Source organism: Phaethon aethereus, assembly GCF_964289735.1.
Source record: "Phaethon aethereus genome assembly, chromosome: 1".
Lineage (NCBI taxonomy): Eukaryota > Metazoa > Chordata > Aves > Phaethontiformes > Phaethontidae > Phaethon > Phaethon aethereus.
Genome location: NC_138575.1, coordinates 52447184 through 52735541, shown reverse-complemented (window position 1 = coordinate 52735541; position 288358 = coordinate 52447184). Strand labels below are relative to the sequence as shown.

The following is a 288358-nucleotide window of genomic DNA, read 5'->3' as shown; positions in this document are numbered from 1 at the left end:
TGAAATTCAGAATGCCTCAAGTGTGAGGAACAAGGAAAAGTGTATTGAGGCTGTTATCTGTAGTAATTTCTCCCTGGCTCATTAGGCAGTTCCCACACAGAGTGTCCCACAATTTACCTCTTAATGTTTCCTTTGTCTTCCACCACTCCTTTGTTTCAGTTTAGTCTTCACTAGCACTTTTGAACATGATAAGTATTAAAAGCAAAAGCTGACCCCTGAAGATTTACATTTCTTCCTTAATAAAATATATTCATGTTATCTTCATGATTCAGTCCCTGATGTTCAGGCATGGAAGGATGAGCTTTAAAAACACTTATTAGGCAATTACTTTCCTCTCCCTAATAAGATTTCTGCATCATGATTTCACTAGGCCTTTGTCAGTACTGGCGCAAACTGCTACAGTGAAGTTAAGAAAAAAGGCAAGGAAACATCCTTCTGAGGCTGAAGGAAAATATGAAAGACTTCTTGCTATGTCATCACATCTTTGACAATGTCAGCTTTTAAAAGCATGAAGTCTATGCTTTGTCCTTGTAGGCTTAACTTTACCTACCTACAAGCTGTAATAGTATTATAGTTTCTCTCTAGGTGATAGTTGGAGCCATAGCCTGCTGCATTTATTAAAAACAGGTTGGGATTTTAGTCCAGAGTATTTAATAAGCTACATCTTAATTCAGTGGTTAAGGGGAATTGAGAAGCTTGTCTCTGTGCACAGTTGCCTTCTGTTTTAGGATCACTTAAAAAGTTGTTATACTTACTATCCCTTTGTACTGAAAACACCAGCTAAAAATACTTGATTCTGTGAGATACTCAAGTGCAGTGAAGTCAATCTCGACCTTCAAACCTCAGGAATACTATGAACTGCTCTTGATACAGTACACAGAGGAACACTTACAATGCAGATAAGCTGTATGTTTACTTAGGTTTCACATTACTTTCACATGTGCAATAAAACATTTTCCCTCTTCTTCTAGTTGTTCTATTCTAACTTAAAGGGAAGTCATAATCTTGAGTTTGCCATCAGTCTGTTGTTATTGAAATGGCCACCTGGTTCAGCACTAACTGAATTTTAGGATGTAAGAGTAAGAAATGAGAAAATTGGGTGTGTGAGAATCTGACGCAGATTACTTTTTGATAACTAGAAAAAGCCTTAGGTGTTGTCAAAACAATTGGATGTTTTATATGAGTTAGTTGTTTTTGTTTTGTTATGTTCTCAGCTGATTTAAAAGTAAGTATTCCTCATCTACTACTTTAAATCTTTGAGTAATTCTGGGAATGGCATGAGTGGATTGCCTCTTGACTTTACGTTATTTTTTATTTATTCCAATATCCTTTTTAGGATTACAGCTTTTTATTCTGCAGTACAGACTTCAATACCCAGTACATTTAAGGGAAGTAAAGATAGGATATATAGCTACAAAACCCTTCCCCTCTATTCTTTCCCTTTTCACATGCTAGTCTTCCTCCAGTGATTGCCTGGAGAAAATTGTGCTATAGCACTTACTGCATTGGCAAAGGAGTCTGTATCTTGTAAACCTGTGCTTTCAGAGGCAGATCTGCTGGAACAGTGGCTCGTCCCCATTGCGACAGTAAGCAGATGCAAATATGTCTATTAAAATCCCAGCTGTTTTAAATGCCTCAGTGCTTGTACTCTTGTGGAAGGTACTCACTGTCTCCTGCCCTTGATCCTGCGATGGGAAAGCAGAAAATACTGCACTATGAAGTTATGTTCCAGCAGTAAACTGACCCATACTGATCCACAGATCTTTGAAGTACATTTCAGGAGCTCAAGTAGGTTAGCTACCATCTCTTTCAGGAGTTTTTGGGCTTGTATTTTTAAATGGTCCCAGCTAAATAGCACAGTATGCAACAATTTTAAGGTATCTTTATTTTGAACTTTGTCCATCGTAAGCAAGGAAATGGGCAGGTATATTTTTTAAAATCCAGAAATTGAAATAGCAAATTTTAGTTTCCAAAGTAAATATATATTTTCAGCACTGCTTTGGGAAAATTGTGTCCCACATGTCCACAGAAATCATACTAGCAGAAACCCTGGTGTGTGTAGTTACACCAGTAGTAAAATTTTTGTCAGGATGGCTTACACTGTGGGGGAGGGAGGCAGGGAAACTACTATGAAGTATTTATGAAAGCTGATCTAGACAATCTAGCTGATCTAGGAAGCTAGCCTAGCAGATTTAGGAAATGTGCTGATATTTATGCTGGCAAAATCTTATGTGTAGACACAGCTTTTACTTCTTGAACTTCACCTTTTTTACCTATATTGGTTTACCCTTAGGATAACATTTAGTACACAGGTTTTAATTGCTTGAAAGTTAGAGGGCTATTTTAGATTGTATTTTTGAAGATTTTAATATTCACAAAAAGACCGAGTCAAGACTATCAAGACATCAAAAATCATGAAAGAATAGAAATGTGGTTCTGATACGGCTGATTTGGAGGCCCTCTTGACATTGGAATGTATATAGCACATACACGTCTCAAATGAATTGCCCAATATAACTATCTCACAGCTCAAATCATACAGGATGAAACTTTCTGGAACTAAGAAGTGGCAGTTACTAAGGAAAACAGATACTGGATTTTTCATCTATCTTGTTCTTTTTGGCCACTGCATTGGTAAAACTTGTACCACTCTGTTGGTAAAACCTTAAAAATTTCCTGAAGTTCAAAATAAGCCTCTTGGCATGAAATTAACAGGAAAAAAATACTTTTCTGTAAGCCAGACAGGATGATTCTGAGTATTTTTACCTATTCTTAAATAATGCCAAAATGTTCATTCAGATTATTGAATCTCTTAGTATTCTTAATTTGGTGTGTGAAGAGATGTAAAGGTGTATTTGAGTCTAATAATAACAAAATAACTTGTCAAAATAGTGGCTGAAGACAAAATTATTTTAGAAAGCTTTTTTGTTACCAAAGACTGTCTTCCCTCAGTTGCTTGGCTCTCATTCTTAGTTTTTCTGATATCTTCCTGACAGTTAGGTTCATGTGTACTTGTGTGCATGCACATACGCACATGCATATGTGCGTATATGCATATTTTGGTGTGTGCACACCAAATTGTTGGGGTTGGAAAGGACCTCCGGGAATCATCTAGTCCAACGCTGCTCCAAACAGGGTCAGCTAGACCAGGTTGCTCAGGGCTGCGTGCGGTCGGGTTTGCAATAGCACCAAGGATGGAGACACCACAACCTCTTGGGGCAGCCTGTGCCAGTCCTAGACCATCCTCACAGTAAAAACTGTTTCTTCTTCTGTCCCAATGGAACCTCCTCAGTGTCTCAGGTTGTTCCTGTTTCTTCGTGTCCTGTCACTGGGCACCACTGAGATGAGCCTGGCTCAGTCCTCTTCCCTCACCCCCCTCATCAGGTGTTTATAGAAGAGGATAGGATGCCCCTGAGCTTCCCTTCTCCAGGCTGAACACTCCCAGCGCCCTCAGCCTCTCTTATGTCAGATGCTCTGAGCCCTTTCATCATCTCCCGGGCCCTTTGGCGAACTCGGTCCAGTAAGTCCATCTCTCGTACTGGCAAAGGCAGCACTGGACTCGCTGCATCCCACCAGGGTTGAGTAGAGGGGAAGGACCAGCTCCCTTGACCTGCTGGCAGTGCTCTGCCTAACGCAGCCCCGGAGGCTGTTGGCCCGCTTAGCTGCAAGGGCATGTTCCTTGCTCATGGTCAGCTTGTCCCCCAGGATCCCTGGGGTCTTCTCTGGGGAGCTGCTTCCCAGCCTGTCCTGGCGCTGGGGGTTACTCCTGCCCAGGCGCAGGACCTGGCATTTCCCTTTCTGCATAAGGCTCCTGTTGGTCCACTTTCTCAGCCTGTCCAGGTCCCTCTGGCGTATCCTCTGCTCCCGCCAGGTTTGTGTACTCTGCAGACTTGCTGAGGGTTTAACGGAATTGGCCCCGGTATCGCCCCCTGGGGTATACCAGTAGTGGCTGGGCTCCAGCTGCGTTTCATGCTGCTGACCACAATGCGTTGAGCCTGGCAGTTCATTCAGTTTTCAGTCGACCTTGCTGTCCATCTATCTAGCCTGCAGGTCATTTTTTTCTGGGGGCATGTTATGGCATACTTGAAAGCCTCACTGAAGTAAGGATAAACATCATCCACTGTTTTCCATATTCATCTGCTGGTTTTCTGTACCAGTCACCTCACTGTAGGAAGAAGGCTGTCAGGTTGGTCAAGCATGATTTTCCCATCATAAATCCATGGTGCCTGCTGCCAATCATCATCTTATCCTTAATATCTTTGGAAATGGCTTCCAGGATTATTTGCTCCATCAGCCTTCCCACAGATTGATTGTGACGCTGATTGGCTTGTAGTTCCCCAGATCCTACTTCCTGAAGACAGGAGTGACACTTGCTTTCTTCCTATGCTTGGGAACCTCCCCTGATTGCCATGACCTTGCCAGGACCTTTCAAAGATGGGGGATGGCCTCACAACGCCATCAGCCAGCTCCTTCTGTCCTTTCAGTTTAGTCAGGGACAGTTTCTAATTCTAGGCAAGCAGAAGGATATTTTCAGTAGCTAAAAAAGGCCCAGTAACGAAAGAGAAAAAAAACCCTTTATGATGATTTACATGAAAGCTGCTTGGCTATATAATTCAAGTAAGAAAATTAAATAATTCAAGTACAAAAATGAATGTTGAATTATGAATTCAGTGTTTTACTGAACTGGTGCATGTTGCAAAGCAGTAAGTATTGTTGATGATTTCTTTATAGAGTGCTGTTGATTAAATTCAAATTTATTGTAAATTATCAAAGGAATACCTAGCCAATGTAATTTTAGCATCTTTTTGGAGGAGTGGTGAGGAACCCTTTAGAAACTGTTCTGTTTGGAGTGGCTTTTGAAAGTCTCTAGTGAGGATTCCACTGCTTTTGAATCTGGGCCCTACATAAAGCTCTTTGCCTAAATTTCTATTACAGCAACAACAGCAGTGAAAGTGAAGAGCAGTGTCTATGTCGATTTAGTAACAAGTTTCCTCTACAGCAAAGTTGTGATTAGTTAGTGTTTCTTCTTAGGACAAACCTATCTTGGGCTGTTAGTTTGTTTTTCTTCAGTAATTCACCATTTATTGTAGCAATGCCTAGTAAGAACTAGCTTTTGATTTCTCTAGGCATACTTAAAAAAAACCCCAACAAATGGTTTGATTACTTACTGATCATATTTAAGATACAATCTGAGCAAAATGCTTCCCCGGGGCCCTGTGCAGCATGGCAGAATAACAGTGTACAGTGCTCAGAGAAATGAATATGCCAGAGGCCCAGAGAGTGAAGTAGGTTCTAACCAACGTAGTATGTAAATTATGTTTAAAGTGTTAAAACTCAGTGCCTCTCCTTGCAAGTCTTGCTCCATTTATTTGCTCAATTGGTGTTTTTCAGGACAGATGGCTGAGAGAAGCAGAAATGTGCAATTATTTGGGTTGTTTGAAGCCCTTCAGTTTTGGGTAATAAGCTGTGAGTTAAAGATTGAGGGAGAATGCTGAGGGAGACTATCATGCAGTGCTGTGTATTAAGCCTCACACTGAATAGACTATTAAAAACTATGAGAACTTCAGGTAGGTAATAGGAGGATTTGCACTTAGACCATCCATGACCTGTATGCTGATTTCTATATTCTGGTATTAGTGTCTGTGCTTTTACATGTTGCCTGAATTACAAAATGTTTCTTTCCAAATAGATGAAGGGGACATTTTAAGTTAATCTACAGGAGGCCATTGAATCACAGACCACAGTTTGCTGTGGTTGTGCTTATGTTTTTCTGTTAAATAGATACAGATAATTTTAATGATGTTGTATGCTCATCGCTACAAAGTTCAGTTATTTTTATAACTGAAGAAATACAGTATGGACTGTCACATGGAATCCCTTATTATAGCAGCATCCTAGAAATGCCATTCTACTTTACTTTGATTACTTTACTGTGGAAAAACTCAATTACTACTCTTTCTATATATGTCTCATATAATGAAAACTTAAGTAGTAGTGAAAGCACAAAAAATGGGTCTAGCCATCTTTTTGTTCTTAAAAACTAAAAAAGAATTAGAGCAGAGATAGTAACAGTTGTTTTTCTTCCATGCAAGTGCAGGGAACGTAGGCAAAACAGTTGATGATGGCGTTGGCTGCTTCTGTAGCAATATGTTAACTATTTTCTTTGGCTGCATTTAGGCTGAATGCCATCAGGGGCCGTGGCTGTCCATCAAATTGTTGTGGGCACAATGATGCTTGTCTGAGTGGCCTCCATGCTTAGCTTGAATCAAGCAATTTGATCCAGCTCTTTTCAGTCTGGCCTTTGGCCCATGCTTGAATACTGAGCTTTAACCAAACAATTGTATATAGTACCCATGTTTCAAGGCATGAGAGGCTGGTCAGGGTGGAACATAAGGTAGAGTTTTCAGACTAGCTGAAAACAGTAATTTACTTTCTTTGCTCTAACGTAAACCTCCCATGTAGCTTTGTTATAAATGACATCATTAAGGCTTCTTAAAGTAGCAATTATGGAATATAATGAGGAGGCGAAATCAAACTCTGAATTTGTAAAATATAGCCATAAAAAGATGCATGTCACTAACTAGATGGCTAGAGCTGTCTCGCTTCCCTGTTACTGTTGTGCATGCCCGTACAGTAAAAAGTTACATTGGACAGATAGGTTAAGTTGTTGCCAGCCCTTTTGCGTTCATGTTTGAGTTTTTTTGGTTTGTTTTTTATAAAAACCTCACATCTTGTTCAACCAACTTTTGAGCAGTTTATACAATTTCAGTGCTTTTCATGAAAAAAGAAAATCTCGGTTGTACTGGGTGAATGGTGGTGGAGTGTGAGATAAAGGAGTCCCGTTTAGGACAGAAAGAGAAGTGATGGGAGTGTTGTGAAGCATGTGCGGATGGACAGGCCAGTGCAGATGAATTCCACAGAAGGGTAGGGATCCTCCTACTTGTTGAGTAATCCAATTTGTAAGCTCAGGCCTGGCTAAGAAAAACAATTCCAACCTTTGTTCCAGCCTTGATTTACCTCATTTACCACTGAGATTGTGTCCAGGAGCAGTTAGCACACAGCGGCTGGTACGGCTGGGTGTATGCTAACCTGGATATGTCAGGTTACTTGGCTGTTGGCAAGTACCCAAATCCCAGATAACTCTTAAGAGTTTAACTCTGCTTCAGCCTCATGGTGAGGAGGAGTGTTTTGCATTTGAGGAAGTAAGTGCACTTCTAGTTCAGTACAGGAATTTGTCAACAGAAATCAGCTTTGCTCACAGTTGCATGACGAGATGAGAAGCAGCACTATCGCATCAGTATATCTTTTGGATTTTTGAGAGCCAAAAATTGGAAGCTGGATCTATTATTTGTTTCTTTTTCTTTGGGATAGTACTTATTAACTAGCTGGGAAGGAGGATCTTAAAATAACCTAGATTATTAACATTACACACTAAATTTAAAACTTCAGAACTTGTCAAAATTATCTGTACTGAGTTCATGCATGTACTTCATCCTGAGTCTGTTGATCTTCAGTGTGCATTTATGTGCAACAAATTCTTAAGTAACTCGTCAATTAAATTAACTTTTGGCCCAGCAAAATCACCCATTTGTACAGCAGAAATCTATTATCCCGTGTTTATGCTGGAGTTAGCTTGAACTGTGGCCAAACATATCATTTTGTCTCCAAGTCTAGATTCCAGCTCTGAATTACTAATAGTTTGTGGCTTTGAAACGTTGCCAGATGTTAGCACTTACAAAAGAAGCTCCTGTCAGTGTAAATTAAAACAGAAGATTCTCCTCTCTTCTGCCATGTAAGTTTGAAGTTTTGTTTTCTAAGAAAGTGGCGTTTTCCTCTTCTTGGAACTTAAAGCAACTAACGGTGTTCGTAACTCCACTGCTAAACGTGTGCTGGTATGCAAATACCCATGTGCATTAGGTAGCTAATGCATAGGTAGTGTATAAGCTGTTGTAGCTAATGAATGCATTAAGTAATTACTCACAGAACACCTAGGAGGAAGGTACCATGAGGTGACAGATATGTCCTTATATAAATGATCATGAGATAATAGACAAAGCAGGTTGAATAATTGTGTACAGCAAACCTTTGGAGGAAAATAAAGGAGCTCTTGAAGAAAACAGTGTATTTTTACGCTTGAGTAGGCTTACTAACCTAACAGAAGAGAACTACACTGAATTTATGTAGAACAGCCACACAAAGGCGTGCCTGTAACAACAATATTTGGATCCTTCGTGGATTTTCATTCCTTTATTACTACGTCTTTGTATTAGTTGTTCCAAACAACTTGTTCTATTTTCCTGAACAGGAAGCATGCTTATAGAGATTTAATTTGGCAATTATTTACCCTTGTGGTGCAAACTGAAGGAGATATTTGATATTCCATTTACTGTAAAGCATGAATGGTGGTGTCTCATCACACGTGGCTGTTATTCTGAGCTGATAAACAACAAGTATCTTGACAGTAAGTTCTATATGAAAATTTTTAGTTCCTTTAATCTTTTTGGTGGAATGTTTAATTGTTGAGGAAGGAGGTGGGAACATGTTGGATGCTTCTGGAAGTTCTGTCAAAGCTATCTATCTGAGCCCAGTTAAAATTCAATTTATTTTCAGAATGCATCTTTTCTAGAGCAGTGAGGTTATTGCCGCTTAAGTTAGCGGTCAACTGCAACTTTTAAATCAACAGATATATTAACAGTAGAAAACTCAGGTAATTACTCTTCAGGATTGTACTGTACTTTGTTGCATTGAATATACTTAAGGTGAATGTATCTTTAGTCTCACACACACACGCTTGATATTTACTGATATTTCCTTATAGCCTTTATGAACTATGCTTGTTATAGTCTAAATGGAGTTTCACTGCTGTGTAGGTTCAGCTGCTGATAGAAGCTACTCATCCACACGGATCGTGGAAGGGTGGAGGTCCATTGGAGGAAGACTCAAATGATGTGACACTCTTCTATAAGCAGCTTGAGCTGGCTTTCAGAAGACTGCATTACAAGTCAACATCTAATGTGTTGCCATTCCAGCATAGAAGAGCTACTGCATTAACTTACTTTCCTAATTATTGAATGTTACCATAAATTAATTGTCCCCTGCTATATTATGTGCATTTTCCAGGTTGACTCACTTCACTTCTTGACATTTTATTTATGTTGTCTTACTGCTTGTCCTTTCCCTAGTGTGACGATGGATCCACTTACTGAAAGAAGAAATAAATTATTTTTACCTGTTAATTTTTCTTTGAAGAAGTGTGCTTCCTAATCCAGGCTTCCCTGGAAGACTTACAAAGTAAGAAGGATATGACTTTAAAATCCCCAGCTGTTGGGTTTTTTGTTTTGTTTTTGTTTTTAAATTAACCTAAACTATAGTTTCTCTCTTTCATGTAAATTTTCCTTTTGGAGAAAAGATTCCCAAGACTCCCATCAGCTGCTTTCTCTTGGACAATCCCAGACAGACCATTTTGACACTGCTTTTCTTTCTCAGTAAAACATAAGAACACTTACCTATTTGTGGTAACAGTATTGGACATGCTGCTTCAGAGAAAAGAAATTAGATGTATAATTTCTTTTAAGTGACTGTGTCTTGTCCTTGGTTGCATCAGTTATCTCTAGGAAAAAAAAAACATTTTCTTTTGCTTTGGTTTTGTGGTTTGGTTTTTTGGTGGTTTTTTTTTTTTAGAGCTATGTTATGGTACACTTTTAGCAAAGTAAGTTTTTGAGTATAAGCAACTGGTGAAATATTGTTTTACAGGTTACATGTCTTGCCTGTGACAATAAATCAAATACTGTAGAACCTTTCTGGGACCTGTCCCTGGAGTTTCCTGAGACGTATCACTGCAACGGCAAGGAGATGTCATCTCAGTATCCATGTCTGCTGACAGAAATGCTGGCCAAGTTTACAGAAACTGAAGCTTTGGAAGGAAAGATCTATGCATGTGATCAGTGCAACAGTGAGTAAAGGCAGTATGTACTCATGCATACGTTCTCTGTGTAAAATATAAAGTAAACTGCCAGTGGAAGTGTAGAAGGCAAATACTAAAAGTCTTGAAAGTATAATGCAAATAAAGTCCTCCTTATGTGCTGGTGTGGTTACTTGGCAGCTATTACTCACCACCTAGAAGATGGAATTGTTCAAAGGATGTTTTGAAGTGTGATGCTTCTCTTAGATAAAGTCTGATCACACACTAATGGGAATTCTGATATTCCCAGCTGAAGAACCCATCAGCTTTTTTTAAATTAAGGTGACTAACCTAAGTGACCACAAGTATTTTATACTTGCATCATAAAATAATTCTTGCAAAATGGCTCTCAGAGTGTGTCCTTTTTAAAGAGGCACGTACAGTAGCTATTTAGGTCCACATAAATTTGGTGGATAAATCTTAGGTTGTTACAAGGCTGTTGTCGAGATTTATATTGTGTAACTGTGTGTTTGGCCCCAGCAAAACGAAGGAAGTTTTCTTCTAAACCAGTTATACTCACAGAAGCTCAGAAGCAGCTTATGGTGTGTCGACTACCTCAGGTTCTCAGATTACACCTTAAACGGTTTAGGTAAGTAGTACCACAACAAGCAGTGTTGCAAACTGACCCATTCAGTCCTGCCCTTTTGTTGTTTGGGATCAATGTTTTTCAGCATCAGTTTCATTTCTGTTTGCAGTGTGATGAGAAATAGTTATTAGAAACATCTTTTTCTTGTTTAATTTAAACAACAATAAGATGCTGTGTAAGTGGAGAATTGATCTTTTGGATTCCAGCTACTTGCTACTCTAATACCAAAATTATTTCATCCGTCTTTTCAGTCAAAACCTACTAACCTTGCTGTGAACTCTGTTGGTAAAAATTAATCTTGCATTACCTTCAGGTAGAGTAAATGTTTATATTCACTAATGTACAAACGGAGGTTGTATTCAGTGGAAGTCCCACACAACCTTCATAGAACCAAATACATTAATGTGTTAGCCCGAGGGTAAGGAAGTGGAGACTGCATCTCTGAACTCTTAGTCCACCCATTAGTACAGAATCTGTCCCAAATACAAAGGAAATGAAAATGAGACAGAATAAAGGAGCAACACCAATGAGATATCATCTGTGGGAAATACTTCCCTCTCACCGTTACACAGATCTTAAGATGGATATTTGAGAAGAAGAGAATAGTAGGTACCACGGACACATTTTAAAAGGCCTTAAGATAAAGGAGAAGTGAAAGAGGAAGCCTAGGGGAAAAAAAAGTATGCAAATTAGCATTTATTTTGTGCACAAAGACAACAGTGAATATATCACTTATGTTAAAACATAATTCAGAGTGCCATGTTCTTTCTTTGCAAAAATGTAAGCTTTCATTTGACTTAACTTTCCAGGTGGTCGGGACGCAATCATCGTGAGAAGATTGGCGTACATGTTAATTTTGATCAAATGCTGAACATGGAGCCTTATTGCTGTAGAGAATCCCTCAAGTCTCTCCTACCTGACTGCTTTATCTACGACTTGTCTGCTGTGGTAATGCATCACGGGAAAGGATTTGGCTCAGGGCACTACACTGCCTACTGCTACAATTCAGAGGGAGGTAGGAACCAGCTGTGAAATAAGGAGTGTGGGAGAAAGGGGTGTTTGTCATGCTAGACTGATAAGCTTACTGTCTTTTCTCAAAAGCCAAAGGGAATCACTTGTAGCTGAAACTGCCTGGAATGAGAATTGCAGTTCTGTAGACCAAAAGAATTCAATTCTTTTATTGGCTTGTTAAATGCGTTCTGGTGATAAACTGTACTGTAAATCCAAAGAAGCTAAGCTGAACTTTTAAAACATAGAAGCAAATATACTAGATCAGCTGAAACAATATACTGTTTCTCCACAACTTGTTAAATGGGACTGAACGCTAATTAATTATTAAATATACATTTTATAAGTATTTGATTACTTTGGTGTTCTGATGACGTTTTTTGGTGTATTTCTTCACTACAGGGTTTTGGGTACACTGCAATGATTCGAAACTCAACACGTGCACTATGGAAGAAGTATGCAAGGCTCAAGCCTACATTTTGTTTTACAGCCAACGACTTACTCAGGCAAATGGACATGGTAAAATACCACGTCCTAGCACAGCTGAAAGTCAGCCGCACACAGAATTAGCTGACTGTTCCATGGACAACAGTAGCAGCTAATCCAAAGCCAGTTAACTGTGTGTATGGTAAAGGTTTGAATTGTCATAACTATATATTTTTAAATGAAATGAAAGTACAGTATTGTACTTTTTTACTTTGAATCTGTGTACAATGTTTATATACTTTTGTATTAGTTAAAGTACTCTCTACAGTTGTTAGTAAAAGTTTTTATTGACAGTAAGAAACTTTCTAAGTACCTAGAATTTCAATACAGCTATTTTTTTAAGAAAAAGATTGCTATTTGCATTTAACTCTTACCTCAGGCTGTTTTTTAAAGCTGGTTTTATATTTTGATAATCTTTTAATTGGTTTAGAAAAATGACTTTCAATGGGCAACTGATGTTTCTCTGGTTAATTTTCTATATATGCTTGTGTACATTTTATAGTATAGTTCTAATGATAATCATGATCCTTACTGTCTGTGGAATTGCTACTAGGTCTTAGAATATTGACATTCAGCAAGGAATGTTCTACATGTCAAACAGTAACGGAACATTTTGTAGGAAACTTTCTGTATATTCTTCATGACTGAAGTGAATTTATTTTCCAAGCTTCAAGGGAACTACACTAAAGATATGTTAATAGAATGTCTTAAAATCTGAAATTGATGAAATAGAGCATGTAGTACTTATTTTCATATAAGTATGTAAGAGGAGCGTTTAATAGCACAAGAATGTATCTTTACCAAGACTTCCATGTTGTAGCCTTACCAAGCCTGACAACTCAAGTGCCAAATTCAGAGTACTAACTTTGACAACTAGGGGCTTTTTATTCCAATAACTTTAAAAGCTTTCTTAAAAACAAACAAACAACAACAAAACCACAGTCACCCACCCCACTCTCATTGCTACAAGAATGTTAACACCCTCCTTCTTGCAGTGGACAAGCTTACTTCAAATTGTAGCAAGTATTGTCTGTTCCAGTAATCACTAACACAAACCACTGAAAAGAAGCTGTAAAATTTGTATGAAAGCATTTTCAATCTAACTGGTTTCATTAGCTACAACTGCTGTACCTTCTCCACGGTCCTACCACTAGCATTAACAGAACTGTGCATTGAGGAGAATCTTACAAGCAGGGATTATCAGTCTTTCTCCACATACAGTAGTTAATGCCAAGTAAATTCTAATTGTGAAGTTATTTTGCATAAGTCCTATGCAGATTGTTACCTCATCTTTTGCAAAGTTTATACCTCAATAAAATGCCTCGATGTGGACAGAAAACTGCACGTGTACTGGAATTAGTTCCTACATTATCATTACAATCTTTTTAAAAATTATTTTAAAACTTTGTCTAACATGAGTTAAGGCATTAACTATAAGACCGCTTTGGCCATCTGTCACTGCTTTAACAGCTGGTTTTATCCTTGACTTTTCTGACCATTTCTATCTGTGCTTTATGTCCATTATGTGCCATGTTATAGCAAGCACATAATGGCCTCAGATCTCAAACTTTTTTCGCCTTCTGCTCGTCCTAATTAAGTGTGCAAGAGCAGTTTCTTTTTTTTTTTAAGCCAAGGGCCACCTGCTGAAGCAAGATGATCACAGAATCACAGAATCACTAGGTTGGAAAGGACCTTTAAGATCATCAAGTCCAACCATTAATCCAGCACCACCATGTCCCCTAAACCATGTCCTGAAGCGCCACATCCACACGTTTTTTGAACACTTCCAGAGATGGCGACTCCACCACCTCCCTGGGCAGCCTGTTCCAATGCCTGACCACCTTCTCAGTGAAGAAATTTTTCCTAATATCCAATATAAATCTCCCCTGGTGCAACTTGAGGCCATTTCCTCTTGTCCTATCACTAGTTACTTGGGAGAAGAGACCAACACCCTCGTCGCCACAACCCCCTTTCAGGTAGTTGTAGAGAGTGATAAGGTCTCCCCTCAGCCTCCTCTTCTCCAGACTAAACAACCCCAGTTCCCTCAGCCGCTCCTCATAAGACTTGTGCTCCAGACCCCTCACCAGCTTTGTTGCCCTTCTCTGGACACGCTCCAGCACCTCAACATCCTTCTTGTAGTGAGGGGCCCAAAACTGAACACAGGATTCAAGGTGCGGCCTCACCAGTGCCGAGTACAGGGGCACAATCACTTCCCTACTCCTGCTGGCCACACTATTCCTGATACAGGCCAGGATGCTGTTGGCCTTCTTGGCCACCTGGGCACACTGCCGGTTCATGTTCAGCCGGCTTCCAACCAGCACCCCCAGGTCCCTTTCCGCCGGGCTGCTCTCCAGCCACTCTTCCCCAAGCCTGTAGCGTTGCATGGGGTTGTTGTGACTCAAGTGCAGGACCCGGCACTTGGCCTTATTAAACCTCATACAGTTGGCCTCTGCCCATCGATCCAGCCTGTCCAGATCCCTCTGCAGAGCCCTCCTACCCTCCAGCAGACCAACACTCCCACTCAACTTGGTGTCATCTGCAAACTTACTGAGGGAGCACTCGATCCCCTCATCCAGATCATCGATAAAGATATTGAACAAGACCGGCCCCAGAACCGAGCCCTGGGGAACACCGCTTGTGACCGGCCGCCAGCCAGATTTAACGCCGTTCACCACAACTCTCTGAGCTCGGCCATCCAGCCAGTTCCTCACCCAGCGAAGAGTAAACCCGTCTAAGCCACGAGCCACCAGTTTCTCCAGGAGAATGCTGTGGGAGACGCTGTCAAAGGCTTTACTAAAGTCCAGGTAGACAACGTCCACAGTCTTTCCCTCATCCACTAGGCGGGTCACCTGGTCATAGAAGGAGATCAGGTTGGTCAAGCAGGACCTGCCTTTCATGAACCCATGCTGGCTGGGCCTGATCCCTTGGTTGTCCTGCAGATGCCCTGTGAGCACTCTCAAGACCAACCGCTCCATAATCTTCCCCGGTACAGAGGTCAGGCTGACAGGCCTGTAGTTCCCAGGATCCTCCTTCCGGCCTTTCTTGTAGACAGGCGTCACATCAGCAAGCCTCCAGTCTTCTGGGGCCTCCCCTGTTAACCAGGACTGCTGATAAATGATGGAGAGTGGCTTGGCAAGCTCCTCTACCAGCTCTCTCAGTACTCTCGGGTGGATCTCATCAGGTCCCATAGACTTGTGGGTGTCCAGGTGGTTTAGCATGTCCTTGACTGCTTCCTCCTGGATTATGAGGAGTACATTGTGCTCTCCATCCCCGTCTTCCAGCTCAGGGGGCTGAATACCCTATGGGTACCTGGACTGGCTATTAAAGATTGAGGCAAAGAAGGCATTAAGTACCTCAGCCTTGTCCTCGTCCTTGGAGACAATGTTCCCCGCCATATCCAGTAGGGGATGGAGATTCTCCTTGCCTCTCTTTTTGTTGTTAATATATTTGTAAAAACATTTTTTATTATCCTTTATGACTGTGGCCAGACTGAGCTCTAGCTGGGCTTTTGCCTTTCTAATTTTGTCTCTGCTTGACCTAACGAGATCCTTGTACTCTTCGTGAGTTGCCTGCCCCTTCTTCCAGAGATGATAAACTCTCCTCTTTTCCCTGAGTCCCAGCAAAATCTCCCTGTTCAGCCAGGCCGGTCGCCTTCCCCGCCAGCTCTTCTTACGGCACATGGGGACCGCCTGCTCCTGCGCCTTTAAGATTTCCTTCTTGAAGACTGTCCAGCCTTCCTGGACCCCTTTGTCCTTCAGGACTGTCTCCCAAGGGACTCTCTCAATCAGTGACCTGAACAGGCCAAAGTCTGCCCTCCGCAAGTCCATGATAGCAGTTTTGCTAACCCCTCTCCTTACTTTGCTCACAACCGAGAATTCTATCATGTCGTGGTCGCTAAGACCAAGACGGCCTCCGACCACCACATCTCTCACCAGTCCTTCTCTGTTTGTAAACAGCAGGTCCAGTAAGGCACCTCCCCTGGTGGGCTCACTCGCGAGCTGCGTCAGGAAGTTATCCTCCACACACTCCAGGAACCTCCTAGACTGTTTCCTCTCTGCCATGTTATACTTCCAGCAGATGTCCAGTAGGTTGAAGTCGCCCACAAGAACAAGGGCCAGCGAATGCGAGACCTCCGCCAGTCGCTTATAGAATGTCTCATCTGTCTCTTCATCCTGGCTGGGTGGTCTGTAACAGACTCCCAGCAGGATATCTGCCTCATTGGCCTTCCCCCTCATCCTTACCCACAAGCACTCGACTTGGTCTTCACAATCTTCGATTTCTATGCAATCAAAACACTCCCTAACATACAGAGCCACCCCACCGCCTCTCCTTCCCTGCCTATCCCTTCGGAAGAGCTTATAGCCATCCATTGCAGCACTCCAGTCATGAGAAGCATCCCACCATGTTTCTGTGATGGCAACTACGTCATAGCTGTCCCGCTGCACAATGGCTTCCAGCTCCTCCTGTTTGGTGCCCATGCTGCGTGCATTGGTGTAGATGCACCTGAGCTGGGCTATCGATTTCAACTCTGGCATGTTGAACCTACCCCTAGGTTCAACTCTAGTGAGCCCGGTTTTATCCCCTCCCCCCTCCAGATCTAGTTTAAAGCCCTCTCGATGAGGCCTGCCAGCTCATGAGCAAGAATCCTTTTGCCCCTTGGAGTCAGTTGCACTCCATCAGCTGCGAGGAGGCCCGGTGCCGTGTAAACCGCCCCGTGGTCAAAAAACCCAAAATTCTGACGACGGCACCAGCCCCTGAGCCATGTGTTGATCAGGTGTGCTTTCCTGTTCCTTTCAGTGTTCTTCCCTGTCACTGAAGGGATTGACGAAAACACTACCTGTGCTCCCGCTCCATCGACCAGTCGCCCCAGTGCTCTCAAGTCCTTTTTGACTGCCTTTGGGCTTCTTAGCACAACCTCGTCGTTGCCAACCTGCATGACCAACAGTGGGTAGTAATCAGTGGGCCGAACCAGACCACGGAGTTTCCTGGTGACGTCTCTCACCCAGGCCCCAGGGAGGCAGCAGACTTCCCTGTGAGTTGGGTCTGGTCGACAGTCCTCTTCCCTCCCTGCCATCAGGTGTTTATAGAAGAGGATAGGATGCCCCTGAGCTTCCCTTCTCCAGGCTGAACGCTCCCAGCGCCCTCAGCCTCTCTTATGTCAGATGCTCTGAGCCCTTTCATCATCTCCCGGGCCCTTTGGCGAACTCGGTCCAGTAAGTCCATCTCTCGTACTGGCAAAGGCAGCACTGGACCCAGCCCTCTCGCTGCATCCCACCAGGGTTGAGTAGAGGGGAAGGACCAGCTCCCTTGACCTGCTGGCAGTGCTCTGCCTAACGCAGCCCCGGAGGCTGTTGGCCCGCTTAGCTGCAAGGGCACGTTCCTTGCTCATGGTCAGCTTGTCCCCCAGGATCCCTGGGGTCTTCTCTGGGGAGCTGCTTCCCAGCCTGTCCTGGCACCGGGGGTTACTCCTGCCCAGGTGCAGGACCTGACATTTCCTGCTGTAGAACTGCTGGGGAGGTTCCTGCTGGCCCATGTCGCCAGCCTGTCCCGCTCCCTCAGGGTGGCAATGCCCCCGCTGGCGCACCAGCCACTCCTCCACGCTTTGTATCTGCTGAGAGAGCAGCGACACATCATAGATTAGCCCCTTCTTAAACTGAAAACCAATACCATTTTCCAGTCCTGGGGGGTAATGGATATATGCACCCAGACAGGATGCAGTGGGTTCATGTGTCCTCACTTTTATCTAGTGGTAAAGAAGGCTTCTACATAGCTCTCTCCAATTTAAGGGATTCAGAGATTTGGCCTGAGAAAAAAATAGCAATTGCAAAAACCGGGGAAGCAGACTTCTAAGAAAACAACTAGGCAAAAGGCTTGCTTTACTTTAACTGCTGACTAGTCTATGCAGGTTGTTTGGGTTTTTTTTAAGCACTGTAACAACTTTGCAAAAGAAGAGAGAAGTCAGCATCAGTATAAGCTTAGTTAGAAGAGTTGGGTGGCTATCACGGCAAAAAAAAAATCCCTTTTCACTACAAAAATTTTGAGAGTGACAGCACAGTTGTCCAATTATTTTTTCTTTTACTTTAAAAGTAAAGTACTCAAACATTTCAAATTTTACAACCAGAACTGCCTCTTGTAGCAAAAAATCTGCTAGAAAAAATTAATATAAAAAACCATCCTTCTTCAAAGCATGCTATGCTTTTCTCAAGTTACATGGTCTTTATCTGTAAACACACCTTCATAAAACCACGTGGCAGAAACATTATTTTGTGAATGACTTCAGAAAATACACTGCCTGCCTTTGTGTACGGACAGCTGATCGATTATGTTCTACGGAATGCCGAGTACCACCAAGTTGGAAATACAAAAGGCAGGCAAATGATTAATTACAAAAAGCCTAACTCTATTCTTCCTTTCTATAGAAAAAATATTTGAAATAAGTAGGATTTGGCAAAGTTCCTCTACCTCCAACCACCACCCGTAGAAATCAAATGAACAAATTCCAGTCGTGTTTACACATCATTAAGTTTCTGTGATACCATCTTACTCTGGTTTTGTACTTTTAATGTAATATGGATATTACGTTGATATATCAAAGGTAACATGACACAATGAAGTTGGAGGACGCATCACTAGAACAGCAACTTCACCTCTCTCCCTAGATGCCCTATTTTGGCTTCCACCTTGAAAAGTCATAGTTACACTTACCCCTAAAATGCCTGCTCCCTTGCAGGCCGGGTTGCTACACTGCAGCTTCCATGAAGCTAGCGCTGGAACTGCTTCCTTATTTCACAAGCTAGAGTCTGAAGTAGAATAGTACGTCCCTACCTTCCAGCTGCTGCTTCGCACCAAGTTTATTTCCATTTTTAATACAATCTGCCAATAAAAAGGGAAAACCGTGACCTTTCTTATAAGGTGGTGTTTTTAAGCCAAAATGTGAAGTGCAAAACTCCAACACACAAGCTGAAAAATAGTATTAAAAAGGAGAGCTGTGACTCTGAATACTACTACCTCTTCCATTCGAGTAACAGCAGCAAAATCTGGCCTTTAGATGGAAAGCCACTAAAGATTTAACAAAATTTTTTATTCTCTACAAAGTACCCACGCTGCCGACGTGTGGCGGGTTGACCCTGGCTGGATGCCAGTGTTCACCAAAGCTGCTCTGTCACTGCCCTCCTCAGCTGCACAGGGGAGAGAAAATACAAGGAAAGGCTCGTGGGTTGAGATAAGGACAGGGAGAGATCCCTCACCGATTACTGTCACGGGCAAAACTGACTTGACTTGGGGAAATTATTTTAATTTATTGCCAATCAAAATCAAAGTAGGATAATGAGAACTGAAATCAAATCTTAAAACACCTTCTCCCCACCCCTCACTTCTTCCTGGGCTCATCTTCACTCCTGGATTCTCTACCTCCTCCCCCCAGGCAGCACAGGGGGATGGGGAATGGGGGTTGTGGTCGGTTCATCACACCTTGTCTCTGCTGCTCCTTCCTCCTCAGGGGCAGGACTCCTCACACTCTGCCCCTGCTCCAGCGTGGGGCCCTCCCTGGGCTGCAGGTGGAAATCTGCTCCAGTGTGGAGCTCCATGGCTGCAAGGGCACAGCCGGCCTCGCCGTGGGCTTCCCCAGGGGCTGCCGGGGAACCTCTGCTCCGGCGCCCGGAGCTCCTCCTGCTGCCCTGACCCTGGTGGCTGCAGAGCTGTTGCCCTCACGCGTTCCCACTCCTCTCTCTGGCTGCAATTGCCACTGTGCAGCAACATTTTCTCTTTCAACTCTGCTATCCCAGAGGTGCTACCACTGTCACTGATGGGCTCAGCCTTGGCCAGTGGTGGGTCCATCTTGGAGCTGGCTGGCATTGGCTCTGTTGGACATAGAAACTTCTAGCAGCTTCTCACAGAAGCCACCCCTGCAGCCCCCCGCCACCAAAATACAAGACGCTTTGAAAAACAAGGACAACCAAACCCATCACTCCACTCAAGACTTCCATGTTATGGCTGTCTGCATTTGTACCAGCCCTCTGTTTTCCCCATCCCAGGCTACAGCGGTCCTTTGGCACGGACCTCCCGCACTGCGCGGTCCCGCTCCTGGCGCCAGCCGAGGGGCACTGCTGCCCAAGGGAGAGCGCCGGGGCAGCTCCAGCCCGCGCCACTTGCTGCCAGGAGCCACTTTCTTGGCAACTGCTGGAGCCTTCCACCTAAACTCCAGTATTATAGAGCTTTGTGTTTTGGGACGCAGTCAAGTTTCCTTTGCTTTCGCAAGCTGCAGTCGGAAGTTTCTGCCTCGTCGCGCTTCTTTCGCGGAGGTAGAGGGAGCAGGCGTTTAAACATTGCGGCAGCCTGGGAAGGCCTGCGGCAAGCTGCAAGCGCTGCGCTGGGGTGCTGATAAGGCAGTTCTACACAAGACAAAGCAACGTTGCTATTTTACACTTGGAAAACAAGTACAAGTCTCCATGAAACTAACAGAACAGTTATGTAGGTTGAAGACTTACTCAAGCAGGTGAGTAACGAGCAGGGGAAAAAAACAACGAACCCCACATCTAAGAGAAGCATGTTGTTTGAGTCTAAAATCAGCCTCCTGGTTAGGAAAATCTTAGGCTGTACCTTCATCAAAAGGACAGATCATTCGTGGTCCAGCTGTACATTCTCTAATGACACGTGTCTCTCACAAGGTCTGCGTGAAGGAAAAACCCTGGGAAGTAGGTTCTGAACTCTACTTTGGCACCTCTAATAAATGTACTCTCTACAAAAATTATTACTATTTCTGGTACTACATGTACTCAAGAAACACAACAATCCCCATCTTCTGGGAATTCAATATCTGGCTCAAAAATCTTTGATAAACTTTTGATTTTGTCAGGTGACAAGACAGTATGGTCCAGTTATCAGGCAGCATGGCCAGGACTTTGTAACTACTTACAGCAACAGGAGCATGAAAGCAGTACAGGAATTTTTATTTTTTTAAATCCAAGGTGCAAGAAGGAGGTGGAAATAGGGCTTGCCTTCTATACTGATGGGTGTAAATGCAGGATGGTCAGCAGCACAGGAAGCATGTATCCAGACAAACCTGATTAAAACTGAGTCATCAAACACTGGAACAGGCTGCCCAGAGAGGTGGTGGAGTCACTATCACTGGAAGTGTTCAAAAAATGTGTAGACATGGCACTTCGGGAGACAGTTTAATGGGCACGGTGGTCTTGGGTTAAAGGTTGGACTCTATCTTAAAGATCTTTTCCAACCTTAACAATTCTGTGATTCTGTGAAATTTAGTGGCAACAAATAACCATCATTTTCTACCAGCATTTTTCTGAGGCTTTTCCTCTACAATTTGTGATGCATGATTATCAGCTTCCATATATGAATTAGCAAACAGCCAGTAAGTTAAAAAGTTAAAAGAATAGGCCACAGTCCCAGACTAGCAGAGCTACTTTCATCTTCCTATTACGTCCAGGTAAAAGACAAGACAAAGGGAGGGAAACAAATCATTGATCTGTAATACTAAGTGTTCTTGAAGTAACCATCAGTGAAGATAAAGCAGCCTGAAGCTGTAGGAACAGTATCAAATGTCACTGACCTACTAACAGACTACCTTTCTAGAGAGAAAAGTCTAGAATTAGTAGGTAAGAGGCTGAAAACAAAAGCAGATTTGTCTTACTTGCTTCTAGCAGAATTCATAGTAACCAGGCTTGTTACCAAAATAGGTGAGCTGGAAACCATTAATTCTATCCTGTTCATCACAGATCCCGTCAAGTGCCAGTTTTCACTTTGCAGTGCACAAGCGTGAACACTAAGCTACAGTTTGTCTGGAAGTTGAGACTTACACGCCCACACAGCTGCATCCCTTACTTAAAATGCATTGCTGGGATGCCAAGACTCCCAAACAGCCACAACATAAATACACATTTCAGTATGCTATTATATCCATTTAATACTAAAGCACTACATTTAAATAATAAGTACTAAGTTTAAATAATACTTATAAACAGGGAAAAAAAGCCACTGGTATCTATTATTTTTAAATTGTAGGCAGTACATGACACTGCTCCCCTCTAGACTGCAGCTCACATACCAGAGTTTTAAAGGACAAACTGCAGCTTTCACTCAAAGACAGAGGGGGAAAGAACTGATACTCCTGAATTAATATGAACTCCTCTGTAAATAAGCACATGCTGTCACTATAAAGGAGCACGTGAAGTGTCTCTGTTTCCTAGGCAGTTTAAGGCACTGTTATCGACCTGTTAAAGAAGCTGTTGGTTTTGTTACCAGTAACTATGTAAAGTTTTAATATGCAAGTGGTAAGGTAAATATATAGCACTGGAGGACATACTGCATCTAAGCCTGAAGAGCCATGGGACTTAAGCCACCTTTACGAATGAGACCCACTGCAGTATGACTGGTGAGAAGACAGATACAACCTCTCATGGCAAGAAAACATCAAATACTCCAGACTAGTTTGCCTGTATGGAAGAACTTTCAATACTCCAAAATAAATCAACATTTTCATTGTCCCCATAACTTGTCCAATCTACTGTGTACATAACTGAGACTGAGAATCACACGAAGGAAAATTTTACTCCATGCAAAAAGGCATGGCAATGGCAAAGAATATGCAGGGATACATATTCATATTCACAGCTGACTTCAGCCTGAAGCTACATGTTGCTGCGAACAGCAGAAACTATGAAATGTATTTGACATGTTCCAAATAACAGTTGAAGTCCAAGCTGAAGATTGGCACTTTCAAAAAACACATCTCATCACGCATCTCTACTGAAGTCACGTTCCGTCCCGCAAAGAGCCGACGACTTCTTGCCCTGTATCCCAGCACTGACAAGACTATACGCACTAAAAGGCCAAGTTTCATATTAAGGGTCAGACAGGTCCAGTTTCAAGACAAGAAATGGCAAATCAAGTTTGTAAAATATTTAATAGAGCAGTTTCCCAGCAGACTCCTGACCAGAATCATAACCAGATTTCTAAAAAGTATATATATTTTTAGATCTGAAAATTTGTCTTTATTTTTTTACAAAATGGATTCCAGGAAGTTTAAAAGGCAGTATCATAAGAGGACTTGGGCGCAGAAATCAGGTGTAGTCATTCAAAGCATTCAAGTAGGAATATGGTAATATAAATATTTGAAAAGCATCTTTTATCATAAAGGTTCAAAACAAAAATGTATAACTCATTCCAAACTAAAAATTGAGCTTTATAGCATGTACTTCCCTGAACAGAAAAAATAAGTAACTTTTGAAATATTTCTAAAGGCCTGAAAGTTTACCTTGGTTAGTTACATTAGAAGATTTGCCTTTGATTGAATTTATTCCCTTCCAAACATGGAAAGTATTACATCAGTCCACTGTTAAAACAGACAATATGTTGCAAATTAATTCTGGTAGAGTATGTTCCAACAAAGCCTAGAGTATAAAGGTGCTGAGGTGGCTTTGAGTTTAGTAATCATCTCCTCTGCTGACAACCTCCTTGCACGTTGGGCGTAACAGTATAGTATGCTCAAACTGTGCCGTGTACGAGCCTTTAATGTCGCATAAGGGAGGATATGGATCCACTATACCCAAGTCACACAGGTTCTTCAATGCCATTAGGTATTTACTCTCTCCCAGGCGATCTAGCCATCTGCGGCAGAAGGCAAGAGTACCAAAGTTTTCATTGATAACATTTAGCAAGTGTTTTGCTCTTGGAAGCCTGAAGGGGGGGGAGGAAAAAGAGAACATGTGAAGAGGTATCATCAGTAGGCATTCACTCCAGGAATAGAACATACCAATTAAGAAAAGGGTTAGATTTCAAGGTATGCCAAGACTGCCCAGTCTTGGGATGTCTTTCTATATCAATCAGGTGTTCTGGTCACGAAAGAAAGTGTATTTTCCTCCTGCAAAACAAATCAACGCTGCCAAACACACTGGCCAACCACTTCAAATAGAGGAAGTTAGACTGTGAACATATCTGCATCTAACTACCCAAGCAAAACTAAACACAGTGACAGGAATCATTCTAATAGTAAAAGGATGATTCATTTTATAAAGAAAAACAGAATTCTTCTTTATCCCAAGTGGTTAATAACCTGAACTAATTTAGACATAAGCTTGGTGGTTTAAAACTCTAAAGTTTTACTTCTTAGGTCAAATACTCGGTAAGCTTTTTATTTATACTTCTTAACAATATATAAGCATAAAAATTAGAGATTTATAGTTCAGCTGAGAAATAAACTTATTTCCAAACATAAACAGTTCCTTTCCAACCCTTAGGCTAATTAATTTTTTTCATATTACTAGATTGCTCTATGGAGACAAAACAGAACTATCTGGAAAAGCACGTCTTGCCTCCTATGTTTCTAACCATAATAGCCTTCACTTCAGAAAACATGTCACACTCCTAGAAATGCTAAAATGCAATGCCAGTGAAAATTAAAAATTAATAAGCTATTTCATTTTATAGCAATATGCTGAAACAAGAACTTAAAAACCACAAAATAGCCATACAAACAAAACAGTGCTGTATCAAGCTACTCAGGTAATCTAAGGCAAAGACTGTGGCACACAACCGTAATACAGATGTTGATTAAAAAAAATCTATGCATTTAATATATAGACTGATATACAAACATAATATATATATTATTAATTATAAAAAATTACTAATGATAGGAAGTTAAAAACAATCTAGATTTTCTGAAGACATAATCATGTATTGTCTCCATTTCCAGATGCTTTGGAAAGATGCTTTTGCTCTACATTGTTCCAGATTTACAATCAGAGCATATTTCATAGCAAGAACATTGCTAACTTTTAGTCCTCTCATAGCCTTATTAATTAGTGAGGAACCTGCCCTGAATCAAATTTGAACCTTAAGAGGGTGGTAGCTCTAGCACAATATACCAACAAAAATCAACAACAACAAAAAGATCCAACCTTATTGGCACATGCCCAACATCAAAGTTCTTCATATAATGAGAACACTCCATATCATCATGAACAACACCTTTTCCTGTGCTACCGAAGGTTTCTATAGCATATACTTCACCTTCCTAAGGAGAGAAAACAAAGGGAACATGTTGCAATATGAAAATAAGTGACATTGGGGCATTCTCGTATAAAGATCTCAGTATAACAACTTCTGAATACAAGTAATGAAGTGTGAATAGATTCAATCACAAAATCAATGTAGAGGAAAAACTCAATACAGAGATTTCGCACAGTAAAGTTGCGGACATCTCCAAATCATCAGCTATTTATGTTAGTACCATTTTATTTGTTTCAAGACAAATATCAACGTATTTCTAGTCACAGTTTCTCAAACTTACTGCAGTTAAAACGTTGTCAAAGCATACATCTAACATAGCTAAGAAACTACATTCTGCTGCAAAACATTTGCTAACTGGAATTCTCTACTATTCAGATAGAAGTCCTAGGAAATGTATAGTTTAGACACAGCAAATAGATGTTGATTACAGAGACTTACTGCACTGAAGAACTTTCTGCCCAATTTCTGCAAGAATTTTCTGGAAACAGCTGCTAGTATAAACCCTTAACCTGCTCATTTCCACTCCACAAGATGAATTTCTTCAAGAAATGAAGATGATATATATCTGCAAGGGCATTATCAAAATTCTAGCCAAGAACATACTGAAATGCCATTATATAAACTCATTTCTGCCAAGTACATTCACATATCCTTAATGGTAGGACTGTGAAAGGGACTTAACAAGATAAGGCACCAAACATTAATGGACAGCTAGACCTGAGTTTTTCAGTTTATTAAGCTACTTTGAACATCACAACCCAAAAATAAGAAGCCATATGAAAAGCAGTAACATAGGCTTCAAATTCAAGACAAACTCGTACAAATGTCCCTGAATATTCAACTGATTTCATTAAAAAAAACCAAACCAAACCAAAACCACAAAAACCAACCCCACAAAACCACAAAAACCCACACACAATGCCACAAAAAAAATTCACTTCACACCCACTTTTTCAGAATAAGGATCATTAGAGGCTATATTTCTCTCAGTCACAAAAAACTCATTGGATTGCAGTTTGATATTATACTTAGCCAAGGTTTTACTGTACTGTGCTATGCTCCACGTTCTTCACTGGCAAAACTCACTGTATTTAACGATGTGGGATTGTGTCCTAAGTAACGTACAGAAGTTGAGGAAATTTAAAAAAGGTCTTCTCCCCAGTGGATATTCAATTAAAACAAAGATGTGAAATCTTTAAGTAAGATTTGTTTAAAGAGCATTTAAGTTTTATTCTAGGAATATACTAATGATGGATGATATACAAGACCTAACCATTCACTAAGCTAAAACAAGAAGGGCACACAAGTTTTTTCTACCTTCCTTTTCCAATACTCTTTAATCCCTTTGCACACTCCTATAGATAAGACGATAGTTAAAACTTTGTCTCTCTGCTCACATGATTAACAAGGTGATCAACAATTATGATACAAGTTTTGGGTGATGACAGCGAGCCTATCTCAAAAAACAATCCTGTCCAGACCACGCTTGTCCCTATTCAGCTCTTACAAGTCTTACTTACTCTGATAGGCTTACTAGTGATCATTGCTGATCAGTGATCAGGCTTAGAAAGAAATGAAAAGCTCCTTAACTCATTACCAATCTTTTAAATAAGCCTTCTTATCTTGTTAGAACACAAGATTACATCAAAACGGTGGCTAAATCTCAGGTTACATATTTTAAGACTGCCTTTCCGATTGGTATAGTTTGCCACATCACGTACAGCAATTTCTCTTCCCTTGCTCCAAAATGCTATTCAAAAATCTTTCATCTAGCCTCTCATACTAACTAGATACATGCTTAATTATTTTGTATCTGCAAAGAAAAACTGCACTGGAAGCTTTTCAAGAAAGGTATAATATCTAACTATACTTGCAAAAAGTCATCCAAAGCTACAACACTACAGAAATATTTCTCAAGAATTACCTAAACAAGAGACAATTGTTATTTTGTCTTCTAATTACAGAGTGAACAAACAAGGAAAGCATGAATGACTGGCAAGTCCAAACATCTTTCAGGAAAACTCTGGTCCCTCACGTTCACCCCAAAAATCTGAATTCCTCTTCTTTTCCCTGCTCCTAAGTGCAACAGTCCAACACCGTATTTAAGTAACATATACACACATTAGGAAATTACATATGCAATAGTTTCCGTAAGCATCACTAAGGCCATCCAGATTTCAGGGGTTTTTTTGTTTTGTTTGGTGGTTTGCTTTTTAAAAAGCAGGGTTCCAAGGCTTCAGTTTCAGAAAGTGTTAGATACCAGAACACTGCAGGGCTAAACAGAGAAGCCACTGAGATAAAACAAGAGCGATCACTCCTCTACAGGAACACTACAAAGTAAAGCAATGTTTTATCTCCGCTGCTATTATCCACAGGATCACAAACCCTACATATTAGGCGTTTACAGGAAATACAACTCTTGCAGCGACAGTTGGAGAAACTTAACAAAAAGATTGAAGAAATCCATTTACCTCCATTCTTGTGGCTTCTCCTCCTTTCACAATGGGCACTGTTTTTCCAGCATGTATCCTATATGGCCCAATCGAGTGTCCATTCAAATTGCGAATTGGTTTCACTTTTGAAGAAAACATTAATATTACAGGCAACTTCCTAACAAATGTTAAACCTTTTAAGGCAATTTGGTTTGTTAGCCCACATTGAATTGTTAGTCCATGCTCAAAGTACAGTAGTGACTCATCATATTGCAGAAGAACTAAACACAAGGCTATCTACACATCTTGCACAAATTCCAGCAAGGCACAGGTTAGTTTTGTATGCTGTATCAAAACTTCATTATTAAAGACTAGCAACTCCAACAGTAACAGAAGTTTATTAACAAAGCCAAACAGCAGGTATTAAATTATCTGTACATTTTGAAACAGTCGTTTAGCCTTCAACTTATCTGTTAAAGATACAATAGTTGGAAGGATAAGCCAAGAGCGTTCTTCCAGAGGAATGGCAAGCCAACCAGAAACACGTATTTTTGCAACACTCATACCATGCTTCTAGTACAGAGGTCTTTTCAATACAATAAAAACAAATCAGTATTTGTATAAATATATATATATACACATACTCTAAGAACAACTATCCTTGTATAAAGAAAAGAACTTGCCTTGGTATGTTTTGCCATCAATTTCAACCTCATAAGACTCCATAACTTCTTGTATGGCCTCCCCCACATCACAGAGACGTACATCTATTCCAGCACACTGAAAATAAAGTACAAATATAAATAGAAAATAATGGTAAAGTTTACTGACTCAGTAAATTACTTACATAATGATCATACCTTTATTCCAGTATTTGTTGCATCCTTTACAGCTTGTAATAGTCTGTCATATTTTGGATTGAATGTGACTGTAAAAGCACAGTCAATAATACGACCTGAAATCATCAGAAATTCATTAGCTGCATAGTCTTTGCACTGAAGAATGTTCTCAAAGTTTTAATTCATAAATGAAAACTAACCACTAATATGTGTCCCAAAATCTATTTTGCAAATATCATCGTACTGCAGGACTGTTGGATCTCCAGCATTGGGAGTGTAATGGGCGGCACAATTATTCAGAGAGCATCCAGTAGGAAATGCAAGACCTGCATTTAAACCATTTTCCTTTATCAGCTTACGTGAGCAGTCTTCTAGTTTTTCACTAAAAGGCGGGGGGAGGGCGGGGGGGGGGGAGAGGGAAAAAAAAAAAAAAAAACGTTAACAGTGGTCATTAATATTTCTTATGATGACTTCAAATAAATCAATGCAAGAACAAAACCTCAGAAAAGTATTAAAGCAAATGTTCTAATGTGAAATCTTAAATTACCTGTATGCTACCTAAAAGGAGGCCCTAGACTGTAAAACTAAGTACAACATAATGATCTTTAGTGTTTTGTGTTGTTTCTTCTACCCCTTCTTGGGCAAAATTGTGTACTTCACTAGTGTTTCTACTCTAAATTTAAAATATCCATCGCTTTACAAGCTACATTTAACCCATTCTTCCTGAGCAGAGCTTATATAACTAAAGTTTAGGCAAATTAAATGCAGTCTTTACAATTACTGAGATTTAAAGAGGGTGGGGTGAGGCAGGGGAAGGCAAGAGCATAGTCCTCTCATTTATTAAAAAATCCCTCTAATTAAAAAGACAACTTTTTTTTTACATTTAAGTGATAATGGTGATAAAATAAAACCTTGAGACTAGCATTTACTCTTGGTTTTTGCCTACTCTCAAGCTGTTAGCTACTGGAAAGCTACAGATATACGTCCACCAGTGCATACTCCTATAGCGGCAGTGAATGATGTAAACTGCAGCTCACATCAGTGCACCATACTCTTGATTTTATTTAAGAAAGCTATTCACTCAGAGCAGTCTGGAATAAGAGAGCTTCTTTTAATACGTAAGTTCCCATAGCCTCAGGTATCTTAGGAAGAAAAGTCACATTTGGAGAAAATTATTGTCTATAACAGTGAAACTGTATAATTCAATATGACAGATTTGTTTCAGCCAGATTAGTCATGATTAAGGCAGTTGTCTTTATTCCACTTTCCCATACAGTATATTATTTCTTTCCATTACCCCCAGTTACCTTGGGGATCAGCTCTGACTAGCTTTCTTACTATCCTACTCTTGTCAGCACAGGCCTGTCATACCAGGCTGAAAGGCACCTGATTTTGGAAGCTAAACTGTCCTGGATCTGTGCAGCACTTTGACAGTAGACTTTCACTCCAGATAAACTGAAGGATAAAAAAAGGAAAAGTTGGAAAGAGTCAAAAGGATCAGTCCAGGCTAATTATTTCTTGAAACTTTACCTTAATCAAACATAGGTTTATCTTAATTCATTTGCTTAATTATTTCTTATCAACTAAGAATAACACAAAGAAACATCATGTTTCTCCCAAAATACCAGTCAGTGAAGAGTAAATATAGACAAAATCTTCCTGCCCTGAACTGAGTACAGAGCTATGCTGTTTTCATACCGCTTCACCCACTCCCAGCCTCAGACTCCACCCGCACTGCTCATCCACACAGCGTTTCACTGACGATTCTGGCAAAAGCCAGGATGTTTACTACCAATGCTGCTGATTCTCTCAGCATCACTGCAGAACTTAAATGCAAGAGTAGCCAGGGCATAAAACATCAAAATCAAGCACGTGCTCAAAATAAGTGAACATAATTGAAAGCTTAGCTTGAAATTCAGTATGATCCCCCGGGGCCTCTAAAGCTGCATAAGCTAAGAATATATTACAAGAGGAAACTTAAAGGAAGTAATTGGGGATGCTGGTTGCATACTTCAAACAGAAATCCCCTACTCATGACACAGTCAATTAAGCACAGAAAATTGAGACTAAATCCCTCCCCCTCTGGAGAAAGAAGAAAAATCTACAGCAGAGGTCTTTGAGAAGATCTGTGTCCTCACCAGATTTCTATCATTGTCATTCCAGGTTTTATCCAGCTCATAACGTATTTCCTCACTTGTCTGTGTGCCTCTGCAGCCTCCCGAAAATCATTCCATATTTCCTCACTGGCTTGGTCTAGTGCTTTCTTTTCTTCGCTAGTTGTTCTCCAAGCAGCAGTTCGCCTTCAAAATAAATAGTGTCATGAAAAGTTACTATAATCACAGTAGTCATTGCAATTTCTGTCTAAAGCCTGCAAAGTGTTTATGAACCAGTCAGGTCTACACTCCCCTGCGTAACAGAAAATATTGTAATTTATAAAATTTTGAGAATAAAGGAAGCCTATAAAAATCTGTCAGCACCACAGACTGGCATCTGTGAAAGGCAGTAACATTGCAGCAAAAAAATAATCATGTATACATAGAAATTAAGCTCAGTCCATGAACTGTATTATTCTCTCTATATTTTCAAAAGCCTTACCTCACAACCTTCCCAAAAGCCCAGAGAAGCAGTGTGCTTGAAAGATGTGTACTACTTTTTGGAAAGACAGAACAGGCATATAAAATTTTATCAATGCCTGCAATTCTACTTTGAGTTTAGCAGGACAAATCACTGCAACATGCTCTGCTCATGCAAAAAGTTTATTTTTTGCACAATCTTATTCAGACAGTGCTCTTCCTGTATGGAGAAGAATCTCAGCACTGTAGTGTAGCTACTTGGCCCAGAAACCGTTACTGACACAGAGAAAACAAGCTCCTTCAAAATTTAAGAGCTTGCAGTTCCAGTGATACTTTCACCCATCCTCAGAATGTTTAGGTAATAACACCTGACACAGTGCATAGTAACTAAAGCACATGCCAGGAAGATGCTTTCTAAATTTGCTGGACAGTGAATTAATATTTGTTCCAAAAGAGTAACACTCATTTTGGCTCTTTGGTAGGTTCATAGAACAAATACAAGAATAATTTTCAACATAAGATTAAATATACGATTAGTTTTGAATATATTTTTTTATTATGCAAGAAGCCATATGACTAAGGTTCCAAGGGGAGGGAGAAGAGTAATTTAAACACTCCAGCAACTTGTCAGAACTTAACTAGAAGTCTACTCTTATGACTACAGAGATAATCTTCAAATGGTGAAGCTAGAGCTCTGTAATGACACAGAAAACCGTAGCAATAATTCAAAGAACCCCATACATGCTACGCAGGGCAAATACTACTGAAAACAAGACACAGCTGCATGTCCTGGTAGGTGGGTCATAAAAGAAAATGGATGATGGACAAAGATGGACCAAAGATGCTAAACTACACCAAAGTTTCCCAATGTAGAAATTAACTTTTACCTTTATGTAAGTGAGCTGATTCTAAGCAAACAACTGAATATACAGAGTTCACAGAATCACAGAATCATTAAGGTTGGAAAAGACCTCCAAGATAATCAAGTCCAACCATCAACCCAACACCACCATGCCCACTAAACCATGTCCTGAAGTGCCACATCTACACGTTTTTTGAACACAAAAATTAAAGGATTACTTTTTGAAATCCAAAGGTGTAGCTACTTACCTGTTTCACAGACACATACTTTGGTTCCACTCTAAGAGTTTCCTTCACAACCATACCAACAGGTATGAGTAAGCCAGGAGACTATGCCCTGCAATTTCACTGTATTTTGAACTAAGTATTTATACAGTGTTAAGAGGCCTGCAATCCTAAAGCAGAGTTGAAAAGATCAAGAAGGATAACAGGCTATTCCATAAAATTTTTCTCAGGATGACCAGAGGATCCAAATATTTTGAAACCCTTTTGCTTGCTTCCCTTGAACTTCCTGCTCCTTTTCAGATAAAGTAGCAACAGCACAAAAGAGAAATCCCATGCTTACTTTTCTGAGCAGTTTTCTTGCTCCAGTAGCAAGCAATATGCATAGTCCTCTTAGAATTTTTCTTAACAGTGGTAAATTCCACAAAAAAAAAAAAAAAAAAGGCAACAGTCTGCAACACCTGATTCCCCTACTGCACTTGGAAATCGGACTACTGCCAGCACAGTAGTCATGGCACGAGAAGACGATAAAGGTGTACTGCAGGAAAACAGGGGAGAGAGAGACTCAAGGATCCTTTCAGACTGCTCTGGATTCCAGAAGGGAACACCCTCTGGTAGGAAAAGCTGCTGACAGTGTGGGCAGCTGCTCTGTCATCAGTCACAGACTTAAGCGCAAACTCCAGCAAACTGGACGGAAGCCATCCTCACTCTATCCTACTTTATTTCAGCATATAGTCACTCTATGCAAGACAACTGGGGTACAAAACAGCCTCTACATTTTAAAATACTGTATCGGACCCAAAGCATTTTGCTGCCAAATATGCACCACTGCCACCAGGGAGCTCAGGAAAGGAGGTGACAAGAAACCCTGCTTGGGCCTAAGCATTTCAGGACATGTGAAAAATCAATCGATCAGATGATGTTTAGTGTAAGACCTTTAAGTCCTCCAACAGGCACATAACCTAACAAGCTTTTCCAAGAACAGTTTCCTAATGTGCTGGCTACCACATAACTCAGTTTAAGAAGTTTACCTCTTGCTCCAAGCCATTTGTTTCCATCTTTTCACTCCAGTTCACGGCCTCCAGTTTTCACTAGTACAAATCCTTATAGGATTGTGTTGTAACTAGATTTTAGTGATCAAAAATAAGAATTCTAGAAAATAATTCCCCCAGATTATTTTAACTCAGATAATAGCACTGGGTCAGAAACAATCAGGCAGGGACAAGAATTCTTTAATCCCACTTTAACAAAACCAGCATATCATGAAATATTGCTTATAGCTTTTCTGCTCTCCCTGTCACATCATTTCAAATTCAGGTGTCTTCAACAAAAAAATGCAAGCCTTCAAACAGAACTAAATACTTGAGATATATAGACTAACAGCTTTGATATTTTTGTAAGAATTGATTCTCTGCTGGTTTTCCCCCCTGAAAATTGAATGATACCAACTTCTAGTTCAACTTTCCCCATAAAATACACATTTCTAGGCTGATCAGAGGCAACTTTAGAAAGCATGTGACATCAGGAGCTAAGATTAGAAGCGAAACTCTTTAAAAAAAGATCAAATACAAACCTCTACTGACCTCAGCACGGGTAAGAGAAGCAGCACAAAAATGCTTCACCAATATATAACACAAAACTATTATTCAGAATAGGAAATATCCTGGCATTCATGTCAGCTACTAATTTAAGTAGCTGCTTATGTTAGGAAATGCTAAAGTAGCATCATAAGATTTAAATATTTAAATTAGGAACAAAGCTAAGAATATATTTGATTAAGCAAATTATGTAAAGAAACTATTTCAGGTTCTTAGAAGAGTATATTCTTCTTCCACAGCACAACATACTTGGTACATGCCCCACTTAAATCCTGTTAGAAAAGTTGGTTTGTTTTTGTTCTGTGTTTTTTTCTTCTTTTAAAAGTAACAAGAGCAAACCAGTGTAAAATATTTAATCTTCAATAGTTGAATACATAACAGAGGTGTAAAAATAGTGTGTCATTTTTTAATAAACTATGAACATGCTTAAGATGCTTATAATGTAATTTCCTGGATTGCTTAAATCATGTCCTTCTGAATGTGGCATATGCATATACCGACAAATATTAGATTGGATATTAGGAAAAATTTCTTCACCGCAAGCACTGGAACAGGCTGCCCAGGGAAGTGGTTGAGTCATCATCCCTGGAGGTATTTAAAGACATGTACACATGGTGCTTAGGGACATGGTTTAGTGGTGGACTTGGCGGTGCTTCGTTAACGGTTAGACTTGATGATGTTAAAGGTCTTTCCCAAATTAAATGATTCTATCTAACTCTTAAGCATGAAAGAATCACTCCTGGATCAGTCAGTCAGGACTACCCTTGAAAGTCTTTCATTAGCATGCTAGTATTTTGCATACAAACAAGGAAGTCATTTATAAATAAACATGAGCACACCTTGTGATCAAATTTAAGTCATTAAAAAAGAAGAAAAGGCTTCCTCAAAACCAAATTTTAATCTCATAAAAATTAAACTGTATTATCTGAACACAATTTACAGAATGTGCTAGTCTTAACTACGTTGCTTACACTCTATGAGAAACAGGCATTGATTTTAAACAACCAATAATGTTTCAAAGAAATTTGATTATGAAAAAAAGTAGTCACTGAAAACTAAACAATGCTTTCAGAACTACAAATATTTCTCTAACACCCCCCCCCCTTCGGTTTAACCTATTTTTTCAGACTTTTGATTCAAAATTTCCTGGGAAGTTTTCAGTAATACATTCATATCTTTTCACTCAGATTTTCATGCAACTTAAGCTGATTCACTCCCCTCACCCCATATAAGTAAAACATGACTTTCCACAACACTTCATGTAGGAAAAAACTCAGGAAACTCAGTCAAGCTGGTATATCCTAGTTCCAAACAAAGCATAAGGAAATAGTAGTACGCTATGAAAACATAAGGATGCAGATCTCTGTTCCAGTAAGCCAGTAGAAGCTGTTGCTTGTCTAGTAAAATTGCACATTATTCCCATGTCACTATGAATTATAAAAAACAGTTTGGGTCATAATAACTATATATTAATACAAAGAGAAGCAAAATGCAGAATATACCACTTAGGCTTTTAAATTAAACTGTTTCATACTCAGAGATTGACATGTGTCTACCAAAAAATAATAAAACGCTGGCCTCTAGACACCCCCAAAACTGCTGTATAACAGGGTGTCATCTCCCTAAATTTTAAACCTTCACTCAGTTCTAATTCAGACTGTACTTTTCCTTATGGGCTGCCTATTGAAATCCTGTCGGTCCCCTGCCTCATGACAATTCTGCTCATATAGGCTATACCTTAATTAAAAGGGTAGGGAAGGAGGAACATTTCTGGCCTGAAGGCTTCTATTTGTTAAGTTCTTAGATAATCCAGTTAAAGGAAAAAAAAAAAAGCACATTATAACTCACTTTGTCCATTTAGTTGCATGTTAACCGTTTTGCAATTCAGCACATCCAGATGGCAGCATTTATTTTTTAAGCTTAAAACACTCACCCATCTTGTGTTGGTGGGTATTCACATTCTTCTCCCTTCGGGAATATGTTGCTGGGAAATAGATCACATATTGGAATAGAAGGTGGATCTGTCTGGACCTTAGCTGTTGAGTATAATTTTTAAAAGTTTTACATATGGTACACTGGAAATACTACCTTATTTCACCCATAAAAGTTAAATGACACAAGTTATTTAAGATCCCCTTACTAGAAGAATCTGACCGTCTACCAAGAAAACATCGTATCACAATGCCCTCATATGACTCTATTTGGCCAGTGCTCAAGGTGGCATTCAGAGATACCAGAAAGAAGAATACTCAGTCAAACTTAGCCTAACAAACCCAAACTGCACCCCAACATCTGTTTCAATTGCCAAGAATGGCATTTACATACACTTAGCCAAATATTCATGCAGTCTATCTTTATTTTTGTGCTTGATACCTACGTCCTTTCTTCTTTTTCTTCTTCTTCTTCTTTTTCCCTGTTGCTCCATCTCCTTCACCCTCTCCATCTACAGGAAAGAAAGTGCTCAGGTGAATATAAAATAACCTTAAATAACCAAAGAATTTGGATGAGACGCAAAACCATCTGGACAACCTGGAAACAGTTCTTTCACAGTAGAATTTAATGGATTAAAAGATGACAGAAGCTGCTACCAAATCATTAGCATTTTCAGTCCCTACACCAAACACAGACCTAAGAAAATACTTCCTAAAGTTGATGATTTAAACATATCACCAGAGAAAAAAAGCAGCTCCGGAAAAAATGTTTTCAGAAAGTCCTACTTCAAATATTCCTACTCTCAATTCACCTAAAAGGATGCCCAAGTTGGGAGAGGGTGAGAGAGAGAACTGTATTAGACACAATAGCTAACAAAAAGCGAGGAACTACTGCTTCCAACCGATCTTCTGATGCTTCAGCTAAAGGAACTTGATGCACCTGGAAAGATAAAAAAAACAAACAAGTAAAGATGACACCACTTAGGTCAGGATAAATTTAAAGTTGGACATTAACAGGGACAGTCTCAAACAGCACTGAGCAAAAACACTGCATGTGGGATGTACCAGTTGGAGGTTTTCAGAGAGCACAGCATGTAAGGACCAAGAATCAGCCACACCATGTTACAGTCACATTTGGGAGTTAATGATAACTCTGTGTGTGGACTTCACGTTTGGCTACCTCTAATGCTTAGTTACTTCTTACACAACAAAGTATTTATCTAATGTGATACCATCTAACTAAACCTTCTGGACCTATCCACAAGTTCATTTCAAAATGGATAAGTACTATTCATCTACATTTAGAACATTTATTTTTATCTAAAGAGAAAAGTAAAATTGAAAGAACTTTTAGAATCAAGTCAAGGCACTACCATTTTTAATGCATTTACACAGCAACTTGTATTTGCTCATTTATTTAAAACCAAAACACTGACCAGTTGTTCCAGTCACTGGATTTCATGCCTCTTATGATGGTCAGTGTCATCTGCACTTTTATGCTGGCTGTAGTGACTACATAAATACCCTGCAGCTGGGGCAAATTTCAGTAATGCGTCACCGTCACCCCCACCCCTCCCCAGCTCATTTTGGCATCAAGTATCTTAATTTTTTTTTTTTTTTGTAAAAAATTGCAAGTATAAGTACTTTGTAACTACAATGTAGTCCAGCCTACCAGATTCTTCATCAACCGGTATTTCATAGGCAGCTGAAAATCCTTAACAGCACATATAAATTTCTTGAAAATGTGGTAACTTTGTCACATGCCTCTTGACCTTGAGCTGTGTTCAAACCATTCTCAATAAATGACTTAGACATGACTCCAGTTCATTCACGAAGTGATTTATGGATTTTTTTTTTTTAAATGCTAGGCCTAACCTGCAAAAAAAGTACAGCATTTCTTAAATGTTGTTGCTGTTGCTATCTGCTTATTGTGGCTTCTTCATACATCACTGCACGTGAATCTGCCAACTGCAAGCCAAACTAACGGGGCCTGCGCTTTCATGTCCTTGAAGACTGCTGCAGACTAACTGTGCTGCCAGAAACATAGCTACTGCATCTGACCAATACCCTGTTTGTCTTCAGGTTATTTAGCTGGTAGTGAAAAAAACTTCACCAGAACAGCAATTTAAGATCTTCGGCAAACTGAAGCCCAACCTTATGCTATTTTGGTATAGATGTTTAATAATTTAGCCTAATAAAATGCAAAAATGTTATCCATCAGCATGTTTTAACACTGCAATGGAAATCTAAAGAGCACTCCCTAATCTCTCCCAGATTTCAAATGGTATAGTCTCATTTCTGAGGCTACTCAGTTGTAGGCTTACCAAGGAAAAAAAAGGGGGAGGTGTAGGTATTTTATTGCTTTTAATCTAACACAGCACCATGTCTTAAGCAACACCTCTGATGCTACACAATTACAATGGCAAGTGGTGAGGTCCAGTACAGTCAAAAACACAACTGTCTTCAAAAAACTTGCAGCAGTTTTTATTTTTCTGCAAATATATTGTTTTTCTAAAACCACATCCAAGTCTAATATGTGGAAAAAAAGATTATTTCAGTAATACCACTACTTCATTTTTTTTTAATACTTTCTAATACTGTAATACCAACTGCTAATACTGTAAAAAGCATAAAAGAACACAGCACTCGATTTGCTATTAACAATGTTACTTCTCCTGACATGGAACTATAACTACTCTAGTAATTTCCAAAGAATTCTTTTCATTGTATCAAGTTTTCAGTATCCTCTTTAATACTTCTTATTTTACTTGCAATGACAGCAAAGCACATATTGTATTCAATATCCTTCAACCACATAACCTGAAACATACCATAAAAAAAGAAAAATCCATCAGAATATACTTTTACAGAAAGTAATTGCATAAAACTGGATGCTATATATAGATTAATAATATTAAAGAATAAATTTATTTGTAGTTTTATGTATCCCAGCCCACTTATTTCATATTTTTAAACTTATACCTAATTTATTAAATTAAATTATGGAATGATGAATTCCAGTAATAGTCAACAAATAAGGATTCTAAGCAGAACAATAAGAAACATTTTAGGGTGCTAAGCCAACTTTAAATGCTAATTCACAAGAAGGAAACTGAATTACTAACTTAAGAAATGTATTTTCTTAAACGTTCATTCCTACTGAGAACCACTCATCAAAACAAAGGAAATACAGCATTTTCATCTGATATTTCTACAGAAAAGATGCAATGCAGCCTGGATTTCAATACGGGACACTTCTAAGGCACTTGCTTAAAACATCAGATGCATAGCACAAGCAACACAAGGTGTATGCCTTGCTTGTGTGTTAATCTCTCCCCAGTTCAGTTTTAATGAAAAATTAGGATTACAGATGAACACATTTAAAGTCACTGGTAACGACTCTAAGACCTTCTATTAATTAAAATGCTCCCTTAAAATTTTGTCTGTATTTTTTGCTTTAAGCCAAGAATAAGAAACGCAATTTGGAACATAAATTTATACTGAGCATGGTAATGCAAGCGAGAATGATTTATAGCTTACCTTATCTTAAACTAAACATTTCCTTTCAGCAATAAGATCCTTGAAAACAAACAGTTTTGAAACAGCTATTATCTCTGTTATTTTTTTATACATATATGCATGTGTGATGGCTAACTTGTTGCCAAAAAAGTAAAAAGTATATATAGTTGCATCTCACCTCTCCCAAGTGAAAAAAACCCACAAAAAACAACACAAAAAACCCCATCAAACCCAAAAGGCACCTGTGAAAAGTTTAAAATGGGAGTCTAGGAAGAAGTTGAAACTGGAAATGTCAAGAGAAAAGGTAAGTTACACTTGCCTTCATCATCATCATCTTTTTCTTTCTCCTCCAGTACTTGCTTATCCAATTGCTTTGCTACATCATCAAGTGCACCTTCCATTTCTTTTTCTGTTTCTTGTCCTGTTTGTAAAATTAAAGTATGACTTACAGTAACAGGATAGCTCCACATTAGTAAACAACAGCCCCCAAAACTTTATACAAATATGCTGTACTCATCTGACAGATACCAGAGCACATGCTGCTCTTTTTTTTCTAAAGCAAACCCAATGTGTAAGACTGTAAGGCACTACAGTGACAGGTATTGTTACTGAAACTTGTGTATAAAGATGGCATTATCCAGACACTTCTGATTACTTTTTTTCTGCCAGTGTAACTAATTCTTTTTGCCATAGCAGCAGCCTGCTCTTGTGAGATAATAAGGGCGTGAAGTAGATAATTATAAACGCACAGCATGATCATCACTAACTGCTAGCCTGCTAAAACAAACCCAAACCCTAGTTCCTTTACACTATTTGCCCGGACTTGCTCCGGCTTTCTCAGAGAACCTGGGAGGGGTACAGAGACTCCATCATGCGCGATGACTCTTACAGCAGCAGTCTTACGCCCTTCTCACCCTCAGGGCATAGGAGGGGACGAGGGAAGGGGTGGCTTCTCCAGCGCGCACCGGAGCCCGGAGCACTTCCCTCACCCCAGCTTCCCCGGTGCTGAACGGCAGCAGCATCCTCCCGGCACCCGCCTGCCCCCTCCTCGCCGAGGGGATGCCCCTCAGCCCGCACAGCCGCCACGGGCCGGGACAGCGGCCTCGGCAGCACCCATCACCCTACCCGCGCCACGCGCTGCAGGACCCTTTAGCGACCCACAGACGCGTACGAGGCCCGGTCTGCCGGGTCGCGGCCCCCTCAGGCCGCCCCGCCGGCCTGTCAGCGGAGGGTCCCGGCGCAGCGCGGCGCGGCCCGGCCCGTACCCGCGGGGCCCGCTTTGCCCTTCTTCTTCTTCTTGCGCTTCTTCTTGGCACCATCCTCCGCGCCGAGCCCCGCCGCGCCGCCCTCCGCGCCGTCCTTGTCCTCAGGCTCCGGCGGCAGCTCCCCGTTCAGATGCTTCTCCACCTCGGCGGCAGCGCTGTCCGCCTGCCCCACGCCCGCCATGTCGCCGCGGCCGCGCCGCCTCCCACACACAGTGCGAGGTAGAGAGAGCGAGCAGCGAGGCCGGCCCTCCCCTCTATGGTGGGCGCGGGGCACGCCGGGAAGGCTGGAGGACTCATCCAGGGAGGGGAGGAGCATGAGCGCAAGGAGGGAGAGGCCTCCCCGCGTGCCGTCCCTCAGGCGCGCAGACACGCCGTGCCCGCCGTGTGCGGGCGGCATGTGAGGAGAGGCGGGCGCAGTGTCATGGCGGGGCCAGGCTGCCCGCGGCTACTCCGCCGCCTGCCTGGGGCTCGCCCGCCTGCCCACCTGCCTGCCTGCCTGCCTGCCCGCCTGCCTTCCTGCCTGCCTGTCCACCTGCGCCAGCGTGGCTGTCCTCTCGGAGCGCCGCGGCCCGGCAGCCCCGCTGTCCCCCGCCGCCTGCCTCTGGGTCACACCGTTGGGTGCCATCGTTGTCAACCTCTGTCCTGTGCCCGATCACAGAATCACAGAACGGTTTGGCTTGGAAGGGACCTTTAAAGAGCACTTAGTCCAACTCCTCTGCAAGGAGCAGGGACATCTTCGAGTAGATCGGGTTGCTCAGAGCCCCATCCAACCCAACTGTGAATGTTTCCATCTACCACCTCTTTGGGCAACCTGTGCCAGTGTTTCACCACCCTCATTGGGAAACATTTCTTCCTCAGATCTAGTCTAAATTTACCCTCTTTAAGTTTAAAACCATTACCCCTTGTCCTATCGCTACAGGCCCTGGTAAAAAGTCTGTCCCCATCTTTCTTTTAAGCCCCCTCTAAGTACTGGAAGGCTGCAAGAAGGTCTCCCTGGAGCCTTGTCTTCTCCAGGCTGAACACCCCCAACTCTCCCAGCTTCCTATCTGTGCTCCCCACTCACATGCAGAGCTGTGGCCAGATGACGTTTTACACGTGTGTTTTTTAGGGAGAGCGTGTGCCCTTGAGTTTGAAAGACCCTTTTTGTTCTGCATTTTCCAGCAAGCTGGAACTGGAAGAGTCCAATTCAAACTGCTTGGGTGACACAAACCACTTTCACATAATTGGGTTCCAGTTTGGAGAGGGTCAGCGGAACAAGATGACAAGCCGGTAGCCATCGCAAAGGAAGGTTTCAGAAATGCAGGCTGAGGGCCAACAGCAGAGACTTACTCCGCTTTCATCAGCAAATATCTTCTTGGAGAAATACAATAAAAAATGGAAAATCTTGCTAAAACAAAGCAGTCCTTTCCCAGTAGGAACAGCTGCCATGAAAGGTTTTATAGCATTTAGGATTGTTAAGCTTTTACAACTTGAGAACGCTGAACAAATCAACTAAGTCACATGAGAAATAGCTTGTACAGAAAAAAAATAATGTAAGAAAAATTAAGTTGTTCCAAGTCTCATGGAACAAAAAAAGGGGAGATTCTAATATGTGGTAAAGGGCACTGCCTTGTCCTATTTCCACCACTACCTAGAAAACCAAGGAGAAATATCAGTTTTACCAGGATCCACTAATGGTACATTAAATCAGCCTAATCCTTAAAATTCCCATACTGAGTTTATACTTTTCACAGGTTTTCTGCTAGTATAACAAAGCTGGCTAAAAATACTTTTTTTCTTTTTCTTCCTCGCTGGTATATTTTAACAACTCTTGCCTGAGATGTATTTATAGTACATAGTATAATGTAGTGTCATGATAATTTATAACATATAAAGGTTATAAATGGTCCGCACCCTGCATAGCTGTGTTTTAAAATGCTTCCGCAGTCTGGTCTTTGCTTGGGAAAACTGGTAATGCCTTGTACCTCACAGAGGCACAAATTCTGCCCCCTCGGCCCCACTGAGGCTGGCTGCTCGCTTCCATTTTTCCCCCCGGCTCACACCTGCGGGCATCTCCTCACTCCGAGCCTGCTAGAATTACCAGCAAGCACAAGACTTCAAAAGACTAAGCTAATGCTCTAGTACTGATCAAACGAACTCCATCCCGGCCTGTGCAGGTGTCACAGCAACATGTGCTCCAGTGAGAGCACTGGAACATGGAAACGTCCAGCTGGGCCTTTCGTGGAGTTGGGCTGGGCGCAGGGAAGCTGACTCCCCTGGGCTTAAGGCATGTTCAGAGGAGTGAGACATGCCTCAGCAGCTGGGAACTGCTGTGTTACCACTTGCCCCCCCCCCTTTAAATCACGTTGTTATATGCTTGGTGTCAATTAATACAACTGGACCACCTCCAGGAGGGTCCTATTACTATGGTTAAAGCAGAATAAACCTTGCGCGATAGAGCAGGTGAGCTGTATCATGCTCACTGTTGTTTTCCCTCTCTCCTGTTGCCCCTACTCCAGTCAGAATTGATGCTGTCTGAGGCTGATGAAGAGCACCATGGATGAACAGCTCTTTCTCGTACTGAGAACGGATGACACAGAGCATGTGCCCTAATGACGCCTAGAACATTTTTTGTTTATTGCATTCCGTTCTAGTTTTCTAATTAGGTAGAAGAGGAGTCTACAGAGCTTGGTTTTTTGTGGTTGGCGGCAAGGAGAGGGGGAACATCAGGGGTCAAATTCCCTGAATTCTCCATTTTGAGTCATCTTAGATCTTCCTGTTGTACCTTTATTGTAGCTGGGCATTGTAATGGTCTTGGGAGATCCTATAGCAGTGTTTCTACTTTTGTGTTTGATTTTAATTCATTAGCCTCTCATATGCCAGTCTATTCTTACCCTTTGGTGCCTTTGACAGCTTGAAAAGGAGAATTACTAGCTTGTGCTCCTAGTCCCTTCACTCTGGTATGTGCCAAAACAGACAAGTTGTCGGACCATGGATTTCTTGATTCTAGAACTGAAGTCACAGATAAAGGAGGCCATAAAGTCTACAGAAGCCCAGGGGATACAGAAGGATTGATACTGAGCAGGGACAGATAAAGGAAAAATAAGGCAGGTAAGAACACATCTTGTGCAGAGGCTGCAGACATGAGATCCAGAAGTAAGGGCATCAGAGGAAAAAGGGCAACAAGCAGAACAAATATTTCTGTGATCAGCTGAATTAGTGAAGCCAGTTTTCTCAGAGGGTTGTTTCTTTCTTCCCCAGAATGACTCCAGCATCATTCATAATCACTGTGGTACCCCAACGGAGAGAGAGATATGGCTTACACTGTAGTAATACATGCGCAGTTGGCCAGCTGACTGCTGCCACACAGTTCAGCAGAGTTTGGCCTGCCTTTTTTTTGGTGAGGACACTTTCTTGGGCCTCTATCATCTACCCAGCTGCTGATTGTCACAAAGTGTGCCCAGGTGTCATTATCTTTGGCTGTGTTCCTCTGCCAAAGTTGGATGAAACTGGAAATTTGCATAAAGCTCCTTCCCTTAAAAAAGTAGGTTAAAAATACATCATAGAGGGGAGTCACACTTGACTTACCAAAGAATATGAGTAAAAAACCTAGCATAGTGAAAGAAAGTTGGCAGCGAGCTAGAAGAGGCAGGACTGAACAACGTGTCTCCACAGTTTGAGGTGATGCTACACACTAAGTGCTGTTACTGGACCCAGGAGCACTCCACAAGCTGTGCTCGTTAGGCTTGCAGAGAAGAGGGCATGTTGGAAAGAGCAAAGTTAAGCACCTTCCAGGCTATGCTGCTTCCAGCCCCAGAAGTAGCACTATACTCTATATAATAGCTTGATAACTAACATGCAGAAATAGGAATGCTGCATGAAAAAATTGCAAACTGGGAGTCAGAAGCTGGACTGTCTGCATGAATAAAGCAAACATTAACATGAACAGACTGACAACTGGACTCCACGTTCCCCACCTGGCAGCTTTTATGAGGATCTGGTCTTTTAGAAGCAGAGAGCGTGAGCCACATCTTGTAGCACGCCCTTACCAGCTCAGATTTTTTTGCTCTTCTGTTATTGCCAGTCAGCTGTTCCTAGCATTTAATACATATTAAATTAATGAATGCTACATTTTCCAATTTCATGCTATACTAGGCAGCATGATAAGAAGATAGTATTGGACCGGCCATAGGGCAGAAGAGGCATGTGAATACCATTTTTAGCTGGAGAAAGATACTGTTGTTTTTGTTTTCTCACAGTAGCTATTCCTTTTTCTTAACCAGCCTCCCATACAAAGGCAGGCAGTGGCTGGGGAGTTAAGGGAAGGGCTGAATGCAGTTCAAAACATGTGGTAACTAAGCAGCAGGACTTGAAACCCTTTCCTGAAAGACAACACAGATACTTACCTCCTCTTCTTTTTCTTCCAAGGAGGCAGGTCCCATTGCAGCACTATTTTCCTAGCAAAAGAAGTTATGATCTTAAGGAAAAGACTTCTTTCAGGGTATGTTATGTTTTCTTTTCAAGCTGCATGTAAGTGTCGAGAAATGGCTTGGAATGAAGTGGGGGAGCTGTCTCTGACAGCTGTGGTTCAATCCTGGAACGAGGGAGAGGAGGGACAACTAGCAAGTAAGTGGCCCATATCAGCCTCAAGAAGAGTTGAACAGAGGGATGTTGTATTTGTTCCTGTTTGTATTTCTGTGACTGATACCATTATTTATGTGTTTATTACACTTCAGTACTCTTTTTTCCCTAGCTTAGGGCCAAAACTCATAGTCCTTACTCAGTTCTAAAAATCCATTGATGTTATTGGGACAATTTTTATGACTAGAAGTTTAATATTGGGCCTAAAGGCTGATATTATGAAGACAAAGAATATGTTTCTTGCATGAGAGCAAATATATCATGAACTCTAGAAGGAAAGACATTCCCTCTCATCAATTGCGGAGGACACAGGACACTTCTGCTTCTTCAGCCATCATCATCCATAGCATTTACTGTGGGAATGACAGCTGTCTCCAAATAGAGTCTTCCTTAGCATGGATAAGGTAAAGGGCTTCCTTAATTGCAAAACCACTCCTTCTCTAAGATTTTACCTAAAACTTAGACGAAGTAGCTAAATCAAAGTTAAAAGTGACAAAAGCAGGCAACGAATTCACATTTAACCCTCTTCACTGTGGACTTCTTTCCACATTCCTTGGTGTTTTCTTTTTTTTTTTTTTTTTTACCAAACACCAGTTTGATTACAGCCTGTAATCCAAACATCCTGGCTTGCATCAGCTAGTGTCACAACATCAACATCCTTTGGAAGGCAGATTTTCAAAGGATGCAAGGAGTGCTTCTAAAAAGAAACAAATTTAATCTTTCTTATTGCTGAAAGTCACCTTGAGAAGCACAGACTGCTGTTTGTGCACTCAGACTGGGACAAAGCAACACAGTTTGCATGAATAGATGCATGGTGTGAAATATAAAAATAAGTCGGTGTACTGCCTCCTCTGGAGCTCATTTTTAAAATGGCTTTTAAGCCACAAGATTCACATGAACAAAGCCAGCCATTGTCTGGACCAGTGCTTAAAAAAAGCTCCTTATATTTCTGCGATAAGGAGCTATTGCATTAGGCATGTATGCAGATATGTGTGTTAGGATGTGCTACCGTGAGCATCTCCCTGACAGCAGATCTCTCTGCCTGTGTGCAGTCTTGGTAGGGGATGGAAGGTTGCACGGAGTCAGGGGTCCCCACACTGGTATCTTTCAAATAATTTTTTTATATTTATGATAGAGTCATAAACCCCCTTTTTTTAATAAAAGCATATTCATTGACGCACTCACTGAGTGATAACTGCAGATGCAAGTAGTCATCTTTTCCAGGTAACAGAATAAGACACTGCCTATCATCAGAAATAATTGTGGGTCATATCTCACGAAAACACTAATTTAGAGTAATATGAACCTAAGCTATCAAAACTTGGTATTTTGATCTTCAGTTTTGTAATCAACTTCGTATAATTTAATCCACTGACGCATTAATGTATTCCCATTCATACAGTGGTCGTTCCTGTATCATCTGAAGCAGATTTTCGAGGTGTCACACAGAGAGTAATTCCTCAGCTTCACTGTTAGTGTAAAAAACATAAACAGTTTCTCACAACCTGCTGACATAACTATTTTCCTCTGGGGTGCTCCACCCTTTCTTCGTTCTAGGGAGTGATGGAACCAATGTTTATAGCTGCAGCACTGGTGCAAAGACCTGTATATTTCTTTGACCAGGTATTTTCTTTTATATCCGGGCTATTCTTCTACTTCCCTCTTCCCCTTCACACCTTCTCCAATCTTAAACTGGAAACATTCATTTTGTTGTAGATGAAAACTAGACTGAAAGAGAGGGGCAAGGAGATTTCAAAAGAACTATCCTCACATTTTACTACAGATCTTCCCCCTGGCTTTACTCCCAGGTTAATAGTGTGATGCCAGTAGTGGTAGGTGCAGGGAAGTTTCTGTCAACTAGTTTTTGAGGGAAGACACAAAAAGGAGTCCCAAGGTAGATGTGAGCAAGGCAGAATAGGAGAGATGGGTGAGACATATCACCAGAACTGGCACTCTGCCGCGCAGTGTGAGCAGAGGTAGACAAGTGGGAAGGTGACAGTGTCCTATACCTAACCCTAAATCCTTGAGGTGTAGTACCTAATGTTCATTTCTGCTGTCAGCATTTCATGAGCTTAATATATTTAACATACAAATCTTGAGCAGTTAGTTAAAGAATGCCACATAATAGCCTTGTTCTACTGTTTTGGCATGGACTGAACAACAGCACATTGCAGAGCTCTGTGGATTTCATGAAGTTCTTGTCTTCTGACTAATGTACTGGGAGCCAGTGTTCACAGCATTCCTCTGGGGTGTGACTCATCTGGATAACTGGGTTTTAAATTCAGATTTCATCACATTTGCTTTAAAGTTATCTTTTTGTTCCAAGGACAAACATTGTTTTGCCTAACTTCTTTTGAATTTCAGAAATTTACTCCAGATTGTTTCAGTCTATGAACATGTTTGTGTGCACTCAACTTAAAGAGTGTAAGAAGCTAACCATTGAAACTGGAGGGGGTAACCATGTGGTTACAACTAAGCTTGTGTGTGTTTAGAGGCTTGAGGACTAAGACTTTTTGGTAAACTTTCTTTGTATTTTAGATTTTAGAACTCCTAAAACTTGTTAATACATTTTCCACATTGGCAGCCCACTAATTGTTATATTTTAAAATAAAGATGGTGCTTCTCATGGAAGATCAGAGTTCCCAAACTAAAAAAAAAAAAAACAAAAACCAAAAAACGACCCAACACAAAATAGGGTAGGTGGCATCAGCAACTACTGGGGAAGACTTCTTTAGACACTCGAAGTTTCATTACATCTAAAAGGCCTTTGCATGTCACATCTGAGAAAGCAAAGTTTTGGATTGATTTGATGGCCATTTTACTGAGGCAAGAGAAAATAATTTTACATAGGAGAGAAGAAATCAGTCAGCATGTTACATTACATTACATTGCACTTCAGCGGACATAGTCCAAAGTATACACTGTCAGCGCAGAGACTCCCTGGTTTGGCAATGACTGCACTGAATCTCCTCGTGCTGCTCTGCACAGGTATTTCTGAGCTTGATCTAGGAGGAATTCTTGGGAGGAAATGTGGTGGCTCAGTCTCAACTGTGAAAGGGAGGACTTCCAGTCTGTCCACATATGCTTCAGGCAGCAAAGCTAACAGGTCTGTTTTCTGTGTCCTTTAACTGTTACTGCTCTCACTTAATGAAACAATTTTTTTTCTCCTCAGCCCGACTGAAGGCAGGAGTGCCATCTGTACAGGGGAGCATACAGAAAGGCATGAAGATGGTTTCTTAAATGATATAACAAGAAAAGAAAAATATCCATTTCTGCAACAAAAGTTTTGTCATTCCCTGTGTAAAACCACTATGGAGGACTCAAACCCAAAGATCTCCCAAACATCTTTGATCCCAAGGGCAGATGAGGACTCACCACTGAGCATGTTGAATAAGTCTGTGGCTGCCAGCATGTTACAGGAACTTGGAGAGATGTTGTAGCTCCTTTCCAGGTATGAGACTGGTTTCCCTCAGGGACTTGTGAATTTGCTAACCTGTCTCTGGAGAGAACTCACTGAGGGGCTGATTACCATAAAAGGCACCAGAAGTCACTAGTGTACAAATGTGTGAGATCCAGGAGAAGCCAAGCCTCAGAAGAGGTCAAGAGTAGTGCTCCGGGGTCCAAATGCGCAGAGTGTGAAATCACTGCCATCAGAAAAGAATGATACAAGAAAAGCTTTGCTTTACCAGCCTGCACTACACAGGCAAAAAGAAAATCTGAGACAGCATCAAATATGCCTCTAGGAACAAAAAGTGAGGTTATGCTGTATAAATATGCTGTGTTGTAATGTTTGGCCACAAAAGGGAAAAAAGCACTTTCTGTCAAGACTACACTTTGTTGGTTGGGTATACCGATGTGCTCCACTTTATAGCTTGTTATACTGCAATTCTCTGTGAAGCATTGTTTTAGGACATGATGAAATAGCTTTGCAGCTGAAGCAAGAGGTACAAACACTTAGAAGAACAAAGCCAGTGAAACTGGGCAATGTTTCAAACCATTTATCAAAGCATTTTTAGTCTGCTCTTTCAAGGTGAGTGATAGAGTCATAACATATTGCGCCAGTAAAAATTATTTGCATCCAGAACATTTCATTCAGCAAGTGTCAGTAATTCTTAGTGCAGAACCATAGGTTGGGATCAAGCCTGTTGCAGCTCTCCAGGTGCCACTGCAGTCTTCCTCTTTAGGAAAAAAAAAGAATAAGCTTTGTTTTTATGTTTTTAAAAGCTGACTCACCCTTGCATCTGTGATCATAAGCATTGCACTTTGCTTTCTTCCTGTCTAGCTACTGTTATGCAAAATGATGCTGGCCAGCCACCCGTCACAATCCGCTTCTTGCTGTCATCCAACATGTGTGAGGAAAGAGGTAAGAGTAGCAGGCAGCTAGGCTGGGTGGCTGGTGCTTGGCAGAGGTGGTTAGAGTTATGCAGTACCTGGACAGCTGTTCTGAATGCCTGAATTAACTAAAGTATGTATTAGCATGAGAAGAGAGTAATTGCTTTTTGGATACAATCTGTGTCTAAATACCCAGTCCTTCTCTGATTATCTCTGATCATCTGCCAACGAGGTTTTCTACATAGCTTTTGCAGGACCACTACTCCTTGCTAGCAGAATACAGGGTGAATAACTGCTTTGGGATATTATTTTAAGCCTTTCACTACTGGAAACTATCAAGATATATTTGACTCTGAATGGGAGCATTAATGCACTAACTGAAAAGTTCTTCACAAGGCATTATACCACTTCTGCTTAAAACATGGACAAATTTAATGATCTGAAGGGAAGGACTGCTTACTCTGCACCTCTTGTTTGATTTCTTTAAGGATATTGCTATGTGAAAAAAAAAAAGAAAAAGCGTTTGTGCATTTTCTTCCTAATCCTGGCCATGAAGTTGGTCAGGTGCCACGAGGACAGTAGAACTGAAATTCCTTGGCTGGTGAAGGTTAAAAGTGCTGCAGAGACACCCAGCATCCTAGCATGTAGGAATAGCTCCATAAACAAATATATAGGGAGTGAAGGGAATTGTACGCTCATCTGTTGTTTTCTGGAAATGTGGCATCCAGTTTCTTCTGGTTGTAACAAAGCAACAGCACTTCTGAAATACTTTGCTGCAGAGCTGCATGCTCTTGGTGTCTCTGAGCTATTAAGTTTGTAAGAGTATTGATTCCACCTTTATCTCTTGTGCTCACAGGCGGCCTCTTTATTCTTCTGTCTCTGATCTCAAGATCATGCACACTTCCCTTCAGCACTCCACCAGTGGATCTGCCTGTGCACTGTACAGTCAGGCAGCTGTTGGAGCTTTCTTGATCATAGATCACAGAATCACAGAATCACAGAATCACTAGGTTGGAAAGGACCTTTAAGATCATCAAGTCCAACCATTAATCCAGCACCACCATGTCCCCTAAACCATGTCCTGAAGCGCCACGTCCACACGTTTTTTGAACACTTCCAGAGATGGCGACTCCACCACCTCCCTGGGCAGCCTGTTCCAATGCCTGACCACCCTCTCAGTGAAGAAATTTTTCCTAATATCCAATCTAAACCTCCCCTGGCGCAACTTGAGGCCATTTCCTCTTGTCCTATCACTAGTTACTTGGGAGAAGAGACCAACACCCTCGTCGCCACAACCCCCTTTCAGGTAGTTGTAGAGAGCGATAAGGTCTCCTCTCAGCCTCCTCTTCTCCAGACTAAACAACCCCAGTTCCCTCAGCCGCTCCTCATAAGACTTGTGCTCCAGACCCCTCACCAGCTTCGTTGCCCTTCTCTGGACACGCTCCAGCACCTCAACATCCTTCTTGTAGTGAGGGGCCCAAAACTGAACACAGGATTCAAGGTGCGGCCTCACCAGTGCCGAGTACAGGGGCACAATCACTTCCCTACTCCTGCTGGCCACACTATTCCTGATACAGGCCAGGACGCTGTTGGCCTTCTTGGCCACCTGGGCACACTGCCAGCTCATATTCAGCCGGCTGTCAACCAGCACCCCCAGGTCCCTTTCCGCCGGGCTGCTCTCCAGCCACTCCTCCCCAAGCCTGTAGCATTGCATGGGGTTGTTGTGGCCAAAGTGCAGGACCCTGCACTTGGCCTTATTAAACCTCATACAGTTGGCCTCTGCCCATCGATCCAGCCTGTCCAGGTCCCTCTGCAGAGCCCTCCTACCCTCCAGCAGATCAAAACTCCCACTCAACTTGGTGTCACCTGCAAACTTACTGAGGGAGCACTCAATTCCCTCATCCAGATCATCAATAAAGATATTGAATAAGACCAGCCCCAGAACCGAGCCCTGGGGAACACCACTCGTGACTGGCCGCCAGCCGGATTTAATGCCGTTCACCACAAAAGATGAATGTCTAAAGGGCCAAGACAACCAGGTTCCACTAAACCATCCTACCCTTTCCTATCTCATGAGAGCTCCCATTTGCTTGGTCTGTTGTTGCAGGTTTATTTTTTGTTTGGTGAAGGGAATGCCTAGCAATTCTGTGACTGTGATTCTAACCTGCTGAGTTCTTGTTTCTGACTAACTTGCTTTTCAATTTTTTCATAGCTAAACAGTAAATCTAGGGAAACTGAGGTTCCTTGCATTAATTTTAACAATTGCTTGGCCCATTCTCTAGCAGTCTGTGCCTGTAGCCATTCTCTATCGCTTCATGTGGACTTCCATATCAAGTTATCTGATTTCTTGATAACAACCATTGCAAGAGAAGATGTTCAGACAGAATAAAGATCTCACCCTGACTGTTCACCTTGGGTGTTCTTACCTTTTGGAAAATTGAGTGAGAATAACTGAGAATCTCCAGAAGTTAAGGAACTTCTTCCTCCACACTCTCACAGGCCTTCCAAAATCATCCACAAATACTGCAAATGTGAACTAAGTAAAATATACCTGCCATAGTATATCTGCAACCACAGATGTCTTACAGAAGTGCATGCCAAAAGGACTCTGTGCCCCTGCTGCTCAAAGTGATGCGTGGCTAATTTTCCAACTACCTCTCCAGATTGCTGCTGAGAATAATTAAAGAGTCTGCATTACCTGCATCCTTTTTCAGCAGTGATCCTGGGCTGTAGACAAATCAAACAGTGACTGTGACTGACGTGGGAAGTTAAGGTAGTTGATATGAAGGTCTAACCTGGAATTTATCGGAATAATCCATTTTTCTGGACACCAATCTTCTTCCTGGACATAATTTTCTGTTTTTCAGTTGAAGGCACGTACAATGCACGTTCCCTCTTTCTCCCATTGTATTCTTCAAGGCAAAGAATCTGTTTAATCTGTTTAAGTTGACAATTCAGCACTTTGTATTCATATGAATGAACCTTACTTTCTATTGACAGATGCCATAGAACAGGACTGACATGAACATCAGTCTTTACTTATGCGTCTAATTCTAATATCTCATTCTGCTTCCCTAGGTTGGATTTTCCAACTTTCTGACTCAAATTCTGAAGATATTCACCAGAAACTGCCTTATGTGTGGACATTGAAGAGGCTAGAACAAATTCAAAAACAAATGTAACAAACTGAGGTTTTTACTTCCATAAGCAAAGTTAGAATAAATGGCAATGTTTTCATGATGTAGAATACAGATTATGGGAGTCCATTTAACCCAACCAACACGCTAGTCTGTAGAGCATTATTGCTCTGAAAACTCCTAGAATTCTGGTTAACATTTCACTATTCATGAAAGAGAAACATATACTTTTATTTTAGCTACTGGTAATGGAAGATAAGAATTATCTCAACAGAGACATTTTCATGGATTAGTGGTGAGGCAATATTTTCTGATCATGATTAATCTGCAGACAAACTTTCCAATAGTTGTGAAAAACTGTTTGAATATCTTTTGCAAACGAAACCATGGTCCATGAAAACCATTTTGCATTTTGATGATTTGATGTGTTCTGTAGCCTGTTGCCTTGCCAGGGCCTGAAGGAAGATTGCCGTAAGATACTGTGGCCAGAATCAGGCCTTTAGACTTCTTCATGCTACTTATAGTCAAGCCTTCTATTTTTACATAGCACAAGATAGCCTTAACACCCTGGAGTCTCCCCATAGAGAACTGGCCATGTATTTAAAATGTATGGTATCTTCCAAATACATCAGTCATTCTCTGAGTACAAACTATAGTGCTAAAATAGTATGGAGGGATGGAGGAGGTGTCAAGAATAGTTCAGATTTACCCTGCCTGATCAGTTCTCTGAGGGAGGACTGCTGGAATTTACAAAGCAGGCTAGGTTTAAATGAAAAAAATCTTTGCTGATAACTAATTATAAGCATTAATTACTTACAATGACAGTTACTAAAATTAACCTGTATAATTTTGTACCTAAAGCACAGTTTCTGAATTTCAGCTGTTACATATCCTGCTATTTAACTGACAGTTCCTGTACACTGGCAACATTACAAACATATTTAGATTTAATAAAATCAGCATTGTATCTTAGATGAAAAATCATCATTCATAATAATAGGATTAGCAGCTAGTGGCTGTGTAAAATCAAGCAGTTTTCAGTGTGTAAGCTACAATGTATTGTACATTGTACAGTATAGTATTCTAGCATATTATTCTTTGTGGAATGGGTTATTATCACTATTTTATTCCTCGGGGAACTGAGTAGCTTGAAGTCCAAAAGAATTGATGCTGTAGCAAAACCCTGTCTGCCTTGTTTGACCAGCAGTTTGCATTGTATGTCAGCCTCCAATAGCTATGTAATGTGTTTGCAAAGCCAAGAAAAAGAAAAGCAACAAAAAAGCTTAATATCTGAGGATTAGACCAGAAACATCATATTTTCTGATTATTTAAATGAGTGCTGTAGTCTTCCCAACCATAAGACATGTTGTGTCTTAAAATTACCTGTTTTAGAGAACATTCTCAAATGTATCTGTAATTTACCCTCCTGGATTCTGGGTTTTAGTATACTCCAGCCTGCAATTGTTAAGAACTGGATAAAGCTCATCCAAACACTGAGGATACCTGTGGTTATCTGTGGTGCAATTATTCTGGGGTCTGCCATATTGCTGTTCCCAAAAGCTCTGCAGTCAGCTGATTTAATCATCTAATTGAAGACAACATTTATGCCACAAATGGGGTCATAGAATCTCCCTACAAAACAAGGTGTTCCCTTTCACAGGACCTGAGTGTGTTTTCAGGATTTGCAAACCCTATTGGGCCATCAGGTTGGAAGTAAAATGCCGCTCCTCATGTTGCGGTACCTGGATGCTGTCACAGATTCCCGTGTCAGTGCCATGAGAGTTGGCTCAGTGTTCTTGAATATTTATGCTTAGCCTGGTCAGCAAAAAAATTATACTGGGCAGTATTTTAGGCAAAATTGAAATAGCAAGAAATATTGGCTTGAAGACAAAAATATACCTTTGATTTCTAACAGCTGATGTTTTACATAATTAGCTTTCCTCAAAATTGACCAGCTTTTGTGCTCATTTTTTTGTTTTAATGGTTTATTTACCTAATGCTACTGTGATGACCTACAGGTTTTTATTACTGCTGAAAGACTAACAGATAAAAGTATGGATGCATGCACTCATATATACATGTAGAACAGTACACATAGAATGCCTAATTGAAAAGGCGGTCAGCCAAAGGCCAGAAGGACTAAATAGCTGTCTTCTAGGTTTGGGTTAATTTAGCCAGCCTCAAAGTTTCTCTGCTTCTTTCTCATGATCGGCCATGGGACTGAAGTTGATATAAATTTGGCTGTTAGACAAAGAAGTTTTAAAATATTTAAGTGTTGTTCTTTCTCAGAAGGATGAAGTAAGCAATAGCAATGAAGAGTAGCACAATAGGTGTATGGAATACAGGATGGTGAAGGTGAAGAAAAAAATCAGGTAGACAGACTTTCAACAGGGATGAAGTTGGCTGCTCCTTACAGTCAAAGGATCTCTGCTGTGTACATGTGTAGAGCGTTGGTGCTGGAATCAGTTCTAGTGCCACCTTAACCACAGGTGACTTACGTGATCTTGGGCAACTTACCTGACCCCTTTCTATCTGAGAGTAATGTATTTAATAATAGTTATCATCAATGTTTACAAAGCTCCTCAGGATTCTCACATGAAAAACAATTTAGAAGAGTGCAAAATCAAATCATTAGCTGTAGAGGGGTCCTAATGAAAGCTTATTGATGAAACAAAACAGAAATGTGCCACTTCAGGCTGATACTGCTTGGCGAGGTAATTGGGAGATCAGCAGGTTCTTCTGCATTGAGTAGGAAGGAGGAGATTAGAGAAGAACAAACATTTGGGCACATTCTACTCATACTGTGGCTGAAGATATAAACCTTGCAAAGATAATTTTAAGTGTACAGTAGCCGAGGCTTTAAACCAGAAATTTTCACTGTCACTCACACTGGCCATGCTGATCAGTAAGAAGTTGGAACCTCTACACTCTACTGCAACTCATGGGGTGAATCCATTGACAAAGCACTGAAATGTCTGTAACAAATTCAACAGGCAACGGGGCTGTTTGCTGATGTTTGTGAGGCTACCTGAATTCCTAGCCAAATTAGTAACCTTGATCATTTCTAACTCAGCTGAGACACTCACAAATCAAGGTATATTTTCTGCTCAGGTCAAACTTCATTCTAAATTAATGGAGGTCTTGCCTGAGGATTCTAATCTTCTGATTAGAAAGAACTAATCAGAGATGGAATTTTTTTTCCTCCCTCACGTAAACAGAGAAGACCAGACATCCAAGCTGAAAGAAGTGGGGTTTGACAAACCAGTTATTCTCCAGCACTATGGTGATCACAGAGAAGAAACTTTCCCCAAGACATGGAAGGTTCAGGCTGGCATGTCTGTCACACCAGAGCTGACACATGGCAAAACTTAGATCCCAGTGGAAAGCAGGCACGGCACGGAGAAAACTGCACTATGGGCTGAACGATGTCTCATCTTTCATTTAATATCCTTTCTGTTTATATAGCACATGTGAATTCTAGCAAGAGTGTGACAGGTAGTGGGAGAACTTTTACGGGGGAAGACTCAGACTTAATATGTATCTGAACAGCTTCCAAGACTCAGCTACATGTAAAAGAACAAGACATCATTCTTATGTTTGTTTCTTATCAGACTGTATTTATTTTGTACCAGAGCTATAGCTAGGTAGTCAAATTATAACAAAGCCCAGTATGTGTCAGGGGGGTAAACATGCCTCAGAAAGAAATATTCCAGAATGAAAAATGCAGTTACAAGTTAATGGCATCAAACTGCAATCCATTTAGAATATAACCTTGTCTTGAACAAAGATCGCTTTATCAGTCACAGTCATCAAACTGGATTAGGAACAGTCTGCTCTGTCACAGGGAAAACCACCAAAGATACTGTGCTTCATAAACGTATTTCTGATTCGTATGTTGCTCCTGCGAAGGTCACTTTTGGCCTGTACCAGCCATGTTAGCTTAGTCAGGTGGGTGGGTTTTGTACGGAGAGCTCTGCCCGTCCTCCATCCTTCCCAACCCACTTGTTCAAGGAAGGACATGACTGGGTTAGTAGCTTCACTTACCTGGAGGCACCTGGACCCAATACCCAGGATATAGAGCTGATAGCATTAGTCCCCGTGTTCTCTGCAGGGGCACGTAACAGAGCCCATAAAACTGGAGAAGGATAACAAGTTAACTCCTTGACTCTCATTTTAGCTATCCTCTGAGTATCTTGCTGTTTGCCAAAGCTGCTGCGATCTCCCATGTGGGGGTTTCTATACCAACACATTTAGCCCTTCTCCAGATCACTCTATAGTTGGAACTTTCACCCCTTTTGCCTGTGGCAGCATCTGTCTTCCTAGCAGGTAGGTGGATGCACTATGAGCACTTGCTTGATGCTGCAAATTAGAGTGGAGAGCATGAAGCTATACAAGGATGTGAACAATGTTCAAAACCATAATGGACATGAGAAAGGTGATATGCTGTGCAACACATTTTTTTTGCTACAGCTTAGAGTCATATCTTACTTGGGTGTCTAACCATGGGTTGGGTTTATTTTGGTTGGTTGTTTTTCATCTACCTTCTTCACTCAAAAAAGTAAAGCCAGGCACAGTCCTTGGTGACCAAACTTTTGTTCAGACATACTGATAGTCCGTGGAGAGTTTGGCATTGGAGGAGATTGACATCTACATGTGTGGGAAGATGAAAAACACCACTTCAATCTTGTTTGCAGGTCAGCTGGAGGTGAAGGAACCTGGAGGTGAAGGAACCTGTCCCCTCTACGAGTCCCCTCTAGGAGTCAAATGCCACGACTTTTTCAAGCAGCCCAAAAGCACTGTGTTATCTAAATTGCTAAGCTAGACAGAAATCACCTTGAAAATTGAATTTGCCATTTGTGAAACCAATGCTGGACAGGATGCATTTTGACTTACTAGAAAACGTACACACACAAAGGAGACAGCAGGCAATTGGGAACCAGCCTTCTGGCTGCCTTGAATGCATGACAATAGCTGCAGATGGATATTCCACACAGATAAAGTGCAGACACCCTCTTCCCCCCTCCACCCCGGCCACTTCTTAGTGCCTCACAATGAAGTGCATTATACAGGTCATAAAAAGAGCTGATCAAATGCTATTTGTTCTATGTATTGTTCAATCATCATTATGATTTTCTGTATTAAAAATAGTTGGCATAACTTTAGGGAGAAACACCTAATCTGGAATGATTTATACACAACCAAGAACTTTTTCTTAAAGAATCTTTGTGCCTGGCCACCACCAAATATTTGCAGACTTGTTTGTTCCTTCCCTGTGTTTAAAATGTGTCTGAGTGACTTCTGTAAGTCCATTCCAGCTCTTTTTTCTATGGTCTGGTTTTAATAAGGATGGAAATTAAGACTATAATTAACTTCACTAGATCTTAGATGCATGTTTTAAAAGTCCTTTAAAAAGTATTGCTCATGGTTTTACATTTTCATCTTGATTCTTTTCCTTTTGCTGGGTTTCATTTATTCTCCCAGGTTTGTGTTACACCATCTTGTTAAAAAAATTGCAAGGATTTGTTTGGATATTTACCCTTCTATACAGCTTTCTCCCTTTTGTGGGTGGGTCCCCTATCTAAAGGGGCATAGATTGGTCTGTCATTAAAAACCTATCTAACAAAAGCTGCAGGATGAACACTGATATTCTCAATACATGCAGTTGTAAAGAGCAGATCCCCACTGCTGGAAAGCATATACGCAGGTGATCCACTCTGAAGTTTCAGACCCACCAGAGCATGTAAACTGAACGTCAACAGTTCTTTTCTGGATAATGTTACTATCTGTTTACATTTCTCTGTGTAGCTCTCTGCACCTTACATGATGTGAACAAAGATTATCATTGATTCCTACTTACAGCACAGTCTTTTCCTTGGTTTTCCTTTTTTATGCTCCTTTAGTGACTTAGGAGTACTCAAGACATCTGGGATCAAAATTTCATGCTCTGCAGAGAGGAACAGTAGCTAAAAATGAGGGACATATTAACTCAGAATCATAGAATCATAGAATTGTTTAGGTTGGAAAAGATCTATTAAAATCATCCGGTCCAACCTTTAACCTAACACTGCCAAGTCTACCACTAAACCATGTCCCCAAGCACCACATCTACACATCCTTTAAATACCTCCAGGGATGGTGAACCAACCACATCCCTGAGCAGCCAGTTCCAATGCTTGACAACTTTTTTGGGGAAGAAATTTTTCCTAATATCCAATCTAAAACTCCCCTGGTACAACATCACAGAATCACAGAATTGTTAAGATTGGAAAAAAACTTTAAGATCATCAAGTCCAACCTTCAACCCAACACCACCATGCCCACTAAACCATGTCCTGAAGTGCCACATCTACATGTTTTTTGAACACTTCCAGTGATGGTGTGTCCACCACCTCCCTGGGCAGCCTGTTCCAATGTTACTCTCTCAGTAAAGAAATTTTTCCTAATATCCAGTCTAAACCACCCCTGACGCAACTTGAGGCCATTTCCCCTTGTTATATTTCTAGTTACTTGGGAGAAGAGACCAACATCCACCTCACTATAACCTCCTTTCAGGTAGTTGTAGAGATCAACTTGCAGCTGCCTTCTCTAAAGAAGTCAAGTTTGTTGGCTTACCGTCTTGAATGAGCTCTTGGGATTGGAGGAATATGTTTTACTGGAGCTGTGCAGAGAAGGATTTTTCAGCTCTTGTATAAAAGGACTTTTAAAAGGAGTTCAGTGCCCTCAGTGGACGGAGCTGGCCCTTGTTTATAAAAAAAAAATCAAGGAGTCCAAAATATTAAAAAAAACCCATTTTAAACAATTATCAATAAAAACAAACCAAGCAAATTTACCAACACATTTAAACCTTAGGTTAAGGAAAAGCAAGCAAATAACCATAGAAAATATAAAGTGCAAGCATTAAATCTCAGGATTCCTGGTGCTGCTTGCTTTGTCCTTGTTAATATGTATTTATTTTTCAAAAACCAGTGGAAACTCAAGAAAAACATATATTAAAGTTTCAGTTGCTGTATTTAGTTAAGTTGTGAGAAAAAACCCAGGACTATCCCTGGTACTTTAAACAATAAACCCCCAAATTCTCCAATCCCCTGTGTTCAGGGAAGGCCATCAACACACAGAATCTACTTAAAAAAAACTTTTTTGATGATCTGAGGACCTTTTATATGTGTTTCAAAATTCATGTCTTTCTGCAGGTCACACCAAGTGTTATTTGCTCATGGGTAGATAAAAGAAGCATCAGAATACACACTAAGTAAATATTAAAGGATATTAAGGAGAGAGACATAAAAATGTTCCTGAAACTGTCAACTGAAGGCTGATACATGAATGGCATCTGCAATATGTAATCGATTACAATAGAATTTGAAGTGTTAGGACTCCTAGGAATGTACTAGTTAAGTAGAAAAGGCATTAAAATCACACCATTTGACACCAGTTTCTTCTTAATTTGAATTAAAACAAGAATTTAACCTGACTCTTTTGTCTGTATCACAGGGATAATAGTTTATACCTGCCTCACAGGCCTGTAGCATGAGAAAAGCTTGATGAAGGAGTGGATATGCAAAGTGGCTTTTTAATTAAAGACTCATAGATCAAAGAGAGCTTCTTGGATTGCTTAGATTTTACTGAGATACACCAGGAAAAACAGGTTTCATATTTCTGCTTGTTTACAGCAACACTGTAACAGCGGTGTTTAATCGGGAAGGAGGCCTGGTGACTAATGAAGATGAAGAAATGGTCAGAGAATGGAAATGTCCTCGGGATGGCAAGCTTGCCCAGCCAGTTATAGCACAGGTAATATTTATTGCTTTACTTTTCTTACAGTTGTTCTTACCTCCTTTTTTTTAATTTCACACCTTCTGTTTTTTCTCAGGTGTCTTAACTGCAAGGAACACGATGCTTACATTTCTCCTTTAACACATTCTTTACACAGAATGGCTCTTCCAACAGCCTCTACATGAGTGGGTATCGTCACCTCTGTTTTACTCGTGTGGCATCTTAGCAAGAAGAAGGAAAAACAAATTGCCTGGAACTGTTGTAACTCAGGATTTAAATAAAACTGACGCCCATCCTCCCTGCTGGAAGCATCTTGAGAGAGTCTTTTCTGAGCTTGGGAATATGAACGCACCATTCCTCATTTTTTTAGGGGCATGTTCAGTAGCAGGCAGTTATTTGCCTGAAGTAACTTCAGGCCTGATCCAATTCCCACTGAAGTCCATGAGAAGAATCCCACTGCTTTGCAGTTACCAGAGCTGGGCCTAGCATGCTGCAAAAATACGACGAAGAAAGATAAAACATTTGTGACACAAGTCAGTAAGCACGCCTTCAGGCACGGCGTTTGTGAACACGCCCATTACTTACAAGGGCTGGATCAGGTGATTTTTTTTATTCCTTTCTACCTAACACAGAGTTACTGGCATCACGCTTAGGTTTTTGTACACGGCATACTTAAGGCCCTGACAGAATGACAGGTAGCCAAACCCATACCAGGTTTTCTTTACTTGGCTCATACTACCAGGCTGGCAGGTGACGTGAAGGAATAACTTCAAACAAATGGCAATATGGTTCTTACAGCTGCCATGACTGTTTAATATAGGCAGATATTCTTATTTGGAGTAGGAGTTTTTAATGGAAACTGCCCTTTGTTTATTCTGTAAAATCTCAAGGGTTTGAGACTTCCAAAATATCATGCTGTATCTGCAGTTTTGGTTTTTACAAAGTCTGTAAAAATTAAAGAAGAAAATTCTTGAAACAGTTTGGGTTATCAAATACAGATTATGGAACCATAGAATCATAGAATAGTTTGGGTTGGAAGGGACCTTTAAAGGCCATCTAGTCCAACCCCCCTGCAGTGAGCAGGGACATCTTCAACTAGATCAGGCTGACCTTGAATGTTTCCAGGGATGAGGCACCTACCACCTCTCTGGGCAACCTGGGCCAGTGCTTCACCACCATTGCAAAAAGTTTCTTCCATTGATCTAGTCTGAATCTACCCCTTTTAGCTTGACACCATTGCCCCTTGTTCTGTCACTACAGTCCCCACTAAAAAGTCTGTTCCCATCTTTCTTATAAGCCCCCTTTAAGTACTGGGAGGCTGCAATAACGTCTCCCCAGAGCCTTCTCTTCTCCAGGCTGAACAACACCGACTCTCTCAGCCTGTCTTTGTAGGAGAGGTGCTCCATTCCTCTGATCATTTTTGTGGCCCTCCTCTGGACCCTCTTCAACAGGTCCATGTCTTTCCTCCTGTGCTGAGGGCTCCAGAGCTGGACATAGGACTCCAGGTGGGGTCTCACCAGAGCACAGTAGAGGGGCAGAATCACCTCCCTCGACCTGCTGGCCATGCTGCAGGGGATGCAGCCCACGGTATGGTTGGCCTTCTGGGCTGTGTGCATACATTTCCAGCTCATGTCCAGCTTTTCATCCACCAGTACCTCCAAGTCCTCAGCGGGCTGCTCTCAATCCCTTCATTATCAATCCCTTCATTATAGAACATCGCAGGCTATAGAATGTGAATTATGTGCTATATCAAATTAATTTGATGTTCTTCAAGAGCTGTATGAAAATGAGTTTAGTAAAGCTGTTAGTTTTTGCAACATAATATTTGAATGGGTGGGAGTGTCAGAGGCTGGAAAAGGCTGGTGCGAACTGACTTTTGGATTAAATGGAATTGGTTCCAAGTCCCCTGCTTGGTGTCACCAGGGCATTCTTCGTGGTCTGTGTGCACAGACAATGCTAAAGGATTTTAGTGACCATGATTTTAAGAAAGTACTTTGTATGTGTTAAAATGCTAATTCTTTACCGGGGACTAAACATCGCCCAAATCCTGCCCACTCTCACCACCAACAGCAGTTAAAGGGCAAGCAAGGACTAGAGCTTCCTGAGTGTGTCCATGTCTGACTCCACAGCCTCTGCCTCAGAATTATACATGCTTTCCTGTGTGGTTTGAGAGGCAGGAGAGTTTCTCAGGTCTTGCTGCTATACAGCATCATCTTCCAAAATATGCACATTTGCTTTGGGCAGGAGTCATCCAGACCAAGGGCTGGGAGATGTCTCTGTCCACAGGTCTTATGCTACAAGCTAGCTTTGCAGGATTGAAGTGAGAGTGACAGCACTAAAACTTGTTTGTAGATTTAAGCCTAGAGTAACTGATCATTCCCTCACCTATGACCAACTGTCTTGGATAACCCTTTGAGACTTCAGTCTGCCTCTTCCATCCGAACATAAATATAAAAACTTGCTGGAGTTAGTAAATCTCCTTTTTCGCTCTTTCAGGTTAATGAGTACATCACAGTGAGGATTGCAGGGCGCTTTGCAATTAGCTTGGTCTACAAGTGGCAACATGAAAGTGTGTGCTTGTCTTTGTCACCGCTGCAGGGTGCGGCTCTTCCACAGTTAGAAGAATTGTATGTCATAACTGCTACAGTATTGCATTTTATGAAGGCCCTTTAAAAATATTATTTGTTCTGCAAACTCTGGAATTAATGAGCTTTCCCATAAAATACACTTCCCAAGTTTGTTTCCTTTTAAGTGTGCTAAGTGCCATGCCACAGAGTGATCAAGTAAGAGCTTCCAGAGATGAAATATAAAATGCCACCAGAACAAGACTTCCTATATAGAAGATGGAGAATTTAAGCCTCTCTCAAAGTAGAACTACGGAAGATGAAGCACCATGAGGAATTCACTAGATATCTTTCCCTGGTGGAATTGGGTCACTACTCTGAGGGACTACAAGGAAACAGGGAGAATTGGTCTAGCAGGAGTAAGACTTTTGGCTCATTCACACCCTTGAGTAGATGTTTAGAATTTATACAATCCTCTGTTCAGAGCTTTACACACAAAACTTTCCTTGACACAGCACTGAGGTGGAGAATTTGACTTTAAGAAGTTTTGACTTTAAATAGCTGAGATAGCAAATTCCACATGGAAAAAGTTGTAGAAAATATATGGCAGACAGCTAAGGACAGAGAGAGAACCTGTGTCTTCACTTACTCCACTGGCATGAGGGTGTGTCAGTAAAACCCTATGAAGAAGGTAGAACAAGAAGCTTTTATTGAGTCATCTTGGTTTGATTATGGGTCTCTACTCTGTAAGACTCCACATTGACTCATTAAGAGATACCCCAGCAACAGGCACCAGGTATATATGGTACTCTGCAATCTTATTATCCTCCCTCCTCCAAGCAGATTTTTGTCTTTTTAAACACTACTGTTCCAAAAGAACCAATTATTTTGAGAAGGTGGCATTTGCTTACATCAGAGTATCAGCTGTACTTAGTGGCATTTTAAATACTTGTACATGTTATTTCATTATAGATTAACTGACATCACCAAAATGGTCTAAACTTTGTGGTAAATCAGCATTTGTCTTTGTACTTTGCCTTTTGTTTCTTATTAATGAAAATGAACTTTCCTCTGAATTTTAAACAGTTCTTCTTACTTTGAGTCAGCAAGAATCTCTCTCTTTCTCAATTAATCTTCTTCTCTTCCAAAAACTAAATAATCTCACTTCATAGCAATTAAAATACCTCTTTTTTTTCAATTGTCAGCAATCCAAATAATTAAACACACTGCACAGTAAAACTTCATAAAACAACAAATATTAAATGCCACGCAATGAAAACTGTGAATCATCATAGCAAGGTGATAAATATTCTCTTTAAAGCCAGTTAAGCATACTAGGTATTTGTCTGTCTTTAAGTGGTAGATTCTAAGCCTAATGCCATTCTTTTTGTAGTTCCATTAGCATCCTCTCTCATACCAGTCTATGCTCTCTATGAAGGTTCTTCACCCCAAGGACTGTCTCGCACTAGACATGGTCTTCATTACGAGGAGCTGGACAGTAGACAACATAATCCGTATCCTGTTGCTGGCTACACCTCCAGAAACCAGTTAATCCTTTCAATTCTTTCTGCCCTAAGTAAGCACAGCATAATCAGAGATCACTAAAACCAGACTTATTTCCACTACTTAGTAGTTCTCTTGCATCTGTATTTTCTACCAGCAGAAATTTTTTTTTTCAAAGCTGAGATAAATTGCTCAAACTATTGGAAAGACCTGAAATTTAGAGGAGATCAGGGTTCATTCTGAGAAAATTCTTCTGATTCTTGTCTCCCTAGCCCTCAAATATGTTTAGTCACAGAGTCATTGTATCAATTTCTTCTGAAAGGGCTAGGTAAGATCTAATTCACAGAGGCAAATCTGAAAGAGAGAGAGGAGTATTTTCAGGTAGATTTAAATTAATAGTCACAGTGTGGCATGGTAGAATCTGTAACATTTTTAGAGAATACAGGATGTTGGCATGCAAACTAAGATTTTCTTAAAAATAAATAAAAAATAGTTACATTAACCTTCAAGTGGGTAAGCTGACAAATTGCGAGTGAAGATGCAGGTATTAGGCTGATTTTGATTTATGCAAGAAATTAATAAGACCAAAGTCTGCGTAGAATGAAAAATACACTTCAGTCTTAACTGGAGAGAATCCTACAGCTCTGGAGAGGGTAGGTTTCCAGGTATGTACTCCAATTTAAAGAATTAGGGAAACAAAAATAAAACCACAGCAGTCCTGCCATAGTTATCTTCTGTCTGGAAAAATAAAGAATCTCAGGGGGCACAATATTAAAAATGTTTCTTTTTAATTTAAAACTTTTTCATTTAAGGTATGAAGTAGAGATTCTGTGTGGAATTAATTTCATATTAATTTGAGGTTACAGTTTTATTTTTCAGAGGGGCCTAACTGTCTTACTTGTTAATTTTTATTTTCCATAGTTATCAAGGGCTCATCAAACTGGTGTGTGACTTATTATTTGTAAAATGTTATTACATGTATCACACCATTACTATGTATGTTCAGAACGAATTAAAGGTAGAGCATTTATTTGGAGTGCACAGATTTAAATGGCTCTAGATTAAGTGAAAAAATCTAGCAGTTATATATGCTTCATGCTTTTGTTTTTGCATAGTGCAAAGTGCTATCTATCTTTGGCCACTGGAGTTTTCATGAGCCCAGCCAAGCAGACAAATAGTAAGAGTATTTACTCCGCTTTTCAGTATTTGTAGCCTCCTTTGTCCAGGCTAGAAGAGAGCAGGATTCACTATTGCAACTATTCTCCAGTGATGGCTGAGTTGGCTAAAAAAGTTGCTTTTTAAATTACACCTCGTTCTATCAATAACTTGTACTCGGAAGGTTTTTGTATCTCTGAGGCATTTGATAGTGTCAGCACCATTAAACACCAAATGGAGTCATTAAGTTCTTTGATTTGTTTTTCCACTGTTATTTTTTAAAGCCAAAGTTGACCGAGCTGTTGATGAAAAATGAAGTTCCAGAGGCAACTGTAAGCCACATGAATGACATCAGTGCGGCCAGAGAATTTGCAGAGGAAGATCCGGTGCATTGTGGATGACTGGCTACGGTATTATCGCACAACCCTAGGTCAGGCACGGTCAGAAAACAGCTGGGGATGCGGTTTTAGGAGCTTGTTTCTACATCAGCAGGTACCAGAGTAGACTAAATAGTCCTCTGAAAGTCAGCCCCTGACTGACCATAAAAGAATGCAGACACTGCTGGCTTGAACACTGAACTAGACAGGAGGCCAGTGGGCAACCTGCTGCTCAAATTGGTGCCTAGGTACGTGGGATACATGGTTCCTCTGAGGTCACCAGATGTTTCTGTGCTGGGTGTTTCCGTGCAGCATGGCATTTAAACTGCCAGGCAGGTGCTGCAGAAGCCCACTGCACAACCGACAGCAGTAGAGCTGCGTCGGAGAGTCGCTGCAATGGGACTGATCAGTCCTAGAGGGACTGGGCCACTTAATGCGGACGTGTCAGCGCACTGCAGCGGGCCAGGCTCATACCTCTGCGTGGTGCTGCTCTGAGCCAAGCACATCAGCTTAGTCAGGGATCGCTGCAGTGAGGTACGTTGAGGTACAGACGTGCCCTGGGTACGTCCTTGAGATGCATTTGGGCCGAACAGGCAGCGGATTCCAGCCCTGTACTGAGGAAAATGCTGGGGACAGCGGGACGGGTAATGATCTGTCTGATTCCCTACTTCCCTTTTAGTGCAGCTTTTGTTAGACTGAAACTGTGGAGATGGAGGAAGAAAGGTCTGGAAGAGAGGAGGCAAAAAAGTGTAGTAACTAAAACCCTTTTTTGAAGACTGTGGCTCTATGTGCATTAGCTGTAACATTTAAATGAATAATCTGATAAAGTAATCCACTGTAAGCTCATATAACTCCTGACAACATGAAAGCCAGGCCTGGGCAGAAGGCTAATACAAACTTGATTTCAGCCTTGAATGGAACGAAATTGATTTAGAGAGCTCATGCTGGTGCATTACATGCCATGGGAGTCATTCTGTGGGTGCTTGATACATAAAAGCCTGCCTAATAATACAAACAAAAGCTATAAGAACGTGCTCTGGTTTACTGAACATGATTCGGTAAAATTGGCACTGCCTGAATTCTGTATCTTTGCTGATTAATTTATCAAAAGATACATTGCATATATTGGAGTCCTCTTACAGGGAAGACAGCTTGAGCATCACCACGTTGCTTTGGTAGGATTAGTTTTCCCTCTTCTACCTTGTCAACATCATTGTCAACACTGATAATGGTTTCTTCTGGATTATAATCTTGTCACCAGAAAAATCTGCCAACCTGCCAATTAGTTATACCTAATCCAACAGTAGAGAACTGATTCTGGGCAGGAAGAGGGAGGTATGAAAGGGTGAGTATCAGATTTAAGATCTACCACCTGAGTTAAGACTTTGGCCTTAGCAGATCCTTCCCCTCTACTTAGCACTAGTGAGGTCGTACCTGGAGTACTGTGTCCAGTTCTGGGCTCGCCAGTTCAAGAGAGACAGGGACATACTGGAGACAGTCCAGTGAAGGGCCATGAAGATGATTAAGGGACAGGAGCATCTCTCCTATGAGAAAAGGTCCTCATGCAGGACTTCTGTTTTATTAAATAGTAATACCAAATCACAGAAGCTGCATACGACTAGGTTCAATTTAAATAAAAGAAGGAACACACTGAATGTTGTTAATTCATCGTGAGGAAATCTAAGCTAAGACTGGACAAAGATGGCTCCAGTGTAACATTGATGGTAGTAGTTTACTAGCATCTGCTAGAACTAGCATTACTTCTGGATATGGTTAAGTAGTTCAGTTATGCCTCCAAGCCATTACACTATTGCATATGATGCATTGCGTGTGGATCAAAAGCAGTAGTAACTTTTCAAACCCAAGTAATCCATAACTGTCATTCATGCTGTGTTTGCCATTTCTCATAACAGGAAAACAAGGTGACACCATTTCTTACTGTGTTTTTGGTGGCTCAAGGTTCCCTTGTGCCTTTGAGGCAGTTTGCTTTTGTTGATACCCACAGGTGAATAGCAACACTGTTTTTTACAAACTCAATGATGTCTAAAAATGAGCAAAATTAAAGGAAAAAAATACTTTTCATTTCATATGACTAGTCTGTAGCTCAACTAATAAAGTCAAAATACCATAAATCTCAGTTGTTTTATTATTGCTCCTAGTATGCTGTCATCTTGTTTTACATACCTGTGAAGCTGAAAACCAAAATTTTGCATGTCCTTCTGCTGTCTCTGAGATCACTTATGGTCTCTTTTCCCTGATCCATTTATTTTAGACTTATTTCCTTTTCCCTTCTGCTCCCTCCAGCACAACAGCAAAACATCTAATTCAGGCCAGTGCTCCTCATAGCTCTCTCTGTTTTAATGCTTTTCTCTTGGCACAGCCATTTAGGGATTGATCCAACATCCCCAAACACAGCAACAATCTTTCCATTAGCGTCAGAAGGCCACAGGGGAGGCCTGTGGGCTGTAGAGTCTCTAGAGTATCTTTTTTTTTTTTTCCCTGGTCCAAACCTTTCACAGGACTTGTTCTCACTATGAGGAAGTTTTGTTCAAAAGATACCATCATCGAGAGCGGTGTGGCAGGTTCTTATTAATGACATGATGTCTTCTCTAGAGGTGTGAAGATAAGGCTCTGGAACTTGGCACTTCTGCTGCCAGATTTACAGGACCAAACAACCTACAAACCTTCCCCCAAAATGTCAAAGGACTTCTCAAACAAATTAGTCTTCGCCACGCTCGTGAAAGACAAGTAATACCAACACACATAGCACATACACATGGATATAAAATGAGTATACTACAATCAACTGTCCGAGATAAGAGGTGCCTATGAGACCTTCAATAATTAGGGAGTAGCCTTTGAAGCCTGCTCTTGGCTGCTGCCAGAGCCTGCCTGGCTAGCTCATCTGGTTAAAGCACATCCCTCTTTCTGCTGTCGGCTTGATTTCAGAGGCTGGTTTTGGCAGAAGCCAGGAGCTCCACAGCACTGGTGGTTGCATCAGACCTTAAGAAACACCTGAAACATTTAGGTGACTGCACGCCTTAGACAACAGGGGATGACTGGACCCAGGCCTGCCACTTACAGAGAAGATTTTAAATTACCCCTCAATCTATACTTGATTTATTTGACAATGCAGCTTGCTAACACTTTCCCCTGTATTTTCTCTTCCTCGTGGCAGGGACAAGCTGCGGGACACATCCCGTGTTGTGCTTCGAAGAATTACGGCGGGGGAGGAAGGAAAGGCGTGCGGGTGCAGTAATCATCAGATTCCCTACGTGTCAGACCTGGAGTATGATCACCTCATTAACAATCAGATGTCCTTTAAGGTGCAGACTGTAGTGATCTGTGTCTCATCTTCTTCACAAACAAGGATCCTAGCGAAGACAAGATAGAGCAGCTGTATAAATGAAAGAACAGGAACAGGCGTATGCCTTGTGCTCAGGAGGGGTTTATCAGGCAGTAGATAGTTTTTCCAATACATGGTTGAAAACTTTAAAAAGTCTTTTTTTGGAATAATTTTCTGTTTATCTGGTTGGTTAAATATCTGAAAAGTTGTCTCACCAGAAATGTCTAACTGGCACCAAGTCCAAATATGTGTTCTACAGGAAATTTAATATTAAAAAAATACTTCCAAAGGCAAAAAAAAAAAAAAAGTTTAGAACTGCTAGAGTTTCCTACAAGAAAAAGACATTTCAAAAAAAACCTGTGTCTGAAAACTAAATATTACTTGAACCCATGTCTTTGAAGATGGAGTTCCCAACTTAGAGGAATTCTTCACATCATTCTTTTTTCTGGAACAGCGGAGGGAGTAACCCTGAATAATCCATTGATGCAGAGCAGGCACCTCAAACCTTGACTAAAAATCCCTAGAGCTGAGTCTTGGGGGGCTTTCTAGCTCTGCGACACAGTATTGGGAAACCCTGCGGGGTGCATGTGGCTGCCGCGGCGTTGTGGGTCCTGTGGATTAGTAACCACAATCTTTTCTATCAGCTCAGCAGAAACCCGTGATTTGGTAGCGGTGTGACAAAGTATCTTTTTTTTGATGAAACATTTTGGCTTCCAGGAATCAGCACTTTCTAATAAAAATGAATGAAAAAAACTCCACGCAGAAGCGTGCTGCTAGAAAATCTCAAACCAGCTCATTTTCCATACAGTATAAAGCTACTGAATAGTGATTTAATACAAGACCCTGTTCCTCACATTCACATAACCAAGTACTGAGGAAATACACAGCATAAAGTATTTTTGTGTAATTAAGTCTGTATTTAGAAGGACTGAAAATGCAAGTATGTTGAAGTTTGGAAGGGCTAAAAAGCAAAAGATAGGTAATACGATAAACACTTTAAAACAAGGAACGTTTTTTGTTTCAATGTCCCCTGGACATTGTCTGTTCTTATAATTACATGAAAATTTCTCAATAAAGCTAACAGTGGAAGTGGTAACAGAGACTCAGCTGACATTTTTATCATCTTGACATAGTGGGCTCAACAGTAAACATCAGTGACTGCTGTATTCAAAATCTTCTGCTTGTCACTAGGCATTAGTGGAGCGGCACTGGAATTAAAATGTTAAGAGGATTTGAGTCTGTGTAGACGCAGCTTCAGTACCAATTAAGGCATTAAAATGACTTCTTTCACTATGTCTTATTTACCCATTCCTTGAGAAACTGGTCACACAGCAACTATCATTTCTGATTTGCATTTGAAAAAGTTAGCATTAAAGGGGTCAAATTCTGGCCTTCATGAAGTTTTTGGGAAAACTCCCATGCATTTCAGCACCAGCAGGACTTTTAGGCCAAGAAGCAAAGGCTAAACCTGAATTAAATATCCACATTTTATATAAAGAGAAGAGGAAGAAAGTAAGGGTGTTTTCAGACCTAAATTTGCATGTTGTTCTTTCCTTCTGGAAGTCTGACCTGAAAACCTATTTGGGAAATCAGTGGAAAAAAGGCTTGTGTGTTGATTGCCTCCTTGTCCCACAGGGTGGTCCTGTAGTTGGCCCCTGTCCACTAGGGGCAGGAGCACAAGACTTTTGGAAGCCAGGATTCCAGAGGATTACGACAAATCCATAATCCTTGACTAGCTACCACCCCTCTTCTCACAACTATGAAGTCTAGTTTTATAAATCAGAGGAGCCGTTTCTTTTAAGAAGAGTTAAATACACCCAGAAACAGAAATTGAGAAATTTAGAAGCCTCTGTCATCAAACTTACAGTGTAAAGAATCGTTGCTACCTGGTCTGAAAGAGAAAGATAATTCAGTTGAGTTCATAAGGACTTGTTTAGAAGGAATGTTACTAGCTTAATTGGTCAGGCAAAATTTACCACCTACTTAATTATGCAATTGTACTTCCCTTGTTGCTTCAGGGTTGTCTGGATTCCTTTCGCCTCCTCAAATACGGTATCATTTCTGCAGATGCATTTACAGATCATAAGTGTCCCTTATTGGAAAAGAGACATAATGTAGCTCCTGGCATGTTTTTGGTATGTTAAAACGATTGCGGTCAATTCTTTAACTTTTAATGCTATTACTGTGATCTGGTTACAAATGAGTGACTTTGGGATTTCCAAGTCATGAGTATTTGGACCATCAGGAGGAAAGAATGCTAATCTTCCTTCTTCAGGAGTACTGACTGTTGCCCCAGCAGCCCCAACTCTTCTTTATATATTGCCAGTTCAGGATTTACGACGCATCAGGGAATTCTCATTCCACCTGCAAGGGGCAAGAAGCACATCTAGTTGCCACAGCATTAGAAATGGAATGTGATTTCTTCCTTTGGACTTCGGAGGTTAGATCTAACCATCTATTTGCACTTAGCCCCATTTCTGTTTCATCTGTGGCAAGAAGTCTTGAAGCACATCACACAACAGCATGTTTCAGTCTTCAAAAAAAGAAAAAACCCTTCTTTTTCCCACATTCTGAGAAGTACTCTTTGCAAATCAGGAAAAAGTCTAAGACAACACGTGCACTGAAGTAAGTTCTAAGCACTTGTATGCTTGTATAGTTTTCATATGTGGCCTGGAAACATTAGGATTTCTTGTAAGAGATTAATTCATAGGTGGTTTATTCTGTTGAAGGTTTGCATGCAAAGCAGACATTGCATGTTTCGAAGTACGTTATTGTTGTAACGCTGTGAAGAGATGATTCTCCAGCGCTCATCCACCTCTGTTGACAAGCTGCTCACCTCTGTTGCAAGCTGTTATTAGGCTAAGAAAATGCAGTCTTGTTTTGCATCACACAGAATTGCATGGTAATTGGATTTTAATAATCCTCACAGCGTTCCGTAAACACTTGCATAAATGCTGTTTTGCTTGGTTGTTTTAGTTACTTTCTCCCAGCAGGAGAGAGCATCCACTAATTATTGTTTGATTATTCTTTGCCTACTTCCTAATAACAGTGAGGAACAAGTACTGCTTCCTGGGTTTGCTCGGTACGTTTTCAGCAGTGGCCATGGCATTAGAGCAGAGCACCTTTCAAATATTGTCTCATCTTAAGGACTGTAAAATTAAGGCTCTTTCTGTCAGCTAGAGAACAAGCTGTTCCTGCAGAAAGAACTTCTCTACATGACGCCCATCTGTGATCAACTTCTCTGTCCACTGGGTGACACCAGCAGCCTATCCAACATTGCTTAGCTGTGTGTAGGACCACAGAACACATGTCTGAAGAAGACTAAATTCTTAACCACACAGCTTCTTTTTTCCTGGTAATGTTAATATTATTTTCTTTCCTCTCTGGTGGCAAAGTGTTATAAATAAATAGGAAGAACAAAAGGCAGAAACCCCAAAACTTCTTCCAAACCTACTACATGTAGTTTACAAAGCTGAAGGAGACAAAGCGGGAAAATACTCTGTAAAATACACAATGAACTGAGGACCTGTTGTAGAAAAGGATGAAGATGACCTGCTGTAATATGAATGACCCACAGTTGTTGAAAATTGTTAACAGCTCTGAGGAACTCAGATATCCAGTTACAATGGTGCAGTTTGATTCTGTTCCATGTTACCTTTTTGCATTCCCACACAGACATTATTTATAATTTTTGAAAGAAAAATCGGGACAACAAGCAATTTTTTTTGTGGCTGATGTACTGTTTAATCCTTAGAACAGCTCATAAACTACTTTTGTTTTAAAAATAATTTAAAAACATTCTGTGGTATATGTGCAGCATTTTGGTTTGGTTTGGCCTTTTTTTCCGCTTTACCTGTAATTCACTGCTACAATGGTTAGCCACCAGTACAAGCTCAGTTTCAGTCAGTACCTAGACACAGACAGAAGGACGCAAAAGATGCATAAGGCGTAAAACCTGAAGCCTAATTAGCCTGTCAGCATGGTCTTAATTACTGTTTTAAAAAACTGCACGGTAAAGGCAAGGTGGCTAGTTCTTTTGCTCGAACAAGAAACTAGCCATTGTTTAAGGAAGAACGGAGTTTGTTTTTAGAAGGAATGTGTTAATAGTCCTTCCTATCAACGCTCCTCGTGTCTCTCAGCTGACAAATAATCAGTCCAAGCCCACAAAGAGTCCCAAAGGCATGAGCCTATTTCACCTGGCTACAACCCCTACAACCTTTCAAACGAGGCGGTGAACAGCCTGTACAGGTGGAGCTGCCTTCGCTGTTCCCGCAGAGGTATTCAGCCCACCCTCAGACTCGTCCAGCTGTGACCATGCTCAGCCAGAGCAGTTTAATCTACCACGAGGATCAGCAGCAGTTCAGACCAGGCTCACGGGGCTGGCTTTGAAGGGCGAGACTCGACCCAGGCCGTACTGCAGGGTACGAGCACCCTCGGTGGACCAGGAGGCACTAAGCAAAGCTGCCAGAGGCAGCGGCTCCAGCTCTCCTTACGTTGTCTGCCTGCGGTGGTGACTTGCGAAGGCCAGGAGAAGGACAAGCTGCCAAATGCAACTCGGCCAGAAGTCACAAATTGCAACGGGTCACAGCATTTTATATAGCCATTTCCAGAGCAGCTCAAAAGCAAAACAGTAAGTAATATTCAGGAGTTCTGGAACCTAAAAATTGTTCTTTTCTGTTGGACAACAGCGTGACCTCTGCTGAAGAACAGGGACTGGCCTGATTGCAGTTTGGAAGTAATCGTCATTAAGAAGGAAGTCACTACCTTTAGGATAAAGTGCAACTCTCATTTATTTTTAGTTCTGAAAAATCGGTCATGTGTCAGAGATGACAAAATTCCAGGTCACACCTGATTGTCTGGAATGTTCAAAGCTGATCACAGAGAGCTCCAGAAGGATCGTGCAATGCTCAGTAATTGATAATCGGTTGGTATAGGAAATTCACTGTCAGAGCAATTTACATGGGGGGAAAAGAATCATAATTATTTATACAGATGCAAAGGTGGACACAATAGCTCTTAACGCTGAAGTAAGAGATCTAAGACTCGTTCGCTGACATATCCCCACTTCTGATCAGTGCTCTGCAATGGTCATAATGCAAGCAGAATGTTAGTTAAAGGGTAAATAAAACATTCTTGAGATTCTGGTACACAGCACGTGACTGTCTTCACCACATCTCAAAAAAGGACATAATGTGGAATGGCTGTTTGTATAAGGAAGGACTAAATAGGGTAGCTTATGAAAGAGACCAAGATGAGATACAAGAAAGCTTTATAAAGCAAAAATGGTGTGGCGAAGGAATAAGAAATAATCATTCATTGTTTCTTAAAACACAGGAATGATCAGGCACCGATGAAGAGATAAGCAGCAGATTTAAGAAAAGGAAGTTCTTTTTCTCACAGCACATCATCAAATTGCGGAACCCTTTGCCACAGGATGTTGTGGAGGCCAAAAGCGTAAGTGTGTTCAAAATGGAATCTGATACATTCCTGAAGGTTAGCTCCATCGGCAGCTATCAAACGCTGTGGCCCAGACAAAGCTTTTGGTTGAGGAAATCCCTGAATTGTTAACTGCTTGTGGCTGCTACGGGCACAAAGAACAGGATTTTCTTACAAATGCTCTTCCACTCCTCCCCCAGCTACCAGCCACTCACAGGGACAGGATACTGGATGGGTTAGATGAGCCTTCGGTATGATCCTACTCCGCTGCTTTTACACCAGTATGTATGTGCAAGGTTGTTGCTTTAATTTGGGTAAAACTTTAATAAAAGGATTAGTAGAGGAAATGCACAGAGTTCATGAGAAGAAGGTACTTTGCTTCTGAAATCATCCTCAGCTACATATGGCAAACAATTTTGTATATATTTTAATTAGTAAAGCTTCAATAAAGCAAAATTAATGTTCCCAGGAAGGGAAGGTCTCTCTCAAACTGTAAAAGTAGGATTAAAAATTCACCTAATTTTACATGCTTTCTTCTTGGGGCAGATAACTAATTTCCTCTGGTCCTTGGGAATTTCCTTAGATGATCAGGAAAAAAACTCCAAAATGAAACACAATTGTCCTGTGTTCATAATGACTCAAAAGGCTACCCTTAGTACACTTAAGAAGGACAGAGTCCATCCTTAATTTCCTACTAAAATAACTATTGTTCAGCTAAATAAATACAAGTGAGTTTCAGAGAAGGAATTCATGACTTCAAAGAAAAAGAATTAAGTTCAAGTTTTAATGAATGTATTAGGCAAGAAGGAAATGTTGTATGATATTAAACATTTGCTTTTAGACAGCCTTCTATATAGTCTTTTAGATGCCTCAAGGAAATGGTTTTACAGAAGCATTACAATAATGCAGTTGCTCCCAGGGGCAGTTGCTTCTCTCTCATCGTGGCATGTACTTCCTGCCATATGGACAGTCCCCCCCTCCCTCCCCCTGCCCCCTTCTAAAGATCTTCAGCCAGGGCTTAATTCCTATGCCTTCAAAATGTTAAGGAGTTGTGTGTTTGAGGGGCAAGAGGCAGAAGGGAACCAAAGCTTTTATTTTTTTTTGCAAGAAGTGGCTTTTCAAAGCCATTATTTGTGCCGAGTTAAAAAAAACACAGCCACCAAATATTCCTCCTGGGTTTTTTCCCCATAGGATTTTCATTCCTCTTCTTTCCAAAGTAGATGTCTCTTCTGTGCAGTTTACAAATTTATAATCAAACATTATTTGTTAAGAAGTTACAAGGATAACAAACATACGAACTTAACAATAACAAAGCATGGCGTGCTTATATACATACGCAGACGCAAACACACACTGCTGTTCCAGTTTAAGAATGAGCTTAAGCCAGTATACTTGCTTTCATCCACTAGTGATGTACTACATGGAATGATGGTTAAATATCATGAGAGCTGGCTGAGGGAAATGGGCATTGAATGATTACCTTTATAGATTTATAATGACCTTTGGATGTGACTACCTGAGCCCTAGCAGCACAAGTCTTAAAAGGTTGCATTTTCCAATTTCTGGAGCATGTCAGACTGACGCTGTGATGCAATGGAGAGGAGAAGGCAACTTGGGGTCAAAAACCAGATCCATGGGTCTGGAAATATGCTCCTCCTGCACACGAAGAATGCAAGACGAGCTGTGAAAGGTACTTACATTCACTTAGCTTTCACTTGCAGTGTGGCCATGGAGTCACAGATGGAAGGCAGCAGCTTTAGATTTCGATCCATGAGTCCAGATTCCCTGTTTATCCCACACAACAGCAAAGGTAACTGGTCTCTTGAGCCGCGAGCAGCAGTGTGCCTGGTTTGTGCCACCAGTAACTGGCTAAGCGTGAAACGCAGACAGAAGTCCCCCAAAGGCGCGAGGAAGCTAGAAGAGGAAAAATAAAAAGGAAACAAAGCAGGAAGGGGAGAAAGCTTGCCCTCAGTAACAGAACTACAGAATCACAGAATGGTAGGGGTTGGAAGGGACCTCTGAAGATCATCTGGTCCAACCCCCCTGCCAAGGCAGGATCACCTAGAGCAGGTTGCACAGGAATGCATTCAGTTGGGTTTTGAAGGTCTCCAGAGAAGGAGACGCCACAACCTCTCTGGGCAGCCTGTCCCAGTGCTCCATCACTCTCACAGTAAAGAAGTTTTTCATCATGTTGAGGTGACACTTCCTGACCTGCAGTTTGTGCCCGTTGCCCCTCGTCCTATCACTGTGCACTACTGAAAAGAGACTGGCCCCATTCTCCTGACAGCCACCCTTCAGATATTTATAGACATTGATAAGGTCCCCTCTCAGCCTTCTCTTCTCCAGACTAAACAGCCCCAGGTCTCTCAGCCTTTCTTCATACAAGAGATGTTCCAGTCCCTTAGTCATCCTCATAGCCCTCTGTTGGACTCTCTCGAACTGGGGAGCTCAGAACTGGACACAATACTCCAAATGAGGCCTCACCAGTGCAGAGTAGAGGGAGAGGATAACCTCTCTCAATCTGCTGCTCACACTTCTTAATGCATCCCAGGATACCATTGGCCCTGTTGGCCCCCAGGGCATATTGCTGTCCCATGGATAACTTATTGTCTACCAGGACTCCAAGGTCTTTCTCCATGGAGCTGCTTTCCAGCAGGTCAACCCCCAACCTGTACTGGTGCACGGGGTTGTTCCTCCCCAGGTGCAGAACTCTACACCTGCTGCATTTTCCATTAGTGGTGAAATTCATACACACTTATAAACAGACATCTGTGGAGACATCAGTCATCCAAGCACAGACGCAAGGCCTACAGTGAAGAGCAAGAGAATCTGTGGGTTTTTCCACCCCAAATGTGAATATGGGGTGGAATTGTATTCAAATTCTTGAATACAAGACTTCTAGAAAAGTGAAACCAGTCTGACCTTAACATATCCCAAACTTACCCGTCCCCAGCCAACGTTCTAGCACGCAGGTTTGCAGGTTTTGCGATTTCATTAAATCCACTAGTGACTTTTTTATTGCTGTTCCTTAAATGACTACAGGTTGAAAACATTGGGACAGCATAGCAATAAGGGACAGTACACATTTATATCTGGTTGTACAAGTCAAGCTAAACTATCAGTATGAGCAACTTCACAGATGAGGTTTTCATAATTCTTTTCTCTCGAAAAATAGAGTACTGCCCTGAAAAAGGTGAGGGAAAATCACACCAATCCATTTCATTCTAGCTGATCTCAAGATCCAAAATTTTTTAAAGTAAGTCTGGGTTCTATAATTGCATTTCCCTTGCGGCCTTGCCAGCTTCACTGCACTCATTATGATACAGGTTGATTCTGCAGCTTATCAATGAACAACATGGAAAGAATTTGTGCCATTCAGGCCATTCAGTGAGTTTGGACTTCTCTGGATTCAAGACTTGAATGGGAGTCTTCTGGGAATATCATTAAAAATTGTTTCTGCCATTTTTTTTGCTGCAGATAATCTAGCCTTGCTATTTTCACCAGTACAATTTCAACTATGTCAGTGCTATTTTGGAGACAAGAGATGGTAGAGTCCTGACAGAGCTGTGGACATCTACCAAACAGACCCTGTGGTGCGTTGACCCTGGCTGGATGCCAGGTGCCCACCAAAGCCGCTCTATCCCTCCCTTTCCCAGCTGGATAAGGGAGAGAAAATATAATGAAAAGCTTGTGGGTGAAGATAAGGGCAGGGCGAGATCATTCACCAATTACCATCAAGGACAAAACAGACTTGACTTGGGAAAATTATTTTAATTTATTGCCAGCCAAAATCAGAGTAGGGTAATAAGAACTAAAACCAAATCTTAAAACACCTTCCCCCCACCCCTCTCTTCTTCCTGGGCTCAACTTCACTCCCAATTTTCTCTACACCCTCCCACTGAGCAGCACAGGGGCACGGGGAATGGGGGTTGTGGTCAGTTCATCACACCTTGTCTCTGCTGCTCCTTCCTCCTCAGGGGCAGGACGCCTCACACTCTTCTCCTGCTCCAGCGTGGAGACCCCACCCATGGGAGAAAGTCTCCGCGACTTCTCCAACGTGAGTCCTTCCCACACGCTGCAGTTTCTTCATGAACTGCTCCAGCCCGGAGTGCCGTCCTTCAGGAACAGACGGCTCCAGCCTGGGTCCCCCGCGGGGTCACAGATCCTGCCAGCAAACCTGCTCCAGCTGGGGCTCCTCTCCCCATGGGGCCACAGCTCCCACCAGGAACCTGCTCCAGCGTGGGCTTCCCATGGGGTCACAGCCTCCTTTGGGTGCATCTCCCTGCTCTGGCATGGGGCCCTCCCTGGGCTGCAGGTGGAGACCTGCTCCACCATGGAGCTCCATGGCTGCAGGGGCACAGCCGGCCTCACTGTGGGCTTCATCAGGGGCTGCCAGGGAACCTCTGCTCCGGCGCCTGGAGCCCCTCCTGCCGCCCTGACCCTGGTGGCTGCAGGGCTGTTGCTCTCACTTATTCTCACTGCTCTCTCTGGCTGCAATTGCTGTTCTGCAGGGTTTTTTTTCCCCTTCTTCACTATGTTATCCCAGAGGTGCTACCACCGTCACTGATGGGCTCGGCCATGGCCAGCGGTGGGTCCATCTTGGAGCCGTCTGGCACTGGCTCTGTTGGACACAGGGGAAGCTTCTAGCAGCTTCTCACAGATGCCACCCCTGCAGCCCCCCCACTACCAAAACCTTGCCACACAAACCCCATACAGACCTTAGACTTGAATTGGTTTTCTAAAGTCTTTCACACAGCCCCTAAAGAGCAAGAGGCACTTCACAGTGCAATTCATCCCCTCCCAACGTATGATGGAAGTGGGTCAAATGACTCACATGCTGGAAACGCCTGTTTCTCTCCCGTGGGATTCAGCCGTAGGTGAGGTGAATTCCACTCTTGCTGCTCAACCTGTTTGTAAAGACTCAGTGATAGAGAAGCCACCATATCCTTATAAAAATATATCTGAATGCTTTATACTCATATTGCTTGACAGCTTTTTCTTATTTAATTCTTTTCCCTGTAGTTAAAGCCCGTTATTTCTTGCTCTGTTTGATTATCACAGACATGGTAAACAGACTGTTCTCTTTCTTTCTATAGCAGGTCATGTTTTTATGTCCCTCCAGTCCCCCATAACTACACTCCCACACTCAGTCTTCACATCTCTATACTAACCAAGCACAGGTTATGCAACTTTTCTTTACAGGTCATATTTTGTGGAGCTCTGGTCATTCCCCTTGCTTTCCTGCAGATTCTTGCTGGCTGATATGCACTTGGCCATGGTAACACTGCTGAGATTACAAATCATACTTTGTATTTCACAGGTTAGATGCCTATTCACACCCCTCACAATGATTAAAAGTCATTATGGCATCATCAACACAGATAATCTATAACATGAAAAGGACACGTCAACTACCTTGTTTGTACATTACCAGTCCGTGAAGGGTGGTACTACAAAACCCAAAGAGGTAACAAAGCTTTCATTAAACGTATTTAAATTCTGGAGATTAAATTTAAATGAACTTTAGAGTGATCAAATCTTTTTTTGCTTGTACATCTGAACCCACGTGCACATATACACATGATTTTTTCAAGTTGTTTCTCTAAGGATCAGTTTCTATCAACAGGATTGTTTCCATAATATGAACATGTGAATTTTGCTAATCTGTATGAAATATTCCTAGACAGAAGGAAGAAGGAAATTAACCTCGAGAATGACCATCTCAGTCAAAAAAGCCAGGCAAAATGAACTTGTGGTAACCTGAAAACAGCCCTATTTTCCTCCTTCAGTAAGCTGGAAAGATGCAGAAGGGCACATAAGGGGAAAAGCATGGGCTGAACTTGCAAAACCCCTACTGTGGATTGCTTAATGTCTGTGTTTAATATCTAAAAGTTCCCTTTCTCCCAAAGTTTAAAAGGAAGCAGGACATAGATATATATGCTTATAAAACCAACCTACTGTTGCCAATAATAAAACATTTTTTATTTTGACTTTTTTTTAATGTTCTGACATATTACGGCTCTGAAGTTCAGAATTTCATTAGTATTGAAGTTCATCTTTGACCTTTCACCTTCTTATGTGGACGAATTAGTCAGGGAGAAAAAACATTCCTCTTTGCCCTAGCTTGCTTATTACGACTCCCTCAAGAATTTCAGTCTGAGGCCATTTGCCAGAACTATCTTTAGCTCTGAGAGGAGAAAGAACCTCCCCCAGTCCAAAATGCCACCATCCAAATTTATATCTTGGCTTTCACTTGGGTTTTAAAACACCCTGGCTTAAATTTACCCCAGTAGGGGTAAAAGAGCTTTGCTATACCAGTTTATACCTACTGAGAAAAGTTGACCTTTAGAGCTGCTTGCTAATGAACCTTCTTATTCTATAAATTCATGGTGTTTTAGGAGTGAACCAAGCCAGAAAGATACCTCGTAGAAGATAAAATTCTTACTCATGCCATAAAATGCCAACCTGTGAAAGTCATGTGCTACAGAAGGCCATACTGAGAGTGACAGGCATTTGAAAAACACTGGAAAACTTTGACTGGTAACTTTTACATATCATGCAAGCAAAGCAAAGCTTCAAGCATCCTTGAATTTTATGCTTGAAGGCACAAACTGATTGCTTGTGGTGGAAGGAATAATGAAATTCCTCCATGTCACAACATTACAGAATCAACCAGGTAAATTGTAATGGAAAGGGCAACATTCCTCTGACAGCGATGGTGATGGCCAGAGGCAGCCTTCTCATTTATATTCACTTAGAAAAGTTTCAAGGCATTGTGTGTTAATGCATCAGATCATCTTTGGAATAGATTTATCTACCCCTTCTATCAGCCTCTTTATTTTGTAGTATTAGAGAACGCACATGTATCAGAGAATAGCAGTGTTATTTTCAAAGCATTCTGTAGGCAATCCTGCAGTGGCAAAAGGTTCCTTCCCTTATCTGCTTGTTCTCATTTTCATCATTAGCCCCAACGAAACAGAGTCAGATCTCTAAACCAAATAACAAAACTGGTATGCACCCAACCGCGTCTTGGCAGTCGGATAACGCCAGTAGTTAAACAAAGCCAACCAGCGAGGAGTGTTGCGTGCGTTTTTTCCTCATCCATGTGGCAGTGAAAGGTACTTGAACTGGACAACACAACACGTAAGCGCTTGCAGCAGCAAGAGGAAGCTAATTCAGATTATCTGTACGGGGAACCCAAGGGCTAGAACAGACCAGGGAGTGGTGACCAAACCAAAGCACAAATTCAGGCATTAAGCTGGGCTGTAGGTGGCTGGAGGTTTCTTCTCTTGTCCTCTGTGCTCCCACCACAGGCAAGGAAAGAGCATGCAGAATTGAGGGAGAATAATACAGATACAGAGGAGAAGTATGAGAGACTGGGTGTCAGACCAGAAGGATCTGTGTAATGAGAACTACAATAGGGAAGGGGAAGTAAGAACAGTTATGGGAAGCAAGATGAGGCATTGATTATGAAAAAAGTAAGAAGCAGGGAAAGAAACATATGTAAAGTGTGAGGAAGAAACTGAAAAGAGAATAGGAGAATCAAGAGAGTCAGAAAAGTCGGAACAAATGAATGCAAAGTGTTTGCCTCAAGGGGAAAACACACAGACATAAAGGGGTACATATAGCCAGAGAATCAGTAGCGGAGACCAAATGTTACCGTCGTTCCCACCTGCTGACATGCACTCAAAACTGTGCCCCAAGGAGAGCTTACAGGATTCCCTTTGTTATGATGCTGACACTGCTCACAACAGTTGGATTTAAGCAAGGGAGTGGAGAAGTGAGGACCCGTGTCATAGTGTAACATGTATTAAACTGTTCATCTGCACTGCTGTGAGTGTGTCTCTGGCACTCGGGTAGATAGAGCTCTTCATAGTAATGAGAAAAGCTACTTGACTGAAAGAAAAAATGTTTCAGAGTTGAGTAAAACAGTGCTATCATCATAACTTTTGCCTATAAAACTGCAAAATGCATGATATAAAATGTTGGTTTTTCCCCCCTCTCAATTACCCACAAGCAAAAGCGGTGTTCTACATCATGTTCATTACTGGTTATATTACAGACTAATATGTATTGGTGCGAGCATAAGATGAGGACAATTCAGTGGTCCTCTGGATTCCCTTCTACTGAATACATCCATTGTTACTTGAATATGCATTACCCTGAAGTACTCAAATAGTCTTGACTTGGAGTCCTACATGCTGAGAGTTTCCATGAAATAAGCCAGATGTTTCCAGTTGTGTAACACTGTGAACATCCCACAACACAAGCAGCTTTGGATAGTACATCAGCTTAAATTATTCTTATAGTTTTAAATTCAATGAAGCCAATTTTCACTTAAACAAAGGCTCCTTTACGCTGCCAGAACAATGACACAGGCTTTCATGTCAGTGAAAATTTGGCTCAACTATGTCACTGTTTCTTTACTGACCAAGAAAAGTCTGAGGCTCTCACCTTCGTTCTTTTTATATCTAATATTTCAACAGGCTTTTCTTCAACCCCTAATTCTGAGATCATCCGTATATTATATCTGTGTGAAATGATCTTTGCAACATGTTGAAAAAGTATTTATCTTTTCTTGAACTTGCTCTGGTAATTTTGAGTCTGGGGACATTAAAACCAAAATGCCCAACCCAAGAAAGTGATCCAAAACCAACTGAAATACTCTAAAAATACAGAAGGCTGCCTCCTTTCAGTTGTTGAGATCTTACTACAAAATGCATCATTAATCTGACTTGTTTAAGAATTCTAAATTCTAGCACAAAACAGAATTTGTCTTTTAAGCCATCTGTTTTGTTGAGGATGTCATGGTAAGATAGTCATCTACAAATGTCAGCTTCAGGAAACACGCAAATGATTGAGACATCATGAAATATGTGTCAGAATCAAAAGCAAGTTCAAAACTGTGGAAATAAGAGTTGGAAAATGTTTCTGGATCTTTCTGAACAGCTCTGAATTAGCTTTAGTCTCCTGGTTTACTTTTCCAGGGAGAGAAAATTGCTGAAGTTTCAGATTTTGCTCACATTTTGAATCCTTATGGCTTTGAACATTAGGCCTAGTTAATTCCTGTAGGTTTACAATCCCTTGTCAAATGACCTTGGTCACCTTTCTTCTTCAGAAAACCGTTTCCAGTAAGATAGAGTATTTAAAGAGGAAAGTTCATTGCTACTTATAAAAGTTTAGAGGTAGGGTACCCTACTCCTACGCCTTCTTAGTAAAAAACAAAACAAAACAAAACAAAGTAAAAAATTTACTTAAAATATCCAAAAGAAAAAAAACCCAAACAGATGTTTTTTCCTTTGCATAACGTATTTGTCTGTGTTTATCTTCAAATACGTCATGTTATGCCATACCTAAACTGAAATATTATCTGAATGGATGGTGGTGGGTTTTGGTAGTCCATGAAGCAGCATGCAAAATACTGTTTTATACAATCCAGTATGCTGTGTCTTGAATTCTTGGAGGGACTAGAAAAATATGAGTTTAATTTTTTAATTTCTTAAATGAAATAAAATGTTTTATATAAACGAAGTCATGAAAGGTGAAAGCTGTAAGCCATAATAAAGCTGTAAGTCAGGCTACCTAATAACCTCCTTTGTTTCTCAACTTATCTTCATTTAGAATAAGAGGCTGCTCTTGCCAATGCTGCCTTTTATTTTGTTCTCTTCTTTGGCAGATGTACGTGCAAGGAAAGCTACTCTTTGCCAACTATATTTTCAATGGGTACAGCAAGTCAACTAAAGACCTTCAAAACCAAATAGCTAAGACAAGGAGCGATTATCTCATGGGTTACTGTCTTCCACGGGATTTCAAGTTCAGGTATTTTACTTTTCATCATCAAGGCTTTTAATCACTTCATTCTGAGACTTTTGGCTTCTTCAGTTTCTTAAATATAAAGCACTGCGACTCAGAGAAGCAACCACAGCAGTCCCAATATCAAAGCATTTGCACCTTTCTGATGTGTTTACAAGTTCTCCATCTTGTACAGTCCTTTCTGTCTCATTCACCAGTTAGGACTGTCTAACCCTAACTGCTGAGCTACTGAGTCATTTTGAGCCAATCCTGCCAGTTACCAGCAACGAGGAAATACAAAAACAGAGGTGAAGGTCCCAGGCACAACCCCCATTTCTTTTGTGCATGTCTGACTAAGACTTACTTGTTTATGGGCTGTTCTATTTACATTTTGACACTATTCATAAAAATTTAATTGCCGTTAAAGGCCCGGTTACTTTAGTCAGGTGTCTTCTGGCAATTAGCTTCTTCATTTAATTAACAGTTGCGGGGAAGCTTTAGAAGCATAACCTGGAGAGGAAGAGCAGCAGATGGTCAAATACTTCACAGCTGCATACTGAGCATACAGCTCATGGAGGAAGCAGTCCCAGGAGCTACAGCATATGCTGCAACAGTTAGCTCTCTTCTAAAGTTTCCAAAGCAGAAACAAAGACAGGCAGAAAGGGGAAATAATTGCAACTTTTGCAATGGACTTATTACACAGCTTTTGGGAACCGTATCGTTATTTCTAATTTAGTGGTGCTGCAAACCAGTAATCAAACTGGAACTTCGGAGTGCCTGGTATGAATGCAGAGGCCACTGCGTTCCCCTACTGATTTAACCAATACATCTTGCAGGGTGTGATGATGATGACGATGATCTCTTAAACAACTGTTAATAGCTGAGAAGCAGTTGACAGCGGTGACACCAAAGAAGAACACAGGATATAGCCCAAAATGAAGTGTGCAGTCTTTTGCTGAGCTGCTCTAAGCTAGCTTTGACAGATCACAGAAAATCTGTTCCTTTCTTGTATTTCTTTCTAGCTTAACAAAACAGTGTATTTCATTTATACTGAACAACAGCAGAAAACAGCATATATTATAGTTACAGTCCATTCTCCTCTGAAGGAAAGCTTGTCACTTCATGGGTACACAAACCAATTACTGGAGTAGCAAGAGAAGTCAGGGATTAAATGTGACAGGTAACTAACAGTAGCATTTTCAAATGCATTAATTACTGGCATTTCCCTCCGTGCCACAGAATCACAGAATCACAAGGTTGGAAAGGACCTTCAAGATCATCAAGTCCAACCATTAATCCAGCGCCACCATGTTCCCTAAACCATGTCTTGAATCGCCACATCCACACGTTTTTTGAACACTTCCAGAGATGGCGACTCCACCACCTCCCTGGGCAGCCTGTTCCAATGCCTGACCACCCTCTCAGTGAAGAAATTTTTCCTAATATCCAATCTAAACCTCCCCTGGCGCAACTTGAGGCCATTTCCTCTCATCCTATCGCTGGTTACTTGGGAGAAGAGACCAACACCCTCGTCGCCACAACCACCTTTCAGGTAGTTGTAGAGAGCGATAAGGTCTCCTCTCAGCCTCCTCTTCTCCAGACTAAACAACCCCAGTTCCCTCGGCCGCTCCCCGTTAAGACTTGTGCTCCAGACCCCTCATCAGCTTTGTTGCCCTTTTCTGGACACACTCCAGCACCTCAATGTCCTTCTTGTAGTGAGGGGCCCAAAACTGAACACAGGATTCAAGGTGCGGCCTCACCAGTGCCGAGTACAGGGGCACAATCACTTCCCTACTCCTGCTGGCCACACTATTTCTGATATAGGCCAGGATGCTGTTGGCCTTCTTGGCCACCTGGGCACACTGCCGGCTCATATTCAGCTGGCTGTCAACCAGCACCCCCAGGTCCTTTTCTGCCAGGCAGCTCTCCAGCCACGCCTCCCCAAGCCTGTAGCATTGCATGGGGTTGTTGTGGCTGAAGTGCAGGACCCGGCACTTGGCCTTATTAAACCTCATACAGTTGACCTCAGCCCATGGATCCAGCCTATCCAGATCCCTCTGCAGAGCCCTCCTACCCTCCAGCAGATCAACACTCCCACCCAACTTGGTGTCATCTGCAAACTTACTGAGGGAGCACTCGATTCCCTCATCCAGATCATTGATAAAGATATTGAACAAGACCAGCCCCAAAACTGAGCCCTGGGGAACACCGCTTGTGACCGGCCGCCAGCCGGATTTAACGCCGTTCACCACAACTCTCTGGGTTTGGCCATCCAGCCAGTTCCTCACCCAGCGAAGAGTAAACCTGACTAAGCCATGAGCCACCAGTTTCTCCAGGAGAATGCTGTGGGAGACGCTGTCAAAGGCTTTACTAAAGTCCAGGTAGACAACATCCACAGCCTTTCCCTCATCCACTAGGCGGGTCACCTGGTCATAGAAGGAGATCAGGTTGGTCAAGCAGGACCTGCCTTTCATGAACCCATGCTGGCTGGGCCTGATCCCTTGGTTGTCCTGCAGATGCCCTGTGAGCACTCTCAAGACCAACCGCTCCATGATCTTCCCCGGTACTGAGGTCAGGCTGACAGACCTGTAGTTCCCAGGATCCTCCTTCCGGCCTTTCTTGTAGACGGGCGTCACATTTGGCAAGCCTCCAGTCTTCTGGGGCCTCCCCTGTTAACCAGGACTGCTGATAAATGATGGAGAGTGGCTTGGCAAGCTCCTCCGCCAGCTCTCTCAGTACTCTCGGATGGATCCCATCAGGCCCCATAGACTTGTGGGTGTTCAGGTGGTTTAATATGTCCTTAACTGCTTCCTCCTGGATTATGAGGAGTACATTGTGCTCTCTATCCCCATCTTCCAGCTCAGGGGGCTGAATACCCTGTGGATACCTGGACTGGCTGTTAAAGACTGAGGCAAAGAAGACATTAAGTACCTCAACCTTGTCCTCGTCCTTGGAGACAATGTTCTCCACCATATCCAGTAAGGGATGGAGATTCTCCTTGCCTCTCTTTTTGTTGTTAATATATTTGTAAAAACATTTTTTGTTATCCTTTATGACTGTGGCAAGCTTTCTTGACTGCAGCCAGGACAGATTAGCCTTAGGCTGGGTATTTTTGCAAATGCTTCCGGAGTGACTGGAAAGGCAGTACTGGCCTGTGGAATTCCCTGCGCTGGTTCTTCTCTACACTAGAATTTCCCTAAATATTTCCCGCTGTGGCATCATCCCTAAATGCAACGTTAGAAGCAGATGCACAGATGGGCATTTGCCTAATCTAAATCTAAGTAAACCCGTTGTCACATGTGGTCAGAGCCAGCATAGTTATTCTATATGTGTGTTTCTGCTCCTTGCTACCACACCACCATGACAAGAAATCCTTAAATGCTACCACTGGAACATTCCACAGAAATCTTTCATGCACAGGCTGTGAGCACATGAGCAGGTGCAACTGGGGACACAAAAACAGTCTTAAAGAAGGAGAGGGTGATGAAGAGTCTGAGAGAAAAGCAAGGCTAGGTGACATAGCTATTTCCATATATACTACTATAATTATGTAAGTGGTGCTAAAGATGTGATTAATTTCATCCTTAAGTAAGTGTCTAATTACAGATGAAACAGTAGGTTCTCCAAGAGCGGGCAGTCCTGGTATTTTCCCTCTTGCCAGCTGATCTCCCAACCTCAAAAATTGCCAAATACTCAACACATAGGTACACCTGCATGTTCTGTTCACTTTCCTTATTTCAATACCTTGGGTCCACCATAGTGGACCTTTGAACTCTTTCCTCCTCCATACTGTGCTGTGGGAGATACTACTGAGAGTACAGCTGGAGGTCAAGGAAGATCCTGCACTGCTAAAAAGAGATTAGCATCAGTGAAACATTGAAAATCTTGCTCTTCACTGGAAGGATTAAAGAAGCACTATCATTTATCTATCTGTTCATGGAGTGATTTCTTTGGAGACAGCCTTTTCTTGTTTGTAAATCAGCTGTTTTGCTAACGAAGTAAACAAACGGGTCCTACTCTGCATTAATTTTTTTCTCTTCATCTACCTGGAAGATCAGTTAAGCATGGAGACAGCATAGAGGACTGACTTAAGTTGAAGGCTATTTCTAGAAAAAACTGCCCTTCCTCTTCCAAATCTCTCCTCAAAACTTGCTTCACTCAGGAAGACCACGGGTTTCTTAGCATATGTTAGCAGGAACAACCACCCATGAGACTTACGGACTTCATCTCTCAGTACATTTTTTGTGTCTTGTCCATTTGCTTATACCACGGGTATCCCATTCTAGGTTTCTTCTTCACTATCTTCTAAAAGTATGGAATATGCTGCAAAATAACCCGAGGGAAGCTTAATACAGTAAAACTGATTACATGGGATCAGTAGAACAATATAATAGAAGTCTGAATGACTGGCTTTTTAGGACTTGTCTGGCTCCATCTCAGCCAGATCCACTACGCTAGACCAGGTTACCTGATATGATGCGAGTATTTCCAGTATGAAGCAGCACAAGTAGAAAGATGAGAAGAACAGGTTTTAATGAGAGAAAGGAGAAATACAGCAATACAGCCGATACAAAAAAGTACACAATATAACACAAGTGTCTAATAAATTAGCAAAGATCTTGAGAAACAGGAAGAAAGTTTCAGACAGTTGAAGAAAGAGGCTTGCTCAAAAAGATACAATCTTAAGTCTTCATATATATATACATTCTTGGCAGTATAGGAAACGTACAGTTCTTACATAGAAAATATTGACTGTCTGAAGTGGTAGTATCAATTCCTGAAGAATATTTGCATATGGTACATTATGAAGAATACACACAGGCAATTCAGCATTCAAAAAAATCTCCAAGTAAAGGAAAACATTACGGACCCCTCTTGGTAGACAGGCTTCTCCTTCTAACAGCAGCAATTGGATCTGTTCTGTGTTCCATACGAAAACAAACCAACCTGGAAACAGCAAGGAATAAGCAAGACCTTTTCTACTGCACAACAAATTATGCACCGATTAGGCAGCAAGATTCAATACGTAAGAATAAATACTCCTGCCTCACCAAGCTTCCCCTTGCATTTCAAGATTGAAACATTTCCCTTGTTCACCAGTCATCGCTAAGCTTTCCTTCCTGGGGATACGAATTAGGTGAGAGTGAATCATACCTCAGTGAGAAGAGCAGTCAACAGCTGCTAACCTTAAAACCAATACAGGGAAAGTTTACAGGAAGAGGTGTGCATCAGCCACAGCTCCTAAGATAGGCAGAACACAGCCTTTGTTCTGACAATAAAGTCTAAGCATTATGAAGGAGCTACAAAGCTTCAAATAAAAGGAGCCAGTCTGCACCGTTGCCACTATTTTTGTCACGTCCGAGGTGTACAAAGTCTGTTCCTTAGGAGTCATACAGCTAGACAAGTAGAAGACATCTCCTGCAGAGCACCTAAGCCCAGTTCCTAGGTTAAAGATCTACCTGCGACCAGTCTCCTCAACTGACACATTATGCTCTTCCCAAAGCCCCATCTACCTAGCCATTTATGTGATGCTGAAAGAGGTTTTGGTAATAGTTGCCACATGGCTGCACTGCATACAGGTCTCTGAAAGATGATGGGAAGGTGCAGCTGGAAGCATATACTACACAGGAAAACATTCTTTCTTCAGTCATCACTTATTTAGACAAGAGTAGCCAGTGTTCATTACTAAAGTGCTTGTACTAAGGAGCCAGAAAAATATACCGCAGAAACTAATCATTGCCAGGATTGCTTAAAATTGATTTCAACTTCAGGATGAAAAGAGGAATTATAAATAAACTTCTGTATAAAAGGTCAAACAAAGTGCTGAAACAGAGAGAGTTGGGGTTGTTCAGCCTGGAGAAGAGAAGGCTCCAGAGAGACCTTATTGCAGCCTTCCAGTACCTGAAGAAAGGTACCTACAAGAAAGCTGGAGAGGGACTTTTTACAAGGGCGTGCAGTGACAGGACAAGGGGTAACTGCTTTAAACTGAAAGAAGGTAGATTTAAATTAGATGTAAGGATGAACTTCTTCACAATGAGTGTGGCGAGGCACTGGAACAGGTTGCCCAGAGAAGTGGATGCCCCATCCCTGGAAATATTCAAGGCCACGTTGGACGGGGCAACCTGGTCGAGTGGAAGGTGACCCTGCCCATGGCAGGGGGGTTGGAACTAGATGATCTTTAAGGCCCCTTCCAACCCAAACCATTTTATGATTCTATGATTTATGCATCCCTGTAAAAGCACTCCCTGTTCCATTCAATCATTACTAATTGAAGGATAGATAAGCCATATCAATGCCACCTAGGCAGCTGTCAGGGATACAGGAAAAGGAGAAAAAACAATGCAGTAGTGAGGCAGAATTTTACTAAAGATAAAGAAATAAAAGCAACCTAAAAGACTTTGAAAGTGATTAGCATTACGATTGAGAAAACTGCTTCTGAAACTGGGGAAACCCAGCCAAAAATAATTAAAAAGAAGAGGCTTAAAACCAATCCTGGTAATACATGTCATCAAACATGTGAAAAAGATTTTAGGTCCTGATTCATATTGATGGGAAAAAGGAAGGAGGTAAAGCGTGAAAGTAAGAAAAAGAGAAACAAAAGGGTTTGGGAAAATATCACAGGCAAGAAACCCTATCGCAAAGAAAGGGCAGAACCCAGGAATGTCATCCTGCTGCTGCCTACCTCCAATCCAGAGCTTTAGTTCTTGGAGCCTTAACACAGCCAGCCACCAGGCTTCATACCTGCTTTAAAGACCTGCTGATCTAGACCTGCTTGAGGACGATCTAATCAACGGTGCCTAAAGCAGTGTCAGCAACAGCAGGGTGGGTGCAGAAAAGGCTCCCAGCGGAGTCGAACCACATGGATTTTCAGTGCAGTCTAAGGAAAGAGACAGCATACAGAGCTTAAAGGACGAGGTACAGGGATTGATTTACATACAGCTTGATACACCAGCACAGCAGGACTGAGTCTGTGAAAATGAAACGTAGATGAAATACAGGGGTTTTTAAGAGCTGCTGAATACTACTAGTCTGGTGAACGTTTCCTGTCTCCACACTGAAGAGAAATTGTGGCTTTCCCAGTGTCTGCAAACTTTAGAGTGTATCACGTGTAATTTCCTTCTGTAGCCCTGCCAGAAGTCTCTTGCTGGAGTTTGTTCTTTTAAACATTTCCTCTTGTATTTTAGCTCTCATTTATTAACCAATTAAACAGCAGCTTATCAAGGTTCTTTTCTTTCTCTGTGGTTTCCCTGGCAATCTCTGCTGCCCTTAGGGCCTCTTTTGGGAAACGCTAAGACTTAGCAGGCAGGAAATATTGAGGAACATGTATTTGCTTACGTGTTTAAGACAGGGCAGATGGGCATACAGGCACTCACAGCAGCTCAGGTGCAAAGCCTTGATAAGAGAAAACAAGGTTACATAGCTTTTCTAATTAAGGGTGTAACATCGGTGTGCATTTTAAATACCTCCACACAGCCAGCTTGGTAGAATTAAGTTCTTTCGCCATTAGACAGCAAGAATTAAGTTTTTGTTTATCTTCTAAGTAACTGAAAAGTTTGATACAAGAAAAATACAACTTCTTTACTAGACGAGCCTTTCGATGTGATACCTGGCAATACATACGTACAATAGGAATTGTGTGTGTGTGTATATATACATTAAAAACTCACACAAACTTAAGTTAAGAAATAATCCATTAATGCTGCTCAGTAAAAATTCAAAATGGTTCAATTCAGGGGAGATTTAGTAGTAATTGTGTTCTGAAAACACATGCTCTTTGACAGTGGGAAAAGTTTAAGCACAACTGCTAGATCCCAGAGCTTCCAGAGCTCAAGGCTAGGCAGCTGTGGAGCCAAAGCACATTGGCACAGCAACTGGAGAGCATGTTTTCAGCCCTTACTGCAGGAAGAAGCAAGCTGATTTAGGGGAACACAGACTCAGCCATAACTGTGCCACCCTCCTGTTGGAAAGACACGCAAACTCATGTAATGAGGAGCATGTGTGTTCAAGGATCAGGCTTTCTGAGAAGACATTACCATCTTATGATCATTAAGAAGGGAGATTTCTGGAAGTGAATGTTCTGAAGTCCAGGAAGGAATAGAAAGGCCAGGTTGAAATGGAGGTCAAAGCTCCCTGGAAGGAAAGTCAGGACAGACAGGTTACCAGCCCTAAGAATCCTTTTTACTGTTTATGAGTCTTTGACTGGGAATGCGCAGCAGCGCCTTGGTGTGAGTTCTCTCTAACCTGCCATTTCATAAAGTTTAGACAACGGGTTCAGAAATGAAGGGGAGAAGTGGCCAAGTCCCTAAAGAGTCAGCAGCAGAATGCTGGAGAAGAGCTGAAGACTGCTAAGAGGGAAGAGAGAGACCACTGAAGGAAAGAATAGACGTAGCAAAGACTGGAGTTTTGCGAGACGACTGTGAAGTCATCACGCCTAGCTCAGCACCCCCGTAGTCAATCACCTCAATACAACCCTTCTCAGAAGTGGGCAAACCAGAAGAGCTTCTCCAGCCCTTGTGTGCCCAGGTCCTGTGTTTTGCTGCGTGGCCACTAACGTTTAAGCTTCTATTGGAAATATATTACCTGGTGTATTATAGGATAAGTAACCTAGGCAAGAAACAAACAAACAAAAAAACACAACTGGTTTCTGTGGTCTATGAAGAGGAAAGCTGAGAAAGAAAAAAGTTTATGAGTGGGATGGCATATGGCATGGATGCTGCAATAGAGCAAGGCAGAGACAATAAATCCAAAGTCCTTCTGAGGCATCCTGCTCCTATATGAGTTTCACTCAGCATTGTTCTATGATGTCTACAAGCTCTGCTGACCTTGAGCACACAGGTGCATGCAGCCCATCTGTGAACACTCACTTAGTGAGGACACTAAAAACTTTGAGTACAATGTCGTACCAAGCAGTACAGGAACAGACAGCATGAACTTATTTAAATTTGACCAGCTGTAGCTTTGGATGAAAGATCTGGAGGACAATTCATTGAATTCTGGCTTTTATCCCATAATACACATAAAGCCTATTATTATTATTATTATTATTAAAACACATATCTCAAACATTATAAACAGCGCTCATTGATGGTGCATCTATTGAGATCAAATGCATGATTCACTGTTAGTAATGACTACTGAAGATACTAAGGACTGAGTTTTCACTTTTTGTTTATTTAGGAATGGACCTCTTTTTTAATACCACAAAGTAACAGAAAGCATTGGTCACTCTCTATTTTGAAAGCTGAGATTATTTTCAGTTCTCGTCCATGCAGCTGGAGGAGATCGGGAAGCAGTCTTTACATATTAAGAATTGAGCACAAATCAAGCCAAATAATGACACTTATTTTGGGACCTTGCACTAGAATTGCAGTTATTTCTAAAACACAACTGGTGTTTTTCAGTAAGCCAGAATTACTTATAAAAGCCAATATACACCAAAAGGGTGGTATAAATTTGAGCTGCCGTATGTTATTATTTCTGTTTTGACTGCAGAAGTCCCCATTATGGTATCTGCCTTCTATTTCAGTTCTCAAGTCAACTGGGAACATCAGTATACATTTCTAATCTAATCATTCCAATGCTGAAGATACAGAAGAATCAAGCTGTGTTACAAACACAAACAAAATGAATTTGAGTAGTATTTTAAAATCTGAAACTCTCAAGAGTGGCGGTAAAGGGAGAACCATGGGTGTCACAGGGACCAGAAAGGTGAAAACAGAAAACAGAAAAAAGACATGCATGATAAATTCAGTTTTAGAGACTCTATGGAGTAAGACACAACAGGTCTTGGGCAGCCTAGGCCTGTAGAACAAAAAAAATGGAGTCAAAATGAGTGAGCAAAATAATGCGTGGCATCATCCTCAATCAACAAAAAACATGAGGAGATGAAGGAAGCAACGTGTTGAGTACACTTCAGTACAGACACTAATGTTGTCAACTCACAGCATATAAAGATTAATTCAAACTGATTTAAATTTGAACTATGGCATTCCTCATTACCCAGGTACGCACGCCCTCCTGCTCCCCTGAGATGCCACTAGTGCTCTTCCAACCACACGATGAATTAGCTGAGGGAGCCAGCTGACAGTTAAAGCACTGGTGCATTTTCAGCCAGATCCGTGTCCTAAATCACTGACTGGTTACAACAGCCAGCCTAAAGGAGGGACTGAGATTGCACAGCCATGGCAGGGCCATGGCAGCCTGGACCTGGATTGGTTTAAACTGCTATAGAACTGGATCCCTAAAACTGACTGTCCTTTAAGATTTAAAGCTGAGAAGGTATAAAGGTCAAAAATATGCTGATCATGTGACAGTATCCAAGTTTGGTCCTATTCAGCCCTTTTAAAATAAGCCACTTTGTAATGGAGAAACAAACCCTTTTTTCCCATCTGCTAAATTATAGTCGCTTCTTCAGAATCCAATGTTCAATTCAGAAAGTGTAAAATGGGCTAACAGTGCATTCAAGTTGTTGGGTCAAATTTTATTCTCACAAACCTGACAATAACTTGAGATGGCAGTGTGAAAGGTGAGGCAGAATATCGAGAACAGTTACATACTGATCTGTAGCTCAAACTATATTGCTGTATCTGTCTACAAAGCAAAGTTCACAGTAGGTAGATCTTTACCCCTACCTATGACCATGTCTTATTACCACAGTTACAGTACCATTGCCACTTACCTGATTACTCCACAAATTTCCAAGTCAAATAAACCAAAGTGTATTTTTTGGCATTTAAAATTCAAGATGGCAAAATAAAAACATATCATGAGAATATGGATAAAGCTCACCTCCAGGCATTTTAAAAATTAGCCACAGAAGCCTTCAGCTTGATCTCCGATATCCATATATCCATACTCTTGTGTGATAATATATTGTGTGATACATGCTTATTCACCAGAGATCAGAACAGCTCTGAAAAATCAAGCTGAACAAGTGTTGTTTGGCTTCTTTAGTTTGTGTGTGACCAGGTGGCAGTTGTTGGAAGATCATTTTGATTTAACAACTTTTTGTTTTATTAGCAAAGAAAAACATTGTCCAACCAAATCCCGCTGACAGTGAACAAATATTTCTCCTCCATTTGACCAAATATTTTCATTTGTCATCCTAATAGCTCAGGGTAAAAGATCTGAAAAGATTTTTTTTCTATATTGACTCAAATATATTTGAATGGTTCAGTGTTTTATGGGAGGTGACAATTACTCCATACTCAGCACTGCTGAGGTTGTCTGCAGTACTGCACCACACTTTGGTCATTATACTTCAAAACCCTGACAGATTTCTAAGGAAAGCAACCAAAAGGTGGAAAATGTGCCCTCTGCGGAAGGACTGAGAGAAGTGGGCTTCCTCAGTTTGAAAAAGAAAATTAAAAAAACATTATTGACAAATCTTGTTTGTAAAAGACTGTGATAAAGATGAGTGCATACTGACATTGGGACTAGTAATAATTGTCCAAACATGAGATTGAACAAATTTATGGAAGAGGACTCCATCAAGACCTGTTAAGCTGACAGCCACGACTGGCTTAAGAAGTCCCTGAGACATAAATTGTTGGGAAGTAGCCTGGGGAAACATCACTACACAGTTTCGCTTTTCTCATACCCTTCCCTCATCATCTGCTATTAGTCACAGGCAAGACCCCAGAGTAGCCTGACCCTTTACACGACCAGGTGCCTTTCTCACCCTCTACCCTCTTTTTCAGATGAGACACTACAAAACCCAGTTAATTCTGAAGCGTAGTTAGCCCTGGGAACAAGCCACTTGCAGAGCATCATCAGCCCTTCACCTAAATACTTTAAAAAACAAGGGCAGTTTAGTATGCTTGACCCCTTGTTTCTGTTGAAAAGTAAAAAGAAAAAAAAAAAAGAAAAAAAGGGACAGACTACAAGATTACAAAGTTCACTGTGGGCCAAAAACTCTACAGAGTCCACCATTTAGATACCTTTTTAGTAGCAAAGAAATTAGTAAGACAGTTGCAAAGTCTGCACTTCAGATGCACAAAAAATTTCTAATACTGTAAACAGTCAGATCAAAAACATATAGATGTGCTCAGGACAAAGTCTGAAACCTCAGTAAAACTGGCTACTCTACCAGATTTCATCTAGTATTTGGATAATGAAGTGCAAAATTCAGTGATGTCTAGTAATCCTCCGTCAGGAATAAAATTATCTCATTACTGCAATTTATAGCAGAAGCCTTCACATTTGCGGATCTTGCTTACAGTTGACACAGGCAAATTTGACTCCATTTGAAAGATTCTTTATTATCTGTAATTCTCAAAACATGCTTCCCTTACAGCACTGTTTAATTTCTGTCATAAAGACATGCACTTAAAAAAAAGAGACAAGTAATCTTTTTATCATAGATCTTTGTCCACATTTAAGCGTTTACCTAGATCTTTAGCTGTAAAGTTAAGTGACATAAAGCATGTAGTGTTAGACTGCAATCCAACCTAAGAAGCAAGTATCACCTTTGAAGTGCCTTTCAGGTGGGTCAGGAGGAGAAGAAATTATTTAACCCTACATAATCACTTGCTTTTTTACAACTTCACAGAGCTGCTAATTGGAAATGGAATAGGGAAAATGCATTCATTGTTAGCTCTGCTCTTTGCAAAGAATTTTGGCTGCTGATATCCTTTGGCATAACCCATTATTTAGTGTGGGCTTCCTGATTAACATGTTTCAAAAAGTTACAAAGTTCTAAGAAGTAAATGCTCTGTTTTCACAAAAATCCCCTTCTAGAGTAATAAGCCAAAGAATAGAGAACAGCACTCAGACCTCGACAAGTTCAATATATTAACACAACTCTTTAGCACTAATGTACACTTCAGTGTGTTGATATATATAATTTTAAATGCAACAATAAATTATGATTGCCAAGAAATCTGTCAGGTTCTTGAAGGAATCTACAGCATGTATGCACAGTCCTTTCAAATAACGTAATTATGAGGAAATCTGGATTATAACAGACTATTTATATGTAGATGGAACCTGGTTATCAAATCAAGGAAAGCCATGCTTTGTGTGCTGTACACTGTTAGACATATTTTTCTGCAGGAGGAATATTAAATAAATCAAAATAGATGACCTGATGGCTGTTATATATAGATGTGATGAGAGGCAGAGAAAGCAAGTCAGCCCAGGTGTTCATATGTGCAGCTTCTAAGATTGTATTAAGTAAGACCATGGAAATCAGTTAAATTGCTTGTAGAAAATCTATTTGTTCAAAGTAGGATCAGAACTTGCTCCAAAAAGTCATCCTTTGATCGCACCCATGTCTAATGTCAAGGCTGTAATTTCACACTACATCATCTTTGCCAATAATGTAAATGTGAGCAATCCTGAGTCTCATGCCAGCAACACGGTATGTGCCGATACAGCTGTTTGGAGGCAAATGCTGTAAGCTGCATCACTGGAATAAGAATGGTGAAAAATAACCCCTAAATCCCTAGATAAACCCTAGATCTTTGACCTAAGTGGACTCAGTGAGCTGGTTTATAACATGGCCACAAAAACCTGTGCTGACGCAGCTGATTGGTGAAAATGAACAACTAATGATGGATGAAGTTTCTTAGGCCAGCTTCATCACCAAGACCAATGTATTCTAAAATTAGGTCCCAAGTGAGCTGCCGAAGTAGATTCTCCAGGTCTTTTGCTAAGGGCTGCAGCAAAGGAACAAAGAGCTAGCAACTTTTATAAATGTGAGATCTGAAACCTATTGTAGTAGCAATGCAAAGCACTCATGCTACTACTGACTTTATCCGAAATTGTGAGGACAGTGCTAATTCATATCGTAAATCTGATCATATTTCCAACATGGTATCATAGACATACACATTGTAAACTAAGATTTGGATCCCATGGGAAAAGTTCAGGAGTATCAGTTCTGGGATACACAACATCAAATCATGAGATGCTGGTGGATGAGTTCATGGAAAAATATTAATGGAACATACTTTTAGGCAGTCAGAACAGTTGGCAAGGAACAAAAAATAGCTGGGCACTTTGTGAACTCAAGGATCTCAAGTCAAGGGTGAGGAAGACTTCTTTTTCAGAAGCGTTGACAATGCTTCAAACACAATTTATCCAAAGCAGTCGTTCTAGACTTGATAAAAAATTGCTTACCACAGAGAAAATGAAACAGCATTTCATCATCTTAGCCTAACCTTCACAGGTTACAGAAGAACATACTCTACCACTAAGTTACAAGCTACACCTTAGAAAATACACAATTCTTTTTCTCTCATGGATTCTTAATCACACAGGTTATAGTTGTGATCTAAGGAAAAATGAAAGAACATTAGGCAAAAGCAAGTATGCTGTTTAAACAAAATACTGTATGTTGTTAAGATAAGCACTCAGATAATTTTGCTTTAAGAAAATTACTTCAAGACATAAACAAAAATGTACAATCAATCATTATATCAAATCAAACATTATATTAAGGTTCAATTTACAAAAGGTTAACAAATAATTAATAGCTGTTTAAATAAATAGGTATTTACTTTGCGTCTCTTATCAACCCAACAGATTTCTAACTGTCTACAGTACTTTCCACTGATATGCTTATAACCCTCCCTAACACATACTACACATCTCTAACATGAATTACAACATCTAGGAATCATTTATTAACCCTTCATAGAATTCTAAATAAACCTTAATATGAAGCATGACTAACTTTATACTATTTCAGCCCCATACCCCAGGACACATCAAATACTAGGTCTTTCAAGTTTTTATTTAACATTCCACATTTTAGTTGGGAGCCACATAACTAGCCACAGAATCACAAATGCCTATGGTGTCTTAGCCAACACACTGCAGACACAAGAAGTGAAACAAAAGTGGTGGGCGAAGATCACAGGGAACAGTTCAGGTTCTTCCAAAAAAAATGTCCTGGCTTTTTTATTGGAACTAACACTGATAGCATGACAATAGAATCAGAAAGCAAAAACACAGAGTCTGTTGTAATTCAAGACATCATTTTTCCTGCTTTTCAGAAAAAAACCCAACACAATACATTGTCATATAAATAAATAAAACAGAAAACACAAACATAAATTCCAAAACCCACCACTAGGATCTTAAAAAGGCAACAGCCAACTATTTCTTGGATGTAGCCTAAACTTCTCTTACCTGCAAATTTTCAATATATTTCGAAGTCCAATTTAGTGTATCAAACTTAGGGAACAAGATGTATTATATTTAGGTCTCCTTTTCTTTCCATCCAGTATTTTCATTTTCAAACCCCTACCTTAGTTTTTCGATCAAATTGCCTGCTGTTGGTTTAACAAAGTTCAGCTCAGACGTATACTTTTCCTTCCCTTTCAGAGCCTCTATCTTCATTCTCACAGTCCTCCACAAGATCTTCACGATTCTGTGTCGTCGCCTCCTCCTCCTCTCCCTCCTCCTCCTCCTCTTCTTCTTCCTCCTCATCTCCAAAAGTCTCTTCTTGCATTGTAGTAAAAGCGAAAGACCTGGCAGCAACTTGTGCAGCCAGACCAGATGTGAAGTTTAAATCTGTTGATATGTGGAGCTGGGCCAGCCGATGCTTGATTTTTGAATGTAATGCATCCTTAGAGGGAGACTGTGAAACCTCTACTCCATCCATATCACTCAGTTTGAGTTCTTCAACATCCCCTTCATGCTGATAACACATTCTTTCTTCAGCCCCTGTAGAAATACCTTCATCAGTAGTACTGTCTTTGTTTTTCTCCATCTCAGGATCTTCATACAAATACTCTGTCCTGCTTTTATCAGCAGCGTTCACTTTTGGATTAGAGTCTTTTTCTTCAGATTTAACACAACTTTGGCTGCAGTTCTGCTTTTCTGTATCTGAATTCATATATGATTCCAAATTATTTAGTAGCTTCAGCGGTTCTACAGGAGACAAGGGTTTCACTGCAGCTTAAAAAGGGGGAAAAAAATTAAATGATAACTAAAAGCAAGCTGCTATATATAAATAATTTATTTGTGTCTGAAAAGATGCAAGATTGTAAGGGTCAAAATGGATTAAAAAACCCACAAAACAACAGAAACAAAAACCACAGTCAATCAAAACTTAAAATAAAACAGTGTTTTCTAATCACAAAGCTGAAGTGAAATGTGATAGCTACTTGTTGTAACTACTCCTTAAAATCTGTGACATAAAGAGACAGCACAAAAGTGATCATGTTTAAAACTGGCATCAAACACAGATGATGCATTCAACGTTAAAGAGAAAAACAAGTAAAACTACTGCACTGCATGCAGATTTGAACTGTCTTCATTTTAAACAACAGTTTACCTAATCCAATCAAGACAGCTGGTACATGGAAAAAGTCCTTATAGGCAATATATCTGATCTTATACACCACAACATATAAATACAACACGTATTCATACAGTCAGGTAAGGTGTCCTCACAAATAAAGTGTGGTTTAATTTAGACTTTCTTGAAGTTAGTAGCAGCAGCGAGTCCCATTGCCAGCAACGGGATGCTTGCCAGGAAGTCTCTCCTCCCAGTGTTAAGGGTTAGAATAACTTGGTACAATCACTTCTTGAAGAACAGACGTCTTTCTTTTTAAGAAAACGATATAATGTCCATTTCCAAGTAACAGATTCCCTAAACTGCAGTAGCTCCATTAGAGTAGCAGCACGAACATAAATGAGCGGCAACAGTAGATTCCCAAGTAGCATTTCCCTTTCTAATTCCATTCTGACTTTACCCCTGTAAGCAGAGATGAAAATAACTCTGGGAAATACACAAACTTTTCATGGGAAACAAAATTTACGGTATTAGGATTTTTCCATCTCATCCTATTTCAGTAATATTTACTTTAGCTGAAGGCAGGCACATCATTATGATTGTCACATCGATAATTATTGTCATTAGCACACTGAAAGACTGTGTCTTCGAATTTGTATTGTATTGTTTGTTATATACTGAAGGAGCCCTGCACCAGACTCACCTCAACTGTTAATGGGGTAGTTCTTTCCCCATCATCTAAAAAACATGCTGCTGCTTATTTCTGCCCATTTGCTTGAAGAGGCAGGAATATGTACAGTAATCTTATAGTCTGGGAGCAAACTTGTTGCCTACTTCCTCCAAAGAATACTTCCAAAGCCAAAATTTCTTGAAAAATAAATAGATACTTCAGATTGGTAGCTGGCCTATTTGCTGAGTTGATTAGTTAATAAGCAGGGTGGAATTCATCAATTCTCAGAGTGTAGCTTTCCAAATCTGAGAAACAGCTGTATAAAAACTGTTGTATGGACAAGGTGGCAGAAGGGGAAACAGCTGAGTACAATGCAGCGACTGACAGAATGAACTTTCTTAGGGGGAGAGGTTAGAGGAAAGGTTAGAAGTGATTCTGCATCATGAGAAAGTTGTTTTACAACATTTGACAAATGAAAATGAAGCCACTAACAACTTCACAGACCTCTTCAAAAGCACTTCCATTTTACTGGCTCAACAGGATGCCAAAGGACCAAAAAAGTAAGCTCACCTAAACTCCTATAGATTTTCTACTGCCCAGACTTGTAAGCAGTATTATCATGGCACTGGCACTGTGAAAATTTGCTTTAGTCTGGTGCTCTGCTAAGATGATGTTTTTCTTCTGGAAGACAACCTGTCATCTCCAGTTGACTTTATGCTGTGTTCTTTAGACATATCAACTTGTTTGGAGCTGATCTCTTTTATGTGGAAACCCTCACAAGACCCTCCTTCAACGAACCAAAACCTTTAACAAATCAGAACAGCTTGTTGGTGCCTTGACTAACAGATTAAAGCCTTCGAATATTTCAGGGTCTTTTTTCACAATAATCTCAAGTTAGGAGAATGCAGGATTTCTGGAATACAATTGTCCTGTAAAAGCAAGATTTAAGAGGGCTATGAAAAAGTGTGGTATCACTGACACCCATTGGCTTGGGCCAGTGGAGACAAGAATATGAACCTTTCTGGGTTTAATTCTTCAAGATAAAGCAAGTCAGAAATGTGGAAAGCACAGCTCACAAAAATGTTTCTTTAAGGAATGACGCATGTGTATGCATAAATTAAAGGCTGCAGCAGTAATATGTCAGGGTTCATTATGCCATATTTAACAGACTTGTGTTTCTTTTGAAGAAATAATGAAGAAATTCCTTAAAAACCAGTAGAAGATGTTATGTTTGTTGTCCGTATCAGTCTTTCAGATTAGACACACATAGTCTCTGAGCCAAAAGGAGACAGTATTAATTAATCTCATGAACCTCACTTGTGTTTTCCAGTTTTGTACAGGATGGAAGTAATCAATGGTTAGTCCTAGGCAGCTGGAGGAAATCACACTGTCCTCCCTCCCTACCATTGAATCTCTAATCCTAAAACAATATAATATCTATACATGGCGAGGAAAGGAACCAACATGAGCCACAATGGCTTTCAGGTGAAGACTACAGGAGTCAGATGACTCTTTCCAGCTATGGCCACAAATGACCTGAGGATATACTGACGTAGACAGATATCAGCTCCTAACCTAGGTAAGGAAATATCTTATGCAAGCTCTCCTGACAAGAACTCTTTCTGCAGCAGTCCCTAGATCTGTCAAGACTTGAACTGGAGGTGGGATTCCTTCTGTCTCCCTTCAAAGGGAGGGAAGGAAGAATTCAAGAGATTCATGTGAAGAGTTGCGTGATGTCGCATCTAACACCAGATGGATAATACTGAAATCCTACTCTTGAGCACACTCTGATGCAATCTGATGTTTTAGGTTTTTATAACTCAACGAGAAGGGAAGTGAATACCAATGGCCAAGTGATTTCTTGTACCACAGTTGCAGCTAAATGGACATAAAGAAGAAAGTTGTGAAGAACACACATTTTTGTGGGTTTGATGTCAAAAGAAACAGTCTCATAAACAGGTATGGTCTGTTACTGTGTATTCCCACTAAATTATTGAAAGATGCAATCCATGGTCTTTTTTTCTGGTAGACACTGGCAGAGGCAGAATCCTTGGATATGTTACCAGACATATGCCAGGGTTGTTTTTCATAACACGGAACATTAAATTTTTAGAAGGCTTTTCCTAACCTGTCTTTAAGAGGAAGGAATGAAAATGGGAATACAAAGGGAAAAAGGAAATGACAAATTACTGCCAATTTTAAAGGTAATAAATGAAACAGCTCAAGCAGTGAAAGGAATCAAGTTGTATCCAGTCTTATTGCTGGAACAGAGACAGACTGTCTTGTTAAGACCAGAAAAATCTTCATGTTCTTGCCTTCAATTGCAAGTGGATGCAGCTACCCAGCAGTCCTCAGAGTCAGTAAAGTTTGGAAGAACTCTTCTTGTTAGCGTGTTTTTTTTTTTTTTTTAAAAACCATATTCTGTATACTTGCTCTCTCATGGAAACAAAAGTCAGTCTTACTCTCTGATGAGCCTTTAATATTTCAAAGTCTAGCTCTTCACTTTAACTTATATATTTTCTTAAGTCTGGGATAATTTCTGATGGTTTCTTTGAATTCTGAGAAGTAATTTATTTATGCACCCTGATTAAAATTCAAATTTACTGGGAAGCCATTAAAGAAAATCAGTGCAGTTTCCGTGGTTTATAGCCTGACAGTTCTCTTTATGCTGTCTTAACATTTTGTGTGTTTAATATTTTAGCTCAATATTTTGTTTAGAGCCAAATTCCCATTTCTCTAAGTTCTTTTCAATACATAGTAAAATGATTGCTACAAGTAATACAAAGAGATGGAATAGCAAACTAAGGCCACACAGCTCTATCAAGGACACTACCACAGCTAAGCATTGTCTGAATTTTAACATAGTCAGAAGTTGATGGCAGACACCTACCCTTTCTTTGAAAGGAATTAATTTTCAAAAAATGTGCTTACCATGGTCACTGAATAGCAGCTGTTTCCATTTCTGTCTTTCTATTTCTGAAGCTTTAAATCCCAGTACAGATTTCAATTCTTGTAACACCCTCTTAGATTCCTGTCTCTCTCGTTCTTGTCTCTCTCTTTCTTCCTGGGAAAAGCGGTAAAAATCTTCTCTTTTGTATTCATTCTCTGTATCTGAATAATCAACATATGCTTCCAATTCCTAAAGAAAGAAAGAAGAAAAAATATTTTGAGCTTCACTGTCAGTGTAGTCCCTGTCCTACAGGGGATCTGATGCACGATCAAGTGATCTCAACACAAGCCAACCACAGTAACAGGATGGACCCCTGTTTGAGCACAGCCAGTGGATCTGACGCTGCTCCCAGTTATATTTGTATAATTTTGGAGCAAGCGCACTCATTGAAAGTTAACATTACTGCAGTCACCTAAGATTTACTTTCATTCACAAGTATGATCAAGAGCTATACCTTGAAAACGGGAGTCCATTTCTCAATTATAGGTGGAAATAAGCAATGCTGATGCGGGTTTATTTATTTATTTAATTCACACTGTAAGCAATTCTTCCTCAGTCAGGCCTCTTGCTAATTTAACTTATGTAAATCCTTATTAAGAGGATGTTGAGAAAGCAAACTCCTCCAATTTTAACTGTATTGGCTTACAAGCATGAAAAAAACAGAGCTCCATTTATGTTATAACAGAGAGACAGTAAAGTCATTAGTCCCAGCTCTTTGATATGGAAAAAAAAATCTAGAGAGAATACATGTGGTGTAGGCTGGGGAGAAGGCGAGGGAGGGACAGAGCAGAGCATGGGTGTTCAATCTACTGTCAGAATGCATCTGTCACTCAGTTCTGGGATGGAGGCAGCCAGCCTCTCTTCAAGATGGCCCAACCATCACACACGAGTTCCCCAAACAACACAAAACTGTTCAGTGTCACAGTGCTGTAGGTATTCAAAAATGCAGAGACTATTAAAACTATTAAAGCTGGTTTGTTCTGGAGCTTGTACCTTTTGCAGCTGTGTCAGTTCATCTAACAATATACAGTTAGGACTCTATATACTGCCCTTAGCAATTTTTTTTTCCCTGTATTACTCTGACTTGTGTTGCTGCTCTCCTTTTGTCACTTATTTCTAATAATATATATGAGAAGAAATGAATGCTAGTGCTTTTTTTTTCCAGAATGGGGAATACCACTCCATGGAATAGCAAAAGGAATATACGTAATTTTTTTTCCATAAATCCAGTTATGAAATGGCACTGGATACCTACTTGATCTGTCTTGGCAAGACAAGAAAGTCACTGCACAAGCAACTGAAAAAGGAATGGGTACAGCAAACAAGCCTGAATTATTATTTTAAATGGTCCTATTTTTTTTTACCTGCTCTTCAGGGATTGGATCTTTGTTTTCTATGTATATGGCAGGCTGTGTTAAAGGTACTGTAGTACGCTGTAGGTTGTCACAGGAAACTTCAGGTTTGCCTTTAGGAGGAAAGAAGAAAAGAGATTAAAAAAAAGAAAAATACTGAGTGTTGAATGATGTTTTTGACTCACTCAGGCAGGGTCCAGGCATTTTCATTAGGCAGGATTGGCGCACACAACAAAAAATGGTGAGAAAGATGGTTAGAATACATTGAAACACTGTTAGAGAGCACTGAAATAATGTAGCTATTTTGATATAAACTGGGTCTGATGAAACTCACCTTGAAATACTTCAACTAACAAATCTCAAAAATCTTATAGACTTTGAAAACCAGCAGAAGGCAAGAAAAATTGGTAAAACCAGAAAAGAGACTTGGTGCCCAAGGCTAAAAAGAGAAGTAAAATATAAGATGGAAAATTATAGGCAAATCAGCTTCAAGTAATTGGAAAATACTGGACGAACTAATCAAGCAAAATATACAGGGAGCTACTTGGAAGATAGCAAGGAGATAAGTAACAGCCAGTGTGGGTTTGTTGAGAACAGAAGATGTCAAGTCACTCCAATTCCACTTTCCAATGCAGTAACAGGTCTTATAAATAGAAAGAAGCCAAAGACATCCAGCATATTGTTTTCAGTATAGCTTTTGACACTATGTCATGACATAGTCATAAGCAAAATGGGGAAGCTGCTATTAGGTGCATAGAATAGTCTCCTGGATAATCACAGTACAGTTACCATTTTCAGACAGGAACAATATATTGAGTGAGAATATGTCTCAAGTCCAATACTCTTTAGTATTTCCAATGGGTGAAAGAAAAGTGTTTAAGCTCATTAAATCTGCTGACATTGGGATAATCTGTAAGGATACTGAAGGGCATAATTAGAATTGAAAATAACACTGGAAAATCAGAGAGCCCAGGAAGAACTGGATTTCAGATACAGCAGTTTGGTGACAGTGGCTGCAAATTTTGTGCTTTGGAATAGTCAAATACACAAATATATGACAACTGACTGCGCAGCACGACTGAGAAAAAAATGTGAGGAGCCTAGTAGTCAACTATACCCTGCTGCAAGCAAAAAGCCAAACTACGTACTAGTACATATAAACAACAGCACTGGCTGTTAGACACATGAAACTACATTTCTACTCTGGCACTGATCAGGATGTGGATGGAACATCGTTCCCAGTCTGGGGCTCATTCATTCAATAATATTGTGGACGAACTAGAGGGAGTCCGGAGAAAAACAGTGGAAATGATCAGAGGACTATGTAAAGTATAGCTGTCAGGGAAGAGTTGAAGGATACAGAGTCATGCAGAGAAGATAGAAAGAAACACATTAGCTGTCTTCAAAAATGTAAGAGCTATCAAGAGGAAATGAATTTCCATTGTGGGTGGATCAAAAGTACCACTTTTAAATTGCAGCAAGAGATACTTCCATTCAGTAATAACTTTCTACTGGTAATGGAATTAAGTGCTGGAATAGATGCCTGGAAATACTGTAAAACGTCTCTGAAGAGAGGTTTTTAGGAACAGGTAAACAACATTTACTCAAAAAAACTAGTTTACCCTTGAGAACAGAAATGGGATAGATGACCTCGCCAAGCCCCAACTATCCCTATTTTCAATTTCTAATCCATACATTGAATACTTAGATATGGTATTCTGAAAGTAGGCAGTTCTCTTTAATGACAATTTTAACGGTGCTCGGTTACACTTTTGCAAACAAGGAAAGTAAGTAATTCCCTAGTTGCCTGGGCTGAGCTAAAGACTTGACATTCCAGAAGTATCTAAATGCAAAGTTTAAAAGAAAGGTGAAGCATGTAGTGAAATTTGAAGTAAGTGGAAAATTGACATGAGATGTTTATCTTATAAATATCAACCCCCCCTTGTCCATTGTGTAACTCTGCCTGGAATAAAATAATTTTAATAATAATAATGACAGCAACAATAGAAATATGCTTCTGAAGGTATGAAGACAAATTTGGAAGAGTATATGGAAGTTACCAATTAAAAGCTTGCCTTCCCAAATCAGAGGAGTAACCCAGCTGCTCTGATAATGTATAGGCTGCTCTGTTTGCCACTTACAGGGGTTAATGCCATTGCTAAGGACAGGCTTCAAGATCATGAATTCACAGTGTTTAACTAAAACTGCTGCTGCTTTAGTTCCTCTCCTGGATCAAAGGATTGGAAGATCCATGAGCTTGCAGCAGAGTACTATGGCCTTGCTCTTATAAGTATCTAAAAAAGTTGTATACATTTGCAAAGATAGAGACAGTTTAAAAGGAAAAAGGATGGAATTTAAACAGTTTGAGGAATATTATTTCAAAGGTCATTAAAACAACACTGTAACTAGCCTAAAGGGTATGCCATTCTGTAAAACTAGAAGCAGATTACTACATGCTCAAATTGTCGAGGTCTTAAGTCGTAAAACAGTGTTATCAGTAATAAAAAAAGGTGTAAGAATAAAGAAAAGATGGCTGAAAGTCTAAAATCAACTCATGTTGTAAGTGGGCAAAGATCAACATGTAGATCAATTATAGATAAGTCTATCATCACCCAGTGAATTTAAGTAAAGGTGAATTCCCCTCAAGGTGCTAAAGACCCACTTGCTCTCAGGCTCTGTTCTGTATCTGACATGATCAGTGTCTAACAGCATGGGTTCCAGAAGCACACCACGTCCTGTAAACGAAGAAGCCAAACAGCATTCACTAAAGTAACCAGACACTATAATATATACTAATATCACCACCCATGAAATGCTGATGGGAGTGTACGAATGTTCAATCAGTTAGACTTAAAGGCTTTATTTGACAGAGTTTGACACAATAAACTATTTAACATAGCTGTAAGAAACCTGCTTTGACACAGAATACTTTAGGGCAAGACACATGCAGTGCTTGCTGAAGGAGATCCAACTGTTTATGCAAAACTGCTGTGAAAAGAAGTGATAATGCCATAACTAACTAGGATAGCCCACAGTTCAAAACAGCTCTTTAGTGGTTGGAAACTTTCAACTCCTCATTCAACAACAGCATTCTGATGCTGGATGGAGCAATGAGTTCCCAGTTTCTTCCTCTCCATGGAGCAACATGGGCCCTTTGCCGCTGCAACTGCTAAGCTGACTTCTGCTTCTCATGGAAGGAAACCTTCCTGTGCTGAGAGCAGTTAGAACCAAGCACAAGCAAAGCTATATTTTTGCTCAGTATATAAACACGGTAAGATCTAAAGTCAAGCAAACAGTAAGTTTAAATACTTGATACATTTTGCATTTATAGATGAAGAAGCAAAAAAGACTTACTTTGTTTAAATACTAAGCACAATTATGAGATACTGCTAAAAATACTAAACAAATATATATTACATAGATATGTAATCATAGAATCAAAGAAACATAGAATCTGTGGGTTGGAAGGGACCTTTAAAGGCCACTTAGTCCAACCCCCCTGGCAAGGAGCAGGGACATCTTCAACTAGATCAGGTTGCTCAGAGCCCCGTACAATCTCACCTTGCATGTTTCCAGGGATGGGGCATCCACCACCTCTCTGGGCAACCTGTGCCAGTGTTTCACCACCCTCATTGTGAAAAGTTTCTTCCATTGATCTAGTATAAATCTACCCTCTTTTACTTTAAAACCATTACCTCTTGTCCTGTCGCTACAGGCCCTGCTAAAATGTTTGTCCCCATCTTTCTTAGAAGCCCCCTTTAAGTACTGGGAGGCTGCAATAAGGTCTCCCCAGATCCTTCTCTTCTCCAGGCTGAACAACCCCAACTCTCAGCCTGTCCTCGTAGGAGAGGTGTTCCACCCCTTTGATCATTTTTGTGGCCCTCCTCTGGACCTGCTCCAACAGGTCCATGTCTTTTCTGTGCTGAGGGCTCCAGAGCTGGATGCAGGACCCCAGGTGGGGTCTCACCAGAGCGGAGTAGAGGGGCAGAATCACCTCCTTTGACCTGCTGGCCACACTTCTACTGGTGCGTCCCAGGATACGGTTGGCCTTCTGGGCTGTGAGTGCACATTTCCGGCTCATGTCCAGCTTCTCATCCACCAGTATCCCTAAGTCCTTCTTGGCAGGGCTGCTCTGAAATATCTCCTCTCAAAACTGGGTCTAAGCCACCAGAAACAGCTCGCTCTTCAACAGCGTTCGTAACTGACATTGAAAATGGTATTCCCACTGCTGTACTAGTTGAACTAGTTAGTTGAATTAAACATCTATTGCAGCAAAAGTGCTAGGCATCCACTTAAACACAATGTCCTACTACCATGGAGTTCTCGCTACAGTTCTTGTCAAAAGATTCATTTGGTTTTGGTTAACAGTGCATAAAGACAAAAGAAAGATGTGCTTAGCCGTTATATTATTTCAGCAGGAAGGTATCTTCTTCCAAAGACATTTCAGGAAGCATTGAAAAAGAAAGAGATATTTTAATGAAGTAATTTACCAACTCATGACTGACAGGTAAACTGTTAAGATTTGTAGAAAGACAGCAGAAAATTTAGATTTGATTTCACACACAGCTTGAAAATGTCAGCTTGCAGAAGCTGGACTGCTTAGAAATATATCAGGAAAGTCAAATGTAGTCAGATAAAAATAGTTTTCAATGACCAACATAATTTAAAAGTAGCTCCTGTGGAGTAATTCAGTAAACTTGTTGCAAAATAGAGAATCAATCCCAGCACATTTCCAGGAAAGTCACTGGGCAAAAGTGGAAGTGAAGGATTTTTTATTTCCCATGCAATCCCTCCCTTCTAGACCACACACTAGGTTATTTTTGTACTGAACTTTAAAAGGAAGCAAGTTATAATAAAAGTGCCTGCTGTGAAATTTATACACAAAGTATAAAAAAAAAAACTAAAATAACTAAAAATACTATGGTGTGCAGTCTAGAAAGAACATTTAAGGAAAGGGGGAAAAAAATCAGTGGAACTGCTGGTTGTGGAGGGCATCAACAAAACACAACAGGCTAGCACATGCAAATGCATCAGACTACATCTAATATCCTCATAGGTTGTTTTTGCAGCACCGAGAGAGAAGTTGTAAGACAAGACTATCAGGCAAAGTACACACAAATTTGGTTATGCTGTGTCTGGACCTGTACAGAGTCTGCTTAATACAGGCATTAGGCTCCCCAGTGCTACCAGTTCTGATGTAAGCATGAACAAGGTCAGCTTGCATGCCTCTTGGCCCACAGCAATCTTCATCCATCTACTGGATATCCCACCCATATATCATTAAGAGCTTAGCTCACTACAAATTTGAATTTCTGTAGGTAACTTGCTGATACCCCAGGTCGTAATTTTGCTAATGCAGCCTCCATTACCAGCATTACTCAGATGCTGTGCTGTGCTTTCCTAGGACAGTAAAAAAGCTCCTGGAAAAAAGAAAGATTAGAAATTATAGGTTCAACTCCATGTTAGGAGAGTCTAAGTTCACTTCCATTATTTAAGCTAGTTGTGATTACAAGGAGAACAGCATGGGCAGTACAGGTCACTAAGGAGAGGGCAAGGCAAAAGGCAAAACTTTGGGATATGCTGCTCAGTATGACTTTTAAGCTTACAGAAGATTAGCTCACTCTCTCTGAGAGAGCAGGTAAATGAGTATTATATGCTCAAGACATTCTCTACAATTTAAAATGTTCCAGGAAATGTCATTGTCAAGAAAGTTTCATGACAATGCCACTGTCATTTCAATTAACTACATAATTTTTATGCAGTAAATAAATGAAAATCTCAGGGACAATTGATCAAAATCCTGTCCCTTCACATGTGATACACCAATCAAAGGCAAAAAGCCAATATTGATCTACTCCTGGAAGTGTAACAATCTGAATCTGCATGCCTACTGGACTGACTTAACACTTTTACATTTTTTCCTGAAACAAAAGCTTCAAGGCCATCACAATGAAAAAGTCTGCAATACATACATAGTTTTTCAAAGTGTATGGTTATAAGACCTTCTTCAGGTAAAATTCTGATCCATGGGCTGAATGCTGTCTTTGACACATCTACCATTCCATCTCTAAAGTGTATTCCATTAGTTGCTAAATTAATCTCTCACATTTACCTTTTTTATTTGGGTTTCTTCCACTCATTTTTTCCACCTGAGAAATGGCTTCTTCCCAGCAGCTGTTGCTTGCCTGGATATGAGGCTGAATAAACTTTAGTTTTTGTTCCAGAACCTGATGGGCTTCTGTTGTCAACTCAGGTGTCTCCTTAGTGCTAACAAGTTTTTCAAGTTCATCCTCAAGAATTATTACCCTAAGTGATGAGGAGATGAACAGAAATAAATAATAGTAAATATTTGACTTCACCATTCCTTTAAGTATTTAATATCCTGTTATTTTCTTCAAGTTTTAAGACTCTAATTCAGCCAACTCCTCAAAGATGCCGCAAAATTTAAAAAATAAGATCATTTTCTCCACATCAAGATACATTGCTCACCTACATTTGTTATAGTAATTCTTGTATGTAAGATTAAAGGAGTAGGACAATTTAAACTATTTCACTAAGGCAGTGATAAATCTTTAAAAATATTTACTAGGTAGTTACTACAAGCTGAACTTCCTTATAAAGCATTTGTTATGTTGCAAAATCAATGAAAGATAAGTATGTTTTCAGATTTTTTCAAGGGACTGACACAAGCAAGGCAGGATCTTAATGCACTGCTTAGCTTTTTCACCAGATACTTAAAAGAATAACCAGAAAACAATAACAGATTCCATATTGAACCAAGGATCTTTGACCCCATATTATGTGAAGATATGCCTATGATTGCAATGACTATGTGTATCTGCCTTTTGTTTTCAATCTGAGATACAAGCTGACAACCCAAAGTCTGAAGCTTTCTTCCTACAGGCATAGTCTCTTAATTCACGTGTAAACTTACTCATTGAGCAGTGCCTTGAGATGAAGCTGCAAGCTGCGTACTGCTGTGTGAAGACTGTTCAGCTCTCTTGACTTCTGCTTTGTTCTGGTTGGCCGTTCAAAACCCAACTGATGCTGAGTTTCTAAGTACCGATAAAACTCATAGCTTCGCTTCAGCTCCTCTAAGCAGGCAGTATGTGTATGAGGTAGACCTTGAGTCACATCAGACAAGATATGATGAGGCAGCTGTTCAGGGGAGACCAAGGGCTTGGGAGATGTATTGGCTGGGGAGAGGAGGAGCACCAGCCTTCTGAAGAATTCTGAACTCTGCCCTACCCAGAGCTGAAAGAGGACCTGCAAAATAGGGTAGGGTTAGCTCTGTGCACCTGAGAAGACAGCCAGCCTCCAAAGTAAATGTACAGATACACCATGGAAAAACATTCCTCAGCCAGCAACAGGAACTTTGAAAAACTGCAAAAATCTGCTGAATGTTTTTGAAGGGTATCCCAGACCATGGGAGGTTTAGATCTTGTGAACCTTAGGTGACTGTTAATTCTTCAGTGAAGGATGCTATAGGCAATTATGCTCAAAAAGTTGTCAGAGGCCTAAAAACTCATATTCTCATCAGTCAGTTTCATTATTTGCTATAATTTCCACATACCCTACAGTTCACAACGGCTGCCAAAATTCCAGTGGCAGCAAAGACGTTTTTTCCTTTATAATGCCAAGTTATCATTTATATGATCTACTAACTACTGCATTGCCCCACACCCAAACTTGACACATGAGTCTAATTGCACTATACTTCAACAAAAACACACTCTACATCTGAAGAAAGCTGAGCTGCTAACTTTTTTTTTTTTTTCAGCCAACATGAGAAATTTCACCAATACCCTAAGGAGGGAAAGGCTTGTAAGAAATGAATCCATTCACAATGTTATATATGGTACAAAAGAGGTCAGTCCATCTGGGAACAAGGAAAAACACAATTAATTTCTTGAGAACTTCCACTTCTGATGAAATGAACTGTTTTCTTAGCTTAGAGAAGACTTTTGGCTCAGTAGGCCATGACAGAACAGTAGCATCTTATACCTCTAAACTGAAAGGGAAAGGTTATGACACTTTGCTTTGCAATACTGGCCCTTATTAAAAGGGATCAACTGTAGATGACTACGAGGTGCAGTCTGAAATCTGTGCTCTTCTCAGACCGAGAAAGACAAAGTAATTACTCATCATGCTTTTTTCCACCACCCTTAGCTACAGAATAGGATTAACAATTTACTTGTTCCGAGATTTTGGATCTACAGGATTTGAAATAATTTATTTACATCTTTGTACTCATACTACTATGGACAAGTAGCAGTTTGTTCCAGTGCGCAAACAACCAAGAGCAAAGCATTCAGAATAGTAACACAAACAATTACATGTTTTCAGATAGATGTGGTCTGATATGCCCCAAGGGTACATCAAAAATACTTGGATGTACACTGATAAAATATTCTAAAAGAAAAAAAATGTCTCAATTTACAAAAGATGGTTATGAGAATAAAGAACACAGAATAATATTAAATTAATTTGAGGCATACAAGCAACACTGTGATTTGGCTGAGTGCTAAAATAAAAAGCAGACAAGTGGGCAGCAATCACTCAAGCGTCCCTGAAGATATGGTGCCCTGGACAGAAAGTCAAGAGCTCATGCTATAATAAGCACAAAAGAAGGCCAATCCCTTCCACCAGACATTAGGCAAAAGCACTGAAAAAGGAGCACACAAAAGTAGTGGACTTCAGGAATTGATTATAATAATCCAAAACCTACCTGAAAAAAGGCACAGCAATGAGAGAAAAGGATATTCCAGATATATTTAGGATTGCAAATAGCTTGCTCTGCCAATGACTTCTGGTGTTTTTTATTGACACTTAAACTTCACCCAAAACATCCAACTGGCTCTCTTCACCTTAATTTGGTATTTTTTCTTAAGCCAAAAATTTTCTACTCTTAAATTGTTTTAGTTCAAGGACAAGGTAGCCAAAAGACACAGACTACATTTGTCATATGGCCTAGACATGGGCTTGAACGAAAATTAAAATATGAACCAAATCTGGATATATGTCTGTATTCTACCTGCATTTTAATATAAAGATAAGTTTTCTCAAAAAAAAAAACTGAAGAGGACTGCACATAAATCCAGGGCTCGCAACACAAATACGTCCCAAGGTTATTGAAGAAGATCTATTTTATTATCTACACAGGAATCTGCTTAAGATTGATTGATGTTAATTTAGCTTGGTTCAACTACACCACACCCAGCCTGCATCTCTGTCTGTTACCAGTTAAGGTAAACTGAGATTTACTAGTTGTGAGCTTAACTCTACCCAGAAAGCTTCCCAACCAGTCTAACTAAAACAGATTTCAGTTAAATTACTGCAAATTGCAGGTAAACAAAGACAGCTTACAAGCCTGGGCACCTCTGACTGGCTTCTTGCACATAAAGAGAAGTGGGTAAATAAGTGGGCTTGCATGGTTGCAATTAGGACTTCAGCTAATGAAAAGCCAAGAAAGAATCCCAAAAGCTTACATGTGATGTAGCTCTTAGCTTACAACTAATTAGACAAAGCCTCAAAGCTTAGCAGTCGCTATTACTGGTAACATTTACTGTCAGAACAAAAGAAGTCAAGGTCTAGGAATTACGTGAATAAAATGCAGTAAGAGCCAACCCCATAAAAACACAGAAGTCACATAATAATGGAATTTTCCACTAAAAAATAATGTTAAAAGGGAACTGCCTTGGCAGAGAACCACTAGAGTGTAGAAGGCTTGCATTCAACTGCAAACATTTACTCATGCAAATTAAAAATACTTAACATCTCAAAACAAAATAAGATTACAAGGCCATTATATGGTTGTCATTCTGTTCAGTTAAATGTTTTTCAAAGATCAAGGAACTACACTGGCTCATGGCAGTAGGGGTCCAAGCCTATGATTTCTACTCCTCAGTGTAACTAAATGCAGCTATTCCCTTTGGCGGTTACAGTTAATTAATATCTTCGGATGTCTCTCTCTTTATTCAAGTCAAGAGATTAGACATACGTACAAATCTGAAAATTATTTTATTCAGCTGGGATCAAGTGAAATCAGAGAGAAAAAAATCACGTTTAAGAAGGAGATTGATCAAGCTGATTATAAAACACTGGCTTGAATTAACATGATTTGTAAAAAAAAAAGCTAATGTTGTATTGTACAACTTCTCTTTAACTACATGCAAAAAGAAATCACCTAAATGCCAATAAATGTAGAAACACATGATATGAGACTGATGACATTTCCCCCTCAGTTGACTGTGTTACTACAGGCTAGTATGTACAAGCCACAGGGCTTCATGACAGCTGAAAGAGATTGTCATGACGCGTATGTCCTTCTAGGGGAGGTTACCTTGAGCGCAGGCAAGCTGAAGCCATCGGTGAGATTGTGTGCCTCCTCTTCAGATACCTGCTCTTCGCTCAGTCCCAGACCCAGCTCCTTAAAGGGGACTACACAGATGTAGTTGGTCACGTTGTCACTCTCTGAGTTCAGAGGGTAAGTTTAGCTGGAGTTAAGGTGGTTAACAAAGCAACTTTTGCATTAAGCGCACAGAAAAGGAAAAAAAAACACACCTAAGAAGGTTTCTTATTGCTGGCAATTTGTATGAAAGCACATACATTCCACCCAAATCCACCTGAATCCTGTTTAATTGAATGTTTTACAATCCTCATTCAGAGCACAAGTTTTAAAGGCTCTTAGAAGGATGAGAGATAAGACGCTGACAAAACACCTACATCTAAATACAAACACGTAAAAAGAAACAAAACAGATTGATGAAAAATCCCTGCATCCCTTTCAAGTGAGGAAAATACCTTATCTTTAAATATTAAGTTTCCAAGAAGTAGCTCATGTCAATCTTAAACCAGAAATCATACATTTAACAGAGGACAGAGGAGAACAATTGTGCAGTTTGAAGTTTCAAAGGTAGCCTACGTTATAGACCAAATTCAGGACGATGGGAATTCCCTGCGAGTTCTGTCTGTTGAGGGACCACTCAGAGATCTCTACCATAACTGCTCTTTGACATTTCAGAACCGTGAAGGAAAGGAGCTCCCTGATTTTCATACCATTAATTTTATTGATTACATCACTGTAAAGCCACCATGATCTTGGCAAGAACAATGACGAACTGTGATCTATCAACACAATTAGCACATTTAAATTCCAACTAGGAAAATGTACATTTCCAGTCCTCAGAAATGCTTAAAAAGTAGGAAGCAAATACAATATAACTGATACCAGCAGAGAGATAAAAATAACTCACAGACTAGGCAGCATTTATTTTAAAATAGCACTAATTTTAGGCTAACCTCATGCTGGGGAAGGGGAGAAGGAACAGTTCAAGATTTCTGCACATTTTGGATAGTTACCCAGTCACAAAATAGTAAAATTTGCTTTAAAACAGAAACTTGCAACTTACGGTGATAAAACACATCAGTTCCACAGAAATACATTAAAAAAAAAAGCTATTTGTGAAGCATTCATGAAAGTAAGGCCTTAATTTAAACTACATTTTTTTCAATTATATTTGAATTTACAAGCTGAATACTCTCATCTCTTAGGACATGTAAAGCCAATTAGAAGCACTTGTCTCCTGTCCAGCTAATGTGTTTTCTGGGGAAGCTACAAATTCCACCTGCTTTCACTCCCAAATATTCCACCTGTTATATCTTCATAGGATTAAACTTGTAATAATGATTTGCTCAAGAAAATTTTTACCACTTCAGTAGAAAAACATTGCATAAAACAAAAATTTCTGTGGCTCAGGAAACAGCGGTCCTAAGTGTCCAGGCTCTAAACGACCACCTACATTTCTCCCTAATTTCCCCTCGAAGTCCAGGAAGAAGGAAGCCTATTAAACGTTCTCCGGAAGCATGAATGCAGACGAAAACCTGCAATGCAAATCACTCAGAAACACAATATAGTGTTGCCACCAGCTGCTGCCTCACATAAATACGGTGTCTTTTCTAAGTTAACCTGACAGCATGCCCAGCAGATGGAGCACATGGGATGAGGATGGTAACTCCATCAGAGATTGAAGTCAGGTCAAATATTTTAAGGACCAGCTATCTCAGAGACTAATTATATTCCTTGTTAATCTTTTCCCGCAACAAGACATTTCCAACAGCACGAACACCATAAAAAGCAGTTTGGACACATGTGCATTTCTAAGTTGTGCCAGAAAAAATATTCCAGGGAACCCCTGAAATGTGTGGTTTGACCAAAGGAGCCACTTCTTAATACTATGTCTCAGCTAGGGATTCCCAGCGGACTCCTGCACCTCCTGCCTTGCCCGGCTCTATTGTAGCCCTCCCACTCCCATTTCTATGTGTTAGATGAAAGCAGAGAACTGATTCCATGCAGCCATCAGCTTCCTAAGGACTAAACCTTTAGAAAGTTTAAACACATGCACATAAACATACACAGATACACAAACACACTTCCTTCATGCGCCTTGCTCTAAAGGCAAGTATTTTTGGCGCTAATATTTCTATTAAAGCCAAAATACAGTAACCAGCCTTAGGTTAGTTAAATTTTTCTGTCTTTGTGAAAATATTTCATTCATCTGTTTAACTTACATTCCTTATTAGCTTGGAAGAAGAGAAGCCAAAGCTACTTAATAATAAACTGCAAATCCATACTAGAATATCTGTACAGTGAATATCTAACCTCTGTCAGGAGGCCGATCTTATTTACCTATAGAAAGGCAACGTACATAACAATGTAATATTCATACTTTGCTCTTCAAAAGCGCATTCTCATCTAAAGATTTAACAGGGAGGGCTTCACAATATCCCTGAGAAATCCAGGCTGTTCTTTTACAAAATTCTCACCTGCTCACCAGGCAGGAAGGGATGAGCTAAGCATGGGATGAACTGGCTGGTCATCGCCCCAAAAAATGCCCAAGAATCTTTACTCTGACCTTTCAGCATCAGATTTCTGATTTAGGCTTTTATGACCCAAAGAGGGTACTACTTCTTGCTTAGCTTACTGTTTTCTTGTGTGAACCTTCTCATTCCCAAGTTAAAAGGTATGTGTTTTTCTAACATTTCATGATGCAATAACTAATTTTTTACAGAGTAGAAAGAAGAATTTTTTCATTGATTTCGAGGAAATTTGAAAGTTTCCCCATGCTCAGTGCATCTCAAAGACACAGAATGCATTTTATAATCATTCCACCTTAATGGGGTGTCATCATTCAGTTTAAAACACTGCTATGCAGTGTCTGTTTTTATAACACTATTTATGCCTTTCTATCAGAGAATGGCACCTTACACTTACAACAAGATTAAAGCTTTTTCAGTTTATATGGTGCAATACCCAGGTCCTACCTATCTCTATAGTTCAATGGAAATGGAGTATCACACCATCTTGCACCATCTGAGGATGAGACTGTTAACATCCTCCAGTAACATAAGCTACAAAATATCCTCCACCCAGCTTGCATATAAAACAGTGAATAAACCATAAGTTCCCATGATGCAGAACACACAAAGCTTTTAAGTATAAAAATATTAAGCAACTAGCACACCAACTTAAGTACTGCCTGAGGTATTACACAATTCAATGGAGTACAGTGCAGAGATTTGCTGAACTAGTAGTGACTGGTCTGCACAACATCTTGAAAATACTTAACCCAAAATGCCTAATGTCTAGTTTAAGCTTTCAGCCATTGTATCCTGCTATACCCTTATCTTCCAGATTAAAAGATAAATACTCTCTTCTCCCTTCTGACTTTTTCTTCCATGATTTTGAACAATGTATTCTTGCGGATATGAACAAATCAGAATAAGAACGGCATGACAAAATGCTGAATTGTTTCTGCAAGTACCCAACTGTCACTTCACATAAAATGTAAGGAATATGACTTTCCATCTTATTAAACTATGGGCCCACCAAGTTTGAGACAAACTCCTGGTACAAGGCTAAAGTATAATTGCATATTTTTTCTATTTTATATGGGAAGAAATTTTAATTAGGACAGTATTAACTTGTTCTACTCACTGAAGGCAGCTGTCTAGCTAAAAAGAGCCATATTAGCCACAAGCAAATATTGCTAAACTTCTAGTTTTATTGAAGCAAGTAATGATAACATATCAAGTTTATGCAACTTGTATTGACATGAATAAAACTGTGTATTAAGATTCTTAATTCTCTGTAACAGGTTCATCAGACAGATCTCCCTCTAACACATTTGAGATCTACATTAACATAAAAGCCTAATTTGCTGCAGATATTTTGGTAGGAGAAATACTACTGATAGCTATAAAATCTACACTTAATGGATTAGCATAGATCAATATATTCCTTAACGTTTAAGATGTGTTTACTAATTTGTTTTTACTTAGTCACTCATTTATGTCTACAATTAAGATTAATACTTAGATTAGCCAGTTTTTAAGACTCAGCCCAACAGTTACCAGCTCAGCCCCTCAAGTATATTTTCTTCCTTGCCTCCCTTGAAGTTATAACATAAAGCAAGTGGCCTAAGTTCAAAGCAGCTTCCCTTTGGCTTCCAATAGGATTAGTCTTACTGATCCAAACTAAGAATTTGATACTTATCTCAGAAATAATAAAATACATTAAAGTATATGTTTAGCAACCTACTTAAGTTTACTAACAAAAAGAAGTCTTAAGGCAGTGTAAAATAAAGCAACAATAAGCTCTGCAGTTTGCATTTGTTGACAAAATGTCATACAAATCTGTAATGTTTTTAAGATTAAACATTTCTCTATTTTACTGTATAATTTTAAAGGTCTAGATTTAAAACAATGTAAGTACGAAAATTCACAGTAGATTTTAGCTCAAACATATGTCTGTACAACATCGTTCACTGAAATAACTTTTTCTGGGAAAAAAAATAACCCATTGAAATAGATTTTGCTTATTTCTGAACACTTTTTTGACTTAACATTACATACATGCAACCTGTCTTAGAAAGCAGTTCCTGTAAGAGGCTGTTTGGCTAATTTTGTTAAGCACATATAAATGTGTGTTTTCAAAGTAGAGAAAATTATCAGCCCTTATCAAGCCATAAATGAGTGAATTGATCTTGTTGCAAATTATTTTTGAAAGGGATATTCCGACATAATAAGCTTGAAAAATAAGTCAGCTACAGATACGTCCAGTAAGTTCTGAATATATGAGTGTTTTAAATGAAAGCTTAAATCAAAGTATACCTTTTACTACATTAGTAAAATTAATACAATATTCTACAATACTTTAACGATTATATCTAATAATAGACATGTCTCAGTTCAAGACATGTTTACCATTGCCTAAAGGCAACAATTATCTTTACTACATTATAAATTTCAATCTCAGATTTCTAGGTTTATTATAAGAAACACAAGGATGAAGGTAGAACATACTTCACATTATCATCCTTTTGAAGGTCTGTATACCACTCAGAAGGCCCAATTATAGACTAGGACCTTATTTTCATAACTGGACATCACACAGAAAGGATCTCAGGAGTCAAAGGCTTACCACTGTGGTTGAGTGACAAGTATCATGTCCATGTAGCAGTATCAATTGAGTACCATCAACCAGGGAACACAAACTGTAATGTGGAAGTTTATTTCCTGGTTATATGTGCACATAAATGTTTCCATGAAATGCACACTCTGTGGTTCAAAGCAGTGCCTGTCCTACGTATTTGCTCACACGCTTAAGAAACTACTACTTCCTTATTCTTTAAAAATGTCCCTAAAGAATGATCAGACACCAGTGAAAATGGAACTAAGCTTTGATCTTTAATGTATTAGCTGGGAAGATTCAAATTTTCTTGCCCTTGAGGCTAGGAGGTGTTTCATATATTAAATTCCTACTGCAAATTTTTCCAAGCAAAGATAATTCAGTTTTTCACTTGCCGAAATACAAAGATACATCTGCTCTGCTACAAAAATACAAAGCAATATCCAGTAAACCAAAACCTGTTTAAATAAACAGTATTATGACTAACCAGAGAAAATAGGTTTTGGTGTTTTTTTAATGTCATTTTGTAATATTAATCCATATTTTAAATATTTGGAATGTTTCTCTAATATCTTTTTCTCTAATAAAAGGGTTTTGTTTTGCTGCTGCCAGTGTAAATCAATAATAGTGCTACTGGATTCGTGTCCCTCGCAATGCTCAGAAAAAGCAAATTTCAAATAGCAATTCATTAATTCATACTCAAATAACCTAAAAGAGTTAAAGTCAAGAATGTCTTCCGATTTTGAGCTTACAAAAAGAACTGTAAAAGTCAGAATTGGGATCTCATTTCTAGACTTTGGATGAACGTTCCTTTCCTTTAATTCATCAACATTCCTTTCCTTCCGTTTCTCACCTCTCTCCTTTATTTAATCACTCCAGTTCCTCTTCTTGCTGTAGGTCAGATTAGTGCTAACAACCTAATGATGGACAAGGGCATTAAAGTTGTCACAAGTGGCAGCTGTGAATGCTTTCGACATGAAGGAATCTTTGGCCCCTCCAGCATAAAGCACTATTTAATTGCACAAGGCACTGGAATCTATTTGAAAGATGCTCCTTGCCATCAATGCCCATGTAACACGCATTTTCAGGCATTCACGTTACGCAGGGAAAAATTCAAACTAAGGCAACTTGGAACTACCTTCAAGCTGCTCTTAATTATCCTGGTGGGGAGGAGGAATCCTTTACTTGCTGTCCTTACATTTAAATTTCTTGCTTTCAGTTTTCATGCATGGCAGAATTGGTCCAGCCTGTACCTCAGCTCACATGCTGCCACTGTTTTTGCTACTACGTTCTGCACAAATATAATGCTTCTCTTTCCATTTGTCAAGAACCTTGACAATTCAAGCAAGGAACTTCCAAGAACCTTGACAAGCAACTTCAACAAATTTTTGGCCATTTATTTCTGCTGGCCCTTACTACTGTGATATCTGCAGGATAATTTGGTATAATGTAACTTCTATCTTAAAAATTTCTCAAAGACAGATAGAAATGTCAAATTATCCAAAGTAAACAAAACTTACTTCTCTCCTATTCCTTAATTTAAAAGCCATTCCTTAAGTTTAGTAGTACAAAACAAGTGGACAGTCTAATACACACCAATATTCCTTGAACCTGTAACTTCCCCAGCCACAGCAACAACCTACACACCTGTGACAACCACTGCTGGGCCGACTTTCTCCATGCTGGAAGATATTTGGGAAGACCATGTTAACTGATCCCATTTGCAGATCTCTCTTCCCATGTTCTTAGAAGTGATTCTTGATTATTTCCAAGCTAGATATCAGCTGGTCTTATCAATGTGTCTGAACCAGTCAGAGTATTTTTTTCTTTCTTTACATAGCAAATACACATTATTTCTCAGAGCTGAGAGTGAAGTCGTGAGCCTAGAATGAGGATGCCTATCCCTACACAAATTATTTTGCAAAGAAATACTCATTTCCTTCAAGGTGAATGCACACACTTGTAGCTTCGTGTGTGCCTCTGTGTGCGTACGCAACATCACTCAATATATCCATCCATTTGCCAGGCAAGATATAATAGTAAAATACTATGTTCCAGGAAGACAAAACAAGTAATTTGTCATGTCAGATTTTCAACACTCGCATTACCACCAGCTTTTGTTTCCCTGCATGTGTTTTTTCAGATCAGGAACATACCTGTTTTATTTTTTGCTATAATATAGAGTAAAGACATTGTTATTTCCTATATAGTACAATAACTAAAATAAACATAGAAAAAGAACCCTTGAAATGCTAATGCCATTAAAGAAAGTATACAATTCACCAAAGAAATACAGATGATACTTCACAAAATGGAATCTGAATGAAATGCTCTGCTTTGATTCAGAGTAGAAACTCCTCGCTCTTAAACGTGCCTTTTGGCTAATTAAGGTATCAGTTTCATCCAGCTTGTCTGAAACAGGAAATCAACTTACCTTTGAACATGGAGATGTTGAGTGAAAGGCCATATTGTTCAGAGGAGAAGGTATTTTGGTGCAAGCGAAAAAGATGGCTAAGAGGAATTATAAAACAAAATCTTGAAGGACCCTGAAACACATTATCAGTACTTACACCAAAGGTGTGGGTATCAGTAACTGGGACAATGTTTTCAGTGCACAGAATCTTACCTCACACTGCACAGTACACAAAAAGACAAAATTTTAAGAATGTTCCAAACCAAGCGTAAACCCCAATTTACTATGCTACCTTTTCTTCATCTTGTAATATGTAATTTGATATTTTCTGTTTCTAGACATGCTAACTCTAAACATTTGGCACAGTTACAGGTAACTAACATGGAATATCTGAACTCATGTTTTTTTACAAAAAGGATATTTTTTCAGCATGTATAGAGTAGCCAGTCTTGAAGCTCGAAAGTTGGCTCTGACAGATCGATAAACAGCTTTCCGGAGACCAATAAGGTGCTGACTAGGATGCTGTCCAGCTTTATTAAATGGGCAAGCGGCACTGACCCTGTCAAGCAAACTTGAAAAGTAAAATGTGATACAACTGTACAGATGTCCTAAAGTATTTTTAAAAGACAGTACATCAGATTTCTTATTCCATTACTTAGAAAACTTTTTCAAACCACTGAGTAACTATGGGAGCAAAGAAAAAAAATCCATCATAACAATGATATATTTAATCAAAATTTTAGATAAGCAGCCAGGATTCGTCAGTAGACAGCCTGATTCTATTCTCATCTAAGCCACGGCAAAACTCCTGAGGACACTTGTTTTCTCCAAAGTTTTCCAAAATGATATACTAAGGGTAGACAGTCCATAACATTACCTCTGATGCGAAACTATCACAAGCCCGCTGTAAGCTTCGGAAGTTCTAACACACAGATATTCAACATATACTTCTTTACATGCAAATTTGTTCTTTAAATAGTTTTTGCAGAAAAAACGTTCTATTACATATTGTTTTTCATGCAATATTATATATTCTTTCAACCTTCTCCATGCAAAATCTTCTCTAGGTCAATAGAAATATTATTTGAGTGGTGACTTAGATTTTACCAATCATGCAATGAATGACAGCTGTGTTTGTGAGAATCTGATACGTAAACACATGAAATGTATGCAACTATACAAGCATATTTGAAAAAATATTTTGCTGTCCACACATTCAGGTGAATATACCATTTAAAAGAGACTGTGCCATTTGCCTATTAGAATAATAATTCAGAATGTCTTTAGGACTGTAAAAAATTGCCTCATCTGGAAATAAACTGAATTGTGAACTGGATGAATGTTAAATATGTCTAACATTAAGCTGCAGAAAAGGAAAAAAAGATTAATAACCAGTTATATCTATTTATATACAGTCTGATGCCAAACCTTTGACTGAGACACTGAAAATAGCCTAGGTGGACAGTTCATCCATTCTTCATTGCTGGGACTGTTTTTACTAGAATCAACTCAGGAATGAACATAGTCCAGACAACAGGACGATGAATTGCGATGAATTGTTTGGGTACTGGGGCCCTGCTTCTGCTCTCACCTTTCCCAGGGCACGTTGAGGAGGTGATTTCATGTCAGAAGTCACTTAAAAGGGAAAGGCATACAGAGCACCTGGCAAGACTGGGGTGGGTTGCTGCATTGGTAAATATTTCTCTAGCCCATCTCCATCCAACGGAAGAGCTGACTAAACCAGCAGACCTGACCCTGCTAGAAAAATGTCAGTCCTACTACATGTGCTTAGCTGGACCATGCTGCACTTTGATGGGGAGGGGAAATAGCTTATTGCCTCCACTGCCAAATATGAGAAGCAATGCAGCCCACCCAGTGAGCAAGGCTGGACACATACCAGTACGTTAAATATGGTTAACACAGGGAGACGCATGCCAAACAGAAGTACACTGAATATGCTAGCTAAAATACCATATTAAAATAACTGCATACCATATTAAATTATATAAGTGATATTAAAATGGTTTATATAACAACTCATAAAGTACTTTAAAATCTGTATAAAATACAACCAAACTGTTAATTTCAATTTCAAACGTAAATATGTTAGTCTTGCCATGTGTTTCACTAGGGACCACAGCATGTAATGTAGTACATGCCAATCTCTAACATTTCCCTAGCTTTTGAAGGTAACAACTCTAAGTGTTTCTGGATAAACTCTTACACCAGTTTGTAGAGTCAAGCCCTGGATGAATTGTCAGAAGCAGACTCATAGAAAAGCAGCAAAATTCTTCTACTGTAGGAAAGACAGAGATCGATGTTCTGCTACAGCGTTATAAGCATCTCCAGCTCCTATACAGAACAAATACAGCACAACTCATGCACAGCGTGTACTGCCAGTATTCAGCAAAACAATTTGCTCACCCTCTGGGAAGGCTTGTGTCAGTGTTTTTTATAAAATAATTCTTCTTTATTCCATTAACCTTAAATTAGTGTAACTTGCTATAAATGTCTATGTGCCAGACATGCCATATCACTAACTTCCTAATGTTCCATTTATCTTCTACGTATATTAACTGGACTTACAAAATGTTATCAGCTTTGCATACCAGCCACAAATAGCAAGAAGAAAAAAAGGTTTAGGGTGAATTTCCTCTTTCCTACTGCTCCAAACCCATTTTACTTGTAAAGAACAGTGACTTATTTCTCCATTAGTCTGACAAGCCAAATCTTAAACAGGCTCTCAACTTTTTAATGCACAGTCCAAACCATGCTGAGTTAGCAGTACATTAGAACAGCAGCATATGTATCTTTGAACAGGGTGCTGTGCCATCTGGTTGAAAACCCATTCCTTCAAGGATGTAAAATGACACAAGAGGATACTCATTAACTTTTAGGATGCAACCATTTCTATCGCTATGTGATTCTTTCTGAATAAGCATTAAGACTTTGACAAGGTCACTACAGAGCATACTAAACTTTGATCTGCTAAGGTTTATTGTAGCAAAATTCGGGGAAAAAAAGGGGTAGCTAGTTTTTTGGATCATACACGAAGTGCTATCTCAAGCAAAGAATTACATGGTACCCTGTGCAGTAGCATCTCTTGCATATGTGGGTGCAGAAGAGGACACTCTGGATTTAGAACTTCCGCCAGGCTAAACCAAACCAAAACCTGTACAGTGCACACTTCTTCATACTGGACAATTGTTCCAATGAGGATGCTGGCACAATTAGACTTCTCCCACTCCATCCATACTCCAAAGTTTTTTGAAAAGCTTGCCAAAGCTTTAAGTAAAGAGGCTATTAGACCAAGCATCAGCTTAAAGACCAGTCTGGTTTTTGTTAATCTGTTATCTAAATATGTAGTATAAGAACAAGGCACCAACAATTTAGACATTGACCACAAGTTCGTTTGCTTAAACTTAGGAAAAAATCCAAATGTTTTTCTCATCTGTAATTTGGACAAGCCCTAACAATAATTTCTTTTAAGAACCCGTTTTCAAAGATAAGACTGCCTATTGCTTAACTATGTGCTTCTTCAGCAAAAAACAAAACAAAACACATAGCTAGGCAGACTGAAGACATGCTTATGCATTCCAGAGGGAGAATGAAATATTTCTTTATTGAAGCACATTGAAGGTATCTCAAGCGAGAAAATTAATTCAAAATGTTAAGTCTACAGTTTCAAGCTTGCATGTAAAAACATGTGCCTGAGCACAGAGTAGTTGGTCTGGCATGAACAAACAATTTCTTGGTGAACACAGGGGAATTTTTTATTGTTTTTAGAAAGAAGTCAACTGGATTTTAGCTGTTGGCATTTCCCACCTCCTTTAACCTTAAGTCTAACTGGCACAGGTACATATCTGACCATAGGTTGTTACAAGGGAAGAGCATACATGGCAATGAGAGTGCACAGAAGGGGGCCTGTTAGCTTTGGGATCATTGCATACGCTGAACATGTTCTGATGTCCTTTCACATAGCAAATAAGCAAAAATTACCAAATAGCTATAAGAGCTAAATAATCAGGAACACTTTTACATCCCCTAGGTGGACAAGAGGCAAACTCAGCAGTAAATAATTTAAGATTCTAAATATCTCAACAATTGTATGCAATAAAAAAAAGTACTGTAAACTTTTTTCTGAGGTGGGAAATGACCTTTGATGGTCTTTGCTGATTGCTGTTTTCTCAGACTGTTATTTCTTAAGTAAAAATAGAATGGTTTTCATGTCATCTTATTTTCTAAAATACGAATGATTACTTGCAGGTCAGTTTACTTACATAGATTTGGTAATATAAGACACAAAAAACCTGCAAACAAACATTCTTCTAAATGACTCCCCAAAATAGTTAACTATTGGGTTAACTATATTAACTATTAACTATTAATTAACTATTGGTAACTATATGGGTTCAAAACCCATTTTTTCATGTGTTTTATTGCTAGCAGAGCATGAGATTTTAAAGGCATACGAGTTTTGTGAGACTTAATTCTCCTTCAGGATGCAAGGTTTTAACGCTGAGTTGTTAGAACTCATACTTTTAGTATGAATGGTAATTATACTATTTTATGTAAACAAAAAGCTTTATGTATTATGTTTCTCGGTAATTCCACTCGTTATGGTAGACAGTGTAACAAGACAATTTTAGAAGATGTCTGTCTTGAGTGGATCTGTGTATTAAATAAAGTGAAATACAGACTCACAGGGTAAATCCTCTGGAAATTACTTCAGTCTCTTGAATGAGTCGTAGAGCTTTCCTCACGAGATTAGTAAAAGCTCGGCTATTCGCCACTGTTTCTTCCAGCTGGATACAGTATTTTCGCAGGGTCATTTGCAGCTTGGCTGTCCTCCATGCGCCCCACACTCGAAAGACTGCATAGACAAGCAGAACTAGTCCCCACAGCAGCCACGATGATTCCTTCCACCACGAAGGAAGCATAAGCAGTGCACTTACAAAGGCAAGCAACAGAGACACATCCCTGCAAACAGAGAAAGTATCAACCACAAATTCCTGAGGTCAAACAAGTGGGAAAATCATGAAGCTTTTGGTTACGTTTGAGATTACGACATCTTCTTATGGGGCTTTTATGTAGGTCCTGAAGGGAGCTGTAGACACCAAAAACTAATCCTAGTGGCAGATTTAGATGTGTACCTACGTATTACTTGGCCACTATACCCTAAGGAAACATTTTTCCAGCTTTTTTATGGCACAACTAAAAGAATAATGTACCACTCTGAAAGGTCAGTTTCGCTTACACATATGACTTTAAGGAAAAAAAAAAGAAAAAAAAAGAAAAAAAAAGAAAAAAAAAAAGAAAAGAAAATAGAAAAAGAAAAAATCTGACTACTCAGCATTGTAAGCCAGGGTGGGTAGGAACTACAATATCTGTACTTCCAGGTTCAAGAGTACAGTAGGGAAGGGCATGTTTCTTTTGGTAACAAAACCCTCAAGTAATGCCAGCTTTATTTTTTCCAGATTCTGACTCATTTAACTTGGACACAAACACACCACTAATTTTTAACACATTTTTATGACAACAAGAAAATACACTGTGTTTCATATATAGTATTATATATTAATGTAGTATTATATAGCCTCTTCAAGGCTACTGATGGGTTTCAGTAAAGGGTCCAGGGTTAAAATATCCCAGATATGGAGCCCTCAGCACAGAAAAGACATGGACCTATTGGAGAGGGTCCAGAGGAGGCCACAAAAATGATCAGAGCGGTGGAACACTTCTCCTGTGAGGACAAGCTGAGAGAGTCGGGGTTGTTGAGTCTGGAGAAGAGAAGGCTCCGGGGAGACCTTATTGCAGCCTCCCAGTACTTAAAGGGGGCTTATAAGAAAGATGGGGACAGATGTTTTAGTAGGGTCTGCTGTGATAGGACAAGGGGTAATGGTTTTAAAGTAAAAGAGGGTAGATTTCTACTAGACAGAAGGAAGAAATTTTTGACAATGAGGGTGGTGAAACACTGGCCCAGGTTGCCCAGAGAGGTGGTAGATGCCCCAACCCTGGAAACATTCAAGGTCAGGCTGGACTGGGCTCTGAGCAGCCTGATCTAGTTGAAGATGTCCCTGCTCACTGCAGGGGGGTTGGACTAGATGGCCTTTAAAGGTCCAACCCAAAACTATGCTCTGATTCTACGATATGTAATTAACTTTAACCAGAGCAGACACACACTCTATAACTTCCCTGGTACATTAAAAAAATCACACACAAAAAATGAATCACAACAATGAACGCCTGGAAGGGATTTAAGAGCTCACTTTGTCCATTTTCAGTTTCTGGTTAAAGCCAGATCATCACGGACACACTGAAGAAGAAACTGGAGACTCTGCAAACCACCCAGATAGCTATTCAAACTCAGAAGTGTCTTTAGAGTTCAAAAGATTTCCCACAAGTCCTGACTGAATCACTGGCAAATTAATGACATTATTTTTCCTCATATTCTTCAGCTTCCTGAACAGAATAAATGACAACTGATAACCACCTTCTATTAACTACCTTATACACATCATAACACTGTTCCACCTCAGTTTTCTCCATTTTGGCCAAACAATCCTAAAACACTCTAAAGTTTCCAAAAGACTACATTTTCTAAACTCATTATTCTTGCTGTTCTGGACTGGACTGTCTCTAAACCACCTACACCTCTCCAACTGCGGCATCCAAAACCAGATGCTGTAGTCTAACAGAAGGCTTAGGGAAACACACAGAAAAATAAAATCCCTGTGTCCTGCATATAACATGGACTCCAGGACGAGATTTTTTGACAATTTGCTGACTCTTTCAATTTATGCCCTGCACCAATGTGCAGATCCTTTTCTGAAATAGTACTGCCTACCCAGTGATTCACTACTCTGTGTTTGTTAATTTGATTTTCCTTCCCAAGTGTAGCATTAGACACTTGTCTTTACTGACTTTTCTATTGATTTCAAGATATTTCTCCAATTGGTCAAGCTCCTTTTGAACTCCATTCTGCCAAAACACTTAAAAACTTGGTGTCATCTGTAATCTGAGCAATATTCACCAATTTTCTAAGTGTACTTTATTATCTGAACAGTTAAAGAAACAACAAATAGTACTAGGATGAGGTCAAACCACTGGAGAAATCTGGTTCAAAAGTTCTCTTGTTTGATAGAGAGCATCAGTAATGACATATTACATCTTATACAGTTGGGGTTTTTAACCTGCTGTGGTTTTAGAATAATTCTATTTATTTTCCTAATATACGCATGAAAACATAGCACTAGGCTGTTTTATGATATACTTTTACCTACTTATTCCTGTCCATTTCTGAGCAAGTCACCTGTCAGAACAGCCACCATCCTTGTTATTTTTCAAGTACAGGTGGTAGCTGCTCAGACACTGCTGCAGCTAGCTCCTTCAGTATTCTAGGGTGAATGCATCATATTTAAATATTCTTTGGTCTGTTCTTCTGGTATTCTACATCTGTGAAAATTAATTGCCCTCCCCTACTATTAACATACTTCACGAAGACCACAGCAAAAAAACCACTTTCCAATTCAATTTACACAATCATGTCTCATTTATCAAAATCACCACTATATAGCTTTTGAAATTCATGAATTAATCAGCCATGTTAGTTCTTCCTTATAGCATGGATTAGGGTTTGTAAATATCCATTTATGTTCATGTAGCTATCTCAGATTAAAAAATCACTCTTTCAATACAATGCCCAAGGGAAAAAACAACTTATGCTTATCCACAAATCTGGGGACTAGCTGACCAATGACTCAAAGACTTGAGAAAAAAAGCGGTAACTTTATTGCTGCATTTTATATGAACAACACACAACATTTTTTGTTTCTCAGTGAATATAGTGGTAGATATTCTCTATACAATACCAAATATTAGGAGTTGCTAGGGAGCGTAGCGTTGGAAGCTGTCCATTTTCCTGTTGCTTACACTGGCCTGCAGACAGGATACTGGGGTCAAGGAACTCAATCAGTTCCACATCCTCCTGCAGCAGAACTTCCTGTTGCAGGATGGTACGGAGCGTGTCAAATCGAAATCCAACATCCTTACCACAAACGGGCAGGAGAAAAAACAGGAGTTAGTAAAGAATATGAAAATTCTTAAAATTAAGTTAGCAGAACAAGAAAAACACCCCGATACTCTACACTTTACTGACAACAATCTGTTCCCAAAGAATATTTCAGATATATCACAAGTAGCTACTTAATTTTTATTAAACCTGCTTCACTTTAAAAACTAACATACTACCTAACAGTTCAGACCTGCAGGATGCATCACACTGACTTTGTGATCTGACCTAGATAGTAACAATACCTGGAAACATGCCACAGACTATGGCAACATATATTTGCGTAAGAATCAGAGAGGTACTATATCTATTAGATCATTAATAAAACACCAAACACTTTTTTAATGTCATGATATAATTTATGTCATTAACAAAAAATAGGAAGAGAGAGAGAGAGATTACAAATTAGTTAACAAAAAGTCACCTGTGGACACTTAAATATCAGTAGGGTCAATGCAGTGGACTCAAGCCCCCAGCCAAGGCACTGAAGTCCTCTCCTGCAGGATTCTGTGCCTTTCCCAACGGAACTCGATCCAAACATGAAACAGGATGGGACTGGGAAGACCTCACACTTGCTAAACTCCAGGCGAATGTCAGGGAGTTACTTACTTGTGGATTTGATGCCATGATAAACATTTGTTATTTTTTCCCTACAGCTATAGCTCTTCAAGACAAATACACAGCTCTTGAAGACAAATATATCCATCAGAGAAGCCCCCTGAAATTTTCATTTGCATACTGCACCAAATTATAATTACAAAACACTTGAAGTTAAGAATGTCATAACAAAACCCAACAAACACTGAACACATGCATCTTTGCATCTAGCTAGATTACAGGAGGGAAAGGAGAATATTTCTGAAAACCCTCTAATAGAAGCTGTAAACAGAAGTATGATATTTCGCAGTACAAAATCTGTTTAGTTCTGTTATTGACAGATGGAGATTCTTTATGAAACCGTAAGATAGCTAGTCAAAAGTTTAATTCCATACATTGATGTCACTTGAGATAACTTGCATTCTACTTTTAACGGAAAATGTGTTTCAGGACTGTGTGCAAGAGGAAACTCTGCCCTCCTCCAACACATCCTGTGTCATTTCAGTACCCTTCTGTAGCATGCTGCAGGAGAAACATGTTTTCCATATTCTTCAGCTGAGTCTCCATCTCAAGAAAGTAAAGCTAAAAAAAGCTGTTAAGATAACACCTTTGATTCATAGAGGAAGAAGGAGGAAGAAAAAAGACAACCAAAGATCACTAAGGAGCGGTTTCAGAGGAAATTTCGTCCTCTTGAGATAAGGGAGAAGAGATAGCAATTGGACTTGGCAGAACTCTCTGAGGAATGGAAACCCCTAGCCTCTCATGTTGCTCAACTTTTTTTTTTAAGCTACATTTGAAGACATCATCCCTAAATGACAGTGGAAAAAAATAAATCAATATTCTAACTTTTAGATTCTGGAACAGTCTGACTAATGTGACATTTGCAAGCCACCCTAGGAACCTGAAGCAGCTGGGTGCAAATTAAAGGAGATCTTGGGTAAGCCCAGGCTAAAGACTGAACTGGCTAGAAAGTGGCACTGCAGAGAACAGGTGTAAAGGCAGCATAAAACTATTTTTAACTATCTGGAGTAGAACTATCACCCTTTAAATCTACCCCACATAGGCTGATTTGGGCCCTAAAAGTTCCTGCGGGCTTCAAGAGTAGGAGAATACAACTTCTGGTGAGGCAGATGGACCAACCTGCTTCTGAACTGCTGAGATGAGAGCACATAGGTAGTACAGAGAACTGTTCTTGCCTCTCCCTACAGCCAGACCGCTAGACAGATGTCATCTGCTCTTAATGTGTAACACTGTTCTGAAGCATTATAACGGAGGTTATAAGGTTTCCTGCTCTTGTGTGCCCAATTTGCCTGGCACAGTAACTCTGGAAACCAGAATTAATATTATCTGAAGAAGAAGAAAACCCCCTAGAGCCAAAACCAACAGTACAGACTAAAGATGGTGCTCAAAGGATGAGGTATAGAGGAGGGGAGAAACTGTGGATTAGGAAAGGAAATAGAAAAAAAAAAGTGATTACTTACCAGTCGGTGAAGTATGTCATCGTTTTTCTTATATTGTGGAAAAGGAAACCAACTTCTAAAGAACTCAACTAGTTTTGACAGGATGCCTTGCTAAAGGGAACAGAAATTACTCCAATTAAAAAAAAAAAAAAGCAAAAAATAAATAACAACAGACAATTCCTTTATTTCTGCATTTGCTTTTCTTTTTAAGTCAGACCCAAGTACCTGTAAGGAAGTTTCGCTTACTGTATCTGGCCTAACTTCAGAGTACGCTAAGGGAACATCTGCTTCCCGTCAGTTTGGCTGTACACAAGAACGTGAAATAAAGCTTTCAGTAACCCCACCTATTCAGAGCATAATGGATTGTTATGTTGTACTGTTAAAAATAACTACAGCTAGAATTAGTTTGATCTCAAGTTGGCAGCTACTGCATCGATATGAAAGACTTTCTCTCCTTGAGGATAAAAAAAGCAGTCAAGTTAAATGGCTTACAGGGACTGAAGAATAGTGAAAGACCAGGAGAGGAACAACCTCTTCCTTGGCAACCCACCACAGCCTGAGGACAAGGCTCTGGAGGAACTGGGAACAGAGACAGGGAAGAGTGACTGTCAGAAGAGACCAGCACACGCTATCAGGTACTTTGTCTCCATCCTGCTTCCCACGCAACCTAAATCCACACTTTCATCTGAGCTGTAAATATCAAACGCCACTAATCTGAGGGACTCCCACTTGGTCATCATACATTTTACTCAGGTATCTTCCTAAAATACGATGCAGGGAAGATTATAATTAAATAGATGCATGATTTTGTTTCACTCTGCAGTCACTCAGTGAAAAAAAAATGGGAGTTTTTGACACACACTGCATATCCACTTTCCTCAGACTGAGCTGACAGGAAATATTTTTCAAAATATTTACTTACATATATTTCATTAATTCTGAGGCCCTACCTCTTAATCTTCAGACTGCTGACATGCAATACAATCAAATGAAATGCATGCCAAAAAAAATTAATTGTGGAGCACTTACATTTTGTGGCATACTATTTCAAAATAAAAAAAAACCAACCCAAACCCAAACAGATTATAATTGCTTAATGTACAAAGGGTGCTGCATTAAATCAGCTTCTTCTGTTTCTCCCTCTTGGTTCTTTTTCTTTTCTTCCCCCAACTATGAGGTGGGAAATGGAAGAGTAAACCCAATCAACAGGAGCTTGGAGCTTTGTGGTTAGCCCTGTGATCAGCCTGACAGCCCTCTGAAAGGCAGTATGAAACAAGTTTGAAGCAGCAAGCCAGGGCAGAAAGGCTTTGAGTAACGTCAGAAATTGTCACCCTAAAGCCCTTATGCTTCACAGACGGTTTTTGAAACAACTTACTTTGGCATCCATTTAGGCAACCTAACTAAAGTTTTTCTTTATGTATGCTTCATCTTTCTGCTTACAGTTAGAATTGCAGACCTATGCCAAAAGGAAGAGTTTTTAAGTCAGTGGAGAGACAAGCCAGTAATAGAGGTTTCATAATGATTGCTCCTCCCAATACACAGACATCATCGTGGCTTATTAGGAAGAGCTATCGCAGCAATCCCAACTTCTTACACTATGGAACAAATCCAAGTGATTGTATTTGATGTTGCTCAAGGGCATTGACATAAGTTGGAAGAGAAGACTGTCACAAACTGCAGCACTAGATTATCCTCCAAGTTTCTTCTGAAGTGGGGCAAAAGAAAACAAAATTTTCTGATTACAATTTGTAGAAAATTGAGATGACTAAACAAAATTCCTTGCTCTGCATTTGAGTTGCAGACAGATACTTCCTTTGAAGTACTTTTCCCAGTACTTTGAAAGCAGAGTACAGAAAGAGTTGTCCATTTACTATTTAAAATTTGCCTCTTGGAGCCTACCATTTCCAACCACTTGGCCTTCATAAGTCTTTGGTTTTTTATCATGAACATTTAAATCTACACCAAGGATAATTTTAAACTGCTGCCAGCTGACTAAACTAGACTGTGGAAGTACTGAAAAAAACCCCCATACTAGTGTGCTACCTAAGTAATCTTTTGGTCTATTTTCCATGTTTTAGTTTAAAAACAAAGATCTGAGCTTGCATAAATACTCAACAGGCATGTCAGTGCTTGAAAACACAAAACAAGACAACCCATTGTCTTGGGCTGTGACCCAACAGAGTACAGTAACACATTAAATTATTCAGATCCTTGGAATAGTGTCTCACAGTTTGCATTCCCATTGGGATTATTACTGACAAGTAAAACAACTTTCATCAACACACAAGTCAGGTCATGTTGCTAACGCTTCTGGAGTACTCTTACAACTTTAGAACACCACTCAGTCAAACTCCCTGTAAACTGAATAGCAAAGATGTGTAACTCCTAACATTTTTAAAAAACAGCATATGACATGCACGTTTTAGGTACATTCATTTGAATCCAAAATAAAATTTTAAGGACTATTTCTCTCTTGTACAGGATGAACTTGAAATGGCAAACTAGCAGGTATCTAAAATATCGTCATTCACATTGGCACCTTTCAACTCTGCACATCTCAGAAAGAAGATAATGCTACATATTAAATACCTTTCAGCTACCCAGAGCTAGCATTAAGTGGGTGGGAGCCCTAGACAAAGGCAAAGGACTGGTCCCTCTGCCTTTCCACATCAGGTCACCTGCACAGCTACTGAGGGCTAACCCCAACACAATCCTCAGTAGCTGCCTCCAGCACCAGCCCTGTTCTAGTGATGAAATATGATCACATCTAAGATGGGATAAGGTGTGACAGTGTAATCAATTTAAACATTCAGATATGCACAAGAGTCTAGGAAAATGAGTGAGAAAGGAAAAATGTAAATGGGAAGAAATAAATTCCTTAAAGATCAAGTGGAATTACCCAGATGGGATTTAATTCCAGAGAACAGGTCTAGGAGCTCTTGCAAACAGTGCTTTTGAGTATCAAGTGATCGTGAGACCAGAAATTTAGCTGTAACTTTCTCCAGAGATTGGTACAGCCAGGAACACTGCATCTGTAATTACTGTGCTAAATCACATCTCTGTACTCCCTCAGATGGGAGCTTGGCATTTCATCAGCCCTCAGAACACAACCTTGAAGCACCTTTACAGCTTTTCCACGCAATGTTCATTAAGACCATGCTCCAATGAAAAAAACACACCAAAACCACACACATACAAAATTATTTAAGATATGCTTCAAATTCAGCTGATGCCTCTGCCTTTCATTAAGTCTGAACCATACACTCTGCTTGGCAGGACAGCAAGACACAGCAGCAACGTTTGTATTGGTCACTATGAACCTCTTTTTTATGCGGATTAGTTTTCTTCAGTCCCTGAAGATCCCAAACTAGGTCTTTGCCTTGCCAGAATCTTGCCACATGTCACCAGATTGTATCTGCACAGGGTTCCTACTTGACTGAATACAAGAGGAGGAAACAACCTCAACTCAAAGACAAAGCAATACTGCATCTTTTATGTTTTTATTTTAATAAAGTGTTTAAGGCATTTCTAAACTTGGTTTTCAGAACAGAAGGAAAACGATACACACATACTAGGCATCACTCAGCATGGAACATCATCTACTCCCCATGATTATATTTTGTATTACACTAAGCCTCAACTATGATCATTTGATATTAGGACTGCGGGTAGGTACATATTCAGAACTCAGAAACCATTTGTTTCCCAGATATTTTATAATTTCAGTAGACTAGACCAGCAAAGGCTGAGAGGAGGGAAGTGATAATACTCTCATGTAAAAATGAGGAAATGATTGGATGGGAATGTAAATGACTTGCTTGTATGTCATACAAAAGATGCAACAAAGCCTCAGATCGTCCTAAATCCAGTCTACCTCTTTAAATGTGTGGCCAGCTGCTTCTCACTCATTCTCTTTCTTTTTGAGACACCCTACCAAAATGGGACACAGAAGTCAAATGGCAAAAACAGACTTTCTGACATCAGATTTCAAAAGATATGTGTTAGCGTTCCCAAACTTGTACTGGAAAAGCAGCAGGAAGAACCTATGACATTTTATCACTAGAAATTACACACAGGTTTCTTCCTTATTTCTGCTACGTATCCGTGTCTAGACAGAGATGAGACAATGTGAATGTCATCCTAGTGTTTGTAAGAAATGGACAGCCCATTTTCAAACATCCACTCCCTTCAAGTTGCAAGGCAAGCCATGAAGAATTACTGCTACATCTGACACAATACTGGAGGACTTGCTCCCAACAAAATAAAATTAAGTGTCAAATGCTTGAGGGAAAGGGAGGGGAAAAAACAAAAAGGCCTTTAAAAGCAATGTATCTTAATACTTTTGAGGTTCTTAATCCCATAGCACTTTTGTATCAAATCTGGTGGAAATTATGTACATGAACACAGCATCATACTGCTTTACCAACTTTGACAAAAGTAATTACGCAAAATAAATTAATGCAGCTAGCAAGCAATAGTCCATGCATTACTTCATAGTAATGAACAGATAATCAGACAATGAAATCTGTCACCCTAATTTTTAGTTAATTAAAGTCTTCCTGCACTGAGCCAGAATAGGTATTTTCCATGTAAATGTACCACAAAACTGTCAATAGCTTTAAAGGGAAAATGTATTTTCTTGAGAGTTTCTTGACGGTTATGGTGAGTGCCAACTGACAATTATGAAAAGTTAGGGTAGTGGACCTAATACTTCCACGAATACTTTTAACAGTAGTTCAAATTAAAGCATAAAAAAATTGTGAGTTAAACCCTAAATTAAATTCAGCCTTGCCTTGTGACCACTGATAGAAGCAAATCATTACTACAAATGCAATAGCTATCCACATCAACAGTAACTAGAAATAAATTTATTCATTAAATTTAAAATAATCTTACATTACAGAAACCAGTCAAGTAAGCATGGAGACACTGCAAGAATCACTCTCCTTCCCCTCTGTTAATCTGTTTCTTGGGTTCACAAATCCTCAGCATGCAAGATTGGAGCTCTGTATGAAGCTCCTTCATAATTTTTTTCTACATGACTGCTGAACTCTTTGAAAAGCTGTAAACTCTACAAGAACACGTCTGAACAGCACTAAACTTAGGGATTCTTATTACAGTATGATTATTTTTTACAAGCTCTGTCTAATCCATGTGCTGGGCACACAGTGGTACTTACTGGTCTGGTCAATGGGTATGCACCTGCATCTTATCTACATGCTCATCTTTGATCAGAAAGTGGGGCATGAGAGAAGGGAGACATCGCACACTTCCATACGACTACAAGCCTCAGAAACTGGGGATCGAGGCTGTGAAGCAAAGTGCGCAGTACATCTGCCCAACGGGTAAATGCAAACTATAACCAATCTATCCATAAAATAGACTCCAACAGGACTGAAGACCAAAGCAAAATGTTTCATGTTTTATTACCTTGTCTTTCCAAATGGGCTAATGAGTGAGGAAGTCTATACAGAGGGCAGTTGAAATGAGTATCGCTATATGAAAATACGACCCATCAACAGTTCTCTGAATATTGCTAGATGAATAAGCTTCACACTGCAACTTCTAAATTTCCACTTCAAAGGCTGTGCATGTCAGTCCTTGCAAGTACACCACACTATTGCAAACATTTCAAAAACCACACATTCTTCCCCCAGATCAGAAAAGACCTGATTGATGTTACCCACATCAATTCATACGCTTCTGAATCCCATCCCACCTCAGATCCTACACAGAGCAGAACAGACTAAAAATCCCACGAGAAAAAAGTACTTCTGACCTAAAACAAGGAAGGAACAAGACGGACACATACAAAACTGAAAAAACTTTGTTGAAATAAAGCCTAACTAACTGGGACTACTACTTAGGTAACTCCTTGAAGTATCTTGAGAACTGAGTAGCAGATATATATCAAGATGGCATTATTATTAAGATCCTAAGAAAAGCATCTGCTCTCCTTATTTGTCATAGGATCCTCCAGCCACCAAAACTTTCAGGAAGGCCTGGAGATATCAAAGCCAATCTTACAATATCGCCTGTGTTTGGGAAAAATAGGATGCTTTCCCCACTTCACTGCCAGCTAATTGGGAGGGTGGAACATTGTGGAGCAGAGAAGCAGCAGAGCTTACAAATGAGAGGGAAGGTGTTGTGAACCTCTGAGATGGTTGAACAGGTTGAAGAGGTATAAAGCAGGAATGAACAACAGGAAAACTGAGCTCCGGAGGAAGGTTAAAAGCCACAGTGGGCAAGAATCAGATAACTTATGGTGCACAAAGATGGAAGCTACTGTAGATGGTGGTGAGAGAGGAGAAAGAAATGGTAATTCTTCAGAGGCAATGCGTTAACCCATGAATGCTTGCTTTGGGTTCTTACCTGTGAGGTGCTGCCCCCCCAGCCTGCCATGACCAGGACAGAGAAGTCTGCATGGAGGCCTCTTTTTCCTCCTGGCTTAGCACATAGCTGGAGCATGTCCACTGAAAACTGAACTCTCCACTGTGGAAATGAAAGAGGAGGGCAGAAAGTAACTGCTCTTTGCATGCTCCATCTAGGTGCTAAAGAGAAGACAGATTGACTACTGAATTTTCAATATACTTGTTGCAAAGCGATTCCTACATTAGCTGCCTCAAAAAAAAGGAAATTCCTCACCCACACTACAGCTCCTCATCAGAGTCACATTGCCTATACACTACCAATAACAGTAAAACACCATTTATTTTTAATACGGAAAACAAAAAATGTGTACACCATAGTAGGAGTTAAATGGCCAAATTCTCAAGGATAATACCAAAATGTTTTTTAAAAAATCCACAAGCCTTTACTTAAGACGAGAGAGAAATAAGAAGTCTGAGCTAATCAGCTGGCAATCCTTTTTAGAAAATTGCCATAATATAAGCACAGTTCTAGCATCTCGTTCAGATTGGTTATTGTATTTATACTTCCCAGAAATCCTCTTTCTTAATATGTTTTGTCACAGAGTAAGCAATATTTAGCAACTGAATGCCTGAGAAGGGCTGGGAACTATAAATATTCTGTTCCAGAAAATTGCAGGTTTTGTTCCCAGAATGTCATGCCAAGCTAACATAATATCCGGTAAATAAGATAATTTACAACAGTCAAAAAATTCACTATCAAAGTCTCTTGCTTCCCTCGCTTATATAAGTGTAAAGACACACTTCAAACTATGCTGGCAAACCATACATTTCCAAACACATTTGCAGACAAGGTATGACAACTGGTTGGGGTTTTTTTTGTTTTCTTTCTTTTTTAAATATGGTAAGAGATTTATCTTTATCCCCTATGATTTTGCCTATTTATGAATTAATGTGGTTCTCTTCTGAGAAGATAAATACTCAGGAACAGGAGAGAGTGCTCACTTTCTGGGCAGCATGCACAGTCCGCTCTTTTTGGCTTTCTGCTGCTGCACATTGCTCTGCCTTCTGTGACACAGGTGAACATACTTCAAAATCTGTGTGTCCCAAATCCTGCAGATATTGGTAGAGTGGGGAATTCTGAAAGAGAGTTAAAAAGAAAAATGAGAAAAAAAATGTTAAAAATCACTCCCTGTTTCCCACAAAATACAACTGTGAATACAGCAACCACACAACCAGCAACGAATGGACTGAGAGCAGCCCTGCTAAGAAGGACTTGGGGGTACTGGTGGATGAAAAGCTGGACATGAGCCGGAAATGTGCACTCGCAGCCCAGAAGGCCAACCGTATCCTGGGACGCACCAGTAAGAGCGTGGCCAGCAGGCCAAGGGAGGTGATTCTGCCCCTCTACTCCGCTCTGGTGAGACCCCACCTGGGGTTCTGCGTCCAGCTCTGGAGCCCTCAGCACAGGAAAGACATGGACCTGTTGGAGTGGGTCCAGAGGAGAGCCACAAAAACGATCAGAGGGATGGAGCACCTCTCCTGTGAGGACAGGCTGAGAGAATTGGGGTTGTTCAGCCTGGAGAGAGAAGGTTCTGGGGAGACCTTATTGCAGCCTCCCAGTACTTAAAGGGGGCTTCTAAGAAAGATGGGGACAAACATTTTAGCAGGGCCTGTAGCAACAGGACAAGGGGTAATGGTTTTAAAGTAAAAGAGGGTAGATTTTGACTAGACAGAAGGAAGAAATCTTTGACAATGAGGGTGGTGAAACACTGGCCCAGGTTTCCCAGAGAGGTGGTAGATGCCCCATCCCTGGAGTGTTCAAGGTTAGGCTGTATAGGGCTCTGAGCAACCTGATCTAGTGAAAGACGTCCCTGACATTCAAGGTCAGGTTGGACGGGGCTCTGAGCAGTCTGATCTAGCTGAAGATGTCCCTGCTCACTGCAGGGGTGTTGGAGTAGATGACCTTTAAAGGTCCCTTCCAACCCAAAACTGTTCTATGATTTTGTGCAACAGGAAAAAAACCAACACAGTTAATACCAAAGAAGCCAAAATTTTGCTTTAAATATCTCCCTTAAGTTTTATCCTGACCATAATGAAAAAGGCTGTAAGAGAGTCAACATACAAAACAACGTGATGAAAAATAAGCATGCAACCAATCAACTTTTCCCACAGCAATATTTTTTCTAGGTTATCTCATAGGGTTCTTTAGCTTGTAACTGACATGTTTTCTATCAATAAATTATGTATTTGGTAATATATTTTAAAAAATTATTGTGTGACTCTGGAACACTTAATAACACTGTTTTCCTCAAGTTTGTAAAAATTGAATAGATTACACTTTGAACCACTTCTACTGAAACAAACTTTAAAACCAGAGCACTTTTCAAACTGCAATAAATGAAACCTTAGTGTAACCTGATTAGGTACCTACAGAGTGTTTTACAGAAATGGAAAAACAAGTTAGAAAAGGGCTTCTGCTCTCTCCAAGGATGGTATTAGCACTTTTGGCAAAGAAGTATCATAGTTATTTAAAAAAACCCCAACAAACACAAAACTTTTTGATCACCAGAGAGTGGGTTTTTACATGTTAAGATATTTATCTATATAGACTTCTGAAATTTCTTATTGTCGTCTCCATCAGATATCTACATTTACTTAAATTTTATTTTTCTGCTTATATCCATATACATGGCAGTATCTAGGATAGATTTGATGGAAAAGGTATTTATGCTAACTTCAGTTCTACTAAAGAGACTTCTTTTTTAAGAAAACCTCTCAGCAATCAGTCTTAAATAGACTCGTTAGTCAGAGATTCATTCTGACCTCTGAAAAATTTTACCAACATCCTACACTAGTATGCGAACACTAGCAAACTGTGTAGGAAGAACACAAACCATTTTAAGAATAATAAAATACTATCGGTGAGATAGCAAAAATACTGTAAATAGAAAGTAAAAACTTTACAGTAAATAATGCACAGTTGTGGAGGTCTGCAGAAACAATCACCAACACAATGACTACTACAAGCTGTTACAGTAACTATCATTAACTTGCTGGTGCACGTGGCGAAGGTGGCCCATCTACTGTGACCGTGCACCAGCATGGCAAAATCTCAAATGACTGCTTGCCATACAATAAAACTTGGAAGCAATCACTCATACTTAGCTGAACAAATTAACTTTGTTACCTCCAGGGATTTTTTCTTTTAACCCCATCACCAAAGTGCTATTTTGATCACTCTTACCTATTTAAAGCATGCAAACTCATACTTTTGCATGTTCTGCTTGAGTTACTCACAACAGATTCAGTGTCCAGTCATTACCTGAAACTCAAATATTTGTACCAACTTACAGGTACAGACAACCCCCCTCACCCACAACGACAACGATTGTGCAAAATGGTAGGATAGCTCAATGACTCATTTCCTTGTGGGAATTTTTCCTGTGTGACAACACAATCCTATCTTTTTTCCAAGTACCCTTCCTCCATGGTCGAGTACTTTTTCAAATGCATCTAACTCCAATTAAACAATGTGCTGTTCCAGACTGGCTGCTAAGAAGGCATATTTCTCTATAAGGAGAACATGCCACTTTACCAGAGCTCCTTAACTGAAATGGAAAAGAAAACACAGTAGACTAGAATACTTCTCCAATTTAAGACACTGTTAAATTCCCTTAATTAACTTCAGGACAAAACTCGGATTATGAACGGATATGCATAACTTTGTGTTCTTAAAATGGTTTTTATACAGCACCAGGCTGCGCACTGCCAGCTCACCTGGAAAAACTTGAACACCCCAACACGAGAGGCTTTAGGGTAGCGTGGAGGTTTCAGTCAGAACTAGCCAGAATTTTCCCCATTTAGACAAACATGCATAGACAAAACACTGAGTGAACAGAAAATGTTTTATTCAAAATCAGTTTTGATGCTTGCTCCAGGCAGGACTTCAAGGAAATCGTATCTTGGCTCTTGGCAGACCTGTCCATCACCTTGACCATAGCTGTCACATTAAGTCCAGACATTATTTGACACATGACTATTATTGTACTTTATTGGTATTCACCTACATAGAGAGAGCTGGCAAAATAACCCAAATATACCAAGGAGTTTTTCCACTAGTATCTCAAGGTGCGCTTCACTTTGGAGTCCACAATGAGATAATTTTCTGAAAGCTGATCAAGAAAACCGGTCTAATGCTGTTTAGATTGGTTTCATTTCCTCACAAAAATGGATGAAGGAAGGCGGCGACAGACAGAGACTCTGTCCATTGAAGACAGAGAGCATTAGCTAAAATCCTGAATGCTACATTTAGTAAGTGAAATACTGCATAGATGTAAGAATGCCCAATTCTTCCTTCTTACTGGGTATTTGGCAACATCAAAAACTTCCACCTAACTGTAATTAGTACATTTTCTACCCTACAGAAATAATAAAAAATACAGCATCTCTCCAAATGTTAATGAAACTTCAGTCCCTAGCTAGGATGAACAATTTTATTTGTTCTAGTAATCAAGGTAGTATACAGGCACCTTACTAGGTTTTACATAAATTCCCTCTGATTAACTTTTCGAAGGCTTTTTCAGGATCTCATTATGGGTAGATTTGCAATTTTTTATCAGTGCTTGGAACTAGAAATCAGTTTTCTGATTACTGAGTTAGCAAATGATAATTGATTAAGATTTAACTTGAATGTTTATCACATATTACTTCATGTAGATACAGGTTCTCCTCTTCCAGTTTCTCAGAAAGTACTCAGGCTATGACAATCCTCCTCTAACACATTTCTCTCGCTCCACATGCTTTCCCTTTCCCACTTTTTCCTGAAAAATTATTAGCAGAATTTAGGTGCACATTGGAAAGCCTCATGCTTTGTTAACTCAAATGATGAAGAAATATGCTGTGACTAAAATCCCTTATGCTGTAAATAAATCCACCATGGTTCCCCTTTCTGAATCCATTAGTAACATGTACAATGTGGGTAAAGAAAGCACTGGGTAAGAAGTGGGTTGAGGCCCTTGTGAAATTAGATTATTAAGAACATTAATGAACTGATCATAAAATTCTTCCATTAAGAGTGAGGTCTCTTCTGTAGCACACGCAGCTTTACATTTTTCTCAGAAAAGTTAAAGATTATATTCCTCTTCTATGAGAAATATCACTGACGGCATAGACACATCAGCCTATGCTAACATAAAAACACACACTATTTATTTATTTATTGTATTTCATGTCCTAGATACTGACCAACTTTAAATGATAGTGACATGCCTGTCACTTGTAAAGTTGTGTGATCTGTATAACTCACTGAGGATGTCTCCAACAAATTTCTCCCATGATATATGTAAGTAATGGCTAGAAAATCCAGCAAAGAATTTAAAAATTTTAAGGTTGGGGAAAATAGGAGGGATCTGCCTTTTTTCGTCCTAATTTTCTTTGCCCAAAATTAATGTATTCCTTTTTTCAGCAGTCCAACATGTTAAAAAAAAAAAGTACAACTGATTTTACATTTCTGCATATATTATAGATACTACGCTTGTAGTTTAAGAAATTCAGCTCATATCAGAAAATTTATCCTTGCAAGCAGTTAATAAGCTGTAATTGAAAAAAAAAATTTAGACTTCAGAGGAAGCTTTTATGTTAGAATGTAAGGTAAACAGATAGCAAAGTTGCTTCAGTGGACACCATGAAAAGGAAATTTAAAATATAAAAGCTCATCTTCCTATTAACACAGCATCATATTCTTCTAGGGGAATCTATTTCATGTATTTTTGAATCTTTACTTTCAACCACTCTCAACTTAGATAATAACTAGAATAGTTAGTATTACTTATGTTTGACAGTTTCATTTATTTATTTCTAGTTGTCTCTGGTAGAATGACATAGTAATGAATCATCTACAAAGTAGAAAAGACAAAAAATTTTAATAATCCATCTTATTGCTATGTTACCATCATACTACCAGTTACTGATGGGAAATATTATTTAAAGCAAGTGAGTATACCAAGACAGGGTTTTTCAGCAATATGCTGTATTTATTTCTGAAGTTTCTTCTAAGTCACTTTCTGAAACCACCTAGAAACAACAGACAGGCATTTTTTTATTATGCTACTTGTCCAAAATGTGTGCTAGAAATGGAAAAGAGTTCCAGGACAGACAGAACACAAAATGCCATTATTCTTTGGTGCACTTTGTACAGATTAGACATGGAAAATTTTGTTAACAAGTGAAGCAAGGTAGTCAGAAACAGTTGATGTAACTGAGCAGGAATATACTTTTTGAACATTTTAAGAATTAAGGTTTTCTGGGGACTCAGCAGAGACTGACAACAAAAACCCCACTTATCTTTCTATGACTTTTCTAATTCACTACGGTCAGTCATATTGCAAAGCCATTCAATTGTAACTAGACATTTATAGTATAGTATAAATTTAAATAGGCTCCTGTTTCCAGAATCAAGAAAGAAAATCCTTTGCTCCTCATTCATAACTCCCTGAGCATATTTATTTTAGATCCATACTACTAAAAATTATTTAATTCACATACATATGTTTAATTACAACTCTCCATATTTTATTATTAAAAGTGGTTGAGTCTCATTCTAAGCCCAAGATATATTATGCAGGATTAGGAACAGTTCACTAAATTAGTTTTGTTCTTTAACCTTTTCCCAATCCTTATTTTAATGCCACTTGCCATACAGCACTGACTTAGAAAAAAAATCACCTAAACTGAAGACTAAACATTGTTTTTTTTTACATACAGTAAAAATAACAAAAAACCCCCCACAAAAAAATCAAAACCAAGCCAAACATTAGAAGAGAATCAAACATATTTTACATTGCCTATTGCTATTTGATGGAAAGGTTGTTATAGTAGAGAATTCCTTAGCTTCAGAAAAGAGCTTACTTTTGATACATATCTACTCAAATACTTACATCTATTGCAGCCTTGCAAACACAGATATTGCACTTTAATATGTGAGGCATTTTGTGCGTATTCTGAGAAAAACCTTTGCAATCACAAATCAGATTAAGACACTGTTAGCTTTCATAGTCTTGTTACAATAGCAGCTGAAAATCAAAGCCACACCCAAATTATTTTTTGCTGAGGCATCATGAAGTAAATGACTCAGGATTTCTCCATTAGAGACAGGGTCTTCCCACACCCAGCGTTCTTTACTAGGATAAAATTTCACACAGAATCACTAAGGTTTACTACCTAGTAAACCCCTTCTCTAGTTTTCAGCCATAACTAATGAGCAGATTAACCTCAAATGTAGTATTTAATGCCATTGCACAAAATAAGTGGCTTAAAGATCTCTTCTTAAAATATGGATATGTTTTTCCAAAACTGAGGTTTCCAATATGCCAAAACCACTGTGGGAGCTTAAACCACCTCAAATAACTACAAGTTATGAATCATCAGTTGAAAGAAAATAATTGAACATTTCTAGTACTGTGACAGCAAAGGTGAAGATATGCTGAACAGGTGGCTAAACAGAGAACAAAATAAACAGTACCGAAATCTCCTCCCCTCTCTCAAAACACAGACTGGAAGAAGCTGAGCTAACACTCACAGACAGCGCAATCTTTGTCTCCTGGAAGAGCGTATTCCATTTTTCTCTTCGGTACTGCTCCCATGCACCCGACAGAAGCTCGCCCGCCTCCCTGTTTCTTTCCGCTTGTCCCTCCAGGATGACCCGAGCCGAGGATGAGAAGCAGCCGTCAGTGTAACTGCACCTGTGCCCCTGCACAGTAGCATTTTCCTCACGGCATCAGCGGATGCAGTTTGAAACTTCCCAGGACTGTGCGATTTCTCCTGACTAATGTGGCTTTCTAACTTGGGGGAGGGAGACAAGGATGACAGATTGCTAAAGGCTTTTAAAAAGATACTGCTTGAAAGAATTACTGCATATTGATCTTATAGGGAGCCATTAATAAGACTTTCCAAGCAACAGTATTTAAAAGCCTTGGTCATATTCCCCTGGCTGGTAACCACCTCCTTCTGTGCTCCGACTGACAAAGAGCCAGGCACTGACAGGGCTAATATTAGACAATGACTTCAAGGCAGCAAAAGAGTAATTTAAATTTCCTATTCCGTTTTCACTTCCACAGTTTGGTTTTTCCAGCACTACTGTATCATCTGATTTAGAAGCAGCCTCCGAGAACTACTTTGAAGCCATTAATTCATTACTGTTCCCGGATATTTTCTAATGCGCAATATATATCTAATTCTGTGTGCACCCATGTGTCCTGAAGTTTTATAGCCTGTGTATAGTTCTGTATCACTGGGTCTGTGATGTGGGAAAGCTCTTTCCTTTGCGTTTTCAGCAGGTGGTTGCATATTACTGCCATTGTGGAAAAGTCTTAGAAAGAAATATTATGTACTAGACAAAGCCCTGAAACTCATTGAGAGCTCTGGATTATTTATCTGTTCAAAAGTAGACCTGGGAATATAGGTGAAAAGCTGAGCAGAACCTTTCTGACAAGGACAAAGATGAAAAACACCTGAAAAACTGGAAGCAGAAGTGGTAAATGCTACCTTCCCCGGAGGACAGGGTAATAGGCCAGCCAGACTCTGTACCTGGAGCTTTGGGTGGGAAGTCATTGATCATGCAAGCTACCAGACTAGGCTGGTACAGGAAAACTAGTTTGTTTTATACCAGTTAAAAACAACTCACAGATTTTACCCTTCATTTAAATTCAAACTTAAAATTAATGAAATTAATGCATCTGACTGGTAAGCTAGTGGAGTATTTCTGAAACGTTCTGGAAACCTCTTTTAAACAACAACTCCAAAGAATTAATTTGTTTATTCCTTGTAAGTTGTGTTAATTCTAACACCTAATGACAACACACGATAAGAAAACATCTTTACTGAAGTGAAAAGCATCCAAGTAGTAAAAGAGACAGTCACATTATGAAGACTAAAAGAAAAGTAATGAGTGATTTTTTTTATTCAAGTGTCTCAAGGACAAGGTTCATGACTTGAAGTTGTGAGAACAGCATGGCAGTATTAACCCCCCTATAACCTTGACCCAGAGCAATTAATACAAAGGAAGATTCCAAAATTTTTGGACTAACAGACCTCAAAATTTACTATGGATCATCATGTATTTTTGTCTTCAAATTTTCTATTAAAAATAATAAAGGCAATATGGGTTCACACACCGCAGGGCCCACATAATACTTTCCTCCATCTGTTCAGATACAACATTAGTGTTATCCAAAAATGTCAGACGAGTTTATTTGGCTCCCGCAACAACTAGACGGTTCTTTACACAATTTTAAGCTTGCGGATTCTTTTATTTTCTCTCTGGTATCACCTGCCTTCCAGTCACATGATGAACAGGAGCACAGCCTGTCCTCCCCTTCCTCTTTGTGGACCGCTGAGAACCAAGATACCTGAAATAGTCCATTCGTCACTAGTCCAGGTGCCCCTACGGTACGCTGCAATGTGCAGCACCCCAGGCTGCAGTTACATGGTCAATTTAACCTGCCATTACCAGCAGATGCAGATGAAAACTGCAGTATCATTTCAGAACACTAATGGCAATATTTATACAGCCAAATGGTGAGATGGAACAAGGAACTGATTGGATTGTAAAAAAAGAATAAAATTGTATTTTCTTCTTTCTTAGGCAGCTTAGTTTGTAATTAAATCAGTCTCCTGAGCCAGCTTACAGCATCACCCACAAATCCAGGCGCCAACATAAGGAAGAGCATGGGAATAAGTAGAAAAAGAGGAGTGAAGCCCAAACACCTTTTCTGGCAGCAGTCCATACTTCAGGTAGACAAAGCACAGTCTCAGAACCAGCTCATCAGAATGACAGGTAAACTGTGGTTTTGACAGAACTGTGTATTTAAAACTGGCTTTATTTCATGCTTAGGTATAAAATGAGAGTACTACATCTTTAGTCTACCCAGTATTTGGTGAGAAAAATCCTGTTGAGGGAGCATTACTGACACTACCATTGATTTGTGTGAATGTTTTTTCTCAGCTTCTTCTTTTTCCTAATTTATAACATTTGAGACGTTTTTTAGAATACAATATTTATAAGCCTGATGCTTGACAAAAATCACACTGCTTTGCAGGCCCTAAAGTCTTCAGGTTTTTGAATGAATGACACTTAAAATTTTCATCACAACAAATTGTTTCTGAGGTTAGGTTTCCTGGGGTTTTCATTTGGTTTTGTTTCATTTTTAAAACAAAATAATTCTAGAACAGCTCAATTTGGGCAGAGAAAGCATTTGTGAAAATAAACAACACTGAGTGTTTTGGTAAAAACACTTTTAACACCAAACCACTGATTTGGTTTCAAAGGGTTCAGATGAAGATTTGAACATCTCAGTTTAGTGATGCACCAGTATTCTAAGCAAAGAAATACTGTATTTTACACGTTTTACTATTGTAGGTATGCAGAGAACACATCAACTAAAGGATGCTCTGAATATAGTTGTATTATGCTGGGAAATGGTGGTGCCTCTTGCTGGAATCTCTCCCAAATCTTACAGAAATCTGTATATCAGAACACTATTTGTGGGCAACCTCCAGGCCCCTCAGCACCAAGCAGCATCTTGGCTTGTTGCCTAAATATGCAGCGAGACTTGTCTTTCTGAACCTGACGTCTGAATGCATTATGATGTTGTCCAATATTTTCCAAGCATTTTTGTCCCACGTCCCTCCTAAACGGACTCCACCATTCCTACCTCCTCCCCACACAGGCCAGACCCAGTGCCATGTAGTTGCCAGCTCTGCTGAGCCCTGCTGCTTCCTTTCTCTTTCAGGATGGCATGCTGCTTGTAAAGCACTTCATTGTTTTCAGGACTCATTTTTCACTTTAGCTTCTTCCACTAGGGCGAGAAGACAAAGAATGCAGACCATGTCTCTCCAAACTCTGGGAAGGGTAATTCCATTTCTGTGCATATTTTCCCCCAATAATGGGAAGATGACTGCTTGAACAAGGGGTGGCTGTGAAATGAGAGCACCTCCTCTACATTCAAAATCTTTGTTCTGAGTTTGTGGGTTCCAATTCTAGGTTCAGTCAAGCTGCGTTCAATATTTTATATAGAGATAAACTCTTGAATTTGGACATGAGGTTTTTGACTCTCTTTGCATTTATCTGCAGCTTGTTTTCTTTTTAAATACAGATTATTATGGATTCTGAGATTTGATGCAGATAGGTGAGCCAAAGGAAGTCTCATTTTGTTAATTTGGTATTATTCTCCCATTTGCACAAAATAAAACTTGAAGTTGGGAAATATCACATATACAATTTACATTGTACTTTTCAGTTTGGGGTTTCTAATGGGAAAATCAATAAATCCCAAATGTAAAAGTCTGGAGTCACACTGATGATCGTATCCTCTAGATGTAGAGTAAAAGATTAGATTCAACAGTGACACAACTGTCATGACACTCAGCCTTCAGTGGGGATATTCTTTAACATGTATTTCCATTAGTACTCAAATTGCTAGTGAATACCTACATTAAGTAAATGATATGACAGAATTGGTTGTAGGAATGGCACAAGACTCATGAGTTAATGAAAACAATGTCTCAAGTTTTCTTTCCTAATTAGAATTTTAAAAAATGAAGAGAGATGTTTATGGCAATGAAATTAATTCAGTACTATATTTTACACAATTCTACATGTAAAGCTTTATATTTCAAACACTGTGTGTGAAAAAGCCCTTAAAAATCTAAGGTGGTGGCAGTTTGACACTGAGGGTGTCAAAATCTTTTTTTTTGTGCAGTCTGGTGAAAAATCTTGCATGGATTAACTTTCTTCTGCAAACACAGCATTAGAATGGAAAACAACAAAAGTCACCTCCGATCCTTCCACCAGAACTATATAGCTGACACAGTCAGGAAAACCTTCTGGGATTAGGCTCCAACAGCTGTCTGGGTGAACCTGGAGGAATAAGCATCTCACACATGAGGAAAAGGTGAGTGAGCTGGGACTGTTCAGCCTGGAGAAGAGAAGGCTCAGGGGGATCTCATCAACATATGTAAATACCTGAAGGGAGGCTGCAAAGAAGGAGCCAGGCTCTCACCAGTGGTGCCCAGTGACAGGGCCAGAGGCAATGGGCACAAACTGAAACACAGCAGGTTCCCTCTGAACATCAGGAAACACTTTTTCACTGTGAGGGTGACCGAGTACTGGTTGCCCAGAGAGGTTGTAGAGTTTCCCGCCTTGGAGATATTCAAAAGCCATCTGAACACGGTCCTGGGCAACCGGCTCTAGGTGGCCCTGCTTGAGCAGGGGGGTTGGACCAGATGACCTCCACAGGTCCCTTCCAACCTCAACTGATTTTGTAAGCATAGCTTTAAAATCCATCCAAATGTAAAAAACAAACCTGTGCAAGCTCATTAAAATATAGGACAAATGACTTAGCTGGAAGCAGAAATCAGGAGCCGAAAATGCACTTAAAGAGCAGTGTTTGGATCACCTTCATCCCAGTGTTCTGAAAGAATGGGCACAGGAGATCAAAGAACCAGCAGAAAGGATTTTTAATAAATCTATAAACTCAAAAGTGGAAAAAAGCAAACATAGTGCCTATATTTACAAGGAGAAAAAAGCAATCAGGAATATGCCAAGCCTATGAATCTGATCAAAAGCCAGCATGCTTTTTTTTTTTTTTTGAGAATAATTATTCTTTCTTGCAAAATTCAAAGACAAAAACAGATGATCAAGGACGGCATCACATGGGTTCACCAGAGGTAGACTGTGACAAACTCACAAACTCACTCAACATCTTCCTTTGACAAGACAGATAGTTTTTCTAGATAAAGGAAATGCAGGAAGTTTATATGGACTTTTTATACTGTGCCATATGGGGTATGGACTTTTGATACTGTGCCATATCGGTTAACATGAAAAAGATGGGAAAGGAACTAAATATGTAGATGGCAGAGAGAACAGTGGGTTATGCTGGAAGGAAAGCTATCAGATCAGAAGACAGTTACTAATGGAGTTCCTAAGGAATGAGTCTTTAGTCAAAGCTTTTGGACTTTCCTTAATTAACCTTACACCAAAAAAGCATGCTAATGAAATTTCCTGATAACACCAGGTAACATCATATATGCAGAAAAGGATTGAAACAGCACACAAAAAGAACTGGATGACCTTGAGTAGGTACTGATAATGGCATGCAATTCAAGAGTAGACAATAGCAAGACCTTACACAGAGGGACTAATAAAAAAACCCTCTCCAATAATGTGGAAGCTCTTGATAAAAATAAGGACAGACATGAGTGGTTACCCTATCACATTACAATAGAGTCAAACAGTATGAAGACTTGAAGAAGCTGTTTGTAGGCCTAGGATGCAAGAAACAAAAGTATTCCCAGCAGAAGCTGGTGAAAATAGTTGTAAAAGACACTAGCAAGAATGCAGAGTACCATGCTGGAAGCTCAGGTAAAGAAAGATGAACTCAAACTGAAGCAGATACAGAAAAAGAAAAACCACAAATAACATATCAACAAAAAAACCAAATGAAAAATGAAGAACAGGAAAACTGGTTTTGTAAAAGGAAGCTAAAATATATTGGATTACTCAGTTTAGCAAAATCCTTAGCCAGGATAAGATTGCTTTCTACGAATACATTAGGAGAGATAAATTACAGAGAAATAAAAGAACTACATACACTAATGGACAATATTAGCAGAAATGCAAGTAAGTATGAAGTGGCCATGAATAAACTTCAAGTCAGAAATTAGATGGCAGTTATTAACTATCAAAGCAATGAAAATCTGACACAGTCCTCCCACTGGAATAACAATGCAGAAATTTAGCCAGTTTGAACAAGGATCTTCTTTGATTTATGCGTTAAAAAAAGAAAACAAGAAGCAGATGCCATTGGCCAAACAAAAACACTCATGCAACTCCAGTCTCATATCAAAACACACAAAGCACTGCAATTTTCCAGAGGACTCTGGGGTACACTGTAACTACTATCGCAGCACGGTGCATATACTACACTGTAACTACAGCATTCTGCCTTCTAGCCCATTTTGTAAAAAACTCAAGTAACAACATCAAGTAACAACATCTCACGATCTTCCTTAATACGCGACAGATACTAATGAAGAATGTCATTCACTGATTCCCAATTTTTTAGTACAATCTGCTCTATACTGCAACAATTTTTAATTTGACACACTGCTGGCAGATGACCTCACGCCACGCAAATCAGGGATACCTCTGTGTCCCCTCTCCCCAATATTTGTAGCATTTTAATTACAAGAGCAAGTGCTTGTAAAAAATGCAAGAACTGAAATGCTGAGGACTATGCAGTCGGTGAATGAAAGATGCAGGCTGCTGTAGGTATTAATTTATAAACTGCATAGAGTATAGCAGTACTTACTGGGCAGAGTAAAATGACCATCATTAATTATTATCCAATCACAATGATCTGCAATAGCTCTTGACCTTTTGGATGGAAAATAATGCTTTCCCAGGGCAATGATGCCATGTTGGTGCTTCCCTTCCCTTTTTACATTAACATAAAAGATATTTTGACAGTGAGAAAAATGATGGGTCCTTGGAAGCTCATAAATATCTATCAGCAGGCCATCATCTGTTTGGTACTGCAAAATTTGTGATGCAGGCAGCTGTCAATGATGTATTCAGGGCCTGTTGGACAGAGCTATGACCTGAAAAATGTGCACAGAACAACACCGGGCATAACTGTGATGTGGAACAGGCCAAGCATACCCCATTTGCTTCTCCACCCTTCCCTACCCATTCTGTTGGGTATGAAAAACATGAAGAACCACTTCTTTCCTGGTTATGTGTCTGTTAGCACACCACCACTGCTTATAATCTTGACTAATATCTTGTTCACAAGAGCTCCAAAAGCACAGAGAAAACAGCTGCTCACAGTGATCTAGGTCTACATGCTGAAGGCCTCCTTGCAACAGTAACCACTGAAGAATAACATGGGAAGCGACCTACTGAGGTGCCGAAAAAATGTAGTTGCTTAACAGAAACCACAAATTAAGGGAGAGAGTTTAGGACCAAGAAGAAAATCAAAACAGTAATAAAAAAAAAGAGCGGCAACAAAAAAAAAGTAGCATTAACTACGCAAATACTTCTTGGCTCCTTGCTAATTCCCACCTCTGGCTCATCTGTGCTGAGTATGTTCATAATTCTCTGTGGAGCCTTCACTTCACAATAGCATGAACCCTGCTGAGCACTTCTGAAGATAATTTCTGCATGTATTTCAAGGTACCTGTTCAGGTATTAGCAGGTATCTCACCCAGCTCTGCACCCCAACCAATCAACCAACCAAAAAAAAAATGTATTTTTCCTACTGTTGCTTATCTTGTGTTATAGTTGTACCCTAATATATGAAAGGTATGTTACTATGTCACTCAGTATACCTTTAAGTGTGTATGCACACACACACTTGATACAGTAATGTATCAAAGAACTTTTACTAGTGACAGAAATCCATTCCCAAAATGCAAAGAAAATAGCGAAGTGCATATGCACATGCAGGGAGATCGTTTACTCCCTATGTAGCAGAACTTTTTCACTCAAAATGGTAACTTATGCATGTACTGAAATTACTGTAAAATGAATATCGCTTTTACTGAAGAAGGAAATGCAAAGGGCAGGCATTGTACCCGTGAAATGAATTCTCACCATGGATTTATGTCATTAAAGGAAGTGATTTAACACAGCAGCAATATAAATAACAGATTTTATTGTTAGGATTCAGAATTGGTTGTGGTTAAACACAAAACTTTGTGGTACAGTCCAAAGCCATGAACAGGTAGTACTTAGACAGCTGAGATAAAAGCATTCTTTATGTAAGGAGCCTTTTGCATCCTGGTAAAACCAGAAGCCTTATTACTATTACAATAATTAATCATTTTAAAGACAGTTTTTCTCTATAACCACTTTCTCTGTACACCTACAAAACCAGATGCACACTCCATGAAGATGCAATTACATTCACCTGCTGCAAACCAATCTGATTTTGTCATTGAACTGCAACAAAAAAATATATTTAACCACCCTTTTAAATAAGGCCGACATGATACTGTAGACCCATTATCTAACAAGACACACAATACAACTGTCACGGTTTTATGCAAGTCCCGTAAATAACACAAACGCTAGTAAGTTCAGGTAGTTTCAGTACTTACTACACAGATACCCCGCACTGAAATGTACCTTTTACGTGAATGACACCGATTTAGCAGCAGGATTTATTAGTTACACAGCGGATTTCCTACCTTTGCCCCCGATCCCACAACTCAGCGGTCAGTGCAAAGCGGCGTGAAGCCTCATCCCGCCCTCCCCGCTCCGCTTTCCGCACCAGCGGTTACAATGACCTGCCGCCGCCACGCCGGACGGCCGTTAACCCCCATCCTCAGCCCCTCACGGCTCTCGAAGGCGGCCGCGGGCGGCTCTGAGAGAACACCCGCCGACACGGGCCTCCCGAGGTCTCTCACCGAGATCGCGACGCCGGCAGCTCGACACGCGGGGACTGGCAGCCCAGCAGCCGCCGACCCCCGCAGCCCAGGCGAGCCGCCGCACAAAGGCTCGCCCCTGCCCCGGCTCAGCCCTCCCCGCCCCCGGCCCGGTTCCCTCTCCCGCCAGCAGTCCCGCCCTCGGCCTGAGCGGCGGGGCGCGGCGCGGCTCTGCACCCCCGGCTGCTCTGGAGCGCGGGACACCCCACGGCCGTCCCGTCGGTGCCGGCGAGCACCGCCCCGACCCGCTGGTCCCGCCGGCTCCCGTCCTCCCCCGCCTGCCCGTGGCAGGCGCTGCCCCCGGCCGGGGCCCGCGCCCGCCTCACGCCCAACGGTCACCTCGGGCCGCCCGACACACGCCGCCCCCGGAGGCCGTGGCGCAACGCCCCGGCGAGGGGCGGAGAGACACGGACCCAACCCGCCCCGGGTCGCCCCCGCGCCCACCTCAAACACCACTTCTTCGTCAAACTCCGGTGTCATCCTTCTCCGCCATGCCACCCCCTGTGGGCACTCTGGGAAACGGAGTCCGCCGCGCCGCCGGCGGCCCCTCCCCGCCCGGCCCAGCCCTGCCTGACGCCGAGGAGAACTACAGCCCCCAGAAGGCACAGCGAGCACCCGCTTCCGGGCACCCGGTGGGAGGTGCTGATTGGTAGGCAGGTCGGGGGCAGGGCCAGGCCGGGGCCGGGCGCTGGCCCGGCAGGGGGCGCCGCTGGGCGGCGGCGGCGGGGCTGGCGGCGGGCGCTGGTGGCGCTCACTCTGCCGCCAGCCGCGGGGCGGTATGCGGCGGCGGCGGCGCGCGGGGGGTGCTGCTGCTGGCGCTGCTGGGTGGCGGCGCGGGGGAACAATGGGCTCCTTCTCCTCGGCCCTCAGAGGGGCAGTGGTGTAAGGGACGAGGGGGAGGACGGCGCGGCGCGTGGGGAGCACCATGAGCTCCGCCGGTGAGTGCCCGGGGAAAAGTTTTGGGAGCGGCGGTTCCCTTCCGCCCCACCGTCCGGCGGGCAGCCCGCATGCCCCCGCCGCCAGAGAGCCTCGCCTCCCCCCGTGGTGGCCGGCGGGGCCCGGCGCCGCAGGGCGGGGGGACAACGAGGCGGCCCGCGGGGAGACGGGGGGTGCGCAGCGTCGCACCCCGCTCCCGCCCCGGGGGGCAGCCCCCTTCCCCGAGGGCCGGGCTGGCGGCGGGTGAAACCTGCCAAGAGCCTCCGCCGGCGGCCGGGTGTTCTGTCAGGAAAGCCGGGGTTCGGGTCATGGCTCCGTCGGACTTCGCGGGGCAGCTGCGAAAGTTTGTCGGCGGCCGAGCTCCGGCTTCGCTTCTGGGCCGGTCCCGCGCGTACCGGCCGCGGCCCGGGGCGAGGGCGTTCGCTGCTGGCCTCCTTCGAACCGAGCTACCGCAGTGCCCTCCGCACCTCCCCCGCCTTTCTCTTGCCCGCTGCCGATCTTACGGCTAAAAGGCAAATTCTCGGTTTAAAAGAAGAGCTTCCCGTGTGTACGGGAGCTGCTGCTGCTGCGTTTTGCCGGTGGTTTGGCTGCGCGATGGTTGTACGTCGGTTAGATTAGTGGGTTCCTTTCTCAGCCTGCTTGAAGACGGGAACAGGAGTCATTTCTGCGTTGAAAAGATGTCACGCGTAAGCTATGATGTATTATGTGGGAACACAACTAGTTGCAGTGTAAACCTGAAGCGGCCAAGTGCTTCCTGTAAGGATTTTGGGGGGCGAGGGATGTTCTGACGAAAAAGCAATACACAGACATCGAGCAAAAGCATCAACCTAAATCTCAGTGTTTTCCCCTCCATTATGTCAAATTGTTACCAAGTTCAGGGTTAATTATCTGGGCTCAGTTAATCAGAATTTACTGGAAAATAAAAAAGTTATTTAATGCATCTTTCTGCTTCGTTTAATATATATCTTCATTTTTAATACATGAGACAGAACTGATTTGTTTTTAGATCTGGAAAAACATGTAATAAAGCAGGATATCATCTGTGTTTAACAGCTACCTTGTATGTTCACGTCACTGAGTAGTGCCACGGGTAGTGCAATTCACCCCTGCTCTTTTAAGAGTTAAACAGCTGTGCAAATAAAAGATAAGTGTCAGGGGGTGCTCAAGAGCTTAGAGCTGGGCTGTTAAAATTTGACACGGAACTTAGTTTCAGAAAGTTGGGTAGATTTTCATCACTAATCAGTGATTTCAGCACTTGCAGAGCTGAGGTGGTGTTACTGACTCTCGCTTTAGTTTATGTTGTGATGGTGTTTGTAGGGAAGGTGAGGAGGAAGGGGTTCTGGTCAACAAAGTCATTTAGAAAGCAAAAGAGAAAGGGATGCTGAAGAATATCAGAAGAAAGCAGGACAGTTTTGTGGAAAATGTGAATTTTAGCAAGGGATTTGAAGGGGAAGGCATACATAGGGTCCTGGTGGGCAGGAAGAGGGAAACTGAAGGGTACGTGAAGGCTGTTGAAGAGGGTATGAAGAATATTTTGTGCGTGATGGATTATGTGAGGGTAAAAAAATATACGGGGAACAGGTGAAACAAGCTCAGAGATTCACGATCCTGCTGCCAGTGTCATGACAGCTTTTGACATTTCAGCTAAGGAGCTCATAGGCAGGGTATGAAGAGACTGAGGACTGACAGAAGATGGTTCTGAAGTTTTAATATCTGTCTCTTTAAATTCTGCAGCAATATAGCTCCTGAAATATATAGACATGCTTTATAAAGCTATTGCCCACATAAAAATTTACCAACTCTTATATTTTAATTTCAGTCCTGTAGCTCTGTGGGATCTATTTCCTACGTTGAAAGTATTTAACTGTGAATTCAGTTATTACACTGGTTTGTGCTATGTAAGCTAGCATTCTAACAACTGATTGGTAATACAGCTTTTCAGTAAAAATGATATCCTGTGTGAAGGCTTCAGGTGGAACTTGAAATGTCTAGAAATCCTACTCCTCCTTCAGTTTCACTTGAAGGGCTTGAGTGTCTCTTGTGTCTTCTTTTAATGTACCTTTAGAACAAAGCAACCTGGTACAGCATCATCAGTCTTGATTTCATATTTTTAAGTAGGATTTGCAGATATGAGTGACTTCGGCTTGATATGCCGGACTTTCTGAAAGAGATACTGTGCTACTTGAGGGAGCTGTGGTAGGGAGAGAAATACTGAACGCAGCTTCTGTCTGTGGACAGAAGTTGCAAAAGGTCCAACATTGATAACTCAGCCTTTCCAGCTTGCCTTTTGCCTTTCTAAGTAATGAAATTACTAATTTTCAGTTCATTGCTATATATCTTTTCTAGTTCCTCTACAGAATTGTTTCATTTAAATCTCAGTCCAGAGCTGGATGTAATTCAGTGATAGGTGAAGCAGTTCTTTCATAGCTTTTGCTTACATATATGAAGATGTATATGTCAATCTGGATTTGTTAGAATTAAGGAACTATAGCACTTTTTTAAAATACTTCTAGATAATTTAAAAACTATCTTATTGTAGTGATCAACCTGTATGCTTGTTTCAACCTTAATTTATAGCTATTATCTCACTGCTTTCTCATGTACTGCATATTCTTTATATATGATGCTGATGAATGCTCGTTTACTCATTTTCTGCCTGGAACTATTGTGCTGTCTTCAAGTATGCGCTTTGCCTTTAAAAGGGAAAAACAAATCCTGAGAGTTATGAGTTTGACATTTATTATTTCTTGCTGAAGAAACAGCCCTTATATGTGAATCTATACAACTTATTTAATGTGGGCAGAATGCGTAGCTCAGATTTGAAATCTGATTTGACAACAGCAATGAGAAATATGTAGTGTATTTTAATGTCAAAAATGTAATTCAAAGGGAAAAAAACATAGCAGGAGCAGAATAAATAAAATCAACATGACTTTTCCAATCAAACTTCATTGCTTTCAAGGATTGAAAAATGAGGCCTACAGGATTTACTGTCCCTTTAACCCTCTAATATGTCAAGTCTCATTAGAGTTACTCAGCTCTACCTCTGCATGCAATCTTAGAAGGTTGTTTATTCATCTCCAGTCCTTACTCTAAAGTTATCCCCAACTTTCCTGTTTTATTTCAAGTCACTGAACAACCTGAGATTTTTTAAATTAATGTTTTCCTTTTGCAGTTTATTTAGGATGTTTTCTGAAACTGTAGTGGCTTGGTAACCATCGTTTTCCCTTGTATTTTAAAAACGACACGTGTTATCTTCCGGGATGTCATGACTCATTCCTTTTTTTGTTGGAGTTTTTTTTTTTGAGCATTGTGGCACCTGAGAAAATCAGAGCCTCTGCATAACGAGAAAATAAATACACATTCACAGGAAATAAATTAATGATCTTAGAATACTTTTTTTGAGGTGTTTACGTAATGAAAATTTCTTTCTGTAATTGAAAGCAAAGTAACTGTTTGAACTGAAAAGCCTTCTTGTGGGTCATTAAAATGTAAGCTGCTGGAGAATGAGTTTTAAAATACTTCATCTGTTTCTCTGTGCAGCATATTAATGGCCATCACAATAATCACTGAGTGTGTCCCAAACATATAGCAACAATTACCTCTCTCCCTGCACTCTCTTTAAAAGCTGTATTGGCTTTCTTGTTTTGTGTCTGAGAGTTGTAGTGGTTTATGCTCAAAGTAGTCCCAGCAACAGTAAATTGGCTGTTGGAGCGAGCTCCTCCTTCACGTAAGAAAGAACAACACATCAGTCCCTTGGTAGATACCTTCTGGGCATCATATTATTTTTATATCTAGCCTACAGATGTGATTCCCTAACTCTGAGAATACAGCATGCATATGTAAACAAGGTGCCATGAGAAAGCCAGTATGTACATTTACAGAAGGCCAGCTGCCAAGCGGTAACTGTTGCAAGCCCTTTCCTTTCCTTTTCTTTTCTTAGTACCTGTGAAATAGGTATGTGAGAGAGATTTCACCTCTCAGGTGAAAATGAATAAGCTGTCTGATACACTTTGTGGTAAGATGAGGGTATACCTGCGGTCAGCTGCTGTAGAATAGCCGCTTTGTTCAATCCGTACCTTGGTTTACCCCGTAGTAACTTGACGGTGTACTGGAACCTTAAGTTTAGGTCCAGCTGCTGTGGAAAATCTTGTGTCACACTGATTAATTGTTTTACCATCTCCCTACAGATTTGTGGTTCAAAAAGGATGTTGCTTTAGGGTGGATTGTGGGGTCTTGGCATGGGGATACCTCTTGGGTGAGTAGAGGCCAGTCCCGTCGATGACCCTGGACACCAGGAGAGAGGCCTCCGTTCATGTGGAGTGTTGCAAGGAAAGGCATGTCAAGTTGTGTCCCTGTGATGGATGGTGTTGCCAAACACCAAACACCAAAATATGAATTTTGTGTTTTCTGGATAGCCTTTTACTTTGGTTTGTAAAGGAGGATTGGGATGATTGATCATAGATCACAAATTTGTTTCCCTGGAGCCAGAACCATTTGTCCCCGTTTCTTGGACAGATGCAAGTGGACAGAACTTGTTCTTGTCCTTTTGCTGTTCCCAAGTGTAGAAGTTGTTAACAGAATCTCAGAAGCACGAGCATAAATGCCTGAAGTCGGATAAAGAGCATATGCGTTGACCTGCATAAGTGGTGCTAATGGCTATTTATTGTTAGAAAAATAATGCTCTTTTTAATAATTTTTTTTTAAGGGCATTGGGTTTCTTGGTATTTTTAAGCATTGTTTTGGTTTTTTTCTTCATCACTGAAAATGGTGTTGCCTGTTTCTAGATGACTAGTAGATTTCCTGCTGGTGATGGCAGCTTTGTTAGTCACTTTATTTATGGATTTCTTCCTTTGCCTAGTCAAGCAAGTCAGAGGATATCTCTGGCTGCTTCTCTGACTACTAACCATTTAATCCATTTATGCAAATATAACTTTGTGTTTCTGCTTTTACATTTGGGTTTATTACTGGTATTCCAGGATACTAATTTGGGTGCAGGGATCTTCTCTGAGAAATAGGGTAAGATTGGAGGGGGGGCATGGGGGAACTCATAGTGATTTTTATTTCTAATCCCCTTGAGTAAGGAAAGCCAGAAAATCCAATGTCCAGTCCAAAATTTCCTCTAAAGCTTCTACACATCTCAGAAAGTGAGTTTAGGTTGACTGTAAGTGCTGGTGACTTCACCATAACCCTAGGTGAGATGTTCCTGTAGTTAATTATCCGGTAGTTAATTTATGATAATTTTAAAGCCTTATTTCTACTTTGAATTTGTAGAACTTCAGTGGTCAGCTATGGCATCTCACCGTGTCTTTTTTCTACTGATTAAAGAGCCGTCTGTTATCAAAAATCTTTCACATATGTATGAGTGTATATATACTATCACCATCTCACTTCTTAAATTCTTGGTTAAATTAAGCAGAATGAGCTATTTTGGGATTTGAGACATGATTTCTAGACTTGCATAATTCTGTAGTTATTTCTTGAATTCGTCCTAAGTTTTCACTTAAGAATGCCAGAAGGTGACATAGCATGTCACTAACAGCCTGGTAGGTGTTGTGTACAGAAATACTTTCAGCTCCCTTCATCTTCTTATAGCTATCTCCTTGTAATTTGGAGGATTATTTACCACCTTAGCTGCAGATCTGCATAGAGCTCATACAAAATAACTGTCTACAGTGATTTTCAAATTTTCTTCAGTTTCTACTCTCCTAAACTTATCCAATCCTCTGTATTCTTAGGTGAACAGCTCCATATGGCACCCGGAGAAAGTTGTCCAAACAACTCACCACTCCATACATTTGTTGTTTCCTTGATTATATTTATTGGATTTCAACAAAGAGGCTTGCTTTTCCTTGTCACTTAAAGAGTCATTCTCGTAAGACTTCCAGTCATTGCTTACACCTTTATAAATAACAGTTACCCGCTACTTAGTTTGCTTTCTTTTTTCTTTTCAGGATAGGAAATTGTCCCTTTTAAAGCACTGTGTTATATACAACTGGTTTGGATTCACACATGCTGAATTAAATTAGTTTATAGTCATTTGAACTTCAATTCTCGATTTCTAATCAAAATCTAATACACTTTTACCCTAGCTTATGTGATTTTTTTAAAATAAATTCATCACTTGTATTTTTCAGAAACTTAAAGATATTGTGTTGAGGACTACTGGTATGTATTCCCTTCCTGAAGTCTTTCCTCTTATGTCATACTTATGTTTGAAAGGGCTCCTCATCACATTCCTTTCTGATTGAGCTGTCTATTGTAGATCTGTGTTGATACGGAGACTGTAATGTGCCTGTTAATACATTGACCCATATCTACTCTAGATGAAATGAGCACTCACTTTAAAGCAGATAGTGGTGTCTTTATTATACCGCACAACTTGCTGGTCTCTTCTGTCTATCCCAATGCTTTTTAACATTGAAGTCATTTGAAAAATTCTGATAGGCTTCAAAAATCGTATTGAATCACAGTTATTATCAGAAGTTAATTTTTCTGGCTCTGTTCATTATCCAGGTTTCCACTATTGGCATATAAACAACTATTTTGTTTTCTTTGCATCCCTTCACATTTTCATGGTTTAGTTCTGAATCTTTTATTCAGGTCATGGTATGATATCATACCTTCCGAGTGTCCTCCCTAATGCATACTAGTTGAAAGCCTTGCAATGTAATCTAGTTTGGTTGCTATCCAAAACGCTAAGCAGTCCCACTAGAGAGAGGGAGAAGCTTCCAAGGTTGATGGACTTCAATTTGTGGAGTGGGGCAAATCATCCACAGGTTATCACTTACCTAGCCAGTGTTTAATCTCCTGTATCTTCTGCAATCTGTTTCTCTAATTTGGGCATCAGGAAGGGTTCCCAGGCAGACTGTCTCTCTCCTGTTTTCAGGGAGCTTTAATATCTTAATAAATATTACTGAACATGACCCAGGTCTACTACTGTGTTGTGTTCCATGACAAACTGGCATCCCTTCCTCTTTTTTTACTGTAGGAAACAGGCTCCTCTCTTGCCATCACTTCTTTCTTCAGCTGAATAGGCAGTTCCCTTGTCTGAAAGTGAGTGTACAACTCTCTTGCTCTTCAGGATTAGTGGTTGCCCATCCAAAGGGTGAATTTTTTTTTCCTAGCAAACTATTGACTCTTCACTGTGTGGGAAGCCTCTGTCTTTGGACAGGAAGCAGAAGGTGGTACATCCTTTGCAGTAGCTGGTAGTTGGGTTCCTCTTGGCTGTTGTCAGTGGCTATAGGGAGCTGTACCTTTGGAAAGAAATTCTGCATTCCCTATTGAGAAATGTCTCAAAAATTGTCTCTGCCATCGGGTTTACCTCTTTGTTAATATAATTGCAGTGAGGGCAGCTATTCTAAGTGTAAGTGGAGTCAGTCTGGATACCATTTAATGATTCATGTCCTAGAAAAACATGGTTTTCCTGTTTCTATAGTAGAGACATTGTTTCTGGCCGTCTGCTTAGAGCAGTGGCTTAGTGTTTAGGAAATGCTTGCAACTGAGGGCATCTGCCTTTTTTTTTTTAACCATCTAGATTTCTTTCAAGCAAAAAAAAATCCAAAGCAGAAAAAAACCCCAAACCTGAAACTTTATTCTCGTATTTCTAGGCTAGAGATTAGGATATAGTTACACATCTATAATAATAATGGTGATAAAAACCAACCAAACACCAAACCCACAGTTCAAGGGGAATAGTAAGTCAGTGGCTTACCCAATCTCTTTGCATGTGAAAGATTAATTAGCATGTTTTCTTGAGAGTTTTATTTAACATGTGTATGACTTCCTGAAAGTATACCAATTTATTATTCAAAACAAAGGTAATAAATACAGAGGTAGTACATAAAAAAAACGGAATAAGAAACTTGTTTACTTTATAAATCAGTTTTCATATGTCAAAAATCACTTAAAGCACTGAGAAATCTGAAATTATTCCAGCATATGGAAATAAATTGGTCATAAATGATCTCCTGCAATATTAAAATGTTTCAGGCATACCTGTAAAAAAAAAACCCCACCAAACCACCATACAACAAACAAACAGACCAAAACCAACCCCCAAACCACCCAAAAACACCACCACGATCAAACCTCCATAATCTCCAAGTTCCTCATGTGCTCCTTTTGCTGCCATCCGCTCTCCCCAGGGTTTGTCATCTTGTGCTGTGAAGTGGGTTGTAAGTCATAGCAGTGGTGACTTGCTAGGTCAGACAGTAACACGTTGGGAAGAGTAATTTTATAAGATGCACAGAAATAGTATTTTACAGTACAGAAGTACTGACTTGCTAGAAATTACTGCATTAACTTCACAGACTCATTTCACTGAACTCATGGTAGTGACATGCCAGTTGTACAGCTGGTACAGTAATCCATCTCAATATTGTTTGAAAAGAAGAGGAAGGGAAAGGGGAATTTGAGGTTACACATTTCCAAGGGTGGTAGGGGAAGGGACTGAACTGTCCTGGTAGTTACCCTCGCTGTTCTGTTATCTTCATAGCTTTTTATACACAAGACACTTAACATATTTGCACCATTTTAAAATGGTATTTTAATAGTTCAAACTGCAAAACTGGGCTAATATACTCTTTTTTTTTATTAGCATCGTACTAATATTAGTATGACACATCATATTGGTATCTGAACAAGGACATGCACTTTCATAAAGTTAAACTATTTAAGAAACAAGTTATCCTTGATGACTTTTCCCACCGTTCCTTGATTGTGCCTGCTAGAATGAAGAAAGGCAACTAGTAAAAAAGCGGTGGTAGAGAGGCAGGCATGCTTGTAGGAGAAAATTGTATATATACAAGCACTAAGATCCTGTAGATCATGTGATTTAAGTGTTACAAAACTCCTAATGATACTGCAGTGCAGGTGAAGTTGTTCTGTGGGCTGATGGTGACTAAAGTCTTTGTTTTCCATCCTTCCTAGAAATTAAGAAGCCACCGGTGGCCCCCAAACCAAAATTTGTGGTAGGACACAAGGCGACGCCTCCACCTGTTGCACCGAAGCCCGATGTTGTACTTTCTGGTGTTATACAAGTAGCAAGGAAAACCAAGCCAGCAATTGCACCGAAACCAAAGGTTCTCAAGAGTTCCTCCGTTCCAGAAGTTAAACCTCCATCATTTACACGAAAAAGTACAAAAAGCTTTGAGGAGCACAGGGGAGATTCTTCTCAAACTCTACACCACTTGAACTATAAAAATGAAGCCTCGGAAGGCAGTACTGATAACACAGCATATATTCTACCAGTGTCATCTTGCAAATTTGAATGCCTTCATAAACTTGGAAATGGGGACAACACCTGTAAAAATCAGATCATTTTTGAGCACTTTGAAAACTTGGAGAACATCAAGGTCGGTGAAAAAACTGCACTAGCTCTGGGGGACAGTCACAATGAAAAACTGACAAATAGAAATCAGGTGGTTTTAAAAGCCAGCATTTTGGAAGAGAAACTTAAGGATGTTCTAACTCATAGTGTATTTCCTAACAGCAGTCCTGTGAGGCACAGGTGTGCAGACAAACTTGACAAAGGGCATGGTAGCAGTTTCAAGAACAATGTTAAAATAGAGTTTATGGAACTTGTACAGTCTTCGTTGTCTTCTGAAGTAGCTAAAGGGAAGCAACAAAATATTGATGGTAAACTCACTGCTGATGTGTTTCAGATGTCTGAAATTTGTCCTAGTTTGACTGGAAATAACCACAGTTGCTCTTGCCCATTGGACCAGGAAATCCTGGAAAATGAAAATTTAAGTAGCAATAGTACATTTTCAGGTGAAATGGATATGAAAGCAGATGCTGATAAAACCTCCTCCGAAACATCTGCAGTCTTGAGCCCAAAAGTTCTTCCTATCCCTAAGCCAAGAAAGCCACGTGCTGCATGTCTAGTCCGTCAGGACGGCATAGACACCACAGGAGAAGGAACAAAGGAACCACTTAATTCAGTGAAAGATTCCTTTGGGCTTGTGGAACAAAGCTTTAAAAAGCCAGCAAAAATTAATATCCTTGGTCAAAGTGTTTGTTATAACAATAATACAGACATGCTTCATCCTGAAAAATGTGAGATAACTCAAAGCAATGCAGACAAAATGCATCAGGTGAAGGAACCTGCTATGGAAGAGTCAACTTCACAAAATCTTTTGCCTCAGTTGTCATACAAAACATCTGATTTGGTGGAAAGTGTTGAATGTTCTTTAGATGCAGACCATAACTTAGTTAACTCCATGGATGAGATGACAGATGATGCCGGTATGCTAGATGCTGTGGACAAAAGGACTAACTTTGTCAGATGTGATACTTTGTCCATGAGTTTGCCAAAGCAACTCAAATTAACTGGCGGTCAGCACTCATCTGCTTCAAATAGCCTCCATGTTTCCCCACAAAAATCAGAAGATAAAGAAGTTAAAAGAAAGGATGAAAGTTCTCCAAGAATTGTTCCTAAGAAACCACAGAGGCACAGCCTGCCAGCTGCTGGCCTGCTGAAAAAAGCTGCATCAGCAGAGCTTGTGGAGAAAAGTTCTTACACCTCCAGTGAGGACAAATCGAACAATGTTCTGGAAGGATCTCACTTCACACGACCACCAGCCAAGGAGCAAGGCACAGTGTCATCCTGTGACATACCCAAACGTTCTTCTGAGAAACCCGTCTGGAAGTTACCTCATCCTATTCTTCCATTTTCAGGAAATTGTGAATCATTAAAAACTGCTAACATGGCTACCAACTTCAACCACTTGACTGTTGTGACAAAGCCTAGGGCCAAATCTCTCTCTTCCGTGGATGTGGAAAGGACAGACAAACCTTCCAAAGACCATCAGAAGAAAAATAGCTTGAAAAAGTTTCTCAACATGAAACTGTCAGTTTGCTTAATGAAAAGTGACTTCCAAAAATTTCTGTCTAAAGGCAGCCAGTCAGTGGATAGTGCTATTTCTGACCTTTCCACTGGGGATGGGTATGGAAGTGGTAGCAACCGGAATGTAGCATCTGTAGGCAGTGAAAGGAAAGCTAAATCTGCCAAGGTGCATTCTGTAGAAATAAGTAGTCCAACTTTACAGAAGAGGCAGAGAAACAGAAGTCAACCTGAGATGCAAAGCAATCAAAGGGTGGAGTCTTTAGATGGGCATGTGCTGTTGGGAGAGAACTTGTCACAAATGCATTTGAATTCTGTAACCAGCACTTGTGCTCCAGAGTATGAGAACGTGCGTCACTATGAAGAAATACCTGAGTATGAGAACCTGCCTTTTGCTATGGGTGCTGGGAGAAATCTCTCTTTTGAATGGCAGAACTCGAGCAGTGTGGAAGACCAGAGCCCTGGCTTCTATGAGGTTGAGGAGCCTTGTGAAGCTACAAGCAGGCATTTGAGACTTGGCAGGTAAAATACAGAGAAAAGAGGAGTTAAACAGCTCCATTGAAACTCTGTTGTTTGTAAACATGTTTAGATGATAACTTGAGAGGCTGTACCCCTTTTGTTAAATTTCAGCAGGACAGGTGGTGTTGACTATATGCTGTTGGTGTTTTGAAAACTGTGCTTGGCAAAGAGCGAAAAGGAAAAATCATAGAATCTTTTAGATTGGAAAAGGCCTTTAAGATTGAGTCCAACTGTTAATCCAGCACTACCACATCCACCACTTCAGTGTCCCTAAGCGCCACATCTACATATCTTTTAAATACCTCCAGAGGTGGTGAATCAAGCACTTCCCTGGGCAGCCTGTTCCAGTGCTTGACAACCCTTTTGGTGAAGAAATTTTTCCTAATATCCAATCTAAACCTCCCCTGGCACAACTTGAGGCCATTTCCCCTTGTCCTATTGCTTGTTAACTTGGCTAGTTACTCTTCATATATGAGAAAAATTTGGGAAATTAATGTATGTGCTTTTCCAGATTTAAAGCAAATCAGATACAGTCATGTATTTGTATCCAAGAATACTTAAATAGGGAGGAATGAACCTTACCACAGTCTTAGGATGAACTTGAATAAGCGTCCACAGAGTGCATGGGGAATTGATATATTTTTAGATCAGCTAATAGATCTGTGAAAAGCAGACAAGCTTTGTCTTGAAAGCTTTTTGGGTATACAAAAGATATTGCCTCTCCCTGACTACAATGAGTCTTCTGTATCTCCCTCTGCTCTCAGCAAAGGTTAGTAGTAGTGCGCGAGTTCTGCGTGACTCACACAGGATATTACTGAAAGATGAGGTTTGGTGAGTCTGCAGGTTGCCGCTGTGTTTCGTTGTCTTAGGAAGTTGTGGAGGCAGATAATATCAGCAGATTCAAAAAGGGATTGGACTGATTCACAGATATGTCCAAAACAGATGCTGAATGGAATAGGCAGGAACAGATGTTTTAATATCTAATACTGGGATTGTGGATGCCAGGAAGAGGAGTGGGCCACAGAGAGTGGCCAAGCTCGTATGTTCTCCCTGAGTACACGCTCCCAGAGTGTGGTAACAGGTGAAGCATTGTTTTGACCCAGTACAGTATTATTTAATTTCTTAGCTTCAGCTAATCAGTTGGTCTTACAGATCCTCAAGATTTACCTCAAACCAGCAATAAAAGATTTGAATGAAATACGCAGCCTGTGTATTTCATAGTCCCCAGCAAACGTCTTTACACTGTTGAGAATATACGTGTATTGACAGGAATAAATGAGCTAGTCACATTTCATTTTTCACTGAGAGTTACTAAGCTTCACCTCATTTTGGATGTGTGTGTGGCAAATGCATGCTCCAAAGAATCTGAGAGCTGGCCATTCTTTAGGAGAGCATGCCCTTTTATATGGGAGGGGACAAATCTTTTAGGTGGCAGCCTGTGTTAACAACTGTTTATAGAGGCGATATCCTCAGCATTGGACTGTTCGATGGAAAGCATGAAGCCTTATCATGGGAAGTAGGCTTTCTGGTTATGGGCTCGGTATTAGTATATTTGTTCATGTAGTTGTTGAGTATTTTTCTTGTTTACAGTAGGGTGTTTCTTGGTTTTGTCTTGGTAGAGTTTAAGTTCCTGACTGAGTGTATGCTTTTTGTTTAAGTCTAATCTTCAGGTATCTTTTGGGGGTTTTTGACCATACTCTCTTAGTATTCCCTTGAATTGATTTACCTAAGAAGGGTGAGACCAAACTTAAATAAGGATATATTTTACGTGTTTATGCGATCTATTTTGATTTGTATTGTGGTTCTGGGTCAGGTGAATGTATGTCTTTGCTTTTGGAAAAGAAAAGGCCTGTTTTGCTATATGAAGTGTGGTAGGCATGAGACTGCAGTTGCTCCTTGAGTGAAATTCTGTAGTTTTTTGACCCGGCTAAGTGTGAGAGGTTTGTAGTTATTCCCTCTCTACACAAACCTTCCCCAGTACCAATGTTTTTTTAAGGGTTTAAATGATCTCTTGCACCCTGGTACCTCTGCAACTGTAGCTGCTCTCTAAGCTGGATGTTCTTGACATAACTGGCTTTGTGTTGTTTTTAAAAGCGCACTATAACCATACACAGAACACTTTATGTAAGTGTTTATTTTAAACTAGATTACATAGTCAGAAACTGCCTTAGGAAACAAGTAATGCGTGCAGTTACTTCAGTAGCTCTCAGGGAACAAAGAAATCCCTGGGAGAAGAAGGGACACAGCGGGGCAGTGGTCTCCTGACCTGGATCAGCTGCCGCTGCCAGAGCAGGTACAGGTATTCATTTTGGCTCTGGTTTGGGAGGTGTAAAGGTCCTCACCCAGACGGAGCCAGGCAGGGCAGCTGCTCCAGTTTTCCCGTTCATTGTTACCTCAAATCCTTTGGATCTTCTTTATCAATATTGTCTTACCTTTTCTGCATAATTCTTTAAGAGCTTTTTATCATTTCCTGGGCCAGGTGGTATTACAAAACCGGTTAGAGAAACAGTGCTGATGATGTTGAAATAATTACCGCTCGTGTTTTTCCCCGGCCTGTCAGAACACGCACTTAGCTCTTTTTCATAGATCATGGCACATAAAAATCTTGTAATGCACTGCTAATGGGGATCTCAAAGCAAATTATCCTACGATTAAAGCCAACGTACAAATGAGATCATTCTCCTGAGAAATTCATAGGCTGGTTGCCTGCACTTCTAGTCATGGTAGCACATATGCAGTATATTAAGTCTGAATTCCAGGCTTGCCATTACCAGAAGAGTTTGGTGGTGTCTTCACCCCATGTTACATTTCTTTCTGGAGGAAGAAATAAAATTTTCATACTGTACCCAGTGCTTCGGTGGTTACTGAGGAATTTCCTCCCAGTCCCATCTGGTGAAACCAGTATGCTTTAATGGAGAACGGTAATAGTTTCTGACACTCTTATCCTAAATTCGTATGTCTTCTTAAATTCAGATACATTTAGTTTGCTTGGGCCTTCCCACAGGGACATAAATGCAAACGGCGGGCCTGGGTAGTTAACGGTGAGGTGTCAGTTGTCACTTACACTTTAATTTTGAGTTATTTGATGTGACCCTCCCTTGTACTGAAGGTGGGCATGGCTTTGTGAGGAAGAGAACCAGGGTCCTGATAACAGTGTGTGAACCACTGAGGTGGGACAGATGCTGCTGATGGGTTTTCTTTGTTTTAAGTAGTTCAGGGGAATGTTCTCAATAAATGTTCTCCTATTTGGTAGGACAAAAAGTCAATTGTTTGACTACCAATTTAAAACAGATAATGAAGGTGAATGCATTATTATGAGGACTCTGAAAACAAAGTGAGTGGAATAGATGCTGTGGGACAGAAAATGCACTGTTAAATGTTACAGAAGATTTAAATATCATTATCCAGTTGCAGATAACAACAGGGAAAGCAGGTCTTTGGGTTTGTTTTTTTGAGAAATGAATGGTACAGGCCTGAAAAGGGAGGTGAAAAGTCAGTGCTGCCCGTACGGCCACAATTCATTTTAATGTTGTCAGAGACTGGTGGTTGAAATGGTTGTGTTTTGAAGTAACCTCATTTTTTTTAAAGCCTTCTAATGAAAGAGAAATATTTATGCATTAGTTATCCTGTTGTTAGTGATAGACCTTTATTCTGAGGAGGACAGAAAAATCTTCCTTAAAACCAAAAATAAAATTTGTCCAGTAATGTAAAGATTCAAAGGAACAATGAACATGCCTTGGAAGATCTGTCGTGCTGCAGAAAACAGAAACGTAAACTTTTCTGGATCTTGTGGGTTTCCTTTTGGTATTTGTTAAGTTGTTCTAGGCAAGGGAATTGTCCTTCAGGTTGAGTGAGTCTGCTCCTTCACCCTTCGGGGAACAGCACACTGTATTTACTGGCTGCTTTTGGCTGTTCCTTCAAGATGTTGCAAATGTACATGGCTGCTAATTGATTGTTACGAGCTGTGTCGTTGTCATTGTGTTTCCAGCTAGGATTTTTCTTCGGAGAGGTCTGGAGCGGGAGGGAGTGCCATGTGACAACAATCCTTTGAGCTCTTAATGTTGGTTTAATTAAATACTGCTTCCTATTTTCCCCACCCCTGCTGGTTTCGAATAATCCATTGGTTTTCCAGACATTCACATCTCAATGCAAAATGTAAGTTTAGTTTTCCGGACTAAATTCTGCTTTGGTGACTGAGTCCCCAGAGGTTAATTAAGTGTCCATGAAAGCCTTCCTGGAATATTGAATTTAGTATTGAAATCTGTGTGGTTAAGCACTTTGCACTAAATGCAATGAGACATATTCCTCTTTGATGTACTGAATTTTGTTAGGGTTGAGCAGTATTGCACCAGATAAATGTGGTGTTGTTTAGGGATTGGCTACGTTAGGGAAGGTTGTTTGTTGTTGTTTTTACAATTGCAAAATGCCCATTGAAAAACATTTCAAGAGAAACACTAAATTTATAAGATACTGCAGGGTCTAAATAGTATTTAAAAGCAGTTTTTAAATACTTATACTAAGATTTGAATGCACAAAATATATTTTAGGTATTGAAGGTGTTATATTTATACATTAAAAAATACATTTTCTTTTTACTGAATTGTATTAAAGGATAGAATTTCCTGGTAAGTAGAGGTCAGGTAGGTGGACTTTTTGGATTTCGGCTGCTTCTTAAAGATGATAATGGATTAGTTTCTGACCTGAAGAAGGCAGGTTCCTTTTCCTTCATCAGCTCTGCAGTCTTGTCCTGTCTTCCAGTACCCTCTGTGCTTCTAGCTGGCTTTTGCCATCCTTAGTTGTATGTTAAATTCTTTCTCTGCAATTGTACCTTGGGTTTTAATGGAATTGTTTTGATAATACGCTGTTTAGGTTTCCTATCAGGCTTCGTTATCTTCAGTCATGTGTTGTCACTGGCTTTCTTTTTTATATTCTGCTTCCTTGAGCTTGCCTTTTTCTCTGGCCCTCCCTGCCTCCTTTTCTCACGTGCATGTTATGCAGCTGGTAGGCTTCTGCCAGCTCCGAGGGCTTGTCAGTAAAGAGTGAGTCAGATGGCTCAGATCTCCGCTTCCCGTCCCCCGCGAGGCTGAATGCGAAGCCGATCTGGCGGTCCCAGCTCTGGCGCTCGGGAGCAGGGCAACGGACAAAGCAGCTCTTGGCTACCAGACATAAGGAGCGTGCTGTCTTGCTGACTCGTCATGCTTTGCTATTTTATGGACATTGGGGTGTCTAATCACAGTCCAAGTTGTCGAGAAATGGAAATATTGGTAGCAGTGCTGCTGGGGAATATTGATGTTCTGACACAAGGTCCGGGAAGGAATCGCAGATGGCGGGTCCCTTATCCTGGGGTCGCACACCGCTCTCAGGGCTCCTTCTCTTTTCCAAGGCTTAGTCAAATCACTGACCTTAGGGCTGGAATTATCCTGCCTGTTTTGCAGTGTGGAGTTAATTAGTTTGTACTACTGGGGTAGCTTGTGAAACTACATGAAAGACTTGCAGTGAATTTTTTTGCTCAGGAAAGCATATGGGGTGTTCTGGTTTTGTGTGTTTTGGTTTGTTTTTTTTTTCTTTCCTTGCAAGAATCTTTATGCAAGTCAGTGTCTCCATGATCTGCTTTTCCAGTAAGAGAAGGAGTTTTCCTTAGTTTTAGGGTGGCTTTCGGTTGTGCAGCTTTATAGTTTAGTCTGCTATACAACCTGAAACAACCTGAAATAAAATGCCTATATTATAAGAAGAAGATATGCACTCTGGGAAAATACTTGAATCTTCTAAAGCGATCTGGGAGAAGTACTCCAATCCCTTTTGTTTTTGGTTTTTTTTCCTTAAGTCTGAATAAATAGGAACTTTCCTGCTTTAAAAGAATAGTGACACATTCTCATCCAAATGTGTTTGAGATGTGCTGATTTCATCTGTTTTGATGTCAAGAAAGCTTGCGAGGTCTGATGCTCACTCTCTCCAATGAGGGAGAGAAAAGACTTGGAGAACTGCATTTTTCCAATACCAAGTCCGTTCTATACAGTCCAGTCTTGAAAAGGTTCGAAAGGTCTTATGAAACGAAAGCAGTCATGAAGATCTCCAATATTGCCGTGAAAGAGAATTTTTGTCTTCTGAGTGGCTTTGGTATTTCTTTCATCCCTCTTTTCAAGGACCCCCAGTTGATTTTGGTAAGAGGGCGATCTGGCTGAAGCAGTGGACACAGAAACTTTTGACAGTCGGAAGTGCAGTAATGACAGGCTTCTAATTTATTGGACGGTGTTACAAGCGCTACATAAAATAGACGTGGTTTAAGTTCTTGAAGTTACCTCTTTACAGAGTATCGTTGGGGCTGGTTGTGCTTGATGTGCGAGAAGGGAGCAGGCTGATGGTGCGGCGGCGGTGAGGCCGGCAAATTGCCCGGCTGCTGGGCAAATCCCGCTGCCATTCCCCAGGAGGTTTGCGGTTACTTCTGTCGCCGTCTTGCGCAGCCTAGAAAATTACGGCACGTTAACCTCGGAGCATGTGCGGTCCGTGTGCATTAAAAGAGCCGTTTTGAGCGTAAATGCAATGTTTGTTACGAACCAAACGATAAACTGTGCTGTCCTTTGTTTCCCCCTGAAGAAGGTCTCACTGCAAACGGCAAAAATGCCCTAACTGTGCTATTCCCATCAATCCCCCCCCTCCCCGGTACAATACGAGGATGTCCTCGTCCTTCCTCCTGGTGACGTCGCCTCGGCTCGGGGTGTCACTCTCGCCTTGAGGCCGGAGGGCGGCTTAGTGTGATGTGTGGGAGCCTGAAGTAAGCAAAGTGGCACGCTGCAAACCCGGCGTCCTTTAGCCTGCTTCCTAACCCCCCTGTTCATGGATAACAGGAACTCGGGTGTCACGCACGTTCTTGAATTAATCGCCACTGCTTTATCTTTTTCTTTCCTCTTTTATTCCACATTTGTTTTTTTCCTAGTTTCGGTGTTCTTTATATGTGTTTCCTTTTCCTTAAGATGGGGGAAGCTAAGTTAACACTGCGCATTTGCCACTGGATGTTGGCCCTTCTCCCCTGCCTCCGACACGCGCGCTCTGTCTCCGCTTTGCCAGCCGTGGTACGAATTGCAGGTTAACAAAACGTAGCTGCAGAGAGTATCTCAGATGTCGAATGGAGAGTCAAATGTGACATGAGAATTGATGAAAGACCCATTTATATGCTCAACAACAGCCTTTTCCTGTAGGTTATTTTCAGCATTGGCTCAGGAAATGTGCTTGTGAAGCTCCATCGTACTCCGGTTTGTAAGGTGATATTTTAAGTGCAGCAAGGGCTAATGTAATTGTATATGTAAAACAGTAAGATATTTTGGGACATAAAATAAATGTTGGGAAAGCAAGCAATCAAAATATTAACTTCAGTTTTTATTTAAATGCCAACAGTGATATTAATATGCCTCATTTACCTGACATTTATATTTGATCCAGTTAAAGATGTTTTAATGAATAGACTTACAAAACTATGCAGCTATGTTGTTTCAATGCAGTAGACAAAATTTAGGTTAATGGAATGCAGGTTTTATTTTAGGTGCTAGAATCCAAGAAGTTTCGTTTAAAAATACAAAGTTTACACAAGTTTTAATTTTTCCTTAAAGTATCTTTGTGCTTCTGAAAAACTTTTCCACTCAAGCAGAAGTGGACTAAAAAAATGTCTAACATGCATGTAAATAAATAAAAGTTTTTATCAAAACTGCCATTTTGATATCTACAACCTCAGCCTTACGGCTTGGTGATTTCAACGGTGCAGAGTTCAATTAATTTTTCAGTTTTGTTGTTGTTGGTTTTTTTTCCCTCAGTGGTGTTCCTGGTAGGGTGTTCTGTACTGATTTTGAGATGAGCTGAGAAGTTCAGAACAAGCGTATAAATCCCATTCTTCTAATCTGTGCAAAAGATTAGAGGAAGAGAGAGCACAAGTCTAATCTTGCAAACAGCTCAGAGTTTTTAGCTAGTGACTGTTGGTTTCAACCAAACTATTTCAACCTCTGCTTTTCAGCAGATTACCCAGGAAGCTGCATCAGCTCCTGTGCGTGCAGACAGTTGTGTGTTGAAGAGTTAAGTCACTCTATGTTTATTTTAAATCTAAGTGACTACCTTTTGAATACTGTACTATTTAGCTTTCTTTTGTCATCTTCTAGGTATCTGACGTGTAAAAAAATAGAGTGCAATAGGTTGTGCATTATTTCTAAATTGAAGGAGCAACTTTTTGAAGGGAGGTATTACAGCCCTGATTTCAGGGGTAAAGTCACCAAAAAAAGGCATGAAAATAGTGATCAGTCAATGCAGAAAATATTTAGGGCCTGGCATTAACTTTGATTTTAGTGGAGCTGAAGTAGTTGAACATTGGAATGTCATGGTAGCTCTGGCAAGGTAAAGTCAATTTTGTTTGAAATGGGTATTAATAGGAGATTTGGTTCTCACTTGGTCTATGATTTCCCTTTCCTATTTGATGCATTTGGTTTGGGGTTTTTGTCACATTTTTATTATAGTTTTCCAGAAGTCTATTCAGTGTGTGCTGGAGTTGCATTGGTGGTTTTTGTGAGGGTTTTTTATGTGACTGGAAAATAAAACTTTTTGTTTTTTCTGATCTTGCTCTCCTTTCCCAGTAAACATTTTTCCACTAGGGTCTGTTTTGTGAATTGAGAGGTTAGAACAGCAAGTCCTGACTGTAAATGAGCATTGTATTTCGGTGGTCCTGTTTTATATCGTTTGTTTTCACTTCCGTGCCAGGAGGTTTTTCCAAAAGTCTTGGCTGCGAGCATTGCTGATATGCAGCTCTCCCTATGAAGTAGCGCTGGAAAGAAGCATTAATAAGGGAATGCAAAAAGCTGTGAATTCTGCAAAGAATTCCTGCTTTACCTACCCGGGGAGACAGGTAATCCCTCGCAGCTTTGAGTGGAGAAGGGACGAACTGATGGAGCGACTCCTTCCCCTGTACAGGTCTCCAGGCATGGGTTTAAATCCCTGCTACATTGGCATAATCTCCTTTTTGGCACTTTTGCTGAGGCCACCCCAGCGGAGCCAGGGCCACGCGACCGTCTCTCCTGCTTCTCACGAGGGCGGCCATGCCCCAGTGGCTCGGGAGCAATGGCGTGTTGCGGGCACCGGTTTTCTCGAGGACGTTTAAAACTGAGACACCTCTCTCTCTCTTTTTTTTTTACCCCTACTGTGGCTTTTCTATGGTGGGTGTGGAAGTATCTGAAGCATGCGTGTGTGTTTATGTTGAACTTTCCGAGGGGTTGAGGAATTGTCAACAAATGATCTCGCTGAAGATCGCTCCTGCGAGCATGGGAGGCTGCCATGAGGGGACCTCGGGCGCCTCTGGCCACGGGAGCTCGTGTTTTCAAACCGTAGCTAAATATGGAGATAATCTGAGAGCCGTCTGCACCTTTTTCAAACCGTGCTTTTTAAAATTGTTCAACAAAGTATGTGCGCAAGTACTGATCATGGTGTGCCTGAAGTAAGGGTGACTGACAGAACAGATTGCTTTAAAAAAAAAAAAAAAAAAAGGTACAAAATTTATGACGTGTGAAACACATATGACAAATGCCTTGCTTATTTTTGCTTAGAATGAGAGTCAGATTTTTTTTCTCCTTCTTGAGGAAAGAAGTAAGCGCTGTCTTGGCGTGAGGGTGACAAAACGCTGAACTGAACGCTGCTGGCTGCAAACACCAGGATAACTTGGTTCCAGCAAGTCAGGTGTTGCAGTTTGCAACATGCTCGGCCAAGTATAGAAGGAGCTGCCGGTGGCATGATCTGACAGGCTAAACGCCATGGCGGCTCTCAGCAGTGCTGGCGAGGTCCTCCTCACCCAGCAAGCCCAGGTGTGAGCAGGGAGTGCCAGAGGTGGAGGCCGGGAGAAAGAGGGTAGTGCTTGGTGTTTCTCTTGGCAGGAGCAAACGCCCGGCATTCCCACCCGGCCTCTCCCTGCAGCCAGCCCTTTGCCCGGCAGGCAGCGGGCGGCTTTCGAAGTACAAGCGGCTCTGGACCAAAACAGATTGTCTTGAGCTTCTCTTTTGACAGCCTGTCACGTTTGTCAAGGATCCTGACTTCCTATAAAATACGTAGATGCTTATGCGTGCATACACTACACATGATAGTGCTTAAAATGGTTCTGTTTGAATTCGTGAAGTCTTTAAATTGCAGTTTGAAAAAGTAACCCGACATGCACAAAACATTTGTGAGTTGGAGTTGCCTGACTGGACGCAGGTTGCTTCTGTTTTCCGGCAGTGATTCTTGAAGAGAGTTTATGTTTGTAACTGTATCCTTGAAGTTTCCTAACCAGCCCAGCGAGAATATAGCGCAACAGTGATGGTGGATTAATTGATGTAGCTTGTTTGCCTCTTGTTTTGTGGTGCTTTTTTTTTTTTTAAAGACTGTTGTAGAGGCCCGTGTCGTTCCTCAGCCCTGCCGCTTACGGAAGGGTAGCTTGCAAAATGAACTGATGAACGTCACAAGCATGAACTGCTGAGGTGGTCTTAAGAAATACAAATAAAGGGGATCCCGTCAAGATGCCATCATGCTCCTTAGCAGCAGCCCAATAAAAACCCCAAGTCTGTTGCCTTTTTTGTTGTTATTGGTCCTAGTAATATGAAGAACTTACTGAAATCATGGACTTGTCACTGCAGAAGAACCAATGGCATAACTTCAGTGCTGTTTTTTAAAATCCTGTTTGAGAGGATTTGAGAGGACACCTTGCTGTCTTGCGCTCTCGCTGTGAAAAAACCACCATTTTTGGCAGAGAAGTTGAAGCCCAAGCAGCTTGGCTGCAATAAGGCAACCGGTCCTCAGTGCTGGCAGCCAAGCCAGCACTGCGAGAGCCGCAGCGGTATCCAACAGCCTTTCTCGCACTGTCCACTACACCTAGAGAGGAGAGAGGTGATCTCAGCTTCAGCTCTTCCCAGCTCTGTGTCTGTCATTAAACCAGAGAGGTAACTGATGCTGTAGGAATAACTCAGATAAGTAAGCCACCTGGTCCAGGCTGCATTTCATCCTCATTTGCTGCTTAATGGTCTGGTATGCCTGAGGGAGAAATGAAAACCAGGGGCACACGAAGAGGACAATGAGGGAGGGGATTTTTTTAGCTATAATATGAGACAGTCACTGTCGTTCAGAGAATCTGAAGTTTAAATGATGAGGTGAATATGATGGGTTGGGGTCCAGGTGCATCTGGAGTGATATTAAGTTCATCTTTATGCTTTCCAGACGGGTTTGCAAAAGGAAACAGGTGCTGATGTTGGCTTCTTCAAGATGGTTGTGGAGCTGAGGTATTACAGCAAAATGTAACCCATCCAAAAAGTACGTTAATTGATACCTTTATTAATCTTGCTGATCACTAATCCCATCATATATTTTCTTAAAACTTCCGCAGGAGCTGACTAGTGATCTTGGTTAGTACTCATCATTGTGTTGAGTATGTTTGCTTTCTAGAACTGATTGCCTTTTTTCCAAAAACCTGCAGTACATAAATATTAGATAAAGACATTGAACTGTCTTAAATAACAAGTATTAAATTAAAGCAAAAGGAAGTTCACTGAACAAAATCAAGCAATTATTAACCAAGCAGTAATTTCACTTTTGCTTTGGCTTTCCAAGAGCACCTTCTGGTGTGTTGAGCACCCAAATCAGATAATTGCTTCCTAAATTGTTTTGGGATCTTAACTTGATTTCTATCTTTATAGCCTTTCTTTCTACTTCAAAAGAGAGATTCTGAATTTAGATAGAACGTAACAAAAGGTGCTATAGAACATTTTTTTCTTCCCCCCCCCCCCCCCCCTTTAAGTCTTTTATGCATGGGGTTTCCCAGAAGCGTAGAACTAGGATCCATTGAGGGAATCAGTCAATGAGGCTTGCTGCCTTACCTGCAGCTGTTAGAAGTATGAGGCACTATGAAAAAAATATAACAGCCTTACCAGCTATTATCTCCACAGAGAGCCAGTGTGCTTTTAGGTCTTAAAAAAAAAAGCAGTTGAACATGCCTTAATTATTGAAATTGACTGCAGGGACTGGTGATATTAAAAACTGAAAATGGATGAACAGCAGTAGTAATTGTTACCTCTCTGGAGGGAAGCTGAGATGCAAGCAGCTGTGAAAGGATTGTGAAATGCTGTAACAATACAGAAAGGATTTGAGATTAAATATTATAGAGCCAATAAGCATACTCTGATGTTTTGGTGTGTATGTCTTAGTTGAGTAGGAACTTCAGTTTGTATAATTTTGCCTGTGTGTTGAAGGCTTTCTTAAAAAAAAAATAAAAAACACCAACAAAAACCAGCAATGAAATACAGGAGGAAGAGACAGAAGAACGATAAAGATTCTGCAACACTCCTGCAAAAAGCAGAGTTGAATTGGACACTCCTTTTAAAATAACAAAAGGATGAGAAAAGAGAGCTGAGTGTTGTGAGCAAACTTCTGTTCATTCACCATTCCTACATATTTTTGATTACTTACTGGAAGCAGAAAAATGCCTCTAAAAATAATGAAGATCAGAAGGAAATGTGTGTAAAGCAGCAGCATGGATGAATCTACTTTAACAAATACTTTGGAGCTGTAAAAACTTGCTTTATAGTAGTTACTTCATGTGTTAGCATCACCGTAATCCCAATGGACTGTAAAATACTGAATGTTGGGGCATTGCATGGCAGGGAATCACTCTGAATCGTCTCAGTTAAGCTTAAAATACTAATTGCCTTCTAAATGAATTGGGAACTGAGACTGAAATGTTAATTGTGACTTCGGGCTACAGTGTCTTAGGCAGTGTCTAAATCAACAGTGCCTGAAAGGGCACTTATTTGGAGCTGCTACAATAATACAAACAAACTAGTCTTGGTCATCTTTCGAAGGCAGGTTTTATTTTTAATGCTGATTAGGGTAGGATTTATTTTTCTGTCTGGAATTGCTTGATGGCAAGTCTTAAGTTTTGACAGCTTATCTTGCTCTATGTATGACTAGGACTGGCATGTTTTGTTTCATTAGTATTTTACTATTGCATTAGGATAATACAGCACAATGTATATGCTTCATCCCATAAACTGCTCCATTCTGAAGCAAACTAACACTCCCTTAATTTTATGTCTCAAAAAAGCCCCACATCTATATTTAGGTAACTTGCTCACAAGATACGGCAAGATATTCTTACTCAGTGGGCAGCACAGTGAGTTGGCAGTGATGGTGTTTCACATGACTGATAATGCAGAAGTTTCTCTCGGTAGTGCTGTGGGTAGGACAAAGAATCGTGATGAAGAGGGAACAAGATAGAGATAGTTCACAGTACCCCCAAAATACCTATCAGAACAGCTGCTTAAAAATAGCCACTACTGCATGCCTGTGGTATTTTGGAAAAGGGGAATTGATATGTGGTGGAAAAGATTTTATTTGTTTAAAGATTTACTACTCTTTCCAAACACATTTAAAGGCTACAAGGGATTTAACTTCATCCAGAGATAACTTTAAGAGAACTATATAGACACGATATAGATGACTTCAGAGGTAAAAATACAGAAAGAGTAATGAGTAACTACAAAACTGCTTTCTGTTCCAACAGAAAAGCCATAGTGTTTATGATGAAAGGTTAAGGCATGAGGTACAAGAAGTGTCACATGTTCTCCAGCACATAGTTGATAAAGGCAGATCAACACAGTGACTTTGTCACCACCTCCTCTGAAGAAGAGGGCACAACCACAGATACCACCAGGAGGGCATCTACCCATGGCTACGGTGTCGTATCCTATCCCTGAACTGGCGACTTGTTTGATTCTGGAAAACGGCTGGGTGTGCGCTGACATCTGATCACTAATCACTTAATAATCAGCTGCAGTTTTTCTTTAAAAAACAAAGAAAGAAAAAAAAGGAAAAAAAAAACAGGAAAAAAAAAACACACAAAAAAAATCCCTCAAGAAAATGTTGAGGAAAAGAACCTGAGGGCTGTGTTACGCTGTGAGCTGAGCGGATACAGGGTAAAGATGTATAGGGGTTACTCTTGAGTGCTTTGACTGGTGGGGCAGATATTGTAGGTGAGATTTGGTAGATAGTTCTTTCAGCTCTCATGGTTTTCTTCACACAAATATTAGGTGCATACGCACCGCAAAGGCAAGAAGAGGATCTTACTCCTTAAACGATGGTGTGATTCACAGGAAGAAAAAAATGTATGTGCTGTGTGGCTCTCATCTGTGGACACTTACTAAACATCCTAAATCATCAATAGTTAATTATTAAAAACTTTTAGTAGTTTTTTACTGAAACTTTCTATTATATAAGCCAGTTCTTCACCCAATGCAGGCCAACTAGTTTGATCTTCATCCTTCAGTGGTGACAGAGTTGTTTTGTGCAAGCAGAATACAACCTCAGCTAGAAATATGCTTGTTTCTGACTTCAAAAAGGGCAGGTTTTCTAAAATTTTAAGTGTTGGTACAGTTGCCCTGAAACATTTAAATGGAAATATGATAGCAAAATCTGGGAGCGGGCATCCTGTAGAATGTGCTTAGGCAAAAGAATTGTGATTTCACAAGTGTGAAAGTAATGTTTTCTTCGTGGGAAGGAATCCTAGTTAAAGGAAATTAAAGCAACAATTAAAACAAATATTAAGGATAGGTAAAAGGGCAATAAAATGTACATTAACAAAAGTAAATGTTAATGGATAAGGGACTAAAAAGTTAATTCTAGTGTGGTTAGAGATAAAGGGCTTAGGAAGAAGTAGCAGTAGTTATTTCTGTTGCAGGTTTCAAATAAAGTAGGGCGATATGTCTACCTCATGTAATATTACAGATGAAATAAAGATGTCTGTCATCTGTAAAATAAAAGGATATGAGATGGCATCTGCTAAAATAAGCATTCTCAGGCCAACAGGTCATTTGACTGTGAATTAGATAGACTAGACTTGGATTTTTTTGGATTGCTGAAGTTAGTAAGACTTCTCAAGTTACTTGTTGTCCTGCTAGTGCAGTCGCAGGGGAAGCTCCAGCGTAAAGCGACTTTTTCACCTTCCTGAAGCTTGTGGAGGCTCTGTGGGAACCGTCCCTGGCGTACTGCACGCACTGTTGTCGTCTGCGTTCGTCTCCCTGGTGGACGCTCTCTTTCTGCATGAAGCTGATAGTTCCCAAACTGAAATAACTGTGTCTGTGCACCTCGGGTGCTGCCGTCTTGGCTCGGGGTCTTGTTTGAACCCGGCGATGAGCTTGCAGTCTCCTTCCTCCCTCCACCACATTCAGTTCTGGGGACAGCGACTGCTTGGGTGTTTCCTATGTCCTTCCTGTGTTGTCTTAATAGAACCAAGCTATTTTAATCTTTTCTGCGTCTTCGTGGCTGACCAAGGTCTGTCCACAGGCTGGTTTATCTTGTCTTAATCTCTAAATACATTTCTATTTGTGATCAGCATTTGTGTGTTGTTTTGTTTTGGGTTTTTTTTTGTTTGGGTTTTTTTTTATCTATGTTGAGCATTGGGTAATCAATAACTTGCTGTGACTGCTGGAGCATCCTCACATAGCTGGTGTTCTTTACTTTTGCTATTCAGGTTACCAGCAGCCACTTCCTACGGATGGATCCCCCCCAGGGATCCATGCTGACAGGTTTTCGTGGTGGTAACTATCCCATGTGGAGGTGGCAAGTCTGAAGAGTTGCCCTCCATGCCTGCTTTCTTGTGGTTCAAAGTTAGGAAAAGAAAATATCAGTCCCTTGCAGAGGGAGGCAGAGGGCAGCTCTATGGAGCAATGTGTAGCCTGGATGTATGTTGCCTGCACAAAATTAGGTGTTGATCAGCACAGTGAGGTCTCTGCTGGCTGCAACAGCTTGGGGACAAGGGTTTCTGGATTTGCTTTTTGTTTTGTAGGGTAACAAATCACTTTTGACTTATATCATAATAAGCCTGTGGCATTCCAGCATCTTTTTGCAGGCCTTGAACACTGATTATGTGAATTTAGACGCAGCTTTAGCGTAATTGGCAACTATCAGATATTTTTAAGGATTAAAAGTAGGAGCCCAGCAATTTGCTGTGTTTCTGTGTAACTTCACCAAACCTTCAGGCTCTGTTTCCTCTAGTCTCTATTTCCTTCTTTATCTTTCCCTACCTGCTTTTTAATTTTCTTCTAGAATTGCGTTTCTTAAATCTCTACTGAAGTTGTCAAGGCTAGTTGGATGAAGAAGGTTGTGTGCCTGTCTCATGCAATTTCTGTATTGCAAATACGGCTGAAGCTAATGAAGAGACCTCTATAATCATTGTACAGCAGCAGAACAAGGTTATATTTTATCGCTTTGACAGCTACCTGGAAAGTGTCTGTCTCTGGGGAATGGGAGTTTTTAATCACAAAAGATTCTGCTTGCTTGTTTTTTAAGAAGAATTATCAGACAGAATGGTTATAATACTGCCATCCCTGATGCAGCCGTTCAGCATATGCATTGAGAAACAACCTTGTGTGTGTGTGTGTATATATATATATGTGCATCTAAAATTTCAGAGTGAAAGCTCTAGTCTGAGTACCGTATCTGGAACAAGTCCTGATGCTGTGAGATAGAGGAATCAAAACGGCTATGATCTTTCTTCTGGCACACTGTACAAATGTTGCACTTACATGCACATAGCAGTAAGGGCCTAGATTATCAAACTTTGCTGTCAGGCAAACTCTCATGGACGAGAATAACATAAATTCTCCAAAGGTACTGCGTTGTCAACGCTGTCCGTGAGCATTGTATCAATACCAGTATAGATAAAACATTGCAGAGTTATGAGTCTACTGTGGAAAAGCCTGCCACTGTTGTTGTCCTCTTCAGACTACCCACTACTGTTTTCAATGTTTCTGATGTCAAGTAGACCATTTATTGTGGGGCAAAACAGAAAGCTCTTTACATATTAAAAAAAAAAAAAAGTCTGGTGTGTTTATCGACTACACATGTTTTAATTTTAGGTCCTTAGAAGAACACCATAATCATACTAACGTGGTAATGGGAGATCTTCAGTCAGATGAAGAAGATATTATGAACAGCTCTGATGAAGATGATGACACAAATTCTGATTCCAGCAAAGGGGAGCCTGATCCTCAAGAAGATAAACAGGTATCTTTTTATCTTCCGAAGCTATTCCTCGCTCTTGCACTATTTTGTAAGTTGTACTCTGATGGGATATTTTCAAACAAAAGGCATTGAGTCAACGTAACTTCATATATTTCTTTTTGTCATTCTTACTGTTTAGTGGTGGGGGGGTGTTCTTCTAAAATTTTAATTTAATATGTGTACGTTAGCCTGATATTAAGAGATCAAGTTTAGAAATATCCCACTAGAAAGTGTGTGTTGCCTGGCATATTTGTTCTTAATCTTTCACTGAGTTGTGGAGCTGTAGACCTGCCTACCATGTCCCTCTAACAGAGCTACATGCACAGATATATGTTTAGAGATATTCGGTTTTGAGACTTGTAAATACATTTTAATGAGGCTGTCTACGCCTCACAGGTCCTAGAGTGCAGTGTCTCTTGGGCACTGAACATTTAAAATCAACCTTTGATTTGTCAGCTTTGGTGAAGCCCAAGGAAAGGGGCCAGGTGAAGGTTGTGAGGTCTGAGAAGGTCCTTCTGAAAAATCTCTCAGGAGCGGTGGTTTTGCCTGGATGGTCCTATTTTGGGGGTCTTGGCCATGCAGCAAAGGCTGTGTCCCAGTAACCATAACCATGCAGTCAGCTTTCCTGCATTTGCAGATTCTGCATGCTAATGGGTCAAATCACTGCTTGGCGCCCAGGGGACAGATGGCTGAACCAGTTGTTAATTCTTCCTTTTCAATGGTGTGAAACACAAAAGGCTCAACCTGCCTTTCAACGTTGAAGTTCCTTGTTTTACTCCTTTGGTGCTGTGGAAAGACTATTGGTGTGTGCGCACGAGACCTGTCCTCGTAGGGTTGCAGAGCCACCTCTTGTGGCCCTCGGAGGAGAGTAAGCCACGCTTGACTGTTGGGGTTGAGGTTGAGGTCTGGCCTGCTAGCTTCTGCGAGTGCCAGCTTGGAATGATCTCCCCTATTTTAATCTTATTTCTTCTTCAGATGAAGAACAGTAAGACAATGCTAACTACTTAGAATGAAATGAAGTTCTGCGGGTCCTTTCTCTCTCCTTGGGCATACCCGCTTTCGTACTTCTCCATCGTAGATGCCCTGACACCAGCCCTTGGGCCTGGGGTATCTTTGGCTGAACAAATGCAAAGTGGCCTTTTCAGTGCCGACTGGTATGTGAAGTGTCTTTCAAATGGGGTTGAAGACAGACCGTGATATTTTGTTTTGTGATTGTTTGGCGGTAGCATCTTGTTCTCAAAATACTAATTTTCATCTCATTTGCAACTCTCACGTCTGCAGCGATGGCAGATACCTTGCTCTGCATAACTGGGGTACTTGTGAATTCAGTCTTGTCGGGAGCCTGTCAGCTGTGCTTCCTAAAGAGGCGCTGAGGCCTGGGGATGGCTGTTACAGTCTTGCCTGAATCTGATCGACCCTCACTGGATAGATCTAAGTGGCTTTTTTTAAAATAAGTTTAATTTTAGAAGTAAAATCCCAGCTCTGTGTGAAGAAGCCTATGTAGTATATAAAATAAATAATGTATATGTGATGCAATACCACATTATTACATTAAGAAATGAATTTTAACTTATTAATGTAGCCCTGTGTCAATTCTATTCAAATGAAAAATTAATTTGGATTTATTTTTTATTTTGAATATAATGATATTATGAAAACCAACCTAGGAGTATCATCGGTTCCATTTTTGATTTCCAGCGCTTGAGACTTGTTTATAGGTTCGGGGAAGGACTTGAATTCCAGACAAATCTCACAGCATTAGTGCTTATGAACCCAAGGTTCATATATGCAATGCCACTGATATCTGCTTTTCTAGATAAATTGTTCAATGCCTGTATTATGCTACCATCCTCCGTGCAGTCTCCCCAGGACTTCCATCGCACTTGCGTCGTATATCCTGTGATGTCTCAGCGCTCCTCATCCACGCTTGCTCTTTGCAGCCCATTGAAACGAAAGCCTGAGTATCTAATAGATGTGGTGACATCTGGCAGCAGAGAAGCATATGGCAAACCATGAGAGCTGTTACGGAGAAAGATGTTTTATCTGAGGGAAATTATACACGGGAGTTACACTGCGTAGAAAACACATCTGCATCGTGACACCTACCCCCCTTTTGCTTTGTTACACCTCTTCCTTCTGTTAGATGTTGGACAGTGGCATTGGTTTTTTTGGAAGTCAAACGTGTACACATAAAAACCAACATCATCTCCACAGTGTCTCAGGTAGATGATGAGGCTCACTCTTCTACAGCTTTGCAGTGCGGTTGCTACGTATTCCAGCAGCTCCTTTAGTAGATTGTCAGAAGCTGACGTTTCGCTTCAGTGTGATTTCCCCGCCCCCCCTTCATCATCTTTTTCAATAAAGAAAACGTGTATTTCTTTTGAGATATTCCTGAAACCCGTTTGACTTTACTGCCAATATTACCGTTGCTGTATTAATCGGAAAAAAATCAAATAATATACAAATATTATCCATACTTTACTACTTTTGCTAACCAGTACTTGTCACTTGGTAGGGCTTCATTCATTATGGGCTTCAGTGCTTCCTGTAATAATGAAAGAGAAAGGCTGATAGCGTTATAAAAACTACTCCTAGCTAACATTGTCATTTCCAGCTACAAGCTAAATTGATTTTCTTAGAGATCCTGAAAAACCAGAAGATTTCAAAGCCAGGATTACAAAGCACTATAAAACATTCTTATTAGAAATAACCATAGAATAACCTCATTGGATTTAAGGAACTACTAGCCTGAAATGATCGTTACAACAGTTTTAGTAGGTGCACAGTATAACATATAATTTCATTTGCAGAGTAAGGCAGCTGGAAAGAAAACAAAGGTTTACCATATTGCCAAGGAGATCATGAGCTCAGAGAAAGTGTAAGTGTTAATGTTAAACTTAACAGCTACTCAGTTTCTTTTAATTGGGCAATTAAAATGTAACTGTTTGCTTTTTTTTGCTTTTCTAATAGGTTTGTGGATGTGTTAAAGCTCTTACACATTGTAAGTACCAAAAAAAAAAGTTTCCTCTTCTGTTTGTTTCATCTGTTAATGTTCTATGTTTAGGCTTTATTATAGTGAATGTGGCTTTTCTGCTGTGTCTATATATTCAAAATACAAAAATTAATCTAATTAAGCAGAAGTTTAAAGTTTCATATTTTATACAATGGATGAATATTTTGGTGGCTCCTTCTGCATCTTCTTGATTACTGTATGCAGCCTTCCAACACAGTGGGGGTATTGCTTGAATATTGCAAATGGAATATATGTCCATTTATGTTAATTAGCATCATATTTATAAGCCAGCTTGTACCATAGCAACAAAAATAGAATCTTTGGTTAGAATAACTTTTAAAGTTGCGGGGGTAAGCAGGAACAAGCTACCTTTAGGAGTGGTGCACAAAAATTCACATTCTTTAGGTAATCTAACTAATTAGCTCTAATGGTGCATCCATCACCATGGCAGCACATTTTTGGGGGCTGCAGTTCTTTGACAGATGCTTGCTTTCTGATCACAGCTGTGATTGTAGTACGTGCAATGTGTTGTCCACAGCAAGGGTTAAGTATTTAATCCATGCTTATGCAGACCACTTAACCTGTTAAACATGCTGTGTAAAAGGCAATAATAGCAAATTGATGAAGAATTTCTTTCTCTAGCTCCGTTCTATGTGTTTTCTGTCGACTTTTAAGTGATATGTGTTTGTACCATTTTGTGACTCTATTAAGTACGAGCATAGTGATTTTTTTTTTTTCCTTGGGCGATAGAAGTGGCTATATTGCAAACAGATGCGTTGGTCTATTCTCGGTCTCTTGAGAAGCGTGTTCTGTGAAACCGGGAACAAAGGCTCTTAGAGACGTATGTATATAGTCCTGTAATACAGAGATCTTTCCGGAAACAAAAAACTGACCACACCACTTGCTGATTCCTCTCTTGTCTTGCATTTTAGTAATTGATTTTCTTATTCTGCACAAACTTGGTTTTTAAAAGCTGGGTTGGGCAGTTGTGGCCAATATATAATTTATATTCAATGTGGTTTTTAGTACAGAACTCAAGCTTAAATATCCATTAAAGGAATAGAGTTGTCCTAATTTTAAGCTATATTATTTTTAATTATCATATTTTTCAGGCATAGAACTTACATTTTAAAGGCGTGTCTGCTTTTCAGTGTACCAGTTCTCCAGGTAACATGCACAGTACTGGAGGAAAAGCCTGGTGGTGAGGAGAATGCAGGCAAGTGGAGGAAGAATGTGAGAGAGGGAAAATAGTAGGGAGTTTAGGAAGCTTCTGGGATAGTTTTCTGCACAGTGTAAATGCACAATGCTGTAGGATGTGTTTTGCTTTGTTGCTGGATAACTTACAACTCTATTCATGACAGAATGCTAGTTTCTAGTTGCCAAATAAAAACCATTAGAAATGTTTTTCTTGGCTAGCAATAACAATCGACATGTATTCAGCCTGGTCTAACAGAGAGGATGCTAGGCTGGAGGTCAAGGAAATACTTTGTCCTCAACTTGTCCATTGGCCTGCAGCGGGAACCTTGGTGAGTGTCCTTGTCAGAGCGGGCACCAGTTTTCAGACTCTCTGTGTGTGCATTCTTCATTAAATAAAAATTGCCATATCTGATAAAGGTTGCAGAAACATATTTTTTTATTTCCACAGAGTGGTATGCCTGAGGATTTGCGTATGTTCATCACAGATGTTACTAAATCTGTTTGTTTAATCATATATTTCTTAGGGATAATATTTAAATGTTAATAAAACCATCCTTTTTGATTTCACGTGCACTGAACCACTTTGGTTTACTAGCTTCAGTGTCAAGGTTACTAACTGCCAGTGAAGCAACCTCTGACAGATTTCTAGAATTAAAACATAGGTTGTCTCTAGGCTGGACTGTTTTACCCGTAGGAAAGATTTGACTGGTCAGGTGAGGCTCCATTACACCTTCTGAGCCCTCTATCAGTGGTTTTCCAAAGAGTAAATACTTGAAATTTAGTGACTAATTCCGTTAGTGGTGATCTGAAATTAATGCTATTCTCCTCAGTCTGTCTTACCAATGCCAGTTAATGCAGCTCGTGGTTAGTACAGCCGGGGAACGGAGCAGCTTTTTGATGTAAGAAAAAGTTTTCAAGTTGCTGCTGCTTAGAACATTTGAAATGGTCACTAACGCAGTTGAGAAGGTGGGAATGTGGCTGCAAACTGGTTACAAGAAGCACTGAATGTTTTTTTTTTTAGCATTTTTTTCTTTTATATTGACAAAGTCAAGATAGGTGGAGCAACTCTTCCAAGGTATCAGGGTGCCTGCCTATTTGGACACTGTCGCACTTTGTAAGTATACCTGGCTGCTTCTGTTGAAGACAGACTACAAAAGTTCTCTAGAAAATGATAAACACTTGGAGGACACTTTTATAATATGAAATAAGCTGGTCCTAACAGAGAAAAAGGACTTAACTGGCTCTGCACACTGGCGCGCTCGCAAACGTACTGGGTGAATAGGGTTGCTTGATGGAGGAATCAGATGTTAGATGTAATCTTGAATTCACTGTATTATCTTAACTGTTGTAGTGCTTTTTCAGACTACAAGATTCCAGTAAAATGCTGTTAGAAACTCCTGAAAACAAAGAGACTTAATTCAAACGAGCTCATCTGTATGCATCTTCGTGAGATGGTTCATGCATGGCTTCCAGAGGGTAAAGGAGAGTTGAAAAGATGTTGAGAAGTGCTACTTCTTCCCTAAGGGCACATGCAGGGGAAAAAGGAACCATGAACTGGATGTAAAACATAAGTGAAGAGAAAACAAGTAAGCTTGTCATCCCTGTCTGGGGTGCTCTGTGCCCAAAAAACACCTGGTGTTCCTGGAAAAGGAGTAAGGCAGGATCGTGCCATTTGTACTTATTTTTTGTGGGATTATTTGGAAATGGTTTGCTTTGCACAGGTGAGAGGACCTCCTCAGCAGCACCCCGTGGCTGTAAGGGCAAGCTGCCTGGCTTATTTCCTGTCATCTTTCGTGTCCTTTTTTTGTTCCTAATTTTGTTCTTCTGCCAAAACCCACCACTCTTTTTCTTCTACCATCCTTTTTGATTTCGTTTTCCTGCTCCTGATACAGTATGGGCAATGAGGCTTCTGGTCCAGCAGAGGAACATGCTTTTTGGGATGGCTCCTTCCACTGCAGGGCTTAGTGTGTGACCCTGTGCTGTGTAAGTAAAGAAAACCTTAGGTCTGCAGGCTTTTGCCTGAGCCTTTAGATCTGTGCTTCAGACTTACACTCCAGTTCTGTCCTTATTAGGACTCTGAGAGCAAGTAGGAGGTTGTCAGGATGCACCTGTAACTTTTCTGCAGGCACGAGATCAGCCTCTTATTGGAGAAGGCAGATAAGAAGGCAAACTTTTTTTTTCCCTATTGTGTGTCCTTCCAGAGGCCCTTACAAGAGTGGGGAATTCTGTTTTAATGTTTCAGTTTTCAGAAGACATTTGCAAAATTATATATATATTAAAAATATATATACAGTAAACTCAGATTTTTTTTGTACATTGTAGCCAAATGTTATGAAAAATAATTTATACTAGATTTGGAAAAATAAAATAGTGGGCATATTGAGGGATAAAATAGTTTGGAGCAAAGGAAGTCCAGCGCTCCAGTCCTGGCTTTCAACTGACCTACTGTTTGGCTGTGAAAAATTCTCTCAACCTCCAACTCCTTTTTCTCCAACTGTAAAACTTTAATATTTGACCAGTCTGTGGTGAATATGTTGATAAATTTTTAGTCTATGAAGTGCTTTAAAATTGCTGATTGAAGCATTAGATAATGAATTGCAGCTGCAGTCACCTTATTAAAAAAGCTAATGAAATAGTTTTGGTTTGGAAGAAAACATTGGTCTGCTACCCAGGCTGTTCCTTGAAATAACATTCTGGGGATATGCCACAGTCAAATCATTGATTATTGTAAAAAATTAACTATATTTTATTGTTAAAGCCTTATAAATGATTTTACTACCTGAGAAAAAAGTGTGGAACTACTTGGCAGCTTTCCAGAAGCAATCTTCTATGTTTGAAAATGTCGCGATCCACATTTACTCATGGTCTTCATTAACTATCGTTACTGTAGTTTAACTTAACAGTCTATGGCTAATAGTCTAATTAAAATTAAGACTGCCTATTTATATTTTAAATGATGTATTTGTGAAGTCTTCTGTAGCTGTATTCCTAGCAGTCGTGTTTACAGCTTGTCACATATAGCAGCCTGGCTGTTCCCCAGAGCATCAAACTTCCTCCCCTTTCCCTCCTCCCGCCTGTAGGATGTGTGTGTGTTCCTTGAAAAGCGTCCAAGCGCAAACATATTTTTTCCTTAAATTAAACTGATATTTGAGCTATCTGCAGGTGTATTTAGCTGGAAGTTGTACCTCAGCGGAAGGGATTATGGCTTATTTTTGCTTTGCTGACGGTATGTTCTAGGAGAAGAGATCCAAGATGAATATTGGTTGAAGCCTTTGGAGTAAAATGCGTGCCCGTGTTTAGATCATGTAGTTCTTTCTCTTCCAATTAAATTTGCAACAAGTTTTGATTTCACCCATTTGAAATTATCTTCATTCAGCTATTAGATACCTGAAGGTGCGCTGAACCCAGTCAGCAGCTGAGCGAGGGTTTAGTCTGGTCAGTACCTATTTTGGTTTACAACTGAACCTGTTCTGTTGTTCCTTAGACTGACACGGGCAGGTCACTTCGCGGGGCGTTGGGAATCCTCCGGTGGAAAGAACTGAGAGGGGTTGTGAGTCAGGGCCATTGCAGAGGGGAAGCGCGTGGGCTGATCGCAGGTGATTCACAACAGGGTCAGAATTATTTCGGATATCACGTCCCTTTGCTTATTTAAGGAAGCTGCATTGAAGGAGGAGTGGGAGGAAGAAACCAGCGATGGTGGTATCCTCTTCAAATATCGCTTAAAAACTGCACAGCTCTAGGGGGAGTGTGTACTAGTAGAATAAATAAAATTCCCTAAACATTTTCAAGTTGGGCATGTTTTATCAGGCAGTAATTCAGCCACAGTATGTACTCAGAAGCCTTTAAAACTGCCTAAACTAGATTTTCATATGGACAAGTACCCAGTGGGATGCTGTCTTAGTCTAGAATAAACTAAGACTGTTTCTGACTTGGAAAGAATGTGCTTTCCAGGGACACTGATGAGTGCTGTCCTCTCGAAGTAGCTGTGTGAAGACAACTGCCTTTGCCTAAGCAGTAAAAAGAAGTATCAGAAGATTATTATTGGACCAGAATATAATGTAGAATTACAAACTGTAAACCAGCAACTTCAGAAGGTGTGCAATGGGCCCCGCCTTCTGAAAGGAAAAATTATCCCGGTAAGAAGCTGGGATGATTCGGTGTAACTAGCATGATCTTTTGTTTTCTGCTGTGCAGCATGACGAACTTTTGTCTAGAGCTGCAAATGGTGTTTTCCAGTGAAATAAGCACGTTCATTCCAAAGCATGGCAAGTTGTTGTTTATTTTTTTAATGAGGAAGATTGTAATATTTGAAAGGCTTATTTTAAATTATAAATCTCTGTCTTTAAAACTTACTGTAATGGATTGCTACATTGCTTCAAACAGAATAATTTCTAGGACAATTCAGGGGACTGTCTTTGAACAGACTGATGAAAGCAGTGTTTTTCAGCAGTGTTACATAGTACTATATGCTAAATATGTTTGTAATATGAGTCACTTCTTGCAGGTATATATAGATATCAGAGCAACGTGTATGGTATTTGCAACAGCAGTTCTGTTTTTATTTAGCAGTGAACTGATCTAGTTTTAGAAGGAATTAGGTTCTGGTGCATTTAATTACTATTACTGCAATTTCTAGTATCTAAGTTGTTCACCTACTTGTATATAAAAAGTTGCCTTTGTTTGAATACCTTCCCCCCTTTGGAGTGAAATATCAGGGTTTACTTTTTAAGTTAACGTATTTTGCATTTGGTAATTAAAACATGCCTATTCCATGTTTTGTCCTTTTGGCTAAGAAATTACTTTCTCAGCAGGCCGGTACCTTCAAGTGCAAACACTGTTCACTCTAATCCTGTTACATTTGTTTGACTTTTCCTACCCCCCCTCCTCAGGCATGTGCTCTCTGCCTTCAACTCTTAAGTTTATCTCAAGATGAACTTGGCATGACAGTTACTTCACACCCACTGCCGGGTTAAAAATAAAACTTAATATGATTATAGTGACAAATGCATTGTACTGCTTCTGTAGTGAAGACTTGATAATTCAAAAAAAAAAAAAAGAAAAAAGTGGTGAAGTTTAGCCCTTTTGTTGTTTAGCAGGCTGGTTTGCATCATTTGAAAGCTTCATGTTATCTTTCTTCCATGCGTTTCCTCTCTGCAGGGCTTCCTCCGTTGACTCAGTTGTGGAGGGGGTGATGAAACAAAGTTTTGGTTGGCTGTTTTAATGATAGAGTGTTTCATGGTGCGATCCAAAGCCTGATGAGGCTGATGGACTTTGGATCAAGCCAGCTGAAAAACCAAATCTTCTGTATTTGGAAAACATCCTGCAGACTCTTTGAATGCTGTATCTAGAAGTTAAATAAATGCTCTTAACTACACATGACATTCCTGTCTTATCTAGTGGTGCTTAAACCTGGCTCCCTGCTCTCCTTTCATTGTTTGGTCAGGGAAAAGCCTGGGTTGTTGATTATGCTACAGACAAAATGGCTTTTCTTTTCATCGTGCAAGCAGCCTTATAACATTCAGATAAAATTCTTGTTTCATCTCATGGCAAAGTACATACAGTATATTGTGTGTGCATGTGACTGGGGGGAGGAGAATATTATCACAATATGATGATGCATTTTGCATGAAGCTCTCCAGAATGCCTCATTTGAGCTTTTGCCATTGTAATTCCATGTATCATTTCAGTGTTAAGCAGTGCCCTAGGGTCAGGAAAACCCATAAGATGCAGCTGGTAGTTAACCTATGTGTCACTAGTCTGCACAGAGGATGTAAAACAGAGCATTTCCATATGAATAACGCCATCTGTTTTTTAACTCCCTTGCATTTAGTTCTCAGCCTTCCCCCATCACAGCCATCGCCCTGTATCTCCTTTCAGTTTCGTGTCATAACTCTGCCCAGTCACAGCCTTGGTGACCCAGAGGGTCACAAAGCAAGAAAGTGTGTCTGGAGCTCACGCTGCCCAGAGCTGATGTAATGAGGAGAGAGGGCAGGGGAAAGCTGAGACTTGCGTTTGAGACACCCTAAATAGTGCCAGATGCTGGACTGATGAGATAGCTAGTACGACCTGTAGTAGTAGACCTGGGGAGGTGGAAAGAAGGGGCTTAAGGTTTGTTTGGTTGGGTTCCCCCCCCAACCCGAGTACCCTTCAAATTTTCAAAGGCAGATATGGACCCCATGCACATTTGAGATAAAACTCATTGTTTTACTTAGGAACGTGTAGTTCAGTCACCTTTTTAAGGACGCCTATAGATTGTGCATACGTTACCAGCTGTCAGCAGACCACAAACTCAAAAAGAGCCATTATGGATTGTCATTTTTCCACTGTTGCCCAAATTCAAGTGAGACATGGTAATACCGCATACCACCTAATTTGGATTTTCTTTTTTGTCAGTTTAGACAGTGTTATTTTTCAAGTGAAATGCTAAATTGCTAACATGTTTTGAAAATTTTGTTTGCATGTGCTTAGGGAAAATACCTCACCTAATGGATACTGAACTTCTCTATAGCTACAATCCTGGCCATACTGACTTCTGTGGGGCCAAGATTTTAATTCTAAATAATTTAATGAGGACCAATAAGCCTCAGCTCTGTCCTCTTGGGAGCTGATTATAGCATTTTTATGCTATAAGAAGATCCTTCAAGTGTAAACAGGGTTTTCCTCCTCCCTGTAAATGTTTTGAAGGTACCAGTGTTCTTTTTGGTCATCAGCAACATTTGAAATCTCATGATTCCCATATGTTGTTACAATATATTTTTATTAGAGGTTTATTTTCCTGTAATAGAAGAGCTACTGTTTTGCTATCACAAAAAATAGTTTTTTGTGACCTTGTGTTTTTGTCCAAGAGGCACATCTCCCAAAAGTGCATTTGTAGATCACTTATGAAAACTAGTATGATTTTAAAATAAGATATTATGATTTTATTAGCTCATATAATATTTTTGATTTTTGACCCAAATATTAGCAAGAAGACAATCAAGGCTGCCAATAATTTTGCAGATGCAAATTTTTTTCCCCTGTGTTTCCTCATATGTAGTACCAGCACATGTCTTAAGGGCATGTTAAAAAAAAAATGAACAACTTCTATAGTGTGTATACAGGAGCAAGAAAGTAAAGCTCCAGCATCAAACCAAAGGGATTAAGGCAGTCCCAGGGGAGTAAGTCAAAGCTGCAGAGAAACATAACCCAGATGGTACCCGCCTTGCCTTCGGTAATAGGGAGCAGTGCCTGGAATGTCTGCAGAGAGAACGCCGTTGTCTGTGTTGGTGCTTTGAAGGCTCTTCACTCATGGGAAGGGGGGTTTCTGTCCTCTTTGTACTCCGGCAGGATTTCCGGGACGCAGTGGCACATGCCTCTAGGCAGCTTGGAAAGCCAGTGATTGAGGACAGAATCCTGAATCAGATCCTGTACTACCTACCTCAGCTGTACGAACTCAATCGGGACCTCCTGAGGGAACTGGAAGAGCGATTATCTCACTGGTGACTATCAATAAAGGGATACCACTCCTTTGATGTTGTTGAAATTTATCTGTGGGGCTTAACTGACTCTGTATGACCACAGTTCCAGTTCTGTTTGTGTTTCATGTGCCTTTGTAAATGACAGAATTAACTTTGAAGGTACAGGAGATAATTTTCCATTTAGATGTTCTTGGCATTGAGATGCGTACAGAAAGGTCCAGAAGACATGTCAATGCATGTTTTTAGCAACCACACTTTTTTGTTTAAAGTTTCATTTTTAATTGAAAGTTCTGGTTCCTACATATACATGGGCATGATAAGTGGACTGATTTCATTAGAGAAAAAGGAGGCTGTTGTGAAGATCGGTTTGCATTTTAAAGGTAGTTGAGATTTGATAACCAAACACAGCGCTGATTGACAGCCACAGTCCCATTGAAGACCATTCTCAGTTACACTGGTGAGTGGATCTAAGTCAGCTATACAAAGCGTACTGACAAAAAGGCACTGAAATGGGTAAAGACTGTAATCCCATGCTTCCTATTAAGGGATGGAGACTGCACGTTGAAGTTCGAAGATATGTCTCCTCAGAAGTCCAGCTTATATTAAGGTGTTCAAACGGTTCAAGACCATTTTAAGCAGACTGTGTATCCAGTGGTTGTGATCTAACACTTAGTGTGCTGAGGTGTGCCTATGTGCCTGGTAAGATTTTTTGGAGTAGCTACTGAAATGGATGCCCATCTGCTGGACTGTAAGGTTTTTGTTCAAAACATAACACGGTACATCTTACTGTGAAAAAGATCAGTTTTGTTGTAGGGTTAAGATGTACACTCTTTTGAGCTCTTTCTAATTGTTCTATTCTTGTTTCTAGGCTGGAACATCAAAGAATTGCTGATATATTTGTAAAAAAGGGTCCCTACTTAAAGATGTATTCAACGTATATCAAAGAATTTGATAAAAATGTTGCACTGTTAGATGAACAGTGTAAGAAGAATGCAGGTTTTGCTTCAGTAGTCAAAGACTTCGAGGTACTGTATTCTTTTGTAACATACATCCTATTTTGTGGCTTTTCAGCAGTTGTGATCTTCCATAAGGCTTTAGACACCATCTTTCTATTTGTTTTTTGGGTTTTTTTTCCTGCACAGTCTTGGCTTGAGACTTAGTAGCATGGAAGTGGAAAGAAGTAAATTCAGGTTTTGGCTACCACTGTGAGATATGATAAAGGACTTTGATTTTCAGAAAATTCAGCACTTGCTACAAATTATATCAAAGACTTATTAACAAAATCACTAGCTGCTTTTGTTAGTTTCATCTCCTGATCGTACTATGCGCTGATTAACTGTCCTATTTTAACCAGGTTGATTTCTCTAACACATCATAGGGCAATAGCTTACTCATGGGAATGGTGTTTCATTTCAGTTGGAAACATAAAAAAAAGTGAATTTTCTGATCTGCATATTTCTAGAAGATTCAAACCCAGCACATGCAGCAGCTGATTCATTTCCCCAAGAGCATTGCCAGATTTTTACGCAATACCCTTATATCAGAGAAGAGGTGCAAGCTCCCTAAGCACATGGACCCACACAGGCTGTGAATTTGCCTCCTATTACACAGGCTTCCGCTTGGGTAATCCCTGCTCTCTTTGCTTAGAGTTGTTCAAAAGGCTACTTACAGTGGGCAAAGCTTGAGTCAGCAAAGGCAGGAAGTAGATGAGCCCTTTTTAAAGGCTCGGTGATTCTGCACATTATTTTGAGTGCAAACTCAAGCTAATTAACATTTTTGAAGCACGGATCTTTTAATTCTACGTTGTCTTTAGAGGTGTGGGTTAATTAAAACTTCTGCAGTGAGCACTTCTCTGCCTTTCTGCCTAATGGACACTGACAGCGCTTACAAAGGAGCCCATTGCCCTTGCCACCAGTGTTTCCTTTATTTCTAGGAAGCTTCACCTCTCATCCTCGTAAGCAAAAGCACCTATTTGGAATCCACAGAGCGTATGAGTGCTTACCAATGTCTTGTGACTCACGATTAATTTTGCATTCAGTCTTCCACCCAGGGAAATACTTGCTCTGTGGTGCAGTGTTTAACACTATGGAGGTCCCACCTTTTAAAGATAGAGCTTATCTGATGTAATCGGTAGTTTGTAGGTATGATTTCTTGTGCTGGAACCCATGACTACCACAGAATCATTACTTATTTTGGGTGTTTCTTTCAGATGAGCCCCCGCTGTGCTAGTCTGGCCCTCAAGCACTATCTGCTCAAGCCAGTTCAGAGGATTCCTCAATACCGGCTCCTGTTGACGGGTACAGTCAAGCTCTTTTACAGCCTTAAGAAGCCAGTCTTCACATGTCCCAGGAAACTTGTTTTCAGGCAGTTGTATCCATCTGTAAAGTGTGTTTATCTGACTTCAGAGATGTGAAGTTTTTTAAAAACATGGCATGGGCTTAGAGGTTTTCTTTGTTAATACTGATCGCAGTAACATACACAAGCGAGGCGCTAGTATTCCCAACTCTGTCGTGTGTTCTCTGATGGTACTTTCAGCAGTACTTGGAAAACATGAAACCTGTGGTGGGTTTTGTTTGCTTCTGTGGTAATAGAAACCAGTAATTTCCTTAGAGGGTTGGAATGCCCCTGTTTTGCTTTGGGTTTTATTTTGTTGTTGTTGTTTTGTTTGGTTTTGATTTTGTTTTGTTTTTGTAAAATTTGAGCTAGGAGAAGGAAGTGAAAGATGTCCACGCAACTGTGAACTTCTGCAAGTAGCTTCTCCATTTCTCCCCCACCCAGGTGTTTTGTCTATAAAATCCATTCTCTTTTAAAGGCAAAACACATGTTTTTAGGGTACTTTACCAGTAAATGCTTAAGACTTGTTACAGTGGCATTGTAGGCTGAAGAGCTGGTTTGGGACTAGGAAATCTGGGCTCTATACCCTGCTCTGGTACTGGTATGGTTGGGTGACCTTGAGCACATCATCTGCATGATGCAGTGCTTTCTTTTCTGTAAAGGGAGGGCAGTGATAGCGGACTTGTTTTGTGGAGTATTTTGAGATGTGTTTGTTGTAAGAGGGGGACGGCTCCTGTAAGGATTTGGAAATACTTAAGGCATTGTTTTTTAAAGCCATTGCTTCTTGATGAGCAATTTAAAAATAGCCTCTGTTTATGTAGTAACTGCAAAATAAAATGCTCTGTGACCTTTTTTTTTTGGCTCTGTAAGCAGCTCGTTGGCATTTCCCCAGCAAGTACTTAGGCTAGTGATGCTGTGAGAGATACAGACTGAAGTGTTATACAGCAATTACCAAGTTATTAACGTTGCCTGCTTTCATTTCAGTCATCTAATTAAAATCACAGGTGTTGAAAAAAGAGTGAAAAGCCCTTATTAAATAGACTCCTTTGCAGGGGAAAATCTTAGTGATCCTTAATTGATGAAATCAAACCATAAAACGGCATTTGGGGAGTTGCTTTATTTTAAAAGGATACTGACTTAGGGCATGGTATAGGCTTGTTATACACTCCAAAATCAGTGGAGCTTTGGGTAAGTTCAAAGGTTTTAATTAAAAAGGTTGAACAGAGGATCAGGATGAAATGTCTTTGTCAATATACATAGCAAAGCGAGAGATGTCAGGGGTGAATGGCACTGAAACAAAACTCCGGTATTGAAGGGGAATTCCTTGTGACCATTAACTGTCATTGTTAGGACTGTAACAGGCTGGGACAGGCTGTTTTAGACCTGAAAAAGCTCGTTCTGTGGTGATGGGCGTTGCTGTGGATGTCCCCAGTCTGCAGATCTTACTGTGGCTGCCTGGCTTTAAATACACCTGCAAATGCGGATGCTATTGACAAGAATGGGGCTGCAATGTTGGCTGCTGATTTGGAAAAGTAATTTTCTCTTGTTCTATGGGAGCAATAAAAGAGATCAGACTAAGATTTTTATTATGCTGGCACTGGGGGGTGTTATTTTGCATCTGTTTCATTTGCAGTCTGTTCCATCTATCACGCATTTCTGTTTTCCTTGAGATTCTTACTCTTCCATAGCTCTGCGGATGGCCCATCTGCTCTGCTACCTTCCAGCAGCTCTGTGCAATATTGAGCAACCTCTGTATAAACTCGTGCTGCAAAACCTTTGGAGGACACACAAAATATTTGGAACTATTGTTGCAGGGGGTGAGATGCAGCCATGCAGCAGCTGCCCAGGCCAGAAACAGGGGGGATCTGTGGGCGAGGGAGGAGGGGGCTGCGAGTTGGAGCAGAGGAGCGAAAATAATCCAGGAAACGAAGCTGCTAGACCTGAGTCAGCAGGGATTTCTTCCTATTTAGATGTTCTGTGTCAGTGGGTCAGCTTTGTACTGGTAACCTGCTGCTTACACGGTCACATCACAAGATTGTTGCTGTGCTTTGAAGTGGAGTCGCTTTTCTGCTAACAAAAGCAGGAGCAGGTGGACTCGTAAATCAGCCAAGGAGAGGCGCAGCTCAGCTGCCTTTCTCTTTAATTACACAGCTTCTCCAGTCCAGCAAATGAGCTTCCATTTCTCCATATACCGGCCCTGAGCTCTATACCTGAGCAAATACTAGGTGGGTTTTGGGGGAGGTTAATTAGAGGCCTCTGATTTCTAATGGGAAGAAGGAGAGGCGATTCTCTCCTCCCGAAAACCTCTGATTTGAGTAGATGACTTGAGACTGTACAGTATGAACAGGCTCTTCATTGTCATAGGATAAGCCTCTCCCCTCTTTTTCTCAACATAAGGTTTGCAGAGAGAGAGTCTTATATTATCTTCGATTGGGGTATAGTGCGGGGAGGCTGAGGGGGATGAAAAATAAGCCTTTGAGCTCGCTGCTCCTTTGCAGGTCAGAAATAAAGTTGTCAGACTGGAGGCCAATTACGTGTTGGGGAACGATTGCTTTGAGTTTAACTTAATTAAATTAGACAACCTGAGACAAAAAGTAGTTAATGAAGCAGAAGAGATTCTTTAGCAGGAAGAAGCCATAGTCGCTGCCCTCCGGCAAGGAAGAGAGAACTGCTGGCTGCTGTCAGGTAGAAGTAGGGCATAAGGAAATTTTGTTCATCACAGAAACAGTACTTCTGTGCTTTTGTGTTGATTTTTGTTGTGTTTTGGGGTATCCAGCAGAGTTATGAATTTTAATTTCTAAGTCTGCCTTTCTGAAGGTATGCTTAAAGTCTTTCTAGTCTGAACAACTAAAGCACATTTCAGAGGGGAAATTTTTTTTGGCAAAGACAGCAGACACCATTCCACCTTAATATTTGACTTCTGTATTTATTTTATTTAGGAATACTTTTGCTAAATTTTTACTGTTAACGTTATTCATGTCTGTGAAATCCTCTTGTCTGTATAGTTTAAGCCAGTACCTCCAGAAAGTTGTTGCAAGCACAGAATTTCCAGTGTGTATTCACAGAAGAGATTAAAAATACCTGTTCTGATGCTTCTCTGAAGCTGAGTTTTAGCTATGAACTGAGGTCCACTTACCAGATATACATAGAGAGTATTAAGATGAAAATTACGGATTTATCAATTTCAGGATTTTACAGTTGCCAGTTTTATTGGCTGCTCCAGTCTTCTAATGCAAAAGCTGCCTTCCTTTTTAAATGCAGAATTTTAAATAAATGCAGTTATGTTAAAATCTCTAATTTTCCCTCTTCTATTCACTGATGCTGTGATTTAAAATGCTAGAATATACCCAACCAAAAAATGTTTTTGAGTGATACAAAGTGATGTTGTTTTGAGCAACATGTCATAAAGCTTGAATATATGCCAAGAAACAGTTAGTTCCCATGTTGGGTCTGTGGTTTTAAGTTTCCAGTGCAGTTACTTTGATATCAAATGGGATGTCTGCATGTACTAGGGACAGTTTCTTAGAGTGCCAGCAGTGCATTTGCAGATGAGTAAATTATACCCCCTCATCTCTTGTCGCCAGCCCGTAGAGGCGAGTGTGTGGTTGGCAGCTTTAAGTTGGTATTTCTGTACAAGCTGTAAGGACCTCTTCTTTATACTGGGAAGTTCCCACTGGAGTCTTTTGTGCTGTCCCCAACAAAGATCAAGTTGCAATTGTAAAGCTTTAGCTTGCTTGCTTTATGGTGGGGTCCAAGAGGGCTCTGCCTGGGCATGATGGCACAGCGCACATCAGCGGGCAGGGCAGGAGAGGGCAGCTGGTGTCGTATGGTGAACGTAGTTCCTCCAGGTTAAACCAAGTTGAAAAAAATGTGGACTCTTCTCAGTTCCTTTCAAAATACCTCCTGTTGATTTATTTCCTCTTAACACCAGCTTCTTACCAGCATAACCCGAGGTGAGGCAAGATGAACTTTGTTTTTAATGGAATATGTGTCCACCTAAATATTGCACTGGAATGTCTGGTCGCTACTATAGCACAAGATCTTGAGGGACATGAAGGGTGCAATATTTTTTTCTTTATGGAATGTAGCTGAAGAGGTTTTGGTGCCATGTCAGACTTGTCTTAAAGATCACAGGTTGACCAGTGCCTGATAATGATCAGACAAAACTTCGAGGAGAGCAGAAGGCTGTGGGTGTTCCTGTGGCCCAGCCAGCCAGACCTCCCAGCACTCCCTCCCCGCTTCCCTGCAGGAGACCCCAGCTGGTTCCTCTTCCTTCACCCCAACCTGCTTTTCATGATTCTCTCTTGCATCCTCCCTTAGGTCTTTGCCAAAAAAATAAAATTTCAATGCCAAATATTTTTCTTCCTGTAGTTTTTGTTTTTCTCAAAGCTTTCATTAACTGTGACAAGTTTTCTCACTCTTCGTAGCATTTCTGCTGCAGAAACATGTTTCATAATCCCCCCTCCCTCTTTTTTTTTTTTTTTTTTTTGCATAAGGAAAAGATTACAATACATTGAGCAGTCTCTGAGGGGCATGCATGAAGCAAGACATCTTATGGAAGCAGGAACAATTGGCTCCTGATCCTTCTTGAGTAAAAGGATGAATTTGGGTAGGGCAAGCATAAGGGAGTTGAATTATTTCACTCCTACGTGAAACTTGTACAACTGTGAAGCTAAAATTGAATGCTTGCTAGATCACATATGATTAGTTTTCAGTAGATCTGCCAGAATCTTAATGCCTCATTTAAGAGGTAATCATAAATCAGTATTTGTTGATATTATCAATCTAACATGTATATTTCTTCAAAAGTTTCTGATTTGGTTTCTTTCAACTTTAAACAGTTCAAAGCTGTAGCTTGTTAGATTAGATGGTTGACCTTTACTGAAGGTATATATTAATCTTTGACAGGATATTGTACTTTTTGGTGAACTAGACACTCGACCAGGGAATGGAAACTCGAGGGGGATGTTTTCTTGTATAGTCATACATTTGGAGTTAATTTTAGCTAAGTAAAACAGATTTTAAAACTATGAAGAGTTTAGTGGTTTGAGGGTGCCATCTCGTGGTTGAGGAACGAAACTGAATACAAAAAATGCTTATTTGAACATGGAGGGGGTATAATACTTTTATTATTGAAAAATACCAATCATAATGAGATCTTCTGTAATGGACTACTTTTTTTCCCTGGCTCCTATAGACAAATTAGGTGCTCAGACAAATATCTGTAATTTTCAAAAATTTTTGCATCAGCTCAAATGTAAATGATTCCCAAGTATGTACTTATTTTTCACGTGCTTGTTTTGTTCTGGAATAATGTATGCAACATATCATTTGTCTTTGGAGAAGGCCACTGCTTCAACAACCTTCTCTTCCCTGTGCAAGATACCATGATACACTTTCATTACGGAAACGCTAGTTTTCCTTTTGCTATTACTTTGACAGATTTAAAAGATTAAGTAGTAGATCTTTGTGGCATAGATCTTCCTGAAAAGCAGAGTTCGAGGAAAAAGGTGGGTTTTACTACTTTCTTGTGCTGTTTATTTTTTTAACAAAACTGTCTCTGTATTATTTTTTCTTTATACAGATTATTTAAAGAATCTTTTAGAAGAATCTGCAGACTATAGGGATACTCAAGGTAAATGTCTCTTTAGATTAAAGAAAAAACAACTTATGTACATATGATATTGTTTCTAAATTTTAAATGCATGCAAAATGCTAAGCCCGTAATAGAGATGTTTTCTATTTAGTTCTAAGTTTCTCAGCAGAGATACTGAAAGATTGCAAACTTGTGTTTCAAAAATGTTTGGAGCTGACAGTGGTATTGGCTTACCCTTGGGTGGAAACCAAGAGATAAGAGAGACGTTTCCACAGGCAGCTTAAGCGGGTATTTTGGGCACTGCTATTGAAAGAGAGAGTCCTTACATCTGTAGACTTTTCATGATAGGCAGTCTGGTCCATCAGCTGCTCTTCCTCACCTATGAGCCTCTCTGGCCTCCTCCACTCTCTTCGTGCCAGGACAAGTGTTCATGTGGCAGGAGTGAACAAGATCACGGAGCTGTTCTGGGTTATATTTAATTTGAGGAGTTCTCCAGTTTGACTTGTCACAAGTTGCACAAACACAAGTGACTTACAGAAGTTGCCTGCATTTTGGGGGAAAGGAGATAAGAGGAAATGAGATGGAATAGTTGGTGATGGAAGGCGACAGGGCTACATGTTTCATGGTAGGTTGGGATTAAGCTGATTTTACTTGAGTGTAGCAGTGCAATGCACATTCAGATTGTTTTCTTCTTCTGTGTGTGTGCCTCAGCAGTACTAAATATGCTCCCAGTCAATGTTTCCATTTCATTTGCAGGAGCCTCTGCCACTTATTTCAGTCTCTTCAGTGACATTTGTTATCTTTAGGAGAGCTGTGCAGATATAGTTGATCTGACTGCAATAAATGAGTGTCTTCAATGCACTGAGCCAAGTTTGCTTTCTTGTAGCTTTGTCTGCTAATACAGTATGTATTATGTAAATATCTTAGGACATTTAGACATATTTGAGTATATTGAAAATATAAGCCAAAAATATTTTAAGTTATGAATCTTTAAGAGATAGAAAAATTTGTCTTGGCGTTTCTTATGACTGTGAACAAACTAATGCTTGCACTGCGTGTTAAGTAACTGACCACTTGAAAAGTGAGCAACTTGTGTATTTTACTTTACATGTTCTTTTGATTTCTCCAGCTTCTGTGGTTTTTGTAGTTGTACCTTCCACAGTATTTTTCTCTCCCTTCATACATCAAAGATGTATGAAACTTAGTTGTAACAATAACAGTGTTAATTTTATGCATTTGACATGTTTGATAGTCTATATTTGAAACTGGGTAAGAAAAGAAAATCTAACCTTTACTCACCAAGATACTTCCTGTGATAATTAAGTTTAACTTAGTTCTGACTTTGCTTAGTTGTTTAATTCCATTGCAGGATGGGGATAGGAGGGAAGGGAGGGGAAGACTAAGTTAGTTATGGCTAATATTCTTGGAAAAAAACCAAACACAATTCTTCCTGATGACCTTCATTTGAATACTTTACTTCAGCTAAGTGCTATAAGACGTTAAAATGCTCTTCCCTGCCAAAACCCACTTTGTTTATGGACTTTGACCCTATAGATTGTTTTATGTTGTTGTTTAGATTCATTTAGTCTTGGCTGTATAAGTAGCCCTGGGATCCTGGAACTTTCCCTTCAATAGCCAGCAAATTTTCTCTTAACACTCTTCAATCTTTCTTGAAGTCAATGGCTAAAATTTTAAGGTTTTAATAGACATAATAGCTGATACATGAAGGAAAGTATAACAAAAAATTCAGGTACTCATTCCTGTCTTTGTGAATTTAGCTAAATTTCCCTTCATTTTCTTGAAAGCGGATGGGAGCTGAGAGTGTTCTGGCTAGAGCAGCTCCAACATTTCCTAGTAGGAGACCACCAGCTATTTTTCAGCAGGCTCAGTTGACATCATGACATCTATATATAAACTTAAATTTTTATCGAATACTTCATATGTGCTATACCTTTTAACTGTTTGACTCTTGTGCTTGCATTGCCTGGGTTCATGAAAATCTTGAACAAAAATTCTCCTTAGATTAACTTAGGAGGAGCTTTTTGTTAGCACCTCAGTTTAGTTTCTTATATGGCTTCATGATTTTCTGAACGTTTCAGTTCAGAAAGCTGTATCTTTTAACATGCTTTTTTTCTAAATATGAACTCAACAATAAGGGAGGTATATACATTCTACAGTATTAATATGCTAATGATTATCTGGGAAAAAACCCCAAGGCATTGGTTTTACCTGGTTGGTAGGCTTCTCTGTGGACTTCTAAGCAAATGTAGTTCATTTATTTGGTGTGCCTGACTGTGCTTCAATTACTCAGAAGGTGCTAAATGCTTTAGAGACTACATCTTATCAGAGCAGTTGTTCTAGCTTTCAATTAAATGTGTCTTTTTCTTTTACTTAAGTAAATTACAGGTTTTTGGATAAGAACCTTGGATGGGTTCTGTCTCATATACACTCACTGTTCTGTAATTTACATAATACTTTTATGTAACCCCTTTTTGCAGTTACACTGTGGCATATATTACAGTTGAGTTGCTAGTTATTAAATATCAGTACTTAATAAAATCCCTCGTCTTTGGTAACTCTTCTCTTTCAGAGATTTTTGTTTTTTTCCTTCTGGTATTAAAAGTTTGACATTTATACTGTTATCTTGAGGTGCAGCAAAACTAAAGGCAGAAGAAAGAAATCTCAGAGATTTGGATAATTTTTCTAGGTAGTCTTCCATGACTGGTACTGGAGTCAGTTGTATAAAATGGAAGAAACTTAATCTCTACGTAGTCTCAGTTAAAATGTTGATAACTTTTCTGCTGTAAGTAGAAACATTGAAATTAAAGTAACTCTTTGTGTGACAAGCTAGAATTTATTTTTGCTTGTGCACTGTTTTGATTAGCTGTAAGAAATGATTGACACTGTTGGTTGAAGCAATGACTTGCTAGGGCACACTTAGTAAACCGTGATGCAAAGACTCTGGGACCTATGGGAAGTGCTCCTGAATGCAGTGACTGCACAGAAAGGTCCTTGAATCTTGGCATGACGTGGAAGGGCAATATTGTACCTGTGCTTTACCTAATACCAATGCTAACTAGCCTGTATAACAAAAGCATAATTTCTTCATTCTTCAGATGCTCTAGCTGTTGTCATAGAAGTTGCAAACCATGCCAATGACATCATGAAGCAGGGAGTAAGTATTTTGACTTAGGAAGCTGTTTGATTAAAGCTTTTTTTCTTTAGAAAAAAAAAACAAAAACAAGGATGCAAGGGCAATTACTTACCTTTTGCTTTTTCTCCCTGTAGGATAACTTTCAGAAACTCATGCAGATTCAGTACAGTTTAAATGGACACCATGAGATTGTACAGCCAGGAAGGGTAGGTCCTCCAGATGGCATTTAGCAGATTGCAGTAAAAGTGCAGCACAGGTCATACGCAAGTGAAGTACTGAAGCTGACATATACAGAGAAGAAAAACGGTCCATCGCTTAATTAGCCGGTTCTAACAGTCTAGTGAATACTGCCTCTCCATATGCATGTTTTTTTTCAGACATTTATCTCATGAAGACTTACCATTTTTAGAATATGACTCCTTGCCAGATCTTGCAGGCAGGTTTTTTTCCTCAAGCTTAACCTTGTATTTGTCATGGTTTCAAGTGCAGGGTGGAAAACCATAATGCAGCCATTCACGCTCACTCTTAGGGAAACCTAAGGATGAACAGCCTTTATCAGAAAGGGAACTTTGAATCCCAAAACTTCTGCAGTACTTTTAGTGTAGTAGTAGTAGTAATAATAATAATAATAATAATGAAAAAGTCAGATCATTTGTATGACTTATGCCCTGAAAAGCTAGGTTTTGAATTGCTTGTTTTAATTTGCTAGGTCTTTCTGAAAGAGGGAACACTGATGAAGCTATCTCGGAAGGTCATGCAGCCACGAATGTTTTTTCTGGTAAGATGCTGTGTGCCTAACACTAGTGTAATTTTAAGTGGTTGAAATGTTCCACCGCAAACATAAATAACTGATAACTTCAGGTAGTGGAAAAAAATTACTGGTTGTTGCTGTTCTACTTGCTCAGCTCTAACTTAGAGAGATCATCTGTTGCATGTGCACTAATTTTAATAGAAAACCATTTCTCACTGAAATGTACTGTTTTGAACAATGCTCATTTAAAATTCAAGCACTGTTATGAGGAGACGTTACCTGTGGTAGCGCAAACACAAAAACAGTTTTACTCCATCCCACTTAGCCGTAGCAGATCTTAAAACCTACAACTCTGCTGCTGCTGCTTGCTGCTATTGCAGCCCTCCCTCCCTTCTTCCTCCTCCTCTCCTTCCTCCTCCATCCCTTGCACAAGCCCTGCATCCTGAGCAGGGCACTGGGCTGGAAGTCAAGTGCTGGATTCTCTTCCTGCCTCTGCTGCTGTTTTGTTTTGTTTGCGCATCTCTGAAGTTTCTGTTTCCACTTGAACCTTTTGTTTATCTCTTTTATTTAGATAGTAAAACAACTGTTGCCATGTATATAATTTATGGCATTGCTGGTCCACAGTCCCGGCTGAAATCTGTCTTCTAGTTACTGTAGTAGGAATAAATACTTCTCTAGGCAGTGGTGGAGTATGTATTCTAAGCTGACAAGTGCCTGTGTTATTCTCTGGACATGACTTTGTAACATATAAAGCACTGAGATAACTGTAAATGATATCAGTTAAAATAATAGTCTCAAAAGTCTGGTGCTATCTCAGCTGGACTTCCCAAATCAGATATTGCTCAGATGTTGCTAATTTGAGTGGCTTTGGCTTGGATTTTCTTTGTGTTGTTTTTTTGGGGTGGTTTTTGGTTTGGGGTTGGGGTTTGGGTTTTTTTGGGGTTTTTTTTTTTAGATTTAAAAATGTGCAAGCTAGTGTTTATACCTTTAGACACTTAAGCAGTGATTTTTTTCCATTGATCGTGTTGTGAAGATTTATTAAGGCTCATGAAACATTTGGTTATTTTGCGAAGAACCTCATAGCAAAAATTTATGAGACAGTTCAGTTTTCTGATCCGTGTTTATGTGCAGTAAATGAAGTTTGGATCTCTGTATTGAACAACACAGAAAATAAAAAAAATATAACCTTAATAGTTGTTTAGTAAGTGCACTGAATGAAGCCAAGTGTAGTAGAACAGGAAATAAACAGTAGATGCACATTTAAACTGCTAAAATTCACATAGTACATATGGATAAGTTTGTCCTTATAAATTGCTGATCTTAGTTCTGCTATCTCTGAGTTTCTGGAATGTTTTTCTTTGTTTGAATGGTTAATTCTAATATCTTTTTAAAGCAGTTTGTTATGCAATATAGCTGTGTGCACAAGAAACTTTTTTGTCCTTTTTGACAGCTTGTTCTTTGACATCCGTGCACTGTTTACTCATGTGCCAAATGTATATTTACACAAGGAGGATATAAATAGGCACCTATTGTTATCTAAATTCATACATGAAAATGTTTCTTGGGTTCTAAGTGCAATAATAGGAAGTAGAAGATGTCCTTCGGGACAGTTGATCTCAGTGCTGTATGAGTTCTATACTTCCAGTAAAATGCATCTGAAATTACACATCTCTAAATAGTCTTTAGTCATTAAAAAGCATTCCTTCTATATTACAGTTCAATGACGCCCTGTTGTATACTACTCCAGTTCAGTCAGGGATGTATAAACTCAACAACATGCTGTCGTTGGCTGGAATGAAGGTGAGTCACTCGTTAAAATGATTCTTCTTCCAAATCTATTTAAACTCAGGCCTTCAAATTTTCAAAACCCAGCTGTGTTTGTTTATTGTTGGAAATAGATACTGAAGATGCTTATGCTACAGAGGAATCCTACAGGTTTAATGTTTCTTGCATAATATGATCTGTGGGATTGCGCTGTTTCCCTGAAAAACTCTGTTGCCACGGGATCATCTTGCCTGCATTTCATGCAGTATTGCCCCGCTCTGAAATAGTCTGCCTACTTATTTTTTGTATTGTATTTTGTTTAGACTGCCTCACTATTGCCTTGTTAGTGCTTTTTATTGCCCACACCCAGAGATTAGGCATCTCTGCCAGCTTCTGGTGGATCAAATCTCCATGGTTTATAGAGATCTGCTAACTCTGAGGGAAGATACGGGTTTTGTTTCTGAGCCTTTGTGAAAAGCATCAAAGTTAAGCCCTGAGCCCCTCTGGGTAGTGATAAGGGACATGCAGGCCATATGTTGAGACAGTCTCTGACATGACAGTTAGTGGGAACAACAAACCATCGGCTCGGAAATCAAGTAACTTGTCTCTGGTCCTGTCAGAGAAAAGCACCAGGTCCAGCTGCAGTGCAGATCTGGCGCCCAGGTCCAAGCTTTTGCAGGCAGAGCTGCAAAACCTCTTCTGCCGGCAGATGTCTCGTGGTGCCTCAAAAACCACTCTTAACTTCTAAACCTCCTTTAAAACTTGGTAGCTCAGAAGGATCAGCAGGGTGATCCAGCCCTTGGGCTATGGGGCAGATGCCCACCCTGGGGTACACCAGTAGGCTACATCTTGTCTTGCTGCAGCAGCAGGAGTGCCTTTTTTTTGCCCAGTTGCAGGAGGTACTTGGAGAGGAATGGGCCTGGGCATGTCAAAGCACAGTGGGAGGTGCCCGACAGCTCGTGAGCTTCATTCCCCTGTACATCTCCAGGGCTGGTGTGGGGCCACGGTGAAATAAAATGATGGGCTGCATGTAATCCTAGTGTAGCTGGGCCCTCTGGACTGGTGTATGATCTCCTACTTCCAAGATTTTTCTTTCCAATGTACCCCCTCTGCAATAAAAATGTAAGAGATTTTACAGTAAGTAAAACTAAAGCAACTATAAAAGTACCATTTCAGTTTCAATGTAAAGTTTTCTCTCTTGACTGAAGGTTAAAAAGCCAACCCAGGAAGCATATCAGAATGAACTGAACATTGAAAGCGTAGAGAGATCCTTCATTCTTTCAGCAAGGTAAGTCTTACAAATGAATAATGATTTAAAGACCATGTGATTTCAAACAGGCCACATAAGCTTTTTATAGCTTATTTTCCACTTACGTAATGAAAAGTTACCCTTGGCTAGAGTAATTGTAGACTAGAGGGAATGACAGATGGGTCTCTGAGAAAAAGGTAGGCTTTGTTCCAGTTTGCTTTTGTTCACATTCAAAATCTGAATTTGAAAATGTAAGTTTATTTATAAAATGAGCTGGCAGAAAGGAAGCCTGGCCACATGTAGTAAGCACGGATATCATATGAATTTGTAGTCTCTAATACAGTTCACCCTGACTTGTAAGGAAGGCTGCCCATTGTAAAGTGATGGATAGAAGCACAAAAGCTATGGTAAATGTGGCTGGTATTTGAGCAATTTGGGCTAAAGGCTGCAGCTGGTAGGCATTCTGCTGTCCTCAAGAGAGTTAACTGTTAATTAGAGTGAATAAAACTTTCTTGGTTCCTCCTTTTCAACTTAGCTACACCTTCAGAAACTTTAAGTAAATTGAAATGTTATCCCCTCACTGCCTTTCCTTGAGAGGAAAAAGAATTAAAATTGTTTCACTTCAATTAATTTTAGGCTTTGCTTTTCAGTACTTTTTTTGTGCTTACAAAGTTACCTATATGCTCTGTCAGTGCATTAACAGGACAGATATGAAGCATGACAATACATTTTGATATTATTATTGGTAACTTATATAAATTGGAAGGAATCATCCTGGTCTGGTCTTCTAGCTAAAATAACAGGATCTCAGTGAACCTGAAATTATGGAAATGGCAGGAATTACTGGAATGGTGCTTGTCTTTACCAGAAAACGAAATTTTCCATGTAGCAGCAAAAGGATACATGAGCAGTAAACCAGAGCAGCTCTGGTCTGCCTTCACCAAGATGCCTTTAGCAAAGTCCTGGTTTTGTGGATTGTTGTTTTTACTGTGTTTGAGTTGGAGTTTTATACGTTCTGACATTTGTGACAGTGCTGATACCAATGAAGACAGACATGTTTTCTCTTTTGTTAAGCAAAGCTGAGCAAGGGCAGACTGCTGCTTTTTGTGTGACCTTGTAAATACTGACATGAGGATGTCTGTACAAAGATAGCAGTATCTCTAGCTGAGGGGTAAACCAAGGTTAACCTTGTCAAAGTAGCTCAATTGTCTGAGCGGTAGTTATTTATAACAGACTTGAGTGGTTTTGTATTTTTTCAAAAAATTTAAATGTTTCGTATGGTTCTTTTGCATATTGGGAAAAAAAAGATGCATTTCACAATTTAAGGTATGCTCCAGTATAATATGAGCAGGTCAGTGCTTCTTAGGTGCCTTGGTGACTAGGTGTCGCACAGATACGTGAAGACATTTATGGGATTGCAGTAGGCAATGTGGATTTATCACTGTTTGACTTGAAACAGCATTTCACTTTTAATTCAGTCATTTTAAAAAACTGTAAAATATCAATGGAACTTGTGAAAAGTTTATAATTTTGAAATATGACCTACCTATTTTCTACAAAACAGGATAGACTTGTCTTTTCGAAGAACTGATTAAGTGGTAGATTAAAAAAGCAACTCCTGTGAAATACATGCTGGTCCATAGGGGAAAACCCCTATTTTTTTTTTTTATATATATATATAAAAAACACATTCTCATCAAACTGGGCAGAGTTTGTGACGTTCTTTTGTCTTGACCTTGAAATTACTGGAATTACCCTCACATTACCAGCTAAAGCTGCTCTGATTTGTTCTTTCTTTTTAAGTGTTGTTGACCTTGCATCTTTGCAGAGCGTTCAGCTCTGTTATTTTTATACTTGCTGGAAGCTACATGTGTGCAAGAGCCCTAAGTTACACAACAGTGACAGAGAGAGGTTGCATTTGCTGGGGATGAAGGAGGTGCTGGGGGCCCCAGGTGTAAATGATGGTTTTCAGCTTGTTATCTGTCTGTAAGCGAGACCTAGGTCTGTTGTGGTGTAGAAGGGAAAAAAGTAAAAAATTACCAGCAACAGGTGCTTGTTTTTTAATTTTTTCCCAATTAATTATATTGTTCCTAGTGATAAATATCCTGGATGTGAAGAGAATCAGTGTCTTGTCAATACAGACTGCATCTTCCTTTTGATGATACCTCATTCTAACAGTTTCTTGGCTCCTATGTGGTAAAAATCTCAATTACGAAACTGTTCAAATTAATCTTACAGACATTAGAGACAAATTTCACTTCTGTGTTTTTTCAAATACCAAGCATTATTTGGCTGTACACCAAAGAGATTCTGAAATGATCCTGCGGTCAGAGGCGGGGATGGGGGGCAATTAAGCTGGTGAAAAATTGCTAGTAGTAAAAAGCAAGCAGTTAATAACAGAAGTATAGATTAATGCCTAGACAAGAGTCTTTGTCACTCCATGTTTAGTTTTACTAGCTGTGATAGTATTCTACTTTATCTAGCCCTGGTCGAGGTTTCAGTTTTCCTGGGCTATCTGTAGGAATGTGTATTGTTTTACGTGGTACAGTGCGGGATTGTACTAGAAATCTCTTAATCAGAGAAACGAGTTAGCACATCTGCACGATACAGCACTGTACAGAAGTAAAGCTTTGGTCCTGAAAACAATAGTCGTGCCAGCCTGACGTGGTCTGAGGCCAGCTGGCCCCGTCCCCCTCAACAAGGCTAGCGAAGAGCCACCCCAGGCAGACACAGCTGCATTGCTTCCCTTAACATTGGGATAGCTCATGCAAGACTAGCTCAGCTGGGAGAGGTGCCCTAAGGCTCTGATCCTGGAAACAACAGGGATGTAGGTCTGCGAGCCCTCCTGGGACCACCGAGCTGCTTACTCTGTTGGGGAGCTGCAATGGGTGGTCCTAGCACAGACGTGTGCCAGCAATAACAGTTGCTGGGGCTCTCTGCAGTCCTTTTAAGTTTTCTAGTGTTTTGTTTAATCTTAGATAAATAAATAAACAAAAAAAAATTTATGAATCTTAACGCTGCAATTTTAGTAAACAAAATGACTTTTGGAAGGATGCAACAAATACTGGACCTGCAGTGAGGGAAGCGGTAGGGCTGTGCGACTGTGGGGGAGGCTGGGAGTGACAGCAGAAGAAACGCTGCCTCTTTTGCTGCAGCAAGCCATTAATCAATTCAGTTGCCCATGGCATCCCCTTTGCTCTTAAATTCTGAAGGATTGTAAACAAGTCTAAAGGCTAGCACTAGCAAGCCTACCAAGTGTGAGCTCCCTAGCCAAACACGAGGGCATAAGCCATGTAGCTCATTGTGCAAGCAGCCCCATCTGTAGCAATCCCCCACATTACCAAGGGAGGCTTAATCTCCAAAAACAGTGCCAACTTTAAATTTAATTATTTAATATAGTTTTAGGAACTCAATTAAATGTAATGAGATTTTGAAAAAGCCAAAGGAGTTGATCAGAGTTAGGAATGTTACATAGCTAATGCAGACCAGTTGCTCTTACCGGATGAGGAAGCAAAGGTAAATAAACTGAACAAAATGTTCCACTCAGAGTGTGAGATACTGGGACAGACGATAATATATTGCTTTGCCCTTGCTTGTATCTTATTTCCTCTCCTTTTCTTCTGATATTGCTGTTGTGTGCACTAGATAATTTTTTTTTCCCCTTGTGCCTCACAGGCTTCCCCCATGTTTAGCTTACCAGATTTGTCCTCTCTTGATTCTGTGTAATACTCAGTTTCATCCAGTTCAAAACTCAGGCTTGAAGTATTTTCCTTAACGGTTCAAAGATGATCAAAGCTTCCAAATTCACCCACAAAAGCCATTAAACAATAATTGGTGTTGCACACCTAATTTATGTAACTCGTTGCTTCCTCTTCCCTAACTTGCCTTTTTATATACTCATCATGTTCAATTCCTTGGTTTAAAAAAAATTAATTTTTTGGATACTATTTCAGAAGTGGAGAATAAAAAAAAATGTTGGCTGTTGATACCGGTTTGACATTGAGAACCCCTTTTTAAGCTAGCATGGCATCTTAAAAAGCAGTCTAGCTGTTCCTCTGCCACAAAACTGATTTTTCCTTCCTCAGAGCACCCTCCATGGTGCTGGCACAAGTAGTTGTTCAGCTGCATGATGAACCCAGTCAGTAAACTGATCCGGAGGAAGGGCAGGTGGATGGCTGGCTTTAATACGGATTTGTTTCCCAGTCCAGCGTGGTGCCCTTACAGCCCATGGCGGAGCCGTGTGTGTCCTAGCACAAGGGAGAAAATAAGACCTAGTGGCTGAGAGGAAGCATAGTAGGCTGCTCTTTGCTGTGGCAGCAGCATGGATTTATGTTATATGAAAGTAGTGGTGTGCCCGCGGCCCGAGGAGGTGCTTTGGCACTGCACGTAACCTGGTATAGCCGCAGGCTCCCGCTGTGGCAGGCACTTCTTGTTCTCCCTGCTCCCTGTGCCGTGCCACTGCAGCCTAATGCATTCCTTGCACTTGATTAGTGATCCGCCAGCTGTGGGATAAAGAGACACAGTAAGCTCATCTGTTTAGCTCTTTGGGTTAGCTAATCCAATGGAAAAAATTGGAAAAAAAAAATTATTTCAAAGCAGCATGACCTGGTAGGAGCAAACAGTCAGGAGCACAAGGCTGGGGAAGAGAGAGCACATTTTTTGACAGAAGCTCAGGGTTTCACAGGGTTGGGTATTACAAACTGCAGCCTGAGACACAAGGAAGGGAAGGGGGAAAGGCTTGCTGAAATTTCAGAGTCCCTCTCAAGAGGGAGGTCCCATGCCTTTGTTCTGTGGAGCACCATTTACACCAGTGTTACTCAAGCTATTCAAGGGTCCGGGGGGGAAGGGGGAAGCAGTGACATAAGCCTTGAAACGATCACAGGCTGTTTTGGAAGGAGGAAAGGGAGGGAAGGAACCCACATTATAACAACAGACACAGAAATCTTTTCAGTATTAATCAACACGAATAACTGACACAATGCAGGCAGCTGAAAAAATAATGCCTGTTTCAGTAGGAACTGGAGACTGAAATTGCAAGAGAGTTAAGTCAAAGTCAATGTGTAATAAAGCTAATGGAATTCTAATCAACACTTGCTTCTTAGTTTTAAATGTTAATAATAATAAAATGATTTTTTTCTTTACTACAACAGTTCTGCTACAGAAAGAGATGAGTGGCTAGAAGCTATCTCCAAGTCAATTGAAGAATATACGAAAAAGAGAATCACATTTAATCCTAGCAAAAGTCTTGAAGAGGTATGTCACACCATTATTGTTGATTTGTTCCCTTCTTGAATATAAAGTTTCTTTGCAGGTGTTTAGAGAAACAAGAAGCATTCCATGACGAATAATAAAACAGGATGGTAAATAAGTGAACAGATGATAGAACAGAATATTTCATAATGTTATCTACTTCATAAATTTAAAATTATTTCCTTCCCAAAAACCCAAACCAGCTTTCTCAATTCTCTCTGTAATCTTGTGAACAGAAAGATGAAATTAAAAGATTTAAAAGTATAGCAGCAATTGATATAAATAGGCTGGTGAAGCTTGAAAGTCACACAGCTGTTTTGAACTGATTAAACTCAGCTCTGTCTTCAGGCTTGCATTATAATGGCCACTGATGAAATAACAGATAACATTTAAGACCATGACAATTTATCAGAGAAGGCTTTCCAACATAATTAGTTAACCTATAATCACTGATAAATACTAACATTATTTCTTATCACTGAATGTAATAGTATTCTGCCTGTGGTCTCTCAGGCAGATCCAGAGAAACAGGAAGAAGATAGTCCGCTGGGATCAAAGGCTCCGATCTGGATCCCTGATACTAGAGCCACTATGTGTATGATCTGTACAAGTGAATTCACATTGACATGGAGAAGGCATCACTGCAGGGCATGCGGAAAGGTTGGGCGATTTCGTGATTACCTGTTCAGTTAGTCATTCAGGTTCCTTGTGTGACAAACACAAATGCAGCCTGATTGCACCTAACCAACTCTTTTAAGAGAACACTGTAATATGACACAGTTATATGGATTAAAAACATGTTGGGTGGTTTGTTTATATTTTTGGATTAAGGTGTTATGACAAACCTGTGTCCAACCTTTTAACCCGTTACATGTTTCTTATTTTGTATTTTGGAGTACTATTTACAGTTGTCTTCTGCTTCTGTAATTACGTAGTGCAAACAAAGAATGTTAGCTGAAATGAGAGGAATATCTTCCTCACTCATTTTCATAAGATAAATAATGATTTTGTTTTTAAGTTAGTACCAAACTTATTTTATATTTAACACTTATGAAAGGTATATCTAATAAACCTTTATTTTTCTTATTTTAATCAAGTGAGAGTACAGAATTCAATGCAGTTGAGACATCTGTGTTGTGGAGAAATTGTCAAGAGAGCAATGACTATTTTTAGTTATTTCTTTAAAAGCTTATGATTTAAACAGTTCAGTAACACAGTAGGCTTATACTACTTTTCATGGATTATTATCGTTAACTTACTGACTGGTGTAATTCAGTGATTTTTTTTTTTTATATTTAAATTTTTATCATTTAGAGGAGGAAAGAGCAGTATGTCGAACATAAGGACATAAGGAAAAGCCAAGGTCTTAAACCATTTTCAATGTAAAATAGTGCCTATTTCAGGCTCTGTTATGGGATTAACAGAACTGAAGTGAACGTCTTTGAGCATTTGGTGATTTACAGGTGCACATCATGTACAATAATGCTTTTATCTGTTTCCAGATTGTCTGTCAAGCTTGTTCATCAAATAAACATGGTTTAGACTATATGAAAAACCAGCTAGCAAGAGTATGTGATCATTGCTTCAGGGAGCTACAGAAACAAGGTAAAGAAAATCTGCATAAACTGTCTCTCTCATTTTTGTGCACCTTACTAATATGGTATGTCCATGCCTCATCTTTACTACTGGGTTCAAGTGCCTAATTCTGCTAGTGCCTGAAAAGCGTTAGGCATAGAATCATAGAATCAATTAGGTTGGAAAAGACCTTTAAGATCATCAAGTACCACTGTTAACGCAGCACTGCCAAGTCCACCACTAAACCATGTCCCTAAGCACCACGTCTACACCTGGTATTTAAAACACCTCCAGGGATGGTGACTCAACCATTCCCCTGGGCAGCCTGTTCCAGTGCTTGACAACCCTTTTGGTGAAGAAATTTTTCCTTATATCCAGTCTAAAGGCATCTGAGGTTGTAAGAGCCCGAAAAAGTTTCTGTGGAGTAAGTTAGGAAATGAATTTGCAGAATTCCTTCCAGAAACTTGCATACATTTGCCCTGTGATAGTGACATGTAGCTTATGCTGCTTTCTTTTTGAGATAACTAATGTTACATTGCTTTTCATTAATCACAGGATGCAAGTGTACGTTAAAGTCCTTGCAGCTTATCATGTCCTCCCAGTGGGTTCATGTGGGCTTCTACTCTCTGTAGCTTGTATGCCTTAGCTGCTGAGATAGCTGAAGTTCTGGGATTCTATAAAGACATAGGCCATCATCTTACTGAAGCTGAGTCTCTTCAGCCTCAAGCCTTGGCTCATCTGGAATTCAAGAAGTTGGCATACCTGCACCTCAGTTCTGAGGGCAAACTCTTAATGGTTGCCTGCCGCCCACTGGATTTCAATGTAAAACACCACCACTAGAGCTATTTTCATTGAAACACTTTTAGATAACGTGGTACTACTGATGCATGACGGTAATAACATTTGCTTAGAGAGGAGGTCCAGGGTCAGTTTTCTTCTCATCCTGAGGGAACTAAATCCATCTCTTTGAACGAGCTTCATATCATTACCCAGAAATGAATGTAAAAATCAATGGGGGCACCTCTCACTGAGGTGGGAATCTGGTCCCATCTCACAAGACTTGCTCTGAATTCTTCCTCTCTCAAAGACCCTAGTACAAAATACACAAATGAGCCATACGCAGGGACTGAAGCAGTTTGCTGCCCTTCCCTCTGGCAGAGGCTCCAGTTCAACACAAGCTCTCTAGGGTATCAGGAAATCTGTGATGCCTCAGCAAAATAATCAAACTATGGCTTCCAGCATGCTTGGAGGGGCATTTGCTACGGGGATGTAGAAAGCAGCATTGACAGCCCTCGACGTGATGGGAGAGATGGATTGCCTGGACCACCTGCAGGTCTCTGCACTGGGCACTAGAGGCTGCTGTGCTGCAGGCAATTACAGGTGCTTTTAGCTGTGAAAAGAACTGCAGAGCAGATGTGGTACAGCTGGCAATCCAATTACTCTCCTGCTCTGCTCATTATTTCAGAGCTTCATCATGTTCAGGGACAACTCTAGAAGAGGAGTTAATGAAGCTTGGGGCAGCCCTACTCTTTCCAGGCCAGGCTGGAAAATAGTGGTGGGTGTTGCTAGAAAAAGGGGATTTAAGGGAGTGAGTGAAGTGTTGCAGAAGTCTTCCAAGAGAGATGAAGGAACTGCCTGTGGCAGTGGAGAAAGACAGCGTGTTCTTTGGAGATGGGAATCTCCAGAAGTGTGCGTGCGATGGCATGATGCTGGAAGAGCAGCTCTACAGCATCCATACTGAAAAAAGCTGAGAAGATAACAGATGTATAGAATTGAAGGACAGAGTTGGGGAACAGAGGTAAAGCACAGACTGAACTGGGGAGGACAGGTCTAAAAATTTAGTGTGGGTTTTAAGACTTAATTTTCATCCTGCTTATGGGCAAAGGTAGTTCAACATCACGAAAACAGGCTTTGAAAACAAACAAGATTAATCTGTTTTGTTTTAAATTTCTTGTGGTTTTTTTAGTCTGATTGTGATTTGTGGGATTTTAACTCATGCTATTGATTATAACACTGAAAAGTTAATTCAACACTGAATTTAATGTGATTAGGTGTTACTACTGAAACAGTGTAATCAGAATAAAAATGTCAGCTGTTTTTAAGGAAAAAAAAGTCCAAGAATCATTTGCTGTGCTTAGTCATCTGTGACATGAAAGCAATATATTAATCATATGCATTTTAGATAACCAGTGCACTCCTAAGAGCGGATCCCCTGTCAACCATAAATCTCCATCAAGTGCCTTGTCTACAGTGTTACATAGTATTCCCTCTGGAAGAAAGCAGAAAAAAATTCCTGCAGCCCTCAAAGAAGTAAGTGCTTTGTTGGTAAAAAATAATGCCTTGTTGGTATTATATCATGAGTATTAACAATGAAAAAAATAATTCCATATTTTAGCCATCTTCTCTAGAATCAAAAGTCAAAATTCACCTGTAACAGTGGTTTGGGCCTCAGTTTTATATAGGCAGGGGCCTGAACTATGAAGCAGTGTATAACTGCATAAACATCTGTGAGACTGTGATTCATAGAGTTGGAATGGTAATTTCTTTCTCGCTTCCCTGTGTTTCAAGGGATTGTGATCTACTGCTGCACCAACAGTCAATGAGAAGAGTCCTACATGAACTCAGCTCTTGGTTTATCATTAGAAAAGGCAGAGCTAAACTCTGCCTACCTACACTGGAGGTCTTGGGAATGGGAGGGAGTAATTTTTCTTCTTACATAGGCATGTGTGTTCTCCAGCTGTATGGGGTCCTCAGTGTTTCAGCCCTCTCTTGTCCTATTGGGTCCAATTTAAGTTCCAACCTTTAGTGACTGCAGAAGCCTCCCTTCCAGACCAGGTAGATGATGGCAGACAAAATTGTTTTTCTTTCAGCCATCTGAGTTAATTAGCAACATTAACTTGAGATCAGGTAAGAATTTGAGCCTTTGACAGGACAGGGCTCTGGAGATCTGTTTTTTAAAAAAGCTGTACTGCAAAAACCTGGACAGATACATACATACTCTTGGGGTTTGTTTGTTGGTTTGGTTTTTTTTTCAGGTTTCAGCAAATACAGAAGACTCTACAATGAGTGGCTACCTACACAGATCTAAGGGCAGTAAGAAACCGTGGAAACACCTATGGTTTGTTATAAAAAATAAGGTGCTATACACATATGCTGCTAGTGAGGTAAGAGACTACATATTAGAAATCAAATATCCAATTATACTGTCTTTGTAACAAAGTTGTTTATGATCTAGAAACAAGCTATAAAATTAGATCACCTTCCAGTAATTGATCTGATTGCATTTTAGTATTTTGAAAAGGCACAGTGAGCTTGGTACCATAATAAGCTGATACAGCTACGCTGTTTCTGATTCCAGACCTAGCTTTGAGTATCTCTGCACTGCACACCAGTGCACAGTTGTAGGTATGTTCTGAGTCAGCTGAATACGTGGGGATCTGTTTGGATGCATCACACTGGACTAGTGGCAAAGCCCACATTATAAAAGCATCTTGAAGTATCTTGTTCTGCAGTTCCAGAAGGTATTTTGAATGCTTGGAAAATGAACAAACTAAATCTCTTTACTTCTCCTCAAACTGTTGTCTTCAGCCTGGGGTTATTATTTAATATACAGTGCTGCAGTAGAAAAAAAGAAATGATTCTTACCTAATGGCATTTGCTTTTTTATTTAGAATGTGTTGTCCTATTGTGGTGTGGAATAATCTGTAACGAGTATATATAAGCTCTGCACATGCCAGCATGTGCTGAGGATATAGCTTTACTGCAGCTTACAATGTTTTGCAACATATATGGATGTGCTATAGCACTGGAAGATCTTGGTTTTCACTTTTTTATATTATATGTTATAGTTTGCTAATAGCTTTCAAGAGCAAAATATCCAAAGCATCTGTTTAAAGGTATTGCTGTCCCTCACTTTCAAAATGTAAGGCCCAACCTACCCTGACCGTATAAAGAATTGCCCTTCTTCACTCCCGTGCCACCCCCACTCTAGTTATTGCCTGATCTGTGCTCAGATTTGTACCTGGATTGTTCCTGCTGTAGTGCCAACCTTTATTTTAGAACCTTCAGAATTATGTCCAGAACCTGTGATGTTATTTCCACCACAGCATTGGCCATAGTAAAAAAACCAAGTAGTTCTAAAAATATATTAAGTAGTTATGTACAAAACAATTACTTTTGCAAATACTTAAAAAATATTTTAGAGCATTTCTGCATTTCCTTCTGGAAAAGGAGACTTTGGCAACTGTAAAGAAAGGCATATTAGTCTGTAACAGTCCCCTTAAATTTTCTCTTACTTGGTCTCTGCTGAGATATCAGCCTTCCGTCGTAGCTTGAGTTTGCAGGTTGCAATCACAAAATTAACTTTTTTGTATTTTCTTTAAACCAAGAAATATCTGTCCTTATTTTTCATCTTGATGAGCCATTGCGGGAGACATTGTTTAGAGAGTCTCAAGAGAAGGTCCAGTGTGGCCTTAGCCAGGAAAACCCACTTAAGCTACTTACATTAGTTCCAAGTGATACACACACAGTGGTAAAAAGACCACTTTATTAGTGGTACAAAGACCTAAGATAATAAAACAGATTGCTAAGCTTTACTCCACTGTTTTCCAATATCAAGAAATGCTGCTTTCAGAGGATACTCTTGTTTCAATGTAGAGGCAATTACCACAGTCTTCATCTGATGTGTGTGTTTATGTATATTTTTTTAAATTATTTTTTCTATCCAGAAGCATTGCGGGATCCTACCTAGTTACAAAACGCTGTTTTGGAACTTGCACAGGATGAAAATACGTTTTTTTTTTTCCCTTCCAAAAATGCTGTGCACTGTATTTATTAATTAAAAGACAAGAGTATAAAAAAAGGAATTAATTAAGATGAATGAGGGAGAAGGTTGCCTTTTTAGACAGGTCTTGAAATTAGTTGAAGAGAAGATTAAAAGGTATAGCTTCTCTTGCTACTTTTTCCTAGCCAACCACTTGTGAACACTCAGCAACTTTTTTTCCCTATCCTGTTAATTTTCAGCAACAGAAAGCAAAATAAGTTTAGCCATCAAAAGTATTCGGAGTGTGACTCCAGTGCTTGAGAACATAGGTTACATGCATAGCTCCACCTTTTAGCGTACTCGGTGCGGCTAAGACATCCCATATCACTTTTAAGACACGAAAACTCACTGCTACGATTGTTGGAGAGAGCACTGGGCTAGATGGACCCTTGGTCTGCTGCCAAGGTGGTAGTCAGCCTTTTGACATAAGAAGTCTTTACCAGGCAGAACGATGAGACTATACAGTGAAAGACAAGGTAGATGTTATCAGGGTAATAAAAAGAGGAACAGCAATGTTGAAGGCTATGAGGTTTTGTTATTTCCTGTCCCCCGATTCATGCATGGAGACTATAAAAAGCGGCATTTTGTGCATGACTACTTGTAACAAGTTATTTGTTGTATGAGCTGTTGCAATGGTATGGTGCATGAGTAAAGTCTAAATGCATTCCTTAGTATGTCCTACAAGCTCTAATTTTGTCTTGTTTGCTTTTTTCCCCGTAAAATAGGATGTGGCAGCATTAGAGAGCCAGCCTTTACTTGGATTCACAGTCAGTGAAGTAAAAGATGAAAACTCAGAGTCTAGAGTGTTCCATTTACTGCACAAAAACACTTTATTTTACATATTCAAAGCAGATGATCCCCATTCAGCTCAAAAGTAAGAAACTATTTGATTTCTGTTACTTTTTTCTAGAAAATATTTCAGAAGTCATGACTGTTAATATTTGCAGATTAAGCAACATACAAAAGATGCATATTATATAATATGTAAATAAAACTTTTAAATTCCTTAAACACAAGGTCCTGGTTTCATTAGGACTTTTGAAATGCTTTAAATGAAGAAGCAGACTGTCCTCTGCAACAGAGTGAATGTAAGAGAATGGAAAAGTCTAAGATAAAATAAGAAATCTTTCTTTTTCCTAGCCCATTCATCTATCCCTGATCTGCTCAAGTGAAAATTGAATGTTACCTTTGGAGAAATCCAGAAAACATGTTTTAAGAGTTATGTGTCCCTTTTTTATTTCCAACTGTAAATTTTAGTTATTTTTAAGGAATATATGGCAGTGAAAAATAAAGCAAACCCTAAAAAGTAAGGGACGGGAGTTTGAAGTATGTGTGCAGGTGTGCACGAGCACCTAGGCACGCTTAATATGTTCAGACCAAAAGTTTGAATTTAAAGAACACTCACACAAGCTGTTTCATTTCAGGTCCTCCTGATGCATCTGAGTTTGGAGTCATATTTATCAATTTATGTATTGTGTGTGTTTTTATATAAAATAACCTAGAAGCTTGGTCATTAATCAGTAGAAAACATTTGCTATATGAATCATGGAGTAAATGAAATGAGCATGGAAGCAATACATTTAAGTTATCTTGCCTAGGTGCCTAGCTTATCTGACTGGTTTCACTGAACTCTTCACAAATTAATTTTACATTAATAAAATAGATTTAATGTGCTAACTATTCCATTATTAATCCTTAAGAATTGCAATAGCTGCAGGTATAGATTTGTGCAAACTAGGGATATTCTAAAAAATAAAGTTCCCACGACAACTGAAAATTTTGAACAGCTGAGAACATGCTTAATGACACTTCTCTACAAACAAAATCTGGACATCTTTATTTGATTTTGGGGGGTATTTTGTCTTGCAGATGCACACAAATCTTTCCTTGTTAATTAAGATACTATTCTCTTGTTTCCACTGTGTCCTCATTTGTACTATATAAAACAAAACTAAAAAATCCAAGGCATTCAATAGCTATGTTTTCCTATTCAGACAATGGCTTTTGTCATCAGTAGGAAAACTTGAAATCGGACACACTCTATTTTACTAGAATAGATAGGAATAACATTAAGTACCTTAAATTGCAAGCTCTCTCCAAGTATTTAATATCCTTAGGAGATTTATGCTGAACCTCCAGAATTTATACTGCTTTGATAGCATTAAAAGAAAAAACAAAGAACATGCTGTTGACCTGTTTGCATCAGTGGATACTACTTTTTTCCCCTGTTAGGGCTAAAGAAATACCTGATGTATTTGTTAAGTGCAGTAATAAATTTTAAGAGATGTTTACTTTTTGATGAGCTTTTAAATTTCTTAGTCCAGTACTATGTTCAGTGCATAAGCTATCTATGAATTTGTTTTATTGGTATTCCATTTTAGTTCTATTTAATGAATATATGGCAGTAGAAAATACAGTAAGCCCTAAAGAGTAGGTGATAAAAGTTTGACTTGTGTGTGCAGACAGGCATGAGCACTTCTGCGTGCTTAATATGTTCATACCAAAAGCTTGAATTCAAAGAACATGCACAAAATTAAACACTCAGGGCAAGGAAGAGCCAACATCTGTGACCAACATTTAGATAAGGTGTGAATACTAAGACAGGTTTGAATTTCCATGATAAAGACAATTTTACAGTCTTTGTCTCATTCAGTTCTTGCAAGATTTTCACTCAGGAAAAATAAATCATCTGTGTGTGGGCCCCCTGACTTTTAAATGCATACAGTTCAGTCCTCAATCAGAAGACAGAATTATTCCCTTTTTTACTGTACCTATCAGTGTACCATCAGAGTGCTTCAGAAACATTAATTTTTGCAGCATCCTTGAGAAAGTGAGGATGTTTATTCTCATAATCAAGTAGAAACAGAAATCACAGCTGTAGGGGGTAAAAGTATCTGAATATCAACTTTGAATTTTCAGTTTCAGACACCTCGGATCAGCTGTTTGGGACTTCCCCCCCTTTACATGTACTTGTATTTTCACAGGTACAATGTGCAGGGTATATGTCAATATGTGTTTCAGTAGAAGCACATATTGCGTGTGTGAATACAGGGAAGTTCTGTCACCATGCGACGGCACCGTTCCTCCACCCCAGCCCATGTGCCCTGTGGCTTCCTCCCTGAGCCCCACTAGACCTTCGCTAATGCCCTTGTACCAGCTGCAGAAGCAGAGTGCATGGGTTATGCAGATGGCCACCTCAGTTCTTGTAGTGTCCCAATTCATCCCAGGTCATGTTTGCAGTGAAATAAGAGAAGGGAGTATCGTTTTGCTTTTTTAAAAGGTATGCGATCATGTTGTTAAAGTTGGCAGAACCTTGGCATTTCCTACTTTTTGAGCATTTGATTCCCTGGCTTCACTTGTTCTTTATGCATGTAACTTCAGTATGGAACAGGTATGGAAAAAAGTTTCTATCATCTGGCCTTGTACTGATACCTAATACGCCTCTAGCAAGCTTTGTATGTTTGGACTCACTGGATAGATTTCTGGCATTTGCACTAACAGACCAACTGGTAATGGAAGTATGGTTTTACTTCTTTTGTGAACCTGTAGCTAGTCACAGCAGTGTGATTTGTACTTTTACCAGCAACTTCCTAACAGTGTTTCATTTTCTAATAGGTGGATAGAAGCTTTTCAAGAAGGCACTGTATTATAGCTGCATCAGCATTGTGTCTGCAAGTGTAAAGGAAAATGTCCGAGGATGGTGGTAAAACAGAGTACAGCAGCTGTTCAAAGAAGCGGAATCCTGCCGTCTCAATCTACACAAAATTGTATATTTGTCAGGATTAGGAGTTGTTGCATTTTTAGTGTAAGGTAATTTTTTTTTTTAAGAATTGTGTGTATTTCTGTGTTGCTACAAAATGTGTTATTTATTAAATTCCAGTGTTTACTTTAATGGTCAGAATTATTTGTGAGGTCTGCATTGAGGTCCAAAGTGCCCATGTCTTCAGAATGGCAAGTGGTTTGTCAACATATTCCTAGAATTTGTGCTTTTTCTTAAAAACAAAACAGAATGAAATGAAACATCTGTTGCAATTGTACAGTTCCTCATGATTTGTGGATAGGTCTTGAGTTGCTGATTCTCACTTTGCAATTTAGCAAGAACAGATCAGAATAGGAATTTCAAAGGTTTTGGATCTTTGTTGGCTATGTAAACTCCTTTATGAGAAGTTATACAATATTGCTGCTCCTTTCTTGAATAGCAGTTGAAATCTTTCATACCAGTACATCAAAACTGTACAACAAATTCTGTATCACAGAAGCAGCTACAAAGTACAGTTCAATTATTAAAAAAGAGAAAAAGGAAAAATATTTTAAAACAGACTTTGCAATTACAGAGATAAGGCACTAGAGCTTTTACAGTACTATAGATGCCAAAGAGACTAAATGAGTTATCTTCAAACAGTGGCAGGATATACTTTCTTTTATGTTTCCAGTAGTAATTTAAAGCAGAGTAAAAAGTACATTTTTAATATACAGGGAAAAGATGAAATATCTTATTTGTTTCAAAACTTTGTGTCAAATGAGTTCTGTATGCAGTATGAAACACTGTATAAACTGTTGTTCAAAGAACGTTAAACAAATATATGCACCCCTGTCTCCCAAAATTTTCAACTATTGTATATTTAAATATTATGTTTAAACTGGAATTGCCATACCAAGAAAACCCAGCTTTTTTAGTGCACATGGCATTGAAATGTATACCATTCTTTTGTTTACACTACGATTTGTTCTGTTCGACACTTTAAAACACAATTCAGTTTTAGGTGTTCGGGGTTTTTTTCTTTACGAAAATTGTCAGTATACCTCATTAGGAAATAGTTACTGATGATTCTGGTGCATTTATTCTATTTAACTTTTGAAATTTTTTTCAACACTGTAATAGCATAAATGGAACTAGAACTATGAAAAACACATGCAAGGAAGCCATTTTTATGTCAAATGTGATGCATATGTAGCCAGTTAATTTCACTGTATGAAACACTTTTCTGTAGTCCTCTGAATCAAGCTAGTTGTGGTAACAGAATTAAGAGCAATTTACTTTTAATTAATAGTTTGAATCCATGTTAATAGCTATTCTATGGCCTCACAAAGGAAAGAGAACAGATGGTAGAATAGTTAGTAGTCGTCACGGAAAGGCCAAGACTGAAAATGCAAACCAAAATTCTCTTATTCCCTCAAATACCTCAAGATCGGGTCTAAGATACTAACATAGCTCTGAAGAAGCTTGATTTTCCAGAGCTGCTGTTAAGTTAGTAGGGGGCTTGGAAGCTTAATGCTTAATATTAAGTATACAGGTAACTTCATTTACTGCAAGCATTTCAGTAGAGCACCTTTCTGAATCAGGGACTTAAGGCCGTAGGTCTGGCTTCCCTCATGAACGTTAGAGATTTGACCAGACAGTGTTTGAAATTCAGTAGAGTCTGATCAAAGCCTTTAGTCTCTTTTATTTTAATACCAACTTGATAAATGAGTATTTTTCTCTTGTTATATATAAAGGGCTTTTACTTAATTTTAAAAACCAGCTGCTGACTGAAGCCATGTAAGCTATTAGCATGTCTCTTCAGGGTGATTTCTGACATGTTTTTTACTGTTTCAAAACCAAAACTGATACCAATGTAACATAGATGTGATGTGGCTCTTCCAGTTGGTATTATCAAAGGGAAGAGCTTCTTAATATTTTCATAGGGACTAGACACCAACTAAGATGGAAAGCCATGAACCGGCAAATGAACGAGAAATTTGGCTAGGAGCAAGCTAATTTAATTTCAATTTATCGTTTGATATTGATCTTCTGGCTGCAAAACACAGCAATAAAAGTCAAAACACATACTGAATAAGGTGCCCATGTACTGCCTCATGTGTGGCGTCAAACTACCTCTCAAGGATTTGGTGCAGAGTGAGAGAATAGTTTAAAGTGTTCTGTAAAAATCAGACGACTTCTTCCAGAAGCAGTTGATCGATGAAAAAAATCTTACTGTGGCAGAAATAATTAGAATGGAGCCTTAAAAACAATAGTATACATATTGCAGTCTAATTCTGTGTGAAATAAATTGTCTTTGTAATCATGTTTGAATATTTCTTTCCTCTTTCTCCAGAACTAGGGCTTTGTGTCATAGGACGAACCCACAACATAGGCATTTTCATAACATTTTCAGATGGTTGCTTTTCAAACTTACCCCATTTCTCCAGCTTGCCTCCCATTTTGATTCATTACCATCAGAAGTATTCACTTCTTGATTTGATTAAACACTAAAACAAGACCAGAAGTTTTTCAACACCTGGCTACCTCTTCTTACAAGTATCTATAGTTAATAATTTTAAGATTGGTTAGTAGAGTACGAGACAGACATTAGCATTGCATATTAGTTCTAGCATCTTTATTCTTGGATAAATGAAAGGTTCTAGGATCCAGAATTCTCTTTAACTTAAAACTATTTTTGGTGCCCAAAGGACTTAAATGGATAGCTGAGCAGCTATGGAACATATCTTACTAAGTATTTTTTGTGTGTGGAAACTTGGTTATTTGATTATGTACATTACATCATAATGTAAGGAGATGTTTGGAAAGACACATTCAATGCATTTGTTTGCTGTAACTGCTGTCCCCTGTATTTACCATGCAAATAGGCTTTTATTTGGAGCAGTCCTAAATTGTACTGTCTAAATGAAAGAACAGAATCTTTATTTTGTAAATGAAAACAGTTTAAAGTTGGTGTAAATATTCCTGTGGATATGTATAATTTTTGTATAAATAAATTCACACTAGTTGAGTCTGCATATTTTTTTTAATACTTTCAGGTTTTTATGTGTTACGTGATTTGTGTGTTCATTGATTTTCAAACAGTAGAATTTGCTGCCATTATCCTGCACATCAGTCTTGCTTTAAAATTCCTACTGTGTCTTGCCCTTAGGAACAGAAAACAGCCTGAAAAGGTAGGCTGTGTGCACAAGGCTGACAGTGCTGCTGGCTCTGCCCACCTGAAACAGTAGTTTTAAGTGAATTGTCTTGCTCCTGTCAGCCAAGGCACTACGTGCTCTCATTACTAAAACTGGTGTCTTTGCCACGAAAATGATTTCCATCTTCCTGCCCATCTGTCTTTCCTTAGCTGCCTCTTGCTGTCTAGTTCTTCACTTTCTGTCCCCTTTTCCCCAGCCCCACAAGCTAAAAGCCCATGCCTTCACGAGTTCATGACGTTTGTTTTCGATGAAGCCATCCCACAACCAGGTGCAGCACCTGTGCTGGACAGACAAAGCACAACAATCCAAAAAATTACTCCTGAGCAAGTAAGTCCAACCTGTACGACACCAAGCAGTGGGGTTTTATCTCCTGAAGCCACCTCCCAGCCCTGGAAATGACCGCCCATCTGAGCTTCATCAGCCCAGGAATGAACCAGGCTCCCTCTGCCAGTGTCTTAATTTTTGTGCGGATGTAGGATTTTTACTCATCTCCCCTTCTTCAGCCACAAATATGTGAATTTACCTATCCCCCAGTGCTGTGGTACTGTTTGTCTTTTGAAGAAGAAAGTAATCCCATCATCCTGCTCTTAATGGTTACTGCATCTGATAGTCAGGCTAATTTTTAAAAATAAATTCTTTAGCACATCGTTGTGGATAGACATACCTGTGGTATAGAAAGCATCCTAAGAAACCATCATTCTGAAGAATTAAAGAAGTTACATCTATGTGAAGGTCAAGTGAAGGGTGTTACACTAATAAATCCTTTTGCAAAATCTAGTTCTCCTGTATCTATTAACATATGCCTGAGTCACACAGTTTCTGCTGGCATAAGTATTTTAGCAGGGCCTGTAAGAGAGAGAATAAGTCTGTCAGGTTAGTTATGCTGCCTCCTTGTACTTCTCTGACAGATGTTTGAAAGCAGTTTTTTAGTAACTTGCAGTAACAGCATAAAGGGGTTTGCTTCTCTGCATGCTTTTGATCAGGATGTCTCTCTTGTAATCCTGGCTGACACAGCTCCATGGACATGCCTTGGTAATACAGATCAAGTATGATTGGGATCACTGGCTAAGAAAAAAAATCAAAACATGTTTTATTTGCTATAGTGATGTTTCTGCTCTGTTGAGGATATCAGAATACTTGTGTGAAATAAGGTTTGGTGCAAAGTCCTTGGTATTTGTTAAATTAAACTGCAATAAGCTCCTTCATTTAGAAAGTGGATATGCAGCTCAGGCTAGTTTGGGAAGTGACAAGTGACTGTAAATTGAGAGTGCTGTAACATCTAACACTTGCAGGAAATGCTTACAAAGTTAATTGCTCCAATTTAAAAATTCTTCATAAGGTTCATTTGCACTTGGCTTTTGGGAATGCATTTGATCAAAAAGCAAAAAACGATGCTTCCAAGTACTGACTGAGCTAGTGATTTTGAGCTGGGGTAGCTAGATGCAAGCGCAGCAGTAGGACTGGGCATGGGAAAAAAAAAGCAGTAGATGAATTGGCAAGAGAAGAACATGAATGATTTATGTTAACACACAAATTGCTTGTATTCTTTGGGGGCTTTTTTTTAATTGCTTCTCAGATGTTCATGCTTAAGTCATCTGATTCGGTAGAAATTGCATAAAAATGGTCTAAATGAATTTCAGATAATGAAATTTTGCATACAGCCCTGGTGGCCTAAATAATCTTGAAGTTCCTGCTGACCTTTAACCACAGCTATACAATCTCCGTTGAACAGACGGATGAAGAGGGGGAAAAAGGGACATATTTAAAGCATAAAACACTTCCTTAAAATCAAAGCCACTAAAATAATTTGCGTAAACTAATTAGCTAACACAACTTTGGTCCAAAAGAATGCCAAGACATATCCAGAACAGCAGTTAAGTTGGTCCTTTGGCACTTTTTCCAAAGTCCTACTCCAGCAGGGCACGTGCTCATTAGCAGCCAGGCTTCCCATGGCCTTCCCAAACCCTGTCCAGTGTTGGCATTTAACGAAGCCATTTGCTGCTGCCATGCTGGCGGAGAAAGACAGCTCTTTCAAACACCGCTGGCTGAACCGCTACAGTAACTGCGGGGGCAACTCGCAGCCTGATGAAGCAGTTTATGTCTTCGTTGTGCTGCACGTTTCACACTGCATCTGCAAGGCTCACCTATGCACTCGCCTCGGTGGGAAGAGCCCACCGAGCTACCCCAGCCAAAAGCAAACGGTTTTCCGCCCTGGCGAAAGCCGACACATTCCCGCTTCCTCGCAGAGAACAGCAGCGGGGATTTGGAGACTCGAGTTCTCCGTAGGATAACTGGATAATGCCCGCGGGGCCGTTAGAACGACTCGGGGGAGAGACACGTTTCCCCGTCTGGGAGGGAGCTCCACCTCAGGCCGAACGCTTTATTCAGGGCCCGGCCGGCTGCCACCTGCCCGCGGCACGCCGGGCCCCGCGGTCCATCCCCGCCCGCGCGGACAAAGGGCCGCCCCCGCCCGCCGCGGCGGCGCAGGCCGCGGCGCTGCCGCCACCCCGCCCCCGGGCGCCGTTAACGGCCGCCGGACGGCCGGGGAAGGTGAGACAGCCGCCACAGCTACGACCCGACCTGGCCCCGCCCCGCCGCGCGCGGACCCCTCCCCGGCGGGCCCCCCGCCCTCTCCGCAAACGCGGCTGGGCGCGAGCGCGAGCGCAAGCGCAGGCGCAGCCTCCCCCCGCGGCGGGGAGGGGAGGGGCGGGGCCGCGCCGAGCGGAGCCGAGCGGAGCCGAGCGGAGGGGGCGGGGTCGCGAACTCTGACCCCCGGCAGCCGGAGCCGCCGCCGACAAATAAAGCCACCGGAGAGGCCGCCGGGTGCTGGGCCCGCCAGGTGAGCGACTATGCCGGCAGTGGCCGCCGCCTGGCGGGACGGTGGTCGCACGCTAACGGTGTGGGTCTGCGCGATTCTGGCCTCCTGCCTCCGCGGAGCGTTGCGCGGGGCGCCGCCCGCGCCGTCCCGCCTCAGGCCTCGACGCGTCCGCGGGCGGCCCCGCGCCCCTCGACCTTTCACCTACAGGAACCGCTTGCGCCTCCCGCCGCCCCGCATCCGGGCGGTGCCAGCTGCTGCTTCCCGCCGGCGTGGCGGGCTCCGGCCCCCTCTGCCGGGAAGGGGGCGCCGCGGAGGGAGGTGGGGGTCGTGGCAGAGGCAGGCCATGCCACCCTCGTGCTGGGCTCCTGCCACCCCCCCCACCCCCCCGCCCTGGCCCCGCGCAGCCATTTTGTGCGGGGCGCCGCGCTGCGGCCTCGCTGGCCGTGGCCTCGCTGGCCGTGGCGGAGGACGAGCTCGGGCGGTGGCTCGCCGCCCCTTCCCCGCCCTCGGGAAGCCCCCTGGGGAGGGGAGAGGGGAGGTGGGCCGGCGGGGAGGATGGGGCCGGGCGCTGGGCTGAGGCTGGGCCGCCGGGCTTCGCCTTCCCTCTCCGCGGCGGCCGTGCGCCGCCTCGGGCAGCCTGGGGGGCGGGTGGCCGTGCTCCCTCCCCCCGGCTCCCCCCCCAGCCACTTCGTGCCTGCTGCCTGCCGTCACCCCGCCGAGCCCTCTTCTCGGTTACCTCTGGAGGCTGGCTGGGTTTCTCTAGGTTAAGGTAGTGTGTCTTGCTGTCGGTGTTGTTTTTGCTGGGGCAGATGACCCTATCTCTGTTCCTTATTTTGTCTCCTTGGGTGGGGTTTTTCTTCTGTGTAGCGAGGTCTGTGGGCTTTTTCTTTTCTCGGTGCTGCAATGCATTGTCTTAAGTTTAAAAAACACAGCGCTGCACCGTAGAGTAAACTTATATTTGCACGTTGTGGAGGGAAGAGAGGAGATGGCATGCGTTGTGCAAATAAACTTACGCAACGGGGGGGGGAGGGGGGGAAGTCTTTTGATATTAGTTTTATTGCAAGAAAGTGTGTGGGCATGATTCTTGAAAAACTGAGTTAGTCATTCTTCATATGTGAAGTCTGTGATCCAAAGCTACTAATAACAGCATCAGCAAGGTGCACTTGGGAAAGGCAGTATAGTAGGAAGAGCTGCATCCACACCTATCATAGAAAAATAAGATGGCAAAAAATTAAAATAGTTTTCTACAGGACAGCTTCCTGGTTTTGGAATCAGCATTGTGTAAGTAGCAATAAAAGTATCAGAGGGGAAGGCAAAACACACTACTCTGCTGGGTGAAGCCATGTTCACCTGGTGACTCTTTGTTCTCCACTTTGTAGTTTTGCATGGCTTTTTCTGTAACAGTATTTCTACCGGAAAATAACTCTAAATGCTGACTGGTTATGACATGAGATGTCCTAGTCTAACAAAGCATTTGGCCCACAGCTTGCTTCTTGCTGTACACTTTCCTCAGGGACACTTGTTTGAGGGAGGTCTTAAGGTCTGTGAAATGTTCTACTCCTTCTGTCTGTAACTTTTTCTCCAGAGACATTGCAAACATTCTCATCACAGAACCAAGCATTTTCCTGTGATTGTGATCAGCTGTATGTGTGCACATGCATGGTAAAGTAAGGAACACAACTGACATCACCTGGTGGGGTGTACAGTCCTCAAATGCTTCTGCAGTTTGTGCAAACTGCTCTATGTGGATGATTGGACGCCACTTGTTAAGTCTGTTGCATTCTGTAACAACAGATCAAGATGCTTATTACAGAAGAGAGCTTGCAGTAGATAAATTAACTAGCTTTAACTTTTCCCTTCAATTCTTCGACACTTAGTAATATTTCTGATTTTCTTGCTGGTTCTATTTTCTTGTGAAATGTTGTCTTGAAGGGAACAAATTTGGTGGGAGTTCTGATAGCTTTAAGAATAGCTATACCTAATCTATGGCTTAGATTGTAGGAGAAGAGGGGGCATAAGCTTTTTGTTCTGTTTTTGTTTTTTTGAAGCCTACATTGATTTTTATGGTCAAGTTTCTTAGCCTCTGAAGACTAAGCACGAAGCAACATGTGTAATTGACTCTGCTTTGAGTGGAAGGGGGTTGGGCCAGATGACCTCCAGAAGCACCTTTCAACATGAATTATTTCATGATTCTATTCTGTTATCAAAGGGTGGGGGAGGGTAACAATAACAAAACCAAACAAAACCCAGTGATGCCATAGCACACAGCTAAATAGTTCATGTACAAAATGTAATTACAGGATGCTTAAATCTAATGTGCTAATCCAGTGAAAACTGGCTTTCATCTATAATGTGAAATACAAGTATTTACACTGGCAAGATTAGTTTGCTTGGTCCCTATTCTGATACTCAATTTTCATTTTGATTTTTTTTTTTGTGTGCTGGTTGTATTATGTAATTAAAATTTGTGCAGCCAGTGAAGTTGCTGGATTCCTTAAAGTTTGTGAAGGAAAGCTTTTTTCCTAAAAAAGGAAAGACCTGTGTCTAATGTCTGGGTGAAAAACTCCTGGAAAAAAAACAACACCCCTTGGTTAAAGTAGGGAGCTTAACTGTGCATAAGGAATAGTGGTGTCAAGTCTCTAACTTGTACGTGTTTGTTCTGCTGGTGGACAAAGTGTGGATCTCAACTGGCAGTGCTGCAGCTGGCAGAGGGGGTGTGTGTCTTTCTTGCTTCGACAGCCATCCTGGCTTAAGCAGTTTTAATAGTAAGCTTTGCTAGCTTGAGTTATTTTTGCTGATACAGGTCAGGGAGCTCTCATGTGAGTATCTGCTTTCCCAGACTTGTGGGGTATTAACATCCACTGTGAGGAAGCAGTAAGCAGCTGGGGTGGGTGCGAGGGCTGCAGGCTCTGTCTGGCACAGCTGTCTACCTATGCTTTTTTTGTCACAGGCTGCAGCATGCAGCCCAACAGTGACCATGGGGGAAAACTAAACAATACCTAAGTTACTTTCTGGTAAACTTCTTATATTTTTTTCCTTAGTGCTGTTTCAAGCTGTTTTTAGCACTTTAAACTTGTGCCTGTACATCATTGGCATAAGGTAAGCTGCTGCAAAACGGAACTTCATCAGTGTGAGAACGCAAAGGTGCAGTTAATCAAATTCTTACTGTGTTGTATGCAGACCTGTTCATATTCTTACCCTTCAGTCAGCAACTTTTGATTCCAGAGATGACTGTGTTAGATAATACTCACCAAACTCCTAAAGTAACAAAGGATTTCTCTTCTGAAGGATCAAGCTCTTAATTTTCAGTTCTCTGAGATTGGAAGGTTGCTTGTGCTTTCTGAGCAAGTCCCATGTATTTTATGATGCAGTGCTGCACATTTTGTAAGGAAGTATGTTCCTTCCTGAAAATAATGGTCTAAGAACTGCCTTTCTGTATCAATATTTAGATTAATTTTGTTGATTTGGCTAGGCCTTCTCTGAAAGGCTGTTCAAATTTGTTTAACTTAAGTTTTGTTCCATTTGTTAGTGAGACAGGCTGGACTAAGCAAAGTATTTGACTGCCTTTGTAGGAAGTTAAACCAGAAACTTGAAAAACATAAACCACCAAAAAAATAAAGCCAAACCCTCTGCTATTGTCATATTAGCTATAATTAATGTTTATTTCGTTCCAAATAAGTCGAGATTGCTGTTTATAGCTTAGCAGTTACTTTGTGGTGTGAGAACTGCCCCATTTGTTTTGGTAATATGTTTCCTTTGAACTATTAGCAGGACAGTATAAGTGTCAGCATGACTGATGCTTTCACTCTTGACTGACTTACCCTGAATATTTTTTTCAGAGTGCTTTACATACATGTTTATAGGAATTAAAAACAAGCAAAGAAAAAAAACCCAATCAAAACATACAACCTCTAACAAAATCTAATCCTGTGGAGTTGATTAAAAAAAACAGGGAAGAGGTGGATGATGATATTTATAAAGGGATATTTTTATCTGAAATGATGTCAACACTGATTACGGGAAGGATGTGTGTGGAAACGCAGGGTTGTTTGTCTGAAGGAGGTTGCTGTGGATATGAACATGCATGAGTGGTAAGGGAAGAGTTAGTAGTAGTAGTGTTGAATAGGTTTGAAAGTCCTTTCCTTTATAATGTACCTTCATGTATCAACTGCCTTATCTGTGGCTGTAGTTTGGTGAATGCTCTGAGCAGTCATGTCACACCACACCTATATGGGCAATTTGGTGTTACACATCATTGTTTGGTATAACAGTATGGGCTTTTTCCAAAAGAAAAGTCTTATTTCTGCTTCTACCTGCTTTTCTTGTGTGGCGTATAGCAATTGTTAGCTGCAGTGTGAATAATTTCGGAAGATGAGCTTACCTTACAGCTATATAACTACGAGGTCAAATGCAGAGGGGGACAAAGCTGTCAGCCAGGAGTGGGGCTATCCCCCCCTTTGTGAAATGCTGTAATTATACCATAGTGGATGTAATGCTTCTCTGTGTTCGGAAAGAAGGCTTTGCACTTCCTATGCTGTGTTACTGTAATCTTTGCATGCCAGGTAGGAGAATGGACCTGGCTGAACCTAAGCCAGCGAAGGGGGAAGTCCAGCCAGATGAACTTCCTGGTCTGGTTCATTGTGCAGCTTCAGCTCTGGTGCAGGGAACTAGTTTGGTGGTTTTTCTTCCTGTACCAATGCAGGATTTTGCAAACTTTAGGTGGAGATGCAGGCTATGGCTGACGTTATACAAGGCAGCTTGACTGATTAAATGGCTGTGTGTGTAGCCAGCGCTCATGTGAGTGGACTCAGCTTGCAGGCAGCCCCCTTGCCTTTCCTCTGCCTTCCTTTCCCCTTTCCTCCGTTGTTTGTGGGGCTCGTGAGCTGAATCAGCTCTGTAGCTGTTCAGGCAGGTTCTAGAGATGGCAGGATAAAAGCAGCAGGAGCCCAGGGCTAAAAGTGAGACTGTCCCTTTGGTCGCCCAGACTCTTAAGAATGACGTGGCAGTCTCCTGAAAAATTACTGTAGCAATTCTCTTCTCACCTCTTCTCCCACTGTAGCACTCACATGAAAAAGCAGTGAGAGCAATGATTCTGAATGGTACAGGCATGCCTGCAAATGCATCTCTTTCTTTATTGCTGTGTGCCTTTTAATTATTCCCTCAGGCTTTTACAAGCATCTTGTCTTCCCTTGCTTGCCTGCAGGTTTAGCTGCTTCAGTTTCCTGTGGTTATATGTCTCTTACATATGTACTCTCTAAATCTTGATGTCATGCAAATTTAATAAACAGTATTTAACTGGATGTCAGGAGTCACATAAATATTCCTTAGTTCGTTGACAAAGAGAATGTTACTCCTTTAAGTCTGCCAACTGTTCTACCATCTTGAGCAATGTGGCTTAGAGAATGATAATTGAAGAACAGCTCATTCAGCTTCCCGTGTTCATTGAACTTTTCTTGTATGAAGCATTGAGAGGAGTAGCATCATTTGTTTCACAAATGTGTTTGGATTCCTTGGCTTAATTTATTATGTATGAAGTGTGGAGAATAGTGTTCTGAAGTATAAAGAAATCTTAGTGCTTAAAACAAGTAACAGAACCCTCTAACTCTGGCACTTTTAAGTGTAGAGGGATTGTCAAGTGCTTTCTATTTTATGTGTAGGTATTTATTAAATGATTTTGGCACAGATTATGCTGAATTCTGAATTAGTACATGGTAAGCTTGAGAATGCAAATGAGGACTACTTTCCATTTTAAGGTACAGAGCAGCTGTAAGCTCAGTGTGATGACCTGAGCTAAAATAGCGTATCCTGAGTTAATTTTCTGAGATCTGTTGAAATCATTTACTGCTGAAGCAGTATGACTACAGAGAGAGATTAAGACAGTTTTTTCTAAGAGGGCATACTTCTCCAGTTAGCTTTCCATTATATTAATCTTTTGAGCTTTCCTAAAAAGTCATGTTGATCTTCCTGCATTTCTCTTTATTTTCTATTTTTATATCACAGTAAAGTTCACAGCAACTTCTACAGTCATAACTAGATAACTTGCCTGTACCTCAAAAGTATCTAGAAAGTTCTTATGTAACTTTATTAGTTTAAATGTGCATCTGATCTTCTACAGGTGGATTTAATCTAGGAGAGACCCCTGTATTAATACACATTCCATATATATACATAGTCATTACCAGAATCGTTATGCATTCCATACATTCAGAGTCAGACTGGTTTGACAGTGCCAGCAGGGTAAGTTAAGCTACTCCGACTTTATAAGCATTGTTTTTGCACCAGTAAAACTCACTGGCCAGGGATAGGACATTTTTTATAAAAGTAGAATGAACATCTCTGGGGTGGATGGAATTTTCTCGTGTTGTATCTTCACACCAGTGCAGTTTGTTCTTACTCATTTAAAGGGTGTGAAATGAGAATCAAGGTGCTTGATAGTGGGGCAGCTATAGCAACAGTGCAATGTAATAGAACAAGAGATGTTACCCTTTATATCAAATGGAGAGTCCAAGCATAAAGAAATATTCTTCCTGCTACTGCTTTTAAAGTCCCCAGTCTACACTGGTATAATATTTTGGAATACTATTAGTAGGAACCTCCTACTAGGATAATAAAAGTTGTATAACTTTTGTCCCTAGAGAAGGGTGCGAGTTAAACATTGATGTCTTCTGGGTATAACTGTACTAGTGGAGAGGTTAGAGTTTCTGATTACTGACCGTCAAATCTGCTAGCTGTTCTCGTGGGAATGTTTCCTAACCCATTTCAGTTGAAGTAAGCCAAAAACAGTTTAAAAAGTAAGTCGTTCCTCAGTTATTTTGACTAAAACTTTTGGAGAACTCTGGCACATAAAAACTGAGGAAGAAGTAAAGAATTTGAGTGGTTGAATTAGTACAATCTAGTGAAAATTTTCCACTGACAGTGGTTCATGGAGTGCTTATCTAAAGTAGCGATGGAAAACCATTGGCAATGATGCCCTGTTCAACACCAACAAGTTTGGGCTAACAGTAATGATAGTGATGTATTTAAAAATAACTCTGACTTTTCCTGCCAAGAAGGCTCAATAACTCATTTAGTAGGGGCATACAGTAACAATATTTACATAGGATTTAGATACAGAAAGAGATTCTGGCTGCATTTCATTTGAGTCTGAAGATTGAAGGGAGATGCAATAAATGCATTGTAATACAGAGGAAGTCTAATCCCTGTCTTTTGTCAGAATGCCTGCTTTTAGATGCTCCTTCTAATAAATTGGGTTGGGGGTTTGAGGTTTTGAGAGGAGATGAATATACACTTCTGTTTCTCTGAGTTAGTTTTTTCAAAGGTTTCTGAAAGAGCTTAATTTAATTATATAATTAATTTTATTTATGTGGGAAGTAATACTGTCAAGCATTCAAAATAACTATGAAAACAAATGCAGTGATTATACTTGTAAAGCAGGTCTAGTCAGTATAAATACAGATGCTAATATTTGTGTTACTCTACCTAGAGGAACAGAAGAGGAGCCTTGCTGTGTTGGGTATCTTCTAAGAAAGTGAAGGAAATTTACCACTAATGAGTGGTAAAATTACCCCAGAAATTTACCACTAATGAGAAAATACATAAATGAATCATCACAGACTGAGGGAATAGAAGGGTACAAAAGTGGAATATATTGGACAGTTGGAGAGGCAGTGATCTAATTATGTTGACAGTCTAAATCTTGTCAGTTTTGACATTGTTGTCAAAAACCCATCTTCTTTAAGACAAGCTGAAGGAAGGTTATTTCCTAGGTTTTGTAGAGTTTTAGAGTGTTTCCAATCTTAATGGCAGATCTGCAAAAAATTGTAGAAGGAAGTAAGAGCTTAAAGTGTCATTAGCTAAATGGTCATGGGACAAAGCATTTCTTATTGCTTCATTTCTCAGAACCTTTACCTTTTACATGGTAAAAGTAAAGGCAAGGATCTTAAGACTGATGTGAAAAAAGGAAACCAGGAGAGCAATTAAATAGTAATTGCTGTAAGCAACTGTAGACTCACTGGTGGAAATGGTGAGTGAAGAAAATTTTTGTGAGAGTATTCAAAGTGAGATATTAATGAGGTAAGATTTGATTAGGTAATGTTTGCAAGCAACATAGTGTTTGATGTATTGTCAGGAGCCTTGGCTCTCTTCCTTCCCCCTCTTGGAGTAGTAATACAACTGTAACATTATCACAGTTCTTTTAACTTTGGGTCATTATTGTATTGGGTTTGCGTGGCAAGGTTGGGGGGGTGCTGCAGGGGTGGCGTCTGTGAGAAGCTGATAGAGCTAATGCCAGCTGGCTCCAGGAGAGACCTGCCGCTGGCCAAGGCTGAGCCCATCAGCCATGGTGGTAGTGCCTCTGGGATAACATAGCTAAGGTGGGGGGAATGGCAACAGCAATTGCAGCCAGAGGGAGGAATGAGACTATGTGAGAGCAACAATCTCTGCAGACACCAACGTCAAGGAAGAAGGAGGGGAGGAAGTGCTCCAGGCACTGGAGCAGAGATTCCTCTGCAGCCTCTGTGGTGAAGACCATGGTGAGGCTGGCTGTCCCCCTGCAGCCTGTGGACGACTCCAGACTGGAGCAGGGGTATGCCTGAAGGAGGCTGTGGCCCCGTGGGAAGTCCACACCGGAGGCAGTTTGCTGGCAGGACTGTGACCCTGTAGGGGACCCATGCTTGAGCAGTCTGTTCCTGAAGGACTGCAACCCATGGGAGGGACCCCAGGCTGGAGCAGGGGAAGAGTGTGAGGAGTCCTCCCCCTGAGGAGGAAGGAGCAGCAGAGACAATGTGTCATGAACTGACCACAACCCCCATTCACTGTCCCCTGTACTGCTCGGTGGCAGGGAGTAAGGAGAGAACTCAGGAGTGAAGTTGAGTCCAAGAAGGGAGGTGTGGGAGGAAGGTGTTTTAAGATTTGGTTTTAGTTCTCATCCTACTCTGATTTGATTCATAATAAATTAAATTAATCTTTCCCCAAGTTGAGTCTATTTTGCCTGTGATGGTAATTTGTGAATGATCTCTTCCTGTCCTTAGCTTGACCCACAAGCTGTTACACTTTCTCTCCCCAGCCCAGCTGAGAAAGTGGAGTGATAGAGTGGCTTTGTTGGGCACCTGGCATCCAGCCTGGGTCAACCCACCACAATTATAAAGAAGACCCTGAAAGTATGTGCAGGTTTTTTTTCATGTTGTGTTCTCTGGTATCTTTTAGAGCTCTTATCCTTTCATTGTTTTAGATAACTTTATAAAGGAAATATTAATGTGATTAGCAGTCTTTAACTAGCATCTGAATAAAGTTTGGTTTATGTTGATTTGTCTCATTCCCTTTGAAAGGAGAACAAAGCATTCTCAAGGAAGAAACCATCAATTATTTGATTTGGTCTACTTCTTTACTATACTAGCAATAAAAAAACATTTCTCGTATGTTGCCTGATGTGTACTTTGAAGGTGGGTGGCATGGTTTGGATAAGTGTGGAAAAAAGCCTTTCTGAAATCAGGAAGATTCACATCAGATGAGAACACTTTGATTACTTCCAGTTATTGAAGATGAAAACTCACACTGTGGTGATGATTATTTAAATATTTTTCTTTACTGGGAAATGAAGGTTTGTTCTGAAGTATTTAAGGAATATTTCCCAATTTCAGATAGCTCAGTTTAGAATACATTCCTCATTTCATGTGAAACAATTCAGCTTTTGGGAATGTTGTCTGAAGTAACTAGGGAAAAGATGCTTTTAAAAACATGAAAAATGTGCTAAATTTGTAAGTTTACATAAAGCTAAAGCTTTTTTTCAGCTTAATTCTCTGCAAGGATCTCTAAAGAGTGATTAAGCGTACCTGATGTGAAGTCTAACATAGATACCTTAAGTAAGCAAAAGGTGAACTATGAAACTTTTTATGTCTGCCCCAAAGTTAGCTTAGAAGTTGTTGATAGCCAGTTCTCGTGACCTGCCCTGCACCCTCGTCTCTAGTATTAGGATGTACAGCCTAACAGGTAACTACTGCTCAAAGAGGCAACCTGGAAGTGGTGCTTGTCTGACTCCAGTGAGCTGTGTCAGGCAGCTGGATGGGCTGAAAACAGGGTACAGTTTTACGGTGCAGTTATCAGCTCCCCACTACCAACAATGGAAAGGGAGGCTTGCCTCCTCCTTAGTCTTCCTTTTTTTTTTCCTCCCTCACTGCAACATGGTTTTCCTTTTGTCTGTGCTGGAATGAATCTGACTGCAAAGTTAGTTCAGTGTGCTTACCTAGCAGATGCGAGGTGCATTTCTGCTAGGTTAGTTTTCTGTCTTTAATGAGTTGAATTGCCCTAGTGTGTGGTTGACACCACCACAGCTTGGTCAGGGTCAGCAGGACCTCCTCCCCAGGGGTGAGCTGAAATTTTGTTCAAACTGCATTTGAAACTGTGCCCTGACTCTACAAATAAGGATGAGGTTTCTGCCAGTTCAGTTCCTTGAACTGTCTCCTCAGGGCATTCTGTATATACTAATGCCAGCACAGGAGGTGATGAAATAATTAAGCAAAAATGGGGAATGGGATAGGAATGCCTGTTTCAGCTAGCCATTTCAGTAGTTGAGCTGTGACATGAAACATTACCTGAAAGGTTATAATTTAAACATTGAAATCTGTGAAATTTTTTTCACCAGTATACATGCTCTTCATAGCAAAGTCATGTGGCTTATTGGCGGTGATTTAAGTTAAGGCATTTCAGTACAGGGTACCATTATTACAAATACCAGATTTGTCAGTCAGTGCCCTTGTGTTTAGGGATCACTAAGTTAAATAAAGCAACAACACACAAAAGAACCTACTATTGAATATTTGTGCAACTAGAAGTTGCAAGAGTCAAAATGCCAAACATTATGTTATTAATCCATAAATTCTTGTCAAAAATACTCTTTAATTTCACATTATTTAAAAAAAAACCAGAAAACTTAAGTGAATAATCCTGTAAAATGTATCAATTTTTCATTGTCTGTAATTACAAGTGACAGTGGTTACAAAGGACGTGTTTGCAATGCATGAAGTTGCGTACCACCATGAGCCATAGCCTCGCTTATGCCATGTCAGGTAAATGAGGGAGGAACCTGATTTTCATTAGCTTTTATTTTAGGATGTAGTTGAGCATGATATTTGCAGATGTCAGAGACACTAATCACAATTTTTTTTTTTTTCTTAAAGTCCATGGAAATCCCATCTCAGGCCAAAATTAAGATTACAGACTACTTTAAGAGGTCTGATATGTAATCAAGGACATCAGTGCAACTCCAGAGAGTTAGCACTCCTAGCTGTCATTCCATCTATAATATACAGAAAGCCAAGGTGCTGTTGAGCCAGTTGCTGAGCATTACTGTGTACTGCATAGTGTATTATTATTATTATTATTTATTTAGTGATGGCTTTGAATGATGAAACTTCAACACAAAACTGTAAAGAGCAAATACCCCATTTCTTTTGTTCAGGTGATAGGCCAGTCGGGTGATTAATGTTACATCAAAAGAGGCCTCAAATTGCCAAGTTCTAATGCATGCATGCATGAAAATGCAGAAAAACTGAGTACGCTCCTCCAATGCATCAATTCCTGTTGTAAACACTAATTTAAAAAAAAAAATGCTTTCATAGCTCTTTCATAATGTAGCAGTTGTCAGTTGGTACTGATACGAATTGTATCTAGGAAAGAACCTAGTTACTGTGTTAGTCAAAGGTATACTAACAAATTCTGTCACTTCAATTACCCTATTTTAAGTCTAAGAAAGTGATTTTTTATATATATACACACATACATATAGACATTCTTTATGCTGTTGCAATGGTTTCATTGTAATATTTTTCTAGGCAATGGATTTCTGCATATAGGTTGTAATAACTGCATGTCAGAGGTGGTTTGCTTAATTTTATTGATTACCAAGATGGTAATCAATAAAATCCGTTCAGGGCTACCTTCTAAGTTATCAAGAGGAAGTGTATACTGTACCTGTACCAGCTTCTCTCCAGAATAGTAGTACAGTTGTAGCAAGATGAACACTGACACTTTTAACATTTTTATTTAAGTAGTAGTCTGAGCTAAGGAAACAACATGTTAATAGTCCGTGCAAACTATTAAAAATGTTCTGTCAATTTTACATAGCAACTCTCTGTTGTGGTCTGATTGTAGTAATTGCTCAAGCGAGTATATTCCTTTTCCATATGTATGCATGCCCCCCGTGCTCATGTTCAGACAATTTGTCTAGCTTTGACAGCTGGCTCTGCATCCATGGGCTGAGTTTCATTCTGCCTATTCCAGGCAGCTGGAAGAGGTGAGACAGCCTCAACCAATTCTCCAGATTCTTCTTCATCGTAAGAGTTCAATCTTGTTTGTGTGCTTGAAGTACTCTGTTCACACAAGTCTAGTTCAAATGAGAAGTAGATGGCTCTTTTCGATAAAGCTTCAAAAATTCACTTATAATGGTTTATGCCTCTCAGTTAGTTTCCCTGTGGTTGGAGCATCATAGGTTGATACTTGTGCATTCCTTCACTGCTTTACTGCAAGGTAAAACATGTTAGTTCAAATCACTTTCCATTTTTAAGCTAACTTGTTTTCCTAATACTTCTTAGCTGTGACAGCAGTCACATCTGGTTTAGGAGAACTAACAAGCACGTGCGAAGCTACCTTAAAGCACACACCTCTTGATTCTGAAGGTTGGTCTTTTTGTTTCTTACCGAGATGACACTGCAGAAGTGTGCCTCTGAGCTGCAGGATGTTCTAAGTAGCAGCACAGAATGATTGGATGAGCAGTTGAAAACTTCTGTTTTGCTTTGAGGTTTCTGTGCCTCAACAGGATTGGGTTGTATGGGGTTCACTGAGCTCACAGCTGGTGAATTCATGACTATGATCAAGAATGTATGCAGTTTCAGGATGAATTTCCCTCTTAATTTTTCAATTTTTATTGTTAACTACTTGTAGGTAAAAGAGATTAATTTTTTTTTTTTAAGATGCACTGTCAGGTGTAGAGTGAAGCATTGATGTTAAAACCAGCATTCTTAAAAGCTGTCTTTATGTGGTGGTTGACACCCTCAATGATGGACACTTAAGTGTTTGTTATGCTTTTCTGAGGGATTTTTTTTTTTTCCTGAGAGCTGTGCCATTTACAAGTCATTCTCTAACGATTATGGTTGTTGAGAAAAAGCTCCTTGAAGGCGCTTTGAATGGAGAGGTGACATTCTTCAAGTTCAGAAATAGCTGTGTTTGAAAACTCTTGAGAACACAGATTTCTCTTTCTTGGTTCTGAGAATCACATTTCAAAGAAGATCTTTTTGACCAGTAAAATTGTGATTGGGGAAGGATAGGAGCATCACTTGTTTAGAGAATATTAATCTAGTCAGGCTTTCAAAGTCCATTATAATTTCATTAGATTTTTATTTATCATCACCTTTAAAACAGTTTGATTCTAAACAGTTTGTCAAAGGATTTGCTTACTCCTGCCCTTTGGGTTTTCTTTAATTTTCTTTATTTTGGGGGTTATTTAGACTGTATTGCTACAACTGAGTACATCTTGGAGGTTGTGATTGAGTAACACTCCATTCTATTCCAAATACCTTCCTGTTTTTTTCTCATCTCTAATTTAGGCTTCCTGCAAAAATAATACATCATCAAGGCAGGGAATCTCTTTCGGGGAACCTCTTCCACTGCTCTTAAGAGTAAAACAGAGTATATTTGCATTGCTCCTAACAGCAAGAATAAAGGATGCCTATGGCCAATACTGGATTTGAGAGCGCTGAGTATTTTCAATATTTTATTAGCACTGTTTGATAATACTGAATTAATAATGTAGAAATACCTGCTCGCTCTCATAGCTATTCGTCTTGCTCACAAGAGAGAGATCTTGTTACAGACAGTTGTTAGCACCAATACAGAATTCTGCCATAACCAGTACAAATTCTCCCCATGCTTTTGGCGAGGATTTGTCAGTATAGCAAAGAACACAAAGTCCAGGCTGAAAGAAGACCAAGTCCAACATCTCAAAGGTGAGACACCATTTAGTTCTGTGTTGGGACTTGAAAAGGTCAATATCTGTTAACTGGAGGGCTAACTACTAAGAGGTTGAAAAGTCTGTGCTGAAGAGTATTTCTACTAGAGAATCCGAAGTTTAGCTATAAAATAAGCTCATGTGTGTGAAACTTTTATAACTCTACAGCTTTCTTTGCATTGTCTTGAAAACCAGCTTTGACTATTAAGGTTCTCACAATTAGAAAATAATACCCTTCCTAGAAGTAGGGGGTGAGGCAAGAAGATAGATCCCTGCCAACCTCCTAATTGTACAGTATGTTAGCTTATGGACCAGAAGTCTCTGCTAGGCCACTTCACCATCGTTGCCTGTTTTGTCCTGTTGGCTGTATGTTCCTATTTTTCATCCTCTGTTTCTTGTTTCTTCACCAGGTTCAGCTGTAAGATCCAAAAATAAGTGTGTCTAAGCTCCAAGGCTCATCTTGCAACAATTTACAGAGCTGTGGGAAAGTATGGGAGACTTCAGATGGCTTAAGATGGTGTAAATTTCTCCTGCTGTGGAAAGGTGTGATCTATAGTTCCCCTCTACCACTGGTACAGCAGTAGGGTTTGCATGGCAATATAGCAAGTGCAAGCCATTCCTTGGGCTGAGAACTAACACGGACAAAAATAAAACTTTGCTGCTGGCTGTGAAGTCACACATGTACCAGTGCTGGCAGCAGGGAGGGAGATTGGAAACTCAGCTCAACAGATAGATTAGGGCTAGCCCATTTGGTGACAGAATTGTTTTGAATAAGGTAGTAATGAGTCTGCAATATTAAAAAGAAAAGACCTTTCTTCCTTTTTAAGACTGTGGACAAAGTACTCATTGAGGTTAGAGAAATCAGATGTCTTCATCTTTCATTTACTGAGTTTGTGGCAAAAATATTAAGGTGTTGATATTTAATTTAAAGTAATTATATGATAGAGAAAATTAGAGAGAATCTTTAATTAAAATTTTGCAGTGCCACAGGTATGATAGGTAAGATTTTTTTTTATTCTTCATGTCTGAGTCAATTTCTATAAAAGTTATTTTCCAGATTTTGCCTCCTGTGCAAGTTCAGTATTTGACTGCAAGCTTTCACTAGATGAACAATAAATTAAACTTTTCTTTTCAGTGTACTGTATTGTTCATTTCCATGTGCTCCTGAGCTTGGTGCAACACAGCTATAGCAGTATTAATTAGTATTCAGTATTCTTGTTGGAACATGCTAATTCTACAGGCAAAAACACTAGGAGTTTTAGAAAAGCATAAAATAAAGCTAAAGTAGCCGCAGGATCTGTGGGTGAATATGACTAAAATTGAGACGGTCATAATCATACTTTGTTATGGAAGGATTATAGACCTGGCTTTTCTGATGGGAAAATGGTATTGATGTAATCTAGTTTCTTTCAGAAAAATGATGTAGAAAGTGCTAGAGACAGTGATTGCAGAATGGAAGATGTTACTGCTGTCTCAAAACGCTGACATGGGGAAACATGTATTCTCTGTAAAATTGGTTTAAACTGCTCAAAATAAGCTTTCTTGTGCATAGCTCTTTAAACTAGACACTCGATGAAGTAAAACTTTTAAATTAGATAATCGTTTATTGTGTCCTTGAAAATACCTGCACAGTAGACCTATATGGGGGCAGTCAAAAGATTTTGCAAATCAAACCACTTTCAAAATATTGGGGATTTTTTGTTATTGCAAGCAATTCTTGCTAAGAAAATAGTGCATTTTTGAGTTGTACAATATTCCAGATGGGAAGGGACATAAGTAGATATCTAGTCCAAAACCCCACTCGAAGTGGGATCAGCTGTGAGATCAGATTGGAATTTCAGCCTTTTACTTAGTTTACTCTTAATTTTTTGCAAATTATCGTCATATACACAATATTTCTGATATGTCAAATTGTCATGAAACAGTAAGGTCTTTCTCTGAAATACCTCTGCAAAAAGTGTATCTGTCTTACCCAAAAGCATGTCTGTCGTACTAAATAGTTCTCCAATTTACTTTTAAGGCATTAAACTTTTTTCTTAATGAGGTAGTACTAATTTCTGGTACTGTGTGTGTAAATGATGCAGTATTTTGTTGCTAATGTTTTATTTAAAAGAAGAAAACATCTGATAAAATACATTGGCTGTCTCGAAAATCTAAGTTCTCTGTGAATAGTGATTGTGCTGCATCTCACTGCATGCGGAAGCAGGTTAATACAGTGCTGCTGCAAGGGTGCTGATGTTTAGTAGATCTTCTAAGGAGATAATACTTTTCAGGATAAGCTTCAGATTCTCATGTTTTACGTGTATGCCTGTCATCTTTTGTTGTAATCTAATTAACAACACAGCATGCTGGTGGGTAATTAAGAATGGTCCACACTGTCCAAGTATTTCTATAGTCTTCCCTTCCATGCATCAGTCAGGGATGCATCCATGCATCAGCATGCGCACCCTATGCATGCTTCCAAGGCCTGCAGTTCCTGCCTTAGTCAAAAGAGATCTCTCTTTCCAATTAGAACAGCAGAATGAGTTTCAAAATGAGTTACCTTTTTATTTGCATAGTTGATTGGGAAAGTTTGAGAGGTCATTGGGGTAGGAGATGGTTCCTAGAAGTTCTAGCAAAGTTAGAGTGAAAACCAACTAGCTATATATACAGCTTTTCTACATATGTAACTGCTGTCATTAGCATTCTAACTTTTTGTATGGTTACACGCACCGTTCCTGTTTGTGAAATAAATAAATAAATCTTTTATACTGTATAAAAATCCTTTATACTGACAGCATTTATTATTATGTTCACACAGGAAAATATGTGTTGGTATTAAACATCTTTATAACTTTGCCTGCAATGAGAAGGCTGTATATGCTGAGTGCCTTGTACAGTTGAAACAAAGCAAATTTAGTATACAGACAAATCCTTGAGTGTAAGAGTACTGTCTCGGTTCACAGAACAGTGTTTTTAATACAGCTTTTGTCAGGAAAATTAAAGTGTTTACAATGATTCATAATTTGTGTATGTTTCTTCTAAGTACCCCCTAGTGAATATTTGTAAATCTGTACTCAGACATACAAGGCATACACCTGATTACTTCATACTGCATTAATGTAGTAGTGTCTGTTAGATTCTACAAAATTCTTAATGAAGATTTGGACTTCCTACTCTGTAACTACAGTATTGATGGCAAAACAGCATCTTTTTTTAAACATGTATATTTTCTGCCTCCCAGGTAGTGCCTCCTACTAATTACAAAATTGACCTTCAAGTGCTCCTGTTAATACTAAAAAATCGTTATGAGTTCAGAAGAAGTTAAACTTTTCCCCCTTTGATTTGCATTAACAAATTGGCTCTGTTCCGGTTGTTAAGATGTTAATTATGTCCCTGCGGATGTCATGGTCAGTAATACACTTCTATTCTCACAGGGAGTTTATTATATTGTTGCTCTTTGGGAAAGCAGAGGAGGAAAAATAGGAAGTCTCTGTGTGAGTTGTTTGAGTAAAAAGGTACGGAAGTTTAAAAACAGAAAATAAATTATTACTTTTATAGTATAACCAAACTTTAAATTCTGCAGGGATGTCACCTTCAGACAACTATGAACATACTGTACTTATGTGAACTGTATTTCCCCAAGATATTTTTACTATTGAGACTATGGATGTTAAGCATCTTCTTTCCTTTCTTTGACAGGAAATTCTGGTGGTTAAAGATCATGGCAACCATAGAGGAACTGGCCCACCAAATTATTGAACAGCAAATGGGAGAGGTACATAAATTTTGAGTCCTTTTTAAGAGACATTGAAAAATAAAATGTACAGACTGATATGTAAAACCAAAAATCACACGAGAAAGTAATTTTTAGTACACCCAAAGCTTCCAGAGGCTCTCCCATGGAATACTAGAAGAACTTACTATTATGTCCATTTTAAAGTTATGCTGAAAAGTCTTTTTTGCCAAAGTTTGCCCCATGGAAATGAAGCTAAGAAAAACCTAGCAGTGTTTCCAGTAAGTGACTAGCTGTTCAGCTTTGGTTTTTGGGCCTGTAATGGTCTTCAGAGAGACATCTGGTTGTATAATTGCTTTGCTCACTTTCAGTTCCAAAATTTACTATCAGGAGAGTTGTCAGTACATAGCTTTTACTTCCCGGTTAAGCAATTGCTTCAGTTGTCATTTTTCTTTTTGCTAGTCCCGGTTTGCCATGGTCTTCACTGTAAGATACTTTTTTGGTGTTTGGTATAAGTCAAAAGGAAGATTGAACTCTTGTTTGTGCTAACTTCTCGTTTTCATTTCCTGTAACCTGTGTGTAGAATCTATGTACTGAACCAGAGAACTTCCAGATATGCACAGATAATTTGGGAGCGTGGATAAGAGTATACATACTTACCTAGAAGGTTTCATCGTAGCATAGTCTCTTTAAAACTAGCGCCACTTTAAATTAGATAGAAGCAGTAACTTACTTATCTTAAATAAATGGCATTTTTTAGCCTGAAATTACTTTTCAAGTAATTTTAGTTCCTCTCAGCCTTGATTTCAAATAGAAAGATTGGAGCGGGGGGTGGAATGGTTAGTTCTATTCTGTATAAATTCTTACAGCTTTTATTGTTGTAGCATCCGAGTGTTGCTAAGGCTATCTCCAAGGGAATAAGTGATTTATGTGATGTATAGTGTTTTCTTTTTCTCATTTGTCCTCTTTATAGGTGAGAATGGCATGTCTGCTGTTGTTTTGTTTTGTTAATATAATTCCTTGTGGAGGTCTGAATAGGGCTGTATGTCCTGGTCTTTTTTATTGTTGTGTTTTTTGATTTTTTGGCGCGGGGGTTGAAAGAGGATGGTGTAGTGATGGTGTTTAGCCTCTGTGACGGCTGTTTCTCAGTTTGATAACGTGATTCCATGAGACGCTGCACTGAGTTAGTATCTCAGTGCCGTGGGAGAGGGAAGGTCCTTTTTCTGTTCTTTCATCTCATTTAATTTCCACACTAACAGCAAGCTAACCCAGCCTAAATAAGTGGAAGGTTTTCTGCTGGGTTAGTGCACTGAGTGAGTACCAGAGCCAGCATAAAGGTGATGGCTGGTAGCCAAAGGAAGGCAGGGGAGGAGATGGAGGGGAGGGGAGGTGCGACACTACAGAGAGCTGTTGAATGTTTCTATTCATGGTGAAACTGCAGCCTTACAGTTTTCATGGATATCATTCTGTCAACAGCGTAGATTAGGATTTGTCCTTTAGCAAGGTTTTACTGAGCCTGAGACCATCACATCTTACTTGGCAGCAGTGCAAACTTAAGCATTCACCAGTCCTCACTTAGCCACTTATTCTCATGCTGTGCTAGTCTTGCTTATGTAAGCTCTGTGTGTCATTGTGCAGTGGACAAAACTGAAAAAAAAAAAAAATTGCGGGATAGTGGAGGATGGTCTTCTCCCTCGCAGTTGGGGTCAGTTCCTTTATCTGGTACAAGGTGCAGCCCAACCTGGCACGTGGTTAGGAAGGACTGAAAACATCACCCAGGGCAGTGCAAGGCGGGACTTCATAAGCCAAACTTACTGTCAAAAGTGCATACCATGCATGTGTGCACTGCCTGAAAGGTGGAGTCAACAAGGAAAGTTGTCTTACAGGGGCCTTCATGTAATATCTTACATTCCGAATTACCTGTGACCTACCAGCTGTAATTGCTTAGTGGTATTCTTATTTGATGTGAACATTGAAAACCGTAAGGTCTGTGGAACTTCTGCTGTATTTTTGCTAGCATCTGTAATTCTCCTGAATTTTGAAATAGTTTTAATTGAATTTACAAGAAAATTTACATGAGTAGAACATGAAAGAAAAATGACAGGCCTTCCTATTCTGAGGAGAATGGAGAGTGCTCCTATGTCTCATTGAAATAGTGGTCAGAAGCGTTCTGTGACATAGATTTTGGTTTCTTTATAATATTAATTCTTGTTCATGAAGCATTTTAAAACACAGAATTATTACAAAAAATTTTATGATGATGTTCACAATTGTGTTTTTGTTAATTTAGGGCTTTTTTGCATAAAAGCAAAACTTATTAGGAAAAAAGGAATTTATATCCTACCTATATGGAATATTGCACAGTGTTTCTCTTTTCTCACTTTCTGCCAACTGCTAATCGTCTTTTGCTGAGTGTGAGATAATGCATATTTCTACATCAGGATCACATTCCTTGATTCATGTAGGGAAGTTGTCTGTCAAGAGCCCGCAACAATCTTCTTTCTTAAATCTGTGGTTGGGTAGACTAAATATATGGCGGTTTGTTTCTATGGTCCTGCCAGGTAACAGTAACAGAGGAAGGCTGCATATTTGCCAAAACAGAGTCTGTCATACACAATATAATTTTTAACAAATACTGTGGTTATTCTTATCAGTATTTTTTTTAACTGAAATAAAAAACTGTATTCCTTATAGAAGTAAAACTGTCAAGCTGACATTTTGTGGGGTTGAAGAGCAGTTTTACCTTACACGATATGTAGATCATGACATTTTAAGGGAGCAAGCCTAAAACAGTCCTGGATTATGTCGCTTATTTTGTGAAGCAAAGATAAATTCACTTAGAACTCCAATTGCCTGTAAATCACCACATGTACATGTCACTGGAAAGGCTGAAGCGGAATTTTAGTGCTTGAAAGTATGTCTTTCAAACTGTAGATGTTGCTGTATAATGAACTCTTCTTTGTCCTTTACTTAAGCAAAGAAATGGATGAATTGCTTGAATATGGAAAGCATACTCATTAAAAATCATGTATTTTTAGAAAGCAGTGTTCGAAAATGGCTTGGGCAGTAGTTTGACAAGCATTTCATTTGATGCTGCTGGCAGCTTAATTCCACTTTCTCATTTGCTCCAATGCATCTGCTTCTGAGCATTGTGGAGATCTGGATTGAATGTTTGATCTATGCCAAGAACAGCCTGTGTGTGTTTGTTTGCTGGGCTGCTTTTTAGCCTGCATCAGTGTCCATTTCCCGATCACTGAATGACTAACCAAGCAATGTCATCTACCAAGCTGAAGGGATAGGAGGAAGTAGGTTGTAAGAGCTGAGACTGGTACCAAATTAATACCTCATCGGGGAAAATTTCAAAATCAACTTAGGCTGATGGGATCATGTATTTCTGCTTTAAGGGGAAGTCTACCTACTGCTCCCTCCCTTTCTCATGCTCATCTCCAGCTGCGTGTTCTTGCCTCCTTTCTTCTGCTGGTACTAGCATTTATGTGGTTCTGTGGTTGCAAAATCAGGAAGCTGATCCAGGAGGAATGAAAAAGCTCTCAACCTGTTATGAAACAGTACCTTTATTGTGATACAGACGTATCTTCTCTATATTAATTGGGGCGGGGGGCAGTTGCAGAGGACCATTTTTATAATGGTGTAAATACCAGGAATTATTATTAATATAGAATTGCAGGATGCTCCAGAGTTGTTGAATTACAAAGTTGGGGCAGTTACTCGGAAATTTAAGACAAAAATTTCAGTTTGAAGGTCTCTGTAAACTGCGTGAAGATGAACTTCCTTCGTACTACAAAAAGTCCCACCTTCCTGATCAAGCCTCTGCAAATAGCAGCTGCAGTTGTTAATTTTTACTGACAAATAACGTAATGAATAATACCTTCCCCCATATACCTTTGGCTAGAGCATATGAAGGATTTTTAAAATACTGATAATCGTTAAAGCACTTCCACAAATGGTGTCTGAGAACATTCACACAGAGATTTACATTTGTTTTAAGATACACTGCTAGCCAACTCTATGCATTTCATTAATTTTCTCTAGCTTTCTTGATAGTTCCCCGGTATGGAATTCTGTTGTTCTGTTTTTGCTGCTTTAACAGAAAAAACAGAACAGAAAAGGCCAACTGCTGTTTTTCCACACCAGAAATGCTTTTGTCACTTTAAGCTATTAAGGTAAAAATATTTTAGTGTAAATGTAGCACAGCTGTGATGAAAGGTATTGTGTCCCATTAACATCAACAGTAATATTCAGTCTGCTTGACTTACATGGACTTGTCAACAATGAATTGTTTTACTTAATGTGTTCCTAAATTTCAGATTGGAAGGTATTTCAAAATGGGATTAAAACAGTGAAACAAACAGAATTTTCTAACTAGCAAAATCGAGCTATTAAATTAGATTACAAGCATTTGCATTCCTTATACAGTAAGAGCGTCAGACTTTCCATAGTGTTGTGCAGAGAAATCAGAAGTTGGTGAAACCTTAAGGTTTCATCCATTAAGGCAGTCTATCCATCCTTAAGGTAGTATATCCACTGTCAATCCATTACATTTGTTTCTTCTTTCTAGATTACCCATTCCCAGGAAGCTGTTACACAAACACTAATGGATGGGACAGCACAACGAATACAGATTGTCCCTGCAGATTCAGGCCTCTCTTTACCACAACGTATACAGGTATGCTTCATCTGATATATTTTTAAAAGCAGAGATGGACTATTTATTTCTGCCAGTTTTCACATACAGTTCTTTTTTATTTGCATCATATTATTTGCTTGAATGTCAATATTCAGCCCTGGGTGACAGAGACCATTTCTATATAAACAGGAATTAAACATCATTCCAATGCTTCCCCCCCTGGTTTTTTTTGTTCTTTTTTTCTCCTGAGAATTTTAAGATTTACAAAAAATTATAACCATGGAACAGAAGAGTACTTTTCCCAATACTGTAATGATAATTGCTCTTAAAAAACTGATTAATTTTTAGATTTGGTAATTCAACTGAGTTGTTGGAACATTTTTACATTTTGGAGCCAGGGAGAGAGGGAAATACTACATTGTATCATTGATACAAGTCATGAAAAAGTGCAAGGCAACCTAATGTCTTAGAAGGATACTAGTTTTTGTTTGTCCCAACCAGTGTTATATGTCCTGGTATGCTAATTCATACCCTGGCCAGGTAATAATCTCCAGTTCAAGTGAGAGTAGGAAGTTCTTGGCAGTATGGGTAGTTAAATGAACATAAATGTGTGTATATGGAGATAGGAGGATTTGGGGAATAGTTTTATATTTTATCCCTTAAAAGTCAGTGCAAGTCCTTGCAAATGTTTTATTTTTAAATTTCATTCTAGAGAAAAAATCAACTGCAGAATCAATTTTTAAAATATTCTCAATATATGTTGTTGCATACAAAAACATTCTCATTTAAGCGAGCTAGCTGCTAGTATAATCTTGTCTGCTTTTTCTTTTGCTGGCTTCACTCTTCAATATTTTCCCCTCTTTTTTCCTGTTTTGGTGCACTGTATTCAAGCTTTGTCCTACCTTCCAAGCCTCTTCGCAACTGCCCCCATACATGAACACCCCCTACCTGTGCTGTAGTTATGGTACCAGTCTTACCTATCCAATAGATCTTTATTCTTTTGGCTACCTCCGCTCCTTTTCTATGCTTTGTGTACAGCTGTACCTTTTATTAACTAATCCATGTTAATCAATTAACCACTATCTTTGTCCTCTGTTTTCATTGTCAATACCTGTATGCTATAATGTCCCTGTAGTGTGAAGCCATTTAATGTAATTTCAGCATCAGGGTCCGAATGTGGGACAACGATTTATAAACCCATGAGCCTTTAGTGTTGAACAGCAGGACAGTTCTGTTGCTTCAGAGCCAGTGGCAGACTTCTAACCCTTGTGTGTCACCTTTTTTCAGGGGGCGGAGGGGGTGAACTACTTTTGGTTAGGCACTGTAATTACTGCAAATATCATGAACGTAGAAGAATTGTATTTCTAGGGGCAGGGACCTGTGTATAGTTCTTAATCATCTCACGTAGCTGGAAGATCCCTTTTTTCCTAATCCAGCTACTTTGGCCCTTGACTTTTTTTGCCACATTCATTGATTCTTGCTTCAAAACGGATGGTAAGCGCTTTGGGGCAGTGGTTGTCTCTTGATACATGTGGAACAACAGTCAGTCGAATGGCATCCTTCCTGCAAACAGACATCTACAATCATGTCATCAATATCAATAATAATAAATTAGATATGAGATAGAACTTAGTAATGAAAACGTTCCTCAAAGCAGAATTTATGTGAAGAGTAAAGTAGTTTGTAGGAACAAATACATCTCAGTGAAATGTTCAAAGTAAATGTTAAATTGATTAATTTTGAGTTTATCTTTTCAATCAATATTTTTTCCTTTCTTTTTGTTAAATGCACATAAATAATTATCTGAAATCTTGAAATACAAAATCCTCAGTAAAATATTCTTTAAAACGTTTCATTAGTCACCCTTTTTAGAGAATGCTAACATTTCTCTAGGATAAAAGTCAAATGTCACATTTGTTGCTTAACAGATGTTTCTGTTCAATACCAGCTCTGTTATAAGCAGGTGGATTAGTCCTCTGTGCTTAGACACTTTTTTTTTCTAAAATAGTAACACAGAATTACTGAGGTATTTAATTTATGGAAATGTTTTTTAGATGGAAGTCAAAACTTGTTAAAGGACAAGGCTTAAAAGCAATAAAGGAGAATACTATCCTCCATTATCATCAGGGTGCTTAAGTGAAATACATGGAGGAAGTGTATTTTTTAAGCAGACAATGCTGAATTAATATATTCCTGTTTTATAACATTATCCCTTTAGTCATAATTGAGTTTCAGATTATTAAGAAACATGATGTGTTGTCACTGAGCCCTGATGGATTCCCTTGAGAAGATAAGTGGTTTTCTTTTTCCCTCTGATAATTTTTTTATTCCTGTTTCAACATTTAGGTACTGCCAGTTGTTATACTTTGGTGGACGGCTCAACTCTTCAGAGTGCCATTGCAATTTAGGTGGAGTTTTTGTGGGTGTATGTCCATAGGAGGTCAAATGCAGGCAGACTGGGCTTAATTGTTTTAACTGCTTTCTCATATGCTTCTGCCAGTTGCCAAACGCTTGACAGCCGCAGAAACCATTTAAGCAGAATAGCTTTGTATGAATATTAACGTAACACTATACCTAGTATATCATGTAGTGAAAACTACATGGGCATCCTCCTAGAATTGCAGGAAGCCATTTGAAGAACTGGGACGCTATTTGTTAAATAGGAGGTGAAGTGAATTGTGTGAAGTAGCAATGGTTCTTCTATCTACTATCCTGCCATATTTGTCTACAAATACATACCTTTTTTAAATTACGGAGCAGGACTACAATAGGAAAAAGATAATTTACCATATATATCTAAAAAATAACTTCAACTTTAGTTCAAATTTGTATCTTCACTGTTTGGGACATGCTGGTTTTTGAGTTTTATACTGTACTTTGTATAAATCTAACTAGATTGAGTATATGCCTTTTTTGATGTACACATACTTGCATTTTTTAAGTTTTGATAGGGAGACATATTTTAGATAAGAACATCTTTCAAAGAGCAGGTCTGGAAATATAAGAAACGGCACAATATTCTGTGTTTGGCTTTTGTGCATGTATGCACCGTGTTGAGGATAACATGCACTGGATTTCTCCTAGTCCCAATAAAGTAGATGTGTTTGGAGAGAAGGGCAAGCAAACATCAGCTACTTCGAAAATAGCCAGAAATGACACAGGAGAAATAAAGATTGTAAGATGAAGAAAAACAGAATGGAAGGAAAAAGCTAAGCAAAGAAGGGAATTAAAAGGGCAAGGAAGTTTGCCTTCTCAAGAATGTAGAACCAACATAAAGGATTAGAAAGGAGAAATAAGGGACTGCTGTAGTCATTTGTGGTCCCGGACATGTGAATATCTGAGAAAACTGAATGGAAAACGCTGTATTAATCATGTTGATAACTACTGTGGTGGTTTTGCATTGTCTTCCTACCTTACACCCCAATCTTGTTACAATTTACGTTCTTTTCTTATGTCTTCAGTCTCTGGAATTTTATCATCTTACCTGGCCTTCTCTCTTAAATGAGCTTTTAATTGTGTTTTGCACAGAAAAAAATTGAAATTTGAGCCATTAACATGTTAATAGCAAAAGGCCACCTTTTGTATATTTTGGAACTCATAATTTCTGTATATTTGAAAGTGGCAATATTGATATATAACTGCTGAAAGTAGGTACTCAATGATTTATATCTCTTGCTGCTTATCTTTTTAAAATATAAGCTATACACAGGTTTTAAGTATATTGAACATTTAGAGAAAGTAATAAGCTAGTTGTGAAGGTGCAATAGCAAAATCAATAAAGACTTGAGTGAAATTATGCCTCATTCAGTTTCTTTGTGCCCCTGTTCTCTGCCTGGAAAATATAATTAATATTGCTGTCCTAATTACATGAAACTAGTTATAAGCATTGGGCCATGAAATAAATCGGTAGTAAGGACCATGTAAATGTTAGGGATGGATAAGTGGACATGAGTGTTATGTTATAGGTATAAAAAAAAAAAATTGGAGCAATTTTATTGATCTGTAGTTCAAAAATAGTTTGCAGGAAACAGTCTTTTTATGGTTCTCCTTAGTCTCCAGAATAAACCAGGCAGTTTTCGGTATAGGCATTTTGATAGAGAAAGGCAGGAAGTGACTAAAAATGAGATTTATAATAGAAGATTTATGGAATCTTGATTAATTTCACTGAGGGTTATTATCTTCTGACAAAGCTGGCAAAAAATTTAATTTACTGGAGGATTAGTGAATAAAGTTCTGCTGTATTGCTGCTTGAAAAAAGGGATAGGTTCTTGATGGTGAAATGAACATGAAAGCATGTTTTCCCTTTAAAAAAAGAATAACTGGCAGAGAAAAAGCTTCTGTTTTGTTTATTTTATTTAGGAACATATATGTAAAAAAAAGACCAAAGAAATGAAGCCTAAAATGTATATACAGGTGCAACAAGATTATTGCTTTTCTCGCTGTTTGATGCTTTCTTTTTTCACTTGGAAGTCTACATCTGTGTTTTTAAGAAGCTTCTTGTTAAGCAGCCAAATCTGGGAGATGCTAAGCTCTTCACGTGGTATGCAGTGAATTCAAGAGTTAAGATTCCTCATAAACGTGATGGGTCCTAGGGCTGAGCTACATCGAATTCTGGATGCTAGAATTTGTCCGGGGTTTCAGTAGTGTTGTAAAAGCACAGGCCATTTGTGAAACTGAGTATGAATTCAGGTTTTGACTTCAAACACCCTTGATTGAAGTGTGTTTCAAATACAGTGAAAATCCAAGGTTTCACCTGAGTTCACTCTTGTGTGACAGAGGGAAATACGATCCTGCTTCACAAATGTCAAAGGCAAAATTCCCGTTTTCTTCAAGTGCCCAGATTGGGCCCTAAAGGTGAACTTAAATTACCATAACAATTTGAGATAAATGTATTATTAGATTGTCACAGATCAGCAGACGGGCCAGAAGATTCAGATTGTTACAGCACTTGATCAGAGCTCATCAGGCAAGCAGTTCATCTTAACAAATCATGATGGCTCTACCCCAAGCAAGGTGATCCTTGCCAGACAAGATTCCACTCCAGGAAAAGTTATCCTAGCAACTCCAGATGCTGCAGGTGTCAACCAACTGTTTTTTGCATCCCCTGATATATCTGCACAACACATCCAGGTAGATAATCCACTTTATTTTGTAATTTTGGTTCAAATGGAATAAGAAGAGATGTTTTATTTCCAATTATGTCTGTCTGGGTTCTCCTTTTTTGAGTTGTTTTTTTTTAAACAGTATACTTTCCCTTGCATTAGGACTCAGTATGAATACTTGGAAATGATAAAGAAAACTTTTTTCTAGTAAATTTACTGCTTTTAGAATTTATACCCTGGCTCATGAGATGAGAAAGAATACTGTACTTTTATTGTCATTTCCAGCTCTTGCCGTACCAACAGTCCTTCTGTATTTCTGCTTCATCTACTCTCCATCTGTTTTCATGTATTGTTAAAAACATGTTCTTTTCTCCCTTGTCTTCATCACTTAATGTTTCCTTCTGCTTGTTTTCCTTTTCATATGCCGTTGTAACTACTGTTCAGCTGTGTGAATTGTACTCCAAGGTAGTTTCTCCATTTAGTAGGGAAGTACATGATTCGGTGGGGGTGGGAAAAATAACAGTAAAGTTTTTGGATTTACTAATGGGAGATTGTAACTAGTCAGGTTTGTAACTCCCTAAACTGGTCCCCAGTGCGCCATACTTCCACGCACATTGTGTGGGAGTCATCGCCCTCCAGCTTCCAAGCTTTCTGCCCCATATCCTCACGTGGCAAGGATGGGATGGCACTGATGTGAAGAGCGTGAAGAATGTGCACAGAAGACCTGGGAGATACAAGCTCCTTGAGCATGAAGTAGGAGATTACTACACTCCAGCTGAAGTGTAGTTATTGCATATTGTTTACCCATGTACATTTATGCTGCTGTTAAAATACGTCAGTGTGGTAGGCCAGGCAACATTAGGATAGCTACAGGCCACTTAGTATCTTAAACAATGGTCAGAAACAAGTGCTTAAGGAAAGGTATTAAAAACTGGACAAGTAAATAATGATCCTTCTGAGCATATCCTTTCACTTCCATTAGTTGATGGCTTAGATTGACCTCCTGATTTGGAGATTGCAGTGAGCCCATCACATTTGATAGCTGCCACTGAAGTTTAATAACTTTTTTAGTTATTTAGGTAGACCATATATACTTTGGTCTGTATAATATCCCGTAGTACCATTGTATGTTGTGCAAGGAATACTTTAGTTAATTTAATCTTCTGAGAGAAATACTTAATTAGGTGTCTCTTGCACTGTAAGAAACAGCAATAAAGGATTGTATTGTTTTTGTAAGTCGCTATGATATCCTCTTTCAAGTAATCTCTTTCCCTAACTGAAGACCACTGATCCTGTTAGTTTGTGCCCTTCTGGGAGCCAGTCCACTAGATTCACTACCCACTTGTTGTGCAAGCATGAAGCATATCTCTGTATCATATATTGCGGGTTTTTTTTTAAATTCGCGTCTTTGCGAATGGACATCCAAGGTCCTTGCGCCAAAGAATTTGATTGCTATGAATAGGGGAGCAGTAACAAAAGTCAATCCTATTGAGCGGCATTTAAGCATGTTTAGTGGTATCATACATTTTGTATTTTAAGTAAATCTCAACAAAAGTATAAACCAGATGAGAAGTGTGCCACACTGGTTTAAAGAGCAAAATTGAGGTATAGGGAAAGTCTGGACAAAAAATTTAAAAGCTCCAGTTCTGGTTGTGTAGTTTGGGCAGAATAGGTTTGTTTGAGAGACAACAGAGTATTCTGTCACTTTAGGTAAGTTCTTCTGTTGTCAGTTAGTATGTATGGGTAGAGATTTTTTTTGCCCACTTAAAAGTTGGTGAAATACAGAGTGCCATTCATTTGTTGTTCAACTGCATCCTTTCTGGGATCTTTCATATTTTCTCCCCTAAATAATCTCTTCATCTGCAATTTCGCCTTTTTTGTTGTTCTTCTATAGCCTTCCCTGGAAATGCCCATTCATTTGCTCTGCAAAAACCCTTTTCTTTATTACATCTTATCTTTATGTTGACTCATTTCGCAAGGCCCTGTTTCCCATCATCTGTTTCATCTTCAGTGATTCTTCTTCATCTTAATAATTAATTTTTATTCTTCATGTTCAAGATCCTTTGATGAGTTCTCTAAGTCTGGGATTTTTATCTCCTCATGGGCCTAATTCTGCAGTCCTTCCTTATGTGGAACTTCCCATCTCAGTGCAGGTTTCATTTATGGAAGGACTTAGAATTTGTTTATATGCATTTTATATAATATCATGAAAATGCATCATGTTAATAATGGAAATTAGGAAAGAATGAAAGGTTAATATTCTTTTAACTCATTAATATTATTTATCTTAAAAAAAGTGACATTAAGAGAGAGCTTAACAGATGAATGTTTGAGACAATATTGTTAACAAAGGCTGACTAGAAAGAAGTATGCTTGTTAAACATTCCCGTATATATCATCCATACTATCTTCAAACTTTCAAAAAAAAAGTCATTTCTTAATTTTCTCTACAGAAGATAGGGTACTTTCTCTTTCAGTAAGTTATCTTTCTTTTTATCAGAGGTCCTGTTTTGAATATGCAAGACAAGAATGAGAGTGTGACTTTCCATTAAGACACAGTAGGAGTTAGAAACTCTTAAAACTTCTAAGTTATAATCTATTTAATGGGAAGAATAGCTCATTCTTTTCCACTTTACGTTATTGTCAAGATGATGTTTGGTTGTTACTTGTGATCATGTGTGTTCCTTTTTTAATTTTTTTGCTGTGCTTTATTTATGTCACAGTGGGATAGAGTTTTTAAAGATCAAATGGAGGGCTGTAGCACCTATCCTGTAGGTAGGTGACAGGTATCAGAAATAAATGAATGAGACAAGGCAAGAATACTGTAATAATGTCAAACTGTTGCTGAAAGGCAAACTGTATACCAATTGGTAGTTAATTATAGTGTCCAGAGTACATGATCCACCATTTATGTGTATTATAAAAAAAGGAGTTCATAAATCTGAATGTACATATAGTAGCCTTTACAAGGGATTTTTTTGTTCCACCTGTTTAATGCTTCAGTCTCTTTTGTACTGTGAACAAGTCATTGGGATATAAATACAAAATTGAACAAAAGGTAAGAGTACACAGATGCTAAATGTTTTTCAAAATGTCAGTCCATTCTGCAGGGGTAGTATTTAGACAAATGAAATCCTGAAATCTTTTCGGAAGTATTACATGTAAAACTTCTGTTCCATTCTAAAAAGGAGCTCAGTGGCCTGGAAGGTAGCTCCTTTGTGTCTGTAAAAGGTAGTCAAGAAAACTTCATACTTGGTAGATTTGGTCCCCTATCTTAGAGGAAAACCACAAGCATGAGATTTATTTTAATCTTTCTTGATGGTAAGAAAAAGAAAAATTAAATACTTTCACGCTTTTTTCCAGATTTTAACAGACAACTCTCCCAATGAACAGGGCCTAAATAAAGTGTTTGATCTGTGTGTTGTATGTGGAGACAAGGCATCAGGTATTTACTTTTTTCTTTCTTTTTTTTCTTTTTAAGGCGGTGCAATTTTATAGAAGCAATTTAAAATTCTTCTGAACCTATATAACAGTTTGCATGCATATACACACACATATATATATATACATACATGCACAAACAGAAAGGATACACTACTCTTTCAGTGGAGAATTCTACTAAATGTTACTCTAATATCCATGGGTAGACTTCTATATTGTTTGTTTACAGCATAAATTTAATGTTTTCTACCAGATAATTTGTGGCTTTTTTCCTTAGGTTGATAAATTTTATTTCCTATTATGAAAATTTGTCTGATAAAATTACTTAAGCGACAATGTTGAGAGTTTTTTCTTCCTTAAAATAAGGAATGAACTTTCATGTGATGAACTTTGTTATTTTTGACAGGTTCTCTTAAAATATATGAAAAACCTGTTCATTATTTTAAATATGAAATCAGCAGGCAAGGGAGTATATGAAAAAAGTGCTAACATGAGATTTATTAAAGACAGTTATTTGAAGAAGCATTGCTAAAATGGTAAAACTGCATTATAGTAAAAAATAAGCTTAAGAATGGTATATTCATATATTGCCACCAACGTAGAGTGCTAAGGTAAGAAAAGAAAAATGTTTTATGCACTAAATTTTGTGTAATGGTATTAAGAGACTGGGAAGAAGAATAGTGGGGAGCAGTGTGCTGGAGAACTCTGTCTCTCACATTCCCTTTGCATGTGTGCCTGCCACCAGGTGTTCCAGATCTGTCAGAGATGGAATTACTAAGAAGGCATCTTGTCTTTTTTATTTTTTTATTTAAAAAAAGAGAGAGAGAGAGAAGAACTACAAAGGCTGTTCCTCAGCATGGTTTAGCCGAAAGCTCCTTTTTCTTTGTTACAGAAGATGATGGGGTGTAAAAGAGATGAGACATTTAACTTTGCTCTTTACTTAGCTAAAATTAGACTGTGCATGGAAATGGTTGCTCCATCAGAAAATTCTTATGGTTTCTCAGAGTGAAGTCTGTGTGATGGACTTCCAGTAATATGGAAATAAGACAGCTGCAGTTAAATGCTCCTTTTGGAAAGCAGTAGAAATAAAGTGTATAAAAATAGGGGGCCCAGGGGAAGAAGTAGTTGATGTTAGGGTATCATGAGTAGTAGGATGTAGAGCAAACTGCCTAGAAAATAAAACCAGTTAAAAACTTTGTATTGCAGCAAAGCTTAGCATAAAAATTATAGTCCCCGGAGCTCTAAATACAGGTCAGATTTCACCCATCTCAAAAGAGATTTTGGCCAAACATAAGACAAAGATCTGGTTAGTCTATTCCAATTGGCAGGACTCCTCTGGCTCCCCAGTGGAGGGCTGGAGTATTCTTTGAGAGGCTGGAGATCTCGGGAGATATTCCTCCTGTCCTGGCCCAGGGTTGTCGAGCACTGGTAATGAATTTGGGGAGAGTGCCATGTTTACCTGAGCAGCTGCAGGTTCTGGAGAGCCTCATGTGTGACAAGCAGTGCCATGTAAGCTGAAGTCCAAGGGGCTACATCAAAGAGCAGATGAATCACACAGAATCACAGAATCATTAAGGTTGGAAAAGATCTTTAGGATCGTCAAGTCCAGCCATCAACCCAACACCACCATGCCCACTAAACCATGTCCTGAAGTGCCATGTCCATACGTTTTTTGAACACTTCCAGTGATGGTGACTCCACCACCTCCCTGGGCAGCCTGTTCCAATGCCTGACCACTCCCTCAGTGAGAGGGGAAAAAAAAGAAATTTTTCCCAATATCCAGTCTAAACCTCCCCTGGCACAGCTTGAGGCCAAAGCAGCCCAGGAACTTTGCAGGATGGAAATTAAGTATTCACAATACAGCTGCTGTTATAATATTACTCTTTGTGATATTCTATTAATATAAAACAAATTTTCATAAATTTCATGGTTTAATAGTGTGGTAATATGGTTATGATAAAGGAATCTAGAAAACCTATGAGAATTTCTAGAAACTTCAGGCAGGCCAGATTAACGTATCTAAAAAAAAGTTTGTGAGGAGTGAGAAAAGAATCTAAAAATACATTTTCCCTTACGCTAGTTCATATTTGAGATTTATTTCTGTAATATGCCCTACTTAGTTCAAAGACCAGCCTTGGTGCCTCTGTGGTATTTTGAGTGTTTGTCAGTGATCTTAGGTTTTAGAATTTTTTTTTCTTCAGGATCATAGAATTAAATTTGTTGGAATTGTCAAACATGCCTTAATCAAAACCAGTACTTTTTAGTAATATTTGTATTTTGTGCTCTAGCAGAATCAAAACAATTTACTTCTGAAAAATAATTTTTAAACTTGACTTTTTTCTGTAATATATCCTAGAAATTTTTATATGTTAGCATTATATATTATAAAATTCACAGAAGAACTGATTTTAAAAAAAATTAGCTATTTTAGATTATTCTGTCATTGAAGTTTTACTGAAAGAACTTAAGGATGTACTGTTACTCTGTTAGGAGAATGAAAGGTGAAAGTAAAGCTTTGAAGTGATTACCTACTGCTGTCAAATGCCGTGTTTGCACTTTCCCTGGGTCCATTAGATTTAATGTATCCAATTTTGACAACTGTATTTGTAATGAGCAATAACAGGACTTGACTGTAGGGACATTTTCTAAAAATTGCTAAAGAATGTATAAATTAAAAGTTTCTTCTGTGTTCGTGCTAACCTGTTTTCTTAGCTTTTTTAACACTGCTGTCAACACATTCAGCAAGAATTTAATAAGCAACTTGCCTATTTGTAAAATCTGTCCTGTTTAACTGCTTCGAACTAGAAAAATAGTTCACTTGCTTTTTTGTGTTGTTTTATAGCCACGATATATTTTAAGATCTTAAGATCTCTAACCTATGTGTTCTTTTTCTGGGTAAAATAGCAAATACTTTGTTTTTAATAAATATAACTCTAACAAAATAATATTACAGTGTAAAATTAATGTAGGAATTCATGTTGTTTTGTAACTAGGGCGTCACTATGGAGCCGTAACTTGTGAAGGTTGCAAAGGATTCTTTAAAAGGAGTATACGGAAGAATTTAGTTTATTCGTGCCGAGGAACAAAAGACTGTGTCATTAACAAACACCACCGGAATCGATGTCAGTACTGTAGGCTGCAGAGATGCATCGCATTTGGAATGAAACAAGATTGTAAGTCTGAATAAGCATAAATTACTTTAGCTGGCAGCTATGTTAAAGTTTGTGCTGCAAAAGATACGCTTTGTATTAATACAAATTGTTATCTTGATTTTATATTTTTATATCATTGTGTCTTTCTCCTTTAAAGAATTGTGCAAGTTTGGTTTATCAGATGTCTGAAATGTTTTCAAGGATATATATTACTTGACAAACTTAATAAGCCCATTGCATGTGGTAAAAGTGAATGAATTGTTACTCCTAGGTGGCAAATGTCAAGCATATCTTCCATCTTTGGTTTTTACATATGCAGTTCAATTTTTCGATGTATAAATGAAGCTACTGAACATTTTGAATCCTTCTACCTTCTTGTCACTTTTTCCACGACTGAGGTTGCTGGCAATTGCTGCTCACTCTTGGCAAAGCTGTGCAGAGACAGTTATTCACAAGGCAGAGATCCATAATGATCTAGAGATCAGTTCTTACTGATTCCAATAGATTTCAAGTTCCTTTTTAGTTTTCCATACATCAGGTGTAGTGATAGTGTAATAGCACAGGAGTATCAGAATACTAAAGATGCAGAAAATCAAGCAATAGATGAGTTTTTCAGCCCCAATACTACCATGCTGTCACTATACGCACAGTAGCAGTCTTGTGCTCTGCTCTCTGCCATCCAGCTCTTATGTTGCTGACCCTCTTGAACCTCTGTGGACATTCCTTTTCCTACATCCCTGCTTCTGTCAGCAGAAACCAGTAGAACTTTTCCAGCACAGAGGAAATGAATTCAGAAAGGGAGGAAAAGCTGGGATAGTGAAAGTGGATTTTTACCCCTTCACCCTCTAGTTCAGCTGGCAATACTTTGCCCCTTCACAGAAGTCTGTTGAAGCAGAACAAAATTGCTGAGCTTGGGGGTCAGAAGGCAGGAAAAGGATCTCTGGGTCGTGGGGGAAATCTGAGCTGAGGAGAGGATTGTTCTGGGATAAGAAGTCTCATTCCTCAGTGGAGTGGGGAGAGGAAAGAAAACAGCACTGTCTTGTACCGTAGCTCCCTCAGTGGGGTTATTTCTGCCTTTAAGAACTTTTGGCCCTTTCTTAGCAAACTCAGATCCAGCTAGTGAGCACAGGGTTAGCAAAAGAAGATAAAAAGGCTCTTGCCTCCACCTCTCACCCTTTCAAAGCACCATTTGTAGGTTACAGACTAGCTTTAATGGCATTGTCAATACTTGATGATTTTATGACACTCATCAATGTAAAAATTTGAAGAGCATCACAGTCTATAACTAACTTGAAAGCTTTTTAATTTTTATCTTCAGTTATACATTTTCCAAAACTGCATAATTGAAGAAAAAATAGGTTTTTTCCTATTTGCCTTTGTGTTTCAAAATAATGAATATTCAGGATTCTCTTTATAGGCTTAAACAGTTTTTATGTGCAGTAAAGCATTAAAGAGGCTCTACTAGCCAGTAGCCAGTCCTTATCAGGCTGCTGAATTGATGCATATTTTAAATTATGTATAGTCCTGGTATGTGACTCTCTTTCAGGATCTAATTCCAATGTATAAAATGACTTGCACCGCTTTAAAATTGTAGAAGAACAGCCTACTGCATATTTTTTAGATTTGTACTTTGTAAATACCTTTTATTAATTAATTTTTAAGGTAACAGTATTATGTTACCGTTACGTTATTTTTCCAGAAATCAACTTTTCCTTTTAAAAATTAAAAACCAAACTGTAAACTGGTTTCTTTTGACTTTATTCTGTAGAGCTAGAGAGTTCCTCATAGGGTATAATACTGTTAAATTTCATTTTAATGTTCTCTAATCCATTCAAAGCGAGGTGATATATCTGTAGGCTAAAGCCCAGATTCATTCTACCTAGTTTCACTGAGCTATTCAAATTAAAATCGACTTCTTCTCTGAAGTCAGTGATCGTGGGTCAGAATGTCACCCAGATCTTAAATGGTCTGAACTGAATTTTGTGAATGTCCGTTTCCATCTGTATTGTCTAAAGTCCTAACTTGGGAAGCTTCTTTTAAGTGCATAAAGTTACGTGGCTTCAACCCAGACCCACAACCCATGGAAAAGGGTACTAGGAGCCCTTTACGAATGAACTGAGAATGTGAGATAGTGAAATTGAGGATGGAAAAACCGTAAGCCTCCAATTAAAGATACAAATTCAAAATAGGCCATAAGGGGATTTCTCCTTCAATTGTAACTTGAAAAATCAAGTGTCTGTATGTTTGGTGTCAGACTTTGACTACTACATCATTTCATTAAGAACAAATTGCTGTGTTGTTTTTCACCCAAGTTGTTAGGTTATTGGTTATGGGATTTTTTTAATTAGTTATTTTCTGAATCATTATTAAAATTGCAGATTAAATAAAGAGAGGGGAAAAAAGGATTATTTATTAGTCTGTAATTTGGGATGTGACTTAATAGTTGCATATTATTTTGTTAGCTGTGCAGTGTGAGAGGAAACCTATTGAAGTGTCAAGAGAAAAATCTTCAAACTGTGCAGCTTCTACAGAAAAGATCTACATTCGGAAAGATCTTCGTAGTCCGTTAGCTGCAACTCCAACTTTTGTAACAGACAATGAAACAGCAAGGTATGTAAATGCTGCTCAGAAGCAGCTGTCTCTGTTACCTGAAACAGTAAAAATTAATTTTAGAATTAATCGAAATGAAAATGTGTGCTGTTTTGTGTCAGATCAACAGGTCTGCTGGAATCAGGAATGTTTGTTAACATTCATCAGTCTGCAATAAAAAGTGAGCCTACTGTGCTGATGACTCCAGATAAGGTATATGATGATATGACTGATACATTAGGTAGAGTTGATTGCTGTAATTGTGGGTGCAGGGAGGCAGGGGTGTTCTGTTTTGTTGTGCTTCTGTTTTGTTAAATTCATTTTTAAAACACTCCTTTAAAACATTAGCCAGTGTTGCAAATGACTTCTCTTCACAAGAATGCTTTTAGCCTTGCATAGCAAAAATGCTAAAAACTCTACATAGTAAATGCCTTCCTCCACATTTTGAGAGAGCTTTAAGGGCTGCATTATTTTTCTTTGTATAGGGAAATCCTGACAGTTGGATATTTCTTCTGTAACAATAGGGTGAAGTGTTTGCAGAACCTCACATGGCACTATCACAGTGCATTTCATAAATACTGTTAGGTTTTTTTTCCCCCCGAATCACTAATTTTTTTGCACTGCTAATAAGAGCTATCTCGGCAACAAACTTGTTTCTGAGCTAGTTTTCCTTTTGTTTTCATTTTGTTACACTTACTGATCCACTAAAGCTATGTGGTAACTTCCCTACACATGCACAGTAGGAAGCTTTTGTACTTTTCTAGCTGATATTAAAATACCTCATACCGTTTTCACACATTTTGCCTTGCTTGCTTTGCCTGCACATGGCCCCATCAAAAGTTGTTTATTCCATTTCATTTTTCTTGCTTTGTCTGTAAAGTATGACAACACGAACTAAATGACATGTAGCATGCTGATGTTAGCAGCAGCAGCATACTTGTCCGTAATCATGCACTTTCCTTATTATTTTTCTTTTGTGGGCCAGAGTGGGAAACATGTCTTATTGCCTCTGATTTGCTGTTCACTACTGAAGCACCTTGGTCCCTTGCAGTTAAAGAAAGACATAAAAACCAAAAAGACTGCAACAGAATTCTTTTTCTGCTTGCTTTTAAACGTGACTTTTTATCCATTCCTTCTTCTCAAACATTCTCCTACTCTTATTACTACTGACTCATATGAGGAAGGAAGGAAGATGCTAAAAATACAATCTAGTGCAGTCTTACAGTCCTGGTGACTGACTAGTGAGTGGAGATGATAAATTCTCTTTCTACACTTGCTTACCATCTGTAACATTCTTCCTGAAAGAAATAGATAGCTATTACTTGTAAAAGTAAATGTCTAAATATTTCATATTTTAGAGGCAGTACAGTGTCTAATTGCTGCGTTATGATTACCCATTTACTGAAAACAATAATTTTCTTACAGGTCTATTCACACACTCAATTCTTCATTTATGTAAAAGTTAAGATTCTTCTACTGCAAGTTAACTGCTGCCAGTATAAAGGAATTAAAACCTCTACTTTTCCTTTAGGTTGAAGCATGTCAGGGAGATTTAAGTACACTGGCAAACGTGGTGACTTCATTAGCAAATCTCAGCAAATGCAAAGACATGTCACAAAGCAGTACAGAGCTATCTATGATTGAGAGTTTAAGTAATGGAGATGCATCACTATCTGAACTCCAGCAAGAAGAACAAGCTAGCAGTGATGTTACAAGGTAAGGCATGTTACACTTGAAAATATAGGTAATTTAACTGCATTAAAAATAACAGCCTGAGCTCATGCAGAAGAGAAATCTTGTAAGATTCTTCCAAGAGAAATCATAAGGAAATGCTATTTGAGAAATACTTTCAGTTGTTTGTTCTTGAAATGAATTTCAAGGTAAAACTCACAACTGATTTTCTTACTTTTGGTGTTCTTAACATGTCTTAGGTCTTGTACTATAGTCTAAGTACTTTGTATCATCCTAGAAAACTGTTTCGTAGAGATCTCGCCTGTGTAAGTAGTTCAATGCCTGTAACTATTCATCTCCTTAAAAGCTTGAAAAACATTTTCTTTTTACACAGGAAAACTCACAGAATTCTCACGATCATTACAAATACAGTCACTGAATGTCATAGGATCATAGAATGGTTTGGGTTGGAAGGGACCTTTAAAGGTCATCTAGTCCAAATCCCCTGCAATGAGCAGGGACATCTTCAACTAGATCAGGTTGCTCAGATCCCACTCCAGCCTGACCTTGAATGTTTCCTTTCTTCCTATATCTAGTCTGAATCTGCCCTCTTTGAGTTTAGAACCCTTTGTCCTATCGCTACAGGCCCTGCTAAAAAGTCTGTCCCCATCTTTCTTATAAGCCCGCTTTAAGTACTGGGAGGCTGCAATAAGGTCTCCCCGGAGCCTTCTCTTCTCCAGGCTGAATAACCCCAATTCTCTCAGCCTGTCCTCACAGGAAAGGTGTTACATCCCTCTGATCACTTTTGTGGCCTTCCTCTGGACCCTCTGCAACAGTTCTGCGTCTCTCCTGTGCTGAGGGCTCCAGAGCTGGATGCAGTACTTCAGATGGCATCTCACCCGAGCGGAGTAGAAAGGAAGAATCACCTCCCTCGACCTGCTGGCCACGCTGCTTTGGATGCAGCCCAGGATGTGATTGGCCTTCTGGGCTGGGAGTACACATTGCCGCCTCGTGTCCAGCTTTTCATCCACCAGTATCCCTAAGTCCTTCTTGGCAGGGCTGCTCTTGATCCCTTCATCCCCCAGCCTGTGTTGATACCAGGGGTTGCCCTGACGTAGGTGCAGGACCCTGCCCTTGGCCTTGTTGAACCTCATGAGGTTCACACAGGCCCATTCCTTGAGCTTGTCCAGATCCCTCTGGATGGCATGCTGTCCCTCAGGCATGTCAGATGTACCACTCAGCTTGGTGTCATCTGCAAACTTGCTCGATTCCACTGCCTGTGTCACTGATAAAGATATGAAAGAGTACTGGTCCCTGTACAGATGCCTGAGGGACACCACTCATCACCGACCTCCATCTGGACATTGAACCATTGACCAGTACCCTCTGGATGCAACCATCTAACCAATTCCTCATCCACCCATCAAATCCGTATCTCTCCAATTTAGAGAAGGATGTTGTGCGGGACCATGTCAAAGACCTTACAGAAGTCCAGTTAGACAACATCAGTAGCTCTTCCCTTGTCCACTGATGTGGTCATTCCATCACAGAAGGCCACTAGGTTGGTCAGGCAGGATTTGCCCTTGGTGAAGCCATGCTGACTGTCTGGAATCACCTCCCTGTCCTCCATGGGCCTTGAATATCTTACAAACATGTGTCTTGCACTGGTTTTAACTGAGTCATTTTGGTGAGCGTATGTGTAAGATAGTCTGTGTAGTATGGGCTCAGGTATTCCATCAGTCACAATCTTACTCTTTGTTGGTTGTCATCTCATGCAAGCTTCTGAGAGCTGTCCCAGCAATATTCCTTTACACAGCATCTACGTTGTACATGCTGTTTTGAAAATGTGTACGTGGAGTAAAACCACCGAGGAAAAAAGGAGATTGACATATAATGAAGTAGTTTGTACTGACTGAAATACATTATTTCCCCTATACGCTCTGCTGCTTTGTATAATTGCAAGCAGAATGCGTTTGTTCTGCTCCTTTCTTTATATGCTGCTTAGAAAGAAAATGTGGCTTTATATAGGTGCTGATTTGGGCCTTTCCTGTGTCCTTCTGACTATGACAAGGCACCAAGTTCTTTCAACCAGAGAGCTTGAAAGAGCTCTTACTTAATGCTTAATGCTCAGCTTAATGAGCTTAATGCTCAGCTTAATTCCATTAAATACTTCTTTGAAAGGAAAGTTGTTACCCAAGCAGAAACTAAAATTTTTATCTAAATCTTTTGATTTTCTTGCCAGGGCCCATGTCACCTTGATCTAACAGACACAGGTGTTTATTAAAGGAAAGGAGTTTAAAAACGTATTTCAGGAAGCAAGTTTTATCCGTGTTTTTCATGTGTTTTCTAATATTCCATTGCTTGCAGCTACAGTAGTTAAACTTTCACTTTTGCTGACAGAAATTTAGTGTACAACTTGCTGCTAGCATTCCACTGCTTTTATATTGTAATGTTATATGCCTTGTCCTGTAATGGTGTCATTATCTATGTCCATTTTTTACAGTTTATCAGCAGTCCTATATAACTGTTAGTGACTGGGCTCGATGAAAAGAGAATCACAGCTGTTACTAGCAAAGAATATCAATACCATGTACTTCAATGTTGATTATACCTTTTTTTCTCACTTTGTGGGCTAGGTTTTCATAGCTGCCAGGCAAGGTTTGTTCTAGATTCTCTTTTCCTTGGTGTTTTACCTTGTAATCGTTGCTCATGTTCGGACTTCACGTATGAAAAGGACCCATAGTGCTGAGCTGTGAGGAAGCAACGCTTCTATTGACTTCTCTTGGCTTGCTACTGCCAGTTTACGCGATAGGAGGGAGAGGATTTCTTTGAAAGCAAAACATTCAAGAATAAGTTGGAATGGCAGACATGGTTTACTAGTGCACCTGCCCATCTTATTTAAAATGGACCCTTCAGCCTATACTAAAATAAACACAGGATCATGGCAGATGCATATGACATTTACCTCTTGGGGAAAGGAGAGATCTTGTTCCTCTCTTGTCCCACAAGAAAGATGGGGACAGACTTTTTAGCAGGGCCTGTAGCGATAGGACAAGGGGTAATGGTTTTAAACTAAAAGAGGGTAGATTTAGACTAAATATAAGGAAGAAATTTTTCACAATGAGGCTGGTGAAATACTGGCACAGGTTGCCCAGAGAGGTGGTAGATGCTCCATCCTTGGAAACATTCAAGGTCAGGTTGGAAGGGACTCTGAGCAACCTGATCTAGTTGAAGATGTCCCTGCTTATTGCAGGGGATTTGGACTAGATGATCTTTAAAGGTCCCTTCCAACCCAAGGATTATATGATTCTGTCTTACATTTCTGTCTGTGTTACATGAAGAGGCCTGCAGAGATCCTATTTTTCCTAAGCAGCAGTTGCCACTGAGCTGCTGGGTTTGCCTGTTCTACCTATGGCTGCCAAGAGTGAGCCATGCAGGACCTGAAATTCAGATCTCCTAGCAGGAGTCCAACAATAGAACTTCTAGAGCTTATCCATGAATGCATTCCCTTTATGCCTACTTTACATATACCAGAGACAGAAAACATCCCACCTGTATCTGTGTAGTCCACTTAAAACTGTTTGGTACACTTGTGCGTGCCTCAGTCACCCTCATTGTGTACACATCAAGGTATGCAGGCTAGTGTAGGACCAAAAACTAGTTCATTCACCATCTCAAGCCTGAGGCAGTGTCAGCAGTTCTTTTATTGTGATGTTTCATTTGGTTGTAAATGGTTATGTCAAACATAGTAAACATTTAGATTTTTTTAACATGTTAATGAATTTAGATAGCTAGGGAGTGTGGGGGAAGAGAAGGCAAAATTCTGCTCCAGGCTTTGGCATTAAATCAGTGATTTTAGCTTCTGTGGTAATAAATATGTCTCTCTAAATTGAGAATCAGTTCTACATACATGCTGTTAATCACCTTTTGTAAAGTTTTCAGGTCTTTGTGCAAAGTTTTTCACACAGCTGTATACAAATGATACTGTTCTCAGGATATGTCATCTGTCTGTAGACAGTGATCAAATCTGTTTATTTTTCATTGAAGATATATCAGGTTTGGTTCTCAGGTGTATTCAGGCACCAAAAAACAGTGGATCTGTTACCAAGCAGCAAAATAATGAATAATATATCTGTGCTCTTCCTAGTATCTCCCCTGTAAGGTTTGTGCATGTGACTTGGTCTTCACAGGAGTCACTGCCCCACACCAAAGAATACTAAGGATGGTATTGAAAACATGAGTACTTTCTCTTACATATTTCAGAACAGTCTTTGCAAATTAAGTTGAATAATCTAACCACAGCTCATTACTTAAAAAAAAACAACCCCTTGTTCTGTTTGTGCTTCACAGCAGCAAAAGTCTGTAAAATTTACACGTGCATTAAGTTGCTTTAACAGCAGTCTGATGATCATCTGCTCAAAACGCTCATGCCAGCATTCTCAGTAAGCATCACTAAAGAGATCTTGAAAGGCAAACTGTGATTCAGCAGCACAATCAATATGTCAAAACTGTGAATTTGTTGGCAACTAGTGTGAACAGAATCTGCTGCTAATTTTTGTTCCAGAGCCTCTGTAAGTTGGAGTTTTCAAGGGAATTTGTTTGGTGGAGTGGCAGAAAAAGCATGCTACTGACTTCTATTTTCCAAATCTGGTTCTTTGAAACAGATACCTAAATACAGGTTTCAGACATGTACACGTTCCTTCTAAATTGCAACAGTCTCTAAAATGTTATTTTATTTTTGTTTGTTTGTTTGTTGTGATCTTACAGGGCATTTGATACTCTTGCAAAAGCATTAAATCCAGGAGAGAGTGCCGCGTGCCAGAACTCTGAAAGTATTGAAACCAGTGTACAGCTGATTGGTGGAGAAACAAGCATGAATATCGTTGAAATAGAGGGGCCACTGCTCAGTGATGCACATGTAGCATTCAGGGTATTTAATATTTTTTTACTGGTGACTATTTATAGCCATTTTAACACAGTAGCATATAATAATGATCTGATTAAATCTCATTTTCTATTTCTTAGAAGAGTAACTATTTGTTCAGATATTGGCATTCGTTTCTGATGAATGCACCGCTTTTGTTCACTGATTAACTATTTGTTCGTGAAATTGTACAGCTCTCTCCAGTGGTTTAGCTGCCCTGTTCAGTTTATAGCTTCTTACCTTAAAAATAACAGGTAATCCATGCAAAAGGATTTACACAGACGAGAGTCACACAAAGCAGAGAGTCAGCATCCACATTCACTTGTTAACAGGTGGATCTGATGCAATCTGCAACTGGATTTTGAGGCTCTTACATGTATTTGTCAGTTTCTCCTGTATATACTCTATTTTAGTATGGTATTAGTTTAATCATTACGGGAAAATACAATGTCTTTTTCAGTGAGCCGTATATTTTCTGGCTTTATTTCTCATTTTACAAGCCTGCAGAAATTCTTCTATCCATTTTATCCATCTTATTATTACTCATGGACAAATCAAAAAGCTTGCTTATCTGAGAACTTCTTCAGTACCAGGCGTTTTATTAAACTTTGTCCCTCTGTGCTGGCTTTGGCTGCAGTGGAGTTAATTTTCCTCATAGTAGCTTGTATGGGGCTATGTTTTGGATTTGTGCTGATAATATAGAGATGTTTTCGCTATTGCTGAGCAGTGCTTACACAAAGTCAAGGTCTTTTCTGCTTCTTACACCTCCTCACCAGTAAGTAGGCTGGGGGTGCACAAGAAGTTGGGAGGGGGCACAGCTGGGACAGCTGACCCCAACTGACCTAAGGGATATTCCATACCACATGATGTCATGCTCAGCAATAAAACTGGAGGGGAGGTAGGTGGGGGGCCGCTGCTTGGGGACTGGCTGGCCATCGGTCAGTTGGTGGTAATTGTTTTCATTTGTATCACTTGTTTGTCTTGGATTTTATTTCTCTCTGTTATTTTTTTTTCTTATTTTCCTTTTCATTACCTTTTTTAAATTTAAAGTATTAAACTGTTTTTGTCTGAACCCATGTGTTTTCTCACTTTTAACCTTCCGATTCTCTCCCTCCATCCCGCTTGGGTGGGTGTGTGGTGCTTAGTTACCAGCTGGGTTAAACCATGACACCTTCCCATCAGCACGTTTTGTCACTCAAATAAACCTCTCTCTAATGCAAATGTCAGGTTGTCTTTTTTTAATTGTGTTAGCCAAGCCATTATATTAAGAAGTATTAATTTCTGAAGGTAAAACTACAACACTATATTTAGCAGTTTTGGGTTGAATCCCACTTTCTTCACATATGCAGGTAACGCCACTGATTTTACTCATGTAAAAACCTGGAGGCAGGTTTTGAGAAAGGTAGAGCTGGTCCTTTCTGATGTATATTGATTATATTTTTAGGTCTTGGGGGCAGCTGTATCTTAGGTATTTTGCTCACATAGCAAAATACTTTTTATGTATTTATTTGTAAAGTATTAATTAAAAGCACAAAAAAAGATGTTTTGTGAAATAGAATTCACACACACACACTCTCCCTGGGAATTGTGGTAACTCCTCTAATTTTTTCAGGCCACTTATTCGACTCCTGTGGGGAAGCTTTAGAAAGTAATAATGCCTCTGTGTTTGTAGTTTTTATGTATTTATCTATATGTAAATGTAAGCAACTTCATTCTAGTTACAATAATTCTTCTCAGACTTATTCTGTAAGAGTGTCTCAAAAGTTGAGTTTTATTTGAGATTTTCCATCTCCAGGTGTCCCAGACATGAATATTTATCTAAGATAAAGATTCAAATTTTTTGCCTTTTTTGTTGGTTTGTAGTTATTACAGGGTATAACAGTGTGGCTAAAAATGAAGGCAGCAGTCATTTAATTTTGTTTCAGGATTATCTCATGTTTATTTAAAAAACAATTTTACTTCCTTACTTAAAAGTGAAAGCTCAAATTTTTTTTTCTTACCATGTTTTTTAATGAAGAAAGTAAAATTACTGACTTGCACTGTTTTTGGTTGGTTTTTTGGTTTTTTGTTTGTTTGTTTGTTTTTTCTTTTTTTCTGGTTGCCAGCTCACCATGCCTTCTCCTATGCCTGAGTATCTTAATGTTCACTATATCTGCGAGTCTGCCTCCAGGTTGCTTTTCTTGTCCATGCACTGGGCACGTTCCATTCCATCTTTCCAAGCTTTAGGGTAAGTGTTCGGTTACTCTATTCACTCATGTTACGAATACACACTTACTAATTTTTTATTTTTCACTGTCTTCTTCAGGGACATTTAAACATATAAATCTACTTACTAAAACTGTTTTATAGATCTTCATTGTGGAGATAAATTTTCTGAATCAGAACTACTCCCAATTTCAGTCCAATTCAGGTACTTTAGTTGGGGTTTGAAGGAAAAAAGGAGTAGATTTATAACAATCAAGCCTGCACAATGCTACTTCTTTAATAAATTTTTAGTAAATAGGACTTCTGTCATTTTTAATAGCTACATCCCGAACTCAGATGCTTATCACTCAGTCACCACAAAGCATTTCCTCTCTGGATCCCCAAATTAGGTGAATTAGTAGTAATAATTTTGCCTTTAATAACCTATATGAAGAAAGTGGTTAGCTAGATTCAGCAAGCATTCAGGACAAAGTTGTTTCATTTCAGGGGGTCTTCCAAGAACAAATAGTTGCTGTAACCAAAAAGTAATTCATACTATTCTACAGTTTGTGTAATATCCTGCTTTTCCTGCAGAATTCAGTGTATCACGTAAAATTCTTAAACTAAATGTAGAAGTACATCACCAGTCATCATGAGGAAACATCTCAAAACAGCATGGGGAAAAGTGATTTATGTTATTTTCAGAAGTAATTTTATGAAGACACATCAAACAAATAAAGATACTGTATTGTCTCTGACACAGATGGAGTATAAATCATGTTTGTCTGTTTTTATCTGCATTGTGTTTCTTTAATTAAATATCAAAATAGTGTATGACTGTGGCAGCAAAGATAATTCCTTTTTGAAGTGATGGATTGTCCCCTTTTCCAGGAAGGCTGTCAAAAGCAGGATGATCTGTGATTACTGTTTCTGTTTACTCAGATGTGTAAGCCAAATGATTCTACATTTGTTTCCCTGCAGAATTTCAAAATACATAGCAAAATAACAAGTACGTTATATCATTATCCTTTTTTAAAAGGTATTTGTAACAGAGAGACACTGCAAAATAGTGTTATAACAACAAATAGGAATTGCTTTTTAAAAATAAAATGTTGTATAGAAGACCTGTCTCTCCAAAAAGATTTAACAAGAAATGCTTGTAGAAAATCTGCTTTTTTTTTTTAATATGTTACTTCCCAAGGTATTTTTCTGTTTGAATGAAAAAGTGGAGGAGTAGCCTGTCTTAATAGTGTTAATATTCACCTGTGGTAGCATTTACAGTCCCAGTCAAGATCATGGGATGGGCAACAGTATATTTAAACACCATTTAACATAAATATACACTTTTCCTTTTGAAGAGCTTAAAATACTAACTTTTTTTTCAGGTGGAGATTTATTTGAAATTAATGTAGCTTTTTCAGTTTGAGCACATTATGTATTATAATTTTGACTTTTAGAAGGGTGACTCCTTTCACTTCTAAAATGAAGAGAGAGTCATGGTATTAGTAATTGAGGAGAGTTCACAAGCCAAAACAAAACTGTAGTAATGGTTTTGTAAGGAAGATAGATAATTCTATCCAGGTGGTTCCATCCTCAGGCAATGTTTTCCTTAGTCTCAGTATGGCTCTGGCATACTGATTTAGTTAATGATACCAAGTTATTGCTTAGCTCATCTTCCTGCACAAGGATCTTTGTAGGCAAGAGAAATTCCTACTGAAACATTCATCAAGCTGGTAACAGCCTCTTAGTTTTTTGAGGCTCCTGAAGTTTGATCAGCCGTAAAGTTGCTCTAGGTGATACATTTATCCACACGCCTACCAGCTGCGTAGCAAGTACACCCTATTTTCACTGTTACTCAGCATAGTCCCTTTGACAGGAGATGAATGGGGCTGTGGCAAATACATGTAGAAGCTGCATGTCTACCATAAGAAGAACCAGATCATAGTAAAAAATAGTGCCCTAGGTAAGCTCTCTGTAATCTATTACAGGACAAGTCTTAAGTTAATCTGTCATTTGGCATATTAGTATTGCAGTAAATTATCAGAAATGTTCTTGAAGATTTCATCAGCATTCTTGAAAAATCCATTCCCTTATATTTTTGTAGTTGAAATCCTAGCTTTAATATGCTTTTCTTGATAGGTCTTGTGCTTCTTTTAACTTTCCATTATTTATATTTACTGTCTAAAACTGAAACATGGTACCTGAATTTGACTCCTCACTGGTAGGATTTCCTTTTAAAGGTACTGAGCTCTTGTTAAGTTCTATGAGTTAGAGATGCTTGGCCATACTGAAAGTTAGGTTACTAATACGGAAGTGCCTGAATATGGATTGATACACCTAATTTTAAGCTTCAGCATTTGAAAAAAAAATTGATTACACATGAAACTTAATTTAAGGACTAATTCTTCCAGCAGACAAATCCTCATGACTTCAATTTATACTTCAAAGTCTGTATTTCAATCCTGATTCCAAACATGAAGAGGATACAGACAATAGCTGTCGGGAAGATCAGGAACTTGATCTCACATGTTCAATTTCACGTGTACTTTTAATTAAGAAATTATACCAACCTGCCAGATTTCAAGAAAAAAAAAATAGACCTTTGAGTCTATTCTACATTCACAATACAGGAGTAATGCAAACTTTTTTTATCCATGCATGTAAATGTTACACAAAAATTAGTGTAAATCCTAAGAAAACTAGCATGATGGAATACGCCTAGACAGTTGTGATTAACTTCAGCTTGCTTTTGTGATAGAGACCTATTTTCTTTTAGATCATTAAAACAAAAATTACTTCTTTACAAATGTCACTCTAAAACAGGTATTTTAATCCTAGCATGCAAATAAAAATTCTTTTGATGCAAGGCTTCATTTTGGTACTAGTTGCAACGGTTGAATTAGGTGAAAGTTTCATGAATTGTTCTTCAAATTAAACTCTGTGAATGCAAATGGCTGGTTTTATTAAGTGAAATTATTTCCTTTTTAATAGACAGGATAACAGCATATCATTAGTAAAAGCCTGCTGGAACGAACTTTTTACGCTTGGTCTTGCACAATGTTCACAAGTTATGAATGTGGCAACTATACTAACTGCATTTGTTAATCACCTTCATGGCAGTTTACAGCAAGGTAAGGTGTATACTGTGCGCATTGCCAGACTTGGGCAATTACTTCCTGTTTTTTAAGTTTTGAACTGTGTGGAAGTTTTTAAATTATCTTTCAGTTAATGAAAATTTACTGTTTGTAGAGTTTAGCCGTTAGTATTGAAACAAAATAATACTAGAAAATACAGTTCACAAGATGGAATTTTTTAGCAATTTTGCAAAAGTCAGCTATGCTAATACTTCCTCCAAATTAAAAAAAAAAAAAAAAAATTACCCGTCTTTCTAATATAGGTTAGCATTCACTTTTTTTTTAATTGTGTGTCTGTGTAATGTCTAATAGTGTTCTGCTGTTCTGTTAGTATACGTCAGCTCAAATTAGTAATATTTCAGGCAGCATCAATGTTAACACAAGTGTACTGTGAATATGATTCCTCTGTATCAAAGATATAAAGTAAAGAATGACCCACCTGTCCTTACTGTTCATACCTGTGAGACAAAGAAGCTGAATGCCAACTTGGTGATACACTTCCTTTACATAACTTGGCTTGTTGACTTCTGTATACTAGTTTTAGACTACATGCAAGTCTTCAACAGATCTTCACTAAGTATACTTCCTTTCTCAATCCTACGTCCTGCATCTTTTGTGTGTTTTTCATTCAAATGAAAGAGATGTCAGCTGGCCTCCTCTTTCATCTGCAGTGAAGAAAATGTTCTTCTGAGTGGTAGGGGAGTCTTTAGCTAACATTTATGTGCTTGTGAATGCTTACAAGGTTTTCAGCTCTAAAAGCTAACCAATCAAAAATAGTATAGTCTTCATCTGTTCATAGTCTTAACACATTTTAATAAGGTAGATGCACATACAAAAATCTTAGCATTTTCAGGTTTAACAAGATTTTAGGGTTATTTGCTGTAATGTGGATGAAAATTCACTGTCGTTAATGCTACACAAAAAAAGATTGGTAAGCTGTAGAAAAACAGCCCACCAGACTGTAAATTTTTCCTCTCCTTTTATGATGAAGGAATTAAAGAATTATTTCTGAGGGGTTTTCATTATTTTAAAATATCCTCAAGATCCTCCTATAAAAAACAGTAGTTTATAATTTTAATTATAAAAATAAATACATTGTTTTAACAAATTGATTAAACGACTAAATGTAATGGACCACCTAAACATAGTAACAATTCTGTGTATGTCTTTAGGAGGGATACAAATGGAATTTGGGAACTTAATTTGGTCTACATCATTTTTAAGCATGTTCACCAAAAAGGATATTGTAGTAATTAATAATGGTTTTATCACTACTACAAGTACATATTTTTGCCATTTAATTTGGGAATTCAGTTTGAATGTAAAAATCAGATATTTATAACCAATGTCTTCCAGTTGTGTAGCATGCTAGCTGAAGCAACTCCAAGAGATAACAAGTTTGTGTGGCCCAGGGACCCTAGTTTGATGGATCATGGAGAGAATGGGATTTTCAGGCTGCTTAGGTATTGCTGACCCAAAAGGAACAATTCTGCGCCAACCACATTCCCGTAGATGCAAATCAGGAAAGATGTGTAGTGCACCTTCTTTTTCAGCAGTGGCACGGTCTTTGACTGACTACAACAACCCATGAAACTGTACACTAACCTACCTCATGGCACCTGACGCTTAGCCAGTGAGCACAGACCTGCAGTCGCTGTGTTTTCTTTACTTACAAGTAGTCTTTCCCTTCCTTGATCATTTCAAGCTCTAGTCCACCCCTGATTACTGGAAGTTTTAGTGGCAGGAAGAGACCTAATTGTACAGTGTGAGGGGGGAAAAAAAACATTGTTGTAGTCCATAATTGTTGGTGTGAAGATTATTCAGACCTCAGCATGTGAGCTTATAGATGGCATAGATTTCCCACTGTTAGAATCTAATATAAATCATTATTTTTAAAAATCCACTGTGGCTACATTTTTCGCATGTGTATTGACTTGGTGGGTTTATATTTTATGTGTGTGTTGACTTAGATAAGCTGCCAACTGACAGAGGAAAACTTGTAATGGAGCATATCTTCAAATTGCAAGAGTTCTGCAACAGCATGGTTAAGCTCTGCCTAGATGGTTATGAATATGCATACTTGAAAGCAATCGTCCTCTTCAGTCCCGGTATGTAATTCCAAATGTAAAACTTTAATCTATGCTATTTTTTGCCATGTAACTTCTGCCTGTTTCATTATATGCAGTTACTATCACCTGTAGAATTACTGCCTCACTTGTTGAGGCATCTTGGAAGGTGTGTAATGAGGACTGTAGGAAGAGGAGGGTTAATCTTTTAATGTAAATAGTTGAATGCTGCTTTGGGGACTTCAAGTTTTACTCTTGCCTCTGCCGTTGATAGAGGGGTGGTTTTTTAAATTTTTATTTATTTATTGTTTTTAATTCTGTGCCTCCTTTCTGGTGTATGTTTTTCTGAGGACCTGCAGTTTAATCTTCAGAAGCGTTGCTCTTGCACATCCAGCTGAGATGGATTGAAGTTGGGTTTTTAATGTATGAAAAACTCTCTCTGGGCATCGATTCTCACATGCAAAATTACAGAAACATATCACCTCACTTCACATAGGTATTTTGAAAATAAAGATTACATATAGCATTTCTGGTGAATGAACACCACAAACATTCCCTTCTATTAATATTTCTGTCTTCTGAACAGTATTTGCCTAATGTATTCCAAGTAATGTTAATGGACATAAATTAGACAGTGAAGATAAAATAAAATAATGATTATTTTTTCCTTCTGGGAGATTAGTCTAACACAGAGAAAGAAGAGTCCTCTGGTTATGATAGATAGTGGCTGAGTAGTTAGATTATGTAACACATATGCCTGGACTATAGAAAATTAGAAAAATAATTTTATTTGAAAATTGTAGAGTTAACTTTTCACTAAAGGCGTTCAGATATATCAATATACTGCACATCTTGGACTCGTCATTCAGAATTTAGGGATTTAATATAAAACCAAAACCAAATCTTTTGATAAAAGAAAAACGTATAAACCTCGGGTACTTTTTGTACTTAAACCATGAGATTAATTGCAATATTAAGAAAGCTTGAAAATGTTTGCAATTTTTCTTTTCCGCTGAGGACTGAAGAGTTGCTTGGACTTCTCACCATTTCAGAAGAGGCAGAGACTTTCTTTACGTGGAGAGTGGGAGGGTGTTTGCCTGTTTAATTTTAGTAGATAATGCTTGCAGGAGATGTAATTCTCCTTTAAGTGTTCCTTACCCCAAAATAGTCCTTTCTTGGCATTCCCATACTTGGAACTGGTACAGATTGCTCCAGGAAAGAAACAAAATTATGGAAGTATACCTCAAGCCTGTTTTTCTAGCACAGTGTCTGCTAGGATTTATGACAGAATCTGTTGGCCTATCTGAAGTAATTGGTCCTGTTTGACACCAGAAAATATATTTATAGGAACCTTACACTTGCAAAGCAATATTTACTTATTTGTTTAGTCTGAAGTTAATTTGTTTCCTTCTGATTAGATTTGACAACAAAAAAGGTAGAAGAAGAAATATCGTGGGAAAAGACTACATCCAGTCACACGACTGAGATGAATTTTCTTTAGCTCACATGCTTTCAGGATCACATTCCTAATGATGTGTAGCTGCTTTAATGGCAATGTGTTCTCAATAATCTTCATCCTATGAGCCATATAACAAAATCTTCGTATACCTGAAAGTCATGTTCAGTACCTTGAACAGAGGGATGTTCTGGCAATGATTCACAGGCCAGGAATTACAATTTTGAGGATTTTACTGTTGTGCTACAGGATGGGGCTGGGCTGCAGATGCAGCAGAGTCTGTCTTTATCACAAGACAGCCTCAGGCAAGGAGATAAATGTAAAAGGAGTGCCTACAAGACTTTGCATCATTATAAATGGCTACTAGTGTACTAGCAGTGGTCTTCAAACTGCTGTTTCGGAAGTTGACTTCTAGCTGTGTTTCTGACATTGCTCTGAAAGCATCATCATGAAGCAATGCATATTGCATGTCAATGCCAACTCTTCAAAATGTGTTGCTTCTTTACGAAGTTGTTAATCTCTTGTCCTCTGCATAAATTTGAAATCATGCTTTCAGAATGACTGAATTTACTATATAGGACAAAATATTCCTCTGTGAAGTTATGTGTTCAGGGGAGTCCAATGCATCACTTAATTGCTAAATTGCTCTGAAATCTTCTATGTCTGCAGAGCTAGATCAAAAACTCCTGGTTTTGTTGACAGAAGGCCATATATTTGGAGAGGAGGAGTGACTGTTAGAAATAATCTTTTATCTGGTATCATTTGGCAGCTCATTTATGATCCCATTCCTGAAAAATAAAATCTACATGATTTTTCATGCTATTATGACAGTAAAATATTTACATTAAGATAGATAATAAGAATTACAGACCATGTAAAGTGTTCAGAATTACCGGATATAATTTCCAAATATGACTTGGCAGTTAGGTTAATAGCCTTTCATTTTAGCAAGATTTAGATTTCAAGTGTTGAAATCACTGCTAAAATTATGTTTAGCACATTTAAAAATTTTACACCAAATGGTTGAAAAAGAATTATCTGTTTCCTGAACTGTCTTGTACAGTTTTTAGGAAACAAATGGTTCATAGCCTTTTATCCTGCTTTTTCCACTGATCTTAATTTTGTCCTTCACTTCCCACCCAAATGCTATTTGTGCATACCATACTGCAATAAATGTCAGTGTATTGAAATGATGCTGTTGTTCTGCTACACAGAGAACAGAGCGGTATCATAAAGATTGATGTAAACATTGCAAGCACTGTTTTTATTTGAACTCTTCAAAACGGTTGTTTTGCTTAGTTTTTCTAGAAATACATAAACATAGAGGAAAAGGAATGTAAGGAGGTAAAGCAGTGTCCTCCACTAAAACTGTGAACTTGCTTCAGGTACCAAATAATTATTTCAGTATGCTTACAATTAGATGATCTGTATGGATTTTAGTGCATCTTACATAGAACAGGTATAAAAATGCAGAGTGTTTTTTTCAGATCACCCAGGTCTAGAAAATGTGGTACAGATTGAGAAATTTCAAGAAAAGGCTTACATGGAGTTCCAAGACTATGTAACAAAAGCATATCCGGATGATACTTACAGGTCTGTAAACTTACATGCTTACTTGATTGATTCTGCTTTCAGGGCATCGGTGATACTGATTTGAACAGTATTTCTTGTAAAAAATATGTACTTTTTCTTTTTACCTCCTTAAAGGTAACAAATTACCTTCAGAGCACTTCAGATATTACGCGTGTACTCAAATGTATTATAAGTATTATTTATCTACTCATTCATTATTGATTTCCAACATGAAATATTGGAAATAAAATTATTTTTTAATGTTTTCATTTTGAATTGGACCTACTTGGAATATTTCCTCATTTAGTCTAAGTCCAAACATTATACAGTCTATGTAATTGACAGGCATATTCACATTTTTTTGTGCTGTTGAAGACATGACTGAACATGAATTTAATACTCTATTGATTTAAATATTTAAGCGTTTCATGAACTAGATATAGTGAATTTTGACCAGTATTGTCCATTGTTAATTTCTTCTCTTCTCTTACTGATAACATGGTTGTGAATAACACCAAAACCTGTGACCACAACTAACACTTTTTACCAAACTTACTTTCCAGACTGTCCAGACTTCTTCTGCGATTGCCTGCTCTTAGGCTGATGAGTGCTGCCATCACTGAAGAGCTGTTCTTTGCCGGACTAATTGGAAATGTTCAGATCGATAGCATCATCCCATATATTCTGCGAATGGAGACAGCGGACTACAACTCTCAGATAATTGGTCATGCCGTATAAAAGTAGTCGTCAAGGATTCCGTACCATGGCAGTCATGGTGTTGTAAATGCATACCCTGTCTCCAAGAGATGGCAATAAGCCTTCCCATGCACCTTTCCAAAGAAGGCTAATATTCCTCCTTTCCAGTACACTTGGGAAACATGGTGGAGTGTATTAAGGAATATAGGATCACTTCTTATTTTTCATCTGATCTTCAAGGACTTGTAAATTAACTTGATATCTGAAGAAAGTCAAGAATTGTCCATCCTATTTTTGTA

At 39.8% G+C, this 288358-nt stretch overlaps 5 protein-coding genes across 5 annotated transcripts in view; 3 read left to right on the top strand and 2 right to left on the bottom strand.

The window, feature by feature from the left end:
• USP44 (ubiquitin specific peptidase 44) overlaps positions 1–12157 on the top strand; it is a gene marked incomplete at both ends in the record, with an annotated part of 15246 nt that extends 3089 nt beyond the window's left edge. Inside the window, 4 exons of the mRNA XM_082006269.1 lie at positions 9754–9952; positions 10442–10550; positions 11357–11562; positions 11958–12157. Coding sequence (XP_081862395.1) covers positions 9754–9952; positions 10442–10550; positions 11357–11562; positions 11958–12157 — 714 coding nt within the window. The remainder of the gene's footprint in view (positions 1–9753; positions 9953–10441; positions 10551–11356; positions 11563–11957) is intronic.
• An 11315-nt stretch (positions 12158–23472) lies between these two features.
• METAP2 (methionyl aminopeptidase 2) lies at positions 23473–40491 on the bottom strand (the record flags this gene model as incomplete). The annotated part of the gene is made up of 11 exons (XM_082000145.1): positions 23473–23735; positions 24959–25074; positions 27542–27645; positions 28186–28282; positions 28363–28457; positions 28542–28723; positions 30480–30641; positions 35529–35631; positions 35973–36038; positions 39359–39466; positions 40311–40491. 11 exons carry the CDS (start codon positions 40489–40491, stop codon positions 23483–23485), a joined length of 1467 nt encoding a protein of 488 aa, XP_081856271.1. The 3' UTR covers positions 23473–23482.
• A 59155-nt stretch (positions 40492–99646) lies between these two features.
• VEZT (vezatin, adherens junctions transmembrane protein) lies at positions 99647–156909 on the bottom strand (the record flags this gene model as incomplete). Its single annotated transcript, XM_082008292.1, is given in 12 exon segments — positions 99647–100251; positions 104193–104400; positions 105576–105676; positions 111676–111869; positions 112498–112829; positions 115906–116034; positions 123857–124016; positions 128150–128425; positions 131317–131492; positions 133595–133684; positions 140947–141081; positions 156874–156909. Coding segments are annotated over 12 exon segments (2442 nt in total).
• A 1050-nt stretch (positions 156910–157959) lies between these two features.
• On the top strand, positions 157960–228223 carry FGD6 (FYVE, RhoGEF and PH domain containing 6; the record flags this gene model as incomplete). The annotated part of the gene is made up of 22 exons (XM_082007108.1): positions 157960–157973; positions 161556–161623; positions 166297–168733; positions 185632–185779; positions 188587–188654; positions 188747–188777; positions 197313–197464; positions 198312–198468; positions 199653–199740; positions 205362–205412; positions 208490–208548; positions 208662–208733; positions 209237–209305; positions 210995–211078; positions 212251–212330; positions 217442–217544; positions 218055–218201; positions 219044–219146; positions 221299–221426; positions 222152–222280; positions 224664–224812; positions 227554–228223. The coding sequence occupies 22 exons, from the start codon at positions 157960–157962 to the stop codon at positions 227588–227590; spliced, it is 4374 nt and encodes a 1457-aa protein (XP_081863234.1). The 3' UTR covers positions 227591–228223.
• Positions 228224–251415: 23192 nt separating this feature from the next.
• Positions 251416–288101, top strand: NR2C1 (nuclear receptor subfamily 2 group C member 1; the record flags this gene model as incomplete). Its single annotated transcript, XM_081999531.1, has 13 exons — positions 251416–251469; positions 256004–256111; positions 264538–264619; positions 267609–267788; positions 270230–270377; positions 270479–270569; positions 271888–272072; positions 276795–276957; positions 279057–279178; positions 282127–282266; positions 284240–284377; positions 287279–287384; positions 287927–288101. 13 exons carry the CDS (start codon positions 251416–251418, stop codon positions 288099–288101), a joined length of 1692 nt encoding a protein of 563 aa, XP_081855657.1.
• Between the last annotated feature and the right edge of the window lie 257 nt (positions 288102–288358).